Raw genomic sequence first — 285,654 nt, forward strand, 5'->3', positions numbered from 1 at the left:
CCATAGCGCAGGAAACTTGCAAAAAGGCCAAAAAACACCATAACATGGCATGTTGAAAGAAATGACCAAGAAGCAAGGCTATAGTGTGGCAAAAATGACAAAAAAGGGCATGTCCCAAAAACAGCTGAAAACCAAATGCTTTAAAACTTACAGCATTAAGTAGCATGCTGAGAGACACCATGGCATTGAATGTTGTAAAAAAACGGCCAAAAACACCAACAAATGTTTTTGCATGTCGAAAAATGACAGCAAAAAAGCAAGGCTATAGTATGGCAAAAATGCCAATAAATGACATGTTCCAAAAACTACTGAAAACAGCTTCTTAAATCTCCATTAAAATAACGTGCTGACACACGCCATAGCGCAGAAGACTTGCAAAAAACGGCCAAAAACACCATAAAATGGCATGTTGAAAAAATGACCCAAGAAAGCAAGGCTATAGTATGGCGAAAATGCCAAAAATGACATGTCCCAAAAAACAGCTGAAAACAGCATAAAAACAGCATTAAATAGACTGCCGAGACACGCCATAGCATAAGACTTACAAAAACAGCCAAAAACACCATAATATGGCATGTGCAAAAAATGACCCAAGAAGCAAGGCTATAGTATGGTAAAAATGATAAAAATGACATGTTCCAAAAACTACTGAAAACACCTTAAATCTCCATTAAATAACGTGCTGACACACGCCATAGCGCAGAAACTTGCAAAAAATGGCCAAAAACACCATAATAATGGCATGTTGAAAAAATTACCCAAAAAAGCAAGGCTATAGTATGGCAAAAATGGCAAAAATTAACATATCCCAAAAACTGCTAAAAACAGCTTAAAAATCCAAATGAAATAACGTGCCTAGACACGCCACAGCATAGAATTTTGCAAAAACGGCCAAAAACCCATAATATGACATGGTGAAAAAATGACCCAAAAGGCAAGGCTATAGTATGGCAAAAATGCCAAAAAATGTCATGTTCCAAAAACTACTGAAAACAGCTTTTAAACAGCATTAAGTAGCATGCTGAGAGACACCATAGCATTGAATGTTGCAAAAATGGCCAAAAACACCATAAAAATGATATATCGAAAGAATGACCCAAAAAGCAAGGCTATAGTATGGCGAAAATGCCAAAAAATGTCATGTCCCAAAAACTACTGAAAACAGCTTAAATCTCCATTAAATAACTTGCTGACACACGCCATAGCGCAGAAACTTGCAAAAACAGCCAAAAACACCATAAAATGGCATGTCGCAAAAAATGACCCAAGAAGCAAGGCTATAGTATGGCAAAAAATGACAAAAAATGGCGAGTCCCAAAAACAGCTGAAAACCAGCTTTTAAACAGCATTAAGTAGCATGCTGAGAGACACCATGACATTGAATGTTGTAAAAACGGCCAAAAACACCAACAAATGTTATGTCGAAAAAATGACACAAAAAGCAAGGCTATAGTATGGCAAAAATGCCAATAAATGACATGTTCCAAAAACTACTGAAAACAGCTTAAATCTCCATTAAATAACGTGCTGACACACGCCATAGCGCAGAAGACTTGCAAAAACGGCCAAAAACACCATAAAATGGCATGTTGAAAGAATGACCCAAGAAGCAAGGCTATAGTATGGCAAAAATGACAAAAAAATGGCATGTCCCAAAAACAGTTGAAAACATATTTTAAGAACATTTAAATACATTTCCGAGACACGCCATAGCATAGAAATGTGCAAAAACGGCCAAAAAACACCATAAAATGATAGTCGAAAAAAAGTGACCCAAAGGTCAAGGCAAAAAGGCATGTTCAAAAAACTACTAAAACTCACAAAAAGGCAAGGCTATAGTATGGCGAAAATGCCGAAAAATGACATGTCCCAAAAACAGCTGAAAACCGCTTTTAACATCATTAAATAACCGTTCCGAGACACACCATAGCATTGAAATGTTGCAAAAATGGCCAAAACACCATAATATTGCATGTTGAAAAAATGACCCAAAAAGCAAGGCTATAGTATGGCAAAAATGACAAAAAATGGCATGTCCAAAAACAGCTGAAACCAACTTTAAACAGCATTTATTAGCATGCTGAGAGACACCATAGCATTGAATGTTGCAAAAAGAACGGCCCAAAAACACGATAATATTGCATGTTGAAAAAATGACCCAAAAAGCAAGGCTATAGTATGGCAAAAATGCCAAAAAATGACATGTTCCAAAAACTACTGAAAACAGCTTTAAACAACATTAAATACCGTTCCTGGGCACTCCATAGAATACAAACTTTGCAAAAACGGCCAAAAACACCATAAAATGGCATGTTGAAAGAATGACCCAAAAAGCAAGGCTATAGTATGGCAAAAATGTCAAAAAATAACATATCCAAAAACTGCTAAAAACAGCTTAAATCCAAATGAAATATATGTGCCTAGACACGCCACAGCATTAGAAATGTTGCAAAAAACGGCCCAAACACCATAATACAGCATGTAGAAAAAATGACACAAAAAGCAAGGCTATAGTATGGCAAAAATGTCCAAAAATGACGAGTTCCAAAAAACAGTTGAAAACAGCTATTTTTAAGAACATTAAATACATTTCCGAGACACGCCATAGCATAGAAACGTGCAAAAACAGCCAAAAAACACCATAAAAATGATATGTCAAAAAAGTGACCCACAAAGATTCAAAAGGCTATAGTATGGCGAAATTGTCAAAAATGGCATGTCCCAAAAACAGCTGAAAACCAGCTTTAAACAGCATTAAGTAATAATGCTGAGAGACCCATAGCATTGAATGTTGCAAAAAATGGCCGAAAAACACCATAAAATGATAGCATAGAAACTGTGAAAAAAATGACCCAAAAAAAGTGCAAGGCATATGGCCATAGTATGGCAAAAATGCCAAAAAATGGCATGTCCCTAAAACAGCTGAAAACAGCATTAAACAGCATACAATAGACTGCCGAGACACGCCATAGCATAGAATTTTGCAAAAAAGGCCCAAAACACGATAATATTGCACGTTGAAAAAATGACCCAAAAAAGAAAGGCTATATAGTATGGCAAAAATGCCAAAAAATGACATGTTCCAAAAAACTACTGAAAACAGCTTAAAACTCCATTAAATAAACGTGTGCTGACACACGCCATAGCGCAGAAACTTGGCAAAAATGGCCAAAAACACCATTATATGGCATGTCGCAAAAAATGAACCCAAGAAGCAAGGCTATAGTATGGCAAAAATGACAAAAATTAACATATCCAAAAAACTGCTAAAAACAGCTTAAATCCAAATGAAATAGACTGCCGAGACACGCCATAGCAAAGACTTTTGCAAAAATGGCCCAAAAACACCATAATATTGCATGTTGAAAAAATGACCCAAGAAGCAAGGCTATAGTATGGCAAAATGCCAAAAAATGACATGTTCCAAAAACTACTGAAAACAGCTTAAATCTCCATTAAATGACGTGCTGACAGACGCCATAGCGCAGAAACTATCAAAAACGGCCAAAAACACCCATAATATGAAGTCGCAAAAAATGACCCAAGAAGCAAGGCTATAGTATGGCAAAAATGTCAAAAAAATGGCATGTCCCAAAAACAGCTGAAAACAGCTTTAAACAGCATTTAAGTAGCATGCTGAGAGACACCATAGCATTGAATGTTGCAAAAATGGCCAAAAACACCATAAAATGATATGTCGAAAAAATGACCCACAAAGCAAGGCAATAGTATGGCGAAAATGCCAAAAAATGACATGTCCCAAAAACAGCTGAAAACAGCTTAAAACAGCATAAAATAGACTGCCGAGACACGCCATAGCATAGAATTTTGCAAAACGGCCCAAAACACGATAATATTGAACGTTGAAAAAAATGACCCAAGAAACAAGGCTATAGTATGGCAAAAATGACAAAAAATGGCATGTCCCAAAAACAGCTGAAACCAACTTTAAACAGCATTTATTAGCATGCTGAGACACACCATAGCATTGAATGTTGCAAAAATGGCCAAAAACACCATGAAATGATATGTCGAAAAAATGACCCAAAAGGCAAGGCTATAGTATGGCAAAAATGACAAAAAATGGGCATGTTCCAAAAAACTACTGAAAAACACCTTAAATCTCCATTAAATAACGTGTGCTGACACACGCCATAGCGCAGAAACTTGCAAAAACGGCCAAAAACACCATAAAATGGCATGTAGAAAAAATGACACAAAAAGCAAGGCTATAGTATGGAAAAAATGTCAAAAGTTGACGAGTCCCAAAAACAGTTGAAAACAGATTTTAAGACCATTAAGTACATTTCCGAGACACGCCATAGCATAAAAACGTGCCAAAACGGCCAAAAAACACCATAAAATGATATGTCGAAAAAAATGACCCAAAAAGCAAGGCTATAGTATGGCGAAAATGACAAAAAAATGTCATGTCCCAAAAACAGCTTAAACCAGCTTTAAACAGCATTAAGTAGCATGCTGAGACACACCATAGCATTGAATGTTGCAAAAATGGCCATAAACACCATCAAATGATATGTCGAAAAAATGACCCAGAAAGCAAGGCTATAGTATGGCGAAAATGCCAAAAATGACATGTCCCCAAAACAGCTGAAACCAGCATAAAGCAGCATTAAATAGACTGCCGAGACACGCCATAGCAAAGACTTTTGCAAAAATGGTCAAAAACACCATAATATTGCACGTTGAAAAAATCACCCAAAAAAGCAAGGCTATAGTATGGCAAAAATGCCAAAAATGGCATGTTCCAAAAAACAGCTGAAATCAGCTTTTAACAACATTAAATCCCGTTCCAAGACAAACCATAGCATTGAATGTTGCAAGAACGGCCCAAAACACCATAATATTGCATGTTGAAAAAATGACCCAAAAAGCAAGGCTATAGTATGGCAAAAATGTCAAAAAATAACATATCCCAAAAAACTACTGAAAAACAGCTTAAATCTCCGTTAAATAACGTGCTGACACATGCCACAGCATAGAATGTTGCAAAAACGGCCCAAAGCACCCATAATACAGCATGTAGAAAAAATTACACAAAAAGCAAGGCTATAGTATGGCAAAAATGTCAAAAAATGACGAGTCCCAAAAAACAGTTGAAAACAGATTTTAAGAACATTAAATACATTTCCGAGACACGCCATAGCATAGAAACGTGCAAAAACGGCCAAAAACATCATAAAATGATATGTCAAAAAAGTGACCCACAAACAAGGCTATAGTATGGCGAAATTGTCAAAAAATGGCATGTCCCAAAAACAGCTGAAACCAGCTTTAAACAGCATTAAGTAGCATGCTGAGAGACACCATAGCATTGAATGTTGCAAAAATGGCCAAAAACACCATAAAATGATATGTCGAAAAAATGACCCAAAAAGCAAGGCTATAGTATGGCGAAAATGCCAAAAATGACATGTCCCAAAAACAGCTGAAAACAGCATAAAAACAGCATTAAATAGACTGCCGAGACACGCCATAGCAAAGACTTTTGCAAAAATGGTCAAAAACACCATAATATTGCACGTTGAAAAAATGACCCAAAAAAGCAAGGCTATAGTATGGAAAAAATGCCAAAAAGTGACATGTCCCAAAAACAGCTGAAAACATCTTAAAACCATAATAAATAGCATGCCGAGATACGCCAGGGTATAGAAAGTTACAAAAACTGATCACTGGCAGTACGAAACCCACTTTTGCATTCAAGGAAAAATGATGAGGCATCTTTCCCATGGCGTGATGTGCTGAAGAAGCTACTTCAACCTCAGAAGGATGGAGGAACTGCAAGGAGGGAGCCACAGTCCATATTACACTGCAACTTTGACATTTGGAATACTGAATAGTTGTTTTGATTAAATGGTTAAATGGTTTTTAAAACTAACTGGAAGTTGTTTGAAACTAACTGGAAATTTGTTTTGAAACTAACTGGAAGTTTGTTTTAAACTAACTGGAAGTTTGTTTTGAAACTAACTGGAAGTTTGTTTTAAAACTAACTGGAAGTTTGTTTTGAAACTAACTGGTGGTTTGTTCTCACAAGTTCAAAAACTGTTAAAACTGTTTGTTAGCACAATATGCTCAGGTTTTCATTTTAAAAACTCTTTCAAAACGCTTTCATTTTTAAAACTTTAAAAAAGATGGTCAGTTTACCCCCAGATGGCTCAACTTACCCCTAACCTTGGGCAAATTGAGCCACAGGAGCACTTTTTTTGAGAAGTCATTATTTTGGGCAGCTTTGTCAGAGATGCATTCTGATATTTGTATTTGAAAGGAGACATCCTGAAATAAAGGTATATGTTTATTGTACATGCTGTTTCTGTATCATTTTTCCTTACCTCCAGGACAAAATAAGAGTGGCTCATCTTACCCCATTCTCCCCTATGACAAAAATGTCATAAAAAGAAAATGTCCCTACAACAGCCAAAATCAACTTTAAACAGCAGTAAATAACATTCTTAGACACACCATAGCAAAGAATTTTGCAAAAACAGCCAAAAACACCATCATTTTGCATGTTGAAAAAATGACCCAGAAAGTAAGGCTATAGTATGGCAAAAATGCCAATAAATGACATGTCCCAAAAAAGCTACTGAAAACAGCTTTAAATCTCCGTAAATAACGTTCTGAAACACACCATAGCATAGAAAACTGCAAAAACGACCCAAAACTTATGGCATGTTGAAAAAATGGCCAACAAGCAAGGCTATAGTATGGCATAATGATGGCATGTCCCAAAAAAGCTGAAACCAGCTTTAAACAGCATTTAGTAGACAAGGCACACCATAGCATAATGTGGCAAAAATGGCCAAAAACAAAAAATGATATGTCCCAAAAAATGACCCAAAAAGCAAGGCTTTAGTATGAAAAATGTCAAAAAATGACATTTCCAAAAAACTGCTGAAAACAGCTTAAATCCAAATCAATTAACGTGCCTAGATACACCATAGCATAGAATTTTGCAAAAACAGCCAAAAACACACATAATATTGCATGTTGAAAGAATGACCAAAAAGCAAGGCTATAGTATGGTGAAAATGACAAAAAAATGGCATGTTCCAAAAAACTGAACATTAAATCTCCATTAAAAACGTGCTGACACAAATAGCGCAGAAACTTGCAAAAATGGGCAAAAACAGAATAAAATGAAAAAAATGACCCAAGCAAGGCTATAGTATGGCAAAAATGACAAAAAATGCCCCAAAAACAGCTAAAATCAGCTTTTAACAACATTAAATCCTGTTGACACAAAAATGTTGCAAGACCAAAAACACCATAATATTGCATGTTGAAAAAATGACCCAAAAGCAAGGCTATAGTATGGCAAAAATGACAAAAAATGACATGTCCCAAAAACTACTGAAACCAACTTTAAACAACATTAAATATCGTTCCAAGACACACCATAGAATAGAAACTTGCAAAAAAATGGCCAAAAACACCATAATATGGCATGTTGAAAGAATGACCCAAAAAGCAAGGCTATAGTATGGCAAAAATGTCAAAAAATGACATATCCCAAAAAACTGCTGAAAACAGCTTAAATCCAAATGAAATAACGTGCCTAGATACGCCATAGCATAGAATTTTGCAAAAACAGCCCAAAACACCATAATACAGCATGTAGAGAAAATGACCCAAAAAGCAAGGCTATAGTATGGCAAAAATGTCAAAAAAATGACGAGTCCCAAAAAAAAACAGTTGAAAACAGATTTTAAGAACATTAAATACATTTCCGAGACACGCCATAGCATAGAAACGTGCAAAAACGGCCAAAAAAACCATAAAATTATATGTCGAAAAAATGACCCAGAAAGCAAGGCTATAGTATGGCGAAACTGTCAAAAAATGGCATGTCCCAAAAACAGCTGAAACCAGCTTTAAACAGCATTAAGTAGCATGCTGAGAGACACCATAGCATTGAATGTTGCAAAAACGGCCAAAAACACCATATAATGGCATATTGAAAGAATGACCCAAAAAGCAAGGCTACAGTATGGCAAAAATGGCAAAAAAATAACATATCGCAAAAACTGCTAAAAACAGCTTAAATCTAAATGAAATAACGTGCCTAGACACGCCACAGCATAGAATGTTGCAAAAATGGCCAAAAATACCATAATATGACACGGTGAAAAAAATGACCCAAAAAGTAAGGCTATAGTATGGCAAAAATGTCAAAAAAATGTCATGTTCCAAAAACTACTGAAAACAGCTTTAAACAGCATTAAGTAGCATGCTGAGAGACACCATAGCATTGAATGTTGCAAAAATGGCCAAAAACACACATAAAATGATATGTCGAAAAAATGACACCAAAAAGTAAGGCTATAGTATGGCAAAAATGCCAAAAAATGACATGTCCCCAAAACAGCTGAAACCAGCTTTAAACAGCATTTAGTATTGCAAAAATGGTCAAAAACACCATAATAAAAATGAATGAAAAAGCAATTCTATAGTATGACGACAAATGTCAAATATGACATGTCAAAAACTACTGTTGAAAACCATCTAAAACAGCAGGTCAAGAGGTGTCATAGTATAGAATGGTGAAAAAATGTCCAAAAAAATTATAATGTAGCGTGCCAGAAAAATGATGGAAAACTTCAAAGTATAGCATGGTGAAAAAAGTCAAAATATGACTGAAAATGACATAAAATAGCATGTTGAGACATGTCATTGTAAAGAAAAATATATACTCTTGCATGTTATCCAAAATTGCTCAAGTCATTCTATAGCTATGTTGTCCAAAATCGTAGATAAAAACAAAAAAATGTGTGTCATCTACATTTTTTCCAAAAATGTCATCCTTTAGTAGGTCTTCTTAAATGGCATAAAAAAAGTCATGGTATACTTTGCTGCCCAAAAATACACAAAAATGTCATCCTACAATTTGTAATCCAAGATCATAGTATACTATGTTGACCAAAATATCATCATATGATCGTATTAAGTTCAAAATATCACAAAAAAGTCATACTATGGTATTCTCCAAAATAGCAAAGTAACATCATGCTATCGTATGTTATCAAAATAGCACAAAAATGTCACATTATATATATATATATATATATATGTTGTCTAAAATAACAAAAAAAATCCCATTCTATAGTATGGTGTCCATGATAGCACCAAAAAGTCATGCTATACTATGTCTTAAATTACAGTAAGTTAAGTTAAGTTCCATACTACACTATGTCGTCTAAAATGACACAAAAAAATAAAGTTTTGTTGAAGATTGCCCAAAAAAGTCATACTATAGTATTTTGTCTAAAATTACAGTATGACATCCAAATCAACACCAAAAAAGTCATACTATAGTCATAATTAAGTATGTTTTCTGAAAAAGCATACAAGTCATACTACTAAATATAAAAGATAAATACAAAATAAAAAAGTCATCAGTAGTAAATCGTCCACAATAGTATATAAGTCATACTATAGCATGTCTTCAAAAACTGCATAAAAAAAGCCATACTATAGTATGTTGTCCAAAATGGTATAAATAAGTCACAGTATAAAATGTTGTCCAATTGCACGCACACACACACACACACACACACACACACACACACACACACACACACACACACACACACACACACATATGTGTGTTCCTTAACACAAAAATTGACAAGGTACAAATTACGATCAAATTTTATTGTTGAAACTTGTTTATTTGTTCTTAAAACATTTGTCATGGCACACTAGTATGACAGATTTTAACAATAGTAATTAGCTAAGACACTAATATTTTAGAAGTACTCCTCAGAGGACATTGGGATTTTAGGTGTGACATACTGTTCCTAAAGACACTTCTAGATTGAAGCATGAAGATAGCAAAATTCATATAAAGTTCCAAAACAAACAAATAAAAAGACATTTAGATATGTTGTATTTTTTGGTAGTTTTGGTTTTGCACAGCCATGTTAAGGTAGTTAAATAAGCAGTTTTGAACAATTTCGAACCTAAGCAGCGACCCCTTACCCATAAAGTTACAAAGTGTTGAACAAACGTTTGTAATTTTGTACTTGCACAACCATATTCAGACACTGATATAAACAGTTTTATACTATATTTGTTTATTTTATGACTATTATGAGGACATGAATTATTTTCTATACGCATCACTTTTCAAAGACAATGCTTAGTTTTTTATAATTATTAGGTCGAATTAATCCCAAATAGCCACGAGAAATGAAAAATGCCTACCAAACAAAAGCTCGGGTCTCAGGAGGCCTATAGCAACAATTAAGCACCATATCAGCTGTGACTTCATGTGAAAGCTCCTCTAAAGGGAAGTGAAACCCCCTTCAGACGAATTTGCGAGTGCTACAGGGGCTGTGGCGCAACCTAGGGCCCGTCCTACTTCCTGCTCAGTAATGGAAAGTTAATGCACCGATTTGGTAATGGTTAGTGGGCGATTTATCTGCTCCGTGGGTGGGAGGAGAGAGACAAAGAGAAATGAACAGATAGGGAGGATTAAATCACAGAGGGGAGAAACGATATTGTGTCTCATTGACCTGTGCTATAGAGTACTTTTTTCTTTTACTTAGTCACACAGTTTCCTCAAAATGCAGATGTTTTGTTTTTCAAAAATCACTTTGACATTTCTTTCAAACGAAACCATGATGGAAACTCAGTTCAGGTTTCAGTAAGAGGGGGATTCTGTTGATACTTTGTGTTAGAAGGGAGACCCAGTCAAAATGTTCCCAGTTAGCCCACTTCACCTTTCCATGCCTCTGTTTCAGGTTTGAGTCACTCACAAACACACCTGCATGGGCTTCCCTATCTTAGTCACACAGGGGGTCTCCAACCCGAAACCTGAAACCTACATCTGTGTGTGTGTGTGTGTGTGTGTGTGTGTGTGTGTGTGACCAGGGGAAGCCAGTGAGAAAGAAAGGACCCATTAGAGTAGCATCACAAAGCTTAACATTCAAATGCAGTCAGAAAAAGACACACTCAGGATCTGAAAATAGCAGCACCCTCAATGCCAGTAAATCAGTATCAAAACCTAGCTAGCCTGTTCACCAGCTCGTCATTACTTTTGCTCACTTGTAACTGTTCTGTTGCTGCACATTTTGGGATGTGAAGTTTTAAAAAGGAAACCAAGAGCAGCAAAGAGTAAGTAGAAATGGAGAGCTCGGTCATGGAGAAATTAAACTCATACAGATCCTTCTACACAAATTCATATGCTCATGATTTCTTTTGTGACTTCCTGTTTGGACTGTATATAAAGGTTTTTTGGGGGGGACTCTAAATTTACTTTGGCTGAGAAAGCTGAAATTGGGTCAATGAATATGTCTAATTGGGACCTGGGTACATTTTAATATGCTAAAGCTCACTTAAAAAAATTAAAAAATACTGCTTAATCATATATGAATGTGCTGCAGGGTAATTCTAGACTCTCTCTTGCTCAGTTAATGACTTTGATCATCAAATTACTTAAGGCATGACAAATTTGACAGTTGATCCTGTAAAGCACGAAATGACATATTACACAGTATGTTGTATGCAGTATTTCACTGCAAATGTGTAATAGTATTTGCAGGATTTGACAGTTGTCTTACACTGACGCTTTCGAAAAATTCATTGTTGTCCTATATAACTGACTTCATCTGCTGAAGTGAACTCTCGTTGTTCATTATTTAAATGTAAAACTGTTTCATTTTACAGAACTGATCACTGAAATATCTGATATGTTTTATTTAATGTAACATTTAGAATTATGAAGATGTATGCAGTATTCCTTGTAGATGAAGAAGAGGAGAAAATTTTAGAGGTTGAATCTCAGTTTTTTCTAACGTACGCCAATACACACATTTATTATTTGAAATGGTGATAAATTTACGAGTGTCATGTGTAATATATTGTTATATATATTGAAATTAAAAATGTTAGCAGTGAAATGTAGTAACATGCAATTCTTCTTCGATTCAAAGTCTGCTACATATTGTGCTCCTCCGTCTTTTATGCTTCTGTTTCTCTGAGATAAACAGAGTGTGTTCTGTTTAAGAGACAGAGTAACAGGATATTACCAGTGCAAGTGTTTTACCGTCATGTATAGTTGATCAGTGTTGGGTGTATTTATTACATTTTACTTATCAATAAAGCTTATCTCATAGAGATGAGCCGTATTGATCCCCAGAAGTAAAATTCTGTTGTTGTAGATAAAGAAGGTACAAAATAAATACAAATATATAGACAGTAAAAAAATATATATTATAAGAGGTAAATAAACTAAAATATGAGTAAAAATGAAAACTTCACACTTAACACTAATATCAACACACAAATGTTTTTCTCTAAAGCTTCAACAATTTAGCAGGTAATTTCAATTTGAATATTTAATATACTGTAACAATAATAAATTACATAAATGTGGCCAATATTTATCAGAAGAATGTGCAGGATAAAACACACAGGAATGTTTTACAAATTATACTGCGTACCATCTTTATATGTATTTCATTTCTACAGTTTCTTTTGTTTTAAGGTTAGGAAGAAGGACTAGTCACAAGTATGGAGGTACAGGGTTGTGTGTGTATTTTCTTGTGTGTAGATGGGGCAGGATGTTTATTAGTTCATAAATAATAAATTGCTATTGTAGCAAATTACAAGATCAGTAAGGAAACAGTCTGATGAAATACTATAAATACAGCGAACACTGGTTAAGTTGAATTAACAAAATCAAACAAATTCTATAAAATGCTAACTTTCTGTGCAAGAAAGTGGATACTTTGAAGAAAATAACAGAAAAAGTCCCAACTAAAACAAGTCTTAAAAATGTGTGTTGTTGCTCTCGAAATTCAGTAAATATATATATAAAACAAAAATTATCGTAATAAAAAATCAGACTGCAGATGCATCAACAGTATTTTCATTTCAAATCTTGGCATATACTTTGACCCCCGTATTAAATCAATGCAAAGTAGACAGACGATATTCAATTTTTGCGTACACGCATTGGGTAGAACCTATTATCAAAACACTTTTCAGCATAAATCACAATACCTTTCAACCCTTATGAAGGAATAGTTACAGGACTCTTTGTATATGATAACATTAGTCGGGTATATCTACATTAATAGGCCATCAACTGCGGGTTATTATCAGTCGATGTTGACACTTGAGAAAATAATATATTCACATTCATCAGTTCCAGGAAATGTGAATGAACGCAGGTTGCAACAATAGATCTGTAGGACATGTGACACAGAGCATAGATTTCTGCTGTTTTGTGTTGACAAGTAGGTCCGGATATTTAAACATCACAACTAAATGTGCAAGCCTAATCCCTAACCATTACCTAAACCTTATTCAAACGTGAACCTTAAAACCAAGTCTGAACCCCAAAAAGGCCTTTGAAGCTCTGTCCAGAGGTGAGGACCAGTAAAAATGTCCCCATTCTCGCAAAGATATATGGACAAGTACACACATGTATGCATAGCTAATAATCATATGCATTTGTCAACAGAACTGTACCACATTGTTTTAAATCCAATAAAACACACTGCAACAAGAAGTGTCTCAAAGTTTTTTTAAAATTTGTTTTCCTCACTGTGCTCATTTCAAAACTGTAACGCTCTTTCTGTCTTCTCTCTCTCTCTCTCTGTCTCTGTCAGCACTTGTGGTTCGGTCTGTGGTATTTTTGTGGTCTTTTTGTTTCAGAGTCTAGATGAAGAGCTCAAAGTTGAGCGAAGCGATAGCATCTCAGTGAACACTGCTCTGCCTCTCCTCTTTCTCTAACACACAGGAAAAGGTTGCGCACAGTCTTTGAGACCTGAACAACCACCAGCTCAGTCGTTTCTTCACACTCCTCAATCGCACAGGTGTGCGTGTGTGTGTGTGTGAGTGTGTGTGTGTGAGTGTGAGAGAGAGAAAGACAGTAAAAGGTACACACACTTTGTTATAAAACAACTTTGTAGCCTGAAATTTAAGATTACAACAGTGAGGTTTGTTGGCACATACACTGGAGACATTTCAACAGAAACTGAATGTGATGCAAGTTTACACATCAAAGGTAGAAGAAGAAACCAAACCCTGTCACTCACCTACTCAACTTCCGTCAAACACAATATTGACAATGAATGTCCAACACCCACTTCCAAACCCCTTTCTCTTCTTTTCCATACACATGCACAAAAACGACATGACAAAAAACTATCAACACTTTGTTCTTGGTTATTTGCAAAAGTCACTGTAGACACACACACACACAGCTTTTGATCTCTACGTTTCACCTGTATCTTTCCTGCATTTGCAAAAGCATCCTTGAGCAAAGTGTCAGACCCCAAGCGTCAATAATCTGTGGGTAACTCAGCCTTTGGGCACTTGTCTTTGTGTACAGGAAGTATGAATTGAGGAGGTGAAATAATAATAAAAAAACTGATACTAATACTATTTTATGATCCATAAAAATAAGAAAGTCCGACCATAAATTACCAGAAATTTGCATTTTTATTGATTTAACAGAATTTAACAGGAAAAAAAAATTGACAGTGCCGTTTTAAACAGAAAGCTTGGAAATACAATGAAAGACAAAAACAATACAATACATATTGAAGAGATCAAAAAGCAACTGACTAAATTTTCTTTTTCAGTTCAGCTGGTTATTAGTCTGTTTTTTTCTTGTAAATAAAAAGGTAAGGTTTGGCCTTTAATGATTTAAAGGCCAAATGATGTAATGATTTTGATCATAATAAAAAGAAATAAAAGCTTAAGATCATAAACCCGCCGAATTGAAAAAGCACCTGGATAAATTCTGACGTAATCTGCATATTGACGAATCAAAAATATTATAGGTTAACAGTTACAGCACAGTGCTTATAACTGATGGGGGACTGGAACTATCTTGTGATTAATAAAACAAACAAACAAAAGAAACAGTTTATATTACAATGCGTTACATGGTTGCTGCTCTTGAAAACACAACACTCCTCTCTGACTGGCCCACATCTCGCTGTTAAACAGTTAGCAGTTAGCAGAGTTAATCTTCGGGGTCTTCCTGTCCTTTATGCTTCACTGGACCTCAGCTCAAGAGAAACACCTCAGCCACTGCAACCACAGGGGCAAGTGTTAGTGTGTGTGAAAGATTTTTATTTTTCATACCGTATAAACAACCTCTGGTTTTAACAAATATTGCAAAATGGTTTAGTTGCATTTTGGATCATGATAAACATCAAATTTACAATTAATGTGTTATAGATAAATAAATACAATGACACCCAGTACTTACTTTGTGTCAGATATATGCTGTACATGCAGTACTTTGAGTCATCTACCTCTTCCTGAATGGTGAAAAACAAAAGAAAGAGATTAAAGTTTTAAAAGGAATGCAAACATTGAAAAAAAAAATTTTTTTTTGTTAACCCAGGAAAAAAAAATGGATCTTTCCACCATTTGTGGTATTCTACTTACTTCCCAAATTGGTGCCGACATTTTTTGGGTAGCCCTATAAGCCAGAATATGTACAAACAAAAGACACAATATTTTTTAACTTTAGCATTTTACAGCTAAGTTTGACTATCATTCATGAGAATAATGCGCTATACTGCTGAAAGGCTACTCACGGCTGAAGTAATACAGTGTGCAGATGAGAGCAAAAGCCAGGGCTGCAATAATGCCAACCAACGGCCACAGAACCAGAGAGCCGCAGCCATCTGGAGCAAAAATATACAGTACATGCTTTTATTGAAGAATATTATTATTGGTTGCATTGTTGCCAGGTGATATAGGCAATCGGAGAGATGGTTCAATCTTTAAGAGCAACAATTTATTACATTGTCCTCTATCGTATTTACATATTCTCCATCTGTACCAGATTGTGATGAGATGTATAAATGTTGAATGGACTGTATTTATAAAGCTCTTTTCTAAAGCTATACAACACAAACACCATTCAACCATTCACTCACACACCAATGGCCTGTCACAGAGAGCAATGTAGGGTTCGGTATCTTGCCTTAGGGTCTGAAATTTTAAATAAATTACCTAAATTTAGGTAAACTGTGTAAAGTGGTGCATAAAATTACAAGGCCATCTGCAACTTCAGTGGATGGAGCAAAGGCACAACAGAAAGTTGTAATTGCTACATAAATGGAACGCTACTGGCCATGAAACCTTATCTGTTTTGACTGACAGTTGTGGTTTCGTGAATTCTTACCAATGACTATCAATAAAAAGATAAGCTATAGCACTGAGTGACATCATTATTTATTAAATTATGTTAAATCTAGATATTATTCCTTTATTTGGCACATAGATTTTAAAAGGACAAACAACATTTTCTGAGTAGCAAACAAAACAACCAAAACCAACACTTTAGTAAAATTGATAGAGGGTGAAAAAAAATTGAATTCAGACCCCGAAACAAACACTTTGACTTATACAGTAGACTGCCCAAATATTGAACCATCAGCCTTCCGAATACTTGTCAGCAGCTCTCCCTCTTGAGTTATAGCCACCACAAACATCACAAATAGTTATTCACAGAAAATCATGTTGATAAATCATACGACTCATATAAATTCAAATTTGTCAGCCGCAGCGCATCAGTCAAATTACACACTGCTACAAACGTGCATACATGTGCTGTTTTCCTTTTAATGAAAAAGTCTTTCTACTTACCCTGTTTAGAATTCTTCTTCGGGCAGCGACAGACTGACTTGACTGGTGGTTTGGGTTTTGTCTTCGGAGGTAATGTTGGAGGGATCACTGTCAGATAAAGGCCAAACAAACAAGGAAAAGTGATAAATAAAAAGCAGGGAGACGAGGACAACACAAGCATCCAAATAGATACATCTCTTGCAACTATGTAATTTTCTCTTGCACATGATTGGGAAAACTTTTTACTATTTATTGATAAAAATCATTGTTCATGTTGACAGGCGGCACCAAGTCAAAAAGAAGTGCACAGCCACAATCCAAAGTAACAGCTACACTATAATATTTCGCGCACATGCATGCATGTCTATTGCATGTATGGTCACTTTGTTAAGTGAAATTGTTTAAAGTGTCCACTAAATCTATTTAGTTATATTAGACTGCGTCACCCAGGTAAGCGGGACAAACTAAAAGAAGCTCCAAGATTTTGAAGAAGATTACTCCAAAGATAAAGGATAAACACAACACATTATATATTATAATTAAAGGATAATAGACAGTGGAGTGTTATACTTTAGAAAATACAAGATGACAGGAGTCATGAGACAAACATCCCTGGATGAACTCAACATCGTGCATGGCAACATTTAATTATTTGAAGTCACAGCCCTTATTATACAATACATTTAGCAATAAATTTTAATATATTTACATTGGATTTCATAATGAGCCATAAATAAATAGCCCCTTAAATCATTTACTCCACCACCTGCCACCTGAATAAAGAAATATGTCCTCAAACTCTCACCACTGCTTGATATTTATCGGTTGTAAATGAAGCACTTGAGGTTTCAGCATACAAACCTCCCGGCCGAAGAAGAATCCCCGGCTTCCACATTTCCGTGTTTTTCCTGTCCTTGAGGACACAAGAATAAATCCCTGTGTCCTCTTCTGTCACATTGATGATGCGTAGCGCGAAGGACGCACCACTCTTCCTGTGTAGACTGAAGCGTGCTTCGTCCACATTAGCCCCATATCTAACACGGTCAGCACTGTTGCATCTGCCTAGGAACTCTACTTTGAGATGGTTGGAAATACTGCGGAACCAGTAGACAGAGTCACAGGTGATGTTAGCGCAGTTACACTCGATAATCTCTGTACTGAGGATCTTGGGATAAAGAACATTGATGGGGTCTTGTTGCAGGATCTGGCTCAAACCTAGAAGTGAAAACGAAGGGATGTTTAAGATTCAAACAGACAAACAATTGTAGTAATTTGAACAACTATAACCCTCTGGTATGAGGGGTTAGGGTTATATATTGTACGACAAAGTCAAGACCAAACATCCAAACTCCAAACAAGTTGTGCATTTCCTCAAAAAGGTTATTTAGTTGTGTTTTTAGGTCTCACACTGACTTGTCCATCGTTCACTGTTTAGAAATGTTTGAGAAAAAGCCTCCAGCACCAACACGTGACAAATTGAAAATTATGTCTAATCGAAAATTAAAAGCACACACAAGTACTTGTGAATCAAGAAAGGCAGTAGAAAGTACAAACATAACTGTCAATATAGTATTTAAACACAACTATCACCAAAAGTGTTGCAAGAGTCAAACTATGAAGAAACCTCTTGTACATATTTCTAACTCTGTGAAAATGACATTTTGAAATTGCTACTTTGGGAGACGCATTTGGCATTTGTGCAATGTTAAAGGGATGCCTTTGTTGGAAGCGCTATTTCATCTAATTTTAGAGTAAGTTCAAATACCTGTTTTGTGTGTTTTCGAGTTGAGTATGAAGGCACATACCTGTTGCAATCACTAGTCTTTCGAAAGAAAAGCAGAGATTTAAAGGACTCACTTCACTGGTACTTAAGTCCTCTGGATAATTATTTTGTCTGGCGCAACATGTATGAAATGTACAAATTATGCGACATAAAAGAATACACAGAATTTATTTAACCTTTAATCTATGCGTTGTGCTAATTGTAACAAATGCAATTCATTTCATTGCTTTGATCGAGCTACACCAGAATACATGTAAATGTAAAACCGATATAGAGCGACCACAGAGCACAGTTAAGTAGTGTATTGTTAACCCCCAAATTTGTCATCACTTTTATCCAGATTGTACACATTACATTGATGTAACAGTATGAATAACTTATTCCAGTGTAACTGAAAAATTCTGATACATGATTTTAGTAACTTAAATGTATGTTTCACCATCACAGTTTTAACAAATAAATCAAAGGCTGCAACACTGGTCTGTTTACGCCTTCCATGTAATCTGCTTGACTATCAAAAACAAATTTTAACTTTTGGCACAAACTGTGGTAAGGACTGTATTTAATGCATGTATAAAAAAATTAAGCTAAACATCAGACCGGCTTGAGTTCGAACAGACATCAACACATCCTTCGCTACAGGCCCTTGACTAATGCTGAGAATGCCCGAGACTTACAAGACGACAGAGAAACTTAGTTGTCTTACCTGATGTCCACAGCGATACTGTCACAAGTGTCCACGCCAGTGGCAGCAAGATCATTTTGTTTGGTCAACAGTGTGCGTACGCGTCTGTGTATTTTAAGCAGAAGCCGAGGGACAATTCTGAGTTTCTTTTCCTGCTATCTATCTGTCAGAGATGATGGGAGGAACTGAGCTGACAGGGCCCTGTGTCGTCAAGGTAACACCCCAGTGTGACACACACAGGGCCTATCAGAGAGGGCCATACACCAGCCAAGGGACAAATACACACACGCACTTGGAAAAAAATGACTTATTTTGAAATGTGCACAAAACTTAACAGGCAACCGCCAAAGAGGGTTCCATATATTTCATAAAAATCATCAGATTCCGACATTTTGGGCTCCGTTCACTTTAAATTATATAGTCAATGAATAATAACTGAGTTTCAACCTCCAAAATGTGGTTTGTTAAAAGATAAAGATGTAGTTAAACATACATGGCTCATATACAGTGATCTTAACAAACAGCTGAAAACGTGGTGATGTTAGATCAAAGTTTATCATACCAAGCAATAAAAAAGTTGCATACTCACAGAGCGACAGTTTGCAGGGCTGTGGTCTTTGCCCAGGTGCATGACCTAGAGCTCAGCAGAGTCCTACATCTGCAGCCTCGAGTCTCACTGCAGAGCACGGCAAGGGAATACCAATGTGCGGAGCCTAAACTTCAGGTAGTGGAAACAAAGGATCAGTAACACAAACCCTGATCCACAATTCTGTAGTATTACGTTATTGAACATTCACTGGTGTGTGTATAAAGCTTCTTCAAGATTCAATTTTATTGTCATTTTACTGCATATTCGCATACACAGAATGAAACGAAACGTTTCCCATCAGCTCAGTGCAGTACATCAGAGTTCTGTGTAAATTAGAAAGGCAGAAATAAATATACTAAAAACAACATAAATATACTAAAAACAACATGAATATACTAAAAACAACCTCAATGCAATAAAAACAATCAATATCAAATCCGAAAGCAAATAGACATTTCAGACACACTATGCACACACTAAAAAAAAGAAAAAAAGTCCACAAGTGTTCTGTTTCAGCCCAGTGAAGGTTCACCTTGAAAGGTGACCCGCCGTCAGGCTGATTCTGTTTTGATGGGTGGATGTGAGCGTGCCTGTGTGAGTGAGGAGGGGACAAAGTCTGTTGACAATCCTTACAGCCTGTGGGAAGAAGTTGCCCAGCATCCTGCTGGATCTGCAGCAGATGCTCCTGAACCTCTTCCCAGACGGCAGGAGGGAGAACGTGGCGTGGTCATTTAGTCATTTAGGCAGGCTGGGTTTGGCCTCTTTGGGACAGGAATGATGGTGGCACTTTTGAGGCAGGTGAGCGTGTTGTTAAATATGTCTGCAGAGACATCTTTCAGTTGCTCCGCACAGTCCTTTTCATTCCCCCTGTGACAACTGGAGTCGCTGGTCACTGGATGATGGTAGGAGCATATGTGCCTGAGTGGAGTTGTTAGCCTCAAAACGTGCATAAAAGTCACTGAGATCATCTGGTAGAGATGGGTCATCATCATCAAGGGTGTATATCCAACGGGGGGGGGGGGGCTTGTAGTCTGTGAACGATGTGAGTCCTTGTCATTTGTGAAGTGGCTGTTTAGTTTCTGGGCATACAGCCACTTTGCCTCCCTGATCCCCCGGGACAGATTTTTCCTTGCCAGTCTGTATGCTGCAGTGTCTCCAGCTCTAAATGCAGCATTGGGGCTCTCAGCAGTTCTTTCTTACAACTTACTTAAAAAAAAAAAAAAAAAAAAACAACAAGTACCGGGCATGAATTTTGTCAAGACATGCACTAAGAAAGAACTACAACAAAACCCTGCAGAATTTGTGTACAAGAAACCGACAGAGAATTTTTGCAAAACCAATTACATAGATTTTGAAAATTCTCATTTATGTTCCTTGAAAAGTTCGATTTATGCTAATTTTGTCAGGAAGATTTTAGTGAAATAGTGGAATCACTCATTCTAAATTACTTCAGAGGACTGAAAATACTTCTCAGTTAGTTAAACAAACTGAGAGTTTTGATATTTAGTGTGATGTTTTTCAGTTTAACCTGAATTTTTTTAGACACTACCCTCTAATTCTGTCTAGCTAACAATGAATGGTCCCCAAGCCATTTCTTTCTCGTATGTAAATGCTTCAAAAGATCAAAAGCAGACGTTCACTCTACACATTTCTTAATGACATAGATCCTTTCTACACAAATCAACTGAAGACTCTAGCTGCAAAACGTGCCAAACTGTCTTCAGTTTTGTTCTCAGTGAAAATGCACAGGCAATGGGCCGACAAGGTTTTGTTTCTAAATTGGGGGAACACGTGAAATGGGGGATTTGGCAGTTCCCTAACCATAAAATTTTAAACATTAGACAGTTGATTTCCTGCATTCTGATTATTTTTCATGCACCAATTTGTGCCTTTTTTGCATCAATTTATTTTTTATATTGAGGAGAACATTTCTCCAGTGTCCCTCCCAAAATCTACACTGGGGATATATGCATGTATGTTCATTTTCATCCCAACAACATATAAAAAGAAGATTGCGAATGTTCACATTTAGAAACATCTGACTCTGGAATGAGTCAGGACAGCAACCACCAATTCTTTTCAGCATTTAATAAACCGTCCAATTATTCATTAATTTGTGTCGCAAAAAATGGCCATTTTCCAAGAGCCTAAAGCGACTTCTTCTCCAAAGGAACTGCATTTATGATAGCTTCATGTCCTTACATTTACAACACTGGAACTAATAATGAATGCCGTTTTTGCTAAAACGATGAACCAATTATCAAAACTGTTTCCTATGAATTTTCTAAGAATCAACTAAATCAGTTAAATAATCGGTTTAGTATTATATTTCACAATGAATATTTTTGTGTGGACATTCACACTAAGACCGAAAAGACACACTAAAGTACTTTCAGCGACATGAATCATACCATAGCAACAGGATCTCTCTGTAAGTTTGCCATTTAAGAGTTATGCTACAAGGAAACACTTCAGATTTATTTGCAGTTTGATTCTTACCTAAAAGCAGTATTTAAGGTTGTTTTTTTTACTTCAAATAAAATAATATGGCCCATTTATAAGTATTTTGGGGCAGCCATTCTTAAAGCAGGAGTGACTGTTCACATGTCTTAAGATCCCCAAAAGACTGATGAGCGCCTAAATCACCCGAGTGTTGTCTGTATTGTATTTCTTATCTCTGGATTTTTTTTTTTTTTTTTTGGCTGAAAGGTTAGAGGGTGGAACGGTCTGACGGGGGGTCTTTAAGTGAGAGGATGTGGGCACCGTATAGCTCTACGGGGGTCGAAGACTCGAGCGAGGCAGGGAACGAGACCACAGGATTCTTTGAAAACAGGAGATCTCAGGGGGCTTCAGAGCGACTCTTTACACATCGCTAGGCTGTAAAGACTTTGTTGGTGTCTCTGCTCCAACGCTTTAAGTCAAAAGAAGCCTTCATTTGTTTTCTCTGCAGCTCCCATCAGCCAATTTTGTTAAATGTTTGGTATTTTTAGAGAATATTTATTGCTTGATTTTGTTTTGTTCATTGGCAGTGCTTTAAACAAAGTCGACACCTCATTTCAGAATTTTTGTCTCACAGGACTTTTGTAACCGACTATATGAACCATTACTTTACATTTTTCCTTTGCTTTTGACACTGGTATCTATTGACACAACAGTATCTAAGCTGACATCTAATTATTTCCTATTTTTTTTAACCTAAAAACACACAAACAAGCTGCCTCACACGATTTTCATGTTCATGATTAACAACACTCGGTTTGAATCCTGTCAAATGATCTGCTGTTCTAAGTACTGCGTACCACTCTGCTCTCAGGATCCTAATGCAAATATCTAAAAACAGCAATTTACAACACAAATGCCAAACTTCAAAGTTAAAAACACTCTCAAAAAGTTAAGTTAATGTAAAAAGGGATTTAAAAAACCAAACCAAACAAAAAATACTCTGGGAGCCTGTTTGTTTTGGCAGGTTTTTATGGTGCATGCGTCAAGAACAGACCACCACTTGAGTCTGTTCTCAGAGCACATAGTGCCTGCAAACCTAAAACTTTCTTCCACAAAGCTAGTTTTTAAGTAAGCCAAACTAGCTCACTGTCATAACTCATAAATCTGTCTGACAGATATTTGCATAGTGTTTACAGATAAAGTTTGGCACTGTGGTTGACAAACCTGACGATATTCAAAGAAAACAGTTATGTAAAGACAACACACTTTCAGAGGTTACCACACATTTTCAAGCAAAAATATCTTTCCCGTGACTTTTTACGAATATGATAAAATTCCCATGACCATCCAAAACATATAAGTATGTGGACAGAAATATGTAGTATACTTTACTCCAAATGATTGTATTATAATCATCCTATATAGGAAACGTAACGTGTCAGCTAGGTTACGCCAACAGCTACAGAATAAAAATTTGTCATATCACATTGTGTGGAAAGTTATCTATGGAAGACTGATGTAACAACTCATTACATTTCATGGATCTTACTTATACCATGTCTTTCTCAGGGCCAGAAAGTGGGATTGAGAAATTTCACACCTTTTTCAGAATTTATGACTGTGGGTTTTCTAATGTTTAGTATGAATAGACACGCTGTGCAAAAGATCTATTTAGAGCAACTTTTTTTGGTTTGAGTGGACCCTTAGTGCCATTAACTGCCTTTCTTTACTTAGTCACAGATTGCATCTGAACATGAATATTTAAGTTTGTAAGGAGCTGTCCTCATTTAAACTGTTGCACCTGTGTGACCCCAAACATTTTATGAACTGTTTGGTTGTGCAAATGCACTCACAACACATCAAAATGCTGAAAATGCACAAAACAAAGGCAACATTCCTGCAATTTCAAGGGGGATTTAGAAAAAAAAAAATCTTAAATGTGAAACAGCCATAAAGCTTGTTATATTTTTTATCATTTCATCTCCGATAGCCTTCTTTCAGCCCATGTGCCTCTGAGTGTAAGCACACAGTCCTCAAAAGAAATGAAATGACTGAGCTTCTGACATCTATGGGCTTTTATTTGCTTTACTGATGCTCTGAATGAAGCGCAACAGCGCCAACCACAGACTGCTAAAGGGATCACAGTCTATCAAATCATTGCCAGAAATGCAGATGCTTAAACACACTGACATCTTGTAAAAGGTCAAGAGGACTTCTTGATCATTTCGAACGACAGGCAGAAAAAGAGAGATTCTTAAATATTACAGCCAACAACTGATAACATTGTGCAAATGAATTCAAAGATACTAGTATCATAGTGAAAAATAAAGCTATTTTAGTTTTAGTTAATATGTGTGAGAAACTCCTCCAAACACACTGAAATAGGAGTAAATGATTCATTCCTTAGAACACACAAATTGACTTAACATGGCTAGCCAGCTAGCACACCTATGGAGAGTAACACTTTTGGGCCGTAATAACATTTTTGCCTAAATGTCAGCAGTTCAACAGACACAGTTAAACTAGGCCTTTTAAGTTTAACAGCCCAGTATGGAGTCGTCCCACAGCTTCTCCTCCTCTGTCCTAGTGTCTACTTTCTCTTTCGTTTTCTTCTTCTCTTTCTTGTATTTAGGTTTTGCTGGCTCGTCCTTCTCACCCACGCCCTGCTCGACATTCATTTCAGCCTCAACATGCACTTCAGTCTCTTTTATATTGTCCATCATGTTTTCTGGCATTAAATTGTCCGGCACCCTTTCCCCTCCTTCTCCCTCAAAGTCCTCCACCCTGGATTTCTTTTCTCGTCTTCTCTGCTTGTCGTTACTTTTTCGCTTTTTTCTCCTCCTCCCTTCCTCTGAGTCTCCAGATCCCTCTCTTCTCCTCTCTCCCGAGTCATTATCTCTCTCCCTCCTCCGTCGCTTCCTCCTTTTCTCCTCCTTGTCCGGATCTTTATCTCTCGCCCTCCTTTCTCTCTCCCTTCTGGATCTTTTAATCTTCCTCTTTTCTTTGCGCCTGTATTCACTGTCACTGTCACTGCTGCTATAAGAGGAGGAATATGAGGAGGAGTAAGATGAAGTAGTACATGAAGAGGAGCTTGACTGCTTTCGGTGCCTCCCTTTCTTCGTGGGCCAATCAGTGAACAGTGGAGAGCCAGAGCCTGGGAGGACTGGAGGAGGGTAGCTGTAATGGGGTGGCCAGGGAGGGCCCTGATATGAAGGACACCACCCTTCAACCGGGTAGTAACTACCAGGGTGGGAGTGATGAGGGGGGTTAGAGGTGGGAGGAAGGCTGGGCATAGGTTTGTTCCCTTCTTTGATATCGCCCTTGTTTGATGCTTCCTCTTTTTTTTCAACTTCATCCTCCTCCTTTTGTGTGTCACCTGGAGAGAGGACTTGAGCGGCCTTAGGGGTGATTCCTCGAGCTTTCTGAACCTGAATGTAATCTGCCAGTTCATCTGCAAATGTGCTGTAGTCTTTTGGCTGGGATTTACACAAGTCCACAACTTTCTTCTCCCTGGTCAAGAACATGTAATTAAAATGTTGATGTCACACTAAAGCCTGAGTGTTAAAAGTTTGTTTTGGGTTTTTTTTTAAGCACACAAAGCTGAAAAAGGATTGTACAGAGACATTGTTTTGTAACACCATCATCTTCTCAGATGCCTACTTCTGACATTTCAAAGCATTCCCTACTTAAACATCTAGCAGAAAAACTGCAAAGATTACTTGACAAGATGATCGGAAAATAAATAAATAAATAAATAATAATTACTGGCAAGTACTTTCATAATAAAAAATAATTGCAGCCCTTCATAAGACGAATATTTGTTGGTCACAATTTCTTTTAGATGAGAGTTTGCTGCTTTTCTTTGTTGTTTATGATAACAATCAAAAAGATTATGACTGTTGGTTAGACAAAAAAGGCAATTTGAAGACGTGTGGGTCTAGGAAATTGCTGTTAGCATATATCACCTTTTTTTTATATTGTATAGACAAAATGATAGATCGCTAATCGTGAAAACAATGAGCAGATAAATCATCAATGAAGGAAATCTGTTAGTTGCAGCCCTATCCAGCAGACACACAGCAATGTGAATATGCAATGGGACCGTATGTATGAAAAAAGCAGAGGTCTCCAAGTCTCCAAGATGTTGCATCCTGGAGACCAAGATGGAGACTGTAGATTTAACACTTGAAATATACCAGTAATTCCCCTCCCGCCCTATGCCCCATTGCTCCTTGTCATATTTGTATTTTTCTCCTTAAAACATTCTTCTTAATATATATACAATCATTCCTGTTTGACATCAACCATTATTAAAAGATGCAAACACTCATTATAACACGAATCTTACAATACTCATTTTTGTGCAAACTACCTGCCTCCTTTGATTATCTGTGACAGCCATAGGACTCACCCACACAATAATGAATAACAGAACCAAAACATGAGTTAAAAGCAGCTGAGAGCTACAAAGACATGCAGAGGTTAGGTGATAATACTGATTCAGTGTTTAGTAGTTTAGTATCAAAAAATCACTTAGTGGAACTTTAAGTTCTACAATGACATGGGCACTACAGCAGATTACATTTCGAGAGCAGTAAAAATCATGGCACAACGACAGCGGATTTGGTGTGTTTGTCTTGAGCTTACCTAATCTGGTGTTTGTTTCCTTTAACGTGGGCCTGGTACATCTCCACGGAGTTAAATCGCACACTACACATCTGACACATCAGGGAGTTTGCTGCAGACAATAGAGAGTGGGTGAGGAGGAAAATTCAGCATCGTTTGTCATATATCAGCTTATAAGAACTTAAAATGTACAGATTCCTTCAGTTTCTTCCGATTATAGTCAGCTTGTAGTGAGTTAATAACTTACATCAAAAAATGTCGAAGTCTTTGAAGTCTGACTAACTGACTAATTGAAAATCTGTTCTTATTTTACCTAACTGAAGCTAGACTAACAGCCTCGCGTCATCACCAGTTTATTGTCGGAAGGTTATCAAGCTGACACCTACCTGCTACCTCTGACTGGATAAAATCTTCATGGCTGAGGGGATTTGCTGTTTCCAATATCAGCGTTGTTTTTAATGTTTTCTAAATATTTCTTGTATTGAACTGTCATGCTGTTGCCACCTTCTACTGAGTTTGTCTCCTTGCATCTCAGTTATATTGATAGACACTGACATTTAGGGTGTCTAAAAAAACCCAAATGCGCCTTAAAAGTATTTTCCGTCACAGCAATATTTCCTCTTAAAATACACTCAATATCATACCTGTGTTACCTTGTTGGACATTGTCTCCAAGCTCTCTGAGCAGCTCCTGTCGGGCCTGATTCCTCTGGTGTTTGCGTCCATTGTAATGCTGCAGAGCCATCTGGGGATTGTTGAAGGACGCAGCACACAGGGCACAGTACTTGTTGGGGTCCTTCAGGTCAACCTCTGTGCTGGGGGTGATTGTTGTGGCTGTTAAATCCAGAAGATGCTCCTTATCACCCTCTGGGGCTGGGGCTGATTTCTGGTCACCATCATGAGGATTCTGTGTCACACTTGGCAAAGTACGCACCTCTGTATACCTCTCTGTAACTGCAGTGAGAAATCCACAAGGAAATTTGTGTTTCACATGTGGACTTAAACAAAACTCGAGCAGACAGCTGAATCATACTGTCAACGAAACTGTTCATCTGTATATAGCAATATTCAAATCATGTTAATACTTTTACATAACACGAGCCATACTTGCCTGTAGACAGGACACCTTGTTTGCGAAGATTTTTTGCATGGACTTTGCCCTCATAGTGCGATTTTGCCACGACGTGGGAACTAAACACCATGTTACACAGCTCACAGAAACGGTCCTTATCAGTAGGCATGGTCTGCCGCAAAAAAACAGGCATATTTGGCAACAATGAGTCAAGGAAAACACTGAAGACATCACAGACAAACCCTTAGACAGTGCACCTATCTCTTATGTGATCATATTCTATTGAAAGAAGTGGAATCTCTAAATGAGTGCTAACCTTCGGTCCTGACTCTTTGTTCATCTTCTCAGCTCTCTTGGCCTGTAGGTACACCTTGAGTTTCTGAGCATGTCTCTTTCCCTGCAGTCGGGGAATACGGGAGACATTATTACAAAAAATCTGACCTTGTGAGGTCATTAAAAACTGTAACAAAGAAGCACGACTGCTTGGAGAGCAGCACACACCTCATAGTGGGACAGCCGCTGAGATTCAAAGAGCAGCACAGCCTCACACACATGACAGTAGTTGTCAGCGAGGAGACCCTTCAGTAGCTCCTCTTCACTCTTGTCTCCTGCGCGGCACAATATGTTGACACTGTTACAGCTCAGCCAGACAGAATAAAGAGGAACACAATTAGAGCATGATGAATAAATAATGAGTAATAAAGTCATTACATGAATTCATAACATTTTCAGCGCAAACAAATGTTAAAATTTCAAATTTTACTTTCACTGTTGTCTACTCTTTAATGTAAACTTATATGATATGTAACTAAAGCTTTGTGCAAGAGATACACTTTCAAAAATTCTGTCTCTACATGGACTGATTTTGAAAGATATAGAGCCAAATTAGTTGTTTTTGTTAAATCAGAAGCTACAAATTAAATGCTAATTGGTACAATTTTCATTTTTTGAATGTGAGAAAGGTCTAATCCAACATTCAAAATTATTTTGTATCTGTAGGTCAGGAATTCTGCACAGATCAAGACAATATTCAGAATTTTTTTTTTCCTGAAATACAGACTGTAATAAAAACTCCCTGTGCAATGGAAAATGTCCATTTTATAAATTTCACTTAATTCCACACTTATTCAAGATGCACCCGCCCCCTTAGACTGTATTTAAAGTAAGCCATTATCCATCGTATAATACTCTAATTTGCAATATGGATTCTTTGGGACAGGACTAGGTGTATCTTCTATTATTGAATTGCCATAAAAATTGCTAGTTGAATAATTCCCACTAGACACTTGACCTCTTACAGTGTGATAGAGCTTTTCACCTGAATACTTGCAGCATATGTTGCTACCATGCGAGAAAATCGTGGTTTTATGCTTGACTACATTCAGTTTGTTTAGTGTCCGATGCATATTCACATTTCACTGCACTTCTCGATTCATACAGCCTCTGAATGCAGCTATCTAGATAATTTTGCAAAAAAAACTATGGATTAGTATTACTCATAATATCTCAACTGTTTGGGCAAAGATTTGCTTATGAGTGTGGCTATTTTTCCAAAACTGTTAAGAACTGTTTGTGAGTTTCAGTTGTTAAAGATTATATTAAAATGACATCAATAATTAGGAACTGAGACCTTTATGTAGTGTGAAAATCAATTTGTTTACAGCCTTGCTGCCACTAACTGTTCTATTGTATGGTCATGACTTGGTATGCGTATTGAGCTAATCATAAGACATGACTGATAAATACACTTTCACGACTGGTGGTGACTGAAAATTTGTAACTAGAGCAGAAACAATAACTTGATTACTTAAATACTCAGTTGACAAAAGTGTACCAGTTTAAGTAAATGACATTATCATATTAAAAAAATGTTAGTGACAGTGTCTTATCTCCAAAGATAAAACCTATACCTATATATAGGTATATAGGTATATATATATATATATATATATATATATATATATATATAGGTATTGTAAGTGGCTAGATTTGCTGAACTCAGCCAAAAGTTAAAAAGCAAACAAACAAAACAATCAAAAAACAAACAACACAATGGTAATCTTTCCAGCAGCTGTTATACTTTGTAATTTACCAGCCAGTGTCAGGTGGGTAAAACTGTAAATTTACAAGCCTGACTGTCACCATATATGTTGTTAAACAAATGACCAAATAACAATTACAATGCTGATCAATGATTAAAATGACCCGGAATTAAAGAAACTGAGGTTTTAAAAAATTAAACTAAGTGCTATATTGCTCATTTCCCCACTGTGGGACTAATAAAAGAGTATCTTATTTTCAAGTTTTGGGTCCCAATACTACTTGCTGGCAAAATTTTAGTCTCCAATGTAATGCAGTAATTGTATAAGCCCACTTAAGTACAGATTGCACTTTGTGCCCTGTAAAATAATATCTACATCCAAAAGAAGAACTGCCTGAGTAAACAATACATTTTGACACCGCCCAAAATATCCATGTCTGCGGATACATTTCAAATACTGTACTTACCAAATGATAATCACAGTAGCAGTAATCAAGAGAACAGAGACTGCAGATACTGTTTCTCAAAATATGTGTACAATGTTTGAACAACTGTTTTTCCCCCTATTGTATAGAGCATTTATCATGCCAGTGAGGGACAGATGGTCATGTATATCATCAGACTGAATGTCAAATCAGTTACTGAGGTCTTGGTTCATTTAAGCTGAACAAGTATAAGTAGAACAGTATATCTTTGTGCACAGCAAGCTATATTATAGACTTCACTGTGCAACTAGCACATGTGTTTGCCTCATTGCTCTGATTCAGTTACATTTAATTACCATCAGTTTTCAGAGAGGTTGTCCGATTCACTAAATTATATAAAGTCACTTGGTGTCCTGCGCTACTAAATTCATGCTAGCTATCCGATCAGTTAACCCTCCACTTGTTTGTTGACGAATTTAACCCAAAAAGTCTGTCTGAGTAGGGGGCTGAATTTGCAGACGTTAGCTCGCAAGTTAGCAACTGACCAACCACTTCGGACCCAGGACACGGCCAGGCTGGATTAAAGGTGTTTTTATGGGCTTAATCTTTTAAGAGCCGTGTACCAAACGACCGATATAAAATACTGAGCAACTCCTAACGTTACAGCGACCGTTAGACAGTTGACATTAGCGTATTTAGCTAAGGAGCTAGCTCACTCGACTGTTGAGCTGGCTAACCAGTTAGCTAAGAAGCTAACGTCGGCTCGACAGGTAGCACACCTTACGGCTGAATGTTCACGCTCTAGACAAAACTCACCTTCAACCGGGGTGCTATCTGTTTTAGTGTTTATTACTTTGTCAGCATCTGTGACAGAAGCCGCGTTAGGGGTACTGGAAGTGTTATTTTGAGCGTCTGACTCCGCAAGCTGCGGAATACAGACACTTCTGTCGTCCATGTTTTCCCCTAGCTATTCGGTGCATGCGCAGTGAGGTCGTAGTGTTTATGGCGTTTTACTTTGAAGGGATAAAATCATGTTTGGAAAAAAGAAATATTTTGAGATGATTCGCCTTAATGAGACGATTCAAACACTACGCTCATCTATGCATTTTACGATTTCATGTTCAGTTCATGTTTTTTTAAACTTAGATTTCAAATCATTTAAAATAATCTTTAAAATGTCTGCACTTTTGCTATTTTTAATGGAGTTTTTATTTTAATTTTAAAACCATTTAGTAATGGATTTTACCTTTTATATCCTATCTCGTTACTCTTTTATTGTAAATCTATCTCTTTTATTATGTTTTTAGACTTTTTTGCTCCGTAAAGCACTTTGAATTGCCCTGTTGTATAAAATGTGCCATACAAATATAGCTGCCTTGCCTTCTGTAGCCCCATGAAATACCAAACTGAAAATGATTTTAAAAATAAGGTAATTAATGAACATGTAAAGGTCCGGTTTGTATGAATTCAGTGAATTTATTGGCAGGGAGGGAGAGACGTGTTTGTTTTTTTTTAATACCAGTTTCTAATCCCCTGAAACTAGAATCATGTTATTGTAGCCTACAAGGATGTGAATACCACAAGAGTGGGGCATTCACATGGGCTCCTCTTGTGACCATGATAAACAAGACCAAATTTGAACGCAGCAAATCATTTGCATTTTGCTGTTGGCCATTTAACTTCTCCAACACTCGGCACACTGGAAAAGTTTCAGTTCTCCTACTTCACCACTAAATTCTAAACACTGAACCTTTAAAACTAAAACAATGATTTTAAAATAATGTATATCCCTTTTTCAATAACTGGTGTGGTTTCTCTGAGTATTTCTTGTCAATGAGCCTTCTACTTATGCACAACACAAGAACACTGAAACTGAAACAGCTAAATGAAACCCAGCCATCATAATATTTTTAGTTTCTACAACATCTAAGGTTCCTACTTTTTACTGTACATGTATTATTCACAATTTATGCCATACACTTTTGCACACACAAAAATGAAAAGAAAAGTTAATATCAAAATAAATACTTTATTATGGGAAATTACAATTTCAACATTTGTTTTCCACAGGACAAATTCATGTAATGCTGGAAAACAACTTTACTGACAAATAAAACAAATTTTAACACAAATGGAAGAGATCAGAGGATGAACATAAAGTTGGTTCACGTGGAGACAAGGGCACTGAAGAATAGGATCTTTTGGTAGAAAAGCAGGGTAGGGTTGAAAGCTGTCATTTTCTCTTCTGGAGCTCCCTAGCTAAAGCATCCAACTGTGAAGAGTGACACAGTGTAGCATGAGGGTCAGACAGAATCATATGCTTAATGTACAGGCACAATTTGTTATGTCCTGTGTGAGACATTATGTAAGCAGAATGTCTATGAATGTGTTTGTGTGAGGACACATTTGTAAAGACAAAAAAGAGCGAGATTCCCTGTGGAGCAGATGATCTGATTAGGTTTCCTCATTTTAAATGTACATACTGATAACATTGCATAATGATAGTTCAAATTAGCACCACATGTGTTAATCAAATAAATTACATTGCATTGAATAATTTTTATTTGCTAAATAGGACATTATCTATTGCTCAGCTTATTATCAATTACCATAACTGGTTAATAAACCCATTTGATTACAGTGGGATATCAGGTAGCTCAAGTGTCTTTAGTTTGTTTCAGGGTTTGTAAAACCTGCATTCATGCAGCACTTGGTAGGGCACCATTACTTCACTTACAATAATGTTTCTCAGTACACTCCTCCTCTGGGGTCTCAGGTAGCTGCATTCTCCTGCCTCACACAGCTTTATCTCCTCTGAAATCTGAGAGACAGAGAGTTTAGGATTATGAGAAAGGGGTAAAGAGTTCAACAATATCATCATTATTCTCAACAGGAAATGGTCAGTGGGTGACTATGCACACTTGCACTGATCCTGACCTCTGACGCCCCGAAAGAGTCCAGCTCCCTCTTGCCTCCGGGGTACCAACCATGGGACCAGTGCTGAGCGTGGGACAGCTGCGCCCCAACACATAGAAGCAGCCCGAGCAGCAAAACCAGCCGAGATACACTCATGATATTTCTGCCTATAGGCACAGATGGACACTCGATTAGACGGATGTAGATTTTATTTCAATATTGCAGAGAACACATATGAAACAGGGTTTGTTTTTGGGATGTCCTCCAAAAGAACATTTTGAGCATCAAACACTTAATTTCATTCATTCTGGTGAATTTTTATGCATCAACTTTTGCATTTTCTGCATCAGTTTATGATGTATATTTCAATTTTGTCAAAATAAAAGTCTTCTGTTCCTTTCCATGGTTTTATTCGAGGAGAAAAATGCACGTTTTAAATATTGAGCAGGATGTATCCCTTGTATCCATCCCCCCACTCAATTTTACTCCTATTCTAATGTTAACAATGCACAGTGAAACTATGTAGAAGAGTAAATAAATGTCCTTACCTTAGTCTCACAACTTAATCACTAGAGGTGTCCCTTGACGTCCAACAGAAGCTCACGCTGTGCGCCCTTTAGTTGGTCAGTTGCTCACAGTTTCACAAGTGTAAAACAGTTTCTCGGCAACCTCATCTTCCTCCTCAATATATGTAGCCCTCCCAACACGTTCCATTATCATTCCCTGATTGCTCCGCCCATCACTGACCCCTTTCGTCCTCGTGTTTCCTGTGGTGAAATGAACGGTCCCTGGGGACAAAAGGTCCAAGAGACATGGCCAATTCCAATTATCACCTGCAAACAGCACTGACACCACTGGGATGCTCAAACATTACCCATATCCAAATACTGTCAGTCTGGCTGATAACAAATTTAATAATATAATTCATGTAAACTTTTCAAGTAAAGATGAATGAAAAATGTCTTAAAGTTGCTTCTCACTGCATACAGAGAACAAAAGTAGGGGGTCATTCAAACATAAGTCTTGTTTTGTCTTCGTTAGTCTGACCTTACAGACAACTATCTTTGACTGATAGTATCTATATTGCACAGATCAAACTACAGTAGGTCCTTGTCAGAAGTTAAAACTCAATAGTTCCAATTTCCTCTGTATTTGCACCTGTTTGACCACAGTGACCCGACACACATCCTCCCTTTAACCCAAGCGACCCCTCAGTCAGGGGAAACACAGGGGGTGTAATGGCAATGGGAACAAACACAGTGGCTTCCTGTCCAGGCCCCTGATGACATCTCTCTCAATTAGAGTTTTTCGATTCAGAGGCATTTCTCACTCAGGGACTGACTGACAGCGTGCGTGACGTGCTGCTGTTGGCTCAGTTCAGCTACTTGTGACGTAGGACTGTGTGGTGCGAAAGATTGGTTAAAGTGAGATGACTCCATGATGCATCACTGATGACACATGAACACCTGTTGCAAGAGCAATAACAATTAGTCTAACTTGTGTTTTTAATCATGATAAAGTGACTAATAAGTTGTGGTTCTTATAAAATATTTGGCAGTGTTTGCATGTATTTGAATGCACTTTATGTCTGCACTTGTCTGTGCCATGCACTTTACATTTATTTCTTCATAAAGGCTGGAACAGACGAAGATTTTCAAATCTCAATTTTTTAAACATAGGAGACCACAGACATAATGAAAGATTTAAACAATTGTTAATGTTAATGTTATGATCGTCAGAATACACACACTAGACGACTCAGCCAGATTGTGAGACCACACACTTGCCGTTAAGTAAGTAGGTTAAGTTAAGATGTCACAGTGGCGAGGATCTCATGAATCTTGCGTGATCAAACATGATGTCAGGTTTGCTGTCGTCAGCTGGCAGTACCTGCATGCCTCTTATTTTGTAATGAAAAACCAAAACATATAAAAAAGTTATGGTTTAAGTTACGACTTAGAAGACAGAGTGAGTGTGAATTATACAATTTGCTTGTTGTTTTTTAGCTTTACATGTACACAAAATCCATTAGGTGATGCCTCCCGGTCTCCTCGCTCTCACTAGCTGTTGCGAGTTTCCGCTCAGTATTTTGTCAGATCCGACCATAAATATCGAACATGTTTGATACTTATGATTCAAGATCGGAGAGGCTCTGACAGTGTCGGTAACATTAAGATTATTTGAGTGTGAGGGGTTATCAAAATATGATGATGATTATTTGGGTAGATAATCTGTTCCAACCAACCCCGAATTGGGAATGCCCCCCCGATTGTCGTAGGGGTGAATCGGGTACCAGTCTTTTTGGATGTGTATTTATGTGACGGCTGTTTTGTCCAAGTCAAATTTGCCTAGGGACAAATAAAGTCATCTTCAATCTCAAATGCTCGGTTTTTATCAATTTCCTCATTTTATTATTGCAGACTGTGTTAAAAAATGTGTGTGCCCCTTTAAGTAATCACATTGTTTAGGATTTATACTGGATATCTTTCCATCTCTCCATCTATAAATAAATATGTAGCAGACCACCAAAGATAATTATATCAGGTTAATTCAATAACGATGCAAATGTGTTGTTTTCTTAAATGAACTCCAGGTATAGCTGTCCACATTTCAGCAGCAGCCCTAAATGATTCCCTGATTACTTATTCATTGCTGCAAAAAGCACATTAATATTTGATGGGGGGTGAAGGGTTAAACACTGACTGAAAAGCCTTCAAGAGCAACACTCTGGAGAACTGCCTGATCTATTGACTTCATGAATGATCTGCAATTATTTTGCACCACTGTACCATTAGTCTTCATTGAGAGGTGAGCTGTAATGAGCATCAGGTTGTCCAGACTTGATAGGAGCAACGACAACGCACGAAAACATCTGACTTGTCTGACACGTGACATAACCGCACCTCTGTGTTTAACGTTTTATTAAAAGACAAAATACATCCAGAAAAAAGCTAAAATCTCAAGCACTTTATTAGGTTTGAACAGTATCTTGCTTAGAAAGGCCATTTGGCATTATATAATTATATATAATTTTATCATATATATAATTATATATACATATATTCAAATGTTGAATAACAAAACACTAGAAACAAACATTGGCAAATTAAAAAATAGGATTTGCTTAAGACAATTATACCAAATTAAAAATGGCCAAAACAAAACATCTCTAATACATTTCAAAATGGTCCCGATACAGTTCAATATACATCTTTAAAAAAAAAAAAAATAACAAGGGGGGAGAAGAAAATATAATAAGCAAGGCAGCAGACAGGAATGAAATATAAATAACCTTACATTATGTACAAAAGTGAGTGGGCAGTGACCACTGGGGAAAAAATGGTCAGAGGACAAAGTAAGAGAGGAAAAGGAAGTGGACAGCTGTGAGTGGACAGAAGACATAAAGGACACGTAAAAGGGGGAAAAGAAGAGCGAATTTGGACTCTTGTCTTCCTCAAGTCCGATGCTCTAGAAATGGAGACGTATTTTAATTTTCCAGGGTGTTAAAGCGCTCCAAGGGATGTGAAACAGGGACAACTGTCTGGTTTCCCTTTGTGACAATGCTTAAAAGATGCAATTCCATTTCTTGTGGGGAAAAAAATACGTATTTCTGCCAAACATTTGGGTACCCACAATTGATTACTTGTCATGGATCCCACATTTAAGTGATATGGAATGAAATATAGCCAAAAAGAAAAAAAATTAAAAAGTGACCTCAATGTTAGTTTGTTCTGCACAAAGACCACATGACTAGAGGGAATGTGAAAGGAAGGATGACTCACCCAGTCTTAGTTTTGGCCCTATTGATTTGTCAAAGAGGTTTGTCATCTGTCTGCAGGTGATAGCTGAGGAAACACATGTGAGTTGGGAAAATGCAAAGGACAGCTTTTACGATGGTTGCACCACATTTTGTAAAGTTTTTTTTTTTGGAAAACCTACCACTGAGGCACTTTTTTAAAAATTCACCATAATAGCAAACTAGTGGGTCTCATGGGTTGGCACAGTGTCGCTTTCTGCTGTTAAACTGCAGTGAGACACAGTCACATGATCCAAACACACACCCATGTAATTTAAGCACAGACAGAATAGCCAAACAAATAGCAACTCCTCCTCTGTTAATATAAGACCAAATAAGTGACAAAGTCATGAAGAACATAATGGCACCAAACTAATAGTGTGGGCACTTGTGATGCTTTGGAACGAATGAAGACCTGAAATGATGATGCACAACATCCAACAGTTTCAGTGACTGGTCATTTAAAATATCTGCTACTTTAAGTCCCTATAAGGAGTTTACCCCAGAGCTTTGAGACCTGAAGAGCTTCAGTTCAAATATATTTCTTATACTCCAATATCAAGGCCAAATCATTCTTCTGACCTCATCTCTCATTTGGTTCTGTATCTTTAAGGGCTTTGCTTTTGGTGCAAATAGTGCATGAGTATTCAAACAATCAACATTGACGCAATCACCCTTCGTAAAATATCAGCATGTACTTTCCACTATCAATAAATAAGGACTGATTGTGCTCCTTTCTGCTAAGAAATGTCATAAAACACAGGACTGTTAGGTGATTTAGATTGTTAGTGTATGATGCAAATTATGTACAATAATAGGGGTTTTCAGTTAAAATCTACATTAAAAAAGATTGACATAGCTTGAGAATTCTTAAAAGATTAATATCATGGCATTAAAATCTGTTAAAATCTGGGCGAAGCATGATATCAGAGTCCTCCTCTGGTGGGAGTAAAACCATTTGACTGTGAGTCAGCTTCGGACATGAACTCAAGCTGAATGTGTTCAATTTGTAAATTCAAACAATCCTGGAGTCAGTCATTTCCTGAGCTGACCGAGTTGACATTATGACTGACCTGAAGCCCTGCGGTTAACTGACATCATTCGTCACAATTGAGGGCATGGCCTCAATTGTGACCTTATCTGAAAAAATAAAACACTGTAATTCAAGTCTTTGCGTCCTCACAGGACAAAAAAAAATCTGAGCAAACATGGCATGGCACACCTCTGCTATTTAAGTAACAATGTATCCATTTTTGAGGAACATGTTAGCAACAGCATTAATTAAAAGAGACATTCTTCGGCATCAGTGTTCATGGTGGGAAAAAAATCATTCTTTAAAAGTGTGACGGTACAGCGAAATGATGTGAGGCTGGTATAGAAGAATTGAAATGAGGGTTAATTCAGGCAAAGGACACCCTTACGGAAAAGAAATGTTCAATACAATCAACTAGAAATACTGACGTGCGTCTGTAAACAAGAAAAAGAAATATGCTGGGTATATAACATTTGCTGATTTCTTTGATACAGTAATGGGAGTTACTTGTGATTGTGATTTGGCTTGCCAACATGTTCAACATTGCTGCAGATACTGTAACAGACCTCAAAATAAAAAGTAATTTTAGATTCAACATGAAAGCTTGACCAATTCTTCTCACATTTCTTTGCTTTATGCTGTAAAAAAAAATGTGTATTTCTTTCTCAATTTCCTGTTATAGTGCAGCAGTGTGTTGGTTACTGATCCTTGAACAGTGAAATAACTTTCGTGTACTGAATGTCTAAACATGGTCTCAGACTCCAGAGCTGCGTAACCAAGTGAGTGAAGGACTTTGGCACTCGGCAGACAGAAGACACTGAAACGTACTTGTGTCTTTTCTGCCAGCTTAAGCTCCAGTTCAAACAAACACACACACACATGCTAAAAAAAAAGAATGGCTCCTGGTATTTAGTGTGTGTGTTTGTCAACCTGAGTCGATGAGCTACATCACAGAGATTTTTAGCTATATAATCATGTGTGACCTTTGAACCCCTGAAACTTTAACAGGAGAAATTGTAAGTGGCTCAATAGATTGAACTAAATCTGTGTGAGGACTGGCTCGGCTGTGTGTGTGTTGTATGAATGTGTAGGTGTGAAAAGAATTGGTCTGTAAATGTTCAGCGTTCTGCTACAACATATGTTGCTACAGCACGGCTCTGGCCAAGCCAAAAAATGTTTTAAGTCTCTGTCCCTAAAAAGTAAAAAAAAAAAAAAAATCCAAACATCAATACTTTGACTCTGGATTTTTGACGTTAGCCTCCAAAGCATTAGATTTATATTCATATATATTTATATATTTATATATATACCAATAAAATACATTACAGGTGCCACCCAAAAATGCAGCCAAACTCAAAACTGTGTCTGAAACCAAAGTAATAAGATGCAACACAGTAAGTATATATACATATTGGGGGGGAGAGATGGGGAGCAAATGGGGGTGAAGGGCTATATTAACAAGACCAATATTACAAAATATTCAAGAAGGCATCTCAGTTATTTTCTCTGTCCGGCTGCGCTGCGCTGTCCTCCGGGGCTCCTGTTCCCTTTTTCTGCAGGCAGTTTATCCCATCCACAGATCAAGTTGTGATGAGTCTTTTAAAAATCCATCAGATGGGAATATGCAGCTTTCTGCATGGCAATGTATGTGTGTGTGTTTTCTGGTGCGTGCATATGCTTGTATGAAGTGTATGCAGACATCCATCCATCCATGACAGGTCCCTACTTGAAGTTGGCGTAGTCAGAAAAGGCATCGATGTACTCCTGGACCACTTTGTAGCAGAACTCGTACTGCTCCTGAAGAAAGGGAGGAAGTTATGTCAGTTGTAAGTTTGTAAATCTGTCACATTTCAATCACTTGAGTCACAGATCGCTTGTAATAAGGTTTACACACTACAAACAGCAATACAATCTCAAAACTGTAGTTTGAGGGCTGGCGCATTATGAAAGTTAAAAAAAACACAACCTTGTTTTGCATCTGCAAGTCAAACACATGAGAATATATACTAACTTGGAAAAAAAAAAACCCCACCTCTCTAGGGCTGGAAAGAATTTCTATACCTGGACCCTTAAAGTGATACAGGTACCAATAGAGTACAACATTTGATACTTTTTTCCCCAAATTTAACACATTACTCATCATGTGAATGAAAACATTCAGTTGTACAAACTGCCAAAAACATTTTGGGGCAGAGCAGCCTCTGTAAAATATACAGCACTCCAATTCATCACACCAGACTGTATGTGTCGTAGCTGCTGTGGCAGTGGGCCAATCAGACGTCTCAGTGATTGGCTGCTAACAAAAGTACACAGTTATTTCTTCTAAATGTGAGAACAAAAAGTATCAAATGCAGGTGTAGTTTTACCGGACAAGTTTTGACACTACTTGGCATTGGGTTATTTTGGTCGAAGTACCAAATCTGCCCTCTGCACCTATCCACCTACCAGCCCCTTTAAAACTCACTAAACAACATGTTATATCTCGTTTGGGTGGGTTACATGTCAGACTATTACGTATCTGGGACCAGTAACCTCTGCCTGTTGCCTAGCAACTGGTCTCGGCCAAGAAGTAGTCCAGTACATAACATACCTTAAGGGTTTTTTTTTAACACTTTGGTTTTAGTATAGGATAAAAACAAATGAGAAAAAAAGTATTAATTAGAGCCAGGCTGGCTGTTTTCCTGTCTCCAGTCTTTATGCTAAACTACGCTAACTGGCTGTTGGCTCCAGTTATGAATGTACTGTGGAAGTCAGGAGAGTGATATCTATCCTCTTACCCAGCAATTGGCAAGAGTGTTTCTCTCATGTTGAACTATTCCTTTAACCCTGCAAACATACTCTGAGGCTTTGGGAGAAAATGTCAAGATCTCTTGGTTCCAAAGTTAATGACAGTTTTAGGACATAAATCAAACTGCTACCAAATTCTCATCAGTTCCTTCCTTGGATAGAGCCAAATCCGACTACACGTCGTTGAGACACCCTGTGCTGACAAATTCACTAATGGTGGTGGAGATTAATCTTCTGCAGACATAATAACTCAAGCTTTTGGCTTTTGATGTCAGGAGAGAAAAAGTTTCACTTTTTCAGCATGTTCTTTTCAGAGACTAGTTGCTTGCTAATTAGGCCCTATGGAAAAGAAATACTCAGACATAATTTTACATAAGGTTATATAAGGTAAGTAAGGTTCAACCGGCTCCTCACCAGTGTCTGCACCATGTGTGGTCTCTGCAGTCTGAGGCTCTTGACTGTCTGAAAGACATCCAGGATGCCCTCTGCCTTCACCCTCTCCAGGACTGTGCTCAACGCACAGAAAGTCCCCGTCCGGCCAGCGCCAGCACTGTACACACACACACATAGGCAACAAAGTAAACCTCACTATGCACGCTGCAGTGAGCATATGCCGAAATAACATACGCACACAAGGCTTTGTTGTGAGAGAACTTAGCAACATTTCTGAGGGCAGTTAAAATGTCACAAGGAAGAAGAGAACAATTCTTCCAAGTTGTTTTTTCCTGTGATTTACAAGCTGCAACAATTTCCCAGACACACAATAGCACGCTGGATTACCAGAAGCATTTCCACATGCTACAAAAAAAAATCAATATAATTATCTTAATGTCAAGTATTTTATGTCATGTATTTTCTTGGACAGGGACACAGAGGCTGAAACAGCGACATACTGAGTAAGGAAGGCTGCATGTGTTTTACCTGCAGTGCACAGTAATGGGGTGGTTGCCAGACTGCTGCTGCTGCTTCTGCACTGCAGCAATTATGTTGATCATGCCTTTCCCATCAGTCGGGATGCCCACCTCTGGCCAGCCATGGAAATGGAACTGACGCACTGCTCGCGCCTTGTTCTCCTGGACAGATTGCAAAGGGCAAAAATGAGACACGAGATTGGGACATGTCATACAGGTAGAATTGAAAAGACTGTTGTTGTTAAATAACTATCATCAGCTAATCTGGGCATCAAAAAGCACAATTTGTAATTGATAATTTTTTAACATCTGTAAGGGCCTTAGCACACCAAGTCCATTTTTGTATGTATTTTTTTCCATCTGTCATCACTTTTTTTGTTAACTCAAACAGAGAAACCTTGCACATTGAGTATACACACACACACACACACACACACATATATATATTCATATTTACAATTGCAATATAGCATTATAAGACAAAATGTAAAGAGACTTTTCATGTTTAACATTTGGCACCCCGGCTACCTTAAGAGGCCGGCAGTCCTCCCTCTCTCTGTTCACTCTGTTGAACGGTCCACATCCTCCTCGTTGTCATCATCATCGTCCACCTAAATATTATCTGACCTGCTTCAAGTAGTATCTGTGTCATGTGATGAAACTGTGTATCCTGTTTCTCTCTCTTGTTGCAGCTGTATGTGTACTGCTGGTTACGCCACATTTTCTTCACTGCTTCTTGGTCAAACAACTTGGTACAGGTTTTAGATGGATTTCGTAAAATTAGAAAATCGAACCTATTCTGGAAATGTTATAACTGATGAAAAGTTTTGGAGTCAGTGTGTACACATTACTGACATGAGAGATCGTATTTTTTAATGTGCAACAACACTGGATGAAAAACAGTCTTGGTGTGCAATGGCCTTCAGACTCTGCAGCGTGTTTTCATTTGGAGCATCTCCTTATTTCAATGATTTCGTTCCTTACCCTGTTGTTTGTGACCAGGAGGTCACGCACTGTGTAGCTCTCACTCTCCTCCTCCCTTTTAATCTCAATGGAAATGTCACCATAGACCACCAACCCATCGCTGGGCCAATACTGAGCACATTTTTCCTGTAGGACACAAAAATAAAGATGGTCATATTACCACACTCAACCACATACTACGTTCTTCTTTTTTTGAGGTTTTTTAAGGCTTTTTCAGCTTTATTAGATAGGACAGACAAGGGTGAAAGGGGGAGGGAGGGGGGAAGACATGCAGCAAAGAGCCGAGGTCGGACTCGAACCTGCGGCCGCTGCGGCAAGGACATAACCTTTGTGCATGGTGTAATACAATTCTGAACATTTCAAGGAAATATAAAATATTAAAGCCACCTAAATCTCTGCATAGTGGTTCTACAATTTTCCAGATGTCCAAACAGTAAAAATGATAAAAGAATGAACAAATTCCAGTTACATGAATTACAAATTTCATAAGCAAAGAAAAGAACTGACAACAAATCTGACATAAACTAAAATAACTGGGTTTTAAACTTCTGGTTCTGATTGTTGAAGTTGATTTCCTAGCATGACTCTTTGTTTTAGCATTAAACCATTTGGATAATTTGACCAATAACAATTTGTATCACATTTTATTAAAGATTTGGCATAAAAAAATCCTGGAAAACCAGTAAAGATCGAGTCATTTTGCTCATATTAGTACCAGACTGGTGGCGTCAAGTTAGCATTGAGTAAATAATCTAATATCAATATTCTATTTTAGTCAGGAATTGACCTGATATTTAATACTAGTGTTTGTATCCACACACATATACACATCCACACACACCTGCCCTCTCTCCTCCAGCTCTGTGAGCATCACGATGGAGCAGCTTCTCCACTCCCAGATCATCCTCCAGAAGTCCTCTATGGTGTGCTGCAGGGGGCCCTGGCTCGCCATGTAGGAGTCCTTCTGACGGTAGCCCTGTGACCAGATGGAAGAAAAAGACAGGAAGCGATGTCCACGCGGAAAGGAGGGATGAATGGAGGATACAAAAATTAAATGGCAGGAGGGCGAAAGGCAGACTTAAAACACTCGATCAATTGCTTGCATTAATGAAATGGAATGATCCATTCGTATCCTTTTATACTCACGTCGATAAAAGAGGCATTGACGTAGTCGGTGTTCTCCTCTCCCCGTTTGACTGGAATGATCACTCTGTTGAACTCATCTGTCAGAAGCAAGGAGACGCTTTAACCGCGATTGATGAAAAGCTTTAAGAGCTGACACAAACACTATACATCTGTAACTTTATTGTGAGCATCATTGCGTTAGTGATAGAGCTCACGCCTATAATCACTCACATGGAATGATCTGTAGGACTCTGTTCTTCTTCATGTTGGCGGGCAGGTTGCCTGTTCTCATCTTGTCATTTTGAATCTTGATGGATGTCAGTTTCTGGAAAGAAGAGATCACAACTTAAGTCTAAGGACATTTGATGTTAAAACACGCCAGGTGAACGTCAGACACCAACTGTTTTCATCTTATGCCCTGTTATTATTATCTTATTTCCCTGTCATAGACACATTTCACGTGGGTTCTGTCAGAGTCGTGGGGCTCTCCTGTGATCGCGATTGTTAGGTGTAAGTTGGCCATAATAATCAGTCTGGGCTGTTTTAAGTCTGCCTTTTTCTCGTCTTGATGTTCCGACAAAATTAAACATGTTTAATATTATAATATGTTGTTTGTAACAGCTAGTGTTGTCACAATATTGGAATTCTTAACTTTGATACAATACTGTGAAAATGATTGATTTTCAACATCATTTTATGATACACATAACAGTGGTAGATAACATGACAGCGACCACTTCTCTGTCTTGGTAACAAGCAGAGAGCAGCAGAATGACTTAAGTATTCATTAACAATAAGGGGACGTAAAAGAGCAAATAGTATCTTTGTATCGATACTGAAACAAAAAAAGGGTATTGAAGCCGTTTCACATGTTCAGAATCAGCACTGATATTTTGATATTTTTGACAACACTAGACTTGGCTATGCAAATAGTGAAGGTCAATGACATAAACATTGCCAACAACCAACACGTGAGCTCTCTCAGCTAGCACTACACAGGAAGTAGCAAACTGGGCGGACAGTAAACACGGAGGAGACGCTGAGGAGGTGCAAGAACACTAACAAGTCTCCGTTCTCTTCTATTGTGGGAAAAAAAGGAGAAACTGGTTGTGGAGTCAACAAGAGCCTGTGTTTAATTCTATGTGTATTTTATCCATTAACCAGCATTTCTTTTAGTGAGAAATCTTAATGTTCTAAATAATTCGCCTCTCATTCTCAATAGTGCAGCTATTGAGTGACAAAATACAAAATGCAAAGCTTGTGTGCACATTGTTTATCTTTATGGATTACACTGGTGCTGAATGGATGAGTTTACTCTCAACATACGACACCTTTTTATCTCACTTTTGTATTTTTGCTGACACGTAAGAAATTGATATATGTCAGTTGGGTGTATTAGGAGCATGATAGAAAATAATCTTAAAAGGAATCTAGTTGCAGTCTTGTAAATAGTAATGTAATTTTATTTAGACAGGGACAGTGCATAATAAAACATTTACCTCATATAAAACAAGGAGAGATGCATTGTGCCAGCTTCTAGCAGAGCTGCTATTTTCCACCTGCAGTCCCTGGGCAGGTTGGTGGAATAAAACAATACATAAATAATACCCTGAGTCTTATATTCTGTGACTTAAAACTCAAATTGTCTTTAGATGTGAAGGTTGTCAGACATATGTATATATTTGTATCAAAAAGCCTTCATTAAAATCAGTCACTTCATTAAAACAGACCTTGAATTCAGCCTCCAGCCCACTGCAGCCAGCTCCAGGTGAGGGGGCGTAGAGTTTGGCCAGGTGCGACTCCAGAGAAGTGACCTCCAGCTCTGTGTCTCCGTACAGGTAGTGCTCCAACAACGCCTGGAAGATGAACACGTACTGCATCTGTGGGATGGAGAGAAGACGGTGAAGAGGGAGTGGAAGTTTAAAAAACATTGCAGTACAAACACTGCATCATGGGAAAGACTGCATCCATGTGTGTTAACACTGGACTTACATCAGTCTGGACCATCTGACAGCGTTGGGCTCTGATCCTGGTGACGAAGCCAAACACATCCACCTTCCGCTCAGCGATCATCATGTCCAACATGGCATCGATCACAATGAAGGTACCTGTTCTCCCCACGCCCGCGCTGACAGACAGATATATGGCATGTTGTGAGTGTGGCTTGCAAATAAAGACACACAACAAAATAAGCACAAGTAAAGGTGTAAGCTTTAAGCACTCACCTACAATGGACCACGATGGCCCCGGCAAACTGAGGGTTACAATTCTTGACTTTCTTGAGAAACTTGAGCATGCCAATAGGGGTGAAGGGCACCCCAAAGTCTGGCCAGCTGGTGAAGTGGAACTGGGTGACGAGCCTCTGAGGCTTCTTCCCTGAAACATCGCCCACCTGAGACACAAATAAAACCAGGTCATGGACCCACAATGAGTGCCATCTTTCATTTCTGTAACTTAAACTAGACATACTTATTTTTTAGTCAGCAGAGTGCACGCTGATATTATTTAAAGGACCTTTGTAAGTACACACTACACCAGTGTTTCTCATGTCTGTGTGGAGGGTAAACAATGAACAAAACAATCGTATCCTGGTACCCACATTGATGGGATATTACCTGTTGGATGCAGAACTTGCGGATGGTGTAGTCCACCAGAACCATTGTGTCTTCTACAGACACTCGGATGTTCCCGTATGTCCAACAGCCCTGGTCCGGCCAGTACTGGGCACACTTGCACTGAAACACACAGAGTGATTTAACATTGAAGCAAAGCTATGTGGAATAACTGCCTCAGTTTATTTCAGTTTTGGGAAAAAAAGGGTGAGAATACACATGAGGTTATTCAAATTAGCAACAGCCAAAATGAACTGCGTCAATAACAGAATCAGCGTAGTTAAAGAGAGATCAGAGTGAACTCGTGATTTGAAGACTGGTGATGATTGCCCTCACTTAAGGATGTGCACAGGGGTTTAAAAAGTGAAACTTAACCAACTTTACAGATAAAAAATTAACTTTGCAAATAGGCATGTTAAACATAAAACCGATAAACTACAAGGAAAGGGATTCTGCCCCCTTGTGCTTTTGCTCTTTTTACATCTCAACTGAGGATGCATGTTTCTACACAAATGTGTCCGAGAGCTAGGGCTGTGCGTTAAAGCCTATAAATAATATCACAGTATTTTTAGGTAATAACAATACATGGTATTAATATTTATACTTTGAAATCTTCTCTTAATTACATTAGACTACTAAAATACTAAACTACTAAATAAACTACTTTTACACTACAGTAGCTACTCTTGTAACTACTTTATTTATGTTTTTGCTGTGAACTTAAATGTTCACAGATAGCAACTTGTTGCTGCACTATTAAACAGGAGGATTTATTCCCTGTGAGCTTGAAACAAACGGACATCTCTCCAGTTTATATATTAATAATATCTGCAAGTTTCACTTGGTGCTCTGTGGTCACTCTGTTGATATTAAAACATACGCCTCACCCGCTCACACTCTCACCCAGGAGTCAATGTCTGTGTGTGTGCGTGTGTGTGTGAGTGAGACAAATCATGTTTGTGAGTCTTGTGTCTGTGAGAGGGAGAGAGTGAGAGAACCAAATAGCAGTGGCTTAAAGAAAATGAAGTGACAATTTATACTCACAATATAGTCATTTTATAAATCCCACAGGAAAGAAGCTGTGATACACTCAGCATACCTGTTGTATCACCCTACTCATTTTAAAGCTGTTGTAAGAAAACACGTGCATCATTATCCCTTCCACTCTCCTACCTCTTTTCTCTCCTTCAGATTGGTCACCATGACAATGGTGGCTGTGTTCTGCTCCCAGATCATCCGCCAGAAGTCATTTACGGTTTCCTCCTTGGGCCCTGAGAGACGGACACAGATACAGAAACTCAGAGGAGTCATAATAAGCCAAAAATGTGTCGTGTGTTTGTTATAGAAAGTACAGCAATGATTTTCTGTAAACATTACAGGCACAAATCTTACCTTGAGCTGCAATAAACTTATTCTTCTCTTGGTAACCCTGTGAGAGAAAGAGGTGGAGAAGAGATGTTAGGATGCGATTTTTTTTTGTTTCAGCAGAACTGTCTCTTTTGTGGAAAAATGCTGCACTTATACAAACATTTATAAAGGAGGCGTTGATGAAGTCAGAGTCTGGGACTCCCTCCAGTGACGAGAGATGCACCCTGGAGTGATCATCTAAGGGAGGAGGCAGGAAACAAACAGAGAGAGAACATGAGAAAAAAAAGAATGTTAATAACATAATGCACAGTACAATTTCCATCCTTTCCACTTAAATTCAAGTCAGTAAATCACTTTGTAAACTTTTGTTGATTGTCAGCTGCCTGATATTTACTACTGTTGTACTGATAAATGTTTCTAAAAGCTTAAATCAGCAGATAAGAACTCCACTGAGTGCTGCTTTATTAATGTCAGTCTGGATCGCGGGGGGGGGGGGGGGGGGTCTGTTGTCGCTCACATGGCAGGATGTTGACGTATCTGTTCTTTTCTTTATTCTCTTCCTTGGAAGCAGCGTCGCATGATGCCTGGATGGGACAGACTGGCAGTGCCTAAACGTAAAAAAAAAAAAAAAAAAAAAAAACAATTTGGAAAAGGGGGCGGGTGTGTATCAGTTTCAAATCTCTCTGTGTGACCCTGCACATCATTTCCTGTCTGCTCATACAGATCATCCCTCGTGCATTTTTGTGTGCATTTGCAGCAGCAGGAGGCTACTTATCTGATAAATGCAGTGACATCTTAAACATGTCTGAAAACATCTTAGAAGTCAATTATGTGAATATTTAAATATGATAATGTATAAAGCATTCCCTCAATAGTTTTGGCAAAATATTTAGACATTTCCCATTACTTTTGGCTAATTATTTAACCTCTTCCACTCTGCTGGGAAGCAGGCATCATCGGCCAACATAACTGTTCTTCATGAGTTATAACCGGCTGACTTTTAAAGCTAGATGACATCGGTGTCATATGAAAGTAGAAGATCTAAGGAGTCCTCTGGAACCACCCATGGTACATTATCTTGTCTGGAGGAGGTTAAATAACTCTCCAAATGTTTGGGTATGACTAGGAAAGCTGAAACTCACGTGGAATCAACAAGACCAACTGTATTCATGTGACATGACGAAAAAATCTTGTGCTGATCTGCATCTCAAAATTTTAGTCAGGTTTGCATTTTTTAGATGATGTACCCCACCTCAATGTGGCATATACTGCTGACCCGCAATCTATCACAAAAGATACCCCGTACCCCCCTAAAATAGAAAAAAATTGGTCTATAGTAGGGAGAGGGGAAGCTGTAGAGGTTAAAATCTTTACTGTCTTTAAGCAAAAAATTATCACCATTCATCCATTACTTTTAGCTAACTATTTCAATTTCTCTACAGGTTTGCTAACTAGTTCCCATGCTGTCTCTATCGCAGCACGTGGCTTTATGATGTTATATCTGTCTCAGGTTGGTGGGAGGTATGTCCTGTTTGTTTAGTCTACTGTAGCGGGTAGCTCACTGGTGTTTGTGACAGTAAATGTATTAAAGATTAACATCACATAAATTCTTGGATGCTTATTTTCTGTCAAAACAGAACATTTGTGGATAAATAATTTAAATCAAATTATTCTTCAGCTTATTTCATCTGAGTCAAGCTTCTCCATAATCTTTGAACTTACCCACCTGGTAGCATTGTAGTCAAGACCATACTAACCTACATCCACTCACAGCAAGTATGTTACAGATATTTCTGTGGTGGTCTCGACTGGTTCCGATTTAAAATCCAGAGTCCGGGGCACCTGGTGGCTTATTGGATAGAGCGGCGCCCCATGTGCGGAGGCTGGGTCCTTGCCGCAGCGGCCGCAGGTTCGAGTCCTGCCTCGGCCCTTTGCTGTATGTCTCCCTCTCTCTCTCTACCCCTTTTAACGCTCACGCTGTCCCATCAATTAAAGGCAATAAAAGCCCCAAAAATAATCTTTAAAAAAAAAAAAAAACAGAGTCCGCTTTGTCCGAGGCCGAGACAAATCTGAGTCAAGATGCGTTTGATTCTGAGACAAGACCGAGACCCTCTAAAAGTGGTCTCGAAACCGGTCTCAGGACCATGACCAATCTCGAGTACTACAACACTACCACCTGGGGACTGAAAAACCCTCTGTGCTACAAGTTCTTCTGGTTGGGACTCACTTGATCAGGCTACAGGGATGTGGGTTAAAGGTGAACATCAGGCTCAGTGTTTTATCACAGTGTGTGTGTGTTTGTGTGTGTGTGTGTGTGTGTGAGACATACATTAAACTCCTCCCTGAAGAGCTTGTTGTCATCAGCCATGCGACGGTTCATTTCTTCCTCAAGTTTGTCGACGGGAAGGGGCGGGTACTTCCTGTTTGTGCTGGGCGAACGGGCCAATAGCGGGACACTCTGAAGTTCTGCGCCGGCAAGCAGGAAGGGAGGAGGAAGGGGTGAGGAGAGGAGGGAAGGAATGGGCGGGTGAAACAGGTGGAGATAAAGACATGAGAGAAAGGAGGAAGAAAATAAGAGCTGAACTGTCTGACATCACTGACTTCATCAGGTTATCTCTTCAAAGATGGCCACCAGAGGGCAGTGTGACTCAACACTGTGACGTGTGAGGGAAACTGCAGCCCTTGTGTGTTAGGTAATCACAGTGAACAAAAGCCTTCTGCCAACAGTCAACCAGTGAAGTGTTATCGGTTTGGGGCACAAGATCAATCAAGTCTTATCAGAAACAACTCAGGGTAACAAGTTTGATCAAGCCGCCTGTGTATATTTACTGATATGACCCAAAACAAATAAATTAGTGCTCAGTGTGTGAACAGTCACATCGGCAGACACATACAAAGCACACTCAAACACTAGCACATCTGTGAGTGTTTTACCTGTATCATCAGATCGGCCATTGTTCAGTCTGAAGGAGTTTGAATGGCTCCCTGCCTGTTTGTACTTCTTAAACCTGTCAGTCAACACAGAGCAAAGTGGATATTAATACACACACACAGTCTCTCTCACACACACACACACAAATAAACACATCGCTGTAGTCTCACAGCTGAATGCCAATCAGTCATTGCCATGGTAACTGGAACACCTTAGGCCTTCGGCACAGGTCTCCAGCTAGTGTGCAACATCTACTGCACTTCACCAACCTGAGCATGTAGAGGATGATGATGATGAAGATAATGACTAGCAGGGAGGACAGCGCCACCATGATGGCTATGATTGGCATGTCATCAGACGGGTCGTTGTCTACAGCAGAGAGAGAGAGGGGAGAATTAACGGTTTGTACTGTGCCAAAAAAAAAAAGTGTCACAATAGTTGAGGTGAGTCAGTGTTTTAGTTTTACACTGATGCCAAATTCCATCAGCATTACTAATTACTCTCCTATTACACCATTCCAAGCTCGGGGTGTTACATTTTAATGTGGATGATTTATTAGATTACTAATGTGACGCATTTTATTAAGAAATTACACAAAAAAACCCCAAACCACATAAAAGAGTGATTTGACCAAAAGTGACAGAAACCCCTGCAGGTGTCACTGCACGCAGCTGAGAAAGAGTCCACCGTATAACCATCCAAAAAAAAACAAAACACAGAAAAAAGTATAACCTTTTTATTAATGAGCTTTAAAGGAATTGTTAGGTGGATTTTTATTATATTCTGGCAGATTGAGGCGAGCGGTTTCCCCCTGCTTTCACTCAGTAACTTGAGCTAAGCTAACCGGCTACCTGTCGTAGCTGTACATTAATGTGCATACATGAGACTGCTTTACGTATGTTACTTGTCAGAGTTATCCGCTGGCACTTTTGGCAACGCTGAGTCAAATCTTGCCACACGGATTCGTGTTTCCTTTGCCGGTTTAAACGTGCCACGCCGAGCCCGAAATGAACCAAAAGACACACCTTCCCTTAAACAACGTTCTCCTGTGGTAATGCAAATCCCTGCCACGCTGAGCTGACACCAAACCAAGTAAAGCCAAGCCAGCACACGCGTATGGAAAAATGACATTATTGTGTGGATCCACTAATCAACTGATCTATTTCAGCTACAAATGAATATATACCTAGTGGCTGTTTAAAAATATTTTTTTAAAAAAAGGTATCACTCAAAAAAAGGGAATACTTTGTTTTTCTCACATGCCTCAAAACAAAGATTTCAAAAAGGGTGAATGTTCTTGAAGAATGAAAGTAATATGAGTCTGTGTCAAAACAGCAGTTAAACTCTCACACAACTTGTGCAGTATGATCAAAGTCTTATTTATTCAGTCGTATGCTAAGTATTTTCTAGACACATTCATTTTCACTAAAACCTTAATCTTTAAACAAACATGCTCGCTCATGTGTGCCACTTGTGTGTGGAAGTGTTTTACATTTTTTTTTAGTGAAATACAGGTATTTGGGAGGTACTGAGCATATGCATAAATCAATGTGATTTGGATTATACTGCACTAGTTGGGAATTGACGTTTTGTTATAGTTTTGCAGTTGTTAAACACAGACCCCTATGACTCATTTTCATCATGGAGGCATATGAGAAAAATAGTTTTCTTTTACATATTCAGTGTAACACTGGGTCCGTAACTGATATACAAATAATCATTTTGTGGGTGAAATACTCATTTAAAAGTCCCCAAAAAACACAGTTTTCATTTAGCTGACAGACTTTCGGCTTGTTAACATGTCAGAATGTGGGTAAAAAAAAAAAATCCTTGGCCGTAAAGTGACCTCTTTCAACACCATCCTGCATCTTTCCTCTCTATAATGGCTGTCCATGTTAATATTTCATTGGCTCTCCAAAGAAAAGAAAAAGAAAAAAATTCACAAATGGAGATGTGGAGAGTGCAACAGGCTGTCCTTTGGAGAGAGCAAATAAATCACTGTTTAACTGAGGGTCGACCCTCTGCTTTTAAAACTGGTTATACCCAAGATGATATGATGTTACAAAATACTGAAAAATTTAGGATGTTTACTGTGAATTCTGTATGAATTATTCAGAGTGTAAATATTAAATGTTTTCTTTCATAAATCAGAGAGCATGTGATGGTACCGACGGGTTAAAAAGCACTGCGGTCACAAGGCTTAACACTACAAATTAGACATTACATGGACCAAGTGATCTATTCTTTGTGATGCCTCCTGTAGATTACAATAGCTGACCAATTTGTTTCCATCATGCATATGAGTTGAAGGCAAGCCTATAGTCTTCCTGGTGACCTTTCACTGCCGCGGCTGACAACAAAAGACATGAGATTTGCCTGGACAACAACAGGAGTTGGTTGTACAAAAAACTGGCTGCCATTTGTGCGCTGATGACTGGCGTGTAAGACACACGAGGCCGCAACAAAAGAAGAGATTTGTCTAGAAAACTGCGCCGTGGTGGTGACAAAGCAATGACAAAATCAGCTGTTCCATGGACCGACTCAAAATTCAAGAAAGCTCTTAACGTTACAGACAAAATAAGCGGCCAAAGAATGCGTCATTTGACTTCATGCTCCATATGCACTTTTTTGGGGGGCGGGACAGGAGTAGTTTGGAACGCTGCCCAGTTATGTTGCATTTTCAGGCACAATTCCCAGGACTTTTCAGTGTTCTCCCTTGGACAATGTGTACATTGAACAGAGCAGGAGCACAACAGGCTGCGGGTATCATGTGGAACTGACACAGACTTGACGGATCTAATGCCATCTAGAACTACTCACAGCTCTCCACACTAGGTCCAAACAGCCAGAGGGAGACAATAGAGCAATTACGTAACACCTACGAAACCCTGTGTGATTGTGTTATATAATGGACATACCATATTAGCAGCGCAGGCACATCTGTTGTATTTATGTTGACCAAGAGTGAACTGAACTTCTGCAGCTTTCCCTGAAGTCCTCTGATAAATTCCCTAAGAAATGTTGCACTTTTAAATCTCGTCTAACCTACGTCAGGATCATTCAGAACCTGCCTGCTGTTATTATACTCAATGATAAAAAAACAACTCTCCGAATCAATCAGTGACATTCTATGGTGATTTGTGTTTTTCTCTATAATTATGTTATATGAATAATTAATGTAAAAGAAAAGAGAGTGGGTCATGTTTCACTCACAAGGATATTACTAAGATGATCAGTATACAGACTTAAAATGAAGCTGAATAACACATGAAATTTCTTGTATTTTCTTTGGTTTTTAATGATTGAAATAATGTGAAAACCTATAAGCAGCCTTTCACAAAATGATGATGATACATTGAAATCCTCCCTCAGCACTGTTTGTTTTCACATTAAAATAACAGCTTTTGGCAGCGTCTGGTTTGGTGGTACCCTGCATCTTGTGGATGACTGGTCAAATTCAAGTATGTCACGTCAGGATATTTCCAGCGCTGCTACAATGGAGTCTAAAAGCAGAAAAGTGTCCAACTATCTAAAATATTAAAGGTCGACTCTTGACCAGAAAGCCCACTTGCTCGCTCTTTCTAGCTGTTGCTACTGCTTTGACAGCCTGCATGAATAACACAGCTAGATGGAGCAAACAAAAAAACACTGACACTCGTGGTTCAACATCGGTCTGTGTTAATTTCAGTTTTTGAACTATGTAGTTTATAGTTTACATTTTTTTTTCAAACTATGTTTAAAAAATGACTACTAAATCTACCTTGTACCTTGTATCTTGATGTTTCTGTATTCTGATGAAGCTTTTGTGGACTTCTACTTTACTCGGGTCCTGTTCACACATAGCATTAAAATGTGTCTAAGATGATCTGCAAACAAGTGGCTCTCAAAGTGTATGCTTGAATGCACCCAAAATGTGTTGACAAATCAAGGCAAATTTACAAGGGACAAATCAGCACACTTAAAACCACCGGGCCATCTTTACTGTCTGCAAAGCAGGAGAAATCTCCCTGACACAGCTGTAAAAAGCCACTAGAGAACATTTCCCACATCCATTTCTTTCTTTTCAGCAGCAACTGCAGTTTTGCCACAAATAAAATCAAATGGACGCAACTAGGGTTGGACGATTGTTCCCATTTCCAAATCTTCCAATTGCCGCATGATTTTTTTGGGTAAAAACAGGGGACATGACATTTAGTCTCAAAAAAAAAAACAATACTGTATTAATATTCAGTATTATGGATTTGAAGTCAACAAAAGATGTGTGTTAACAGGCTAAAAGTGCCATGTTGGGCTGAACATTCGTCGGACGTGATGTTTCTATTTATATCCGTTGCTAGCTTTGAAAGCGTGGATGAGGACCAGCTGATTCACAAAGTTGAAATAATTAATTACACTACCCCGCCTTAATACACCACAAAAAAACCTAAAAGATTTGGCAGCTGGCTGGAGCTAGATCAGCATGAAATTTTCTAATAAGCTAAATGACCAACGCTTAAGCGGTTATGTCTCAGTTCTGATCTCAAACGCACAACTAATAGCTAGTCAAGTGCAATACCTGGCCAAATTCGGTAGACCACTCTGGTCCAGTGTCTGGCTTAATATCAAACTGGTTTTAGTTTAGTTTAATAGTTCTCACACCAGCCCAACCGTAAGCTTCGAAACATGATATGATTACCAAACAGCTCAAGAATGTAAGCAGCAAAGGCACAATCCACAAATACCTGGGCACAGTACACAAGATCTGAATGGTGCCTTCATCATTTCTCTGAATGGCTCTGAACAACTGCAGTGAATGTAACAACTTCAGGGTTCTCACACATTTTCATGGACAAAACTTCAAAACATTGCCATGATGTTTCAAGGACCCATAATCACTTTTGTCTTGCCCTTCTTGCCCGGCGTTTTTTAAACATAATTTTAGCTAACTTACATGAAGGGAAAGCAGCGAGAGAATGAGAAACACATTGCTCATATTAGAGCTACATTTCATCTACAGCTACAGAAAGCTGCCATTATATTAAATTACACTGATGGTTATTTACAGAGGATTACTGTAACAATTTCACAACACACAATAAAATTCCTGGACTTTTCCAAAACTTTCAATACTTTTTACTGATTCAATGACTTTTCCAGGCCTGGAAAATGTGATTGTGAAATTCCATGACTTTTTCATGTCAGTAGGAACCCTAGAACACTCTTACACTCAATTGTAGGTTTTGTGCACCAACAAACATATCTACACCATGGTAAGCGGGTGCTTTCCTTTCAAAATAAAATGAGTCACAGCCACTCTGATCACCACTCAACATGTCGAAAGATGCTGCCTGATCATATTAAATTTAAACACATTTGCTCTTTAACCCTGGGGATGTTTCCTCCAAAGAGGTCAACAGAGGTTATGTATTCTTGCACTAAATAAACAGACACACACAAACGTGCACCAACACTCACCGTGTGGGGTGGTGTCTGAAGTGAAGCCCATCCCAGCTTCTGTGGTGGTCTCCGGCTCCACGGTGAATGCATCTCCATAAGGATAATCTGGAGTTGGGATGTCTAGAGGGTAAATTGTGGTCTTGTTGTCTCCCCCGGCCGGGGTGGGAGGAGGGGGAGGCTTGGTGCTCACTGGTGCCTTAGGGGCATCAGTTGGAGCTGGAGGTGAGGGAGCGGGGACTGGTAATAAACGCCTGGTGCCATCAGGACCGGCCCCTTGTACATCCTCCTCACCAGCTGGGCTTGTGGTTGTTGCTGTTGCCTTTGTCGCTGCTGAGATGACTGTGGGGGCGAGCGTTGTGGGTGGGCCTGTGGGGGCTTGTGTGTGTGCAACTGTTAAATTGAGGGAGGCTGCTGTGGGGGGTTTAGTGGGATTGGCAGTGATATTTGGAGGACCTAAAAAGAAGAAGACAGCAAATGCATTTTTTTTCAGTGTGCAATTTAACTCATAATAAGGTGAATAAGTAAAGGAATTTGATGTTAATGGACATGGCTCGTACTTGTGATGGGGACATCATCCTGGGCTGAGGCCCCGAGGGCTAGACCAAGCAGCAGGAGCAGGGGACACACACCCATTCTGCCCTACATGGAGGACACACAACGAAAGGTAAAAGGGGTATTAGTCAGAAATAACCTCAAATCTCATTGAAATCAATAAGAAAAGTTACTGAGCCCAAGATCAAGAGATTCAGGTTTTATGTGTTGTATAATCCACTATAAATATTTTAGAATCTTCTATGCTAACCTCACATGCTCATTTTTGGAGGTTAGTACTCTTACATTTGAAATGAACATGAAATATTTGTAAATGACAAATGAAGACGCTTACCTGAAGACGCGAAGTTGGCATCAATCACTCATTCGCACAGCGTTGTCCTAAAATGTAAACAGAGGACATCATTATTATTTTCTTGAGCTTCAACAGTCAAGTCAATAATATATGATTTCTTTACCAAATTGTACTCCTTGCAAATAGTTTTTGCAATATCAGGATGAATAATGTAGGACAGCATTATTCTGACACATATGCACAGAAATATCAGGTTTACTCAGAGACACCGGTGTGGAGATAGCATGCTGAGTATTCTTCCTAAATTATTTATGAAGGCTTTGCAATAATTCATCATCTTATTATCTGTCAGCCTGCAGTGGAATCATACAACGTGGATGTGCTCATATCAAATGTTCATTTTTACGAAGTGTGGTTGTTCAAATTACTGAAAATTAAATTACAGAAATAATAAATTATATAGAAATTATAAATCTAGTTTAAAGGAATACTTCACCACCCAAATGATTATTTGTATATCAGTTACTCAGCCCGTGTTACAATGAATACAATGAATGAAGTCAACATCAAAACACGCATTTGCAAAACTCTCAAACAACTCATGCACTGAAATCGAAGCCTAATTTCTCCAGTTGCATGATCAGTACGTCCAAAACAGACTGCACTTTCTGATGGGAAACTGAAGTAAAAGTGAAATCTATCTATGCTCTCTTCAAGTGCAGACTCCACTGATAAAAACGGTAGTTTGGCCTCGCTGATCACTGGAGCTGCTGGCCTACCACGGCCTCAATTAGTTAGTTTGTGGTATTGTGTGATTTTGGTGTTTCAAAGAGTTCGTTTGGATGAACCAAAGTCCCACAACAACATAAAAAAATTACCATAAGAAGCAGTGGTAGAACAGCAGCTGACCACTGGGGTAAAATTACTGTGTTTGTCAATGGGGTCTGTCTCCATTTTTGGATTATCAGTTCACTGTGAAGGTTTTCCTTATGAATTCAACCAAACATGGGACAAATAACTGCTATACAATTATTTCTTTGATCATAAACATTTGAAATTAGTCAAAAACTATCAAAAAAATTATTTTTATTGCATTGACTTCAACCATATTGCCCAGCCTTTCTCTTTTCACAAAAGGGTTTCATCTTAAAAATGTATTATGTGTGTTAAATGTGATGCATTCATCACCAGGAGCATGACCAAAACAGAATTAGTGACATATTTAAATTCCTGCAGTGAATCAGCACTTAGAGAGCTTCTCACCCACAGATACGGGTTTAAGCGATTGAAGGCCAGAGGATAGAAAGACTTGGAGAAAGCATGATGGCTGCTGGGAGGTCAGCATGGCTGACTGTCAGTCTCTGAATAATCCCAGAGGCCAACAGGGCCGTTGTCTCTCTGACTGAACTGTGATAATCCCTGGACCTAATCTTATGGTCCTGACCCTGGAATAATCCAGCCCGTCTGCCTCCATTTACACAGATATTTCAGCACTGCACTGAGCCAAACACAGCAGCGCTACCACACACAGACTGATGCTTTACATCAGGGATTACTGCATCAGTGGGCAGTGGGTAAATTGGCTGCTAAAAGCTCTAATAGTGCCAGTTGCCAATCTTCTGGTGTTTGGAACTAAGCTCATTCATTACAGTACTTACACTTTGGTTTTAGCAGAGCGCCGTTTGGCTGCGACTGCAGCCTGAAATGGGGCATGATGAGCAAGTTATGTTGTCAATGAGGGTGCTATTAACCTACAAATCCGATTGTTGCTGTCCCTCTCTCACTGTCACCCATCCATGCAAACGTTTGGGCGTTGGGACCCATGGGCAATGGGAAAATCTAACTTTTTGACTTTTTGACAATTTTTTTTGGTACACACAACAGTTATGTTTAGTTTTTTTTTCCAGAAAAGTTTTCACTCACTTATTAAGAGAAATTAGAGCAGGCTGTCTTTTTTTCTATTCTATTCACAGACACGTTTCTAAATTCGACAGGAGGGTCACATTCATCTCTTTTTAGCTTAAAGTTGACTAATTGAATTTGATTGTCTCTAGGGCTGCAACTAAAGATTGTTTTCATTTGTCTGGTGATAAATTGTTTAGTCTTTAAGATGTCAGAAAATGGTGAAAAATGTTCAGCGCAGTTTCCCAAAGCCAAAATTGATGTCCTTAAATGTCTTTTGTTGTCCAACCAGCAGATAGTCAGTTTGCAGTCTTTAATGAATAATGAAATCAGCAAATATACACGAGAAATATTTATAAACAGATATCTGCAGACACAATGCATTGGCTGAAATTTAATCTCAGAATCCCTCAGCTATCTCAAACTATCTGACAACAATTTAACAACAGTTTTTTTAAATGTATATGATATATGCATGCAGATATATTAATAAACATTAGCCCAAATCTCTCCCAAAATATTGGCCGTTGCCCACTGAGGCTTATCATTGACACACCGAAAGCCGTCAGAAACAACAATCACAGAGAGGGCTTATATTTGAAGTTTTATAGTATATACCGCACTCCCGGAGTGCAGAGTGTACTCTAGGTGCAGATGGAGCAGAAGAACGTCAGGCGCAGCAAAAGTGAAACTTAACTGTTTGCTTTCATTCACCTCAGCAGCAGCTGCACCTCTCAACTATCCTTTTCTTTTCATTTATTTAATTCAAAAAGCAATTTCTTGTATTTTAACAATTTACTGAAAGCAGCAGAAAGGCAGAATTAAGTACAATTAAAGATCTGTTTATTTATCTAAAGTGATATTATAGTGATATTCAACAATGTTATTGGATATTGCAAATTTTCCTTATATTGTGCAGCTCTAATCACAACTCTTAACCCTTATCTTTACTACACTCTCCTTCAGTTTTCAGTGGTCATTAAAAGGAGTGACTCAGCTGTAATGGACAAGTTCAGTGACTGGCAGTGTTTTGTGTCAATTAGCATTATAAGACATCTGTGTATGAGGAAAAATTTGCCATGATAGACTAAGGTCGGTATGTCCACATCTACTCTTTTCTTAATGAAGCATGACTCACTGTTTTCTATCCAGGGAGGCTGGATGACGTGTCACCGTGTTGGTGTTCGTGATATAAGCTGGTCCTGTTGCTAACCTTCACTTCACAGATGCTGCAGGAGCCCGAGAGGATTTTATCTAGTGACTGTAGACCCAGGAGGACAACTCCCTGGAGATGCATCTTAATGTGTTCTGGCCTCCTGAGAAACAGCAGTCTTCCACTGTGTGTGTGTGTGTGTGTGTGTGTGTGTGTGTGTGTGTGTGGTGTATGTGTGTGTGTGTGTGTGTGTGTGTATAAATGCATGCAATTCTTATTTCAACAGACGTATGTGTTGGTAGAGGACATCATTAATTCAAGAGGTACTGGGCAAGTGCTTCTATTTGTGCCACTTTTAGGGTTTGTGCAGTCAGTGCTCTCTATTAAAGATATTCTGAGTGATGGGCTGGTGTAATTCACATTGAAATGACATGCGATGCAGGAGACATTGCAAAGATTTTATTCGTTTTCAATTATTTGGTTGTACGTGTCATTACATATAAGCAAATCACTCATTTGTCGTCCTGAGCAGGCCTTATTAATGTTGCCTCAAAGGCTCATAAACATTTTCTTGCTGACGAGTTTCCCATTGAAACATGTTGGTTGACAGACAAAAACACCCTTCATCTCAAAAGAATAAAGAAATGGCTTAATACTTACTTTAAGTGATTTTATCTCACGTCTCATAAACAAATTTCATTGATAAAGCACTTATCACCCCTTGTCTGCTTTCTTTCTATCCAGCCTCCTAAATTATGATACAGCCAAACATGGAAAAAAATATATTAAAAAGCAGATATATCTTTCCAACAGTTTCATCACGCTATTCCCTGCAGAGGAAACATGTGCATGCCCATCTATTAGTGAATGAATGTACTCAAAAGGTAGTCATGCAGCTCTCGCTCTCCTGACTTTGGGCTTGTGTTGTGCAACCATGTGAATATTTCTCAGACAAGGAAGAGCTCATAGAGTGATCCGTTGGGATGAGCTGCCCTGTGGCAAAGTGCAAAACTGCCACAGCTTTCTTAAGACTGCGATGAGCAACAAGCAACAAAAATCAATAGTTTGACTGGAGGGAAAAAGAAACACATAACACAAATATGTGACAAGGCATTTGCTTATGCCCTTAGTATTATTCCAGGATTAGACGCAGTATCAGAAACTCCTGCATTAGCTTGGATTACACTTGAATAACAACAGGACATGGTGTCAATCTATATCATCTGTAACCAAAATGTGTCCATCATATCAAGTATTTAATAAATATGTCAATAACCTAAAGTTGGCATCTAAAGCTTGGTCAGATTTCCGGAAGAGCTATGATCAGATATTTTCTGATTTACAATAGAAAGTTAAAAACGTTTGACTGTATTTTATCTCCACATTTTTTTTGTATTCAACACTGATACATTCAGTAGATTTGCATCATTTCTTTCAGGAAAACAAAAGCTGTTTTTTTTTTGGTTTAAAATGTTGGTATTGGCATTGATGCATAACCCTACATAACCAAAGCAAATTTTAAAGGGCCATACTGGCTAATGCACAGAGTCGTAAACTCAAGTCCAAATTATCGCAGGGTTTCCCAAACATTTATCTATTTGTGGCTGCCTGCCACAATATCAACCTCTGGCACCACATATTGGATTTCTATTGCTGGAGCTGGAGCGTTCATTACGCTGGCTAACCCCTAACCCCTTAAGTAAAAAAAAAAAATTTAATTAAAATTAAATCAAAAACGAAATAAATAATAATCTAAATAGTAACCTTACTTAGAGGAGACACAAAATGATACAAGGGGAAAGACATATACACAAAAAAAGTTTGGTAACATGGTAAAAATGTACGCAAATATTACAGAAAATAATATCTAATCACATCTAATCAAATCTAGAACTGCAATGATGAGTCCATTTATCAGGAAGCAGATTAACAAAAACAATCCCTGAAAACTATTTTGATGACAGCATATCTTTTTTTTTTTAAGCCAAACACTTGCTAGTGATAACTTGATGCTGTTCTTTGTCATATATGATAACAAGATCAATCATTTTTGATTTTTGGACTGTTGGTCAGATAAAACATACAGTGCACTTTTCACTATTTTCTAACATTTTACCGACAAAATGATTAATTGAGAAAATACTTGGCAGATTTATCAATAATGATAGAGAATTATTAGTTGCAGCCCTAACTGATCTAGCCTAATAATTTAGTCTAACATTCAATATTTTCATATCCATTCATGTAGAGCAACATAATAAACTTTAAAATCTTTCTTATTTTGTGTGCCAACGTCACTGTCAGTGAGCAGAATTGGATGTTTAATGTGCATGTGAGGGGTGCGCCCGAGCAGCTAATGAAGACAGTTGCTTCTGTGCCTGAGGCCAACTGCAGACCTCATAGGAGTGCAATCACACAGTTGTGAAAGGGCTGGGCTGTTCCCATGCCATTTCATTCACACAGTGAAAGGAACACTTATAGGTAGAATATAAAGGAAGTCCAATTACATCGCCATGACAACCAAAGGCCAAGATGTAAGATCATTGCAAGGTAGTCATTTAATATGGAGAGTTCCCACACAAGTCTTTGGATTTCGCTGATGCTTTTGTATTTACCTGTGACCCGAGATGAAGTAATAAGTATCTTTTCCGACTGCACGGACATGAATTAATGAACAGCTCGACACAGATTTTACAAAGAAGATCTCTCCGGGCAAGAAAATACATTATCCCAAGACTAGAATCCTTAATAGTCGCAGCTGTTTATTACGTGCTGTTTGATCTAGATTTAGCAGAATCCCAATGTGGCCAAACAAATACAACCACTGACACTGTGGGAATCCTCTGCCTTTAGTATTATCCTTGAAATCAACAAATCTTATGAATAATTCAGAGAGGATACCCCGAGGCAAATGAGTGAGCTGGAAAACCAACAGACACAAAACCCCACAAGCCCTGCTGACATGACACCAGCAGTGGCGGTCAACGGGACTTCACCATTCATGCAGAGAAATATTTCCCTCTGGCTTTCTACAAGGCATCCTGCTCCTCTAGCCGCTGCAGCGCTAGATAATGCTTGTCTGTCTGTCTCCATTCATGGCATATTAATACTGTTTCTATGTCTTGAGAGGAGGGGTGGAGGGGCCGGGGCAACAGGAATACTGTGAATGCTTCTCTTCACAGGAGACTGAAGTAGGCCTTACCCAGGGCCGCTAGGACTCTTACTCCGAAACAGACCACAGATTATACGTCCCCAGTGCCACATACAACAGCCACAATCCTCTGGACTTCCCTTTCTGAGGGATACTACTCCCTGCTGGTGTGGTTTGTGTTCCTGTTGGCTTCATTCATGGGCTGGTGAGTTGATGAAAAGACGAAGAGAAGCCGGGGATTACTATTCTGGCTAATCATACGGGCAGGAGTGACCGCTGTGTCTGTTATTAAGCCCATAATGATGATTTGGTTCCGTCGGGCTGGAAGGATCAAGAAAACTCACTTGTTTCAATGAGTGAAAGTGGTGAGTCAGTGAAGCTCTGCTCTGTGTCTGCGTCGTTGTGGGGTTTCTCACAGAGCATGCCAGGGGCCTCTCAAGCATTCCCACATTGGACACAGAGAGGATGTGGAGGCGCAAAGCATGGCCTCCCCACAAAAGCCACTGTGACCTTGAAGCGTGGTGTGGGGCCAAACGACCAGCTCGAGGGCCACAACGAAACCTGATTCAGTATAACTACTGCTATTGGAAACTTTTAACACAAAAACTGATTTCTACATCCAGCTTGCTGCTCAGGCTGGGCATCAAAACTTGATACTTTATGGTCATGGACAAAATGTGTCCATAGCGCCAAGTAATGAAACTTTCACGTAAGGCTGCGCAATTTATTGCTTCTTTACCATCATTGTGATGTCAACTTGTGCGGTACACACATCCCAAAAGACTGCGATATTGCACTCGAGAATTGTTTAAGTTAGTAGAAACGGGATCATAACAAAACTGCACTTTAAAAAGTGACTGCTTTCAGGAGTTACATTGGAAATATTTTTCAGTCTGTTGTGGGTTGAAAGTGAGATATGTCTGACGAACTCAAAACAAGGGTTACTTTTGGTGTGGCCCTGACTGCTTTTTGTGTGAGAAAATTCAATAAATTAAGTTTAACTGTAACATCATTTTTAACAGTGCCTTTTGTGCTCAGTGTTCAATTTGTTGTTTAATGAAAAAAACAGCAATTTCTTGTATTTTAGCAGTATACTCGAAGCAATGGAAAGGTAGAACAGAGTGCACTTTAATATCTGATTATTATCAGCACATTCTACAACATTATTGCATATTTTTTTCCCCCATTACGCAGCACTACTTCAAAACAGCTCTGCCTGGTTGTGGTCCGTGTCATGTCTCCTTATTCTTTCATCTAAGGCCTTTTTAAATGTTTTCTTTGTGACAGATCTAGACTTGTAGAGCTGCTTCTGTTAAGACCACATTTAATATTTAAGAGGTTTGCTTGTTTGGCTAAAAAAGTTTTACTTCAGAAAACATAAAAATGCAAAGGACAAATATTTCTAATGTAACAATAGCAATACTACACTGTAAAAAATACTCTGTTACAAGAAAAATAAGTAAGAGCATTGGCTGAGGTGCATCTAATTTTTATCTCTTTCATATTCTGTTGGGTAAAACAGTTTATAAAAATCCTTTATATCATAACAGCTTTTGAGACCAGGGCTGGGTGATACATTAAATTTACCCTGATATCGATATTGCAACAACATTGTTGTTGACTATTAGTGCTTTCTCAAAATATTTACACAAGATTTTATTATTCATGTATTACTTTTGATAAATAATCATCAGTAACATGGATGTGATGTGTATTTGTGAAGAGGCAAGTAATTTAACAGTGATAACAGCCTGGCAAATTCAGAAAATGACATTGCTTCACTGTAATGCAGCCTTTAAAACCAGGAGAATATAACACTTATGATATTATGAAAATCTAAATCTAAGAAGATATCTGGACTTTAAGCATGCCAATTCATTGCACAGCACTGCTTGTAAAGCATCTTATATAAAATCTTATTTGTAAAATAAGTAATATGTGACAAACAACGTTGTGGAGTAAAAAGGTACAATATTTAACTCTGAGTGCAAGTACCAGGTGGCATCAAATGAAAAGGAAAAAATACAGATACTGGAAATTTGTACTTCAGTACAGTGCTTGAGTAAATCTACTTCGATGTATTCCACCACCGGTGACATTAAAACATTTCAAATTATATCCAGCCCTACACGAGGCAGACAAACAGGCAGGTGGAGCTGCCTAATTTCACTTTCTATCTTTGCTGTGGTCACTTAGCTTCTGTAACAAAGGGAACCCAAAATCAAGGTTCTCATATCTGCAGTGACCATCCTGCTGCACTCCTTCCCTCCTCTTCCTCTGAAAGATAAGAAGCCGGTCTGAGATGAAGAGACAATCATCTGAGGCTTCACTTCACAGCAGTGTCATGGCAGTGCTTCTCCAAAAGCCCTTGTCCTCCACGCCCATCTGTAGGTGGTGCGTTCAAAGACTACTCAGGCTTGCTTCTTTGGACATTTTTTCACAGCAGGACAAGAGAGGTCTTGCCGGCTCGCAGGCCGATGCCAAGGGCAAATCTAAATATTTATGAGTACGGCTCTCATCTGGTTTTAAATCCAACCTAAATCTGACCTCCGCCATGAAGGCATTGTTTAACCCTTTGAAACCTGGACTGACATCTCTTTTCTTGTGCTGCATTCAGGTGCCTGAACCCTAAGCATACTGGTGCAATTTCTTTATCAAACATCGGAAAAAAAGGCAATCAGCGTCTTAACAAGAACTTAGTAAATTTAGAAAATTATTTTTTAGAATCATAACTATACATTTAAATGGTTATTTTATAGTATTATTATCATTTTTAGGCGGTTTAGGCCATTCCCTTGTTTTTGTTTTGTTTTTTTCTTGTGCTAATTTTCAGGCAAGTTTCTTGTACTTTTTAGTAATTTCTTTCTGAATTGTAGGTCATTTCTTCCTAAGTGTCTCATTGACTTCTTCCCATGTTTTTGAAAGAAATCAAGCCAATTTGCCCAGGTTTCGAAGGATTAAAAAAAGCACATCAAAGTCTTTTTTGCTTGTTTGTTTTGTTTTGTGGGAGGAAAAACTGACCAAATGACCACAACATGATGTTGACAGTGTTGTTTTGTTCATAATTTTTGCTTTTCCTTACAAAATTAGAAAATATGCATTTTAAGCCCACAAAACAGTGGACACGTCAACATGACATATTATACAGCCATTAGAGAATGTATGTACCTTTAGCTGAGGTATAGCCCAGCCTTGTGTAATTCTTCATGTGTAGGAGTAGTAATATGCTGTTTCAACCAAACTCACCTCCCCTTCATCCACAACTCCATATTTAGTGCCATTATCCCACCTTGATGGTGACAGCAACACAGTGTCCCACTACGTCTGATGAAGGAAGAAGAAGGTAGCAGCCAGATTCTGACTAATCGCACGTGAGCTCACAAGATCACGAGAGACTTAACACATCTAAAATGCTTCTTGAATACACCTAGTCTTTGAAGTCCACTGAAAAGATAAACTTCTATGAATATCCATCACAGTCGTGGCGAACCAAAAACATCAATCATCCCACATCAGGAGGATGTTACACAAAGATTTACTCAATAATCTGAAGGGATTACATAATTACTGCTGCAGGACTACAGAGGGTCAGAACAAAGCTGTGTGACTCTGGATGAAGTCTTCTCAGTCAGGCGAGGTAGTCGATTTCTGAATGGTTAGTCATCCCTCAGGTTCATTTCCTGTATTGTGAAATAAATGTCATTGAGGTCGAATGTCACATCGCATGAAATCAGGCCCCATAACGCCTCATAATCCTCTAAATGCAGTTGTGTTTATCCTGTCAGAGGCAGAATTACAGTGCTCTTCCACAGTTAAACACGTTGGCCCACAGGTGGAAACAAAAATATACCTCCTGCCGCACCCAAAGAGCCAACTCATAATAGTGTGTCAGCACCCTGAAATTGTGAAATTTCACAACACTGAGGTAATTTCAAAGCTCCCACCCATCAAAACTTCACACACAGTTCCAACACGGCGATTTCAAGCTATACTTTATTCTTATTTTTAGAAACTAGGCCAATCATGAAAAGTGTGGTGTGAGGATCACTCAGGCTCCTCTGCTAAAACCCTTTCAGGATCCCAAGACAGAAATAACTGCCTTTTCTTAAAATAGGTTGGAGAAGATATGGACAGAGTGAGCGAGATGATAACAGCTCTGCCTTGTTTTTTCCTGACACAGACTGACTTTTCTCACCTGGAGCTGCTTGACAACTATGGTTCCAAAGCATTTTGGGAAAACGTGTCCAGGCCTGACAAACAGAGGTCAGGTAGGCCTGCTAGTAGACAGAGAGAGGAGTTGCATACATTTGCAGGAGGTGCAGCTTTAGCTTTGCACCCGAATGGTCCGAAAATGAATTGGGGGCCTCGGTTAAGTGGAAAACAGAGTTGTGGGAAGGTACAAAGTAGTATGATGGATGTGTGCTGCAGATCCGATCCAGGCATGATGAGTCAAGCTCCAAGCAGACACAAAGCCAGGCTCGGCCATGCCTCCACAGCCCGCATGATGCCCCTCTATGCTCTAACCCTATCCCTAACTTGTACACACTCAGGCTTTTATTCCTGATGCAATGTTTCTTACAAGTTGAAGTTTGGCTCCAATAAAGCAGCAAGTGTTGTATTCATTGCAATTCTTTATCTAATTGTCGCCATTTGCAGATTGCAACCAGCTGAAACTTCTCCTGGTTACAATTCCTTCATTGTTCTTTATTCAGAAGGTTGTTACTGGGAGCCGAATTATTCACAGATGACTCTTCCTCTCTCAAACAGATGGACCAGGTGATTTAAACCGGTGAATAACACGAATGAAGCAGATTCACAATAAAAATAATTGTTTTTTCAACACTGTTTGGCATGTTGCAGAGGGGCTGCTAGCTCAGCACCTGCTAATATGTGCTCACATTTTTTTCTCCGATAATTTAAGATCCAGGCGTTTAGGTGTTTTTTTACCAAGAGCCAAATTATCCACCGATGTCTCTGTTTTTCCAAAACACAAAGACCCAGTGATTTAAAACACTAAAAACACAGAATAATGCAGTTTCACATTAAAAATCAGTCTTTTTTGAAGCACTGTTTGGCTAGCCGTGGCCCTATCTAGAGCCGGTGTTTGGTTTGCGCTCTGGACAGACATGGCAGTGCAACATGCCGGACTCATAGATGAGGACCAGCTCCCTACGGAGACATAAAAGGCTCGTTCTAGTGCAGGGGTGTCCAAACTTTTTTTTTTGAATGGGGGCCAGATAAGATAAAGTGAAAATGCCTGGGGGCCAGCTGCTTCTCACATCATATGGCTTATTAAAAAAATATCACATGCAAATGACATCAGCACAGCTGTTATCTTTAAGTGTTTGCATATTCAGCTTTCACACTCCATTATGCTTCTTTGCTGTAGCCATGTCTGCTACCTGCCAGAAAATATCAGGTGTAAAGTAGTCATTAGTTTACCGATTTACAGTTTGTTTATAAAAATACATTAGTTTTGTCCATGCAATTCCTACTTGGTGCATATCTACAAACTGTATGATTGTCCTGCCAGTGTGAGGTGAATAAAAATAAATGCAAAGTGCTCTTATTGATTGAGCAGTATGGTGTTAATCATGTAGTATATTTCGTTTATTCTGAAAGACAAGCTGAGGGCCTTTTAAAATTTGTCTGAGGACCACAGTTGGCCCCTGCGCTGGACTTTGACTGCTCTAAAGTAACGAAAACACAAAAGTCCGTATTTTCAGGTAATCATACACTAAAGAGGACGTGTGTATCGCATACAACATATCCTTAAAATCATGCACACTTGACCTTTAAAAGTACAAGTCATGTTCTGATGAGCTGAGCAATCCTAACTTACAGTGCAAGTGAAATTAATGCATTAAAGAAAAACTCAACACCCACAAGGTTGTAATGGTATGCTCGGTTACACCCAAGAGTCAGAAAAGAGAGGAGAAAATTAATCATTAAAAAAAAAAAAAAAAACTTTGGGAGAGGTTGCAAAGAGGAACGCACACTTGAGGGACTCCACGCCAGAGGAAGAAACACAAAGCAGCCGCAGTGATTTGACAGAGCATACATGTTAATGTTAGGGCGACCTAATTCCTGTTGTGGGTCGCGTGAAGCCCCCCCCCCCCCCCCCCCCCCCCCGCTCCTCCACCCACCCACCCAGCCACCCAACACAGCACAGCCAGCTCCCCACCCTCTGTGAACGTGTAATAACAAAGCGTTGATCGATAAAGTGTACTTTCCAGTGAGGCAGCACAGACCTGGACCCCCTCTTTGTTCCACTGCCAGCGCAACAGCATCCGCACAACAAGCCGAGTTACAGCCTCGGACTTCTGAAATGTTGCCGCACTCATCGTTAAGCCCCCTTTTCTTGAGAGCCCCCTTCGCCGAAAAATCCCTCCCTGCCTCCGAGCTACTTCTGAAATGTTCAAGCGTTGCAACAACTATTAAACACAGCCTCGCTGCCTGCACAACCCTGGCTCACCTCAGTGATATCATGTAATGTATCCTGTGAGGCTGAGTGTGGGGGACAAAGTGCGTGTTTGTGGGTGACACACTGTTACAGCCAGAGGAAACATGCTGCTACAGCGACATTGTAACAAGTGTGATTTGCGTAACAAAAACAAGAAAACTCACCACAACTCCTGTAGCGCCCAGAGGAAACCCGAGGTAAGGGGGAGAGGGGGGAAAAAATCAAAGCCAAGCAGGAATTTATCCCCTCTTTCTCTTCCACGTTTTTCAGCCCCGGCCCCTGTCTCCACACCCCAGGAACCGAGAGTGTGAGCGGGGTGGGGGGACCTGGGTGATAGCAGAGGAGGGAAGCACGATCTGGGACACACAGCCAACACTTCGCACTCAGTTTATCTACTAAATCCAGGAAAGGACGGCGCCCCACACAAAAATCCGCGATTCTCCCTAACTTATCGTCCCGTCACAGTGTACTTTTTCAGCCTTCCTGGGTGTTAAATCCCACGGTTTATCCGCTGCATCCGGGCGCGTCGGCCGACTGTTCTAGTCCGCCATGTTGTGTGTCTGTCTGCATAGGAAGAATGGGAAGCGAGCAGCAAATTCCCAGGCCAGGCCCCGTCTCTTCTCCACCGGGCTGCTCCCGCAGACCGCAGCGACACCTGCAGGGAGAGCCGGAGACTGCACCGTCCACACCGCCACACGGTCACTGCAGCGGGCTGCAGCCGGACCACACCGAGGAGAGTAACGCTTACTCAAGTGCTGTACAGAAATACATTTTTGGAGTACTTGCACTTCACAGATTTTTTTTTTTCGCCATTTATGCAACTCTATAGACTATTTCTAGTCCACTACACCTCGGAGGCAAATGGTGCAGGCTGCTTTTTCAGCCGGACATGGTACATTCAGCGCCCTTAGGCAAGCTTCCCCTCGCGCCCCCATAATAATAATAATAATATAACAATAATAATAATAATGATGATGATAAGTGCATAAGTTTGTATAGCAGAGCTTTTTGTATTCTTTCCTGTGCCCTTGATTATCACACGATTTATTTTGTGACCTTTTGGAGGGGTCCGACCCATTGGTTAGGAAGGACTAGACTGAACTATTCGACTTTTTATGAAGAAGTTAAAAGTAGCTCCACCTCAATCACCTACAACAGTAAAATGCTGCTTCAGCATTTAAACAATTTAATAATGTCAGATGCAAGAATGTATTGCCCACAGGAGACATTTTACTGCAGAACCAGTACTTTTACTTTTCATTTACATACTTTTACTTAATTTACTTTTACTTTTACTTGCAACAATAAAAAATAAAAAAAACAATAAAAGAACAATATGTGCAATAGAGTATGACTATTGCCTTTTAATTTTCTTATACTTGAGTTCTCTCCCTATACACTCCACTCCACCATTTCCCTTATTGTCCATTATTTTCTTCTTTTTTTATGTCAAAAAACTACTCCACTATATTTGTCTGACAGCTTTAATTTATAGTTTCAGATTACTAAAACAAAATATAATCAACAAATAAATTAGGATGTATTATTATAAATAATGATAGGACTTAATTGATGACATTTACAAGCTACCCAGCTGTTTTTAAAGTAAGAAATAATATATCAATAATTATAACTAAATAATGTAATATTCATTTCATTGATCTGATGTGACTCAAGACCATGATCACATGGCATGGAGCACAAATATTAATTGAATAAAGCATAATGAAAAACATCATTAGTCACAGCCCCTAGACTATAAGCACTGTGTACTAGAGTGAGAAAACAGCACAGACATGGTGAGTTTTGTTTGGTTTCTTCTTCTTCACGTGTTCTTTTCATGGTTTTGAATCTGGATCTTATCACAGCCAGACACTCATAATCAGTTTTATAGATTCTGCAGTCCACCTGACATGCATATGTGTGGGCACATGGTGATGCGTGCTGACTGAGCCACCAGCAGCCTACTTTACTACATCAGTCTTCTATTAACATTCACGCAAGGATTTCGCACACAAGATGTCATATCTCATTTATTTTTCATCTCATAATAAATGAAGAAGCAATCAAGCTAAAACTTCAAGTTAATAAATAATATTAAAGCATACATACATCCTGACTGCTGGTTAATGTCCCGACATAAAACCATTGAGCAGAAATTACAGGATGTTGGTAGAGAACAGAAAATGAATGGTAGGTGTGTAACATTGTAACAGCATGGAAACACGTTTTGTACAGATTATAAGACTTTGCATGTTCAACTTGTATGTTTTTGCTTTAGATTTAATAGTTGTTCTATATGCTTGGCTGCAAACCAGAGTTTGTGGATATAGCTGTTTTTTACTTTTACTGTGTTAAAGTTGGAAAATGTGTGCAAACTGTTGCTGGAATATATGCATACAATCAACAAAGAGATCTGTTTAACAGGATGTAAATAAAAAAAACGTGTGCATGTGTCAGCAGCTGACAGATCTGCAAATATAACTCTTAGACGTTCAGGTTAGCAATGACAGCACGGGTGAACTCGTCACTCGTGGCGTAGCCCCCCAGGTCTCCAGTGCGCACCTGTTGCAAACATAAGGACAGTTTGTTACTATATGCACAGCTGCAGCAACACATGTCCACATACAGTATCACAGCCTGCATGTTAGAGAGCCTTTAAGAACTGCGCTCACAGAATACACAACTAGTATGATCAGCATGATATGGACTCTTAGAAAGCTGCAGTGTCATTTCCTAACCTGATTTATTTTCTCACATTTTTATTTTAGTATGACTAGAGGCTGAAAATTAAAATGTAGCAGTCACATAAAGTCCATAAACCAGACACAGTACTAACGTCCGGACACAGATGGAAGGGGTTTGGCAACCTTTACTATAAGGGGAACTATTTTTATATTTTTTAAATATTTTTATATATCAAACATTACCAATGGATCTCAATGAGCGTTTATTAAGGTGGCAACTCTGCAGTGGGCTATTTATGACAATTACTTTAACTTCGCAGCATTGGCAAAGGAATATGTCCACGCACTATTTAATTAATTCTCTTTTCCTTTTTTGAAATTGTAATCCACAGCTAGTCTGGCAAGGGAGCCTTGAGACTAGCCACTGCTAGTTGAACTTAAGCAAAATTTAAATAACATGGCGCCAGGTCATATGATGTATAACGCACATTTTTGTCGACACAATGTTAAAAACTGTTGTACATTACATTTAGGTTATAGGCTACGCAATTTCACGGGAGGCTGTAAGAATCAATTTAGGCCTATTTGAATTATCAAAGGAAATTAAAGTTAAAAAATTCCCCAAAACATTAATTTAGATTTTTTTTAAAGCCACAAGAGGCCACTGGAGAGGCTAAAGAGTTGCAGGTTACCTAACTTTGGTCTTGTCCTATTAATTAATTTTCAACAATAGTCACTATAGTCATCATTCAGTCCAACAATGACTATTAAGCAAAGAAAAAATGTCATTCTTTCAATATTACATCACATTTTGGACAAGCTTAAATATGCAGGCATGAAATTCCATAACCGATAATTGATCGAAAAGGAAACCAAATTTGATCAACAACAAAAGGACATGAAACCGCTGTCAGTGATGACTGGAAACATTCTCTGGAAAGATACAGAAGTTAGATTGCACCAAAGGTGAACAAAGGAAAACAGGGAGTATTAAATTTCTTTTTCTTAAATTATTTGTGGTTAACCTCTGACTACTTGTGAAATCTTAAATTGCAGCACAGTTAGACAAAAAGCAGTGTTTTTAATACTCAAAGTGTAAATGGTTTGAAAGGAACTCTGTGTTAACTTCATATGAATCCTTGGAAATGATGTGTAAATATAAAAATGACCTTATTCACTGTGAGCTGTTGTAAGATCACATTTGACTAATAATCTTAAGTATATGGATTCATAGTTCAACCAAGTGTAGATTAGAGCCGAAACGGTTAGTCGACTTATCAATTTGTCAACTGAAAGAAAAATAATTGCTAACTATTTTGATAATTTATTCACCTTTTAAGTGAATTTTCATGCGAAAATGGCACTTAAATCTCAAGATCTGTCACTTCTCCACTCACAATGAATATATCACTGGCTTATGGACACTGTGGCTTTTACATAGATTTACTTTGGTTAGTAAACTTATTAGAGAAGTTAGCATTTTGTTTGAGCACCTGAAAATTATTTCACATTCAATAGAATAATATCTGCAAAAACGCCATTATCTTATGGTTCTAGATAACTGTATTTTGTACGTTGTATGCTAATGTTAAAAAAAAAAATCAATTGAATTATTAATCTCACAGCAAGACACATCAACCAGTTTCTCATTAGGATGGTTTTGCAATTCCCATACAGTAAATCAATGCAAAAACAAACAAAACCAATGAAAATAAATCAGATTTTAACTGAGTTTACAGCACTGCAATGACAGAACAAAGTTTTATTTAAAATATTAAGACATGTAGGTCAGATATTATACGGTATTATCGGATCATGATGTAACAGTGTTATCATACTGTATTCTGAGTTACAGTAGCAGTCAATGCTTAGATGTTTAGTTATGAGAGGCTATCGGAAAATGACAGCAACAATGAGTTGGTGGTGAGCTTTGAGGTAAAGAAGAAGAATATTCTGTTGATTAAGGCAGTCTGGTGGCTTTACAGTTTCTAACAATATTTGTGATAACAAGAGAAAACAGGCAGACAAAAGGTCTCCCTGAATGAATGAAAAGATTATCTTAATCAGCAAAGTAGAAACTGCAAAGGTAAATGGATGCAAACACATGGACAGCAACTCTGAGGAAAGATGTAAGGATGACACAGATGTTTGATGTAAATGTTCATGAGAGGAATGCACAATTTTAAATCAAATACAACACAAGGCACCACTGATTCCACTGAGTGCATCAGCGGATCCTGTTTAAACCAAATAAATATGGATGATGGTGTTGGCTAAAACTGTGTCTTTAAGCAATGAGAGGGGAGGTGAGTCTTAACACGCCTCCAGTTCATGTTAAGAACAAAGTCCAGATTTAAGGAAATGTCAGTGAGGAGTGCGACAAAACATCTTAGCAAACAGGTCCGTGACGCAGGTTTTCCACAACAGCACGCACAAAGTCGCCAGTGGTAGAGTAACCGCCAAGGTCTCGTGTTCGTACCTGGGATGTGCACACAGATGGACACAGACATACACACACACACACACACAGGATAATGGGGTACAAGGAGAGGAGGGAATCAAAGGAAAGGGCAGAGGGAGAGGAAGGGCACTTCAGACGGGCAAATTCTGCTTCAAATGACACACATCCCTTAAAAATAATCAGTTTCCTCACATTAAAAGCCAAAAGAATCACTTCCATCACCTCTTTAAGAACAGCAATGAAATAGCAAAAAAAATCTGTCATGATTTTTGTTGCTGAAATGAGATTTTTTTTTAGGGCTGAATTGACCGTGCATTATATTTGAGGGACTGAGGTTGACCGGCTTCATGCTGGTGTTTGTGTCAGTGTATGTTAGTGTCATGGAGCAGGTGCAACAGACAGTTAGTCCAAGCCAGTTTAAAAAGAAAAACATTGGTTGCCCTAGTGACAAATGCATATACCTTGCACGTTTATGAGGTTGAAATTGAGCGAGGAGGTGAAATGCAGGAAAAGAGCTTAAGTATACAGTATGTACAGTCTGAAAAGTCAGTAATAAAAGGCTCTCTAACATACTGGGGTACAGTTTGCAGATTTTGACATGGAGACATTTGTGGGTCAAAAACTGCTATCACTGCTCTTAATGTGCCACTGTCATTGCTGGTATCTGATTTATGTGAAAAAGCTCTTTTAATTTTTATTGTAGTTTTCATTTTCTTCAGTGTCTGCAGCATTTTGACAGCGCTCACATGAGATTACAGTTATCAACCCACAAAACTGATGAGCAACATGTTAATTTAGAAACACAGGTTGAGGTTATACAAGTCCTGTTAGCAGAACCACCCATTTTATTCAGCTCTGCCTGTATTAACAGAAAACATTCCCTCTGAATGTTCACAGCCTGCATGCACCAGTCGGCACACAGTAATAACAAGTGACACACACACACACATACACACACACAGACACACTTACTTTGCCCTGTTTGATGACCCTCTTGACAGCATCTGACACCATTTGGGAGTGATATTCCAGGCTGCAACACAATACAGTGACAACTGAGAGGTGGCCTTAACGTTTTGTACACATGCAAACATTTAGACAAGCAGGCACTTAAAGGGACAGTTCACCCAAAAGTAAAAAATATTATATTGGTATATTGGTCAAGCCTTTGCGCAAATATAATGGAACTAGATGGCATGGTTTCTGGAAAGAGACATTGCTGTTGAGTTTATCAAATGTACTTTTTGGCCCTTTGAGCAGCACAAGTCGAGTGCTATCTTGTTCAGTTATATTTGAGAGAAGGCAGACAATTCTGAAGCCAATATGTGCAACACTCTGCAACTCCCATTGAAACAATCTGGAAGAGATAAAATATGTGTTTTTAAATTTCGGGATACACTGTTCCATTATGACTGTTTTCTAAGGCTTGAGGAATGCGCTGGACCAGAACAAAAGATTAGGAGGTACAGTGTGAAATGTAAAACACTTCTTACAACAATATCAAAAGATGACTCACTTGAGGTGCTTGAGCATGTTAGAAGCACTGAGCAGCATGGCTGTCGGGTTGGCAATGTTCCTTCCTACAGCTTGTGCAAACGGGTGGCGTGCACCCTGAAAGAGATGAGACAGGGGATCAAGGATGGCACTGTTGAAGACAGACCTTTAAGTCTTCTCTGTCACTAAATACAGTAACTGGGTTGAGATGAATCAATAGTAATACTAGGTTAATAACTTTTGCTTTTTTTTTTTTAAAGTGTGTCATTAATATATTCTGCCATACATCTCATCTGTCAGTAAACAAAAACCCCTCTAAAAAAAATCAGAATTATGGATGCAGATTATTGGACTTTTACCAATATCTAACATGCTGATATATAAAGTCTTAAGTCATCAAGGCTCTTCTGTAGTGGACTAAACATCGTATTATGCATACTCTTATTGTGATGGCCCAACAACAGATTAAGACATGAAATATGACTATTTTCAATGCATGTAACATTTGTTTATTGTTTATTGTCTACTGTCATGCATCCCTAGTCAGAACTAAACAAGAGAATGACTGGCTAGCCATGAGACAATAACAATGTAAGAGATCAGTGGAAACTCACAGTCTCAAAGACAGCATACTCTGCACTGTAGCTCTCTCCAGGAACAACTCCTGCTCCTCCAACCAGCCCTGCTGCCAGGTTATCAATAATGTTACCGTACAGGTTGGGCATCACCAACACATCAAACTGGTATGGGTTCTGGACCAGCTGCAGCAAAGTAACACAGATACTGATATATTTAAACAAGAAATAGAAAAGTGAGACAAGAGCAAATAATGTATTGATAAAGTCAGGAGAATGATCTGTGAGGCTGTATATACCTGCATGCAACAGTTATCAATGATTATGTTCTCATATTTGATTTTGGGGTACAGTTGTGCCACCTCTGCACAGCTCTGCAGAAACAGGCCATCACCTAATTTCCTGTGATGAGACAGAGAACGAGGACAAGTGTTGCTGTAGCTTAAATGCAAATCACAACCCAAATTAACACTTTTTTTAGAACCTAATAAAACACCAGGAGATAAAGAAGACGGAAGAATGTGTATACTTTTCCGTATCCTTACATGATGTTGGCCTTGTGAACAGCGGTGACCTTGCTTCGTCCCTTCTTGGTGGCGTAATCAAAAGCAAACTTGGCAATGCGCCGTGACTTCTCCCTGGTGATGATCTTCAAGCATTCGATCACACCTGTCACACTCTATAGAGCAAGAAGAGGGTACATTTATTTTAGTTCAGACATTCTCATTTAAGCAGTAACTAATCAACAGTGCAAGAAAATGAAAAACCCTTTACACCCTATTTACAGTGGCTTTTTAGCTATTCAGCACATGTTTATATGACAGACCAGATTAAATTCGGTTTTAATGAACAAAGCTGTCTACACAATAACCTTCTTTTTAGGCTTGAAGTCCATTAGTTGGCCAATAAAGACAACTTGTAATATATCACACTGCCAACAAACAAACCTGTTTAGATTTGCTATTAACAAGTGAACAGATGTTAATGTGCCAAATGTGTCCTCAAAGTATCGAGAGAACATGTTCAGACCACATTCTGAGGTGTTTTGGTTACAATCTTTCAGCAGAGTGTACGCTAAAGTGTCCTGATGTCCTTGATTATCTGACTGCCTGTTGGATAAGCAAACTCTCTGTTGCTGCAGCTACATAGATGCAGTGCTGTGGGAGGGTCTCTGGAGTTTCTCTCCTCCAGGCCAACAATCAATTTGATGTTTGTCCGGTTAGCACAAGCTAATACAGCAGTATCTGTTTAGACCTTTACAACAAAGTCACATTAACACCAAAACGGCTCAACTATGCTGATGAACCGTTAGGTAACATTAGCTGTGGGATGCTAACAGTTAGCCCTGTCACTGTGTTTGTGGAGTTGGTGGACTCTCATTAACTGTCCCTGGTGTGGAGCTCACACTCCTGCAGCAGTAGTCTCCTGTTATGGTGAATGATATGATATAGAGTACATGTTAACTTGCATATAGAGCGGGGTGGGATCCGATAACAAGCGGTCACATGAGACGCATGTCGAGACCCATCCCAAAGCCAGGTGTGACAGACTTAGACCTGTCCACTTGTGATCGGATCATCCAAGATGCATGTTCTTACCAACTGTAAGCAGGCTCCATGGGGCAGTTAGGGATCACAAGATTACATGAGTTGCAATCAACATTTGGCCCTCAATGAGTGAGAAGTAGAAAACCTAAATTACAAACAACTACAGACACATTGTCCCATTTCTGCAACTCTGTCAGAGGGATTCATCTCTGTTGTTATTGCTTGCTTACTGCTGGCCAAATCTCTGTGTGCTCAAGGGAAATTTCCCTCTTCAATGAAAAAAAGACTAATTTCCTTTTTATGTGGGTTTAAAACAGACTGTTCATCCTCTGACTGACTGCAGTGAGGAGACATGTTGTTTACCTCGTGCTCCAGGGAGCTGTACTCCCCCTCGGTCTGTTCGCGGATGATGACCAGATCCAGGTTGTTGTGGCGAGTGCTGTAGCCCGGCAGGCTGTTTACATGAACCACATTAGCAAACAGGTCCAGTTTACGCCTGGGGAACGGATAGGGAGGTAGATATTAAACAACAATAACAACAACAAAGTAATAAAAAGAAACACAAAATATGCACAAAAATATGCACAACTTGCTTTCTGGTTTTACCTCAGTCTCATCTCATATGAAGCCAGCTCCCCTTTAAACTCCATTGGTGTGTGAATCTTTCCTGGGTAGCCAAGCACATCACCAACACACGTTAGGTCTGTTTCATTCACTTTAAAACTGCATAAACTGAACTTTACAGCCGTCCATTAAATAACTCATATCTTCTTGTCCTTAAATGAAGGTGAACTATGAGAGGAGACAAAACAGTAATTAAAGCTACCTTTCATGGCCACTTTGTTGTTCTTCATAGAGGTTAACACTTGCTCCAGCTTCTCCTCACTGGCCATGTTCTGTACCTCGCTCAGGTGAAACTCCTCAAATTCGACGGGGACATCTCCAGCCTGGAGACAAAACATTCGGAAGACAGCTTCAGGACAAGTTATTTTTAAGGCTAACTTTGAACCTAGGCCCTATTTTCGCATGTTTTTGTGTGTGTAAGTGACTTGTGGGAACAACTTTATAAATGCAGCACTGAACAAAAGGGCTGCAGCTGGCAGTAGGGAAACAGGCTGCAATGTAAACATGTGGGGCTTTCATGCACCCTCAGTGTGCATCTGCTAAAAGTGCTTGTTTTTGCCACTGACAGGCTCACAGTATTTTTATCAGTGTCTGACATTATGGATTAGATCCCTACAGGGATACACAATTTTGTAAAAGAGTCAGATCCGTGTTGTTTAACAAGAAACAGACCCAATATCACTTTTGCCAAACCCACCAGACTCCATTTAATTTAGACTAATTTCAGCATGTGTAGAGTCAGTGTATTTTCACATCTAACTGGGTGAATTAGGACTTTATTTCAACCAAACAGGAGTTGGTAATTGTTGAAATAGTGGAAAGTGAAACCAAGACATTTCATATGACTTTTATTTTGTTTCTATTGACTTAGAATGAATTTGTTTTACGATAATAAATTTACTGTTTATTTAAATGAAGTCTGGTGGGTTTGGCGACAGTGATTTCAGGTATGTTTCTAGTTCTCTGTCAGGATCCTTTGCATATTGTTGCCAACACTTATCTGACAATAATCTGAGCCTGTCAATGGCAAAAACAAACAGTTTAAGATGATGTAAATTATGCTGCAGCCCTGAAAACTATTATTAATATTGGATCTAACTAGAAACATACCTGAAATCACTGTCGCCAAACCCACCAGACTTCATTTAAATAAACAGTAAATTTATTATCGTAAAACAAATTCATTCTAAGTCAATAGAAACAAAATAAAAGTCATATGAAATGTCTTGGTTTCACTTTCCACTATTTCAACAATTACCAACTCCTGTTTGGTTGAAATAAAGTCCTAATTCACCCAGTTAGATGTGAAAATACACTGACTCCACACATGCTACACTTTTCGAAACAGACAAAAGGCAGTGATGATTCTTCTGCGTCATTATACCTTAAACACTTCCTTGACAGCAGTCATCAGCTCAGGTCCCACTCCATCCCCCGGCACCATTGTGACCTTGAACACAGCATCTGCACGAGCTGGCGGGGCTTCTGGGCCACAGAGAGCAGCAGACACACTCAGTGGTCGAGAGGCCAGCTGCTGCCACCGGGGGCTGCTCAGGCTCTGAGGATGGGTGAGAGGACACTCAGAACAAGCAAAATATGTTGCGCCATGAAAAAACAAATATGTCTACTATTCTGAGTATGCCATGTTGCATAGCTCTCCCTTTAATATCTCTGGGTATAATAATGATTCTCAAGTTTTTCTACTTGTGATCGCAAAAACAAAGCAGTGTATTCTTGTGACCCCTTTTGACCCCTTGTGACCTCAAAAATTTTATGTGGCATTTTAACCGTTTCCCACTGCTGGTCACACACTGGTGTCTATTTGATTAGATAATATTGGGGATGGGCAGAGACGGGTGTGACTTTTTATCTCTGTTGACCAGACTTACTAAAGTTTTGTATTTTTTATTAGCTTTCCTTTTTATTTTGTTTTTAATTTATCATTTTAATTCAGTCTTCTTTTAATTAGTTTCCAGAGTGGATGTGCTCACTTCAGTTTTGTTTAGTTTACTTTTTATTGATTTCAGTATTTTATTAAGATTTGTTTTATTATAATATAAAGTAGAGTGATGTTCAGAATAGATACTACAACAAAAAACACAAGCAAAGCAATTTATTCACAGTCATGTAGACATCTCACTCTCAACAAACATGCACCAGCGTCTCTCCTCATGCTTATTGTCTGGGCAAATGTACTCATATTGACAAAGACAAAAACTAAAGACATTTGCTGTATATTTCCTATTTTAGTTTCATTTGCAAGATCCAAATTGTTGTCAATTGTTTTAGTTATTTTCAATTTTTCCTAATCTATCTTTTAATTCAATTTTAGATGTCTAAAATGTTGATTTTTGTCATGCCTAGTTTTAGTTTAGTTCTAGTTATTCCAACTTTGCTGTAGACATAGTTCATGCAGATCCTGGATGATCATTAGCCACTGACCTGTTGGCAAAAGCCACAGGAAATAGACAAAATTATTTATCATCTGCTGAATGAAACCTCACAGTGTCATGCCACCTGCAGTTTTAAAGTGAAAATCTAGGCAAATGCACATCTCTTAATTTCCACTGACATTTAGGAATTTGTCAGGTGAAAAATGGAGAAGACTGACAAGTAATCAGATCACAAGCATTATCTGACGTCTATTCTGCATGACAGTTATCCAGTGGTTAGCCATAATGAGTTATGTGCCTTATGTTTTAGGTGTGTTTTAAGTAACTGTTGGTTCACTGACAAGGAGGTTTCCATGTCTGAGTTACCTGAGTAAGCTAACAAGCTACTTTAGCTCTCTCCATCACATAACCCCAGATATAGCTCAATAGACATTGACTTGTTTGACGAGTATCTACCAACGACCGAAATTTGCTTTCTCGTGGACCAGGTGACAAAAAACGGAGCCATAAAAGCACTAAAACTATCGCCTTTTGCCTGAGGCTGACAGCGGCTATTCAAACGGACTGTCAGTGAAGGAGGCTCGCTAATGGTTACCGTTAGCATCAACAGACGAATGACAGCCAGCCCGACTCTTTCTGTGACAGTTTAAGATAACATGATGACCGTGTTTAACAAAGAAACAACGTTAACTACAGCAACTCCTTTCCTTGCGAGGAATGTGTCAAATGAGCACTTTACAATAATCTGTGTACTCACCTTGACCAATGTTACTAAGCTCCCTCTCAGGGCGGCCGCCATCGTTACAGGCATGCGGCAATTGAATTTCTTCTTCTGTGGTGCAGCAGTGGTAGAGCGCTACAGGACAACGGCGCCCCTAAGTGGACAGAGAAGCTGCTGTGTGGAAGTGAACATACTGTAGTATGTCTCATACATGTTTACCTATAAACACGTGTTGAATGTGTGTGTGTGTGTGTGTGTGTGTGTGTGTGTGTGTGTGTGTGTGTGTGTATTATAGATCTGCTGTATGCATAATATATGTCCACTGTATATAGCTGTGTTGGTTGTCTCTTAGGTTTGGATATGTGCTGACATATCTTGCTGCTTGTGTGGCACTAACATTATTTATCTCCAATTATTTGTTGCATTTGAATCTGGTCAGAAAGTTTACAATTTTTGTAAAGAAATTTGTTCTAATATATGTGCTACATTGTTGCAGGAAATGTTGCTCTGTCTCAACCTTTTTATTGACAGAGCTGACACAGCCTGTCTTTTCTAGGCAGCCAGGCCGCCTAATGGCCAGTCATGACATGTAGCCTATTAACCTGGACTAAAACATAGTAAAGAGAGCTCTGTTACAAGGCTGGAGCCAGATGTTGACATTCAGGGCTCTGCCCAAACCTGGGGGGTGTGGGGGTATGCTCCTACAGTGAGTTTTTTTATTATTATTATTATTATTATTGTTGTTATTATTTTAACAACGTTAAAATTCAATGTTTTGTCAATGTTAACATAATAACATTTCACAGAAGTTGGGTTTTGTTCTCCATACCTTTTAACTAAATGTCGTTATTCTGTGTAATGATGATGCTGGCATAAGACGTTCGGAAGATGCTGGATTTCAGTTACTAAACAACACAACAAAAAACCAGCAAAATATCAACACCATCCGTTGTTAGTGTTCTACGTTAAATTGATGTTGGCATTAGATGTTGTCCATTATTTTTTGTCACATGATGCCACAACCTAAATTCAACCACATATTAGCAAAACGCTGGAGGCCAGCTAGGTCGTGCCATCTAAAAAGAGACAAAATGTCGATGGTAGTATTTTGAAATTATAGGTAGGACGGAAACAGCATTGCTAATAGAGAATTAATATGACTTTTGCACCACTGATTTGCCAGCACAGTCTGAGAGACTGAGGGCAAATGATACAAAGTCAACAAAAACTTAAAGGATTCAGGGCATTTGAGTAACCATTCAAGCTGGAGCCCTAAAAGCCACCCTGCCCCCCACCTGACACACACACAAAAAAAAAAAAGCTTAAAAAATAGGTAATACAGGATAATCTCTTCTTCTTATTTTCATTTCTCCACTGTTCAAACTGTTATATCTAACAAAATGTTTAGATCTGCAGCTTGAGGTTGGATAGTGTATGAACAGTCTCAGAAAACAAAACAAAACAGGAAAACACCATTGTACATAAGCAGGCAGTGGCTCTCTGTAAACTCATGTGCTCATTTGCCTCTGTGAAAAGTCTTCATAGGCAATGTTGTGATGTTGCTGAAAAGTCAGTTGAACTTGACTTCCAAAAAATATACATGGCAAAAATTTAGATGGGTAAACAGAATAGGGAACAGGAACACATAAAAAAAAATATTAAGTAATACAAATTGCTGCAATAACTGCTCTTTGTGAGGCTCATACTGTTTACTTCACTGTGAATGATTTAGGGGGCCCAGAGCTTGACAGGGCCCCTAACATGCTCGGGATTACAGTCATTTGTGTGTCAGAGCTGTTGTTGAGCTGAGTTCAGGTGGGCCCAAAATGTCTGGTGGGTCCCTTGTGTCTATCTTTATGTGAACAGCTGATAATACACATTGTCACACTCACTGCTGACTCTTTTACTCAATTACCATTTTAATTTTTGTAACATTAGCCTATATTTGCTGCTGCCATGGCTCCACCCGCTGAAATGGGCCCATCCTAAATAGGTTAGGGGATTCCCAATCCTATTCCAGGCATGTGATGCTCATTGCTGACACACAGGATGACGTCGGATTTTAAAATCCCCATCATGAAACAGTAGATCAGCGGGCTACCCTCTGACACTTAAATCCTCCGCCTTTACCTTGGTGGGCATTTCATTTGGTTATTCATGCTAGCATAATTTTGGGGGGTAAAGTGGGGCATCTAATAAGCTGTGGAAATTTTGCCCTGAGCCAGGCTTTCTAGGCAGCCCCTGCTGTTTGTGCAAAGCCCTCTTCATTTGGTTCCTCTCCTACAAAATCATTACATCTGAGCCACAGAATTTGATATTCATTTTCCAGAAACATAGATCCTTGGTAATCTTTCAAATACCTAAAGGACCTTTTAATAAAAACTTAAAGGTCCAGTGTATAGGATTTAGGGGCATTTTTTTTATCGGTGCATAACCTAAAATAATAAGAATAATTTTATTGATACCTTAGCAGGAGCCATTTCTATCTACGTTTAGAGTGGGTCTTCCTACACAGAGTCTGCTATGTTTCTAAATTAGCCCAGAATGGAAAAAGCAAACACTGGCTCTAGACAGGGCTGTTCTCATTTTGACGTTGACCACCACAGTTCTCCTACATGGTTGGAAAATGGAAGAAGTAGGCTACACATCCATAGTGGTCAACATGTGCATCAGGAAAGGAAATTAGGCAATTTATTTTATTTTTTTTTTTAAAAGTATATATATATATATATATGTGTGTGTGTGTGTGTGTGTTCAGAACAGAAATGCTTTCTTTGAGTACCGGAGTGCACTCTGGCATCAACTGGGCCGTTTCTAAATTCGGAGCACTGTTGGAAAGTACTGTTTGGTTAACCAGAGCACTCCACTCTGAGAGTGGCAGAGTGTACTCTGGGCGGAGAAGACAGCAGTAGAGCCCCAAACGGAGTGAAGGTGTGATTAATAACATGCAGAAACACTGTTTCTTTGAACAACAGCTCTCTCATTTTAGTGTAGAGTGTCAGATTAGATTGACGAATACACCCTATGTATGTACCCATTTTATTTTGTTTGAGGAGTCTGAAAAGTTGTCAAAGGGCATTTGTACAGAGAATTACGCAACTTAAAACACCCATGTATGTAAACCTCTGAATTACAAGAAAAAATTTCATTGTAAAACAAAACAAAACAACAAAACCAACTCTGCTCTTATCGCTCTGAATTAACAAGGTTATTGTCTTATATAGAATTCTGAGAAATATTTTCATGAAAAAATAATCTACTTGTTTTTTGAATAAATGAAATAATTTCACTTATTATAGTTTTTCTTAATTAACAAGATTATTATCTGTAAATTCAGAGAAGAGGTAACACTTAAGTAGGATAGTAGAGTATTGGTAACATTTCAATATTAGTTAAGATTCAACAATTCAACTTTTTCACTTTTTTGCCAATAGAGTATATGTAATAATTCATCAACATACCCACATGTTCTCAGAATCAATTAAGTTTAGTTCTGCTATATTATTCTGACAATATATAGTAAAGTGTCACTTGTAGCTACTCTGTAGATAAACATCGACTGTTAAAATGTTAGAAATAGCCAGCTGAATACATTTTCTGTTGGTGGACTATCCAAATGAAGTGTTACACAGGAAAACAACACAGCAGATTTTTCCCCATGAAAACTTTTCAAAGAATTCTGGGATAACAATCTCATTAATTCAGGAAAAAACACGGTAGTTTTTTTTCTTCCAATGAGCTCCTATAATTTATCATACTTCCGTGTCTTTCGTACATCTAGCCTCATCCCCACTGCACAAAAAAAAACCCAAAAAAACAAAAAACAAAAACGCAAACGTCTGACTTTTTAATGCAATGGGAATGCGTACAACCGGTAATCTCACCCGGTTCAAATGAGTCTGCAATAGACGCGGGTTTTGATTGAGTCCGGCTGCGATCGGCATTGGCGAGAACGCAACATCCGGGTAAACCTGACAATTTCAGCCCTTGAACCGAGGTGCAATGATGCGCCGTCACTAATTAATAATAATAAAACACTGATCCAAACACATCTGCACCGAGTTTGAAAGAGGGACTTAATAAGACAGAGATAAATAACGACAAGAACCCACTGAAAAGTTCTCAAAGACCTCTGCTTCCGCCGCTGTCTGCAGTTTACCTGAGCTGATAGAAAGGCCGACTCGCTCTCCAGCTGTAAATTCAGTGGCAGTGGGAATACAGCCATTTAGCGGGTTTACCCGTGCTTTGTTTGTGCAAATTGCTGTGGGAGTGGTATTAGATTTATCTTTCATAGTAAAACAGGATGCTGAGCTGTGTAACCTGAATGTAATGATAGCACAGCCTATGAAAAGCACACACTATTAACCCAAGGCAAAGGCCCTGTGGCCTGAAAGACCGTATTTAGGGATAACGATCCCATATGTTGCCGTGCACGTCTAGTGGCTGACAGCCGCAGCGTAGTATCTGAGTTTACTATATATGGGCAAAGCCAGGCAGAGCGAGAGCTGCATTAGCTTCCGTGTTTGTGTGATCAGGGAGTGCACAGCCGGAGGAGCTTCACTGTTTCATTCATTTGTGAGGAGTAACGTCAAGCAAGTGACCAGCAGGGAAAATGTCGTGGCATCCGAGTAAGTCTGTTTATTATTAATTGCTTTGGCAAAGAAAAAAATGCAATGGAAATTTTATTTTGGGCGACACTATTCAGCAGATTGAGCTAGTCAGCCAGGTAGCTTGCAGCTAGCTAGCCTCGCCCATAGCTGCATGATTTTGACTATTCCTCTCGCATACGAGAGACAAAAACCCAACATTGGCAGCGGTTCATTCACATATAGTATACACGCATGTTTGATGAGCACGGGGTTGTTGTGGATGTGCTCTGGTTCACAATGCAGCTCATAACGGACGGTTAGTTTAGCGTTAGCCAGCTGAGCTAACGTCAGTGAGAGGAAATAGTTGTGCCTACATCGCATTGTTATGACATGTCCAGACAGAGGCTGGCTGACTGTCAGGAGCCTCTGCTGGGGAAGTAGCTCACTGAAACTGGGTTTGTGGCCGCTGAATTAAAGAGCATATCCGTCTTTTTTTTTTTATGTCGAGCTTTTGCAGATATAGTCTTGATAAGAGATCTGATTTTAGAGCCAATGCGGAAGCCCAGTAAATGCAGCAATCTCGTTATAGCTTTCTTGTTAGTTGTCAACCAGGGGTCCTTGAGGAGGTTCCCACGGGGTCCATGGAAAAATGGGGAATACTTTATTTTCACCCTTTAAGTCACTGTAGAATTGCAGGGTTGACACGGTCTTTTTTTTTTGTCTACACTTAGTGTACTTACGCAGTTTGGCAAAAAGAGCCTTTTCTACTTTTCTCCATATATGTACAATCTTTTGCAGAGGGATTGAAGTTTCACTGTGTGGTTCCTGAAGGCTGTTTCAAAGCACTTTTGCATGAATTTGGTGTATCATTATCTACTTATATGCCGAAGTTTTTTATGGTGCACTTATAACAATTCCCCGATCTTTTTTTTTTTTTTTTTTTTAAAGAAAACATACTGAAAATATTTTTAGATGGCTCTTATCACAATTCCACTTAGTGCAGCATTTGTGTTTTTGACAAAATAACCAAGGGAACAAACTAAAATGTGTCTTCACAAATTGCTCTGAAGTCAACAGAGTGTAGGATTGTAATAAAGGTTCAAAACACTATACACGAATAATACAATCACAATCCCACTTCAAAGTAGTCTCATACTGTAGGTCCTGTTTGTGTATGGGTCTGTATTTCAGGCCTGAGTGTGTGTAATCTGTCAAATTACAACATAATGAAGAACTGAATTTCCCCTTTTTTTCTTTCCTTTTTTCCCCCGGACACTGCTTTGACAGCTCCATATTCAATTGACCTGGCTGTTCAGTCAGTGTCTGGAGGGAGGCAATGTGCAACACCAAGAACGATTAATGAAGAACTAAGTGATGCTGATTAACTGTGCACACGCATCTTATCTGAGAAGATAATTGGTAGTCCAGGCAGTACATGTTATAAGATTTTAGGCACTATCAGCTCATGTAGCCTGAGATTTTCAATGTTATGTCTTCTGTCTGCATACATTTCCGTATGCTGCAGTTCAGTTTAAAACTTTTTTTGGCGTGCTCATTTAAGTTGTGTTAATTGTATTTATCTAAATGACATGTCTTTGCCATAATTTCTACTCTTTTAGAACATGTATTCGCCAGCCTCCCACAGATGGAGAGGGGCGTGTCAAAAGTGATCGGAGGCGATCCTAAAAACAACAACTTCTTGTACACCAATGGGAAGTGTGTCATCATCAGGAACATTGAGGTAACGTTCATCTTTTAAAAGCCATATTTAACAAGTGTTGTTAGCTTGTTTCTTTTCTTTTTTTTTTTATCCTAGTCATTTATACCAATCTGAGTCTTGTGGTCTTTGGCCATTATTTATTCTGACATTTTACTCACTTACCAGTTACAGTTATTTACTTTAAATGTGTTGAATTCTTTTCTTTCTTTTTTAAAAAAAAAATATTTTTATTGAAGGCTTTTTTCATATAGAAATACAAAAGAGAAAAGACAGACAAATAACAAAAAAAAAAAAAAGCGAACACAGTGACCCCCACATCCCTGGTAGAAATAACTACTTAGATAAATTAAATTTTCCCATGGTTACGACCAAAAAATGAAATAAAATCCGATCAAGTAAGGCATGAGGGCCCAAGTGTTGATAACATGTATGTCACAAACATTAGGTAGACAGAATAATAAGGGAGTGGGGGAGTTTTGTACTGAGTCGCTGGTTTAGTGGATATAATTATGGTAATAAAGCCATGAAAGAACCCAATATTTTCTCATAGTTTTTTCGATCCCTCCTCACACTAAATACAAAATTTTCAGGTGTACTATACGATGTTAATTCATTTAACCATTGTCTCTGCGATGGAGGAAGCTCATAAATGTGTTGAATTCTGTCAGTAATATTTTGAACAGTAAGTTAACACCCACCACAAAATGCACTGGATGCACTCCAAAATTTAGCCGGCACAGGGCCGGGTTACGCCGCTTGAAATTATGCTCTGCCTCTGCCAACACTTGCAAGCTGTTGTAAGAATAAATTAAAGTTTGGCTGCAATAATAATTGAACTGGTTGACTTCAAAAAGTGGTTAAGCATTTTTTCACTTCCTTACATTTAACTGTTACTAGTTAAATAGTCATCCTCAAAAAGAATCTTATAACAGTATCTCCACCACCTGCTGTCAGCTGATAGGGACTCAACTTCCCACCTGCGCTGCATTTAAGAGCTCTCCGTGCTCCTGAAACCACAGAGCGCACACAACAATGGCACAGTCACGTGGAGTGCAGCCTTTGTTGCACCTGTAACCCCACCTACGGGTGATGTCAGGGTGTATTGAACACTGAGTACAGCAACGAGGTGAGAACTTCAAACAGTGGAGGTCGGCAGAAATAAGATTCATCTGGTATTCACTTACTATACCAGAGGGGTATCCCATCAAGGTGGATTAAAGAAAAGATTGGCTTAATTTGAAAGTCTCACTACTTTAAGTGAGGGATCTGTTCCATGAACGTGTCTTATGTGGGTCCCCGCTCAGTAACCATGGTAACTTAGTCTACTCCATGGCAGAATAACTGTCAAACTTAGATTAGCTGCATGTTAAAGAGTCCCAAAAGACAGACCTGTAGAACAGCCCACCGTCACTTTTGCCCTGTATTTCAATAGTTTTTCTCACAATGTGACCAAACATGGATGTATGTGTTTGATTTGGTTACAAAGAACGTAATAAAAATAAAGATTGCAAAAAATCACGTCTCACCACTTTTACTGTCTTAAAAAGACAAGTAGATTATTCAATATAGGCCAACCTATTTCAGTGAATCCTTATTCTGTTCAATATCACCCTGGTTTTAAAGCTCTTTAGACTGGAGGCCATGTTGGAGCCACGCCCAGTGGACTGAGTAGATTGGTTTGCAGTTAATTTAGCTGTTTTAAGTATTTTTTTTTTTTTACTGCAAATGCAGTGTTTGTGTCAGTTCTCCTCAGTACTCCTACACAATCATTTTATTATCTAGCCTACTGATAACACAGACAGAGCTATAAGCCTGTCTGTCTGTTCATGTTCATTATCAAATACAAATTAAAAAATAAGTAGGCTTGTATGACTTATGAATTTAGTCTTTCAGCTTTTTTCCCCAGGCCGTCCTCCACACCCTGTAATGTATATACCGCTTTATTTTCCTCATAAATCTCCATCAGCAGCGTTTACTCAGCCTCTGGAAGAAAAAAAAAACGGCACTCTAATTTTTCCCTTTTTCTGACTCATTTGATTGTCTTTTCGTGCATCTGTTCATCTGGGCTTCTTGTGTGCACCAGGCTGTGAGCACAAAGCGAGGTTATGCAGCCTGTCCAGAGTCGGCCTCGATTAGATGAGGCTAGACTGAGTTAGTGGAACGACTTGAGACCTAATTGGGAGATGGTGCTAGTTTAAGCTGGGCAATTTCAGGTGAGCTTGGCTTTCTTAAGCTACGTTGATTGAATAACACCCTGGAAGAACCGGTACAAAAACAGACATATTAAAATTATTGATTCATTGAAACACATAGATTCGGAAAATTTTAACTGTTTAAATAGTCCGTAATATTGATACACCGTTACCAGCTGCACTTTCTCGCTCTTGTTTTTATGTTTACTAGAGTCACTAGTGTTCTCTGCTACTAACCAAGAAAAGGAAAATCGTTATAGCCCTCTAATGATTATCTTTGAAAAATTAAATTTAACTGTTTCTAACTTTATTGTTAATTTTTCTGTGCTGCATTGAAATAGGGATTGCATAGCAAAGTTTTTCAAGGTACTGTGTTTAAGTTAGAAATTACAGTGTCATGATACAAAATGTAATGAACATTTCTAAGTGACAATTTGGAGTACAGGTTTGAACTCCCACCTTAGTTTTTTTACTTTTTTAATTTGTGGTTTCTGTGTGTGGTGGGATGTTGTGTGTGATCATGTGCGGGATGCCTCGAGGAGATGTTTGGGCCCACTCGCATTACTGTGGACACAATCGGGTTGTGTCAGCATAGATCCTCTGTCTCTTTAAAAAGCAAATCTCCTCATCTAATAAGTAAAATATGATCACAAGCAGTAGGAACAATGGCCAAAACCTTGAAAAATAAGATCCATGTTACAAAATAAAACTGAATTCTCCTCTGACTTCATTGATAAGGGAACTGGTAGTGTGCCATTTGTCATTCACAGACCTGCTGATGTTTCACATTCACTGTCTTTTGCAGAACCCGGCTATTGCGGACATTTACACCGAACATGCCCATACAGTCACTGTTGCCAAGTATTGCCCCAGTGGATACTACATTGCATCTGGGGGTAAACAGCCTACCTTTAAATACTCAGTAATACTAAATATGTGTATATAGCTACCACATAAGTGTTGATACTGTAATAAAAATGTTGTTTTTGAATCCTTTTAGATATAACAGGGAAGGTTCGTATCTGGGACACTACCCAGAAGGAGCACATTCTCAAGTACGAGTACAACCCCATTTCAGGCAAGGTCAAGGACATCGCATGGTCGGACGATAGCAAGAGGATTGCTGTTGTCGGGGATGGACGAGAGAAGTGCGTATGAGGGTTTTTTTCATGCATATTCAAGAAATTAATCGTGTCAGCCTCACTAAACTCAGACTAGCACAACCAGAAGCCTGTACTATCAAGCAAGTTCCACATACCCAAGATGTCTCTTGGCTGTCTCGCTGGCGATCAACTCACTTGGTCTCAGTTTTCATGTTCAGCCCTGAATGTTTTCACATGAAAGAGGCGGGGCTGTTAATTATGAGTGACATTATCAGAACCATAAATGATGTACTTTATATGATATGAAATTACCTGCAGGAATGTCTTGTTTTTAGGGACAGCAAAAAGTCCTAAGAGTGAGAGGTAAATGATACCCCATAATCTAACAGAATAAGATGTATAAACACTAGAAATAATGTCCAATATTAAGAGAAGGCAAAGGCTTAAAATATGTGAGGTATTATTATATGCAGGCCTTTGAATTATGTATAGAGAGTATTACTGATGTTTTTTTTAACATTCAATATGCCAAGGTTTGATGGCATTATATTTCAATCACTGATTTTCTTTTTGATGTCGTGGATTTGTACAAAATATGAACAAATGTTTGTGCAGTGTGTGAATGAACTGTGCATCACTATTGAGCAGTGAGGAAACTGAGCAAACACACCTGCCGCACCAAGTACGCAGAGGAAGCCTCAATTGATAGTTTTAAAAAAAAAAACCATAGCATATGTATGCATGAAGTAATATTCTGTGTATACTCTTTTTTTTTTTTATATCATCCTTGTAGACTTGTGTATGTTTTTTTTGTTATTTTTGCTCCTCTGTTAACCTCACGGAACAGTTTAATGCATTGTCATCTCTTGGTGTCTTGCTGTAGGTTTGCATCAGTGTTCCTGTGGGACACTGGCTCTTCAGTGGGGGATCTTTCCAGTCACAGCAAAATAATCAATAGCGTCGACATAAGGCACACACGTCCTTTTCGCCTTGTCACTGCCAGTGATGACACCACTGGCTCCTTCTTTGCGGGGCCTCCCTTCAGGTTCAACTTCACAATGCGTGTGAGTTTCAGAGATTAACATGTTCCTTTTTTTCCCCCTCAAAGCATTTGTACAGCTTTTTGAAAGGGGCATTTTCTTTTAAACAAATTAATTGAAACCAAGTTGATTTAGTTGGACCAACTGGGTCAACTTACAGTCTTAATTGTAACTAAATATTGACCTTCAATAAATGCAGAAGTAGACTAAGGAATTTTTCTGTGACTTTGAGCCAGATTTCTTCTTTTCAATGCCCGTTGGCCGTCTCAAGTATGTCACACCCTGGTGGTTTTTGACAGTGTTGCCTTGTTTGTCTGTTTCCATATTACATAACCCATTTCCCCCATAAATACTTTGAGACACTGAGAGCCAAGCTAAAAAAGCAGGCCTTCCTTCTAGACACATGCACCACACTTTTGAGCACCATATTCTGTCCACTACTTAAAAATCCCTGTACATTATTTAGATTTCAGTCTGCAGTTGGTTTTCTCTCTGCAGTCATAGCACATTCTGTAACACTCATCTCAGTTATAATAATTGCATATTAGTCACGTTATACATTAGATATTTATGATAATGGCCAAAAAGTTTCCATTTTTCTGTTTTCTTTGAAAAACTATCAGTCAAGCAGCACTCCTTGAGCCCCTGTCCTATTTGTTGTCATGATTTCTTATTTTACATGTGAACTTACCGATCCAGCAACTCCTTGCATGGATAGTAGACGGCTGTACAGTACAGTGCCCCATGCGTTTTTGGATAGAATCAGTACACTGGTTTGATTGCAATCTTCTTATCTCTTAGTAGTTACCCTGATGACATCCTCTATGTTGTACGTATGCAATAGTGGGACTTGAATGTTGCTATTCTTGTAATGTGCACTGCCGTGCATTTCTGTAACATTATAATATTTCCCAGTTGATCTTTTGTGTTATCAAACCTTGGCTTTGTTCAGCCATGATAGTCTAAAATAAGGAAGGGCTGTGAATTGGTCAGTTTTGAGATTTTGTGCTAAGTCTTCTTTCAAACTAATGGGAAGAAAACATCCAAATACACTTCGAGGTGTTTACTTTACTTTAGTTCACTTTTCTTTTCTGGAAATGTATACAAAAAAAACAACACATATTTAAGTAGATATGGCCCCATTTGCATATTTAAACATAACACTTCAGAACATTTTTAATACAAAAAAATAATTGTCTTAATGTAAGTGATCAAGTTGGGAATTTCCATGGTGACATTTATTAGTTTTTACCCCAGTGTCTTATTTTTGGTCTAAAATGTATATGATTTTACAACACATATCTTTAAAGACTCAAAAAAAATGTCATAAACTGAGCCAAAAAGCTTTACTTTAGTGGCATTAACATACACAATACACAACTTACACATTTATTTCTAAGATTATATTGAAGTTTTTGGGTTTTTTTAGAGGGATTTGATCATATATCATTCACAGCCCAATTTATAAAATATTTTGTTTCTAAAAACATGGTATATTTATTTATTAGTTAAAATTTTTACTCTATCCACATGTAGTGTCTTCTCTAAAGATGATGGAGAATAAATACATGTATTTGTTCCCTTTGCCAGTTTGATTTACATGTCATGCCTTATTAACTGTCATGACAGGTTGAATGTCTAAGAGAATGTCACAGTGCCAAAAAAATACTAATATGAACTGTATATTAAAATGCACTGTCTGTCTTAATAGATAATTTTTCTGTATTTTTCTCCCTCCTGTCTCTGTGGACTTCTATAGGACCACACACAGTTTGTCAACTGTGCTCGTTTCTCTCCAAATGGAGCCCATTTTGTCACCGCTGGCGCCGATAGCAAGGTAAGTGTTGGACCACCAGTTGTAACCATATGACATTTTTGAAAAGTGGAATTACCTTTGCCAAAAATAATCTAAGTAACTATCACTGTAATATTCAATAAAATGAAACCTAAATTAAAGTACAATTAAATGAACCCTTTTAAAGCTGAACAACTGTGTTTGATTTCATGCAAAAACACTGGGAGAAGGCCATGAACTATTTAAGGAGACATGGCTGGAAAATTAGCAGAAATTAGAAAATAAAGACGATCCAGGTTTGAAAGGGTTACATTACTAACTTTAATTTAAAATAAATTACAGAACTATTTGTCAGTCTGTAGGCAATTGGCAGTGGAAATGCATCTTTCCACAAATCTTTCCTTCACACACAGCAAACACATGCTGCAGGGGGGAAGCGCAGGGTCAGCCATAAACGGTGCCCCTGGAGCAGTTTGGGGATTCTGTGACTTGCTCATGGGCACCTCGGTAGTGCCTGGGAGGGTCCACAATCCATACTTGCTTCATATGATGACTTGAAATTGCTCCCCAAACCAAGTCCTTATGGACTGAGATACTCCTTCTCATAGTACAAATATATTAAGGGTTGTCTCGACCAAAGTTGCACGTTTATAAAACTGTATTGTTTCGTAAACAAAAGAAATGTTCCTCATTTTTGTAATGTGTGTCATTTCCACAGATTTTTCTCTATGGGGGAAAGGAAGGTGAAATGGTGTGCTCTCTGGGTGGAGAGAAGGCCCACAATGGAGGAATCTATGCTGTAAGTACATTTGTTATGTAAAAATAAATATTGGTTAGTTGGATGTTTTTTTTTTTGTTGTTTTTTTTTTTTTTAGGAGTGCCAGCTATAATCAGGGTTGCCATGTAGCGTGCCTACCGTGAGTGGACACATAGTGCTTCTGTGCCTGTCAAATTAGACATTATGCTTGACTCAAGTTACTGATTTGATATGATCATACGTTTAGTTGTTTTCCACGTTCAGTCATGTTGGTGTTGATTAAGGACACTTGAACAACACACAACTTGCAGCTTGGCTTACATGCATATAAATATCATGTCTTTGCCTTTCAACCCTCCCTCTTGGTTTAAACCCTCCAGGTCAGCTGGAGCTCTGACAGCACCCAGCTGATCTCTGCCTCAGGCGACAAGACCGTGAAACTCTGGGATGTTGCTACAGGTACAGCCGTCACCACCTTCAACCTGGGCACTGATGTGACAGACATGCAGCTGGGCTGCCTGTGGCAGAAGGATCACCTCCTCAGCATCTCCTTGTCAGGATACATTAACTACCTGGACAAGAACAACCCTGACCGACCCATACGCACCATCAAGGTCAGACTCTATTCCTGGATATTACCAGTGGACTTCTTTGACGCTGAATAAACCTTTTAATCGTTTAAGTTGACGTTACCTTGTTAAAGTAAGAAAACGACTGAATAGAATTGCTACTTTTGAGCATCTGAAAACATGTTAATGTTGAGGATGAATATCTAGACTTTTGTAACATTCATTGTCATTTGTGAAATGTAATTTGGCATCTGGAAATCATACAGAAGTTGGGTAAGAGAGGGTGGGTGGTGTAAAATGAAGCCCCTCAAAATGTCAGCGTGTTGTGGACTAACTTGGCCATAACACTAGATTTGATACATTAATGTGTTTTATATGTCGCAGAAGGCAGTAGGACAGAAAATGCCAGTAACTATATATCAGGTTATTACAGAAGCATCCAAAATAGTCATGTGGCTTTAAGTGGAATGAATGTGCTGCCCGATCTCTGGTTAAAATGTCTAACATGGGTTTAGGGGATAAATTTGTATATGAACTGTTCTTATATGTATATTTAAAAACATGTTCTTGTTCATCCTACAGGGTCACAGCAAATCTATTCAGTGTTTGACAGTTCACAAAAAGGATGGAAAACCATACATCTACTCGGGAAGTCATGACGGACACATCAATATCCTTTCACAAACTAAATAGTGCAAATGATTATTATAAAAGTCCTTATACTGTATGTAGATTACAGCACCTTAGGTCATTTAGAGCTGCTATACTAGATGTAAATAGTTCTTAAATCTCCAAAATATGTTGACGTTATATTGCATGTAAAACAATAGCATAGCCCCGTTAACTACAAATATCCCATTTGAAAGTTTTTTAATAATGCGCTCAACAAAATTCTAATTCTTGAAAATAGCATTTACAAAAAATCAAATTAATCAATCAACAGTGTGCAGTTTACACTGCAATACAGTACAGGCGCATACTTAAAAATACTTAACATAATTTTACAGAAACTTCATGTTATATCACAGTAACACATATTGCTAAATCACATCAATATGCAGGCATTACTACTGTAAGTTCACATTACACAGCTGAGATTCCACCATAATTTACTGCGAAAATGATACAGTAACTTACTGAGAAAGTAATATAACTAGTAGCCAGTAATTTACTAAATATGTACAGTTAAATATTTTACAGTGTATACTTTCATCACAAGTGTTGCAGCAGACTAGAATAGCAGCTCAAGAGTCTGATGGCACTAAAACTCAGGGTTTACTGTTGTTGGCAGCTTATCACAGGTCATTTAGTACCAATTAAAGCACTTTCTGTGAAACTGAAAGTCTCGAAGCTCAAATGAATTGTCTGGGGAGGATGTCGTAATATTACTGGTTGGTACAGACTTACGTAAGCGTGCGCGTGTGTGTAGGGTTGTGATCACCTCTTTTTCTGTAATGATAACTTCCATGTCTACAGCTGTTTTTTCCCTTAACGAATGCCTCACATGTCTGGAATGCAGAATCTGGGGAGAACGACTGCTTCACGGGGAAGGGTCACAGCAACCAGGTGAGCAAGATGGTGATAGACGAAGCCGATGAGCTGGTGACGTGCAGCATGGATGATACACTGCGCTTCACCAACCTCAAGAAGTCGGAGTACAGGTAGGGGTCATTGCATGTTGCTGTGCAGACGACAACTATGAGATAAACTCAGTGGGGATTGTAGTTATGTTCTGCATTTTGTCTGGTAACGGTAATGGAAGTCAGTTTGAGCAGAGCGGTCATCTGGAAGAAAGCTGCTAAAGTTTTTAATTACATTTTGTTGCGTCTACTGGTAATGGGTATGAGCAGATGTGCCTATGCTTGGTGATCTGTCACATAGAAAATAGATAGTGATAGTGTTCCATAATATTGTTAATGTCGCACATGCATTCAGAAATTAATCTTGGTCATCTTGAAAATCTTTCAATCTTCCATTGATCCTAATACTGTCTTTTCACTTTATACTTGAACTTACTGTTTGGCAAAATGTAGCTTAATCTACCTCACTCTGATAACCATAATCCTACATAAAACCTACCACTGCACAGTACTACATACTCCATACTGCTTACCTTTATACTTACCTGCAGTGGTTGAATGAGAAAAAGGTGTCCGCTTATCAGTTTTAAATTTGCTTAAAGATTTTCTTGAAAAGATCAAGAAGCCCAGACACACCAAAACCGACATCAGAGAACTAGCAGCAACAAAAGCCGACTGTTGTGTCACCTCATGTCGTCTGTGTCCAAAGACTGCAACCTGTGGCAGACCAGCATGTACTGTATGTTGTGTGCCTGCATGAGAGGAAATAAGTCCTCATACCAACAGACAGCGGTAGTCTTTAATCATCTCTTAAAAAGGGAAACTGAAAGATTACCAAGATGCTAGTTAGCCAGTTATCACATTAACAACACAATGTGCCAACACAATGTGCCAGTTAACAGTAACTCACACCACAAGGAAACATTTCTGCTAGAGAGCTTAACGGCTAAAGAAAAACAATCTTACCTCTCATAACAAGTTTGCTTCAATCTCACTACCGCTTGACTTTAGCGGTTTGTTTACTTTCCTACTACCTTTACTTTGCGTTTCTCTTTTCCTGCGTTGAGCTGCCAATCATAGTGATTTCATTCACTGATGGGCTCCACTGTCTTTAATTCAACATGCTGAATTGGCAGAAAAAAGCCAACCAGGGCTTTCGAGGGCCAACATCACGGGACACACCACAAAAAATAGACTGACAGACGCTCACTGACAGGTCGGCTTGGTGTGTCAGGGCACTTCAAAAAATGTTAAATATCAGTGTCCTATGCCTGTAGGCACCCTGTTTTGGTACAACAGTGATAGAGAATGGCTGTCTAATATCTATTTAATATCTGTCTTTTGTATTCTTGTAGCTCAAACTGAGTATTTGCTTTCGGAATTTTGTTCATTTTATGTCACAATAATTGGTTATACTATCAATAACCCCAACTGGTGGTTTTCAGTGCTGGGGATGTGGTGAAGATGGATCTCCAGCCTAAAGATGTGTCCATAGCAGCAGGAGGGCTGACACTGTCTGTGTGCATTGGGCAGGTAATGCCTTTTTCTTGCCATCACGGCCTAGCTTAGTTCTTAGTTCAGTGTTTCATCTGCAAACACACATTTTTTTGCTGTACCATCACCGGCCTGATATTTATTTGCAAATGTGTCTATTTGATGGCACCATTATTATCTCTGGCAATTTCTAGATTGTGTTGCTGAAGGATAAGAAGAAAGTCTTCACATTGAATGATCTCGACTATGAACCAGAGGTTGGAGCTCTCCACCCTGGGGGCACCATTGCTGCAGTGGGCGGAGCAGTAAGTACAAATCTTAGAACACAGATCATCCCGCCAAGCATGAGTTTCGTCAGTTTTGCTTTGTTTTAAAAAATGATTTGATTTAAAGGGGAAACGGCATTGGGATGCCTGTCGTAATCATCCACTTAAAGTAACCATCACAGGAAACGGCACACTCTTTGTCACGCTCTGGAGACATTAGATTTGAGACTAAATTCCATTTTTCTCCTTAGGATGGGAAAATCCGTCTGTACTCCATTCAGGGCTACACCATGAGGGACGAGGGTAAGACTGTCGAGGCGTCAGGGGGGATCACAGACATGGCCTACTCTAATGATGGAGCCTATCTGGCTGTCATTGATGATAAGAAAGTTGCCACTGCTTTTATTGTGGCTGACGACTACAAGGTAAACATTCATCTGACCTATGTATTATTGTTTATATTTATATATAATTATTGCAAATTACTCAGTATACAGTGCCTATAGCAGTTTTGTATAAATTAGTCTTTTTTTTTAATGAATATTTCTCAATCATTTTCTCAACAGGTCAAAAATAAGTTTTACGGACACCACGCCAAACCAGTGACTTTGGCCTGGTCACCTGACAATGAGCACTTTGCGACCGGTGGGATGGACATGATGGTGTATATCTGGACAGTTAGTGATTCGGACAAAAGGATAAAGCTCCAAGGTAGGTCATATAAGTCTTCATGTGGATTCACATATGTCAGTGGCCTGTATTCAGATATACAATCATGTACTTGGAGGTTGCTCTGTTTGAGCTGTATAAATCCACCCTGCATGAGATGCAAACATGCAAAAACAAAGTCAACAGGACATTCTGAGCTACTTTGTCATAAATACAACACATAAGCAACCAGTGTATTTGTTTACAGTGCAGCCAAACAAACTTGTGTAGGTTCAATTAAGAAGTCATTCAAAATTAAATAGGTTTCATGCTGTGAAGAGTAGAGAATTGCTGCACACCTGTCCTATTACTTTCAATAAATTTTATTTAAATACACAACAATTCAGTTCTCAGTCCAGCACTTAACCTGATGAAGGTCTGAGGACTGAAACGTTATGTATTTGCATAAACTTAATTGCAAGCAATAGGACAGTGTGCAGGAATTTTCTTATCTTCACCTGCGGACAATTCCCTTGCAATTCTCTACAAGTTGTTGAAGGTGAGCTTGAGCTTAGGTTTTAGGTTTCATGTAGTGAAAGTGGTTTTCCACACAACAGCAAGGTGCAGTTAAGCTGGTTACCTCACGGTGGAGTTAAACGTTTGCGGTCAGTTGCCTGTTCACTGTGACTGATCCCTCTTCCATTATTCCCTGCAATATTTAAAAGTGGCATTACCTGTGAGTGTGAAACAATAAAAGTCCTGTTTTTTTGTGGCTTTAATTTAAAACAGCCATAGATTATGTTCAGTTAGTTTGTTTAGCTGATGTCAATAAATTATGATTAAAAAATTGTGATGCAGGATTACATGCATGTATCATTTCTTATGAAGCCAGAACGGGAATGATGGACTCCACCACTAACTATGCAAAAAGTCATTCAGAAAGAGGTATTAACAGAATATAAAACCATCAGTGGGTGACCATGCATAGTATCAAGTCAGTTATTATAATTATATATTAGGAAGGACATATCCGAATGTGCTCAAAATCCCGCCCCTCCTTATTGATTAAAAAAAAGGCTATATCGCAGTCAATTGTGATGGCTCTCGTAAAGTGTCATGAAAATGATCATTTTAAAAGGGATCATCTTCTCACAATGCTGTGCTAAATTCTTGCCAGTAGCTAGCATGTCTACTAGCTAATGAACAGTCCATACTTACTGAGCATATTCCACTTGCTAGCTTTGCATCTGTTAGTGTTACCATCAGTTGAGGGGAAACATATTATTGTAACACTGTACCAGCAATAAAACTTCCTTCAGTTGGGACATTTATGAACATGTAATGTGAATATCAAAATATTTTTTTTTTGCACTGGAACTGCAGTTTTATGCAAATAAGTAATATTTTGCTTAAAAAGTATCAGGAGTAATTTCATTTAGTGGAATTTGGCCGATTTGGGAGTGTTAATCAATCAATAAACCATCACTAACGTCATCAATCCTAGCTCAGGCACATATAGTTAATTACCCCCAGACACCCTGGTAGACATGGTCCCCCCCAGTGTTGACTCAGTGGTTACAGCCTTGGCTCAGTATGTATTGATTATTAAACAAATTGAAGTTTGCTGCAAATATTTGCATTTTAACTTCTGCGTTAAGACATTTTTTAAACAAGATTGTTTGATGCTTTGATGTCTGCAGACACTCACCGGTTGCACCATGTTAGCGGCCTGGCCTGGGTTGATGAGCACACTCTTGTCACCACCTCCCATGATGCCTGCGTCAAGCAGTGGACTATTCAATTCTGAGCTGCAAAGAGACAAACATCCACATCTCCAGGGACAAGGACTACTGTAGATTTCAATCTTTTTCTTTTCTTTTTGTCTTCTTTTTTTCAAATTTACTGTATTTTCACTATCTATACGGTATACTATGCTGTCTGTAAACATCTGAATTGTAAATGGTTATAACCAGGGAGAGCTCCCATAAAAATTATTCAAGATACGTCTCTCTGATGCGAATAACCTCAGTTTACACAGAGACAAATTGTTGAAATATGCGATGTAACCATGAGTGCTTTTACATCCCTGCGAGCTTTATGGACCCACAGTAATATTTGTAAGCTCAACATTCCATAGGTAATAGCTTTCACTCAGTTGAAACTGATAGCCTTGTATGTGGTTTGGCTCAGTGTTTCCCAACGTAACGGATAAACTAAAGTTTCTTTTCTTCCTTTTTTTTAAAATCAACAAAATCATGTTTGAAAGAAATGAAACCTTTTGGTTACATTCCTTAAATGAGACGTAACTGATTCTAACTGCAGTTTATTTTCAAGGTTTTAAGGGTCTGGGTATTTTTTGCTTTGTCATAGGTTTTCATACTTTTTATGTTTCATAACTCTTCCTGTTGGACTGGGGAGCAATAATAGGAACTGAAAGAACAAAGTATGTATACAATCAAGATGCTGTCTGTTCAGTTGAAGGTCCCGTGTTGTTGCTGTGTTTGTTTGGACCCACTATGCTTGTCGCACTTACTTTTATTGCCTATGTCTTTATGCATTTGCTTCCAATGTGGAAGTGATTCAATAATAATAACAATAAAAAACACTTTTTATGCAGTTCCCTTTCATACAGATTTGCACTCTTTTGTACTTGTCAAACACTATTGTGCAGATTTTGTAATGGGAATCTTCATCATGATTTCATGCATTCAAATGTACACTGCTAATACCAGTAGGGGGCCCTGTGGTGAGGTGCAAAGAATGAGAGCAGCAGGTGAGAAAGCCTCCGCACAAGATTTTCCTGTGACTGGAATAAGTTGGCCATGGTCCCAAATTAATAATTAGTCCAGTTATAACACAAGCCAAAGGCTCATGTCTTTGAACTCGGAATTATGCAATACCCTATTATTGATATAGAATTTATAGTAGTATTCTAGTGCCAAATACTGTAAATGTAGTTACATAACTAGGCAATAAAGACTCAGGTGTTTCTGTTGTCTGACAGGTTTTAAATAGCTGATGCATTATTATTAAGGATTATTCCAACTGATATGTTTAAGTGGGTTTTTTGTGTAAAAGTAAAAAAGCCAGTTGTACGCAAAGAAAAGTGAAAGTCTTTTCGTGTTTAAATACTGATTTGGCTTAAGTTCTGCTGCATATGTTGCCTTTTTAACAAAAACTAAAAACAAGCACTGAATCTTAGACAGAAGAAGGATTGAGCCAGCTTAGGTAAGGTGAAATCTTGCTTGGGTTTGTTTTTGTGATGGGGGGTCGTTAAGTACTTGGCACTGACTTTCAGTTTCTCTCTACAACAATAGGTGAGGTCAGCTGACGCAGGTCACACCCTCTATTGATTGCCCAAGTGAAACCAGACAGGGGCGGTATTTCACTACAAGCCTAGCTTATAAGAGTAAAATCTGAGACTTCAGTAAACAAGCACTGAATCTTGGACAGAAGAAGGATTGAGCCAGCTTAGGTAAGGTGAAATCTTGCTTGGGTTTGTTTTTGTGCTGGGGGGTCGTTAAGATAAGATAAGATAAGATAAGATAAGATAATCCTTTATTAGTCCCACAGTGGGGAAATTTCCAACATTGCAGCAGCAAAGGGATAGCAAAATAGAAAGATAACTGTGCAAAATAAACTATATTAATAAATAAGTACAAAAACAAGGAATGTGCAGGATAAAGATAAAGGAAATAAAGCACAGAGAACAACATAAACAAACAATATATACAGTATTTACCACGCCGAGAAACTCAACAGTTAAATAAAGAATGTTTACAGTTGCATGGGTGAAAGTGAAATTGCACTTGTGGTATTAAGCTGTACAAGTGGAGTCAGTTATTGTTGTGTGTGGTCTACTGGAAGCAGTGCTGGTTGTACAGTCTGACTGCAGCAGGGAGGAAGGACCTGCGGTAACGCTCCTTCACACACTTGGGGTGAAGCAGCCTGTCACTGAAGGAGCTTTCCAGTGCAGTCAGGGTGTCATGCATGGGGTGGGAGTCATTCTCCAGCATGGATGACAGCTTAGCCATCATCCTCCTTTCTCCCACCACCTGCACTGAGTCTAAGGGGCACCCCAGGACAGAGCTGGCCTTCTTGATAAGTTTGTCAAGTCTCTTCCTCTCAGCAGTCGTGATGCTGCTGCTCCAGCAGACCACTCCGTAGTAAATGACTGATGCCACTACAGAGTCAAAGAAGGTCCTCAGGAGTGCTCCCTGCACTCCAAAGGACCTGAGTCTCCTCAGCAGGTATAGTCTGCTCTGACCCTTTTTGTAAGTGCTTAGCACTGGCTTTCAGTTTCTCTCTACAACAATAGGTGAGGTCAGCTGACACAGATCACACCATCTATTGATTGCCCAAGTGAAACCAGACAGGGGCTGTATTTCACTACAAGCCTAGCTTATAAGAGAGTAAAATCTGAAACTTCAGTCAACAAGCACTGAATCTTAGACAGAAGAATGATTGAGCCAGCTTAGGTAAAGTGAAATCTTGCTTGGGTTTGTTTTTGTGCTGGGGGGTCGTTAAGTGCTTGGCACTGACTTTCAGTTTCTCTCTACAACAATAGGTGAGGTCAGCTGACGCGGGTCACACCATCTATTGATTGCCCAAGTGAAACCAGATATGGGCGGTTCAGCTGGGCGGAAACAGCTGTGACTGTGTTCAGGTACCTAAAAAGGCACAGACTGCGCTTGAGCGTCAGCACACACAGGGTAAAGACCTGCGAGTCCACCGAGCAAGGACACAGACAACTGCTGCCGCCTATTTGTTTTCAGTCTGTTTTCAGTCTAACGCACAATGTGTCTCTCACGCATCCCGGTCATTATCGGCATCCCGAAAAGACGCACAGTCTGCCGTACACGCAATCCGCAAAACCTGTCCGCTCTCCCAGAAAGTGGTCCCAGCCCACACTCACTTACCTTTGGTCTTTGGAACTGTCAGTCCGCAGTTAACAAGACTGAATTCATCAGTTCACTGGTGAAACTCTCAGACATTCAGGTCCTAGCCCTGACTGAGACATGGATCCGCCCAGAAAGCTCAGCTACACCAGCTGCACTCTCTGAGTCCGCTACGCTAAGCCACACCCCTCGCTCCACTGGACGAGGAAGCGGTGCTGGCATGCTCATTCCTGACAACCGGTTTTTTTCCACACTGGACCCGTTGAGCAGCAATACAACATTTGAATATCATGCTCTAAATGTCACTGCTCCCATCAAAGCATATATTCTGGTTGTGTACCGCCCACCAGGGGGTAATCTGGATGGCTTTGTCTCTGAAATGGACATGTTACTCTCTGACATCCCTGATGATGGCACACCATTGATTGTCATGGGAGACATGAACATTCACGTTGACAGTACTCTGGCAAACAACTTTCTGGCACTCCTCTCCTCCTTTGCACTTGTACTAGCTCCTTCTCCTCCCACCCACAAAGCTGGTAAAGTCCTTGACTTGGTGCTGACTCGTAACTGCTCCACAGCAGATGTGACAGTTACCCCACTACACCTGTCAGACCATTTCTTGGTAAAATTTGCAGCTACCTTTCTGCAATTGCAGACACCCACTCAGAAAATTTCCCTCTGCAGAAACCATAAGTCCCTCACAGCAGCACAGCTGTCTGATGAGGTGAGCTCTGCCATGCCTGACCACTCACACTTCTCCTCACTTTCTGTTAATGAGGCTACAGAAACACTGTTCCTCTCTGCCCCCTGGTGTCCAAACCAGCCAAGAAAAAACAACCAAGTCCATGGCTCTCTGAAGTTCTGAGAGAACAAAGAACTGGACTCAGGGCAGCAGAAAGAAAGTGGCGTAAATCCCAAGAATCCACTGATTTGTCCTCATACAAACAGAAACTTGCTTCCTTTACTTCTTTCTTGCAGTCTGCTAAGAAAGCCTTCTATCAGAACAAGATCTGTGCTGCTACTGATTCCAGAAAACTGTTTATGGTGTTTAACTCCTTGCTTTCTCTTCCAGCTGCTCAGCCTTCCACTACACTGACTCCAGACATGTTTTCCTCCTTTTTCACTGAAAAGGTGGCTGCAATCAGCAACCAGTTCTCTGAGCCTGACCGGCCCAGTCAGCTCAAACCCACTACTGCCGCTTCACTCTGCTCTTTTTTTTTTTTTTTTTTGTAATTTATCTTTTTATTAGGAAATGTACATTGAATCAGATCATTCAGCAAATCAGAAGGACCTGTCATTTCCAACAGAGACACAGTCTGTATAGGATCAAGAGCACAGTATCTATGAATGAATCCTCTTTCACTACAACCAAAGTCTCTCAGTCCAGTGTCCATTATGATTGGTCCGTCAACCATTTCTTTTCCTTTTGTTTGTAGGTTAGAATTTAAATGAAAACACATAATGAACTATTTGCATCCAGAGAGAGAAGATACAAATAAAAAAAAAGAAAAAAAAAACAAACAAAAAAAAACCCTGTAGCAGTTAGTTAGCTTTTAGTAAAATTGTTAACAGATGAGAAGTAATATCTTGGTGAATGAACTCATGATGAATGGATGTTCCTTCAATTCATTATTTTGATAAAATCAGGTCTCATAGGTTGAACAAATTGTACCCATCTTTCCCAGTGTTTAATAAATTGATCCATCTTAAGGCTGAGAAAAAAAGTAACCTTTTCCATAATGTATATATCTATTGTCAGATCAATCCAATTGTTTATTGTGGGCCCAGTCCGCATCAACCAACATTTAGTTAAAGCCTTTTTCCCCGCTGCTAACAATATACCCACTAGATATCTATCAATACCTGCAAGTTCAGGTGGGATATATCCTAAGTACATGGTTTTGAAATCTAGTGGTATACGTGTCTGAAGAATAGACTGTATTGCTCTATGTATATCTTTCCAATAATTCTGTATGTTTGCACATCCGCAGAAAACATGGTAGTGATTTGCGGATTGACAACCACAGCTTCGCCAGCACTGAGGACTGCCATTACAGAAATTAGCCTTCACCATGGGAGTGATAAAGTAGCGAATAATATTTTTCCAGCAGAATTCCTTCCACGTGTGAGATTTTGTGCTTTTCCACTGAAATGTACAAATGCTCTCCCATTCATCAACTGTTATTATCAGGCCTCCTTCCCTTTCCCATTTGTTTCGCATGTATTTCGTCGAGTATTTTTCTAGGTTTTGAAGATTTTTATACACTTGAGAGATTATCCCTCTTTTAGTATTTGATTTATAGGCATCAATAAACAGTTGGGCAAGTGATCTACTGGCTTTCCTAGCGTCCTTGTTTGCAATTTTTTGATTGTAATAATGCCTTAATTGAAGATATCTGTAAAAATCCTGCTTTTCTAGTGAAAATGTGTCTTTTAGAGTTTGGAAATCTAAGATGTCATTATTCTGTGTAAGACCGCTCATCACTGTAATACCCTTTTTAATCCATAGTTTAAATCTATCGTCTAATTTATTAGGTGCAAAATCTGAATCATAGGCACACCAGCTTAAAATTTTAACAGCATCTTCTAGCTTATGTTCTCTGATTAGTGATCTCCAGACTTTTACCCAAGGGTTCTCCAATTTATCTATGTATTGTTGCAATTTTTTATCTGGGAGTATAGCCTGTAAGTGGCAATCGGGTATTATATTACATTCAATGTCTTTCCATTGAGCTTTGTAGGATGGATTACACCAGCATCGCCCTTATCTGTGCTGAAATGTAATAATTTCTCAATGAGGGGCAGACCCCAGCCTCCTTTCTGTTTTGATAACTGTAACGTTTACAAGTTTTGTAAAAAAATGTAAATTTAGAACCGCTTTTGTAGTATTTTTGTCTGGTAAATAACATTTTTTTCTCAATTTCCTGTGTATATATTAAATTATCTAATTTCAAATTTTTTTAATTTGTTGAAATGTACCTGGATCTTGATTTTGTGCGTGTAAATTCTCCATTTGCTTCAGCTGGTTTTCCAATTCAAGTAATTTTTTTGGCGCATCTTTTTTTTGAGTGAAGTCACAGCTATGATTTTACCCCGTAAGACAGCTTTTGCTGCATCCCATATCATAGCTGGTGAAGTTTCTTCATTATTATTTTCTTTAATGTACATCTGAATTTCGTCAATCTTTTTTTTTTTAAAGGATGAGTCATTGAGAAGACTAGAGTTTAACCTCCACTGTGTATTTCTCCAGCAATTTTCCGGATCGAGAGTAATATAAATTGGGGCATGATCGCTGAGGTCTATTGTGCCTATGTCTGAGTCCAAAATCCTTGACCTGTCTTTACTAAAAATTATGAAATAATCAATTCTAGTATAAATAGAGTGGGTATTGGAGTAGTGTGTATATTGTCTTGTGTCAGGGAACATTTCTTGCCATATAACTATCAGGCCTATGTCGTTCATCAATTTTTTAAATTTTTTACTTATTCCTTTAGATGTGCGTACTAGATTTGAGACATCTAAATTTGGTTGCAGATGTAGGTTCAAATCTCCTCCACATATTAGGACCTTTAGTATAACTCACAATTATATCGAAAATCTTCTTAAAAAAAGAGAAATCGCATCCAGGAGGGGCATATATATTTAGCAGGGTAATTTCTATTCCTTCTAATGTTCCTGTAGCTAGAATAAACCTACCTTCCTTATCTTTCAGAGTAAAAGTTGATTCAAAAGTTATTTTATTTGAGAACAAAATGGCAACACCTCTCTTATGTTTAGATTTGAATGATGAAAAGAGTATCTTTGAAAAGCCCATTTTACTTAATTTTTCATGCTCAATATCATTTAAGTGAGTTTCTTGGAGAAAGACTACGTGTGCTTTTTCTTTCTTCATTTTTGAGAGTATTTTACTTCGTTTAACCGGATTCAGTATGCCATTTACATTGAAGGAAACAATCCTCAGTTTTTCATTTGTCATTTTCCTTTAAGTAACCTCCAGCTGCCACAGAATATCTGCCACAGAGATCTCTGGTATAACACAAAACTAAACTAGAACAGTTAACAACTTCAAAAGAACCAATGAAACGCCATAATGTAGCTTCCAAGAGTGAGGTTTTTATGAATTGACCTCTTAACTGACCAGAGAAAACCTCTGGAGGGAAAGCCTCCTTAAACTCCTGTAGTAGGGCCCTCCACAACAGCTAAGTCCATGAAATGTCCATCCTGCTAAGTGTTGTATGTTTTTAACCTCCAATTATTCTTATTTCAGAAGGAAAAGAGAGAGAAATAAAGAAGAAACACAGATAAAGAAAAACCGTCAACTTTGGTATTCTTGGGGAAGAGGCTTAATAAAATTCAATAGTCTTTTATGTAATATAATTAGCCTTCATAAAACAGTCAGTTTCTCTTGTTTGATGGCGAGGGGTTTTACTGAAGCGAAGTGTGTGTTACCTCATGTCCGGGTTTTATCAGCTATTTCCATCGTTAATTCAAACAGGTGACTGTCGTCTGAAAACCTGAAGCTTTTCTCTGATGTCGGCTCCCCGAGATGATCTGCTGCACCTCGTTCGTCCATCTCCTGCTATGTGCCACATATGTCGGGTCATTTTCTCCAGCGGGTCCTCTGGTGGTGGGACAGCTTTAACCAGGAGACCTCTGTCCTCCATATCTCTCGTGGCCTCGCGGATCGTGTGATACAAACGTGTACCTTCCTCATAGAAGACCCGTAGCCTGGCTGGATAGGGGGTCTGGAAGCGAATCCTCTTCTCCTTTAACACACGTTTCACCTCGTTATATTCCTTTCGCTTGTTCAGGACGACGGAGGGATAGTCGTGATCAAAGTAAATTCTTTGGTTGTTGAGGAAGATTTCCTTCTTTTCCCAGGCTCTTCGCAAAACTTCTTCCTTTGTTTTATATCGGAGAAATTTAATTCTGATCGACCGGGGCTTCCCTGCAGCTGCAGGTTTCGGGGCTAATGCCCTGTGGGCTCTCTCAATGTGCAACTCGGTGTCGGGGGGATACCCAGTTTATCTCTAAAGAGTGTTTCAATAAAAGTTATCATTGAATTTCCTCCTCGTTTTCTGGCACATTATATAACCTGATATTTTCCCTCCTTGCTCTTCCTTCTTGGTCGATGAGTTTCTCCTCTTGTTGTTGTTGGACTTTAAGCATGCTCCTCATCACATGCTCCATTGTTTGCAGCCTGGTTTCAGCGTCTTCAATACGATCCTCTGCTTCTTCAATCCTCTGGTTTGTTTTATTAGTCTCGTCTTTTATACAGTCCAGCTGGAGGTTGTTCTCCTTTCGGAAATCCTGAATTTCTTGTAAAATCCGCTCCATGTTCACTTTTTGTTTGTCAGTACTTCTCTGATGTCCGCCATCTTTGCCTCTGCAGGCCGCGATTCTTCTTCGTTTTCCATTAAATCCATCGTGTTTTTCTTGCTTTTGTCTCTCGTTTCCATTGCGATCCTGCTATCTAACTGTTTGTAACACTTCAGACGTTTAGTCTCTATCTAGCAGGACGCTTTATTATTCTTTCGGAGGAGCTCGCTGTCTAAGCTGCCATCTCGTGGGTAGCGGAACCGGAAGCCCCCACTCTGCTCTTTTGCTCCTCTGACTGAGGATGAGGTCTCCAGACTTCTTCTGAGCTCAAAACCTACAACATGTCCTCTCGATCCAATACCCACCCGCATCCTGCAGACCATCCTGCCCACTATCAAACCTGCAGTCACACACATTGTCAATTCCTCCCTAAAAACTGGCACTTTTCCTGCTACTTTTAAGCAAGCCCATGTCACCCCACTGCTCAAAAAGCCTAATCTCAACCCCGCCCAGGTTGAAAACTACAGGCCAGTCTCACTTCTACCATTTCTGTCGAAAATACTGGAGCACGCAGTATTTAACCAGGTCTCTGAACACTTGCGGAACAACAACCTACTTGACTCCTTTCAGTCTGGCTTCAGGTGTGACCACTCCACTGAGACTGCACTCCTGTCAGTCACTGAGTCACTGAGACTGGCTCGAGCTGCTGGTCAATCCTCTGTCCTACTGCTGCTGGACCTGTCTGCTGCCTTTGACACGGTGAACCATCAAATCCTCCTCTCCACACTCTCTGAGCTCAGCATCTCAGGTTCTGTCCTATGGTGGTTCAAGTCCTACCTCACAGGCAGATCCTTCAGAGTGTCATGGCGAGGAGAGGTGTCTAGGTCACATGACCTATCGACAGGGGTTCCTCAGGGGTCGGTGCTTGGTCCCCTACTCTTCTCTCTGTACACCACCTCACTCAGTGCAGTGATCCGCTCCCATGGTTTCTCCTACCACTGTTATGCTGATGACACTCAGCTCTTCCTCTCCTTTCCACCTGATGACAGAACGGTCTCAGCTCGGATATCAGCGTGTCTAGCTGATATCTCCACATGGATGAAGGAACGCCACCTTCAGCTAAATCTGTCTAAAACCGAATTCATGGTCTTTCCAGCTTGTCCATCCGTTCAGCCTCGGATCAGTGTCCAACTTGACTCGAGCCTACTTGTGCCCACAAACTCAGCCAGAAACCTGGGTGTCATGATTGATGACCAGCTGACCTTTAAGGTTCATGTGGCCTCAGTTTCTCGGTCTTGTCGTTATGCCCTCTACAACATCAGGAAAATCAGACCCTTCCTGACCCAACAGGCCACACAGCTTCTGGTTCAGGCTCTTGTGATCTCACGCATTGACTACTGCAACTCTCTTCTGGCAGGCCTCCCTGCATGCTCATTCTGTGCTGTGCAGCACTTCTTCTGCCACTAGACGGCAATACTTGTGACCAATCACACCTGAAGCACTTTTTGCACTTACTAAGGGTTTTTTTTCCTTAAGTCTAAATTCTTGCTTGTGTTGCGCGTCGCTTTGGATAAAAGCGTCTGCTAAATGAAATTGTAGAATTGTAGAATTAACATACTCTAAGATTGGAGGTAAAGTTTTTAAAATCAAAGCATGTAAAGCATTCCACAGTCAAAAATAAGGATTATTCCATAAAAAATGTTAAGGATTAGGGAGGAAACCAATGAGGAGTAACATGAAATCATTTTCCTCCTACAGGCCTATAAACACATCGCTTGATCATGCAACCATGTTAATGCAAGATTTACATAACTTAATTTAGTTTAGACAGTTCACTAGTAATCCATTTTGACTGTCCTGTTGAATTTCAGGGGTGAAACATTTCCTCTGTTCCTGCACAAAGTAATTTCCAAGAAAAGACAAGTTTCACATGACATTATTTCATTTTTTTTTATTTGAAAAAGGATTACAACAACGGTTAGCAAAAAAAAGGACTGATGATAACAGGAGTTTCTCCGGGTTTCACGTTTTGATTAGATAGTCTGGTTAGTGGCAATGTATTACTCTCCCTGGCTCTGGATGTTGTCTCTCCAGTGAAGTTCTGCAATGTAAAATGTACTTTTGCAAGGAGTTTTCTCCCTTACTTTTAATAGTGGAGTACAAAATAGTTTCTTAAGGCAGCCATGGTTTGTTTGTGTCTGCCACTCTTTATGATTACTGCCTGCTTATGCAATTTATGTTTTCCCAATTTAGGATCAATTATCATAGCTCCAAGTTCAGTTTCACATTAGTAGTCACAGCTGCGAGCAGCACTGAGAATTGACTGGAGTCTGTCCAGATGCTCAGTGGAATAACAGCTCGGCACAGCAGCCTAATAACTACACAGTCACAGAAACAACAGCATACAATTTGCAACCAAATGCCAAACAACAATAACAAGCAGCATGGCAGACACATGAATGAATATAGCTGCAATGTTTCATTTTCACTCACACAATATAGAGTACATAAAAAAAAAGTCGGCTGATAATTCAGTTTTTACCCTGTGGTTCACCTGTGACTACGTATTTGTTAAAATTTGTAATATGTTCTTAAATGCCTCTTCATGCTCTTATCACTGGGAGGAGAGCTAGTTAGTGTTCTGTGGTGTATTGAGCTTACAGAGCTAACAGTTTAACGGAGCTAACAGGTTAACAGAGCTAACAGCGCTAACAGTTAACGGAGATAAAAGCTAACAGAGCTAACAGCTAATGGAGCTAACAGCTAATGGAGCTAACAGCTAATGGAGCTAACAGCTAATGGAGCTAAATACAGCAGGACTGAGTCTCTCTTCAGGGGTGTGTGAAGAGTTAAACAGTAAAAGTAAGTTTCAAGCTACAAATACTTCCCATCAGTGTTCACATTTTATCAGACCATTGTCAGAGATGAAAGTGCCAGATACATTTACTCCATTGACGTACAATGCTGAAGTAGAATTTGTAGTTTGATAACAGTAAATGTGTGTTGCTGTAGCATGTTGCTATTAAATACAAAGTACTTTACTTCACTAAATACTAAATAAGAAACTGCGGTTAACGCAGATATAATCTGGATTGTTTTAAAGTCAGTCCTGTACCTTTTTTTGACTTTTTCTATAAATACCCTATAATTATTTATTTTCTTAACAATTTAATAGTCTTTTCATTATGCCACATCACTATTGATGATGATAACAAAGTAAAGAAATGAGAGACTGTGAGAGAATACGCCACATGTTTACAAAGATATTTTCATTGTCTTCTCATTTATTGAAGAGTCACAGTTAAGGAAGACTGTTAAGACTGTGTTAAATTAGCCTACCTCCTCTGTAGGCCATGGTTTACACACAAGTTTACATTTGGGCCATCAAAATTGTACTTTGGCCACCAAATTCAGGGGTGTGGGGCCAGTGCTTAAACAAGTTAGTATCTATCCCTGTAGGCCTACCATAAAGATGGTTAACAACTTGCCCTGTCATCCAGTTTCTTCTTTAGGCTCTGTCCTTGTTCCCATAAAATGATCACTCAAAACTGACTGATCGTGCACTGCCTAATTACGCCTTTGAAGACTGTAAAAAGAGTATTGCAAAAAACCCTACAAAGCATCAATGTTGGTGTCAGTGGACCAGAGTACATTTCAAACACATTTATTAAGTTAGGTCAGCGAAAGCAAGAACAGACACGCACACACACACACACACACACACACACACACACACACACACACACACAAACACACACACACAAATTCGACATTCTTGCTCAGATTTTCGGATTAAGGTTGCCCTGGTGTGTAACAAAAAAAACGCGCCACGAAATGAATACATTTTGTGCACCTGTAATTGCATGGCTTCATTGGGTGGTATCACTACTTTAATGTAATGGCTTAATAAGCCACATTATTTTGTACTCAACTGAAAATATGTGATGTTCATATAGAAGGATATTATTTCCAAAGCAAATTAATAGTAGAAGCTGGTTTTTAGCTGGCTTTAAGCCAAAACTCAAAACAAAAACTCCTGACCAGGTTAGCCCTGCAGCATAAATTACCAGTGTGATCTAGCCCGGTTAAAAGAGAGCCACTTTCATAACATGGAAAAACAGCTTTAGGCTCAACAATTCACTTATCTCACTTTTTAGTACACCACTCATGTCTGCCACTGCCTTTACTGGTAGTTTATTGTGAAATAGTGAGAGTTACATTTTTGAATACCAAACACAAACAAACTGAGCCAAAAAGAAGGCTTTTTTTTTTTTTTAAGTTCATTGTCTTCCCAGTCCTGCTGCTCCAAGTCAGTGGGGCGTCCATAAAGTATCTGGGAAACTGCTAAATGAAAAATGGTCAGAGGGGCCATATTGCTCATATGTTTATTTACACAGCTTGCCATTGTAAAGACACTGATATAGGTTAACAGATCACTCCAAGACCAACACAGGTTAATGGGTCAAACATTAACCCACCTACTGGCTAACTGCACAGCATATATTGTAACTTAAAGCTTCAATGCTTCCATAATAAGAGGACGCAATCTGCCTGAAACACACTATTGCTTGTGCTGGGATATAAAAGCCTGACTGGGTTTTCCAGAGCAACCTGTGAAGAAAGAAAAAATGGTAAGTGGAGCATACACTTTAAAAATGGTTCTTATATGTAAATTGGTTATAAGCACAGCATGTGGCATTTGTCTCAGGTTTAGATGTAGCAAAGCTAAGGAAAATGTGTCACTCGTCAGCACCTTCTTACTGATGCTAGTTAGGTAACTAAGAAAATGAGCCATGTTTGAGCCTGACCAGCATGCACTGCAGAAAAATGTACTGCCATACTCTTCTAATGGGTCATAGGTGATGATTGAGAGGGATTACTTCTGTATGAATCTATACGTTGTATTTATTTATTTTTTTTTAAGGACTATTTTTTGGCATTTTAGCCTTTTTTTGGACAGCTTAATAGAATGAAAGGGTTAGAGAGAGGGGACAACATGCAGCAAAGGGCCTCATGCGGGAGTTGAGCCCCAGGCTGCTGCTGCAAGAACACTGCCTTCATTCATGGGGCGCCTGCTTTATCCACTCAGCCACCCCTATATGTTGTATTTTTAAGGAAAATCCTGTATAGTATACCTCTAAATTTACAGGGCAAAATGCATGGAGTAGAAGATTGACTGATAAGGAAAGGAGGTTGCTTCCTCCCGCAGCACTCCACACTGTGGCTCCAATTACTTTTGGTTCAAGTCCAACGGCCACGTCAAATTAAGTTAGCCAGCTAGTTCTCATGTGATAATGGTGTTTTTGTAATTATGTGTCTGCAGTTACTTTGGTTGTGGATTCAACAAGAATAGCCTGAATTTTTGGACGGCGAAAGTCTCAAGAGTGGTTGGTGAGTTTTCTTTTACAAATTTATTTTCTACAGAATGTATGATCATGCTATCAAGTATATTTTTTATTTTTTTCCATCACACACAATAACTGGTGTGTACAGAGTCGCAGGAGTACATATGGCTCTCTGTACACTAAGCCACCGACACAGCGGGAAAGTCAATGTTTAACACAGCTGCTGACATCAGTTTTAAGGACTCTGCAGCACAGCAGAATAAAAGGTGATCTCTGAGATAAAACAAAAAGGACATGAGGTATAGAAAGATATTTGCAATGTTCCCAGAATCAATAGAGTGACTTTAATTGCCTGCTGAATTCGGACAATGGACACAAGGGTAGTAATACTTAACAGAGTGGTCAGTGATATGACTGCATACAATGCATATGCAATGCTGCACAAGAATATAAAAATAGATACATGAAACTTTTTTTGTCATTTTGACTACTTTTAATGGTTTGGCATGCTGCTTTTCCAAGGGGTGCACCATTAGGTGAGGGAAACTAGGCAAATGTTTGTAGCTCCCCCCAAAAAATTGGAAAAGGGGCTCCCGATGGCCACTCATATTGGCAAATTTTACTTGACTAACTCTTAACCCCCTTAAACCTCCCAAAGAACAGCCTTTCCAGGATGTTGTGATGTTGCAAAAGCAACAATTACTCAAATTCAGACAATCTCATGAATTCTACTATTTTGTCCAGTTACAGCAAATTTACTCATATTTGACTTTTTAAAATAGGTAACATCGCATTTCATTCATTGCATTGCGCCTTGGATAGAGTCACAGACAGTGACAGGGATAACTGTAAGCATCACATAGCTAAATTGTCAGTGTGAGATTATTAGGAGTATTTAACAGCTCAGAGTCGGATGATAGCCTCTGCAACTACTGTTATTTTCATTTGCTCCTGCAATTTCTATTACTATTGCAACAGGCATTGTTGTTTTTTAAAATGAAATCAGGCATTTCAACAATGAAAACAACAGCCTGCGAAATCCTGGAAAGACTGATAAAGGCACAATACAGTGCATCGCCGCTACCCAAAAAACCCTAAGTGGGCCACCTTCTAGCTACTGCATGACAGCTAAATACTGTCAGTTAGGACAGTCAGCTTGTTGTAACTGTCACACATATGTTAGCTGTAAGCATCAGTTCAATAAAAGTAGCATAACTTTCTGGTCACCAGAAATGAAAGAAGAAAAAAAAAACAAGAAAAGGAGGAAAAGTGACACCAGTGGGTGTTGGGGGGCCTCAGTGGTCTTCCCCCTCAGCCCCCCACCCCAGAGTCTTGGATCGCCACTGTCTCTTTCCTCTGAAAGGTCTATCCATACCCTGTGAAACCTAATAGTTACCTAGACTCCAAGGCTGAGAAAATATGTCCCAAAGGGAGTGTTCAGCTTACAAGTGTAACGGGTGCTGTCTGGACCCAGATGCAGTACACCGGTAAACTGGAGTAGTTGGTAATGACGTTTATTAAACCCAGCACAAATCAAACATGCAGCAAGGAGAAGCAGTTCAGCACAAAGTTCGTTCTTCGGGTCGGAACCCCAAACAAAGTCTATGGAGGGCGAACGATGCGAAGAGATGAAGCTTACTGCACTCGGCGTGGGTGAGGAGGAAACCCCGTTGTCCGACAGCTTGACAGCACGTGTGGAGGTACTGTCGAGGAGATGGCGGAAGAGTGGTCGGGGACAGGCGGAGGTTTCGAAGCCAGAGGAGCAGTCCGAGAATGCAGCGGTACCAGTGGGGATTAAACAGCAGAATCGTCGGAGCCAGGCGGAGAAGTCTTTACCAGCGGAGCAGATCAGGAACGCTGATCAGAACACGTGGTCTGGGACAGAAGGCAGGTAGGTTTTCCGGGGATCAGGCGAAGAGAGCAGGTCGGGGACAGGCAGGGTCGGCTTTGGAAGATCAGGCAGGATAACGCTGGAAAGTCTGGCATAACGCTGAAGAACAATCTGGCGATGAGTGTGTGTGTGGAGGAGGCTTATATCCTGGGTTGATTACTGATGAGCTGCAGCTGAGAGGTGAGAGAGCAGAGCAGGCAGAGTAGGTGGGTGTGGCCAGCAGGTAGAGTGAGCAGAGGGAGAGTGAGTGGAAAAATACTGGAGGGAGGAGAAGGCAGGGATCGTGACAACAAGCCTGAGTTTCATTATTTGGCCATATGTTTTTCCCATGACAGCTTCTGACCACACACACTCCGTGTTGCTCAATCCTTCCGCCCCATGCTGCAGTTATCACACTCAAGCTACGTCATAGCTTTTGCTTCGGTTTATGATACTATATGTGCTCTTTCATGCAGTCTCCACGTGTCAGAAATAAGGCACACATGTTTGTAATATAGATAGCGCCCAGCTAGTAGTCTCACCGATATAATTTATGTGAAGTTGAGGGAGAATAAAGCAGCCATTGACCAGTTAAACGACCGCCTGAGGGGGCTTTGGGATTGAAGCTCTTGTGTTGCTTGAATGCAACAAATTGTTTGCAGTAGCTTCACCAGTAGCAGAAACTTTTCCTCCCTCTTTGTCTGCAATGACAATGTTACTCCAATTACCAGGAAATGATTAACCGAAGCTACATGTTTCTTTGGGATTGATCCAGTAAGGTATGTCTAAGCAGCCGGTAGAGTGGAGCTGTATCCCGTTGTTACTCTGATACCATCTGATCTGCGGACGTCTCGCTGGACCCCGGCCAGTTGGGTGCATCGGGGAGGGTAGCGGAGGGGGAGTGCTGCATGGAATGCTGAGGGACAATGGGGCATGGTTAAACTGGAATTAAGGACACTCCATTGTTGTTATGGGTCTTATGGTAGGAGAAACATTTTCCTCCAAAATGGAATGTGTACATTTATAATTCAACAACTTCAGCTCAGTCACATGGTGTATCAAAACACTTTTCATGGTAAGTACCAGAATTTTTTTAAACTGTTACTTATTGATAACTTGTTAAAGCTACATTGTCCCCTCTGACTGCAGAGAAGAACATTAAATGTCACATAAAGATTTTTGGCATTTATTTATCAGGCGAGGCCCCAGGGATTAAAGTGGGAAACTGGTTTAGTGGTATCACATTGGAAGCAAAGGTTTGTTTAAGTTACAAGAGTTTGAGGGTTAAGGTTGATAAGATTTTTTTTTTAACAGTTGTCAACAGTGGTTTCCACATTTTGAGCATACAGAGCTGTCTCTTAGTGAGAGAATATCCTTTTCTCTGAAATCTTTTCAAATGAAATGACCCAGGATGTTATGAGAAAAAGTTTTTAAAAGAAATGTCTTCTCTCCAGCCCATGAAGACACATGTGCAGCAAAAGGTGGAGCACTTTAGTGTTAAAATAAAGTGGAATTAAAACAAGCAAACAAACAAAAAAATGTGTTAATGGCAGGCCATTAAAGATATCAATAAACAGTTGGTGTCAAGTTGATTTAATTAAGCATCATAACAGATGTGATTTAATGATTTAATGCATAATTAAAGAATAAACTAATCCAGACTGCTGAATTGAGTTCATAATCTCTTTGAAAAGTATGTCATATATAATACGTGGCTCATTGATCAGACAGTGCATCTGAAGAAGGGGTGGCATCATTTCAAAGCATGTGGAGGGGGTGGGGAGCATATGCACCCAGAAAGACATAGGTCTTTTTTTACTGATGTATGAGTGCTATAATGTATGAGAGTGTACTTTATTTATCAAAGAAAGGGGTGGCTGTAGTTATGCATTTTTTCCTTTTCTTTCTTTCTTTCTTTCTTCTTTTTTTAAATTGAGCCTTTCTGACTGACTTGAGGAAAATGCATAACCTTTCTTCCTCCATATATCTCCATAATTTTGTAAATTCATACCAAACAAAGGTAAAGAACCAATCAGCAAGCAGCACAGAGGGAGTTACCAGAAGTCACTGTCCTATTATTTGTATTCACCCTGGTCATGTTTAATATAATTGTGATAACAGCTGCACAGAGGACAGTTCAGGTGCTTCATAATACATGCATTTAGTTACTGTTTCTCTGCTCTGCTGTATAGTTGACCTGAAGGTGACATTAGATAGTGAGGTAAAGGGAGGGACTCATCGAAGTTAATCATTCAGAGTCATCATGACTGCATGTCTAGGTAATGTTGGGTCATTAGTCCTTGTGAAAGCATCAGATACATAGCCTGCGCGTGGGTAAGTATGTTCATATAGATCCTTCTCTCTCAGTCTGGTAAAAAATATGGAAATACGTTTATTTATAGGATTATCTCCAATTTTACTGTCTGCTGATATTGTGCAAAACTACCTTATTAGGTAGGCTGTGTATAGTATGTTATACTGTGGTCTTTTGTAATTAAAGGCTCTTGTAAGTAACTGGAAGATCGCTTCAAACAGCTTCATATTTTTGTGTCAGGTAGCTAAGCATGACAGTGAAAACAAATTGTATGTAAATATGTCTGTGGGTAAAACATTACTTATCGTAATCAATATCCATGGCCATTTGCTGCACATTATGTGATATTTGCCATAGTATACGTGAGAGGTTTGCTGTAGGCATGGCAGTATATGATATATTTTTATATCATATGATATATTTGCACCATATGATAAATTGGCCATCATCTGAATTATATTATGTCATGTGTTATTATCTTATCTAAGTTTTAGCTGTCTAAATTACTGCATGACTTTGATCTCATGCAGTGCATTGCAAACAAATGTCCAACAAACATCTGACAGCAGTAATAACTTTGATTTATTAGTTGTCCTGGAAGTTCTTGTATTAATAAACCTGTTATTTAGTTTGAGTGTGTTGACAGTTTTCAGTCATGTCTTTGAGTTCCAGTTGTAAGGCGACCCTTTTGTTTACATGTAAATCATGAGCTATTCCCCTTAGAGGAGTACCTGTTGGAAAATCTACTCTCTTAATCTTGAAGATGCTTCAAAAATAACCTTGAAATATTTCCAAAGTGATTGGATAATACTTTAACATTGGTTTTTGAGAAGTTTCAACCAGGGTCATGGGAGGGTGAGGACTGTTTTCAACCTGCTCATTCTATGACCCAGAAACTGAACGTCTGAACTGACCATTTTAGGCCATTTTGAAGCAAACTTTTTAGATGAGAGATTCTAAAACTTTTGATGATTGAGCATATGATTGATGGCAGTGCAGGAAAAGTGCACACGCTATGACTTTTGTTTATTACCTTTTTTCATGACATACCATTCTATGACTTTTTACGACATCATTGTGGCATACTAAGTTTATAGATTGTATAATATAATGGATGTAGCTACTCTGACGTCACCCATTGGTTTGTGGACTGCCATTTGAAGCCTCGAGTTTGGCATTTAGACTGCCATCTAGGATTTTTGGAGCCAGAAGTGACCATATTTGTGGAGGAGCAAGGGGTGGATCTGATTCATGGACTGTAGCAATGCCTTGCAGACAGTTTGTCACTCAATAAATATTCATAAATTTTGAGCTTCATAGAATGTAAATGGGTGAGTTGTATTAAAATCACCCCCGGTGCAGTTGTCATAAATAAATCTATGGGGATTGATTGGCTTTTGGAGCCACCCTCAAGTGGCCATTAGAAGAACTGCAGTTTTAGGCACTTCTGCGTTGGCTTAATTTTTCTGCCCTGGATGTTCTTTAAAATACATTTAAAAGTAATGAAATAAAGATGTTTTTTAAACACGTTTTCTCTGTTCCAGTCTGAGAGGGGCAGAGTGAACAAACCACTTTGTATTGATTGAGTAGGTTCAGGGACTCTGAATCCTTAGAGGTAACATCAGGTTCATGGACTGATCGGAACTGGGAGAGAGGTACACTAAAGTCAACAGCCACAGTTCCTGTTAAACAACCAAAACTGATTCCCCCTGTATGTTAGACAAACAATAACCTGCCTGATTCTTCTGATGCACTTAAATAACTATCAGCAGTGATTGCAAGTACAGTCTCTCTACAAACCCACTCTTGAAATGACTTCCATGTACAAGAAAATTAAAGGGCTGATGCATTTTATCTCATGGCTCAACAAATATTTCAGAATATTGCTGTACAATAAGATTGTGTGTGGTACATGTAGCCCAGAGCAGTTAGCTCAGAGAAATAAATGATATCTGCATTAATAATATGCAGATAGTCATACATTTCATTTTAAAAATAAATAAGTTCATGTGAAATATTGAGCATATTGCAGCCATATTGTTAAGATGAACTGTGAATTTATTAACTTGTTTTCAGGGAGCTAAAAAATGTTGACTGGTTTGGCTCCTAGACTGTATGTGTAAAAAGTTACTTCTAAAAGTAAAGCCAAATTGTCAGTCCCTGCCATCTTGTGCTGGTGACATCATTTAGAGCCAGCCGATCCGATTCCAAACAGTCCATGTCTGCTCAGTTGTGATCTCTGCTAGAGTTCTCAATGGGCCCAAACGATTAAAACCCAAACTGAACCAACCTGTGTGAGTTTAAGCCTGAACCCAGCCCATCTAAAGTCAACACATAAAATATTATAATAGTTTGGCTCTCGTCCCATCTGCTAATATCAAGGGTTTGTGACCTATACTGCAGCCATACTGTTTTGGCTGCACTTTTGGGGAGCTGTCATATTGTCCATCTTTATTTGTCCATCTTTATTTTTCCAGTCTATGGTTTGCAATTTAGGCTGTGAAAAATCTTGGAAAACTGAAACAAAAATGATCCAGTTTGAACTGGCATTGGAATAGATGACACTTAATGCTGTAATAACTTCAGCATCCACATTAGTAATGGGCGTTACTGAAAGAAAATCAAAGCAGTGGTTTAATCAAATAGTTGCACTTAGGGAAGGTTAGTCTGAGACTATTTGATCTGTCATGGGTCTTGAGTCATTTTATTAATTCACTCCACAGCTGTGGCTTTTGATCCTGCTCCTCAGGACACAGAGTCCTGCTGGTTTTCATTCTAGTCACCCAATCAGGGACTCATTTATATTCTGGAAGCTTACCGAATGTATTAAATATTATTAACTGTGTGTTAGGATGAGAGAGGACATCAGCAGGACTGCAGGTCACTGACTCATGTCACTTATGTGTAAAATGTCTTTGTGTCTTTTTGTTTAGAAGGTGGCAGCCCTGAAGTGTATTTGCTTTTTTCCCCACACAAAGGGCATAAAATACTTTAAGTTTGAAATAAACCCCTCAGTGCTTCACACCAATGTGTTTGGTAAAAAAAAATATGCTGAAGGCACATTTACACTAATCTGGAGACCTCCAGATTCATGCAATTTTGGTATTTTTATATGATGATGTCTGCTGTCCGAGTGTTGCTATCCTTATAACCAGCAGGTGGCAGACTCAGGCTTTTATTTACTATTTATTCCAATTGGCTATTATTGTGGAATTCTATCCTGTGACGCAGTTTTTTTTTTGGATGTTGTTAAAAAACTGTATACAAATCCAATCCTTCAACCTGTAGTCAGAATTCCGCTGGTATACATGTTTTTTGCATGTTGGAAAACTGATTTTACTTTGTTGCATAGGTCTTATAGGTAAATCCTAAACTTGTGACCAAGTTCTGATCTATAGTCCTTGGAGTTAGCGTCCCAGTGTGTCAGTGTGCATACATCAGCACATATAGGCTCTGTCATTTCCTTTTCAGCAGATGTTTCACTCAATAATTTCTATAATAAACTCCACTTCCACTCTGAAAGTGACATGGAGACAGGTTGTGAAATGTGTCCTGTCTTCCTGTTGTTTTCTGCATGACCTATATGTCTGACATGATGTGAACCTCTCATTTAAGGTTGCTGAAACATTAAGATGGACAAACCACAGAAGGGCTACACGGCTGACCAGGTGAAGGAGTCTCAAAAGAACTCTGGAAAGGTGAGTGTCATTAACTCACTCAATACACAGTGGCCAAGCTCATATCATTATTATTTAGAGCTCCTAAATGATGATATCTTTTGTGAGTTGACTGGTTGGACAGATTGACAGTCCTGTCCTAATATGTAGGTCATGGCTGTGCGACATGTCAGTGTTATTGCCTGTTATGTCATATCGGACCCAGTTGTGATAGGTGGTAGGTTTGTGAGCAAACTGCACTGCAGTAACTATGTACACAACTTATGTAATCAACATATTAACCCACATTTCTGTGCAGTCATCCTAACTCCTGCAGTTGTTGCTTTGTGAGGCTTTGACCTACGGTGGCCCACAAGGGCAAACATGCCACAACAGCTCAAAACATTTCCACAAGGAAAAATGTGCTGTAGCCAAAATCACAAAAAAAAACTGAGAACAAATGCAACAAGAGAATGTGCATATCCAATCAATACAACAGAAATTCTCCAGCCTTCAGGGGGAGCACTAAGAAAAACAGCTTGATTAACATAGCTATGTAAATCTGTTGCTTTTTTACAATATTCTGACAGACTAAGGCCAAATCTAAAGAAAATACATACCTTTATATGTCACCTTTTTACTCCACATTTACTTTGGCTGCTCCTCCCAGAGCCCCGGAGAACTTATGTTGAGTTGACTGGATATGCAGCATTTTTCTGTTGCATTTGTTCTCTGATTTGTGTGTTTTTGACTTGTATCATTTCTGTATTGGCACGTTAGGTATTTAATGTAATGTTTGAAATTTTATTGCATTCATTTTGGCTTTTAGCACACTTTTAATTTGCAGCACTTTACCATTGTTTTGGACTTTCATTTGTGTTTTTGAATTGTCATTGAAGCTGCAGCATGTTTCTCTAATGGAAATGTTTCAGGCTGTTATATTGTGTTTGCCTTCGTCGGCCACCGTATTGACATGCTGCTGATACAGAGGCCTTCTCTACCGTCCATTGTGGAAATATCTTCACAGTAAATTCAAATTAAAAAACTTTGTCAGAAACTGAAAAACTTTGACACAAGTTTTAAAATTGATTGATTGATGTTCAATATTGCAAAAATAAATAGACATCAGGCCGTTATTACTCTGAAATATACAAAATACAGTGAGATTTAATTATACTGAAAATCATAGTGGAAAATCATTTCAAATAAACACAATTATTGCTTTGTCCATTAGTGTCTATTAATGTGACTTGATGACTTTATAAAATTAGAGCTGCATGCCACTCACCTAATCCCATGCCCTCACTAGTCCTGGCTATGCAGAGTAACAGCTTTGATCCAGTCAAAGCCAGCTTTATTGACAGCCTCCCACAGCTCAACAATAAAGCAATCTTAGAAAGATAACACAGTTGGTTTCTTATCTTCCAAAGTGCAGTCCTGGTTTGAGGTGTGCCACCTGAGCAAGTTCCCTGTAGAGATATTTCTATACAGCTTCGTCTGCTCAGTTGCTGTCTTATTTGCCGCACAATTGAGTTGACTCAGCAACGACAATAGAGTATTATTGTTTGTGTTGGTGGTATTCAGTGCTTTCACACTTCTTTTCTTTGTAGTTTCCTCTACTGTATAGTTATATTGACAAAGGGGTATTTTACGTAAACATGTATTCATATCTGCCTATTTCCTCAGTAGGTGTGATAGATGAAATGACTAGATGCTGATGTCATGGGGGCTTTGTCTACAGACTGGCTGTATCTTTATATTGTATCTCATTTGCCGACCACAGACACCCCTGCCTATTCATAGCATACTTAGACATGCTCTCATAGGAAAATGAGAAGTATTATACGGAAAATGGAAAATGTTCTAAACAAAATCCAAAAGGTTGAAACTGGAACAAAAATTAGAAATTAAAAACAACCATTTAAAAAAGAAATGGGATAGTAAAATGCAATTATTCAGAATTAATTTGATTGGAGGTAAATTATAAAATGTAAAATGTGGTATCATTTAACATACCATTTACTGTCAAGTATCAAAATCACATTTATGTATGTATTTTATTAAAACCATAGTTGGAAAGCAAATACGAGACATTTGTATACAATTTATTTACTTATTTTATTGTTTTTGACTCTTGAGCTGTTTTAACAAATGGATTTCCTGTGAGATCAATAAATTCTATTTTATTTTTATAATTTATAGCATTGGTCTAAGTCATATTGCAGTGGCTATTTGTGCAACAGGTTGGTTAAAACAAGTCATTTGTCATGCTTTTGGAATTTAATACTGGAATTACAGCTTTCTGTCATTTAACTTGAGAGCATGCATAAGCTGTTCAAGCAGTATTCAGCCATTGATAGTTAGCAGAATGACCTGGCCATGGTAAGGACTCTCTTATTGGAGATGAATTGTGTGTCATATCTATTTGGTACCACTTGTTTTAATAAACATGTTAAAACACAGAGAATATTCCATTATTTTCCTGTAGTCTCCAAGTTAATGAAGTCACTTTTGCTTTCTTAAACCTCTTGACTGGTACACAGCCCCCTCCAAGAGTCACATGATGGAAGAGAAATAATCATGTGAAAACGCAGGCTCGTGTGCACGGATTGTGTAACCATTGCTAAACTGAGCACATTGGTTAAGTGTCTATGTGCAGGGATAAATAGACCTTAAGGGGAGCAAAATCTGTATTTTGATGTCACATCGTCTTGATATTGGAAGCTTGAGAGTGGATAAAAACAAGAAAATAGATAACTGTACATCTGTGCATTAACAACTTAAAAAACAGCCGTACAGAATATAATCCTATAATATAAACCTGTCTCCTGCTGCTGTGGGATTTTGTCCACTTACTCCACACCCACCTCTCTCTCCACCCGGCACTCATCAGCCTCATCACCTCCACCTGGTGCAATCAACTGCTCTTCATGTCCAATCAAGCCAGTATTTAAGCAGCCTCACACCAATCACTCATGGATTGTCTCGCTTCCATGCCTGACCTCCCAGTGCTCACGCTCGGACTGGTCTTGACTTGGCTTGCCTGTGACCACCTCTCCTCGTCTATGCCCCGCTAAACCTAACAGCCTTCTGTCTCCGACCACGAGTTTTGCCTGTGCACTTCCTGTTTCTCGTCTGCCTGTGGCTGTGCAGCGTTTTACTGCTTCGGCTTCATCGAGAGAGACTGCCATTCTTCCTGCCATCTTCAGAGCCTCCCGCCGAGCAAAACATCTCCTCCGCTTCCTGCCTGCCTGACGCCAACTCAGCTTCCTCCTTGACCATGAGCCCTGCTTGCCCCCCTACGGAGTCTCCGCTTTTCCCACTAGCTCCCTGCTGCAAGTGTTCTTGCAATTTACCTGATACATTTACCTGCTAGTCCACTCCACGTTCACAATTTTCCCCACCCGAACTCTGAAAAATCACCTGTGAACGTGAGCTCACCCCAGTCCCTTTGCAAACTCTGCTCGACCCATGAACTCTGTTCCACCCCAGAACTTTTCTCCATTCAACCTGACAAAATATTAAGTAAAGGTCATTACCAACTACTCACCTGCTCTACTGTGCTGCAATTAGGTCCTACCCCATCCCCGTTACAATAGTACTTAGTAAATATATCACCATTCTACAGTGCTACTTAGACGATGCTGTGAGGATACAATACTGGTCGAGGGGAGTATTGTGGCATATAATTTGTGCATGAATAAACTAAATGGACTGAGTAGTGTCTAATATAAAGTCAGCACTGACTGACTGTTTTCCTATTATGTACAACCTTTTTAAGTTGTTGTACTGAGAAAATTGGTGTGCTCAATCTACTAATCCGTGTGCTTAGTTTAGCAATCAGTATTTACGGATTTCCACATCAACATTGTTTGTTTAACCATGTGGCCTTCCAAAGACTGTGGTTACTCTGTCTGATCATCTGATGTTGCTCCTTATACAGGCCAAAGAGTGATACATGGTGTGCTTTAGATCTGGCACTTGGATTTTATTTTGGTAGATGGGCAGATTCCAACCTAACTCCTCCTACATTTATGTATCAAGAGCTGGGTTCTATATGCAAATGTATTAATAATAAGACATTTCCATTATTTCCAAAGGACTGTATTGCACACCCTTGAGATTGGCACCTTTTTAAAACACCCTCAGGACTCCATAGTCTTGGCGATGCTCTTGCATATGCTGTAGCATATGCCTTTTTAAGTGGGAACATGTGCAAATGAGAAAAGGAGCACTCTACCAGGGCAGAGCCCTACTGGGACACACATCACAAGTGCATATTGCAAGCATATTATCATTGAGCTGTTACCTTGTATAATGGGATGAAGATATATGGTCACAAACAACGCCGATTCAACACACCACCTACATAGTATTTCTCCCACGACACTAGTTGTTAGTCGGTTGCCTCCAACTTTACTGATAAAAATAGACAACCTGCTATATAATAACTTACAGTAACCATGTTTTTCCACCCTCAGATTCCGCTTTTTCTGTGCTTTGTTTCCACCTGATAAACTCAGTCCTTTAACTTACATGGTTTATTTTACTTTTCAGGAAGTACTTTAACTGATCAAATCAGATTTTCTAAGTTATACAGCACACTCCATGTATTAAACCCCAGCACAGAGCCTCCTCAAAGACCTATGTGCCTAATTTTCTTCTTTTTCACATCAAATTTAATAACTTATCGCTGATAGCTGTGGTATCATCCTATCACAACTCTCAATAAGTGGACAGGGAGAGACTTTGACTAAACTGTGCCTCCTTTTGCTTTTCTTCATTACATTTCAGCAGATAACATCTTGTGCTCATCATTCTGAGCTCTCATAATTCACTATTGGAAAGATGGTCTTTTCATAAAACCAGGCTGTCAGTGCAGTAGAAAGACACACATACTTATATATAATCAGAGAACCAGTGGAAAAGGGCTGTGGCACTTACTTTGCACAAGTACAACTACCGCAATACACTGCCGCACACTGAACCAATATACCCTCCCACTTGTGGGTTAAATAGGGCAAGTGTGGATGTTTTAACACAAGAAACAATATGGCGGTTGGCTGGTTACAAAAAATCTCCTATGTGTTTAAATGATAGGTTGAAATACATTTCTGAAAACATAAGAGGCAAAAAAATTAGGCAACACAGTTACAGAATTTTGGTTCACATTTGATCAACACTAATTTTTTACCAATTGGTCTGAGTTTAAGAAAGCCAGAGAGAGTGAGGCAGTTCTGTCTCTTTATTTGCTGTGGTAGCATATGGAAATGTGGAAGATTACTGTCTGTAATTAAAGCAACAGCTTGAAAGCCAGCAAAAAGATTTGAGCTGGGAGATGAGCATGGAGATCTGGGCTCTGGAAGGACAGACTATGGTAGATCCATAGTTTGTTCACACATAATACCCACATTGTTGTGATACAAAGCAGGTCGAACACTGGTATCCTTTAACTTTGCAACTCCTTCTAGCCTTATCCCCAACACACCACCTTGTCCCTTGTTCTATCACCTCTAACTCTTTCTCTGATCATCCCTGCTTTGTTATTCCCACTGAGCTGTGGTGCCTCCAGGCTGTTGCTCTGACCTTTGGCATAGTGGTGTAAGGTAACTGTTGATGCTATGCATATAAAAGTTCTTTGTTCCTCACTTAACAGTGTATGAGACACATACATGAGATTAAGGGGTTTAAAGCCCGTAGACCAAACTCATATTTTATTCAGGGTGTTGGCTTTTCATGATTACAGTCACAATAAATCCCTTTGAAATTAAACGTCTCCTTTTTTTCCCCAAGATATTAATACAATGCCAAGCTGTGAGTAAAATTTTATGATGAATCATTTTATTTTTGAATCATTGTTTTTCATTATCAATACACTGGACTAGGGCAGCTCTACAACAGGCGCTTTTTCTGTACGCATTGGTCTCTATCTTTCGCTGCCATGACTAGCAGCCATAAGTTGCAAAGAGACTGCGTTTTTCATTGAGAAAAAATGACATCTTTTCCTGACAAGCCTCAGGTTGCCAGCTTGAAACAGGCGGGCAAAATATGATGTTAGTATAGTCTGAAATATAGACTGTATTCATATACAGTCTATGTTCTGAAATGAAAGTTTTTCTCCATAAGCAAAGACCCAAAATGAATGTTGTAAACAGACTACTTGATTACAATAAGCAAATTATTTGAATAGCAAAAAATGAAACGGAAAATTACCAACCCCACTAAAACTGCAATATCTGTCAAAATAATCCCACTATTATATATTTATAAGCTTTATTATATATTTAAACCTGAGCAAATTGGTTTGATTTATTTTGAAAATATGGACAAAAAAGGCAATGAACAACTTGTCAGGAAATGTCCCACAAATCGTAAGAAATTAGTAACAGATGATAAGAAAAAATGACCTTAAAAGAAAAGAGAGAGAGAGAAAAAAATATTTAAAAATAACACAAAAACATAGGAAAACTGTGTTTACAATTATTACAATTTTTTATTTAAAATATTGTTAATGAAAAAAATCTAAATTTCGGCACTTATATTCAGGTCATTTCCATCTTAGTTTTTATTTTTTTACTTGTCTTTTTTTATATTTTCTTTTTGTAATTTCAACTAATTTCCTTCCAATATTTGGGGTAATTTGTTGTAAAGTAGGGCTGGTGTCTTCTCACTAGCATAACATTTTTGATGACAGCCTTAGGATGCTGTGCATTTATAGTTCAGTTACTATTCCACTGACAGACTCTGTTCAACAATGGTCCGTATCATTTTAAGCAGTCTGTCTTTACTCAGCCTATTTCAAATAAATCTGCATGTTGTTTAAGCAATGATGCACTCAAGGGTAAGGTGAAGGTAATAACCCAGTGTGCTGGGACTACAGGAAAAATCCTCTGCTGAAGTCCCTCGGTTTTAGTCTGACCTTGATGTTTATCAGCAATGATGTGACAGCCACTGACAAGGCCTCTAACATGGTTACGTTTGTGTGCTTGGTATGAACCTGTGTGTTATGTGTGCTCTCTCTTCAGCAACCGGTCACAGCCTGTCTGTTCAGCGCAGCCTTCTTCGGTGCCCTGGGGTCTTCTTTCATTTACGGCTACAACCTCTCTGTGGTCAACGCTCCCGCTTTGGTGAGTCCACTTACGGAGAGGCACCATTGATTGCTCTCCATTTGTTCACACTCCGAGAAAATCAATAAACATTCATTAAGATGCTGCTTTTGAATCAGAAATACACACATTAACTTTTTTTTTTAAATAGATTTTTATCATTATCATTATTACACTAAACCCCATTAGATAGATTATTCATGTCTGTAGAGTTGCTGTAGACACTATGTTTTGGTAAAAAAAAAAAAAAAAAAAGAAAAAAAAATCCGGTTGCCTTCCCCAATATGATGTACAATGTAAGTGTCCTGTTGGGTTTAATGATTTCACAGTTTCTCCAATTCTTAAACACCCTTTAAATTGAAACCACTGAGCTATTGTGACACCAAATACATGTACTTCAATTTCATTAAAAACAAACAAAAATACATAACCGGAGGGTTTTGTCACTTTTAATTAAATGGTGACTGGGTATAGTTCAGTAATTGTAACATTTTATTGCTTAAAAGCTGCAGGATAATCATTTCATTCAGTGCTTTTTGTATCCTGTCTTTAGACTCTGGATGAAGGAGAATTAATGTAATTAGTCTGAATATGTGTTCACTGGGTGGGCCATTGTCAGTAAAGGGCTCTTGCCAGAGAAAGAAAGAAAGAAAGAAAAAAAAAGAAATCAGAAAGCAAGAAAAACGTGTATTTAGTATTGCCCGGAAGGCATTCTCACAGTCTGTAAAACTAACATAGCAGTCTTCAATAGCTTTTATGTAGTGGTTCAGTTGAGCGGTGCCACTTTTGAATTAGAAATAGCATTTTCCAAGCTCATTCTTTTCAGTCTGGCCTTGTGTTTGTCTAGGGGTAATTAGAAACCCCACACATTTATTTAGTATTCAAACATTATAACCCTAAACTCTGACAAGAGACTGCAGCATCATTTCCTCTGAAGTTCTTATTGATTCATTGGTTTTGTATGTAAACGCAAGCAGTAATATTTGTCACGTAAAACGCTGTGAAAACCCAATGTACATTACCTTTTCAACGTCAGAGGGCAGAAATTTACCAAGATAAAGCTAGATATTTCCCCCAGGAGCTGGTGGCGACCAAAACAGAGCTAAAAGAAGAGTTATATACATTCAGCAGGTGGCAAGAGGCATAAATCTAAATTAATAATAATGTTGCTCTGTAACCACTGGATGTGTTTGACTTATAGCTTACTACTACTACTACTACTACTACTGCTACTACTAATAATAATGATCATGATTATTAAAATAACAATAACTTAATGTATAGAGCACTTTTCAAAAACAAGTAGCAATGCTTTAAAAAACACATTATCAGATAAATACTTTTTTAAAATGATAGCCTACAATAACATAATTGCAAGAGAACAGGCCTATAGGCGTAACAATCTATAGATCTTGATCAATGTATCGATTTGATATTTAATTGCTAAATCGATTCATTGATTAATGATGCCATTTGATTGAGGCAAAGTGAAAACATAGATCCATATCATCATCTTTAGGATACACCTTTATTTTAAAAATCTGTATAAACAGGCTCAAAATGACAATGACAAGAAAATAAAAAGTAGGCAACTTTTTTTTTTTTTTTTAACCCTAAAATGAACCAAAGGTTTTCGGATTTCGGAGAAAATACGAGTGAATAAACGCGCACACACAGAGTGTAAACAGTGCCGTTATGAGGTGAAATACGTGACGTGCCTGCGTGACTACGGTCCGGACGTGCGTCTGACGCAGCCAACTTACAGCAGCAACACAGCTACGTTAGCTGCTATGTGTCAACGACGTTAGGCTGAAAAAGACACGCTGTCTTGTCGGGAAATGCCGTGACTTCAACCGACTGTGAGTAAGAAGAAGTATAAACAATACATGTGAATTGTTGAGCTATTGGCTGAGGAAAAATTAGCAGAGGAAAAATTCCGCTAGGGGCTAGGCTAATTTATGTCATTTAAAAGTGCTTAAGCTAATAATGGATGACTAGCAAAAAACAATTGCTTGGTGTATGAACCCTGTCAATTATTGTTGAGCAGAATGTTGCACTTATGTTGAATTATGATATGTTAGTTTATGTTTTGTGTCTGTTGGCAGAAGTTTGTCTTTAAGGCTGTAAGCCAGATAGCCAGCTTACATGTGTGACTAGTTGTTTTAAATGGACGTATGAGATATATCGAATCAAAATTTAAATAGTATCTTGGCAGACTTTGTGATGCTGGCAAAGTTTGTATCATCGAATGAATCAGTTTAATAGCATATCTTGGTGAAACTAGTGATTTACATCCCTACAAAGGAGGTATGAATGACTAAAACACAGTACAACAAGTAAAAGTTCAACAGAAGAACCAATTCAAGAGTAAGCAATTCTGATAAAGTGCATTTAAGGGAGATTTGAAAGGAGTTAAACTTGTTTTGGCTGCCCCCAAGTGGCCAAAAGAACAACAACACCAACCTATTTTTCCAGGTTTTGAGTAGTTTATTAGTCTTTATAAAATAGGCAAACATCAAAGTTAAAGATTGGATGACCTTATGTTGCTATGTTATTGCTTAAAAACTAAAAACTCAGCTAACTTGCCTCATCAGAACAGCATGTGAGGTTTGATAAAATGTAACTAACACTGGCTACATAACAAAAGCGAACCTTAGCCCTGCCTACTTCAAGCCAGTGAGAAAAGCACGGACAGAAAATAAATAAATACAGATATCTCTCATGAGAAATAAATAAATAGCTCATTGAGAAACTTTGTCTTTAGGGTCTGTAAGTTGTTTTTTTTTTTTTGTATTTTGCCACTTTGCAGGCTCCCAGTGACATAAATGAGTAAAGGGTGGCGATTGAAATGGTTGGCAGGTGACTTGAACTGGAGTTATTGCTACATGATATCTGTCTTGGACCACTCCTCCTGAATGACTCAACACATTTTAACCACACTGACGATACAATTGAAAAAATGACATTAGTCTCAAAAGCCTCTAAAACTTTACATGGTATGCAATAGATCAACTGTGAGCACTTTCTAACACTGTGCCATCATTCTTCCTAAAAAAGGGATGATGCTACAGGGTCAACACCCCAGTGTTGACTCTGGAGGGTTTTTCTTGTAATGATTCACCGTACTATACTGTACATGTGTGCCCCCACAGCAACAACAACTGTACAGGGAGAGAGAGAGGAATAATCTCACAACTTGTTTGAGACTGCTCTAATGTGCTGACTTAGCTGCAGTAATGCAAATGTACCAAAAAACCCTTTGGCATTCCTTCACTGGAGATGGTAGAGAACAATTTGATCACAGAACAGCGGGGTTCTTCCTTTAATTAGATGTTGTGATTACGAGTTGAGTGAACTGCACATCACAAGGTGAGCTGTGATTGGTGCTTTCAGTGAGCAATGGGAGGATGAAAGGAGGGAGAGAGGAAGCCTGGCAGCTTTGACCTGTGAGTCTAATTGGTGATGGTGTGATCTCCAGCATCCGTTCAGTGATGCTGTGCTGCACACTATTTACAGGTCAAAAGTGTAGCGTACAATACACTTTTTCATTACTGTAATGCTCGTTATCTAATTTGCCCTTAATCCATCATCAGCAGTACGTGAGTGACAGATCCACAAAGGTGGTCAGCATCACAAAAAACCACTAGCACCTCTGAGCTAATGCTGACAAACCAACTCCCCAGTGCCCCCACTGTTGCTGCATTAACACTGTGAGCGACACAGCAACAGGCCACACTTCAGTTTCAAAGGAAGCAGGTTAAAGCTACAAACTGACACCCAACATTTGGTGCTGCATAACAACGTGATGTGCTACAAATTAAAAAGTTGTGCTGGCCTTAACTTTGTCTTCAGCGCTCCAATTAAGTGGTGAAGCGTCAACCAATGACATGTTTTTCTTTCTAGATATGGTATTTATCAGCTGATGCCTTTCTAGCTATCTTAGTATTATTTGCTGTGTATGTAATGTTTAAATGAGGTCCAGATGTTGATCAAAAGCATAGATTTTGATTTTGAGCCCCCCAGGAATGAGTCCTAAAACCCAGAAATAAGTTAGCATTTTAGTACTCCTGTTTCACTCATCTTAAGGTCGATGAGTTTTTTCTATCAAAATCAGTCAAAATCTACTTTCTTATTCTGACTTCCGCCCTGCAACATGAATTGTAAAGGGCAGCAAGCTGAAAGCTGCAGACCCTTGACTGCACATGAACCTTTAACTATTTATTTGCGTCATTTACTTCTGCTTTTTGATGTATGTGTTTTATAAATTTAGCATGAATTATAGTTGATTAAACAAAGTACTTAATAGTGAATCCAGCATTATCTTCATCACCACAGACAGACGACTCTGAGAAGCACTTAACTGCATCTGCATGTACTCGCTCTTAGGTACTGCTTTGGGAAACTTATTACAGTAATTTGTAGAAATGCTCTTTGAAAATGCTCTGGTTGGTTAAACATTCATTTTGCACTGCAATTTTGAAATGATCAAAGGCAATGAGAGCTAATTTTTTCTTGTCTTACAACTGTTTGCGCAAAATCCCTATATATGCCACTCAGTCTGCAGCCAGGGAATAACAACTTGTTTCTTTTAGTCATTTCTCATTGATTCAGTAACTCCTGCCCAATTCCCAGATATTTTGCTTCTGTCAATGTAGCTGATTCTCCAGTTCATATGCTGAGCTGCTGCTTATCCTCGATTCTCTTTATAGCTTTTGCTCAGCAGGAGCTCAAGCTGATCACTCATTGGCTCCTTACCACCGTTGCTCCAGCTATCTTTTCAAAATTCATACAAAATAAATTAACTGGAAGCTTTCCTTTCTACTGTATGTTTGCCAACTACACTGGAAAAACCTGCTGTGAGCTCTCAGCCAGTCCTCAGCCGTAAATAATTGATAGAAAAATACAAGTTCTCCAAAATGCCAGAGTGTTTTTTCAAGAAAAATATCATAACAGGCAGTGACACTAAACAGAAACTATCCAAGCTTCATTTGCCAAAATGTTTAATCAACCCCTTTAATAACAATCCACTAATATCAGAATAAATTCTACAAATAGTGTATAACTAACACTCAGTTCCCCCATGTCCCCCATCAGCGAGACAATCTTAAAATGTTGCAACTGGCAAAGGAAAGAGTGTTAAAAATAAATTATGAAAAAGTCTTAATATACTTCTACTAATTTTGTAGTAGAAGCATTTTTTCTAGCCTTTCACAGCAATAGTTAACAGGGATACTGTTGGCTTTATGCAGTTAATGTTTTAAAAAAACAACAAAAAAGCAAAGCAAAACAAAACAATAAAAACAAACAAACATATTTTATGTGATAAATACATTAGAGAATCTTGATTTACCCATCCAGATTTCTTTGCTTTAACAGGGTTTTTTATTATTCGCTTTTTCCACATGTGCCTGACAAAAGGATTCATGCATGGAAAGTGTTGTCATGACAGCAGAGGAGAGATCAAACAAGGGTGGATATTTCATCTCACTATTAGGGGGAACAACATAAACATAAAAAAAAAAGAGAATGTTATTTGTGCACTGTGATTAGATTCCTGGTGATGTAGATTCAGGTGGACTCATGAAGGTGTTTTAAAGGAAAGTGTCTCACTTAATCAAAGTAAGAGAAGTACTGTTAGACAGACCCCTGAGTCCCTCTGAATATAGTCATCAATGGAGTAGGAGTACAGTACAAAACACGTATGTCCGCATTGACGGAATTGTAAGTAAATTAAAAAACACATGTTAAAAGCATGATTATTCAGACTTTTGTCTTTTAATAAATGAATAAATTTACAACACAGGAAACAAAGTAAAGAGGTGCATTGCATGTCAGTGTTGTCCAGCTGAGGCCAGCACATGTCAGCGATGAAAATTTCTGCTGTAAGCCCTGCCCCAAGGTGTGATTGGGGTTTTGATTATTTTCATCTTGGCCTTAACAATAAAGCTGTACTGCCTGTCTTTAAGGCAGATATGTCTTTGCTGCACTCTGCTGGACACCACTTAACTGCAATGCACATTGTCACTGTGTTTACTGCGCTGTGATTTTAACGTAGCATGGAAAATTCATTTGACAGTATGGAACAGTTAAGTCAGTTAATAAAGTAAAAAAAAAAAAACATGATTGCCATTTTAATTAATGTGTTTCATATAATTATGACACTGTAAATGCAAAGTGGTTGTTTGAACAAAAGGAATTAGAGTGCAATTAGGCTGAACTCATTACTGACTGCTTGGTGCAAGTTTGCAGGGAGCAACAAAGTCAGATCCTTGGTGATTATTAATCTGTTTCATGTGAGCTGGCTGCCTTGCAGTGAAATTGATTATGCAAGGACAGCCACACCACCCCTGAGTTCATAGTCCGACAATGGGATCATATGACTACAGTTACCATCTCTGCTCAGAGCTGTCAGGAGAGGAACAAAAAATCTGTGTTTTACAGTCTGATATAAAGTCTCTCCAAAATAACAAAAATTAATGCAAGAGCTTGTTCCACTCAAGTAAAAAGGAATGTAGTGCAATCTACATTTAGCAAACAGCAAAATAAATAAAACAATGTAAAATTCAAGTCACTTAGGAGGAGTAACAAAACAGTTACTCTTTGTTACAGTAACAAACCTCAAATCTAGCAGTCCAACAAAACATCTTACAGTAAAATTAGTGCAATTTGAAAAACACTATAACTTTTCTCTAACAGAAATAATTATAACTAGTACATTCTTTCTGCATCAAAATAGTCCAGCCTTAACTGGGCCTTAAGGCATATCGCTGCCTGCTGATATGAGTGCTGTATTTTCATATTTATAAGCACATATTCCACTCATTTATGAAGTTATACAAGCTCCTGCACAGCTGACAACCCCATGTTTCCTGTAAATGCATTTTCAAAATAAAATGCATTGTATCAGCAACTGATGGCATTCTGTCCACAGAGACACAGTAAAACAGATAGCTTTTGTTTTGAAAGGGAAGCAAGGAAGTTGAGGTAAAACTTTGTAAACTATTAAGTTATTGCAGTTGCTTATTTCTCTCATCTCTGTGACAGAGAGACTGTGCTCGAGTGTTTTGCTTGTTCCATTTTATAGACTTAAAGATTTTGTTTGTGAAACGTCTGCTGCTGGCTTGGCTACCTGGTGAAGATCTGCACTTTACTAAGTGTACGTCTGTAGTTAACTAGACGACAGTTCTACAAAGTAGATCAGTTTGGATCATAAACTTGCACCAATAATACACATTGGCCTTGTGTTCACAGTATTTACACCTAGGTATGAAACAATCCACACTCTGTTCTGCATGATGGCAGCTTACAGACTTATTTTCTGAGTTGTCACAGGAGCTTCCTTTTGATTACATTTGAACTGGTGGGTTTTGCCTCTAAAGTTTTGCTTCTAAAGTTGAATGAAAAATGGGAATGCAATGGAATTATTTTATCATGCATTATGAATTTAGAATTTAAAATTTTTTTTTTTTTAATTTTAAGATTTAAATTCTTCCATGTTTTTGTATTGCAGTACATTAAAGCTTTCTACAATAAGACATGGAATGAGAGATATGGGGAGCCTCTTCCAGCAGAGACAGCCACCCTCCTCTGGTCCGTCACAGTGTCCATATTTGCCATTGGAGGTCTTCTTGGAGCGCTGTCTGTCTCCATAATCCTCAAAGTGCTGGGAAGGTGAGTTGGCTTACTTGCAATTATAATCAAGTTTTGTTATCAAACAAAAAGTGTTTCTCTAACACTTGTATCCTGGAACGTGAATCCTAGAATTTGATTAGCAGATCAGCCAGACAGCTTTGAGTTAAATCCAGGTTTCCTGATATCACGGCTCTCACTCACTTGTAGATGCTAAACCACTCTTGCACAGTTTCAGTTTAGAAGATCAGACCAAGATGCGTAGACCTAAAGAGACTGACTGATAACTGTGATCATCTGATTCATAAATTCTACAGGATCCCGACATGCACAAAAATACTGCATTTACAATACAGTGATGGGAAATAAGGAGCACTGAGATATTTATAGACAGGCATAGTTACTTAACTCTCCATTCAAGTAAAGCGTAAAATCACTTATTTACATTTGTAATGACACTCTTTGCTCACTCTGACATTATAACAGAGCTTCTTACAATCAGCAGGAAGCAGATAATAAGTGATTTATTATTCTGTCATTTTTTTATCTCCAGATGTAGCAGCAGAAACATTGTGTTGTATTTAAAATCATCTTGAAGCTATTCACACGTTCATCTTCATATATCTGTGTGGTAATTAGAGAGAGATAAATCTTTATTAATCCGCAATAGAGATATTCATTTATCGCAGCAGCTTGTAGCACTAACAGTAAAACCAGATAAGAGCAATTAAAAATATACATATATGCTAAAAATATATATTTATATATATAAATATATTACCTTTTCTGTACTGACTCTAAAATATGATTCAGCAAATAGGGGTCCAGGGGCCTAATTGGCCCCTGTGGTGAGGCAAAACTTGATCTAGATTAACCTTCATCCCAGTATAAAACACATGCATGTTTCATTGGTTGGTTGAAACTTCAGTGCTTCCCTCTTTTAGAGCTTAGAAGACAATGCTGCTGGTTGCTGTCTCTGTCCATTTTTGTCAGACTCTTAGTTATCACTTTCTTTTTTTAGCCTCAATACTTTATACACCTTTTTTTTTTATTCTCTTTCTGACAGTCCCATTGCTCCCAGTCAGGAAATACTGTGAGCTGTGGTCTCACACAGGCACTCCTGTGTGCCACCACAAACATCATGCCAGTAGTTTAACTAGTCCTTCTGTTTGATGTCTCTCAGTGGGACAATATTAACACAGTCCTGTCCTGCCCAGTTTTTGTCCCAGGAGGCTACAAAGTTTTTGACAGGTTGGATTCTGTTACTATTTACTCAGATGTTGGCACCCTCCATCATCATATTTTGCAGCCTGACACACACTGAAGTTTTCTTGAGGATGGTGCTGTGCAAACTGAAATGTCATGTCAGTCTTCAGCATTCAAAACAACAGCCAGGTTGCAGCAAAGATGCTCCCTCGCCAGCATCTCCCCAACTTCTTTGTTCGTTGTGACAGGAGGAAGCAGCGTGAAGCGTGTTCGACACAGCCAGGCAGGCGGCGCAATTATTGTTCAGGAGCAGGTTCAGTCGTCTGGTCTCCTCTTCCAACAAGTTACAGTTTTTCCAGTGTTTGATTTTGGAAGCATGTTCTGCTGCTTGTTCTCCACCTGCAACAGTCAGTGTGTTCTTCAGGAGCAGCTGCTGTTTTCAGCCCAAGATAGGGTGGAGTTTACGAGCCTGTATTAAAAAAAAAAAACTTCAGTCGGCCACACTCCTTTCACAAATGGGAAAATATTTCAGTTAAGAAATTGCGTCAGCTGACTGATCTACTTCGTTATATCTTGGCAGTCAATATTATGTACATTTGCCCAGTATATTTGTTTCGTCACGTACTATGTTGTGCAATCTGTTAGTTTTAGGTTTTCTACTTCCTGAGCAAAAACAAATTCCACATCCTTTTTTCTCTGTTCTCTCTTGTTGTATATCCCCTATTTTAAGTTTTTGTTTCTTCCTACGGCACAGACAGTCTACTATGAAACTTTCTGGCAGTAAACACTAGCAGCCCCACCAAGAGATGTTTGAAAACTCCTGTTAAGGATCTCACGTTTGGTATTATTGTGGGCTGCCTGAGTGCACCATTACTTTAAGTCTAGTGAGGAGAAGAAGAAGCGAACATTAAGACTGGCCTTTAGTTGATCCAGAACCTGTATTGCACACATGAAAGGTTTGCTGACGATGTCATTGCACCCACATCATGATTCATTTGGCCCTGACCTGAGGACTGTTGAAACATAAAACACCTTTCAGTCTTTAGAAGTATATGAAGATAATTTGGATTTGATCATACATTAATCTGCTTACCTCAGACATAAAGCCACTTAAAAGCTTAACCAATCATAAGCAGCCTGCTTTTGAAAATACACATTGATTTTTCTGCATTGCTGGCTCTGAAGAGTAGTGTGTCTCACCCCCTTTCTTCATCCTCTGAAGGCCATTCATATATTTATATATATATATATATAAAAAATATATAAATTACCTCTTGTTGTAATAACCCTGCATAAAGCTTTCTTTAATAGGAAAGTGATTTTTTCTGGGTTATATCATTCAACTTTTGCCTTTTTGTTTTCTTTTTCTTACTTGCTTTATATTTAATCAGTACTGCATAGTTTTACCATTTGATCACACTCTATCTGGGCACTGGTTAGACTTCATCTACACATATTACCTACACTGTTGTTATACAAAGTCGGCCGAAAATCGGCTAAGTAGTCCTTTAACAATTGCCCCCTGGTGGACCTGTGGGGGTGGGAGGGAAATGAACCATGGTTGATAAAATATGATAAAGTGCCCTTGATGGTGGCTTTAAAGTTTAGAAAAGTCAATGCAGTGCCATACAGGCTGCCCTAAATGCTGGAAAACTTTATGCATGCTGGTGCCCTTTTTTTGTTTGCCCCTGCCCATCAGACAGCTTGAGTCTGCCTCTGCCTGTGCCGATATGTGATGTCTTTTTACACCCATATTGTCTTCTTGACTTTAGAAAAGGAACCTTGCTGCTGAATAACTGCTTCGCTGTGGCTGCTGTTCTGCTGCTGACCTTTGGTGAAAGGGCCAAGTCTTTCGAGATGCTCATTGTTGGCCGGTTCATAATAGGGGTGGACTCTGGTAAGTGTTTCATTTACCAGGCTGGAGAAATATGTTTTTACATTCACCACTCACCAGGCGATGCACAAAAGTCAGTGTGGAGCAAACTGCTACATGAGACACAAAGCAGAGATGCACTTGTGTTCCAAGTAATTCATACAAAGTTCCCAAAACTCATTTACACACATTTATTTGAGATGCTGAACACTTCCTCAGAGAAACAAAAACAAACCTCTCAATTCATCTACAGCTTCAAATGAGAGCGACAACCTAACTTTATCTAAGTGAGTGAAAAGAAATGAATACAGGCTTGTTGTATAACTGCACCTCAAGGACAAATCAACATCTGTGGGAAATGGCAGATATCAAGGGTGCTTTGCTTGACAAAGCTATATGCACCGATGGTCCATGAGCTACAGACTATCAGTAAGACTTAGATTACAGGTCTAGCTCGTCCTTCTGAGTGCACATCTCCTATCATGGAGGAAGGGCTTAAAAACAGTGCTCATTCATCCCTGTGATTGTGGGTTATGTTACCTGCTGGCACAAATTTTCCGGGAGATCAAATTGTTATTACCAGAAATTGTCAGACAGCAGCTTGACTTAAACCTGCTGCTGTTTGAAATTGAGAATGTGTAATTGAGACACACTTATTTTTCAAGTTTGATAAGCACTTTGCTCCTGACATATCCCTTGTTTTGGAAAACAAATGCTACCCACACAGTCCACAGTATGTCTGAGGTGTTAACGTTAAAGGTTTAGGAATAAAATCCTGCTCAGCAACAATGTGTGTTCCCTAAAATTAAATGTATTTATTCACTGAGCCACAATCACAGTCTGTAAACCTTGGAAGCTGATTTGTGCTAAAAGCTCTCTAAGAATGAAATGATCCATCACAACAGGCCGTTTATAAAATACACAGGGCACCTATGTGAGGAACCAAAACATTGCTACACAGTTCAAAACAGCTCAGCATCTCTCAAAAGTTGCTGCTGTATTTTGGATCCTATCACTCAGGTAGCCAAAATGACCTGGCCCAGCATTGGCCCAAACTTGGCACACCAGAAGAAATAAGTTGGACTGCATCAGATTGCCTGACTCGGTTAAGACTTGGGATGAATGAGCACCAGACTTGGGTAAAATAAACTGGCCAGATTGGACTTTAGTATATTGGCTTTTATTTCTTTGTATATTTTCATAGAAAAACAATAGAGGTTGATAAAAAAACAACATATTTTCAAAATAAAAGAAACATAGAGTGATGCTTTCTCCTGATATCACAGCTCTACCCACACATGCTGTAGCAACCACTGTCAGTGTATTATTTCTCTAATTTGGGGTTATATATTGTATTTCACATGAATATGCCTTTTGTCCTATTCATATCAAGATTTTAATGTTTTTTTTTTTTTTTTTTTTGACAGGCATAGCTCTCAGTGCCCTCCCCATGTACCTGGGAGAAATTACGCCAAGACATATTCGAGGTTCCATTGGCCAGTTCAACTCCATCCTGATCTGCTTAGGTGTGTTCACAGGACAAGTGCTGGGGCTGCCTGAGCTGCTGGGTCAGGTCAGTGTTGTTCGAGATTGTAGACTGTAGGAACCTTAGTACTATTTGTAATGTTACCTTTATACTTTTATTAGTTTCTAATGAGACATTTTGAAGTATGGAGCTAAGATAAGCTTTATGCAAACGCTTAAAACTAGAATCAGAAAATCCAAATTAGGGCAACAAATTGGAGCCAGCAGGGTTTAACAATCATATTAGAGCTGCAGTGTTTCCCACAGGGTTTTTTTTCTTCTTTTTTTGCTAATCTGTGGTCTTACTCTAATATTCGTCGTTTTTGTGGCTCCGTGAATGCAGCGCAGCAGATGTAGTTATTTTTCTCTCCTTTGCAGCTGAATGTCTCTCTGAAGTGGATAATTGATCTGTTGATACGTACACAGCTGATTAGATCAATAGATGAGACGAGGCATTTGCGGGTTTTTGTAAGTGAAAGACAATTTTAGGCTCAGCAGAATGAACGGTTTAGTTTCACTTTTAATGCGCCTGACGTTCTGCTGCGCATCTCTGCTGCTACTACGCTATCAATAACCCAACAGTGTTTTAATACTGCTCTTAATTAAACAGTCCAGCTCCATTGAGACTATGGCGGGACAAATTATGGCAGCACGCCGTAGTTATGGTTATTAATGGGAAACACTGAGCTGCATCTAACGACATTTCCTCTCTGCCTCCAACATTCAGCCACTGTGGTAGGAAATTTGTATTGACTAAAGATTAGACGTTGAATTTAGAGGTTCTAACAGAAAAATGTGAACCCGACATGACTTTGGTTGTGCGTTGAGTCTATAAGTGGTATTACTAGATATCTGTTGTTGCAGAAACACTAGTTGTTTGTCTACTAAGAGAAAAGTAGAAGTAGGTAAAGGAATACGATTTTCTCCAGATGTGTTTTCTTCCTCTCTGTAATATAAAAGGGACTGATTCAGGTGGACCTCAAAGAATGAACTGGAATAGTTATTTATCCATTGATTGACAAATTGCAATGCATATCTGAGAACGTCATACGAAACGTCATATGAAAAAAAGAAGTTAATTAAATGGTGGCCTGTGACATTTCAAGCTTTAAAGTTCACTTAAACCTTAAAGTCATATAAGTATTGAAAAACAAAACAAAACAAAAAAGCCTTCACAAATGCATGGCACAAAAATTAAGCACTGAAGTCTGACTTTAATATGGTTTTAGATAATACAGTTGACAGGAGAGGATTACAGAGTAACAGTTATCCAAAAGCCCATGGTGTTATTAAAATGTTAGTGATTTCATTAGATCTTTTGGGTATTTGGAGGATGAACAAGCTACAAGGTAAGAAGGTAAGATATACTTGTCAAAGATAAATCTCCCCTTAAAAAAAAAAAAAAAAGATCATTAAAATCACCAAGATGTAACTGGTGATGATCTACTTTCACAACAAAATGATCAGTTATCTAAGCTTATGAATGACAAATACAACACATAAGTGTTAAACACCTCTTTGCATAAGAGTAGAGAACTAGATCTTCATGAAAAAAATCAAGCCAAAAGTTTTATACAAATGATATACTTAATAAACTTTATAAAAATAAAGAAAAAAAACTGTTTTCACAGCCCCCAAAGATATTATCAGAGGAATAGTCATATTTTTCTTTTTTTCCATTCAGCTCTGCTTTTAAAAATCAATACAGACTCTTTCTTCTCAACGATTTAGCCGCATTTAAAAGTTGAAGGAAATGTTTATGTGAAGGAGTGATCACAGAGAAAGATTGGCAATAAAAGCTCTTAAAAGCACAGGCCAAAATGCAGTACCAGTTGATATTCATCACACCCGCTACTGCAACATTACATTTCAAATGTTGGCTTGTTTTAAACAGTGCATTTATGGAAGGAGAACTACTAAGAAGTCACATCAGTTGAATACCTGCTAAAAAGGGAGGAGGACCAAATGGCAGACATACACACATACGAGTGGTTTGGGTTCAGGTAGTGATTGCTGGAAAGCAAAGGCATAAATAACCCTGACAATGTAATGCACCGACAAAAGGGGCTGGTATGTGTCCTGCAGGGCTGATGAGTGAAAATGGAAACGGGTCAGTGTGTCGGCAGGGAAGGTCAGGTGATGAAAAGAGTGGGAAGAGGTTTATTACAGGAGGTAGTGACTGGATCTGAAATGATAGGGGACTGGGAGGTGGAAAATGGGATGGAGGGAGAATGTAGGGGGCTGAAGAAATGAGGCTGTGGTGTCCTCAGGAGGGACCAAGGCGGACTTTGTGACACCAAAGGGCTGATTTCCCTTTTTTTAAAACAGGAACACAATGGACAATATAAAGACTTGACAAATTAAAAAAAAACCCAAAACTGTATGCCCATCACATAACGATGCTATGAAGCAAAAATCCAATAATATAAAAGAAGTGATCACCTAGAAGTATTCATCCAGACCATTCAGGATTCATTGAAGGGAGAAGTAATATTAAAACAAGGTATACTGTTGATTGAAAATTTCGCAGGAGACTGTCATAAATGACTATCAGATTTCTTGAACAAATGTAGCATTATTTTAATTTTGGCTCATCAATAATGAATTGGACAAAAACTTAAAATATCTCAAAATGTAAAATACTGGGGATTTTTTTGTAAACAATGTATTTAAGCAAAGGAATCGGCAACCAGGCTGTCTCCTATCTCTGTACTTATTTATTTTAGTTATAGAGATATTAGGTTGCAAAGTATAAAACAACAGCAACATAAAGGGACCTTTAATTAATTAATAACAAATAATCAAATGTAAAATGTATGCTAATGATGCATTTCTTACATTAACACATAGCCTTAACTGAAGATTGTACCAGGTACTAGGACTGAAACCAAATCATGATAAAAGCATAAGTGTACAGATTTACAGAAAGTCTAAAACACATTTTAGTCAACACACTCATTGTCTTTCAGACTAATAAATGGACCAGTAGGAACACTGGGAATAAGCATCCTGCAGAAGTTGAATAAAAGTAAATGTCAGAGATTACATCTGATACACACAACATTATCATATGTTAATGTCCTAATCCATTCTGCCATAAGAACGGAGGAGAGTAAAAGAGCAATTTAGATGGAGTAATCAACCACACAAAATAAAAACTTCATTCTTATTCACTACATTTAAGGTATGAAGTCTGAAACACTTAAGCTTGAAAGGTTTAAATAATTCTTTAATATCTGTCAAAAACATGCCATAATCAACATCACCAATTTTAGAAGTTTCCACCCCATTTTTTAAAAAAAGGGCTTTTTCTTTATGTGCAATGAAAGGTTTCTGATTTTGAATCAGTACTAAAAAGTATAATTTCTCAGAATGTGTGTATTTACTAAAAACCCTATAACCAAGTAGTGGTATCAGTATTCTCATAAAAGATAAAAAAGATTCATAAAAGATTACAGTTTAATGGTAAAACATTAAATAAAAACTTTTTTTTTTGGTTCATATGTGACTTAATTGATTCTTATAGTACAATTGTGACTTTCATAATCCACAATTCAACCTTAGATATCTCCATACATATAATATGAACCCAGATAAACAAATTCTTGACAACGGCAAAATATGCTGCATATCCGAGGCCTTAAACAGACCAGCTTGTGCAGACTTTGTAAAGATTATGAGGAATCAATCTTGCATCTGCCACGCAATTGTAGCACTTATTTTGGGATCATGTTAAAAATACTGATACTGCATTCTAATGAAAATTATACAATCGATTTAGAAAGTAATTTCAGGAGACTTTCTAATCCTAATCCTTTTTGGAAAAGCCTCTGTAGTAAAGGGTCAAATATCTACACAGGCTATCAGATTTTATAAATCTTCTTTGAATCACACTTGATAATTTAAGAAAAATGTCAAAATACAAATGGGAAACTTAAAAGTTCCTAGAGTGACAGGACCAACCAAGGAAAGGACCTAGATAAAAAAACTAAATATATTATCTGTTGATTAAAACTGACCTAGGTATTCAGTCTGTTTATTTGGGGATTTCAGAGCCTGTAATGTTTGCTGGCTTGTGCGCCTCCTCCCTGTGTTCTTCTGGCATTTTGATGCTATCGAATGCTGCTGACAACTTCCCATATGGCGACGGTTCGTTTGCATTTCTGTGATACAACCTGGGATGGCTTACGTGTCCTTAATCGCTGATCAGCTTCCTACAATGCCACTCTGAACTCACCTCGGTTTCACCTCAATTTGCAGCTTAATTGTTGTAACTCTCACATCTGCCATGTGATCTTAACAAACTTGCAGCCTCTCATGTGACATCAGTGTGTGATTAGGTTTAAATGCAACAAACCTTTTCATTTGTCAGTAGAGCTGATGAAGCCTCAGGGTGGATGTGTGGTGGACTTCTTAATCTCTACAGCTGTAGTCATGAGGAATTGACATCTACGTGTGAGCTCGTACTGGAAAGAAAAAAAGCGGTCACACTCCTCCTCTGCACTTAATGATTTCCTATCACTTTATTTCTGGCCAAATGACTCATTCGTGTCCTCCTCAGCCACTTGAGTATTAAAGTCACGTTTTTAACCTGCGCAGTATTTGATTGGTTCTATCTGTCCCTCGTTTCAATAAGATGGCAACAGGAATTTTCAATCACACCTTGTTTACCCTGGAGGAAGTGTAATCCACTTCCCCTTCTCACCTTAATGGCCACAGGTTTAGCAATTTAGACTCGGCCTGACACATTTTCATGATGGGGAGCCAGTATTCATCACACTTGATTATTCATATGCTTGGTTTTCAGTTTATCTTTTAGGAATAAAAACAGACATTAGCCTGAGGCACTTATGCTTTAAAAGCCAAATTCAGTTGTGCAATGTGAACAGAAAGCCAATGATATGAGGCACTCCACTTCTGGCATGTTCTTTTGACTTTAGCTAACTGCTTACTTTTGGCACTGTATTAAAAATTGATGACTGAATGTATTTCCTACAAAGTGCTTTCCTAAATCCAAAGCATGCACTTCTATCTTTTGGCAGATGACTCTGTTCAGAAAGTATGAGGGTTGTGATCTGTGGAAATGTGACTCATTGTCAGAGGGTGAACTCTCATGGCTGTTGCTGTTCTTCAGAGTTATGACGAAAGTATTTGTTATGAAACAGATCTGCATTGTGTTGGGAGATTGATTGCTTTTCTGCTTTTAAGTGTTAAGAAACACAAAAAACGGGCAATAGTGGCTGGTTAGTACTTAAGTTTTTAATACAGGTAAACTGTTTTGAAGCACATAATCCCTGTCAAGCTGAAGACACTGGGTACCAAACCGACAATAAAATAAATAAACATAATAAAATTATGAATACTTGATAAAATTGCTGAAGCCTGAAGTCAGTAGGTTGAGGAGTTCAGAGGGCTTTTAATTGCCCCCATTTTCAAGATATTTAGGATAAAAAATAAATGATAAAATCAGTTTAATTTCCATTCAAAGGTAGATGATTAGACGCGTGGCTTGTATTGTTGTAGATCTAGTAAATATTACACAGGTTAACATGTTTTTGTTATCACAATGGTAGAGATAGCGCATGTAAGTCTCATAAAGGCCAAGGAAGTGCAAGTCTTAAAACCACTAAAAGAACCATAAAGAAAAGGAAACGAGGCGAGTCATATGATGCTTTGAGTTGTGGATTGTGTGACAAATCAAATAAAAATATATGAGCTGTGCAAAATGTATTGCTGCTTATGTACACACATTCAGTGATGTTGATGAAATCATTAGGTTTTTTTCAGGTCTTTCAACATCATACACCCTCATTAGACACCAGCTTGTGTCCAGATGGCTAGGGAGCTAATTTGCCCCCCATAGTTCTCCTCTCTGGAACCAAAGCCATCTTGAGGCGTTCTTTGCTGCTCTGTTGGTGTTGCTGATGGCTCCTCCCTCCCCCTCTCCTTCGGTGCCCAATGAACTGAAGGCTCTGGTCAGAGATTGGACTGAAAAGCCCAAGCGTCCAGCCTGGCCTGGAAGACTCTTTGCTCTCCATCTGGCTTGTTAACAAACACTGACCAGTCCCTAATGGTGAGCTTCTTTTCAAGTGCCGCTTCCAGGGGGTCTACCCAGGAGACCGTTAGCTCCACAGACCTGTTTATTTGGTCGATTCAGACAGGACAACAATTTCTGGTCTCCGGGTGGTGGTGACAATGCGTTTGAGGAACTTCAATTGTTACTCAAGCTTCACCAACAGCTGCCGGTCTCCCGCAGAGGCCAGGGTGCCTGCAGATGTTATCGCAGCGAGTCTGAGCTGCTCCCCAGCTCTGACGAATGTCATAGAAAAAAATTATTGAAGATTTTGGTAGTGCCAGTCAGTTTGGAAAACTCTGAAACCCTATCTCGCTTATGACGTAAATAGTGGAACACAAGCCAGTTTTCTCGTGTTTCCGTATGCATTTTGTTATAAAAATGCCAGACATTAAATTGACACACTTATTGCTAATAAAACCCACTGGGTTTAAGAAGATATATTACCTTTGAAGTCATCTGTTTTCCTTGGCGTGAACTGTGACTGCTTTGTCCAATAACCACTGCAACAACTGTTTCTGCACACCCACTGAGACAAGATGGCAAGGGACTGTGCAGCATCTGGATCGGTCTGCTCATTTTTTTGCATATGATAACATACTTCAAAGCCACAGACAAATAGGCTTCATCCTCATCCTTTTTTGCTTTCAGCTTATTCTTTGTACCGTAACGTATATTCACAACAGTATTGCACATTTCCCGCTGTGAGTTTGTTTTCATTCCAGTTATGACTTAAGAGCAGCAAACACACCTCTAAGCCTGTTATTTTTGGGTGAAGCTCCTTTTTACATAATTTTTATATTATTGCTTTTGCCCATATTCCATAAGGGCTTGAGGATTGTTGTAATTTATATCTTTTCTATTTGCTTTTCACATATCTTCCACGATTATTCTTTGTATCTAATTTAATTGAAAGAAAAATATGCAATTCTATGCCATGTTTCTTGCTTTGGATTAAATGTGACTGCCACTTTTTAAGCTGCTGAATTTGATGCCTGACCTTAAAAAGCAGAAGGTAAAATATTTCCAAACCAAATTTTTTCCTCTCCAAATTAATGGGTTGAGTTTCAAGTAAAGTGAAGGAAAATCAATACTGTTTGAAATCCCCCCATTCTGGGTTGTATTTTCAGAGGAGTTCTTCGCTCTTGTTTTCTTTCTCAGTCACTTAATGCTGACATTTACACACGGGCACAGTGTCCGAGCTACCCGTGAAGTAGTACTCATTTTTAATTTATAACTGTTGGTTTATCCCATCCATTATTTCGACCTGCAGACCCCCACCTTTATAAATATCATATGGAGTCTCAATGCAGTCATTGTTATGTATTCTTGTCACCTCTGTCATACCCTTCAGGGCCACCTGTTTCCTTGTTATTTGAGCGCGAGCATCACAGACATCGATGACATATCCGATGATAATGCCACCATGGTCTTTGCAAGACTTTGGTTACGAGACTCAAACAGGTTCCCTCTCAGCGGAGGCCTCTGTTAATGGGAGCTGGTCCAAGTTGTCACTTTGTGTGGTGCAAAATGGTGATAAGTTTTGACAAATGATAATTACTCTAACCTTGATGCGTAGCCGCTGACCTTCTCCCAGTAGGAAAACATGTTTGTTTCGGCATAACAGCGAGAGCAGGCTTTTAGCCAGTCTGTCACTGAACTCCACTGAGACGCTGAACTCATCAGCATGCCTCATACGCAGCTTACACCAGTAAGGTTACACTCAGCCGCCTTAATAGGCCTTTATCTACAGACTACTCTATATCATCCATCACACCTGCCTTTGGCTTCACAGGGTTGTGTAAATGGACAACAAAAATCGATGGATTGTTATATGTGAGGATGGTCAATGTAGTGCAATGCATTTTAGATGGCTGCGACACTGGGTATCAGACACTAGAGTAATGCAGTATCCTTAATTACTTTGTAATTAGGTAATGTGTGTGTACTGTTTGTATATGCTTTCAGCTCTCTGAAATTTTAGGGCCCATTTATGCTCAATGTTAGATTTATATATGGACACGGGCCGAACCTTCTGTCTGTAGTCCGTCTTCATTTCGTACATATTTGTGCATATTTTCCGAAAGCTTACAGATATGGACAGGATGCAGCAGTACCACTGGAGATAGTGGGGGCAGTGTACTCAAGCGAGATATGACTGTAAGAGGCGACAGAGACTTTTAAGAAATGGTGGAACGGAACAAATCAATAAAAAATTTCACCCATAAGCGAGCCTTTGCAGTACACAGTATTTGGTACATCCACACAGCAGGAACAACCAGCAGAACTAGGGTGATATAAGTGAAGAGTCGCAACTTGCCCAATTGAAAGAAATTCCTGAAGACCTCTCTTTGTTTTTTTTCTTGTAGTTGGGTGAGATGTCCAAGGTGGCTTGTTTTGTTCCCAGTGCCCAACCTCTACTTTTCTACTTATGAATTAAACATAAAGCATAAAGCCTTGGCCATATTGCCAACTTCTAAGGAAACTTTGCTTTGCAGAGCCTATTTTATGCGCTCCCAAACAGTTGATGGAAATGTGTCTAATTTACATCTCTTTAGTTCAAAAGTTGGCTTAAAATTTGCTTGACAATTTAATGGAAACACAGCTATTGTAACATCATTATTTGATACAGAGTGTCTTTAAAAATATAAATTATTGCCACTTGGAGTAAGTTATTGTCCCTCCCGTAGGGTGTGAATCGATGTGGAATACCATGTCCCCAAACTATAAGGGGCGCTGCTTTAATAATTTAAGAACGGGACAGCAAACACCCGCAAGGGCCAATTTGTCGGTTTGCTTTTGTGACAGATGTCATGAGAAAAATAGGCTTATATCAGAGGTGACATTCATTGCAAACAGCCACAGGCAGAAAGATGGCTTTTCTTCTGATCCAGGCAGATCTCGGCCCATATTCCAAAGGTGTAGATTCCTGTGATGCGAGGTATTTACCAATAAGATTTTCATTTTGTGAGAATTGAATGTGGAAGGGGTGTTGTATTTAGCCTTTGACAGACATAGAATAACTCTAGAGAATGGTAATAGGCAGACTACGGAGTAATGATGACTAGAGACAAAATAAGGGACAAGCAGAATGCTATCTGTGCAGATGCCATTTTATACTTCAGATCATTTGGCATGCCACATGCATCACTGGATTTATTGAGAAAAAAAGTTATTTATACCTTACTAACCGCTTAATTGCTCCCTCAGGATAACAGAACATTTAAGGTAATCAGGTAATCTCTAGGTTTTTTCCTGTGATGCACCTTGTAATCCGTTACGCATTAGTCTTTAACCAGCTAACAGTGATTGACAGCCAATTAAATCTCACCGCCCTCTGTGGAAAGAAAGATTTGTGATTAATTGCTGCTTCCTGTACCAAACATTCATACAGAGCAGGTTTATTATCCACAGGGGAATAGTCTGGCAAGATATAATTGTTAAGTTTGACACAGTGTAGGTAATACTGGCTTATATAATAGGATACATCTCAGACATGGGCCACCTGACATTTCCATTACCTCTATCTGAGAGGTTACCTGTTCACACCAACCCCCTCACTGGCTTTGTGGTAGTCTTTCTGCAGCAGCAGCTGGAGCTCCAGGAAGTGCACATTCTCTTCTGTTTCGTTCCTCTCACATTAAGATGAAAAAAAAAAGATGTTTCCATGTCATGAATTCTCAAAGGAGATGACTGAAAGGAAGAAGTGAAAAGCTTGTGAATAAACCATTTGTCTGCTTTGTTTAGTTTACTGTGAACAAGTATCACTGCAGGTCAAAGCACGGCTTTCTGAGCTGTGATTTATTTTATCAGTAGGATGACGACATCAGGGCCCAGGAGGGGGACACAGGCTTCCCGCCCCAGTTAAAAACAGCCACTGATAGATGCCATAAGGAGTGCATTTAGTTCATACCGTAAACAGGGCTGACAATGTGTGTATCTGTGTGAGAAGCAGACAAGTCCAGCTGGATTATAAGGCATTGTATGTAAGTAATGGACTGTGGACACACCACCTCCTGGCAGTGTCCTTCATATATTTTACAGCTTAATGCTGTAAATCATTGTTGTTAAAGCATTCAGTCAACTTTTTTTTTCTTTTAAATCTTCACTAGGCGTAAGCCCATAGTGGATCATGTCTTTGCTTGTGAGTGTGTGTATCTATCTGTATGCAGCTAATATTGTATACTCCTGGACCCAGCAGCATAATAATTTATGTGCACATTTATGACAGTTGTTTAAAAAGTTCTTTTATTGACTGTTTAAGACTGTCCCTGGCTGCTGACTTCTCATATCTTTTAACTGGCCAGTTGATATTAGCTCAGCTAAAACATCAAGCCTTATAGTCTGCATCAGGCCACATTTTGGTCTTCGTTGCGGCTCAAAAATTTCCATAAAAAAGTTTGGTCTCATTTTGAACTGGAGCATATGTAGATTAATTCCATACCTGGTGTGTTATGATCCAGTTCAGTTTGGCACATCACAAGGTTAATTGTGTTTATGCTTAATGTTTTCTATGTTGTTTTGCTTTAGCCTTAAAAAAAAGCTGATACTGTTCCAAGTCCAGTTCAGAATGACATCGACTGAAGACTTGTGTTTTTTAGTCATTGAAAATTAATTTATTCTTATAAAAAACAACACCTTTATATTTCACATACAGTGTCTGTTGGGCGCAGAACTTGATCTGCGTTGTCAAAAATGGAAGAAGTGTATATTTTTCAGAGATGCCTCTGAAACAAGCTGCAGCTCTTGTGTTGGAGTTGTCTAGAGCTGCCGCAGTCAGCTAAAGCGGCTGCCTGGCAGAGATCTGCGCTCTACTGGCTGCACTTTTTTCGTTTTTTTGGCGGGGGGCATGCCTGTTAGCAGATATAATCAGTTTGTGGGTATAGTCAACATCAGCAACCATAAAATAGGGTTAGGTTGGGTAAAAAATTGATTTATTTTGAGATGCATATAATACAGACCACAGGAATCAATGCTGTTGAACATGAATTCAATTCTTTTTGTGTCACAGCAGCCTCCGGGAGGTCTAATCTAAGCGCCTACTCTCATCTCCAGCTGGGTTAAGACAGCATGCCTATAGTGCAGCATGCCTCTCACATTTACACAGCTCACCCAGGATTTAGAGTACAGAGGATCATAGAGAAGAGTTGGACTTGTACCAAGCCTGTTTTATCAGTCAGAGGCAAAAATGTCTTCATCTTACATTTTTTTCCTATTCCAAGAAACATCTCTGAAAGGCCTTACTAAGAAAGATAACTGAGCTCAAAACTTTAGCAGCAGTGCACAAGATAACTGACTGGTTTACTCAATTTGATTCCTCTTCTTCTTCTCCCTTCTCATTTTTAGTTATTGTTATATGTAACATATTTTCTTATTGAAAGTATTAAGGAGTTCTTTTCAGCTTACACACTCATGACACATTCCTTAGTGAGCTACCACAACTCAAACAATTTTTTACTTTTTCCAGATTTTTACCAATTTAACTAAGAAATTGATTGTTATATGTTAAAATATTGACATATTTTAGAGATCAATAGAATACGAAAATAATATTCTCTCCAGATTGTAGGAGTGCATTCCTCTAAATGCATGCACAATTGTGCTGTTTGTAATGTACAGTGTACTGTATGTACAAGCAGTACAATTGCGGACATTATGTAGCACATTCTATGGCTATCAAAAAAAACCATTTTATTTTGTGCATATTTAACTGCTGGCTTAGAAGTTTTTAATCAGAAAACAGGTCATGGATTTTTGTCTTAATTTAAGTATTTAAGTAGTTAATAAAATCGATACATTCATTTTTTTCTTTTTAAATAACATTTAAAATTTTAAGATGCTCATGTCAATATTTTTATTTCATCAGCAATGGATTAAATTACATTTGTAATGTGAAAGTGGTCAGTTGTAGTGGTAAACTGTCATCATGATCTCATCTCAGCCACATGAGGTGTCAGAAGATGATCCAGCTGTTCTTGTAGACAGAGAGATGGACGAATCAAATTCAAGCTGAGTTTGCAAAGTTTAAATCGACCGAGGCCAGCCACTGCACGAGCGTAACTGAGCTGCCGTCCAGTGTCCTCACAAAGGCCAAACTGCAACTTTCCAGAGCGAACCGTTTCCCTTGCATCGAGACTTTTGAGGAAGGTGAAACTTTCCTGTGCCTTTATGGGGTTGATGCTCTTAAATGCTGGGGACACATAGGAAGTGAGACCGAGGTTAGGATCTCCCATTAATGCAATTATGGGTTATTCTCTGATCAGGCCTCTTCTTTATTTTTCCTTACATGTTTTATGGGATAGGTTGCCTCTCTGCAGTTGATCAATGCTTGACATTGACTTTTCTTCAATCTTAACTTTTCATCTGCTCGATCATCTTGCACTATTTCAGTGCACCTGATCGAGTCCAGATGTCACATCTAACTCAGTTCCCCACAGTATTTCACATATAATGCTCTTTAAAGGGCCTGTTCATCCCCCTAAATATATTTTTCCTCTAACCTGTAGTAAGTGTTGGAGATATATATTCGAGAGAACACAGACATCTCTATGGCAGATACCTCCCACACTCAGCAACTCACACCATAACAGTCCAGATTTATAAACAGCACTACAGCTAAGAGAAAAAAATATGTAATTTTAAGTTTTGGGTGTAACTTGCCCTTTAAAGTGTAACGACATTTTGGTGGACAAGTTCTGCAGACCGTAACATGTGAGTGTGCAGTTAATTTACAGCTCAGGCTGAATACATTAAAATTGTCAAGGAAAAGTTAATTACATTTTTTTAAAAAGTTTTACAGTCTGGTAAGATTTTTTTTTTTTTACCAAGTAAAGGTTAGGCAACTAAATCCCCAACAGAGGTCTTATAAGTTGAGACTTGACATTTTCTCTCTAAAGGGCACCTTTTTTCCACAGTCTCTGCATAACTACAAATGTCTCCCTCCCGTTTGCTCAAGCGAGATCATGAAGTGTAGATCTGCCAAGTAGATGGGGCTGAGTGTCCTGTCATCTTTCATAAGGGCAATGCACTGTATGAGTTATGCACATGTCTGTGTGTTTCTGCCATGGAAAAGTCAGACATCCTTTGTGATGTGAGATGATGATGACCTTCATCAACACCAACTGGTCCTCACACTCCTCTCAGTTATAATGATAAGCCCAGGAGGATGATGTCTCCACTGTTTGTCAGATTCTTGACACTGAGTCATGCATTCAAGGAATATTTTAAGTCGGATAAGATATGCATTTTTCAACATTTTTTGCTGCTGTTGTGGAAATAAATCATCATCATAAAGACCATGTTTAATAGCAGTTTCTATAAATCTAGCAGGGGTTGATAAATACTCAACCTCTGAGGCATTTTGTAAAGAAATTGCTGTGTATTAGAAGCAAGATGAGCTAGATGAAAAACAGCATGCCTATGAATGCACTCGTGTTTGCCTATTTGTCTTCTCTGCAGTCAATATTCACTCCATTATAATACAGACACAAAAAACACTGGTTTCTTGCATTTACAGAATTTGAAGATGTTTGTATCTCACTGTATTGGCCTCATAATCAGATGAACATTTTGAACTTCACCCATCATGGCACTGACTGGAAAAACAGCCAGCTCAATTTTATCACATGTATTGAGACAGGAAAGTCCTTGACCGAAGTCACCTAAGAGACAGGAGAGAGGTAGATCTCAAATACGACCCCTTGGTGTAATCTATGGTGGTGACAATAGTGAGAGTTACCAAGCAAGCATATTATGATTTTTTATTTTTATTTGTGGGGAGGGGGGGGGGGGGGGACTGAAACTACACCTACACCTTTTTTATTGTATGATCCATCTTCTCGGTAATGCTGTTATTTTACCAGGGCACAGCTCAACACTGTCGCTGTCTAATTGCAGCCTGTAACTTATAGAGACGTTTCAATATTTGTTAATTCAAGGAAACATATGCATGAAGAAATGCATCACCTAAATACCATAAGTCTTAAAAGCGTTCACATTCAAAGCAATGCTTTAATTTATAGTCTAATAAGCATAAGCTCTGAATTTTGCATAGAGCTCATTTGAATGACAACCTTCATTGTTTGCAGGATTTCTTAATGAGAGTATGATGTCCATTACTTAGTCCATGGAGCATCAGTTTTGTCTAACTTTTTTAAGGTATGGTTTTTATGTAATCTACTTGTTTCTAAAGCGTTGATGCAGTTTTTATGTGGATGTTCTGGCTGCAGGAATCCAGGTGGAACTACCTGTTCACCTTCCTGGCTTTGCCAGCAATGCTGCAGCTGTGCGTGCTGCCCTTCCTCCCAGAAAGTCCTCGCTACCTGCTGATAGAGAGGAGGGACGAGGCTGGAGCAGAAAGAGGTATTGTATGGACCACAGAAACAAATATACCATCCCTCCCACTCAAGTACGTCTGCTGAATGCACACAGGCTGCCACACTGGAGGCTTTCATGCCTCAAATACATTTGTGCTAGTAATGTTTCAAGAGCAAGTTTCTGGTCTGTACACCAATCACATCCATACACATCTGGAGCCCGACAAAATGATTCAACAGGGGGGTGAGTGTCAAGGTACCATTGCACATATTACAATATTATATTCAGGGGACTGATAGAGTTGTTTAACAAGACTGCACACTTATTGATTACCTCCCATTGCTGAGATTTGTGGCTTTTACAGTATTTTATGATGGCCTTGGCTCAGCATTCACAACAGTGTTTCGTGGGTAAAACTTTTACAGGACAGGTTTAAAGTATTTCAAGTCTTTCTTAAAACAACATTTAGATGCCCATGTGGACATTGAAATCATTCTTCGTAGGATTTAGGATTACAGTGCTTTGTACGTAGTCCTGAAAACTCTGTCGCAAAAACTGAGCCGAAGCTATAATCCGTGCCACAGGCTCTGTCTTCATAAAACCTTTTAACATTTCAGTTCGCTGTTATTTATCATTGCAGTCAGCACTGAATGACTGGTGTTACAATTTCTTGTTCCTAACTGAGGTCAAAACATGTTACACATTACTATTTCTTCTTTAAGCGGACTGAAACTAAACAAAAACAAAACGAAAAAACAAACAAACCCAGTAAAGCTAGGGACACACTGAGCTCTCAGCTCGTAGTAATTACTGTAATGTTTGATCTTTTTAAATGTTAAAATGCTGTGACAGAAGGAACAGCATGGGGTTGTAAAGGTTTAGCTCAAGCTGCATGTGTAAATGGAGCATGTGTAAAAATGTGAGGTCAGATATGACTTTGATCTGTTTAGTCTCTGGGGTGGGTTGAACTCTTTGATGTCCATGTCCATACATTATAGATGGGACTCTCTGAAGGGTTTGTTGCTTGTGTTCTTTGTAATGCAAAACTGACTTCCTGAGTTCTTAGCCTTAAACAAAAATGTTGTCCTCACATACAAAGTGTAAAACACAAAATTTCATTTGATTACTGTCATTTAAAATGTTGCATTATATTCAGTGGCTGTTGCAGTAGTTTAAATTACAGTTTAATGTTGCAGCTTTACAGTATAAGTGGAGCTTACTCTGTCCGAGATGATGAAAGGCTCGGCAGAGCTACAAAGGTGTTAGGAGTTGTTCTGATTGATTAGACCTCACTCAGGTTGAGGCTGGATGAGGCTCTGCTGAGATTTATGAGGTCACCAGATCCCATCAGTAAGAGTATTACATTTGTCCCATACTAACCGGTGCATGAAATGTGTCATGCATAATTATTATATGCCCACACAGTGTTGAGAGGAGAATAATTAATCTATAATCAGCAGTGCGGGTTAATGGGTGTGCAGGTCCCTTTGAACTTACACATGATCAAGGTCTAGTTCTCACCTACATGGGTATTTTTTGAGACAGTGTTTTTCTTGCTTAATTTTCTAAAAAAAAATCCTGACCACTTAAGCACTGTTTGAAAAAAAATCTGCATCCAAATGAAAAAAATGTTGGCAAACAAGCAGTGAGAAAGAAGAAGATGTTTGCCAGCCTGAAAAAAATCCCAAAGCTGTTTTCCCTGTCTAAAAGTGTCCTGACCATCTTCACTGTGGACTGAGCTTAAACAAAGGCCAATTTTAAGTGACCTAAAACACAGTTTCTGTTTGGACTAAAGGTCAATATGAATAGAAAAAGCTATGTTTCAAAAGATATCCCTGTACATGTGGACTAGGCCTAAAATAAGTTTGGATGTCTGAGAAAAAACAAACTTTGTGGTCAAAGCAGAAGCTGATTTGGTAACAATTATGATGAAAAGCCATCTAGAGAGCAAGACCCCTTGAAGCTCATCAAATTGGCTGTTGTTATAACCATATATTAAACGGCCATTGTGTAGGATTTAGGAGCATCTGTTGGCAGAAAAGGTATAAAATACTTATTTATGTGTGTTTTCATTACTTCAAATCACCTCAAATTTCCTCAGAACAAGCAGTCCATACCTATTTTTTAACTTACCATGCACATTGTGTTTGCTTGTCAGGCCTGTCCCGAATAATCGGTATTAATCAACAGCGGGGTTCAGGGTGGGGGTGGCGGTGGTTAGATGATAGACACCATGCCGACACCTTGCGCCCAAGAGCTTCACCGTCAGGTGTGGAGAAGAGACCGTGTGCCATGGAGCTTCAGTGTTAAGTGAGAAAGAGCCCAGTGAGCCTCCGACTGCTTGACAGCTTTTTGACACTTTGTAGTTTATAAAGTTAAAAAACTCCGACAGTTATCAGTACAACAATCTGTGTCCAGTGCTCTAAATTATTCTACTAAATTTTGTTGTGCATCTGAAAGGATAAGTGTCCTCATTTAATGGAAGATATTGAAATTCTCCTGTTATGTGCTGCATATGTTTGCGTTTCGCTGCTGCTCACACCGACACAGATATGGCTCGACTCAGTCTAGTCTGTGAATAACCATGGTGTAAAATCATCATTCCTGTCACTGTTTGTGTGACAGGTGCAGCAGCAGTATCACAAAGACTGAAATGGCATTTGTCCACTGCGAGAAAAAAAATATGAATACCTTAATTGAAAACCAAACACCTAGCCGATTAACGAATACTCAGAATAGCTGAATATTTGGGTTGAGCCCTGTTGCTTATTAATGGTTTTTTTGATTTATGTTGAACTTTCTAACTTTGTGGGATGCAGTTTGTCTTCAGACTTTATGTTAAAGTGTTTGGGATTCAAGGATGGTGCTCACACCTCTTTTGATGGAGCACTTTAATTTTGAGCTCACTCTTTCTCGTTTTGCCATCTGTCCTTGTTTATAGCTGCCCTCGCCAAATAAATAATTAAACTTTGAGTCTGTTCAGCAAATTGGAATCAAGGAAATGCACTCTTCCTCTCTTCTTGACTGACACAACTGAGAAAAAGTAAAGTAAGCAAGACAAGAATTATATAAATCAACCACATGTTAAGTTTATAGGCATGACAAAAGTTTTATGTACGATTTCAAAGTAATGCTGAGTTCTGAATCTGTTTAACTGCTCTTGAGTTGTGTCAACAGGTGCTTGAAAAACATGTTCCTCTGAGGTGTTTTTCTGCGAATTAGACACATGTTGATAATAACTGGTTGTGAGAAAAGCGCCTTAAGGAAATCATGAGTGGTTGGGGAAAGAACATTTTGCCGACATGAGTCTACAGCGCTGCATATCCATGTTGTTGGCTTGTGTTGCAGCGCTGCGGTTGGGGAATTGGCAGCACACACAAATCTTGAGGGTGGCCCTGTAGTGTTGTATTACCATCATACAATGTCCGACAGGAACAGCATGTTCTCTTGCACCCCATCCTGTGTCTTGTCATGTCGTATATCTGTAGTGGTGCTGCCCTTCATTTAAAGGTTACAGAGGTTCTATACTAAAGGCTGTCATTGTGATGGCCACACAGTGCGTAATTTCAGGAGCCTTGACTCCAGGGTGTACAGTTTATGTCTTTTTCAGCTCTGAGTTTACTAGTGAATACAAGGCATGAATATATGTTTGGACAAAAAAAAGATTTGACACAAGGTGTTACCCTTTCAATGCACCAATTCAATAATAAGACGTCATGCATTACAGTATGTGCTTCTTTCTTTTACCTTTCTCTCTATAATTGTCGTCAGATTGACTGAAGGCACAAGTTCAAGGTTACTGGTCTTTGACTTGCAGTAAAGTATGGCATTGAATCTATTCTATATCTGTCAGTCCCATTCTCATGAATGTGATATCTCAAGAACGCAAAAAGGGAATTTCTTTATATTTGGCAAAATATGCACTTGGACTCACCAATGAACTGATTAAATTTTGGTGACCATAGGTCAAAATGTCAAGCTGATTGCGACCTCTTATTTGTCATTCTCATGAACAAGATATTTTGAGGTAATTTCTTTAGATTTGGCAAAAACGTTAACTTTGGGTCAAAGATGAACTGATTCAGATATGGCGGTCAAAGGTTATTATGACCTTGCCAAACATAATTCTGGCCATAACTCAGGAATTCATTTACTAATAATGTATTTTTGTAATTTGCGCAAATGTCAAATAGAATGTAATGATGAATTGATAACATTTTATATTCAAAATGGTCAAAGGTCACCCTAACTGTGACATAATAATGTTCTTCAAAAACACTTGTTTGGCCATTCTTTGATATTATAACTCAGAAACAGAGTAAGGGGCCTTTTTGTCTGATTCCTAATTGGTGACACTACTCTTGAAACTGCGTTGTCTATGTTTGTGACCCGGGCGCTGTGTTGAAAACAGTTGAGCCAATATGAAGCACTGCGCACTTGCCAGAGCAACCTTTCTAATTTTATGGCTAAACCGTACACTTAAAATGTTTCTGAAAACAACACTGATCAACGCTGCCTAGTTTGACAGTTTGACTGCAGTTCACAAGTAGTGATTGACAAGATTGACAGCTGCTTTAGAGATCCTTGTTTTCTCTGCCTTTAATCTGCTGATACCAAGTCCAATCCTATTCATATATTTAACTAAATATTGATTAAATATATTCGTCCCATTAAAATAACATCTCCTGACACTGACGTGAAGAAGTCAGCCATGACAAAGAATACAGAAACACTCCGTCTACTTGCAATTGTGTAACGGAGTGGAGGGTCTTCCCAAATTGTCTCTGGCTAAGTACAGACAGCGACTGCAAAGCACTTAAACTCGACAGCCAAGTTTAATTTTAGCCTGCCAAAAGTTACTCATGGCTTCAGCACTGAGAGGCAGGGTATGGAAAACCCAGTCTCCAGAATAAATGATGGCATTGTTTTTTTCTGCAAACTATGGTTGTGTAACATTTCCACATTATCAAGTATGTTTGTTGGTCTCAAACAATAGTTTGCTGCTTGGCAGCTGTCAGGCAGAGTTGTCACAACATCTATCATCCCTTCCACCTTCTGATGACAGTCAGCTAAAACGCATCCCTACTAGAAATGTTGACATGATTGCTATGAAACTTACAAATGTTTCAAACCAATCATATCAACATATCCCTGGTTTGCAGTACCATACAGTGCCAACATTTTCTTCTTACAGTTGGTCTGATTATTGAGAAAAGGACTTTGCACTATTTTTTTAAAATCATTTCTTGTCTTGTTGACAATAAGAGGAATACAGTGTACCTTTACCCTAATTTTTTCTGTTTAAAATATCCCACTTACCCTTTAAATCCAAGCAAAAATGCCTCTACATAAACTCAGTTCCTCCATTTTAGACTCTCTTTAAATATTGAATGTGTTTCATTTTTGCTAGTTATGCTATAGCATTGTTTACTAAGTGCTCTGCTTAGCATGCTGTGAGTGCTCAGGTCACAAATGTGACATGGATTGAAGCCTCACTGTCCTCCTGCAGGGAAAATAAAGTGGGTTGGCTCCATGGGGACAATGCCACTGTTGCACATCCCACCACCACCACCATATTAACATCAATATCATGACATGCCACTGACACTGACAGCCCCAGTATGATTCTGGATTAAAGTAGGTTTCCATAGTTTCTGTCAGCAGGGAGAGGAGATTGGATACCCATTTACATGTACTCATCTAGGTGATAACCGTGTTAATGTAAGATCTCATGGTGTGCAACTTATTCTGACAACAGAGGATCATTTCAGCATGATGTTTGTTTTTCTGTTCTTCACTCTATTTTTCTTCAGTTTGTTACATCACTGTATATTTTTAATGTGCTTTTTGCCATTTTCAAAGTGCTTAGGTGCTTGCAAATATATGTTATATAGAATGTAGATATTTTACATTACCCGAGCAGAGGCGCCATTTTACTCTCAGAAATAATGAAACTGCACATACAAGCCCATTCTGTATTTCTTTATTTAATTCAAGTCAATTCAATTTAATTTATAAAGCCCATTATCACAAAACACAGTTAGCCTCAGAGGGCTTTACAGCACCTTTACATCCCAGTAGATGAGTCCTGCTTTCTCTGTAATTGCACACTCTTGTGGAATAATGTTACAGTATGTGATGAGTATCACTCTTTAGTTTCGGTTATTTCCTTCTAATAGGTGCAGAACGTACATACCAGAATCATATTTTGGACAGCTGAGGGAAAATTTGGTTGCAGCAAACTTGTAAGTGAGATACTTTTCTGCAACAAGCAATATAAAAATCCAGCATTTTGTATTGTAGCATTAACAGTTGTTTTTGCACCAACAAATACGTAGCCCTCATGCATTGCTGAACATGCCACCCTGGAGACTATGGACCAGATTTTAGTCTGCCAGGTCTTCCTGTCTCCTGTCTCTGTGGTCATTGTCTACACTGTGCATCATTCCACTCCCACATCCTAATGACATGCTTTTAGTCCCTGTTGGTGTGTAGAGATTTGCTATTCTGGATTGTGTCCTTAGCCTGTACCCACCTCGAGTTCTCATAACCCCAGGGATTTACCTGCACAGGAGCAAGGATTAGAGCGAGAAAAGAGGTCTCTTCACACCCACCTATTCCCTCTAGTCCATCACATTCAAGTAGAGCAAGTTCAAACAACCTTCAACCGGCCAAGCTGCTCAGCTCTGTACACACAAATAATGACTGTATTTAAGGATGGATGACACGTCTCCTCTTTTTCCTACTGTAAGAAAAATAATGACGCCAAAATATCCTGGATGTGGCCGCTACCACCCTGTGCTGGTGACGTTTTTTGGAATTAGAGAATGTTTAGTAACAATCTTTGGAGTTCCAGCTGTCCGATCAATCGCGAGCAGCACCATTGTTTGCGAGTACTCGATTATCACTCATAGCTGTCAGTTATGATTTCAAGCCCATCAAATAATCATCAAATTACTAATTTAAACCTAAATAACCAGAAAAATGAACACTTGGGCATACAGTAGCATGATAAGAATTACCTAAAATAACAAAAAACATCTTCGGGAAAAATATATTTGACATGTACTTTGATCTCTTAGTCTGGCCCATGTCCCATTTACTGACATGGAGGAGGTGGGCTTCATGAGCTATACTGCAGCTAGCCACCAGAGGGCGATCTGGATGTTTAGGCTCCACTTCTGGGAGGCCGTTACGACCTCTTTTTGTTGCATAATAGGTGGTATTACTATTATGAAGGGTGTTGTCGTCTGTGACCAGTATTCAGCTAAAGATGGTGCAACACATTAGAGCATTAACTTCTCTTGTTGGCAGATAGAGAGGGCTGCAGTGCAGTAAAATGTAATATTGTTTTGATGAATTTAATTTCCCAGAAGAAGGATTTAAATTGAGAACATGACGGGACCAGAATTTAACTTGAGGCTATGCCAAAAATCTGTTTGTGCACTAAAGAGTTACACTGTGAAGTTTTCTAATCAGTTATGTTTACATTCATTGTTTTCATCAACGTGCAATGTGTGTATCCTTGAGGCCCAACAAAAAGTGTTTGATGCACTTCTTCATCCTCATTAAACATTTGTAAAGATGCAAAAGCACAACAAAAAGTATACATAAGTGGGACCAACTCAAAACATTGCTCATATGTGCCTTTCTTGGTCAATAACTCAACACAGAATCTTTGGTTAAAAAGTTGGTAGTTTATACACACGTGTTTTTTTAAATAGTGACAATATAGAAGGTGAGATTACACACAGCAAATGTTTTTGGCCACTCAGACTCATCAGCATCGTAACTGTTACATTTTTAGTATTCAATTAACAAAGCTATGAAGTGCTGTTTGTAAGCCTATGTATTCTCCACCTCTAGTAGTCTACAACTCAACAACTGGGAACTTCTAATATCCAGACAGATCATGTACCACCCTAGGTCTGCAAGACTACATAACCCATAGTACTTTATGGAACCAAAAGAGCCAAAGAAACAGGAATAATTTATGGCTGAAATACAGATGACACATCACAGATAACACAGGAGTGGGACCAAGTTTACTCATGTAGCTACAGAGATCATCACGTAGTTTAGTCTTAGTAAGTGTTCAGTTTTGAACTAGTTGATTGATATCTATTTATATATATATCCTTAATTTAATCAGCTAAAAGACTCATTGAGATTTAAAATCTCTTCCAAGGGTGACTTGACCAAGAGGGCAGCTTAAAACATGGTTACAACAATAAATACAGACAAACAAATACAGCTATATTATGAGGATCTGTTGTCATTTGCTGTGAAACTAATCCTCACTTGTTTGATCTCATCATGAAGGTTGTTTTATTTGTGGATATTTTTAACATTGTGCGTGTGTGTGTGTGCGTGTTTGTGTGTTTGTGTGTGTGTGTGTGTGTGTGTGTGTGTGTGTGTGTGTGTGTGTCAGCCTTCCAAAGGTTTTTGGGAAAGAAGGATGTGTCCCAGGAGCTGGAGGAGGTCCATGCGGAGGCTCGTGCTCAGGACAACCTACACGCTGCCTCTGTTTTACAGCTGCTGAGGAGCCCAGCTGTTCGCTGGCAGCTCATCACCATCATCATCACCATGGCCTGTTATCAGCTCTGTGGCCTGAACGCTGTAAGATGCAGTTCTTTTCTCTGATTGTCAGTAAAATGCGTTTTTTATACTATGTCACTGTGTATATTTACCAAACATTAGCCATATTTTCTATTTTAAATAAATCGATAAATTGATATTTATAAAAAAAAATAATTAAATGAAATTTAAAACAATTCTGAAAAGAATCAGTAATGCAAAACGTTGGTAAAAATGTGGTAGATAGCCCATACTTTCTTTCAAGAGTATTTGCATGACAAACATGCTGCTTAATAATCCGCCAGAAACTATATACTGATATTTCAAGTCACACCTCAAAATTGTCAATCAGTTTTGGGCCTCAATGGACGGTTTTGTGAAATGACCATAGCAAGAAAGTGGAAAATGATTCCTCTTGGTGGAATGAGGAGCAGACCTGGGCGGTGGATGCAGTGAAGTTTGGCGGTGAATGGGGAGGAGGAGGGTCGGATCTGTTGGTCCTGAAATGACAACTGACAGCAGCAAAGAGAAGAAGGGTTTATGTTTGACAGCAGAGATATGATTGGCTCAGGGTGATTGTGGCAAAATCTGATAGGATTAGATCAGTGTGATGCCCCATGCTCAACTGAGTAGAAGCTGGAGTGAGGCGGAGATGTTTTGTGAATGAAATGAGAGCGCAAAGAGAGTCTTTATGGCTGCACCTCCACTAAACTTAATTAGTTTTGAGTATAAGAAAAAGCATCAAACTGTCTCATTCAATTTAATAATCACCAGGCATGTAGGATTGTTACACAAAGAATTACTGGGAAATAGAAAAACTTGGGTGTGCTGTCCTATAACAGTCCTATTAGTGAAAAAGTGACTCAGTGTCAGTGGATCAGGTGTAGCAGCACATTGCAGTGCTCCCCTTGGTGTATGCACGCACAGCTGTGACCATATATATATTGTATGAAAAACAATTTGCAAATGATATGTTTCAAAATCACTTTCTCCATATGTAATTTTTTCCTTATTACAAAAGGTGAAAAAGGTGTAAGTATTCATCATAAAATAAGAGGTACTATGAGAGGCTGTTTCATGCTCCAGTTAGAGTGGATCAGTCTCTTTAGGTTTGTGTCCAGCACCGCTGTGCATGAGAGCCTGCAGGCATGTGCGAGTCACTCTGTCGTGCACATTGTTGATTGGAAGAGATATTTAATCATCCTACACCTGATGTGTTGCAGTGTGCTTGCTGTTGTCCAAATATGGACCAGACCCACTCATTAACTACATGGATGCCATGAATACTTGTGAGGAGAATTGTTGTTGCTTTTACTTTGCAATTTGTTTTCAATCCACTGAACTTTGTCATTTTGTATCTGTGAAAGGTGCTACACAAATAAACTTTAGTTACTTACTTATTTCTGCCGTCAGGTGCTTAAGATAAATAGAATGTCAACAGTGAGATTAGGTTATTTAAATTCTAGCTCTGTAAGTAATTATGTAAAAAAAAAAACCCTCAGTGATAGGCAAGTGTACAATTTTAAAAGTTAATAAGCTCCAAAGATGTTCTGTTAAGTATGTCTGGTTCTGCCAGCAAGAAGGATGCAACCGAAACTGGTCATTTTAAAACTAAAATTCCTGAATTAGAGTGGGCAAACACACAAATTGAATTTTTATCTTTACATCAGTCCCCTAGTCTGATGAACATCATAAAGAATAATATTTGTGCTTAATCTTTCATTATCAAATTTCCTGCTTTGATAGGTTGATGGATTTCTCAGTAATAAAACAGAAAGCTAGAAATCACAGAGCTCATTCGATTACCATGGAAATGAACATGACTTCATTTATGTACATCCTCTTTACGAGAAGACAGGAGTTTAATTTAGATCACTGCAGCGGTCTTTATTTGATTTGCTATCGCCATTAGACCTGTCAAATTACTCTAGTAAATACCAGGAGAGTGAACTGGTGATGTTACAGGGGCTTGTTGTTCTGCAATGTTACTGATTGCAGATTCTGAAGTTGACAGCTGAGAAATATTTCCGCAACCTGTGTAAAATCATCAGTTTATATGTTTACATATTTATTTATTTTTTTTAAATAGATCTGGTACTACACGAGCGGGATCCTACGGGAAGCAGGTTTTGCTGAGAACGTTCTCCCGTACATCACACTAAGCACCGGGGCCATAGAGACTTTGGCTGCCATCATCTCGGTGAGTATTGCTACTTTCAATCTTCCAAACAGGTCTGACTCAGGGCATAAGGCTGTTCTTGATATAAATAATCACAACGTGCATTTTGTTTTACTTCAGGGGTACGCTTTAACTTTATCTGTCATTAACATCTTCACCTGTCTGAACCTTTTTCTTTTAACCTGAGCTTTCAGAGGTTTGATTTTACCATCATCATCTTTTAGATATTGGATTACTATCTGGATTTTAATTAAAAATACTTCCACATTAGCCATTGCTATGTACTGGAGGTCTTTGCTCACAATTGATCCTTTAAGGAAATTTCTCTTTTCATAATCTTGATAGGGCTTATACACATGCCACTTTTTTTTGCATCCTCACATCCATTGCTGTTAATGTTGGTCACGGCACTTAAGGGTTCTTGAGTATTGATTGATCTTGAGTATTGATTTTTCAGGGCGTAACTGCTGCGCCCTGAAACAGAGGAACAGAGCAACATGCACCGCACGTCATGTGATGAGGAGCAACCAATTGCAGCCATCTTTCCTTTCTTGTGTAAATACCAGTTTAAGGTAAATATAGAAGAGAGGTTTATATTGTTAGTGCTGGGCTGCCCAGAGTTTTGTAGCCTATGATCTGTCCCACAGACAATATTTTAACACATATTAAAAAAAAAAAAAAAAACAACACCAGGAAGACTAATTCACAACTTTGGATTTCTGGTAAGTAGGCTGTTATATCATGCAGGTTATGGTCTTTTAGCAGTGTCAGGAGCAACCTGCCTCTGTGCCCTTAAAAGCTAGCACAAAGTAGGCACAAGAGTAGCACCAGAGACTGTTGATAGACTGAGGTGGTTCACATTAGATTAATTACCTGTATCTGTGTCACGTGTGTTTCCTCACTGTCCCATCCCTTTAAGAGATTAGCAGCAGCCCTGAGTCTATTCATTCCAACGGGATTAGTGAACAAGACTACAGATGATGATCGTTCGCTTAGTCTCACAGTCTCTGAAGTAAATGTTGGACCCATGTGTCACAAGCCCCAGCCCTTCTAAATACACTGATACTGAAATGGCATTTTTTCAAACAGACGAATTAGGAGAAAATTAACTTTGTTCGAGACATGTTTCTGGTTTTGCAACATACTGTCACGAGGTTTGGCAACAGCTGACATCAGGTGATACAGATATAATCTAGCAGATAAAAAAACAAACAGCAAGTGGGAGTGAATAGCATTTTGTATCACAGGAGAGTGTCTCTGCTGGCAATGTAGCATTTCACTATGTGATGATTTCCGTGTAATGATTAATGTACACAACATATTAATAAAAACTATAAAACATGCAAGAAATCAATAATAAACCCATTATAGAATTAAACCACTAAAAAAAACCACTATTCTGACATTTAATATATATATATCCTAACACACAGCAGTACTGTGTACCCTAGAGCTGACTCCGGCTTCAGTGTTCTTATCGCCATCAAATCATCCATACCCAAGCAACAAACTGCTTTGACGCAAAATGTCCACACAAGACAAAAAGAGTCGACCGTCTGCTGTATTCAACAGAAATCCAGTTAACTGTTGCTGTAGGAATGCTGACCTACTGATGACACCATGTTATGGTTCAGATTACACTGAATGAAGTTGAACTGTGCAGTCTGTTATCTTCTCATGCAATAATTACCTTACAGGCTGAATAATTTCCTCACGTCCAGTCACCCTTTCTGATGGTAGAAATACATATTTCTTTTTGCAAAGATTATTATTTGGCTTCTGCCTTTATGAGATATAGGACAGCTTAAGTATGAAAGGGGGAGAGACAGGGAATGACATGCAGCAAAGGGCCGCAGTTCGGAGTTGAACCTGCGGCCGCTGTGACGAGGGCATGGCTTCTGTACACTGAGCGCCTGCGCTACCAGGTGAGCTACAGGGCGTCCCAGAAATATATATTTCTAAGGAATCTTTCATGAATCTTTAAAAAATATAGATATAGAGGTTCCAGGGCCATAGTTTCTTGTCAGAAATGTTCCTTCAGATTCCAACTGTATGCATGAGAGCTAAAATGCTGAACTTTGCTAACTGGTCACACTAAAGCTTCACGACTGCCACAACTCGTGCACATCATTCATTTAGACTGCAATATTGGGCAAATGTTAGAAACGTCCTTTCATGTTACTGATTTATTTAAATTATGTTGCTGTTGTCTGGACTGGTCTAAAAAAGCACAATGAAGAGACGAGCAAGATAGAAAACTGTTGAACCTGCATTAAAAGCTATTTTTGACCTTTTAAAGTAACATGCAAATAACAAGTTAGCAAACAGTTGACTATTTTCACAGGGCCTTTAGGAAGTGTACTGGGCTTCGATGCTTTTTGGAATTACAGCTTCACATGATATCACCGGGCCCAAAATGACATTTTCCCATAGACTTTCATTGCCAAAGAGATGTCTGTAAATTGCTGGATACATTTTTTTGAGCATCCCAACTCCAAAACGAAATTACTCATTTCACAATCAGAATTTGATTCACTTGGTCTGAAAACTTTTGAAGATTAGAGGAGCTGCAAGATTAAATAATTTTGTCCCTTCCGCTGGTCTCTGGTGCGCTTACTCTATGGGCCCAATGATGTGGAAGCAGCGATGATCATTCGTGTAACTTAATACGCAGCAGCTGACTGTTTTTGGTGTGATGCACCACTGAGCAACTTTCAGAGGAGTGAACAGGGCCCCACCTCAAACGCTGTACCCAGGTGTCTTTACACATCCACAATTAACACATCCAGACACAGAGCAGCATTAGCATTCTTTCAGAGTCGGGTTTCAGACAAGCTGATGAATCTAAGTTCAACATTCAGTCTCCTTGTGCTCTGCTTTGGTCCTCACTGACTCAACAGCTGCTGTTTGTTGATGGGCACATTGTGTACAAGGAGTCATCAAACTTTTTAATTGATCTTCTGTGCTCTTCAGGTGCAATGTCATTGTAAACAGAAATGAACAAAAGTGATTTTCAATTTCCAACCACTAAACTCAGGGCTCTTAAATTGCTGGGAGTTTTTGGTAAAAAAGGGCCATTAATTTTGCAGTTTACGTCTGTTCATCAGGATGTATTAACTGTGCTCCGAGAGCTGCTTTTCCAATAAGAATGAAGTACAAAATGCTGTGGGGAATGCACACTGCCAACTCTCTTCATTTAATTAGTGTGTTAATGCCCTTTCTGGGCTGCTATCTAAGTCTGGGATTTCTATCAGCACAAGCACATTAAAGCCTTTTATCTACAGCAGTGAGAGGACCCCACTGAGTGACTTAGCCGCCAGGTGACTGACTTCAAATACTACTGTGTACCTAACAGATATCAGCTCTCTCTCCAGCCCTGCAGCATCTTAGCCTGGTAAGTCCTTCTTGATCATGTGGGCTCAACATTCTGTTTCTCTCCTTCTTGTCATTTTGAACTTGCTCCCAACAAAAACAATGTCAATCCATTTCAGTGTTGTCGGGCTAATCAGAGACACTCTGTAGGTGAACACGCAGGTAGCAAATCAGGGACTGCGTTATAGCTGATGTAGCATGTAGGCCGCTGCTTTCACAACAGTAATTGCTGCCTCTGCAGCAACAAGTGCTAACTCTAACATTAGCAGAGTAAACACACGATAAGTGAAGTAAATTCAGTAATAGAGTCATTAACAACAATTAAACAACAAGAGGATGCGATTGCAGAGTTTCTCAGAGGAAAAGACTTTTTCGCCATATGTCTGACTGGATTTGGCAAAAGCTTGATTTACCAACTGGCTGTTAGTGGTGTTAAAGATATTCCCTGGTACAAATACAATGTTTATTGTTGTTTTGTCACTGATGCTCTGATGGAGGAGCAGATAGGAGAGGCTGCAAAGCTGGGTATCACAGCCATGCAGATTGGTGTTCACAATGCTTCAGACAGACAACAAGTGCGCTTCCAGCTGGGACTCTGCAGGCCAGAGGTAGCTGGTTGCTGAATGAAAAATGCTGAAGTATGCTAGGAACTTCAGTGTACCAAAAAACCCTCATGGGGATTATTTTCAATGAGGTACATGTCACACACACAGGGCAAATTTTATTAAATAATAATTTTTAGACGGTTACAGTTTAACTGACACTGTATTTGTGTAATAGAGGAGCAGACGTTAGTACTAACATAGGAATGGCTGAAGGAGTTTGTCTGTCAAAGCAAGTGCTCCCGCCCACTGAAGCTGTTTGTGTTGGGAGCGAGTCCAGACTGACACAGGGAGAGAAACAGAATGTTGAGCTTACATCATCAGGGTGGTTTTACCAGGCCAGCAGCATCTCTGCATGAGCTGTAGCTGCCTTTACCACCAACTGCCTTTAAAGTTACAGAGAAGTCGGAAACTATCAAAATTAAACTTGCCTATCCATGTGTTGTAGAAATATGTCTTAGCTGCTTAAAGGGGACCTATTATGCTTTTGGCAGAACGCACTGCTCCTTATCTGCCAGAAACAGCTCGTTTGAGTTTCAGTGTTTACTTCCATAACTTGGTGACATCACAAGCAGACTGGGGTTCCAGCTGACCAATCAGAGCAAACTGGGTTTCTCCGGAGGCGGAACATAAGATGAGACAGACAGAATTGCTGCAGTCCCCCAAAATACAGATATTACGAAAATGAGCATAATAGGGCCTCTTTGACTTTTGCTTGTTTTTGTTTGTGGTGATGCCCTTTTTATATATATATATATATATATATATATATATATATATATATATATAGCAAACAAGATGCCATAACCATAAACTGCACAAGGGTTAATTTGTAACTCAGTCACTGACAGACAGAATTTCCCTTGGGGAAAAAGCAATGTATTTGACATCTTTCATTCTGAGAGCAACCTCAAGACTTCTGCAGACCAGTGTTAATATTTAATTATCATTGAACGGAAACCATTTGTATGGGCCTGATGTTCACAATCACTTTGACATCCGGTGAGAAAGATTAATTTGATTCCTTTTTTCAGGAGCTTCAAATATTTATGATATTCAATGAATCTAGAGACCTACCTTTAAAATGTAACTTTTTAAGTTAGCTGGCAAACATTTCAAATATGAGTTTTATCCCGAAATCCTGGGCATTAAAACATCACTGTGTGTATTTGGCTGCAGCTCCTACCTTTTTCTATTAGTAATGCCTTTACACCACACATCCTTTCAGAAGGGGAATAAATGCTTACGATGGTAAGCTCACTGTGTGCAAAATCTGAGGAGAGGAGAGATTACTCGTCTTTTTGCATCCCATAGTTTTGGTAATAATGGGTTTTACCCAGGCATCGAGTACACCCAGATGAAACCATTTCACCTTGTATTGCTCTGTAGGGAAATTAAGATTGGCACTGAGATTACAGACAAGACAGAAAAGAGGGCTGTCACTGATGAATTGTTGCTTGAAAAATGAGAATGTTATTGTGACATATTATGTTATATTATTAGAAGTAGGGAACATGTATTGTCCAATTAACTTCCATTTAAAGAGAATGCCCCATTTTAAAACTTTAATGAAAATAACTAGCCCATATTTGCTGAAACTGTCACTATATTGTGTTTAAAAAAAAATATATATATATTTTTTACACTTTTATATATATATATATATATATATATATATATATATATATATATATATATATATATATATATATAAAAAAGTGCAAGACAGTCTATGGAAAAAAATGATGTCCTCCAAAAAAGATGAGATTGAGTCATTTGGATGTAATTTTGAGGAATTGCCATTTCTGAAATGTGTGAATGATGCCTCCAGCTTTTCTACCATGCACCATGATCACTGAAAACAACATTAAACAGCATATGTGACTGACACACACTAAACAGCCTGTAATGCAGAGAAAATGTCCTTCACAGGTCTTGGCAATAATCAGTTTATGCGATAACTGATAGAAATGTGTGCTTTAATTCAGTAATCACCTACCCTGCGTGTAACATCATTAAATTGTCCTCGGACCAGGACGACGAAATGTGTCCTCTCCTCCCGAGCTAATTTAACACCTTCTGTCTTCAGCATCTTATTAAGGGAATCTTATAGTTGCTTGTGGCAGTTTTGCACCTCCAATACAAGGATATTCATTTCTTGTTCCAGGTATCTTCATTATCAGAGGACTGTAGCATGGAGAGCACAGATTTTTAAGTGGAGGAAACTGGTTGCAATGGAAACAATAAGTGTGTTTGACTGTAAGTATGCTAGACTTTTGGTGTCACTCTGACAATGCATGCTGGTATGGGCTCCAGGGACACTGAGCAAAATAAGTGCATGGACCTTTTTATTGAACTAATGTATCTTTCAGTTACATTACACATGTGGACATAGAAAGGTCACTGATGAAATGTGTGATTAAAAGAGATTTGCTGTTGACTGAAGTAGCAGCAGGAAAGTGAAAGGTGCAACACAGACTGAGCACAAAGCAAATATAAGCCCTGCCATATTTGTTGTACCACTGTGTTATTTTAACACGAAGAGCAATAGTGCTGACACTGTCTATGTCTTTGGAGGGTCTCTGTGTTTATGTGCGACAGTTTAGAAGGACTGATTTTAATGTAACTTCAAGGGCCAGATGTATAAATGAGACGTATACACCAAAACCATACACACCATACAAATCAGTTAAATGGTATTTTTTCATTGCAGTTCTTCACATTGACAAGACTACTGAGTGGTTGAGCGTTCACAAATATCAAAATGCACACGGGGGCTTCAAAGCAGCATGTCTACATTCATTTGTGGCTACCTGTGGGAGTGAAAATAAGGCACATTGATGTGCAAAAAGTGCATCTGGTCCAAGTTGTTTTTTGTTTTCGAGCTCCTTTTGTGCTCGAAACACATCTCATGCGTTAATGGGGTGATGTCATCCAACTCAAGATAACAATGAATTTTGGATGCTGCCTGGAGTAAAGTTTTATCTGTTCATGTCCCCTTGCATCTGTTCATATCTTTCCATTGGCCTTGTGTGCGTTCAGGCTGCCTTTGAATTTTGCATCTCATTAATTCTAAATGCGTCATTAAGCAGCAACCAGACTTGTTCATTTTGCTTCTATTAGGCTCTGTTAAACTCTTTTTTATTTTTATATTGTTTTTTGGTGATCAGGATATACTGATCCTAACACTTTAACGTCTTTGTGAAACACATTATAAAAATGAAAAAAAACAGTCACAATATATGATTAATAATGTAAAATGCCATCCACTGACCTCCTGCCCTCCTTCCTGGTGTCCTACTGGGCCTTCACCTTTCACTGCGGCACACTTGTCACTATACGGCTGGCTAAAGCACAAGAGCTGTGGAGTGTGTGCCACCCCACATTATATCACACACACATCCGGTCGTGTCGTCATAATCTGTAGCCCTTTGGCAGGTTTCAGTCCATACACAAACAAATTGTCACAAAGTACAAAATCTGACCTTATGGTGGCAAGAAAATTAAAGAATAGTAATAGTCACACTAGCAAAACTTAATGAATGCTGATGGATTTTCTAGCCTGACTAATTCTGCCTGTGGAAGTTGTTTTTCCATGCTGTACAAATACGATTATCTGCGAATGACTTTCTGTGCAGGCAGGAACACAAGCCCTGATGTCTCCAGCTCTGCTTTGACTGCAGAGCAGGAGTAATGGAGGCAGAGTGGCAGCTTACAGAGATGGTTAGCACAATCGAAGACGCAAACATATCAGTATTCCTTAAATATATTTTGTCCTACAAGGTAATATGGTTGCTGATTGTCACACAACAGTTGAAATGAACACAGTCAAAGCGTCATTGTCAGTGTGTGTTTGTACGGCTCAGTCACCAGTCTGACTTCTGTAGAGTCTGTCCAGAAGTGGGTTGCGTTTAAATTGCACAGCGGCCATTTATTCCAGTTTCATCAGTAGTTCGTAGTAACGCGTCATGTTTAAAATCACAGACAGGCTTTCAAAACAGGGTAGTAAACAGTAGAGAGCAGAATGGAGGCCAGGTGACTTGTTTTTTGTACTTATTCGGTCACTCTTTCAAACTCAGTGCAGACATAACTTTGAACGATGCTCGAGCACTGTTTGGATGGAAACGGACCGTATTTTGTGGCAGCCTGTTATTGCATCCTATACCAGCAAAGGGACTGAAATAAGCATGTAGACCCGGGTGGCATGGTTCCTCTACTGTTGATCAGAAAAATACTAACAACTACTGCAGAATCCTTTGTCCTGGGATTGAATGCGGATTGTAAGATTTTGCATCTTTCTTTCAGCAGACAGTGATGTTTTAAACACATGTCGAGTCTCTTTTGTGCCCCAAATGCAAGCATGATGCCTTGTTGGGTTCAGCATGATCTCTGTCTAAAAAGGACTTTTGATTTGTAGGCATTAGCAGGAGATTTGAGCGCTGTAACAGGATGTCTTTTAGGCACCTATTACCAGTTCAAACTCATGGAAGCAGTGTATGTGGATACTTGAGCGTGAAACAATGATTGTTTGACACACACACACATAAAGGAGTGAATTTATGAATGAAAGAATCAAGGCTTCATACAATAACAACAATTTTTTTTCTTAGGTCTCATCTCAAAAACACATTTCTTTGGTCAACAGACACTTGGCTTCAGTTCCCACTCTTCATCTACGTAACAGACTCACACACACACGCACAAAGAAAAAAAAACAGGCTTATAAATATTCAATCTCTTGTACCAGAGAGCTTTATGAGCTGCGACTGCTGTTGGTCGGTGTGTGAGTGTGTGTGTGTGTGTGTGTGTGTGCTTCTGTCTTTGTGTGGCTGTAAGAGAAACATCCTTTGCCTTCAGGAACTCGTGGGTTGCACAGACACAGAGTGAATTTCCTTGCATTTGGAGGCAATCCAAATCAAAAGCAGACACATTCTGGGACACAACATTCTGCCAACAATAAACTGTTAAAACCGAGAAGACAATAGCCATTGTAAACTTTGGGACAATGGAGATATCTGCCTTGATCCAGATTTCTTTCGGCGAGGCAGGGGGGAGCCGCGCCTACTCCACAAATCATAGGGAAAAAAACACCTTATCTATTCATTCCCCCTTCCACTCAGAAGCCCCTCAGTAGATATACATACCATACAAATACCAGTGACCTTTTTCCACAGCTTTGTGAAATCCCAACTGGTAAGTTGAAGGCAGTGTCATGAATACTTTAGCGCTCTGAGGCCATGATTGAAGAAGGCCTGCAGCTGTGGCAAGGGCTTTGCTTGGGGCTCTGTCTGGGCTTGAGTGTGGCCGTGAATGAGTTTGGCCTTCATCTCATGTCCCGCACTGCATCCATGACTCAAAGGCACCTGGGTTAAAAGTGAGATGTGGAATTATTGATGAGCCACATGCAGTAAAGTAAATCCTAATGTGTATGTCCTGTATGATTTCATTATGTATAGGGTATTATGCACCACCAACTATAGTAGAATTCACTGGTGGTTTGAAGGTTAAAGACAAGTAAATTAGATATTCCTCATCTTCCTTCAGCCAATATTTGCTTTCATATCAAATTTTATTTTTGTGTCCTGGACTATCATGCTCCAGAATGTCACCATATGGCAAACACAGTATGAAAGAGAAAGCTGAGAAAAATAAACACTCTCAAATAGATTGTAACACACTGATGATCACACATCTTCATGTTTCATGTGCTTTGAGAAAAAAAAAATCAATATGTTGTTACAAGACTGAGTGGGTGTTGAGACTGAAAGCAGCCCTGTGTTCAAGCGAAGCAACAGGCTGTTGGAGCTGGTATGGAGCTTCAGGTATCGTTAAGACACTAAGCGTTTTCAGACCAAACAGTTCTGGGAACTCCCTGGGAAGAGCTGCCCACTGGGGAGCTCCGCTAAGAGCTTTTTTTTTGTTTGCATTCACACTTCACTGTTTTCTGCCAGCAGTGTGCCACACACTGCATGGAAAAGACTTTTAATACAGACTTGCATTTTGATATGCATCTCCTTTAATAGTAGTAATAATAATAATAATAATAATAATAATAATAATAATTTTATGGTACCTTTCAGGAAACTCAAGGTCATCATCTTCTGGGAAACATTAATGTCTGTACAAAAATTCTATCCACCCATCTAATAGTTGGTGAGATATTTCACCCTGGACCAAAGTGGTAAACCAACCCACAGACTGAAATTGTTCTCCCCAGAGCTACGCTGCAAGTAAAAATAGGTTGTACAGAAACACCTTGAAATGTGCCTAATGTGCTGTTTTTTTGTCCTGTTCCCAGGGCTTAGTGATAGAACGAATTGGGAGGAAGCCCCTCCTCATCTTTGGTTTCTCTGCCATGGCCGTGTTCTTCAGCCTACTCACAGTGTTCCTCAACTTCAGGTTGCACAGACACAGAGTGAATTTCCTTGCATTTGGAGGCAATCCAAATCAAAAGCAGACACATTCTGGGACACAACATTCTGCCAACGATAAACTGTTAAAACCGAGAAGACAATAGCCATTGTAAACTTTGGGACAATGGAGATATCTGCCTTGATCCAGATTTCTTTCGGCGAGGCAGCGCTGCGCCTCTCCTACTCCACAAATCCATAGGGAAAAAAAACACCTTATCTATTCATTCCCCCTTCCACTCAGAAGCCCCTCAGTAGATATACATACCATACAAATACCAGTGACCTTTTTCCATAGCTTTGTGAAATCCCAACTGGTAAGTTGAAGGCAGTTTCATGAATACTTTAGCACTCTGAGGCCATGATTGAAGAAGGCCTGCAGCTGTGGCAAGGGCTTTGCTTGGGGCTCTGTCTGGGCTTGAGTGTGGCCGTGAATGAGTTTGGCCTTCATCTCATGTCCCTCACTGCATCCATGACTCAAAGGCACCTGGGTTAAAAGTGAGATGTGGAATTATTGATGAGCCACATGCAGTAAAGTAAATCCTAATGTGTATGTCCTGTATGATTTCATTATGTATAGGGTATTATGCACCACCAACTTATAGTAGAATTCACTGGTGGTTTGAAGGTTAAAGACAAGTAAATTAGATATTCCTCATCTTCCTTCAGCCAATATTTGCTTTCATATCAAATTTTATTTTTGTGTCCTGGACTATCATGCTCCAGAATGTCACCATATGGCAAACACAGTATGAAAGAGAAAGCTGAGAAAAATAAACACTCTCAAATAGATTGTAACACACTGATGATCACACATCTTCATGTTTCATGTGCTTTGAGAAAAAAAAAATCAATATGTTGTTACAAGACTGAGTGGGTGTTGAGACTGAAAGCAGCCCTGTGTTCAAGCGAAGCAACAGGCTGTTGGAGCTGGTATGGAGCTTCAGGTATCGTTAAGACACTAAGCGTTTTCAGACCAAACAGTTCTGGGAACTCCCTGGGAAGAGCTGCCCACTGGGGAGCTCCGCTAAGAGCTTTTTTTTTGTTTGCATTCACACTTCACTGTTTTCTGCCAGCAGTGTGCCACACACTGCATGGAAAGACTTTTAATACAGACTTGCATTTTGATATGCATCTCCTTTAATAGTAGTAATAATAATAATAATAATAATAATAATTTATGGTACCTTTCAGGAAACTCAAGGTCATCATCTTCTGGGAAACATTAATGTCTGTACAAAAATTCCATCCACCCATCTAATAGTTGGTGAGATATTTCACCCTGGACCAAAGTGGTAAACCAACCCACAGACCGAAATTGTTCTCCCCAGAGCTACGCTGCAAGTAAAAATAGGTTGTACAGAAACACCTTGAAATGTGCCTAATGTGCTGTTTTTTTGTCCTGTTCCCAGGGCTTAGTGATAGAACGAATTGGGAGGAAGCCCCTCCTCATCTTTGGTTTCTCTGCCATGGCCGTGTTCTTCAGCCTACTCACAGTGTTCCTCAATTTCCAGGTAAGCCTCTCTTCCTCTTCTTCACTGACCTCATTCTTGACATACTGTAAGTGAAAATGAAAATAGGTCTCAATGCACAGAAGTGCTTTACACTGCGGTCCAATTACACTGAATATATTGCCATCAGGATTTCAACTGATGAGGTTATTATAGATCACCTCTGCATGCATGTGATATTTCTTACACTATTAAGCTCATGCTGTGTGTCATTTAACAGTAAAAATATTTGCTTAATGTTTCCGGTACTCAGCAAAACTGTTTTCCTGGATTTATTTGGCGATGTTGGCTGTTTAAACAAAAGCAAAAAAATTACCATAAAATACTTGCTGTGATATTCCTGCTCTTAACTGAGTTATAACTTCTGCCACCATACTGATTATAGTCAATGCAGTATCCTGCTCTCACTCTCTTTTCCAGGACAGTCTGTCGTGGATGCCCTACCTCAGTTACATCTGTATACTGGCTGTGATTGCGTCCTTCTGCTCTGGGCCAGGTAAAACGACTTACCTACATTACTGGCTGAGATTTCTCCTTTTTCTTGATTGATGTTTTACAGTCTTTCTCAAGTGCTCCACTTCACTCGAAATTGCACTTAAAAGAGACTGAGTAAATAGCCTGCAGATTTTTATCAGATTGCGTTATTCACATTTGGCTGTAATTTAGTGAAGAAGTTGTTGAATAATTTATGTGAGTGACCCAACTCTGATCCTCTCTTTTAAAACTGGACAAGGGACACAGAGCTATATTTGACGTGCTTTTTAGACTAAAAAAGTTGGAATAATCAGCCAGGTAGTCATTTGGTAACAAATGTCATGTGTTAGCAAACTAAAAAGGGGCTGTACAATATATATATATGGAGCATGGCACTGCAGAGGCACAGGCGACAGTTTGAGTGTGCTCATTGGGCCTCGGTGGGAGTCTGACTTTGAGCTTCAAGGTGAGGCTATCGCTGTCATTGCACATCACACACTACCACCTTTCTGAATAATAATGTCTCCAGGGAGCGTTATCACCATGAAATGCGTCAGTGTATCAGGATGAGATGAGAACAGTGGAGTGGAGCAAAGTGTGGAAAAATGGAGACCTTTCACAACTTTTACATACACCATACCAGAGGAAGCACACTTGATTTTTCCTAACTCTGTAGGCACCGCGTTCTCAAATAAAATGAGGAAAACATTCAAACATTCATACACACAACCGCAGGCTGCACAGTGCTGCTAAGGTCCCCTATTAATATATAACACCAGCTTTTGATCGCTCAGTGCTTTGCTTTGATGCACTTCTATGGTAATCGTTGAGGGAGGAGGGATTGTTTCTCTTTTATTTTCACCGCACGGCGATGATTTATGGCCTATTGAAACAAATGACTGCCAACTGCTTACGGATGGTGAATGACTGCGGGGGTTAGAAAAGAATTCACATAAGGGATGACCCCAGTGATGCTTTGATCTTGATTTTGTGGACTCAGAATTGTTCCAAATGAGCTTCATGCTATTGTAGTGGTCCCAGAAAATGTACGCATTTACTCAGAATATTCCTCTGGGTGCTCTCAGTGTCACATATAACATATTTCACCATCCACTGGGTACGATAACATGCACACCTATATTCCCTTATTATTCTGAATATGACAGGATTCTTAATTCGTCATGTAAAGAGTATATTTTGTTTGGATTTTCTGAATTTGGCCCTTTTCCAGATGTAGCATTGTGCGATTAAGACATGGCATTTGCCAGTATTATTCAGCCTTTAATAACACTACTTGAGCATGTATACAGTTCATTCAGAATATGCATCTGAATTTGGGGTTTTTAACACAGATTGTGGTCCGCTTTGTGTGTATTCATGGCAACATACACAAAACAACTTGCCAACAGTTTGCAAGAGTGGGGTAGAGATGCATGCCGAAAGCAAAGCCCACATTTCTGGTTGATTTCAACAGATTTTTTGATTTATGCAAATATCGCAACACTCACCTTTTCAAGAAGGTGGTTGAAGGAATGAAAGAGGGAGGCTGTGATTGCATGGTGGAACAAATCCACCACAGCTATGAAAACTTTGGAAAAAAAAAACAAACAGTTTTTTATGCAGAGAAGCAAACTAGTGCAAGTGTTCTCTTAAACGGCATTTCAATCTGTTACCTGGCTATTGAACAAAGTACATTTGTATCTACTGGTATCTACATTTATTTGCGGCCCATTTGTCATAGTGGCATTTTTTTCAGTTGTTGGTATAGTTGAAATATATACAGAGCAGGTGTACTTTGTGCATATGAAGTAATAATGAAATCTGAATCTTACTGTATTTTGTCTTACTGGTAATGCGCACTATAGTATATGCCTATACTTTGTGATATGGTGGTTTTCTTATATGGTAACAGTGACTTTGATTAGTATAGTAACCTAGTAGCTTGTACTTTTTTTCTTTTCAACAACTTTGTGCACCCTGATCCAGCCTACAATAGGTCTACACAACTATTCAAATATGAATCACAATCATGATTTTAGCTTCTCAAAATAAATTAACATGATCGACTGTAATATTGATTGATGTTTAAAATGTGCACTCCGCTTATAGAAAACTGCTGCATATCTAATCAGGTGCTTCCCAAACTAACCACCATGGCAGCTTTCATGTGGATGCGTGCACACCTGTAGTGGCAGCCTGTCAAAAACTTTCCTGAGTGTTGCTGCTGCAGTCCACAGCTAATTTGAGGGTAAAATCTTTGGTAGAACTTTATTTACTTTTCACTTATAGGAGATGCAAGTTGAATTAGGACAGGTCTTATTCTGATGCAAAGGTCACAACATTAGCAGGAATGAAGCACAATACAGAAGTGGAAGCAGTGCTCTGTTTATTTACAAATTAAAGTGCAATAAATCTGTTTTGTCATTAGAATAAATAAAAAATCAATAGTGATAAATAATTGTAATATTAATACTGATCAGAATAATTATGATTATCATTCTGTTCATAATAGTGCAGCCCTGGTATGGCTCTCCAAAACAAGTTAGAGGTACAAAATATTTGTTTTCCTGTATGTTTTGTGTGTGTGTGTGTGTGTGTGTGTGTGTGTGTGTGTGTGTGTGTGTGTGTGTGTGTGTGTGTTTGCATAGCTCGCTTTCTGCAATACAACCTGTTTAGCAAAGGGCCGATCATAACTACCAGCTGCTAGTGCCATAAAATGCGTATCAAAATTTTAGGCTTGATTTAGACAAATGTTTCTGTTGACATGATGCTCACGTGGATGGATACACTGTGTACAGATGTGTGGGTGTGCTTTTTACAATAGTGTGTGACACACTGTGTGGTGTGTCTGGTTTGCTCTGAATCTGATGTTTTCTGCTGTATATTATGCATTATTGACCCAAATGACATCTGCTTTCATCAACAGCTCTCATTTCACCCGGTGAGGCTTCACACTGAGATAAATTAGTGTTAGATGACGGTAGTGGGTCTTCATCAGTTTCCCTGACAGCAGTGTTCCAGATATTCATGTCTAAAGGACAAGCGGACAATTTGGCATCAGTTTTAATTTCTTCTCTGTGTCTGAGGTCCCTCCTTTGAAGGGGAATGCCAGTGTTTCTTTTTTCTCCTCCAACACAATTTTGCAGGCGTACCAGAGGTGATTATAGGCTAGAGTGAAAATGGTTAGAGTAAAATCTTGACACTGAAAAATGTAATTCACTGCAAGTTGCTGCCCTCTGCAGCAGCCAGGTCTGCAGCAAAGATTGGAAATTGTTTTGGGTTGTGTGACTGTTGCATATTTTAATCAGCCACTGTGAAAGTGGAAAAATGTAACAGCGTCTGTTTAGGTTAAGCATTTTAATGAAGAAATATCCAAACATCCAACGTGAAATGTGAACCTTCCACTGAGCTGTTTCAATGAACTTTTTTTTGCTTTGGAAATAAACCAACACAATAATGCACCACTTTTTGTGTTTATACTCCACCACACAGATTTATACGTATAAAAATAAAAAGTTATGAAGAATCTGTGTCTACCTGAACACCTCTCAGGTCAGGTATGATCTGTCTTCTAAGGAGAAGTATGTCTAGTACAAGGGAGAAGGGTTGGAGTAGTTATTATTTCGCAAATCCAAAAAAATTGATAGCATTGGACATTGTTGCTCATGATCAGTGCATCTACACAATGTTACACTCCCTCCATTCATCATTCTCTAATGTGTATCAAGTGCTGGGCATGACTCGCTGTAAAACACCTGTTGTCTTTGAAATCTCACAGCCATAGCCATAATTTTCACCTTCTGTCAGAGCTGCCACGTGTGATTGAAGTCTATGCGTACCTGCTCTGCATGCATATTCTTATCTGCACATTGCTATTCTCTTTGCAGACTCCTCTCTCTCGAAATAGAGCTTCATGCCATAAAAACAGGGATTATAATGCATTATAATGCACAATTCACACAAATTGGTGATGAGTCTTATTTTCTCTAAATAATAACAATTACAGTTTTGCATGTATTTTTACATATGAATCCCATATGTAGATTGGGCCAAGAGTATGCAATATATTTCCCCCTTTTTCCGAATTATACTAGAGGGATTTAAAGACTGTTTTTTTTTTTTTTACAATTATTTGGGTCGACACCCCATCTTTCACAGCGACTGCATGCTTGGTACACACAAATCCATCACAGCTACTTGTAATGATACATGCCTTAAAGAGAACACTACACATCTTGAATTATTTGCTTTTTGAAAATAAGAGGTAGAGTTTTCGTCACATACACCTCCAATTATGATAATTTATCTTGTTCACTCCAAAAGAACATGTCTAGTTTATTTCCGCCTGGTGTAAGCCTAGAGGATGTCATGTGTTTGGTCCTGTGTGTGAATGTGTGGGTGTGTGTTTTCTATATCGGGTGTCTGTTCGCAGCTTTTCTCACAAACTAATGAACCTATCTGCTTAATATTTTGTTTTCAAATGAATGGCTGTATGCTCAATGATTTCTCATGGTCACAATTGTCGAAAATCCTGTTTTATATCCCCAACTGCTGACTCCTCGTTCCTATTAACCACCAAGTAAGGGCCATGAGTTCTCTGGAAACAAGCCTTACAGTCTGTTGTAGGGCCACATTTTGGTCTTTGTGCTGACATCCAGAGAAAAATTTTATCCCATTTTGAGTTAATCTGCTGATTAATTCTGTACCTGATATGTTGTGATACACTGAAGTTAAATTAGCCCATGTTTCTGTAATCCCCAGGACAGACAATTTCGCCAGCCACATCTCTCTGTGGTCCGGCTTCAACCCGGTTTTGTTTGGTCCTCCGCACAGTGTTACACCACACTGGGAGCATTTCAAAAGTGGACTGTTTTACCTGCCAGACTTTGTTGATTTGGTCACCTTTTCCTTAATATTTGGTACCTCTACTATAATTAAGTAAGCTGTGGCCTACAAACAAAGTTAATACTTTTTAAATTCCAGTTATGAATGACATGGATCAAAGATTTCTAGCTGTTTTAGTCATCCAAAATGCATTCATCCTCACAATTTCATGTTGGCAGGAAACGTTGCCTTGCTTTACATAACGTGCCTTGGCGCCGTCAAAAGCAGATGAGGTGTGTATTTTTATCAGCGTCTGGGATGCTTTAGAAACATGCTACTGCGCTTCTGCGCTTCTGGAATTACAAGAATCGCATGAGTGGCTGCAATCAGCCCGGGTGATCGGCCTCTACTGAGTTCACTTTTCGTCATGTTAGTATCCTGACATTCTTTCAAAACACATCTGTGACATCACATAATTATTACCTTTTTGCAAAATAGAAAAATTCTAAATCATAAAACTGAACAGTGAAATGTTTAATGGAATCCATGAGCCATAATGTATTTTTTTTTCAACAGCAATTTTCTGGTTTGACGGACATTTTGAAGTTTTTTAGTTTGGCTGCTGAAGAAACAGTTTAGGTGGAATGATAGTGAGCATTAAAACTATAAAATCCAGCATAGCATGCATCTACATAAAACCACTGCATCAAATTACTGCAGTCAGATAACAATGTATCACAGGGTCAGCTATTACAAAACGAAAAGATGTGCTATATTGAATTTTTATTATCAACAGAACCAACAATAAATGTGTCCTGTATACATGTATTGTTTGTGTAGCCTCATTCTTCAGTGTATTAAAGTCCATTTTTAATATAGTAATAAAGAAATACTAAGGCACTAAAAAAAACCCACTTCAAAACCATATCATTGCGTTGGCTGACATTTTCCTTCATCACATTGCAGTCCCAAAGTTTTTTTCAGAGTAAACCCCATTAGCGATACTCATTGCGATGCAGGTATAGGGTACCAACATTAAAGTATATGGCTCTTTAATGTGTTTTTGGATGACTTTGGGTCCCAGTAATATCCTTGAAGAAAACAACAATATTTTCCGTTTGACGACTGCACATATTGAAATGATTTATTGATTTGTGATAGCGTTTAGCTTAAAATACAGTATGAAGCCCTTTTTTTAACCTGCTGGGTCAGGCAAGACTGTCTGAAATTGCACCTAAAGTCAGTTTTAAGTTGCCTCTATGCAATTTGTTTTATCTAAAGTATTAGTTGTTATCATATAACAACAAGGATGGGATCTAAAAATTACCATTTCTTAATATCTTTTGCTCACATCCTCTTATTCTACCCAGCTAAACTCCTGTTGCCAGGATTATTGAAATGTTTGCTTGAGCTTTAGCTCATAAACATAGTTTTTACCTGCTGTCATTTTAACAGGAGTGCCCGATTGGTACTGGTTATGCACAACTTAACAGAAATAAGAAGGAAGCAAGATGGCTCACTTCTTAGCTTCTTTCATGATCAGTCCCAAGGGGAAAAAAAATGGGTTGAATACTTATTTCCAATGTAGCATTTTACATGCCCTGACCCCCGATGTCATACTCAAACATACTCTGTTTTTTTTAAATGCTTATGTCCTCACTCTAAAGTCTGACATTTTTGTGGGTCCGTGAGCGCAGTACAGCAGGTGGAGCTCTCTGCGAGTTCTTGATTTCTTTCTCCGCAGCAGTTTGTCACTTGCGGTGGTGATTAGTTGATCTGTCAATACGGTCACAGCTTATCAGATCACATCAATGGTTGAGAGGAGCTGTTTTCAATTGTAGACCTAGCAGAATGAACGGTTAAGTTTCATATTCAATACGCCTGGGTTTCTGCTGTGCTGTCTCTGGCCCAAGTGCGCCAAAATAAACCCAACAGTAAAAAAAACGGGCATTACATGAAAGCCGTATGGTGATGAAATTTGAAGTGTCATACATAAGTAGACACCTGAGAAGATGAGTGTTCTGTTGGAGTCTTTACACATTGGAATCAGTCGTATTTGATATGAAATCAGCTTAGCCCGGGGATGAGTTACTGATACTTAAAACATAAACTGAGAGGAGAATCACTATTATGTTCAAGTGACATATCAAAAGTGATATGTGCCTCAGCTGAAGTAACATTAAATGCCCTTTTACACCCTCTCTGTTACACAACTAATATATTTTCTTACATATTTCTACTGTACTGCTTGTGCTGTTTCTGACACGCAGCACATTTTTAATTGGCCCTGGAGGCTGATGGAGCTCCAGATGAGGAATCTTTAGCAGATCTTTCACTGACAGATATTCAGATGGTTTGAGTCACATGATTGATGAGTTGACCTGCCATCGGCTGAGACAAATCTCTTCTTCTGTCAAACACCAGAAATAGTGAGGAGTACCCAGAGCAGATATGTCTAGTCAAGGTTAATTGGGTCTTCTCACTGCTGGAGGCTGTGAGTCACTGTATAGGTTCCCGAAGTTAACCATGTGTTCGTCTGTCACCATAGAGATAGCCGACAAATGCAGTGGAGGTCATCCTTTGACACTTCAGGGCATGGAAATGTTTTTTTTTTAGCAGAAGAGTAGCTCCATCCTTATATTTCCACTTTCTTAAAACTACTGTTAACTTTATTACTGCTGTTATGAAACTGGCAACTGACAAACATATAGTCCCTGAAAAATATAATGTACCTCCTTCTTCTGTCTCTGCTTCTTGTGGCATTTGTTAGAAGTGAATTTGGCTCATAGAAACTACCAATCATAGCCAATGAGTCTGAAATACATCTGTCAGTCATGATAATCAAGGCTCTGAACTGTTGTCAAAATGCCAAACTAGGCAGCGCTGATCAAATATGAATCAACATTTTTATATTGCATTGCCTATTTCTCCCCTCAAATAATTTCAGAAACATTTTTAGTGTACTGTTTAGCTGTAAAATGAGCACGTTTTGCTCTGGCAGGTGAAAAAGATTACCCGGGGTTTAGCTACCCTCCATTTGCTCCCATATCCTTAAGAAAAAAAAATTCAGGTTCTTCTACTTGTTTTTAAAGCTGTTAATGGTTCGGGAACGGCCTACATTGCAGACTTTTTATTGTTATAAAAACCTTTACAAGCCTCAGATCTTTTACTGCTGGGTTTTAAATACACACAACTATATGCACAAGAAAAAAAGACAGGGCAACTTTTATGAACTTTGCTCCAAAATTATGGAATACCCTACCAAAAGCATAAGCACAATAAGAGACATGGAGCAGGTGAACATTTATAAACATCAGCTGAAAATCTATTTATTTATTTTGACTCTTTATTCTTCTTTTCTGTTATTATTATTTTTCATTGAGTATTTTATTTATATTGGTCTCTGTTCTTTTTACTTTGACTTATAAAGCTTTTAATATATTGTCTAATTTTGCTGTCCATTTGCTAATGTTTCAATGTGCTGCATATTTATTTTGAAGTACTTTGAGCTAAAACTTGTAAAAGTACTCTATAAATTGAGTTTATTATTATTATTGTTTTGGCTTGACCGTTTCCAACATGGCAGCAGAGTTACAAACCTTTTTCATTTTTCCAGCAAAAGAATACACTAAAATATTTTTCTCAATACATTTGAGGGGAGAAAAAGGCAATGCAGTGACAGAATGGTGTTAACTAATTGCTGTGTTAAAGACTCCTAGGCTCCGATTGGTTATTTTTATCCACATGTGATAAGGCCATTTCAATCAGGAGAAACTTGTTCCAAGAGAAAGGAATATTTATTTATGTGCACATAAGCGTGAAAAGTGTGAAAAGTCTTTGGAGATTAGATCCCATGGTGATGCCATATGTTTGAGGAGGGTATAAAAGCCATGGTGGATTAGGGAATACCCCCTATGGAGTCTAGATGCTGGTGGTGATCATGAGATGAGATAAAGAGGGAGCTGGGGATCTGGATGTGAAGAAGAGTGGCCTTTTAATGAGCACATCTTGGACGCGAGAGATGATAACTGGAGAGGAATGGGGCGAAAGTGTGCGACGATTCCATCTAAAATGACAGCTGATGGCAGCAGACAGGAGAATAGATTCAAAGTTTGACAGTAGCAGCATAAGTTGCTGAAAAAGATTATGGCAGAGTTTGAATGGTTAAGTAGGTGAGCAAATTCCCGTAATCATCTAATGGGAGGAAGCCGTGGGAGTGGGATAGACTAAAGAGTAGGCAGAAGAATGTGCTTTCTTTTTCTCAGATTGTATGTCTCATACAGTGCTGTGTGAATATGAGACAGTTTCAACAAAGTCACAAGTAACAAAGACACAGCTTTAATGTATTGGATAGAAAAAGCTCTTCCCAAAGATCTTATACATTACAATTTCAGATTAAGCTGAATTAAGCTGAATTAAAACGAAGACATTCTCAAAGGTTCTTGACCCTAATTTTTCTCTCATTCTCGCAGGCTGACACTGTCATCTCATTAACTGGATATTGTTGATTCTCTCTCTCTGAGGCTCCTTCTGACTGTGTCAGATTCTGCCACCTGGTCAAACCAGAGAAAACAACTCTTCAAGTCCTTTCACAACCCTTGTTATGCTGGTGCCTATGTATGAAAAACTAACAAGACCAGATATCCTCCTGTTTCTGCATTCAGGATGGGATGGGATGACAGCTGGCACTTTGATAACACCTGGAGCTGTTGCTGTATAAGAAATCACACTGACAGAGATGATTTAATTTTAACCCTTTTGAAAGTGGGAAGTGGAGGAGAAATATTTTCCAATTGGAAATTTAGTCCTCAGAGGGCTTTCTCCTCCATCCTGTCGATAAGTAAATAGTATCAACACTGAGCAGGCTGTCATGTTCCCATGAGGGGCAGCAGAGACCCACACTTCCTAGAGATGCTCTGACGTGTTCATTAGTTTGTGACGAGCAGCTTTTCCCTGATGTTTCTTTAAGTGGCTGTGACATACTCTGTGTGACTCTTTAAAAACAAGCAACTAAAATTTAACATCTTTGGCAGCGAGGATGTGATGGCAAACATCTGCAGCGTGATCTCCTTCCATATGTTCAGTTTTACTTTAATTATTGAGAACTGAAAGTTGATCCCTGCTTTCCAATTTGTTGTAGAGATTTTGCAGATGGAGCTTCCAGTGTTCCAATGCGACACCACAGTGATGCAGTGACCTCGTATAAACTCACATTAATTTGCATCCTGTAGATGTTCCCATTTATGAGGTCAGTGGGTGTCATCACTATATGTGGAATAAATGCATTTGAAAACAGCTGTGACTGAACTGTAATGCATCCAGTGTAGGTTTAAGTAAAAATGTATGTGCCCATTTATTCACAAATTATGATAACTTTATAGATCTGTTCCTTTTGATATATACTACATGCAGTGTAATTCGGTGGGAGCCATCTCATTGAGAGAAACAGTATCCTCAGTGTGTCGGACACAAACTCAACATTTAGTGCAGCTTCATCACACTTGGTCCTGCAGCTTTCGATGACAGCAGTGACTCAGCTGAAGCTGAAGTAGCCAGTTGTTGCTCCACAGTATGAAATGCATTAATTTAAATCTCTGCCTTTTTGCTTCCTCTGTAGACATCATATGCAGTGCTTTTTCTGTAAGAAAACATCCCTGTGTTAAAATAGTTAAGAGGGGTCTTCATTGGTGGGGGCATGTTGTTTAAAGTACAGATTAGCAAATGAAATACAAACAAGTAAGTTTCCCCTCACTGCAATAATAATACTCACAGACTGGATTTTACAACTCTGGAAAGTAATTACAGTAGCAACTTTTATGTTTTGTTGTGAGTTGGGAGGTAAACAGCAGAAATTAGATTTTTCTGTATTAAGCTCATGTATGTCTGACCTGGACCTAATGTGGTAAAATGTGACAAAATTTTTAGTTGTTAATGTAACGCAGCTCAGCTTTAGCTTTGACGTCCAACATAAGTCAGCCTAAAAACTCTGTCAGTGTCAGATTTAGGACCAAAGTCTTGCAATGTGACTTCAGCTACAACCCACATCTACAAACCAGTTAATCAGAATATAACAATAAATAGTGTAGCTGAATACATTGACTGGCACAGCATATCAGAAGTCAAATACAGTTTGGGGGGAAACAAAAACAGATATAATGTTAGTATGAAGAACAAGTCCACCGTCCACATGGCGAGGTTGGTCAGAGTGATGAATGTGTCATGCAACACATTTCTTTCACCCAAAAGAATATAAGAATGTATTTGCTGCATGGTTGTGGCCAGGACCTAAACAAACAGACCACTGGCACATGCGGATACATTCTCTTATTTAATGTGGACAAAACCAACAAAAACGGTTTCCATCTATAAAGCCATTAAAAAAGAAAATTGATCCTTGTTCTTATTGTTTTCTTTCTCCCAAGACACAACAAAGCTAAAGACAAATTAGGTATTTTTAGTGTGTGACATACTTATTTTATGATGCAGTTATTTTAAGACAAAGTATGATGTTTTTTAAGCAAAGTCTTTGTGCCTTTGCCTAATAAAAAGTGAACTAACAACACTGTAAAGCCATTGTGCTGATATTTGGCATTCTGAGCATAGTGGGTGTAGCAGGGCCCTTTGAACCCATATCTATGACGCTGATAACAACTAATAATGCCTATTTAGTTGATTGATAACACTGAAATGAGTGAATGATGGAGGCAAAACAAAATATGAGTAGAGCTGGATGACCTGTGCCAAGGCCATGCCTCTGCTCTTATATCCAGATATCTGTTTACATCAGACGATTACAATTCACCACACATCCATCGCACAATCTGACACAACGTGATACTGTACATTCTGACATAGATTAAGATTTGGTAGGATTAATCTCACACAATTTGACATGTAATGAATGCACACGATCATTGTTATCGAACAGTCTAAAGGCACCTTAATACACGCAACATGCGATTTTTTTACATCGTTCATCATGCAAGTATTTATGTGTTGTCTCTATGTGTGAGCATGTTTTCAAAATCTAGTGTGGAGATAGGTCTGCCATTGTGACAGTGACACCACAGATACTCATGCATCAATTTACCATACTGTCAGATCACGAACATGATGTGAAAGTGGTGTGTGCTCCTTTCACAGCTGCAAAATTATATCAATAAATCCTAGAGACTCACTTGTCACGTAAAACAGAGATTAGACTGTTGCCTAGTATGAAAATAAACATTTCACACCCATGCTGCCATCCCTCACACTGAACACCTAAATCTGCGTGTAACTCCAAGAAGCCTGCACAGTTTTTCTGTTATGTTTCAAAGTTGATTTTTCTGCTTTGCAAGCACATCCCTCCATTTTTTTCTCCTCTTCACACTCTGCTCTTCCATTCTGTGGTCGAAAAAGTGTCTTTCTGTTCTTTGGCAAAAGAACAAAGGTGAGGGGTCAATGGAAGCTAAAATTGAACGGCCTTCACAACCCAATAGAAAGTGTTATCACATTAAACTTTTCTCACTTTGTGGGGATAACAGCATCTGTCCCTAAAAAAACAGAGGTATAAATAAAGTGCTTTAAACAGTGGAGTCAGGAGTGTCAGTAAAACATTAGTGAATGAAAATATATTTGAGCTTAGTTATTCTGAGAAGCACTCCTCATTTTGCTTATCAATTAGGAACGACGTTTTTCATCTGATCACTGATTAGAATGATACAAATGCTTTGAGCTTTTCTTTGTTTTAGTGACTACCACAGTGCAAAACTGTAGACAAACACTGAAACAACGAAAGCAGAACATCTGCAAGCAGAACATTTTATTCTAGATTTAAACACTAAATAACAGATTTGATGTGACACAGATGTGGTTTTGGCTATGGAAGACCTACAGCGTCTGACCCACGCAACCTCACACCCACTGCAGTAAGTTGTTGGGTAAACAAAAGGCTCAAAGTGTAAAAGCCTGCCAGAATGTTACTGCTCTTGGTGTATATCAGTTGTAACTGACTTTAAATGTGTTTGCCGGCGTTTTGGGGATTTCATACTCACTTTTTTAGGAAAGCAACATCAAGGTGCATACATCCATTTTACTTGAAACCTAATGCTCTTGTGTGTTCAGTAAGTACTTTATTTTACTCATACTGTCTGTGCTGGAACCTGTATTCACTCTCTGTCTGAAATCATCCATTTAGCACCTGTCTCTATAAACCCCCTCCCAAAAAGTTCTGTCCGCTCATATTTGTCACTGTTTCTGGGCCTTTCATATATTGCCATCCCTGCATCATCATTGCAGTCAGTGGAATGAGTTTGATGAAGTCAGCTTGTCTCTAAGAAGAAAAAACATTGGGATATGAGTACTCAGAAAGGTCTAAAGCCTGAGGTTTTGCTCACAGGGACTACTTTTAAATCGGTTTGCCTCATTATTGGAGTTTGATATGAACATTAGACATTATATTTGATGGTAATTAATGAGAGCAGAATTCCCCTTTAAAAAGAAGCCAATATTTGGAAAAAGAATATCTTCATGTATGAACTTTGGTTTGTTACTTTTCGTAGAGAAACATACGAGCATTGCATGACAGAGCATGTGAGTGGAGTGGAGCAATGACAAGTAATTCCTGCGAAACGGAGCAGTATGTTTCGCCTGTTCAAAGGCTGCTGCTGGCACCCATGGTCATGTCACTATCTTCCTCCTCAGTGCCATGGAGGAGGTTTGCTTTTATCATGTTGCTGTCAGTCACAACCCAAATCACACGCCATTGCATGTTCCAGTTTTTCAGTACTCTTTCGGACTTTTGGTAAATGCAATTACAGAGTGAATCTTTACTGACTGAAACTATGTCGCCACATTCTTGTACCATATCATTGTCATCTGTAACTTTTACAGGAATGGTAGACCTGTATGTTTGACCTCACAGCTTCCTTTTTAAAGTACTTCTTGGGTCAGACATGTTTAAGATATATGGTGTAAGCGGTACCGGAGCGGGATGGAGCGAGAGATAAGGTGACGTTCCAGGATTTTATAAAAGGTGCTCCAGGCCTCAGCCAAAATCCTCCCGCTCACATGCTCTAGCATGAGAAGAGCCTGTCTAGCATTTTGGCTATTTAGTTAGCCTGTAGCTTTCAGTTTCGCACAGACGATAAGCTGTTGGACACATGTATTTATTTCAAATCAAGATGAGTCTCAGATGTTTTTCCTTCAGCATCTTTACAATTGCATGATTCCGTCAGGATTTGAACAAAAACATTTGCTCACTTCAGTAACAAACAGATAAGCCCACCTGGTGTTTCTGCATTTTATTTGCGTGATAAAATGCAAATGATATTCTTTTGTGCGTGATGGTGAGACGCTGCCAGGAGTTGATTATGGAAAAACAAATGAGGCTAGATACACATTGTTCTGTGCTAATTGTTTTTCCCTGTCAAATCACACTGAACCTTTTATTGTTCCAATGTTAACAGAGCGTCACCATGAGAAAATGGCTCGGCCCTCACAGTTTACATGCAGATCACCAAATAGAAATGCTCTCCTGGTTTTGCTTACTTTTTCCTCTTTGTGAATGCGTTTTCCCATCAAAATGTGCCCCATGACTTAAATGAAATACTTATGCACTAAAATTAAAACACTTTATTGGTTAACAGTAACAGTTACGTGATGTTTGTTAATTAATTCAAGAAGCAACTTACCTATTCAGGCAGATTATTTACAGCTGCCTCTCACTCACTAACAGGTAAAGTATATGCCATGTCAAGCTCTGAAAGCTGCATTAAGCAACAGTGTTTTGGGATCTGCGGTATATAAGCAAATCGTGTACATTACCCCCTCTGGCAGTGAGATTAATAACGTAAACTGTCGGCATTCGCTTGTGACCTAAGGCTGCAGGTGAGCTTTTGTTTTAATTCATCCGTTATAGAACATTAATTAACTTCAGCTATTCTATCTCTCATTCAACTTCCCTGTGGGTATTACGCATGTACTTACAACATGTGGCATGCATTAACAATTGTCAGAGTCAGGGAATTTTCTTATTTAAGGGACAGTTCACCCCGAATCAAAAATACACATTTTTCGTCTTAACCTGTAGTGCTATTTGTCAATCTCGATTGTTTTGGTGTGAGCACCAATCTGAAAACTTTGTGTCACCTCAGACTGTGAGTTCATAAATACAGGGTTGTGGTGTAAACCCAATGGGTTTTATTGCTTTTATTTCTTCACTCAAAGGGCACACATCTATAACAGAAAGCTCAGATAAATCCATCAACTTTTGCTTCAAAGCTATGGATTTCTTTTGCAGTGATTGTGTGCACAGCGTGGTGGAGCAGACCCTGTGGTCTCGTCTTATAGTTGGATAGTGTATTCAGTCAATTCTCTGGAGGGAGAAAAGACCATATAGGGGAAGGAAAGATATAGAGGGGGTTACAGAGTGCTGACAGACAGGCCATAGAGGATACGACAGAGGACCACTGAACAAGATGAATCGCCTCTCATATGAGAGTTGGAAACAAACACATGATGGGGCAACCAGACTTGCTACTGTGAGAGGTTCGCAGGCATTTAGAGATACTAGGGGTGAGATGTGAACACATCCCAACAAGAGAGGCATCTCCTTTTTTGCAGCCATGAGCAAAATATTCAGAGGTGACATGAGGAGACTGAACTACAGCCAAGGTGAAACTTAATGATGTGTAACAGCCAGTATTAGGTCAAGATTTAATTCGAAGTGGAAAAGAAAATTAGGAAAAAGTAAAGGCTGATGGGTCATGACTTCGTGAGAGGGAAATTGTTTCTGAACACCTGGATTTATTTGTGTGGATGTGTGTTCTTGTGTTTGGTGGCTCTAATCATCTTAGTGATTGGTTAATGTCTTTAACTGTATCTTATCTTTATGAAACAACTGAAGTGCAATTGCTAACAGGCTTGGGCAGTGTGTATGATTTCATACCTTCATACCCTCCCTAAAAATACAACTGTACACCTTTTGAATTAAAGTTTCTCACGATCACTAAGAGTGACAAGGCTTAATTTCTTTGTTAGCTCATCATACAACACACTTTAGTCAAACTCAAAGGAAACAAAATAATACTCACCCAAACCATCTTGGTTACTCTTGCTAGAAATCTAAATTAGTTTGCAAGTCCACTTTTCCAACAATCAGTAGCTCCGGTTTGGTCGAAAGAATTGGTTATTTCCCTTGGTCTCTCTCTGCTGTTGCTGGCTGCAGGCAGTTTACTCTCCTGTATCTTATCCCTCCACCACTAGGTGTTAGAATTATTTTCAGCCCAGCTGCCTGTTCCATCAGTGGACACCAGAGACTGAGCTCAGGTGGTGCGTGCTGTGCACAACATACAGTGAGTGTGATAGAAAGAGGAACGCCTGTATATGTAACAGTATTGAAAAACATACTTTCTGGATTTCTAAATACCCTGGTATACCGTAATACGGTGATACCGCCCAAGCCTATCTGCTAATATTTAAATATTTCTATCTTGCCATGCTGTATATGGTTTGAATAATCTGCCAACTTGAGATTCATGAGTGAAAACATCAAGCACCCATTTTAATTACAAAGTTAACATTTTGCATAAAACATAAGTCATGAATGTGGAGAAGTCCTGTAATTCTCAGTCGTCCCTGGTATGATTGCTTCAAATAGGGCCCCCTGTGGAGCAGATTGTAGTCGTTTCTTGCCTGTACTTCCCAAAGATGATGTCTCCTGTCAGACTGATTCATGTAATATTCCTCTTGTGTGCACAGACCCCTGAGAGGTGTTTACGAAAAATCAGGAAACAGTGTTTTCCTCACACACTCTTTATGACTGTGACATTGATCTTCTGCCAGAAGCCTGTCCTCCACTGGGAAGGATTTACTCTCCTTGGGGTCCTGAAGCATTCGCTGTGGAAAAGTACACTTGAGATGTTGTCAATTCTCCATCCATCCCTTGCCCTGCTTCACCAGCTGGAGCAGGTTTCCTTTTGTTGGGAAGAAAGGCTGAGGGCTCTGCTCTTGTGTTAACTATCAGTTTACGCGGTCACAGTCAAGAACTGTAATCCTCTTATCTTGTTCAGCTGTTGAACATATTAATATTTCCCATATATTCATATTAAGGTGGTCGGGGCTTCTAATCAGGATGCCTCCTGGGCGCCTCTTGGTCAAGGATTTACGGGCATATCCAACTGGTAGGAGGCCTCAGGCTGAGCCAGAACATGCTAAACGGACCATATCTCATCTGGCCTGGGAATGCCTGGAGGAGGTGGAAAGCGTAGCTGGGGAAAGGGACATGTGGAGTACGCTGGTCAGCCTGCCACCCCCACACAACCCAGCTTTGGAAAAACAGAAGAAAATAGATGGATAGGTTTCACCAGACTATAATTACACTTAACACACATCTAATAATTTTACCAATATATTAAATACATTTATAAACCTCTCTAAATCCTTGTGTCAACCAAAGTGTTTTTTTTACCAGCTGAAAATACCAGGTGCTCCAGGTGAAGCATCCAGCTTGGAGCGCTCGAAAACACTTTTGATGCAAAGCGTTTTTTTCAGCTAACGGGCTTTGGTTGCATCTGGTTGCTATGATACGGAATACTCTTGGAAGTAAAGATGTTGGCATAAGATAGAGCCCTTGCTCTGGATGATGGGGAAGGCTGAAGCACGTAGAGAGAGCACACAGATCTGCTGGTCTACGTGGGTTCATGAGAGGCAAAACATATTCATCCATACATACAGTAAATTGACACAGTACTTCTCCATTGTTGTTGTTCAGCACTTGTAGCAAACCTGTGACGGTTGATCTTTTTGTGTTTGTCTTGTCCCTCTTCCACTGTGATTGGGCAGCATTTTACTCAAAGTTGAACATTTTTGAACTTTCCTCAAAAAAAAGCCGTGCAGTGCTCCATGCAGAGTAGAGGCTCAGTGTTTGCAGCGTGGCATAAATACACAGTGCTACCATTGCAAAGAATAAAAAAAAAAGATTTTGGCTTCAGGAAAGTGGATATGGCCCCTAAAAAAATAAGTATTCTGAGACCTGAGTTGATGCTGTAATTTGTTCTGGCCGCTCTGAGGACTTGGCAGATCTGCAGTGCCGTGGTGATATCTTACTACATCAAACACAAAGATGTCCTGCAACATCTAAGTACTACATTTCAAATAAAACTGTGTCTTTCTCCAATGAAAGGCATAGGAATCGAGAGGACCTTGATCAAAAAAGTGGACACAGGAAAGTCTGCTCATTCCTGTCCAAACACGTGTTGGTATATTTGAATTGATGCAGCTGAATTGATGTTTTTTAATCTGTCATTTGTCAGTCTCATAAATGTAACTGATTATAATCAGTTTAATTAAATTTCTATTGTGTAGTTGTAGTTGTAAATTATTTTAGAGGATTTTACAGATAATATGGTTGCATTTACTATAAACACTGATGCTGTATAAAGTGACTTTCTCCAAAGCAAAACCCTTTATTTATCCACACGTCTATGCATAGCTCCAGATTCCTGCAGCTTTGCAATACCTATACATCTATATTTGTGTGAAGATGATTTATCACTCTGTTTACAAAGTGTGCCAGTTCAGTAGAAGCTGATCTGCTGTATTGACATTATGAAATGGTGTGCAGTGAGAGCAGCGACACTCCAATATTTTGCTATCAAACCTGGCCTGTCAACACAGCTTTGTAGATTTTATGTTCCCCACTCTTATCATTGTCAGCATGTAACAGTTCAGATCATGTTCTGCTTATCACACTTTGTCACATCAAAATGAAAAGTGGTTATTCTCCATGGCTGTGCTGTCATCGCTGCAGGTGGTCGGTGAATTAAAATCACATCATCAGCATATTTTTTTTCAGTCTACACCTCCCCTTAAATTGTACTGTATGACTCATCACATAGCTCACTTTTACACCTGCCATTCCTCTTTAGTCCATCTGTGCATTGCTCAAGATTTTCCTCTCTGAAAAATTGTCTTCATTTGAAAATTTACAGAGGAAGAAAATCAGGAAAGACTTAATTTAAGAGTGAAATAACTCTATTAGAAATATGAGGAATCTTGCCAATAAAATACCATCACAACATCATCAGATGTCATTTTTTAGAAGGCAGAGATTCCATGAGTACAGAATTGTCCCCCGATGGAGTCTAGATAAAGGAGACGGTGAAGAGATAAGAATCTGGATGAATGTGATGTAAAGCCGTTCTCTGGTGATGGAAGAACCGTGAGCACTGGAGGTGAATGGTTGTTACATCAATTTTGCTCCGAGATGACAGCTGGCAGGGACGGTTTGATAGCAATGGTATGAGGACTCTGAGAGATTATGTCCAAATCTGGTCTGGCTGGTTGAGCGAGAATGAGAGGCATAAAAAATTTCCTAAATGAACTTCAGATAAACTTCATTTTGCATCTCTAAACTCCCTCATAGTGCTCAGATGCATAGCAAGTTAAATACTAGTGCCGTACAATATATTATTTAATTGTGTAAGCACCCTTGGGTATCATGAAAGGCGCCATATAAATCTAAGATGTTATTATTATTATCAGTAGTAGTACACTGTGCTATAAGGAACAGTGTGTGAGATTTGGATGATTTAGTGGCATCTAGCAGTGAGGATTGCAGATTAGAACCAACTGACGCTTCTCCCAGTCAGATTAGTAATTAGCAAATTAGTGTTTTCGCTAATATTGTTTGGTATGTTGGAGATGGACTGCTAGCACTGCTTCTGTTAATGTGTGCTTACATTTTTTCTCTGATAACTTAAGATTTGGACGCTCAGGAGCTTTTTAGTGAGAGCCAAATTATCCACATAGGTCTCTTCCTCTCCAAAACAAACAAACGCGGTAATGTGAACCAGTGGAAACACTGAATAAAGCAGTTTCAAGTTGAACAAAAGCAATGTTTTTCCAATGCTCCTGTCATAGGGTTGCTAACTACACTGGCCAACATGAAAGTGTGAAAATGAAAAGGGCCCTATCTGAAAGCCAGTGTTTGGTTTATCTATTTTGGGCTACTGTAGACACATGTTTCTGTCTTTTTTCAGGTGATAATACAACGAAGAAAACATTATTATAGTATATTCCATTTCTGCCAGTAAAGCCCCTAAATCCCTCACACTGGACCTTTAAGCCATGTCTGATCCTGATATGTCTTAACATTCAATTGATCCTTTGCTTGTCAATATTAATAATTATTTTTGTATGTAAGTATGTGAAGCTTTTAATTCAAAATCCAATAATCTTATGAATGGTGCTGCAGGTTTATGGCAAATCTTGCATAGTTGTCTGCATGCACGCACTCTGCATGCGCATGTTATGTGCATGAATGTCCAACTGTGTCACTCTGCTCACACTGCTGCAGCGATACTCGGATGTTTCATGTGTTTTGTTGGGGGGCAGTATTCTGCTGGTGTGACACTATATCTTATTATATAATTAATCTCTATTTATAGAGTGTGTGATGTTGGATAATATCACAAGCATACATCTGTGAACAGTGGAGCGCAAACCACGTGTCACTGCAAGGGCACACGTAGTGCTACGAGAAAATCCTTTCTGCTTGAGACAAACAAATATTGACTATTTTTTTGCTGTTGGAAAATTATCCCCAAAACACTGAATTTAATCAATAATATTTCTGTATAATTTAGGGTATTAAAAATATGGTTTACAATCCAAACATTCTCTGAGCCATGAAATAGGATCCCTGCTCACTCATAAACTATACAGATGAGCCAGTTAAAATCCTGTCAAAACCAATTGCGAGTGGAAAAAACAGTAACCTCTGGTGCGGCTTTCTCATCTGTGACTCTCCGCCTGAGGCACAACAGATCCAGGCGCTGGCACCGATGGAGTGTTGACGACCACCTGAAAATGTGATATCTCAGGAGGTCATACTGAAACAGATTGCAGTGCACAAACTCCTGTCAAAAATCCAAACCAAAAAGAATCAGGGATTCACTTGTGTCAGATTAAATTTGTACTATGTTATTTGGAGCTGCTGTTGTGATTTGCATTTACATCTAATGGGCTTTTAAATGATCAACCATCTGTTTACTAAATATTCACCAGTAAAATTATCCTTTAATCCAGTTCAGGTCCTCAATACCTACAAAATTAAATTATCCACTTACATCGCATCAGATGGTGAAATGCTTATAAGTATTGATTTAATGGCCAAATGAAAACCTTAGAGGTTCTGATTATCAAAGAGGCTACCAACATTGCTTTCCTCCCTTTCTGATGACATGGATGTCAGAACTTTGTACCAGCAAAGCACCACTTGTATTTTGAGTCAACATGGACTTAATCAGCCCAGTCACTGGACGAAATTGTTGGCATTGTACATTTCTGCAAATTACAAATGGTTACAATTGTGTTTCAAATGTATCATTTCAGTGATTTTAAAATGACGTGGTATATCTGCTGACTTGTCTCAGGAGGTGGAGGGTGGATGGCGTATCAACTACGTAACCAAGACCAACACAGGCCTCTAATAGTGTTTACAGCTGATTTTTTTTGACCAAACATTGATGTTTCATTCTGACCCTTTGCTGTTTTCCAGCAACTTTTTAGGCATCAAACATGGATGTTCTGAGGCATCCTGTCGCTGTGCAGATTTTTAGGCCCCAAACGTGAATGTTTTTGTTACAGCCTGTGCTGTTTTTCCAGTGGTGTTTTAGGTACCAAACCTATTGCTATTTTTTCCAGAAGGGGTAGTGCTACATATTATTATTATTATTATTATTATTATTATTATTATTATTATTATTATTATAACCAGGAAATAGTTGCTTTTGAAGCTGGCATTGTGTCATTCAAACTTGATATTTCAAGCAAAATATGATCTTCCCTCACCATAGCAAAGTATTGTTGTGCTTAAACCTAGCAGCCTTTTTTTGTGACTGGATTGAATTAAATACATTGTTTCGGATTAAGTGAATTGATGCATACATTTCATAACTGCTCTGTGTTGTACATATAGCATGAACATATTCTAATAAAAATTGATATATTCCCCAGCAGCAAAAAACAAACTTTCGAGCACATAAAAAATTCTCTTTTAATATAAACACGCCATAAAGTAGAAACACAACATAATTCATAGATCTTTTGATAAATGGCTCTTAGAGCAAGTGGTCACATATGTAGGCAAATCTCCAGGAGGCCTTTTTATTCCTTTAAAAGAGTGTTGGATTATCTGTTTAACAGGGAGTGTTGTAACAAAACAGGCTATTCATTTAATTAGCCATTTACTCTCTGTGTGACTGTTCATCAGTGAGCTGCTGAAGGCAAACCTGCGTTTCATCCCACATTATTCAACACATGCTGTCTCCTCTGAGGCCCTCTATGAACATATGCTGACCAAATAGCATACATGGCCTTATTAGTGCATAGTCCCTGGGCTCGCCCCAGCACATTTCGCTCTACATGGAACATGCTGCGGCAACAATTGCACTAAGTTTTAAGGCTGGAAATACCCAACAAAACTGAAAAGAAACAACAGTACAGATCAGAATTCTGTTATATATGTTAAATACAGTGTGCAGTTACTATAGATTCTTAATGCTAGCAGAGAGCATTTCTCAAACATCAGTTTATTTTCACATGACCTTTTTCCCTTCTCTCTCCCTCATGCACACAGGCTTCACATATTATTAGGTCCACAAGTCCCTGGAAAACACTATTTTGCACTGAGCGGATTATCTCGGAAAAGATCTAAACAGCACGCACACACACACACACGCATGCACGCACGCACACACACACACACACACAAAATGCCCATGTTGGCGAACTGCCACACCCTCCCTGCATCATGTGTGAGGCGGATTTGTCCTCTTCTGGCAGAGCTGAGATCAGGGATGTTGTGGCTGCAACAAGAGAGAAAATCTCTTCCTAATGCTGTTGCTTGCTTGCCCTGCTCCTGTCATCATGTATATTTGCATGTGAATTGATTAAAGTTGCTTTTCCTTTTTTAACGGGATTCCTAACAGTTGAGAGGAGCAGGACGTACCTACTAACATCTGACACATAGTGCGCACTATTTGTAACATGATTATTAGAGTAGTACTGTGGCAATAACGACTTCAGCTGGCAGGAAACAACATTAAAAATCTCAGTACACACAGTACATAGCTCCCATAGGTGTAATTAAATAGCACATACACAAGTATGTAAGTATGTATGCAAAGTCTCAGGGGGTCCCCAGAAAAATGAGGAGTAGTTTATTTTAGTCCATTTATTTATTTATTCATTTTTATTTTATTCAGTATAGTAGTGAACTAGATGTGAGTACGTTTTATAAGAGTGACTATTGTGGTCATATGACCCACTTCTTCAACCGTTATCTCCTCAGTTGTAGTTAATAACTATAAAATTCTGGTCTTAAACATATCAAATAACCGAACTATTTTCAGATGGAGGTCTCTTACGTAAATCATTATCACATGGGATCTGTTACTTAATGTGTATCAGTTTATGGGTCCTTGACATGATGAAGGTTGAGAACTAATGCACATGTGATCAGTATGTGATCGGATTAGGCAGACCACAGGTGGAGGTGGACTGCTTGTCATCTTTGTGGGTAGAATTAGAGCTGCTTTGAATCGTTTCGTCATTAAAATCTGAGAAAATGGTGAAACATGTCCTGTGTAATTTCCCAGAGCCCAAGGTGATGTCTACAAATAGTCTGTTTTAGCAGAACTTAAGTTTTTCAGTTCATCATCATTTATGACAAAGAAAGGTATTCAATTCTAACATTTAAGAAGAGTCCAACTAGAAAAATATTTGGCTTTGTTGTTTAAAAAATAAAGACTGAAACGATTAGTTGATAATCAAAATAGTTATACAAATACAATTATTACAATTAACTTATTGATTTATAGACTTATTGTTGCAGCTATAGGCAGAACGGAGATAATAAGACAGTTTATTAATACCATAATGCAAAGGCTAGTGGATCTAACGTTGTTATCCAAATAGTGTCTTCAAATACAGACCTCATGTTAATATTAGTTGTAAATAACACCTTAGTTTTGGTGTAGAAAACTAAGCATGTCACAACAACAAAGTATACGCCATGTTTCCACATTTATACTCCAATGTGGTAGTACTGCACTCTCAGGGGGCACCATCACTTGTTCATAGTGACCATCATATTCTAATAATCAGAGTTTGTTGTTGCAAGCAGTTAGCTTTTTTGTTTTTTTGACTGACCCTTCTTCCACAAACTGAGTGAACTGCAAGGTTTTGAGTATTGCCATCGGAGCCAACCTTGGGGGCTCCACTGCTGGACTAACATGAACTTTAGCTGCTTTGCTAAAGCTATCAAAGACGCTGCACTGCTTCATTTTTATGGAAAGCTGCACTAGCAGCTACACTTTGTCACAAATTGCTTTTATCTACCCCTTCATGACTTTTAGAAAAGTGAGCCCACACTCTCAACCGCTTGGTCTTGTCTGACGTTCCCCTTACTACCATTATTATGAGCAGAGCAGCTAACAGCAGCACAACAATAAACATCATACCTCTGATGCCAGCAGCTTCATCATCACAAGGGGTAGGTTGCCAGCTATGTTATAATCAGGTTTGAATGAATAATTGTTACACAATTTATGCCATAAATACTGATAGCAGCATCATTTGTCATGGAGCTTATCGATACTTAAGTACAGATCCAATCACGTACCGGTACCAGTTTATACCGGTTGTATGCAGCCCAATTCTGTAACTACAAATTATGTTTTTGTGAATTCTTTAGGATGGTAAAAGACGTGTACAGTACATAATGCCACAGAACCATGTGTCAAGTAATTTACATCATTAACAATAAGGCGGATGTGGTCAAACAGGCTCCACCGGGACAACTTATCTCACTTCAGCAGGGAACACTATGTGAGAAAATGTGAGATATGCGGCCACATGGCTAGCCGGTGTTTCTGCTTAGATACTGTAGACCATTTCACAGTGTGCCTCACACCACAATGAACACTATCTACACCCACATACCAATATTCAGTTCAGCTGCAGTTTATTTAAAAAGGGCCCGATAACACATAATCCAGATAAGAAATAACTTAGTGTGTCTGGACTGTGAATATTAATGTTCACCTTGTTTGTGTCTCTCTTCCATCACTTTATCTTGTTTTCTGTGCATTCTCTAAAATATAACTGTTAACATGTAAATTTAAACTTTGAAATGTTGTAAGTCACATTTCAAGCAAAAACTTCATAACACTGACCCACTGCAAAAAAAAACAAAACTGTTCACTCACCCACCACAAGTCACTAGCAGCCCAAACCTCTCTTCCACTTCTATTTCCCCCTACAACTTGAACAGCTTGCTGTTGCATAATATCTGCAGCCTGCCTGAAGGGTTATTCTCTGATGAAATATGGCTGAAAATGTCACCGTTCATTACATTTTCAACAGTGGTATTCCTCTAGCATCCATAATAGAGGGGCAGAGAAATTTGTAAATCCTGTCTAGATGAGTCTTGCGTGAAACTTGCATGACTACGTGCCTCTACAGGGATGCATGACTGTGTTGCTGCTATATAAATGTTCGTTTTCTTATTTTCTCACTTGAGACTGGCTCCAGAGGCCAGTCAATGCCCTTATACCCCTTTTCAACTAAAATGAGCGTGTGTATGTGGATTTTTCTAAATATGGGAAAACCTGCTAAAAATAGTCAGTAGACTCCTGAGCTGTGTACGCAGCTCTGCAGCAATCAAGTATGCCTTTCTGTGTGTGTGTGTGTGTGTGTAGGTTTTTTCTTTTGATTTGTTTTGTTTTTTCAAATACCAGAGGTGTTTTGGGGCGACCTCTAGTCCGGCCTGTGGCCCTTTGCTGTGCGTCAATCCCCCTTCTCTCTCCCACTTTTCCTGTCAATCTCAGACTGTCAATAAAGGGAAAATGCAACAAAAAATAATCTTTAAAAAAAAAAAAAAAAAAGAAATACCAGAGCTGTGGATTGGTGGTTCAGTCTAAGTACCAACCCAAAGAGTTGGGGTTTGGGAATGAGACTTAATCAACTATTTTTCTCTAGACATACTTCACCTTCAAGAAGATGTCAAGTCCAGTATTCTAAATTTAAAAATAATGAGTATGCTTTTTCATACTCATACAGAAAAGAATTGAACCACTAATGAAGCAGCATTCAGTCCATCCATGGGCTTCTGCTAATGCTCTTGTTATCTTAGTTTGCCAGAAAATTATTTATTTATTTAATATCTGAAATGGATTAACAGCAAAGAGAGTAAATTGAGCAGTCAGAATTTCCTCTGAAAAAGTTTTTTTTTTCATGGACAATGTTAGCTGATAGAGGATATAAATCATTCTTGAGGTAGGAAGCTCTTCTAATTGAATCATTAGTACAAACTATGTGTGTTGGGGGGAAAAAGTCTGATTCATGGAAAATTATCATTGACGTAAGAGACACTCAATCATTCAGCTTCAGCTCTCCCAGATTTACCTATAGAGTGTGCAAATATAAAAAAAAAAAAATAAAAAAAAAAAACTTTAAAAGGTCTAAAAATTTCCCTTCACCTGCTTCCAAATTATTACTAGTGCTTTGAGACCCCACTGTGAGATACAAAGGATACAAACTTTGAAAAAGTACATCATTAAAAGTTGGATTCCTCTGCAGTGATGGTGCTCTTTTATTTCGTTTTATGACGTGTTCAACACATTCAGCAGTTTGTATCAGTCATTGTGAATACAGGATTATTTAAACACTGCAGAAGCAGCCTTAGCTGCAGCAACATTTTTCTTTTAAGCTTACTCCTGAATTGAGACTATAGCGTTTCTCTCCACTGAGTTTGCAAACATCTGTCAGGACGAATTACTACCTTTTACAATTGAACTCAGTGGGCCAAATTTTTCGATTTCAGTCTCCTAGTTTGACGTCATCGCTCTCCAAAACATCCAAATGTCAACATCTGCTCTCGGAGGTTTGGAAACGTTGGTTGCACATTGCACTGGAGGAGAGGCTGGAGGAAGGTCTGGCGTCAACAAGGAGGGCACCATTTTAAAATGTTTAAACTGCAGTTGTGGTATATTAGGTCTTATCAAAACACAGTATCACAACCCATGGCTTTATTTACAGACTGAATTGTGAAATTATGAATTACAAATTACCATTTTTATTTTGTGCTCCGAAATTATCAGCAGTAGTGAGTCTTTTTTAAGTGCTGTTTTTGTGTGTTGAGTTTCTGGACTGAAGTAACCTACAGATGTATTCTATCAATCAAAGTCAAGTTTGAAAAATGCTTTTTTTTCTTTTCATTTTACAAGTCAAACTGTGGATTGCAATACAGTCACGTTAATTGCTAATTCTATCTTTGTAGTGGCCTTGAAGCAGTAATATACATTTTTTCTTAGTTTCTGATAAACAGGATTACGTTTTGTGGGAACTGAATAGGAGGATGGTGAAAGGCGTTATACTGTCAGACATGCAATAATAACCGTACAATTTGTCTGTTCGCAGCTAATCTCGCGAACTACTGGACCCATCAGCTTAATATTTGTTGTGCACAATTATCACTGTATGTTCAAGGACCTCTAGTGGTTATGATGATGTACAACATTTGAAAAGCCTATTCTACGGATGGCTCTTTTTTTTCTTTTTTTTCCTGTTCCATCATTGACTGCTGACCTCTCAATTTTCTTAATAGTAAGGTCTGCAAGTAATGCTAAACTGCTTCAGATTGGAACTTTTGAAAATCGGCTCTGCTAAAAACAAATCTTATTTAGTCTGTTTCAGGCCACATTTTGGCCTTTGCCATGGCTCAAAAATTGACATCCATAGAAAGGTTTGGTCTAATTTTGAACTAGAGCAGCTGCAGATTAATTATACTAGATATGCCATGAGACTCCAAAATTAGGCACACTACAAGACAGTGAAAGACCAAGACCATGTTTTTCTGTCTTGGTCTTGACTGTAAGGGAGCAGGGAGGAACAGTTTAGTCCTGTTTGGGATGTTAAGGATGCTCGATTGCAATACCATTACATTATTCTATGCAACACAGGATTGTCTGTTACTGTTTGTAAACACACTCGCCAGCAAAGTGAAGATAAGTCAGTCTGAGGTTCACTTTTGTTTGCCACACAGAAAATGAGAAGAAAAAAAAGAAAATACAGACAGAGGGCAGAGTCTCTGCAGATAAATATGCTGCAACACATTTGAAGTGGGTCGTGGTTGATGATTTGGAGGTTTTACTCCTGTTTGAGTCTATACATTGTTAGGAAAATCCTGCCTAGTATGTCTGTAAAAAAACCTATACAAACACACTATATTAATTCCACCTCTCATACACGCTCGACACACAGCCTGCCCTGCAATCCCTGTTTCCCACCAACAGATCTGAGATCTGCAGTCCACTGTTTGAACTTTGTGTAATCACTGTATGTTTTCTGAAGACACCCTGCAACCCTGCAATAGCAATATTCCTCCACTTAATGTGGTGCATGAGCATATAATAATGCTCAGAGCGAAGCTGTTTGTTCATGTTATTTGCTGTACCTAATGGTCTTCTCCCTTCTCTGTCAGGTGGCATCCCGTTTATCCTGACCGGTGAACTGTTTGAACAGTCCTACCGACCTGCCGCCTTCATGATCGCTGGCACAGTAAACTGGCTGTCCAACTTTGCTGTGGGCCTCCTGTTTCCATTCATTCAAGTGAGTTACCTTATCTAAAAATGCGGGTGTGTACACAATGTGTCAGGACTGCAGTTCAGGTTTTGGAGCTCAGTAAGTTGCTTTGAGTTTACATACACAGGAATAGACAAACAGTCAGACAAGGACAACAAAGCTAAACAAAGGTAAACATATTGGTCATATTGTCAATAAAGCCAAGTGACACATTTCCTAAAATAAAGCCCTGCGCGCACACAAAGACATCATCTGATTGCCTGCTAAACCAACACCAACTATGTTTGTCACTTCAGCCTCTTGCAGTCCATTATAGCTATCAGCCCCCTCATTAATCGCTGCAGTTGCTGCCTGTCACACCATGCTGTTGAGCAGTTGTTGCTGCCTGCTCTCCACCAGCACCTCCACCTCCTTCGTGGACGCTCATTAGTCACCATACTTGTTACTCAATGTTTCTTTAGTCCTGTCACATAATATTATGTATTTTTTGATTTTCTATCCTAATTATACACCTACTGAGCTCTAATGGTTGTTCTGGGGAGGGTCAAGGATACCTGCTGATTTACAAGCTTTTCACAATAATGGTATTAATTTAATGACAGAAGTTGCCCTGGATGTGACTTTAGACTTCGTTAATGTCCCCGAAGAGATCATTTGTGGTGCAGCACAGTAAATGCAAACATAATGCAGAAACAGTTAAAACACAAAAAAAGACAACAACAACCATGATCTGTTAATAAGAAAGAGGTATTTAGCACATACCTACGTATGGCATCCCCCCTTTATTAGTTACATTAATATGTATATTTATTTATAAAATAAACTGTTGGTGGCTAATAAGTTCACTATGAGCCAGTGTGATCACCACCTCGGCTAGCAGAGCAGTGAGGAACCGCTAAGCCCTAAAGGGTGTCCCACCAAGTATTTGCCTTTATTACAGAACCAGGATTTAAAGGGCACAGTTTATATTTCCCTTGTTAGTGTAGCAATCTCTGAGATTTTCACCTCATAACTGTAAGATATTGGCAGTAAATTAAGTACACATTTTGTGCATTTCAGTCATCTCGAGGCCTTTTACTCAGCCTGTGAATTCAGTTTTAGTTTTAAAAAAATGTAGAAAATAACGCTGTTGATGTAAGTGCCATTTTTACTATTGCAAGAAGTCCTCCAACCCATATGACCACATAAGTCCTATGGCCATACATCTGAATATTGCTGCGTTCAGTTTACCTCAGATGTCGGAGGTCAGAGCTGGGAATGACATCACACCCTAGTTGATCAAATTAAAATACAAGTAAAAAAACTACAATGTTGTCAGCAATACTAGGTCAAGCATGATTAGCTATTGTTAGCACTGATCGCCGTATTTTGTGCATATAAGCACCACAGCAATATGTCCACAGATTGGATTGGACAGGGCTGTGTGTTAGACTGCTCAAGTGTGGCACAAATAAGACAGAAGCTTACACTACTATTGATGTGCGGAGCAGTCATATTGGATTTTTTGGTCAAGGTTGGTGATGTATCTCTGACTTTCCAGGTTGAAAATCAGACTTCAGGGGGACGTTGCAGTTGATATTTTCAACTGGAACTTTGGGAACATTCCGACTTCCCAATACAAATGGATCGCACCATGTGACCCACAGGAGCATTCCCTAAATTAGCAAACCAACCAGTGGACAATAGAAGAGCTTGTATGATCGTAAATTTTCATATTTTTAAACATGCGGAAAAAGTTATTAAAGAGATGCAGTTGTACCAAAAGAATGTAATAATAATAATAATTGTAATAATAATAATAATTGTTAATATTATTATTATAGTTATTGATTTTTTATTATTTTTTACTCCAGCAGTTACATAGGTAGTTGCCCTCTTGTCTTAGTATATGGACAGAAAAAAAACATTATCATGTGTTGCGCTTTTCTGGATAAACAAAATCGTCTTTAACAAAATATTCAGTGAAAGCAGTGAGCAATGAAAGCTTGCTGAGCCAGAGCTTGGCCCTCAACAGAATCCTTTAATGCTCCTTTTCTGTTATTAAAATGCTTAAAAGTTCATAACAGTTATTGATCCTTGTTTGTTATGTTCAGGACTTGAGAGAGACCTTTACTCTAAAGGGAGTGAATGGATTTTTTTTAATAACCACATACAACAACTTGAGACAGAACAGCCTATTAGTGTCTAACACTGGAATGTTTTCCTGGAAACTGCAGGATCCTCTTTCAACTTCTAAGAGCTGCTGTTGCTGCGGGTGGCTCCGCATCACTGCCTCCTCATCTTACCTCTTCTGTTTCTTTCCCTCTGTGCCTCTTCCTCCCTCTTTCTTTTTTAAACTTTAATGTTTTTCACTTTACAATCTCTTTACTTTCACACAAAAAAAGAAAAGAAAAAAAATGGCCATATAGGTTGACTGCAAGCAGCTTAATATGAGCTATACTGATCGTAAGGTCTTGTCCGTTAGTGAGTGCGGTCATAATTACAGGAGCATTGGAAGAAGTCCTTATATGTGGTGAAGGGGTCAAACAAGTGCAGGACTTTCACCCAGGAGACCAGTGTTTGTGTCCCAAACTATGAGTGATTCTTAAGGACGTCTTAAGACTGCGACTGTTAGAACGGTCATATATGTCATTTTGGAAATCAGTGGTTTTTCACGCCTTGATGGATTGATTGTGTATTGTTTCAAATTCAAGTTTCATGTCTTTTTTTGGAGCTGTTGTTAGCAAAAGAATTCTTGTTGTCAAGCTCTCCTCAAAAGTGCTACTCCAAAATTTATCAAAGAACAAACGACAAGTAAAAGGTGTGTATAAGATGTAAAACATAAAATAGTGCAGAGGGTAAAATATGATATAAGATATAACACTTTGGTAGACTGGTGTGCAGTAGTTATGAAATGAGTAAAATGTAGTTTTGACAGGGCAAGTTTTATATAAATGTAAACCGCAGTGTGTGCAAGTATAAAAAGGTAATAGAAGTATAAAGATAATGTGTACCCATGTTGTATACCATTTTGCCTTAGTAGTGCAGAGGGCACATGTCAGTTGTGTTACCCTCAGTTTTTCTCAACTTTTATAAAATTACTTTCTATTCTATATAATGAACTCAAAAATTCCTACAGCTGAACATGTACAGTACTTTGATTGAACAACCCTCAACTTACTGTGTCACATTTTGTAGAACCACCATGCATTATGTGACACAACACCAGTTAGAGATTAGGATGTGTCATCGAGTGTCCTAAATTTAGATATACTGTTCGCTATGGAGTGAACACTTCAGTCTCTATAACTATATACTGGGAGTAGTATGTGAGTGAATTTCCAGCATCAGTTCTTCAGGCTGCTGTGTCAAGGAGTGCCAACAGAAAATGATGCATAGCAAGTGTGCAGCAAATAACAATTTGCAAGGTGGCATGGTACATAAAGTCATTTTGGGGGAAAGATGTGATGAGTGTCTCTATTAGTGGACAGTTTTTTCACATAATCTAAAGGACTCAAATTCACCTCCAGGTTAACATCCTGGGCCCTTAGTAATGTCCTCTTATCCCATTAATGCTCCCTCAGCCTCTGCTGCCTTGTAACATTTAAGTGATGTAACAAAACAGAGTAGAGAGCACTCAGACCCACACTGAGAAAAAACATGGCTGACTGCTGCATCCATAGTTTGTTTTAGTTTATTCATTGACTGCCAGTTCGAAACACGTAGAATGTTAAATAAGCAGAATCTGCCAAACACTTGAAAAAAAGCACATTTAAGTTTACATGTGCAGGAAACTGCAGCCTTGTTGAAATTAATTGGAGATAGGAACAGCTCCTACAGTGCTGCCCTCCCAAGCCAACCTGACTGTTCAGAGAAATAAGGAGAGAGGAGATTAAGTCCCCCAAGTAATCTACTTGGTGTCTGAGGGGTCAAATGTCCTGAATCAACATCTCCGTTAGCAATACCTGTGATGTGGCAGTTCTCTGTGTAGAATGAGGGTATGTGACCCATGAGGACGTTGGCATTGTACATTCCTGTAAACCATGGATATGTTACATTTTTTCATTTTAAATATATGACATTAAGTTCAATTTACATGTATATACGCTGAGTTATTCAACTACAGCAGGTATTTTTTAGCAAGAGGTCAGGGTATTTCCACCATATTTGCAGCAACCAAACCAGGAATCAACCAGGAAACATTATCTCTTACTAACCCCAAGTTAAGTTTAGTTTAGTTTAGTTTAGTTTAGTTTAGTTTTGTTTTGTTTTGTTTTGTTTTGTTTTGTTTTGTTTGACTAGACCTAACCACTTGTCAACAATGGACTTGACACAACATAAAATTGAAAATTAAAATAGAAAATAACTTGTTTTTATATATCTGTGAGATGTACATAAATGTAACATAATCATGGTTTGCAGAAAATGTACAATGCCAGCATTTATTGTGTCGGTTGGGCTGGCTGAGCTGAGCCATTCTATTGCCAGGCTGCGATTCATTTATGCACAAAGTTATATACGTATATGTTAATTGATGGAGCCTCTGTCTGTACTCTGTCTTAATTTCGTCCACATTTTGCTTATTTTCTAGAATCACAAGGGAAGTGTAGCATTGTCCAAATGAAATAAGGCGGTAAGAGAAGACAAATACATTTTTAAAAAAATGGCAAAAGGGAAGAAATTGATAATATAGTGTAAAGAACTCTCTGTCCCCATTTTGTGGTGTATTTCACGGCCTTAGGCCACCACCATCTAAAAGATACGTTAGTAAAACCCCCTCCACTGTTGCCTTGATTATTGGTGTCTGTAATATACATAAATTACGCATGTAAGTACGAGGCCAGTGACGTTTACATAGTTTGAAATGGATGTGTACTTTCATACATAAAGGCAGTATAAATGAGCCTTAAAGCAACCACAAGGAAAAGACAAGCAAAATCTAATTAACATTCCTCTGAAAAAGATAATTGAGATCAGTGGAGTCAATCAGCTCAATGCATGCAGAGATGGGAGGAACTCATCACAGAGGGCAACTAAAGCAGGCTGTGCTTGCAGGCTCATCTTGGACAGGTCTGAAACAAACAGGTGCTTTGTTTTGCACTTTGTCAGAAGGATTTGAGCGACAGTCTCAGACAACACCAAGCTCGGATTCCAGATCAGTACCAGGGGGTTAGAGAGTATGATTGAGTGATGTCCCCCCTACAAGGAGCAGCACAGCAGAGGAGGCATCTTTCTGCATCTGTCATATCCTGCAGGAAGACCAACGCATCATTTGCCTACTGCTACACCAATTAGAAACGTGTGCCATTTTGTGCAGCAAGTGTGAATACTCTGAACAGTTTCCATGGTGCTGGTAGTTGGGGACTAACTGGCAGCATCTTGATTTTGTCTCTTACAAGCCAGGGAATGAAATGTTAAATTCCTCTGTGTGCCTTGACCTATGTGACTCTGGCTGTGCTGGGACCATCGGGCTGGGAAGATGGTCAGTGTGTCTGACCACCGGTGAAGTCATTTCCTAGCCAGACAGAAGGGCATTGAGTGTTTGTTGATTAGAAAGGGTTATCCACAGTGGCCTATACCCACAATATCTCTGCTGAACCTGGCTAACAGCCTGTGGATGCAGAGGACTCACCCTGAACAGGAGTGCTGCCCCCTTGTCCCTGGAAAAGCTTGCTGCTCCACACTCCAAACCTGTGAGCCTGCTCCTCAGGTTGGATAATACAAGCTATCAGGGTATATCTGGATTTTGTTTTTCCTCTGAATCTGGGGATTTATACATATGATTATTGAACCAAAATGGGTGACGATCAGATTTAAACTCAGTGTGGAAATCTGAATATAAAAATGCAATCTACAGCACAAACACCCCAGTGCAGGCGTCACGCTTTGCTTTTTTAATTACTTAAAGGCACTCTGGTGCATGCTGTAATCAGCAGCTCATGTGATTTGTTAACCCAATCATCAGGATAAATGTTGGCATTGTACATTTCAGCAAACGACAGACATTTGCGCATTTTGCACATAGCGGATATGTTGAAACATACAAGCATTTATGTGGTTTTCAAAAACGTACGATGCCAACATATTATCCTTGCAACTAGGCTGCTTTTATCCCATTTGTTTTGTTCACTTTCTGTTATTATAAGAATGTTCTGAGCTGTTTGTTTGCAGTAAACTACACTGAACAGTGTCTTCTTGTGGCAAGAAACAATTTTCAGATGTAAAACACAAAAACAATGAGCCTCACCTCTTCTTAACAGAATGTGACAACTGAAATCTAGCAGCAGCTCAGCTGTGTCTCTTTGATGCAGAGCCTAAACTGGAATCTAAAGTCAGCAGGTCATTTCGACTGTAGGATATATTCGATAACATTCAGTTCTGAAACTGTGCTTGCTTTCAGAGTCATCTCGTTGACTTGCACCGTGCTACTGTGTAACCAGCCATGTATTTGGAGGCAGAGCTCTCCTTTGTTTTACAACCACAGGACTGAAAATAGCTTTGCTTGCTGCAGTAAGATTGCTTACCATAACTTGACAAATACTTCTTGGGTAAAGACATTTTCATTCATCATTATGTTGTGCCTTTTATGTACTGTGTATCCAGTACATCACAATCATTCTGTGTCAATTGTGTAAATTTGAAGTTTTTGGTGGATTTTTGAATGTAGTACTGGCAGATGTCTTCGTGTGTTATTTTTTTCCTCAGCAGCAGTTCAATTATGTAGTATTGAGGGGGTGAGGAGCAGCTTCTGCATAATGAGTGAAAATAGGTCTTTAGCACCAGCACATTAAAATGATAAGTAGGCTTGGGCAGTATGTAATATTTTTTAACTTCCTGAAATTTTGCCGGGGTATACAGCATATGACAGTATAAGTTATCCAGTTAGTGAGCTCACTTTTACAACAATCACCACCTCCAGTTTGGTTGTAATTAATCCTTAATTCACCAAAATAGATGTAAACAAAAAACCTGCTGTTATTCCTCATGCTGATAGCTGCCGGCTGTTTACAGTTCTGTAACTTTTTCCTCCAAGTTGCGATGTCGTTCAGTTCAGCTGCCTATTTCACTGGTAGAGGCCTTATTGAAAAACATACCTTATGGGTTTCTAAACGCCCAGGTATACTGTGATACTGCTCAAGCCTACGGTTAAGTTTCACTTTCATTGTGCTTGGCATTCTACTGCTCTGTGCTCGGGGAGTGTAGTGCAATGAATAACCAAACGGTATACATATTCCAATAGTGCTATTAATGATGGTCCAGCGCCAAAAAAAAAAAAAAAAAAAATTAAAAATCAATACATCTTGGCAGATAAATGAATGTGTGGGAAACCCTGCTACTCCCTCAAGCCTTTCATGCAACAATTCAATACACAATATTCAGTTCAATTCACACACATTGAGACGCTGCAAATACATTTCAGTTACCTAAAAAGATTCCCTGTGTTTTTATTGATGAAAATCTTGTTCCATGGCAGATTTACTTTGTCAGTACTCTCACTATTCCCAAGACACCGTGAGGGACTTGACCCATTAAGTGCTGCTTCAAGAGAGAAACTAAAACAGTTGCTCTTTTTAGTAAGCTACTGTACTTAATTAGATGAGCTGTGGAGAAGGATAGAAGAAGAAGACACTCAGTGAAGTGAAGGAATTACTAGCAACAAATATCTTGGAGGATTTATCTGATCTGCAGTGAGAATGTGTAGACAAGATAATGAGCCCGGTTATGTGTATTCGCTCGTTATTGAAGGCTTTTATTGAGTTGAAGAAAAAGAAAACGGGGTACCAGACAGTTTGCGTACTCTATTTTACTCTGTATTTTCACCTTTCTGCCTTTTGATTCCTCTCCCTCTCCTTTTGATGTTTTTTAGTCTTAAATGTGTATACTTTTATCCTAACTGCACCGAGTTGGATCCAACGTGCTTTGATGTACTCTGACACTTCATTAAATCTACCTGTCAAATCTTTTCATTCATCTCGACCAATAGGTGATAAATACAGGTTATGTACTTGTAAATATGATCTGATGACAGCACAGTCAGATGAATCATCACTCTGTACATTAAACCTGACATTTTTATGGATACCTTGACCTATATAGTATACATCAGCTCAATCTGTTTACAGAGTAAATACTATACCATACACATGCAATGAAGGTTGTCCCTGAATTGCAAGGAGGAGAAATCAATGTGACATTTTAGTTTGAAATGGTCACATCTCAGAAGTACGTCTCTTTATTTTACTGTCCACGCACTTGTTCCCCAGCCCTCTGCCCCTTTTATGTCTCCTCTTACCTTAAGTGTTACGTCCTCCTCCTTTCTATTCCTCTGCAGTACACTCACATCTTCCTCCCAAGGACTTAAGCGAAATGATTCACTGAGTAGACTTCATCTGCTGTTCCTTTGACCCCTTTTGCATGTTCAAGCCACCATAAATATAGCTTTTGCCTTTCTATGTCTTTATGTGTCTTTGTCTTTTTCCTTCCCAATCTCTCTCTAATACATCAATGTCCCAAGGTCCTAAATAAAATAGTGTAGTACACAAGCTGTTTGATATTCAGACATGTTATTTAGAAATCAGTAGCCTCCTTTCTAGTTTGCATGTTGATGTTTAAGGCTTTTCCTCTGTGTCTCACCCTAGACATTTGTACATGCATTGTTTTTAAATGAATGTGAGGTAGTGCTGGGAGATATATAGGTTTGAATTAATATCACAATATTTGTAGGCTGTATCAGGATACATGATATAGATGTCTATATAGTCCCCTATAAACTACTGTGACAAAATAAAATACAAAAGCATTAAATAAAATTAAATTAAACTACAGGTACAAATAAAGTAGCTACTGCCATAAAGTACAGTTACATTAACTACTGCTATAATGTCAAATAAAGTAAAGTATAAGGTTAAGTAATCTTATTGTAAATTGAATGAAGTGTTATAAAGTGTTATAATTAAATAAATCAAAGTGTAAGCCATGGTGCCTACTCATGAGGGAAATATGTGGCTCATTAATTACTGGGCGCTTCACTATGTTCACCAGCTAGTTGCCAATATCTGTCCTATGACTTTTGTTTGGTGGTAGGGTAAGTGTTGTTTTTGTTTGTTTGTTTTTGGTTTAAAAGTTTGATTAAATGGATACTAACAGTGATCATGAGCCAGTGGTTTAGAAGGGGACTGCTTAACCTACTAGCAGGTTCAGAAGGGCATTATCAGCCCATTAAAAAGTTTGTGGTTTTGTTAGGTCTCACTTTCAGTTTTCAATATGTTTATGCACAAAACTATGTGATTTGGTTTGGAAAAAAAATCATAGTTTGGGTTAAAATAAGCATGTTTATTTAGTAATTTGACACATTTATGTATGCAAGTTAAAATTAGTCACACTAACTTTTGGTTTCATACAGGACATGAACAGCAGTCGCCTTGGTAAATGTCTTGTGTTTGTTTGACCTAACCTCCCTGACATATTTTGTACATGGACTTTGTCATTTTTTACACTACATCACCTGACCTCCTCCTTTACTTGTATTTTTTAGTGCCACCAGAGGTCGCAATCTATGCTCTCAATGACAACTGATAATGGCCATTTAATGAGCTAATCAGCCTTCTGGTGTCGTATGCCCCTTCTAACCCATATCTGTGAAGCTGATAACAACTGATAACACCTGTATCTAACAAACAGTAAAAATTGAGTGCTATAAAACCAATTTGTGCTGAAAGATAGGCTGCACAGAGCTGAGGGGAATTGTAGAGTCAGAGGATAATTCTCTATGATTTTATAACCTTTAATGACCCCCCCCCCCCCCCACACACACACACATACAAATAGTTACCTCAATTGTTAATATTCTTTCATTTAAGCAATAATAAAACTGTGTACCCAGATTCCACTATAAAATGTCTTAATGTGACACATTGTGCCATTTACTGAAAAATATCTGAAAATGTCTGAGAGAAACATTTTTATAATTGCATTAAGACTAGAATTGTAAGCTAACTACCTAGCAGTAGATGTAACTTTACATAGTTTTATATTTCATAGTATGAGCAAAGTCTTACTGTCTGACTTATAATTGTCCTCTGTGCCGCGGACATATAGTTCAGCTGTGCTTTTTATAGCGGAACTTTGCCCTCAGTCATAACGTCCCACTTGTCCCTCATTAGATCCTAATGGCATTTGACATTTCAATCTTCGTGAGCTGAAAAAATATAGATATGTACGCTGAAGTTCATGTCCTCCTAAACCTACAGTTATATCAACTTATTCAAGTACTTCTTCACCTTTCTACTCTGTGGTTCCTTTGCAGAAAAAGCCAGGGGCTTGTTTTTGTCTGTCTGCAAACAATAATTTAAGTACAATAATGGAAGTGCATAGTGCAGGATGAGAAGTTTGTTCAAGGCTTCTATCTTCCAGGGGGATTTTATTCAGGAGAGACGTTGTTTTTGTTTTCACGTGGTCACTTTAAAGTCTATAACAAAAAAATTGTTATACTTATCACAACAAAATACTATGACATCTTCATATCGCTGAATTTATGATCAAATTAATGCATCATGTACACAAATAGTTTACTTCATATTGAAGCATACCTTATTACATACTTTAAAATCTAATAATAATCTCCAACTTTGGAAACATACTTAAAGGTAGACTGCTTTGCTGTGCTGAAAAGTACGTTTTTCTTTAAGACTCCTCCTCAAATATTGTCTGACTTCAAGTGAATGCATGAAAACATTCATGCTTCAAAAATCTACACATGTATGTCCCTGCTTGATAAATATACTTTGACTAATTAATTTGCTGCATATTTAATACTCAGGGCACCAGACAAGATAATTATAGAATCTATAATGCATGAAGAATTACCTGTGGGTGTGTTGGTGCACTCACTTGCTTCTGTTAATCACACAAGATTATATACAATGTTATATTACATGAGGCTCAGTATGTGTCATCAATTATTGTGCCTTTTCTCCTCAGTCATTCTTACTGCTGGGACTTTGTTTAATCCAGAGGCTATCGCCCGTTTGTGATTTTATCTGCATCTCCAGTCTTGTTTTGAATTGAATTGACCTCCTGTAGGCACAGAAGGTCCCCCTCTATGTGGAGTTTGCATGTTCTCCCCGTGTCAGCGAGGGTTTTGTTCAGATTCTCTGGCTTCCTCCTATAGTTCAAGGACATACAGATCAGGTTAAGTGGTGACTCTAAATTGACTATAGATGTGATTGTGCATGGTTGTCTCTGCGTATCAGCCCTGCAATAGTTTGGCAGCCTGTCAAGGGTATGACCCACCACTGCCCAGTGAAGGCTGGGATAGACCCCAGCTCCCCCAGGACCCTAAGAGGATTAGCGGTTATAGCCAATTAATGAATAAATGAATGAATGAATGAATGAACTTCTCTGTGCCTAGAAATAGTGTTCATGCGTGAGATTCATGGCTATGTTAGCCAGGAATGAGTCTGACCTCTAGTCAGTGTAGCTGGAAGTAGGCATTTAGCTGCAGGCATTCATCAGGACTTTTACAAGCAGGATTCAGTTACAGTCACATTCTGCTGAGGATAAGTACAAATGACATGAGCACACGACAAAACCTTGTTAAAGCTGGAAACAGGAGCAGGAACCCAGAAATTCATTAACATATCACCGTGCTGTATCCAACAATAAAGCTAATGTGACGGAACTACACAGGGGATTTTAATTACGTTGAGTTAGAGTACACCTGCTTCCTTTACAGCATGACTTAATGGGGCAAACAGTAATTTTCATTTCTGTTCATGCACAAGTGCACATGCACAGTTTTCACATTACAGCTCATGTCATTAAATGGCATAAATACTACATATTATTACATGTAAAAATCCTAAACTTTGAATAATACATTTTTAAGACATAGTCACAGTGACCAAAACATTGAAAGGTTTCACTGAGTAAAGGTAAGGGCTAACATTAGGTTGAAGGAGGAAGAGGGGACTGCAGTTTGCAGTTAAATCCAGTAAATCCAGTTTACACGTCTTGCCCACCCCCGCTGCTGCGACCTTTGCTTTTTTTTGCTGTCAACATGCATTGACCAGCCAAATGCATATACACATGCACGCACACACAGGCAATGGAAGTGGTACTACAACTTGAAGGACAGGTTCATGGAAAGAAGCAAAGAGTTAGACACAAGTCATCAGTGAAGTTTGAGATTTGAGTGAATCTTTGCTTGCGGCATGCTGGCCATTGTACTGACGTTAGGTTGACCTTCCGTCAAATATTTTCTGCTCAGTTTTTCTGCAGCCCCTGCAGACAAACCTGATATAGTTGTTTCAGCCAGCTGCACCAGTTTGTCATGTGTGGGAGGAAAAAAGTGAACTAAAATAGCTAAAAATGGCATATAAGACACACAGATTGGTCAGTTGTTAAAGATGACACAGGACCAGGGTACAAAAAAACAAACAAACAGACTAAAAAACACTGGGTATGTTATTTCTCAAGCTTAGGTGTCAACATATGCTTAAAGGTTTCTAACCACTGGTGGTGCTGTAGAACAATGTTTTGAAAGGCGCGTCCTGTGTGTATCTGGTGTTTTACAACAAGCAGCTGCTATAACACTGGGCATGTACCAATGAAAAAGTGAGGCAATAGAATATAAGCAGTTTGCTTAGAAACTCATATATGTTGAGCACTTTAAGATTCAATCATTAGAAAAATGTGCATAATGCAAGAGAGCCATAAAAACCTGAAACAGTCAAAGTTGTCATATTGAGTTTTAAGGTCTGTTGGTTGATAAAGGACATCAGCTTCGCTGAGTATCGTGCAAGAGAACATTTCACCATGAAAGTTGTTGGTCTCTGTAATTACGAGTCTCTAAATTACAGACTCGTAATGATGAAACAGCAGCAAAACATTGTCATTTTTGGAATAATCAAAAGGTAACATTTAATGATAGTGAGATATTAGTTAAACAAGATAAAACCAGGCACACATGCACCCATGTCATACTCTAGGTGTGCTCCGGTGTTTAAACAATTAGCTAGCACAACACCCTTGACGTGGACTACTAGCCTATGTTAATAACACAGCTTTTACCACAGTTAGGGAAGGCATTACATTACTTTACCTGTAAGAAAAATGTTTTTAGAACAAAAACACAGCTTGAATATCATCTATGGCAAAATTAAAACATCCTGCTTTGTCACATTTATACTGAGAAAAAGTTAACTAAGCTTTTTGCAGACAAACTCCTGCACACTGTCTAATCTGCAAAAGAAATACATTTATTGCAACATTTCAATAAGTGGACGAAAACTAGGCTGTTTTGCCTGATAAAGATTGTGTTGCTGAGATGTCTGAATAGATTTATTAACAGCTGATTTTGTCACTTTTCTTGTGCAAACACAAAACATACATACTACAAAATAAATAAATAAAGAAAGAAAAAATGAGAATGAATATGCAGTGTTAAATTAAAGCAAAACTCACCAACACAGCATAAAACATTTTTTTATCCTCTGGCTTTGTTCAAATAGTAACATTTTCTAAAATATTTAAATTGCTGGGAAGTGTTGTTATTGAATCTCTCCATCAGCTTACTCCTTTGAAAAAATATAAGTGATTGAAGCATCCTGTTTTATCTGGCTTGTGTTTTGAGACTTCCTCCATGTATTCACACTCATAGCTTGCAGTTGCCCTTTTGCACCCAATTAACTCTCTAACACTGTTACCAGAAAGCAGATGTGTGTTGCCTGGAGAAGAAAAGTGCTACTGAGGAACTAATATTGAAACAATTACAGTGACTTCTGATATGTGTAACACTATCCGCATATCAGTGTTCTGTAGTTTTAATGATCAGAGGGGGCTCGCTGTGTTGTCAGGTGCCAGATTCACAATTATATGTGGTGGGACCTCATCTGGAGAGTGTCAGCAGACCCACAGGACGCTGACTATAATTCTTACCATTTTCTATCTACACTGTCACCTCTTTCCTTAATGCCTGATTAGAACTAGTGAGCTTATATATTTATTTATCTAAAAATGAACATATGAGCATTTCTGACTCACTGTGTCACGAACAGACAGTAAGACAGAAAGGAGCGATGTAATGTGATGATAAAATAGATTGCTCCTTCAATTTGATGGATGTACAATGAGACAGATGGCTAGAAATGTCAGTCAGTGCAAGGACAAGGAGAAGTGGAGCTGAATATGTAATAAGAAAAAGACAATAGAGGCATACCGCAAAGAGGTTGTAATGCCACAGGAGACGTGTAAGAATAGATTTGAAGAGGCAAAGAGCGTGGGAGATAAGGCTAACCAAGGCGGGGAAGGCGCAGACAAGTGTGAGAGAGCCAGAAAGCGAAAGAGGGCTTTTTTTTTTTTATTCATATTGCTGTGTTGGTTTTGTTGGTTGGTTATTTTTTTGTTATTTTTTTGGTCGGGCCTGCCTACTCCCAGACACACACCAGATCACAGCAGTGAGTCACTGGTTACCGACTGGCACCTGAAACAAGCTGTGACCCTGTCCCCCCCTCAGACAGCACACTGCGGCACTGTGACATCCCGTCCTGAAAGGCTACTGCTGAGGTCTCACCCTTGCTTCTTGGGCGGGGGGGGGGGGGGGTAGGTGTACACTAGTGAATGGCGGGTGAGCAGACTGGAGCACAGTTTAAAAGAAGGGTAAAAATGTGTTAATTTACATTTAAAGCCCTTTTTTGTGGCAATAATGTACTGGATTTTTTTTAAGTAAATGAATGCCTTACAAACAGCTTCTAAAGATTAACAGCTGCTATTTGTAACTCCAAACAGCTTATAGCCATTGAGAGATTATGAGTCAATGTTCCCCTGGACATAGACATGCACATGCACACACACACAGACTGCACAAACACACACACACACACACACACACACATATATTTATGTACATTTCCATATCCATATCCTTCATATTTATACTGTGCAGCATTTCTGTGCAGTTTCCTACTGTGCAATATTTTTACCACTTATTGTGCAATATTTTTTAAATATTTCTATATTTTACAGTAAAAATGCTACACACCGTGTGTGTTTTACTGTATTCCTCTGCACAGTGGTGGTGCTTGCCTTAGGCAATATAAGTGGCCATATAAGGTGCCATTCTGGTGGTGGTGCTAAAATTACACCCAAAAAAAAAAGTTCAAGTGAGTCATTACCATCTGAAGAACATGCTGTTCTCACAGCAATATAAAATAGGCATTAAAGAAGCTTTTGAAGCAGTGCTTTTTAAAAAAGATGTTTTTCATGTGAAAAATTAAAGGTTAATATTAAAGTTTGTTTCCTAAATTTGTATGACTTAATATCTGCCTATTCAAAGTTAGTTTGGTGAAGGGCTTAATGACCGTTCAGGAATAAATAACTTTTTAAACGTGGGTATCAATATCTTCCCAGAATTTCAATAATGGTGCATCCCTAGTTTGTGTCTTCATATTTGTTTTTGCATCTTTCTTTTTTTTTCTTGCATCACTCTATGGTTGTGTGATCGCCATCAAACAAAAAACAATCACTTCATACAGAAAATCAAATTCGATTCAATAACCTGTGTTTGTCTCTGGTAGTCCCCCAACTCCACCTTTGGTCTGCAGTTATTTAAGCTGACCTCAAGTTTATTGAGTGATTAATTGCCTCCCGCCTTGGAGCTTTGAATTATGTTTCTTTGAATTCTACCAGGACAATGGCGAGCATTGTTATGCTTTACAGCTGCAAGGGAATCCCAGTGTCTATTTTAAAAAGCAGCAGCTTGCTCTGCTTAATGTTAAACACGGCTTTGGAAAGACAAATTATCCATTTAGATGATGAATTAAATCACATCAAAGGTTGAAGTAAATCACAATATACTACATAAGAGGACGATTTTAACTCAGTTCAATCCATGCATTTCTCTTGTGTTCAAAGAATATGATTGCTATATAGTAATAGTATGTCGTAATAAAAGGTATATATAGTAATAGTATATAAAATAGTCATATCCATAATACAACACAGTGTCCTGACACAGTAACCTCCTACATTTTCTATGAGGAAATCATCGTGTTATTCAACAGCAGGACAGCAGCTGACCTCATTTAACCCCTGTTGAGGCAGATCTTGATGTCATAGCACTCAGCTGAATATAAAGCACACTCAGTTGGTTGTCTGCAGCCTCTTGCAGTTTTCCACACTGATAGCCTTATTTCAAATTTCCACATAGATCTCCTGTTTAGCCTGCCCCTTTGTTTCTTTTCTCTTGGCTCTTTTTTCTTTCTGTGGGCACACATCCATATTTATAGGCTGGCAATAATACAAACAAATGATTGTTGAGCACAGTCTGTGAGCAAATTTATTGAATTTTTTTGGTTAAGACAGAACTGATGGCACCTTTTACCTGTTATGAGAGATTCCTGTGAGTTAACAGGGCAAAAAATTTCAAGTCGGATGAGAGCAGTTACTGTCAAATGAAAATGTCATTAGCCTTCACTCTACTTTGTAATCCAGACAAGTATCGAGCGTGAGGCGGCATTTGGTTTGAAGATTACACCAACTGACAAAACAATCTCTGGAACAGGTACTAAATTGATCCATGTGGTGAGATTGTCAATTACTGTTTTTAAGATTAATACTGACCTTTTAATTTCAGCTAGATTTTGACTTGCCTGGTGGTGTTTCACAATAATTTATTGGTGTGAAATCCACCTTTTTACAAGAAAGCATGCTGTCCTTCTTCTGAAAGGGGTAGGCAGTTTTCTGGAAAAGGACGAAAACCAACTGAATTTAAAGATACCCTCCTCCTGCAGTTCTCACCTCTCTTTCCTTAAGCCCCTCCCACCAGTCAACCTTGGACATGTGCACATGCTTCAGACAGTAACCTAGTGTTTCCAATTCATTAATTTATTTCATCTTATGTCATTGTAGCTGCCTGCAGCACGTTCAGTCAGCCACTCATTGCCTCGCCCTCTCTCTTTCTGTTCACTAGACCACAGATGAGACAAGAACTAGCTAGCTAGCCACCCCACAGTCCCTCCACCTCCCTCCCCGCTGCTATGGAATGCTTCCCCAGGAGGAGAGCAGGCAGCAGCTCTGGAGACTGACCTTTGGTTGGCGACTGCAGTGGCTAGATTCTGGCCAGTGCAAACCCAAGTGCCCAATCGTACCTGTGCAGCTGCAGCAACAGAAAGTTGATCCAGCGTCTGGGCTGTCCGGTCCCCTGGAGCTGGAGTTTGCGCTGGCTGGATTCAGGTTGCTGTGGCTGCTGAGTTGGAATCCACTGTCCTCTCAGTGAGGTGGTCTGTAGTGGTGGCAAGTGAGGCAGAGGACACAGTGTGATGCGACTGTCTAGGTAATGTTGTAAATGTGAACATGAAGCCATAGTCGTGAGCCTTTGGCTCCGTATAGCACAAGGCAAAACTATAAGCAACATTTTCTCCTCATTACCAAAAATCTTCACCAATATTGACAGGTTTTGTTTTGTTCTCTCTCTTTTAGATATTGTTTTTGATAAGTCCATTTCCTATTTTTGGGTTGCTCTGCAGTGTAGGCAGCTTTTGCATTCTGGAAGAGCAACTTCCTCTGCAGGATTCTCCATCTCTGAAGTGACCTCTGAACGGGCCAAGTCTTCTGTCATGGGCAAAATTTTTCTTTCAGACCACTTGAATTACAATGTGCTGAAAGGTTATTATGTGATTTTTATCCAATGATGCCAAAATAAAGCTGCCTACCACAGCTTTGAACTAAATATTCCTTTTAAAAACCCATTGAATATTTTTTTTTTAAAATGCATGAACACAGTCACCATTTCAGAGGTACATGTGTTTTACAGGGCAACAATAATATGAAATGAATGTATCGGAATTATCTGTTGTAATGTATTGATCACAGTGGAGGTTCATTGCTAGTGATTTTGTGACTATTTTTCATTATTTTTCAAACACTGAACTGAATGCAGTAGGCGATGATGTATTGACATTTAAATATAAAAGGGGCAATAACAACAAGCTCTTGTTGATGACATCCGTGAAGATTAATGAGCCCTCAAACCCAATAACATTCATTAGTTTGCTGTGAGTTTGTATGTGTTCCTAATGAGTTTGGATTATCACGGCTATGATCCATAACTGTGATGCTAAATTATTGTGTGTCTTTCCATGTTTCCAGAATGTAACAGTATTGAAATATGGTAATCCATAATATCCATAAAACAGCCTAGGCCGGACATTTGCAGTGTTACCTTTATAGCTCAGTCTCTTTTGCATTGCAGACGCCGGCCTTGAGTGTGCCTCCCATTGGGAACATTCAGCACAATCTCTAAAAACCCACACACATGCAAATAACCCCACACCACAGCAGCACACAGTTAATACCCCCACCACCAATAATGACTCATTCTTGGCCCAGAAACTAGTGACCGTGACAGCATATCTTCCAGCAATGGACAATCACTGGACCGGGACATTTTTTTAATGTCCACAGTGGGAGTTTAAACTTTCTCCTGTCCTTTACCCCTGTCCTGTCCTATACCATAACCTTCTGTTTTCTCCTGCACTGTCTGGTCCTGTTATGTCCTGTTCTCTGTGCTGTTAGACGTAAAGATAGGAGTGTCCCATCCTCCTCAATCCACAGGCTTTGCCAAAATTTGATTAATGACAGATGAAGTGGACGCAGTAATGTCCTGTTTGTACCATGACTCATCTCATATAACAACTGGGAGAGAAAGGCAGTGTTTTCTGAGGAACTTGCTAACTTTGCAGATGAGCATTACGTCATAGAGACGGCATGGAAACTGGGTTAGGGCATTTGCACGATGCTCTGTTTTTTGTTGGTTTTTTTAAAGTGCTATTATGAAATACACTCACCAGAGGAAAACGGAGTCAGAGACTAACAGCAGTGATGATATAACAGCTGAAATCAAAGCAGTAAGTAGTTCTTCATTGAGGTCATGGTTGTTTGGACACTGCATTTCTAATACCGGTTACATAGCGCCACATTTGAGTTCTGTCCCCTCATGAGCAAAGTATTATCGCTCAGCAGCACACTAGTGAGGGTCAGTCGAATCTGCAGTCTTTCTCTTTTTCTCTCTCTCTCTCTCTCTCTCTCTCTCTCTCTCTCTCTCTCTCTCACACACACACACACACACACACACACACACACACTCACACACAAACAAACCCTCTCCCCAACTCCAAATCTCCCTCTGGGTAATCAGTCAGTGTGTATTTTTAAATCAGTCCCTAATCCTTAATATTGGCATAACACACTGGACAAGGTTAGCTTTCAGACTTTGGGTAAATCAGAATTTTTCAACACAATCACATACATATATTGTTCAAAAATCTGAGGCAAACAAGACCTGACTTGGGCGTACCCTCATACGAAAGCCTGGAGTTGATAAGAGTTTTGGATGGCTGAAATGGCAGGATTTGATGGAGAGCAGTAATCATTATATGGTTTAAATTCTAAATAAGATCTACAATAATGGAATGAAATTTTATGTCGTTAGTTAATTTTACTGTAAGAGTTATGTTAACTCTTTGCTCAACACATTTTCACACATTCTCCAGGGCTCTTCCAAAAAAATGCAAGCTGTATCTTAACACAGATTTAATTCCTGTCTTTGTGTTTCCTGTTTGTGTAGGAGGCGCTGCAGTCCTTTGCCTTCTTGGTGTTCGTGGTGGTCTGCATGTTGGGATCTATCTACCTCTATGTTGTCCTCCCTGAGACCAAAAACAAAACATTTATGGACATCAGTCAGAGCTTTAACAAGATCAACAAAATCCCTGTCCCCTCCCCCAGCCATGAAATGGAGTTGGTTCTGTCCAGTAAGCCTGGTGTGAATGGAAAAGACCAAGATGTTGCTAAGATGGAGAGTTCCTTCTAGCTGAACAAACTACACTTACTTTGAAGAAGCATGGTTGAAATATAAACTGAAAAGTCTTAGTTGTTTGACAGTATTTATTTAATGACTTTGACAACATGTTTTCAATCTCAACTCGTCATATACGGCAGCTTGGTCAGAGGGCCTACGCTTCAAACTACGACGCTCTAGGCATATCTCTATCGTCAGTTTTTGACATGTCAGTTTCTACTTATTAACCTGCTACAGTGTTCACAGGAAATGTAGGTTTCAGCAACTTTTCTAGGTTTAGGAATCAAAACTGCTTGTTCAGGTTTGAAAAAACCCATCATGGTTTGGATTAAATTTAGTATGACCAAAATAATATGATGGATTTTAAAATATAGGAAACCTTTTGCCAGTATACCAGAGGCGTGTACAAGGCTCTGCAGTAGGCAGGTGTTATTTTGTTTGTTTGTTTAGACCGGTTCAGACCCGGAGCCAATAAATCTTGTTACTTTTGTCTTTTGTCCAGGGAATAAATGCAGATTGTAACCTTTTCCACTTAATGTTAGTGGGGTTTTTTTGCCAGATGGGAAAGGGGCTTATGTTTATTACATAACTTGACTTCCAAAATGAAATTATCTAATATGCCATTCAACATTAACTACATTACATAGTTTAAATTAAAAAAAAAAAAACCTCAACATTTACTTTTGGTTTCACACAGGACACAAATAGCGGTCTGCTGGGTGAAAGTCTTGCACTTGTTTGAGCCATCCGTCCACCCCGATTTCTGTCTACATTGACCTTCTCACTCTTTATACTGCATCACTTGCTTCGAGAAGGTAATATTACCACAGATTGGGTTTACTTTAGAGTAAGTTGAAAGCCTGGTGCGTCTTACGCAGGCACTAAAGCCCTTGTGCATTGATGTCAGACTGCGAGGGCCACTGGTCACATTGACGTATTTGACGCCCTGGGAATGAGAACGGCTTTACTGTGATCAGTGAAATGAAAATTAATGCTTTTGTTTTAATGCATTTTGGTATTTTGTATGTTTTGTATAACTGTAATGTTTTGGAAAATTACAGTATTTCAATCTACAGCAAATATTTGTGTGTGTCTCTTAATACAGTGTGTGAATCATCCATGTAAACTTTAAGTGCAACTTGAGTGGTTTGCAAGGGAATACAACTGCAAGGTGGTTTATCTAGTTCTGTTTAATAGGGAAAACTTTTGTAAAAACACTTTGTGGATACACCGTGCTACTAAACAGAGCACACTCAGTGCACTGTGTTGAGTTTTTAGTTTATCGATAGATAACATGCAGATTTTTGTTCCACAGTCGACCAATCTATTGGATGAAGATCAAAGAGATTTTCAGCCTATCAAGATTTTCTTTGGTTGAGCCCTATAAAACAGAGTTTTCAAACTAGTTGGTGTGACACACTTTACAGCCCCACTGACTAATGTCACCATAACAACTAACAACAATGGCCATTTTCCTTCGTACTTTTCAAATGACCACTGCAAACAGTTCAATGTCCGTTCTACTCTTATCTATTTCTATGAGAGCACTTCTCATAGAAATGATGACGCACTAAATTTCCTAAAAGACTAGACAGAGGTGTGCCTGGACAACTCAAAGCAGATTTGTTTTTTCCTCTCAGTGAACCAGACAAGCTGTAGCAGCATGCAACATCACCTGGGTCAGATTTCAGCTTTGTCATCGTCCGAAAGCAGCTTCATAATGAGACGGGGGCAGACGTGTTTCTGAGGAGAGAAATATTTCACAGGATTATAACCCTAATGCTGACGTCTTGGTTAACCTCCTAATATAGACAACAGGAGAGAGAGAGAGAAACCAGACAGTAGAGTAAGCATAGTAAAGTGCACAGGGACAATTTTTTGGAGCCTCTCCAAATCTAAAAGGAGCCAGGGCTACTTCCCACCAGATGGCAGGAGCCAGCGGAGGAGGTGATCTGAACAGAGGCAGACAAGCGTGCCATTGGATAGCAGTCACAGTTTGCTCCACACTAGGATGTACTCCACATTTCAAAGTCCACTGTCAGTGGGGCTAACACCCCTCCCTCTCATAAAAACACAGCTGCAACGCTGTGTGAGTTGTGTGATAATATAATGGTGTCTGTGTATTCAAATGATGTTGTAGAAGAGAGGAAATTTCAGTTTGTTATGACTTTCAGTTTAATTCCTGATGATATATCAGTTGAGCTAGCGTCAGAGATTATGTTTGTCCAACTGGCAAGCAGGCAGGGAAGTGAGGACTATAATAATTGAAAGTATTGTCTCTCCTAGCTCGACTCCAGCATGTTATTGTTGATGAGTCATCCTCTCAGCAGCATTAGTTAGTGGGTAATTGACAGAAAGCTGAGCTGGGCATTGCTAGTGGGAGAGTTATTATGAAATATGAAAGTCCCAGCAACAAAGACATAAATACTATATGTTTAATTAGATGCACTGTGGAGCAACGCTGTGCGTGATAAATTACTTTTTGTCCAACCTCTTAGGTGTCCTCTCAGGAAGTGTTGTTAAAACATCTTCCCATTATGCAAAGTATGAAGTGGGCGTAGCGGAGGGAGCTATAGAAATCCTGCTTTCAGTAGCTCTGAGGAGGGCTTACTTGAAAGAGATATGTTTGGAACATGTTGTTTATTCAATTTTGTGTAAAAACATTTTTATCTGGCATTCACAACACAAGTAATTATAAGTTTTTAGTAAACACTTAAAAAACTTTAAGGCCTCTTCTGGCAAGTTATAAAGATGGAAAAAGAGAGAGAAGGGAGGTTTCAATTCACAGCTTTCAGTTTTTAACAGTCCTACATGTGTATGAACCGGAAATAACTTTGCAAAATACAAAAACGAGCAGTGGAGTGACATCTTTTCAAAAAAGCAATCCCTTATTTTGAAATATCACTGCATCAGTTATTGCTGTTGTTGTTGTTGTTTTGCATGTTTGTTGAAACAAGGTTTAATGTTACCGTAGCTGCCTCTGAAGAACAAGGGAGTGCTTCTGCTGAGAGGCAGAGAGAGAGACAGCAGGGATAAACAGCATCTCAATTCACATCTAACTTTGTGAATCTAGTGTTTATTTCAACCAAACCAGTGTCGGTGATTGTAGGACTGAGGACCAGTGTTGGGGAATAATGAACTACATGTACTACATGTACTACTAGTTACAAACTACTAGTTTTACTACATTTTTCTGTACTTGCTGGTAGCTGAACCACAACTGAGTAGCATTTTGCATGGGACATTTTTGCATTATATTTTCTTATATTGTCATATCACATATATTTAGCCTATATGTTGCCAATTTTTTTTTTCATTATTATGTTTGAATCACTTTTTCTGAGCACATTTGTTTAACCAGTCTAGATTTCTCCCTGCGGCAGCTTTGCTGAAGTTTAACCTTTTCCAGTTTGAAGTAATCAGTAGCTTGTAAAGCTTTGCTTTTAAAGTAGCTAACTGGGAAAGACTAATGTAAACTGGTGAGTTTTACTTTGTTTTTGTTGAGTTTAAATAAGGAAGATGATGAAATAGGCCAAAAAAGAGTTCTCACACAAGTGACTGTGACACAGCTTATGGCTCCACTTAAATGTGTTGTCACCATGCCAACTAACAGCAATCACCATTTTCTTCTATAACTGTTAAATAGTGATAATAAAACAGCAAACAATTTAATGTCCTTTCTAGCCAATCTGTCTCTATGCTTATCTCAAGTACCTCCTCTGGCCTATCTCAAGTCCACCTTTCCCCAGTGAGGATACCGTTAATAAAGTGTGTCCATCGGATCCTAAAGTAGTACTTTGTGGCGACAGAGGATTGGGCTCTTTACTCTGCAGGTGTGTCATTCCAGTGATGAATGGCCATTTTGTGTGCCCCCCATAGTCTCCCATAGCACTTGAACTTCAATACCAGCGTTTTTGCTGTGTTCATAATGCAGACAGCTGACTGCCTGAGTAGGCTGCACACTGGTCATGCAACTTGAAGAACAGCTTCAATATGCAGACCCCTTTTCTGTGCAGTCATCAAAACCACTAACATTATTTATGCTCTGTAAACCATTTTATAATGCAGTCTACGGGACACAATATGCACGCAAACTAATGTCCTAGCTATACCTTCTATCCATGTTTTGATCATATGCAGGATAAGATGTTCGCAAACACGCAAATAAGACAATTATTTTCCTGTATACATGATTTTTTCATTATTATTACCATCATTATAATTGTCTCAGTTTGTGCAGGCGTGTATTAGACACTGCCACTATGTCATTCCTGCACCAACTGAGTTACCTCAGCAGAGGAGGATTAACCCACTTTGGTTTCTCCCTCCCTGCTGCATTCAACACTCTCTGCCAGATTTGGATTTCCCATCTGATCACCGGTAATGGAAAAGAAAAGCAACAAGCAATGATCACTCCATCATCCGAATTACCGGTGTCAGACCTCTAACTTCACTTTAACATATTAATCATCATTATGTCATTTGTCATCATTTTTGTTTTTCCTTCTCTCAAGGTCCGGATAATATCCAGGATGCTACATAAATGTAATCAGTGTCGGATTTATTTTCTGCAATTTGATACAATAATTCACTGGCGCTGCTCTTGTTGCAAAGCAACATTGACCTGTTGCATCCCAGCCTCCCACACCTGCATCTTGAGGCGCTTTGCTGTTTGCGTGGTATATTCATCTTATGATCCTTTTTTGCAGGCTGACCTGAGAGGTGATCATTTGAACCCTGTCACCTGGGAGGAAGGTTTGGGGGTATTCTTGATACTGTGAGGATTTCTAGTATGTTAGTGGTGGCTGTAGCTTCAAGACCTTTGTTGACTTTTGCACTTAATAAAACAGTGATTTGGCTAAAGGGCCCTTCTGTTGGCAGTTCCATTAGAAGGCTGTTGTGCCCCTAAAGCACCTGCTCTCTCCTTCAGTCTCAGTGGTGCTTGTTTAAGATTGAGTACTTTAGACAGCCTCAGGTAAATATTGAGAGGCCTGTTTCTATTAAGGTGCAAAGGCATGCATTGTACCCCCAGTTTAAAATTTTGTACCCTTAATTAGACTTTGAAAAAAAAACTGCAATGTTTTATAAAGATAATAATTTTATTGAATATGGTTATAAAAACACATTGAATAAAACAATGCTTTTGTTTTTAAATCTTAAAACCCTTTTAAACTTGAGAAAAGTGTCTTCTCTTTAAAAAAAAAACATGGGAAGAGGGCAATTATCAACAAAAGAAACAGCCCAAAAAACTGGCAAGCAATTGATAAAATTTAAAAGAAATTACCTGAAAATTAGTTTAAAAAAAAAAAAAAAACTAAACTAAACTAAAAACCAAAGAAAGGAAGTTTAAAAGAACAAGGAAATGACCTGGGGGAAAAGTATAATTCTAAGTATAGGTTTTCTTTAGCTTTTTTTCTAGTTTTCCTTGACATTTTCAGCTAAAGCCCAGCAATCCCAACACCAGAGGCCTCTCACCTCTGCTGCTGACACGAGCTCTTTCACACAGCGCGCGTCAGCAGCGCGTGCCTTCAGCCTCGCGGAACTGCAGCGTGTTTCATGCTCGTGGTGTTCACACATGCATCGTTCTTTCAACGTCGCTGCTGCGTCGCTGAGCGCAAATTTCACTCATTTATGAAGTCGTGCAGTCCCTGCATTGCCGACAACACATTCCTGTAAATGTTTCAAAATAAAATGCCTTGTAATAGCAACTAATGGGATTCTGTGCACAGAGACGCTGCCAGGAGGCTTTTGTTTTGAAAGGGAAGCAGGGAAGTTGGAGTAAAACAGACGTCTTTGCATTTCCTCATCTCTGTGACAGAGAGGGACTTTTAAACTGCAGTAAAAAGTGGCATAGAGTCAATATATGTCTATTCCTGCTGACAAACGCGCGCGTTTCGCGTAAAAAATCGGCGAGCCACCGTTTCTCTGTGCTGCAGCTGAGACGCGCCGGACGAGGCTCAGGCAGGCAGTGTGCACGCTCTTATTTGATAACATGGGCGCCGAAACAAAAAACAACACGCCCGGCGCTGCTCACACTGTCATGTCGCTCGCTGTGTGAAACGGCCTAAATCACCTCCTTCCTCAGCCAGCCGAGTGCACCTCGTCAGGTAATGCAGCATACCTGTGCAGATCTACACCAGAGAGAAAAGGGACAACAGCACAGAACACATACAGCTGACAATTTGTGTCTGACTAAATAACAAGCTACTCTTATAGTGGGATAATGTGTTTGTTTTCTGCTTGTGGTTTTAAAAAAGCAAATGGCTTGAATATTGCTTCAAACACAATGCCTTATTTTATTTCCTACACAAGTTTTATTGCTGTTGCTGGTCTGCACTCCCACTAATTTCAGATGCACATCAGAGGCCCTGACACACCAAGCCGGTGGTTTGCCGTCAGACAATATTGGACTATTGGTGAGTGTTCTTCGCCCCCAGGTGCTGTGGTTCATCATTTATCAGTGGCCCTCAACAACTTCTTCTCTGCTTTTTTTCTGCCAGTTCAGCATGTTTAATCGGTGTCGATGACAGGAGAGCCTGTAGGTGAATGAAATCACTCTGACTGGACATTAAGCTCAGCACACAAGATGAGAAACTGAAGTGAGGAATGTAAACAAAGGGCTAAAGTCAAGAGGGAGTGAGGTTGCAGCAAGCTTGCTATATAAGGTAAGTTTTTTTTTTCTTCTGCCAGTGAGCTCTTTAGCAGGAATGTTTTACAAATGGTTGTGTTTTTCACCGGCGTGCAGTAAATATGCTTAGTTCTTTCAACATTGGCTCAGCTACTTAGTGTCCTAACTGGCTAACTAGCATCAAGATGCTCACTGAGTTTCACTTTTTCAGTAGGAATTGCTGCTGGTGTGGAGGGTTATTTCCTCCCACACAGGCACAGAATACATGTGTTGGTTGGCTGTTGGTTTGGTGTGTTCATGTGCAGCATTTTCGTCAAACACAGAGCAATGTGAGGCAGTGCTTTGGTCGCTGCTAGTTGTCCGATGTGAGTTTGGTGTCTTTTTGTTCTGGAAACTGGATATTCGCGACTCCGAGGAGAGCCTTTCTTTCTTTGGGTCATTGCAGTCAACCAGGCTGAATGGAAAGTGTTTCCCTTCACTGATAGCTGTGATTTCTTTAACAGTTGTTTTTGTGATAATTATCATCTGTCATGCGAGTAATGCAACACAACCTCATTATTTTAGTGATAGCCGAGGCACTGTGTTGTCTCCTGTGCCCCTTCATCACTTCATACTATGCTGTGTGATGTGAGCTGGTGTGCTACAGTGAGAGTAAATGACTCATAGTCCAACTGCCCAATTAAATTCTTAAGCCCTTGCCCCGTGTTATCTCATTAAATGTTAGAAAATAACACAGATGATTCACACAGTGGGGCCTCAAGTGAAACAAAACTGACATAAAATTAAAATTGTCAATGTTGAGTAAGAATTAATATTCATCATGACGCTATTTTAGTTTTGCTACAGATCAAAGGAGCTACACGTTGGGATTTACCCAGAGGAGCTCAAAGAAACAATGGTTACATGCTGAAACCCTGGTTCTGGTAGCATAGCTGGAACCCCTGATCATGCTGATGTTAGACCTCTGTATTAATCCAACCACATCTCTGATTTGTTCAACGATTCAGTTAGACCTGGAGTTGCACCCATTGTTGGATGTGTATGCTGGCAGGAGAAACAGTAAACCAATCAGACCATCATGTTTGGGGTTAGGAATAAAATAGATGTTGTTTAAAAAATGTCTATGCCAGTTTCAATAATAGTACGTTCATAGTGATACCGATACCAATAGAGTAATACATGAATACAATAATGTGAATGTAGTTGCTTGTGGTACAGCGATATTTTCTAAAATGTTGGTGGCAAATTGTTGCGCTGAATCACCAAGACCGTCTGATATACAGCACTCGTCTTAAATACCACAGACTGTATGGGTTGTAGCTGCTGCTGCAGAAGTGTGAGCCCAGGGGATAGCTGTCAGAGTTCGACCACACACTGTCACAGGGCTAATTGTTAGCATCACGACAAATTTTACTTTATGTTACTTTATGTTACTGTTTAATAACAGAGTTGAGTGGTTCTGTATCAGTGTGTTTGTGGTACTGGTTGTTAGCAGCTGCTGCAGTGTTATGTTGTGCTAACTGCACAGACAAAAAAAACTGACCATTCGATAAGGAGAGCAACAATTTAGCAACAGAAAGTTTGCTGATCTGGCGGAAATTAAGGAAGGTCTGAAATTGGACCCACAGAGCAAAAGAAGATTAAATTAAAGATCGTTTGACTGGTGAGGTTTTTAAAATTTGCCACAGTGTTTAGAGCATATTACATTGTCCTAAAAATTTCAGTTCACGTTCCAACAAATATTCAAATTTTAGATATGACATCCCAATAAAAATGGCTGATGTGAGCATAATTTTACGCTGACTTGCTGAAAGTAAACATAATAGCAATTCAGTCTGATTATCTGGATCATTAATTCAACAACTTCTTGAACGACAAGTTGACAGGGTGAGAGGGCTCCATAAACAAGTCGTTTCACACAGACTTCAACCTCTAATGAGATTTATAAAGGGGGGCTGGGAGCCAGGCACCTGTATCTTCTGCTTTCACAGCAACACAGTTGAACATGTATGCATCTGTCACCATGGCAACAGGCCACCATTCTAGGAACCAATGACCTGAGGCAGGAAGGCAGGATCCACTGCTCCAGTTCATTGCTGATTGACCTTGTGCAGTCCAGGAAAGGCAACTCAGTCAGGCAGCAATACGGCACCTCTCATCACTGCAGTGGTAGACAGAGGGGGCTGTCACGCTAATGAGCCAATCTTGCTAATGAGCATGCTGCTCGTAGCAAACAACACCGCTGCACCTATTGCACAGCACCCAAAACCTGCAGACAGGCGGCCAGACGGCCAGCACGAGTCTGCAGGTTCAACCGACACTCAGCGTGAACGACAGAGCTCCTAAAGTAGGAAACACACAGACAGCCTCTGAGGCCAAACATCTACCACACACTAGTGTTTTCAAATTACTGGAATTAGTAAAAAAAATAGTAAAATTCAGTACTTCATGTAAATTTATGTTGGTTAGGTTTAAGCAAGTAAAATGATGTGGGTTAGGTTTAAGAAAATAAACTTGGTGACCACATACCTTAAAATAACTTAAAATTGACTTGGATTCACATGGTTTCAGACACAAGTCCTCTGGGGGAAAGTTCTGTGTTGGAGAACCCTGTTTTGTGACTCATTCACCGCCGCAAACTGACTCAGGTGCTCTTTGGGTCGCTCAGCCTGACAGAACTTGTGGATACACTTAAATGGTTGACGGCTGATGTTCAACAGAACATTTAATAGCATAGATAGCATTTGTTTATTATACTTTTTATTACGGACGACTTTTTCAATTATTACAGAATGCAACTTTCATCCATGTCTTTTTTTGAAATTTATTCCAACCCAAGGCTGACTGCAGACAGCTCACTTTAACAAATCCACGATCCCCATGTTCTATGATAGTGCACCAGTTATTGAGCCTTTCAGCAAGTGCAGACCAGATTTCACTGCACATGTGCTGTATCCCTTTGATATGACCTGATATGACACTTTGACTTCTTTTTTTAACCTCCTTGGTTTCAGTCCATTGGTGCATCAGTCATTCAAAAGCAACCTTAAAGTGTTGTATTGGGATATAGATGAATTTTTTTGTGCGTGCATTTTAGGTTATATGCACAGTGCATGAGAACAGCCTGCAGATGTGCATATAAAACTTCCCTTGATATTGACTATGAGATAACCAGAAGTTTTAGTTACCCGGTTTTAAGCATACCTGAACCATTTGTTATATAAGATGACCATGATTTTTCCCTGACCCAACAAAACCATACTTGGCATGCATATACTGTAAATCGTAGAAAGAAATAATTTATTATCACTGTGAGTGGATGAAAAAAAGTGTTAAAAAAACTTCTATTTTAGATAATACAAAGCTCAGACAACCCCATCAAATCCAGAACAAAGCCTCAGCCTCTGACCATCCGCCGATGAAGCGAAAATGCTGAGAGCAAGGTCTCAAAAATGGCTGCATTGTAGGAACTGCAGCTATGACCTGGAAAGATGTAGAAACACCTAACTGGTGATTACACTTACCAGGTCAAGGCAAAGACCAAGACCTGCTATAATGATGTCCTCTATCTATGTTGCCCCCTAACACTGTGGAGTAGACTTGAAGTGGAGCAGAAAAATCTCACCATTCTGCCTATAGATTTATGACATACTTGCACAAGAGACAACCTTCTGTTGAGGAGGGAGCTTGCCAAGAGCCCCATTGTCATAACAGATGAGCAGCTGCTGTGAGTATCTCTTGAAGTCTGTGTGGTTCCACTTAGTATGCCAAGACATGCACAAGAAAAAGGGATGCATTCTCTCCTCTCTCCATGCCAAAGTGTGTGGGGGGGGGGGGCATTCAGTTGAACTGTCTCACACCTGATGTTTTTCAGGCATAAAGCTGATTGAACTACACAGTCAGTCAATCCTCTTGTTCTGACTGCACCTTGGACAGTCCATCTGTTCTGCATTATAGTCAGAAATGGAAGACTGAGGACATGTCTCAAAGGAACCAGCCCGTCAAGGTCAATCTTAGAAAGCTCATTAGAGAGCCAAGACTGAGTAACATAGAAATGGACTCTGCTGTTTGTCAATCAAACAAAAGTGTCAGTTTTTAGAATCGCCTTCAGCTATGAAGTCAGAAAAAATATTCACTCTGATTTTTTTCTGTGAAACAAATTATGCATCATAGGGACCTGGTACAATAGATTATATTTCTTATATTAATGTTGTCACTGAAGCGCTCAAGAACTGGAAAACATTGTCACAAACCAATTTGTCAAGAAAAAGAGACAAATTGAGCAACAAAGTTTATGTGAGCTTGTAAACAGACAAGCATCAGCCTCCGCCAGAAACTCATAAGCTGTTGTCTCGATTACTTTTGGTGCTATAAATTGCCTCTGACAGTGCGTGGAAAAATCAAACAATCATAATGGTTCAGCAGATGGATCACTTTAAGTCTCTCCAAAGTTACTCTGGAAAACTAATTGATAAATTCTCAAGCTTCATGGTGCATAATGTTCAACTGATTGACTGACTTAAGACTACAAAATATTTTCTACATTTCTCTTGTGGTCTTGTTAACATATGCTATATCACCTACTTCACTGATTAAAATCTTAAATGATCAATTGTCACAAGTTTATCCATCAAGCAAAGTCAGAACCACCTGTAAATTCCCATTGACTTTGGAGGTTAAAGTTGACAGTTATTTCAGTGCGCACATGGCTTGTGATTACTTTCACAGCATGAGTCCACCTGAAACTAATATCACTATCACCGTCTTTATACCTTGTGGACATTATAAGGTCTGTAATGTAGTTTTATTTAATCAACAGTTTTACCAGGACATTTTCTTGAGATTGAAATCTATCTTTAGCAAGTCTCAACCAAAATAGCAGCAGAGTAGCAAGATGAAGAAAATGAAATTTGCACACAAAACATTAATTCTAAATACATTTCTTTTAAAAAAATAATAAAACACTAGAGTCTTAAACCCAAGAGACTGGGTCCCATGTTGTTATTTTATTTAGACCTGAAGATCATTGAGGGCGAGCCCTTATTTACAGTGATGTCTAGCAGATAAAAAATAATGAAATGCCAGAATAACAAAATAATAATAGATAAAATAGGCGTATAATCAATAGGTAATGTTAAACTTCAAAATCAGTTTAAACAGGTGCAATCTGAAGAGATTAACAATTAAAGATCTAAAATGACCATAAGAAACCAGGTCATTAATTTTTAAAGTGCTTTGTAGTGAGTTCGAAGTGGATGGTGCAAAGAAGCACTAGACCAGTCACTAGACCAGGTGTAATGTGCTCCGGAGGACCAGACTAGCATGGAGGAAATATAAGACTGTAGCATCCCAATAAGTGCTTTTTAGATGAAAAAGTAAGAATGGAAATCATGTCTGTCATAGAGAGATGTGAAGCCAATATTCATGCCAGAGCATGATTTTTTTTTATACCTAACCATGTTATTTGGACGAATTAAGTGAAACCTGTCAGTCTGATAACGGCCAATGAATGGACTGACAGCAGCTTTCTAAACCTACCAGTAGGTGAAGCAGGCTCCTGCTGACCCATATCTGAGATGGTTGTATCCACAGATGAGACATTGAGATTAGGATTGAGCATTAATAATAAAACACATTGCGCAGAGGAGGATATTTGCTCATAGACCGATGTAACAGGCAAACTTAGACCAGCGACAGTACTAGATAACGGCTCATCAAAGCTGTTAGAATTTATCCCATTTTTTAACCAAATGGCAATCCATATGATAGTTGTTATGACCAAACACAAATGTGAACCTCATAGTGACACAGCAGGGACATTCATTATTTTTCTCTGATCTCTGATCTAATTTTACTCTTTTTTTACTACTGATAATGTGAAAGGGGGAGAGAGAGGGGATGACATGCAGCAAATTGCCGTGAGCTGCAATCGAACCCGCGGCTGTTATGGCAAGGACACTGCCTTCATATATGGGGCATCTGCTTTATCCACTGAGGCACCAGGCACCTCTTACCTATTATTTCAAATATTTGTTTTCCCTTTCTCAGTGCCATCTTTCCATCCCATCTGCCAGCTGCAATAACTACATCTATTTCCATTTTTATGTTGTCTCAATCAGTCAATGTTAGTGTCCCAAAACTGCAGAACTGGCAGGACCAGATTGTTTTAGCTCATTAAAGGCTCTACACACCCACACAGGTGTTTTCAGTTGCTCAGGCTGAGTGGAGCTTTGCTCAGGTTGAAGGTGGGCCAGGGCTTTGATGAGGTCACGAAATAATAGAGGTGTGGACTCGAGTCACATGACTTGGATGGGAGTCAGACTCAAGTGACAAATTTGTTAACTTTAGTATTGACAAAAACAACAAAGGCTTGTAACTCACCTTGCCGTTAATACTAATAAATTGTGACTTCACTTGGACTTAAACCTTTAACTTAAAAATACTTCCATGAAGAACATTAACTTACTTAATTGTAGAAAAATGATACCAAAGATAGTTTCATTCATGTAGGCTACAAAAACAGTGACATAATAATAATAATAAAAAGGAGTGCCAAATGGAAACATTCGGGACAGACAGAAATGAAACAACTTGCAACACAGTATTTGAAGTTGCACAAAGAACAGTAAGCCGATGCTAATATCAAAGTTAGTGAACTAATGCTTAACTAAAGTCATTTTAACAGCTAAGTTACTTTTGAGCAAACGAAGGCAATTTTTTTAAAAAGCATTCATGATTTTTGTAAACTTCATATTTGTATTCTTTTTATTTGAGAGCACATGACTGGTTTAGGACTGAAAACTCAAAGTTTAGGACTTTAGGTCTTGTCAGTCTTGACTTAAAACGTGAGTGGAAAGACTTGAGACTTCCAAAACAATAATTTGCTTCAGCCTCTACAAAAAATGATCGGTTGTAATTTGTCATATTCTATTTATATACAGCTCTTTTTAAGAGGCCACTGCAAAATTACCTGTTTCTGTGGTTTAACTATTTATAGGTATGCATTTAAGTAGCTCAGCTTTGTTTGAAGGCTTCTGACCATCCTTCTTCCCCTTGATCAGTTTGACAAATCAGAGATGACCTTAATCCAGACCTCTGCAGGCCAATCCTTAATTTGCAAACTTCAGCCTGGCTCTTCTTTGCTTCTAATTGATACAGGCCTTTTCTTTTTATCTCTTTTGACACGGTCAATTGTTATTTTTTGTAAATTCCAATTATTTTTTAGATGCTAATGGATCTGTTTTTGCAATCCAGAAGAGGATAGTGATGACCTCAGCAGTGGTTTTTATACTTTTCAGTGTTAAATAACATTTGGTTGAGGTACCTCTTCAGTATCTCATTAAGTCAAATAAATGAGGTGAGCTTGTGTTGGAGTGGATGGGCTGTCATGCATGTAGAGATGCCACTTTAAGAGGAAATTGAAGTGGTCTCTTAATGTATATACAGGCACAGCAAGGCCGGAGACAGTCCTGGGCAGAGGACTGATCAGCCAGATTATCTGAAAACACCTGTCTGGTTGTTAAGAGACATTTTAAAAAGACAGAATTTTTGACTGTCACTGAACAGATTCAATGCTTGAGTGTTGTGTTGAGTGCAGGTGTGTGCCTGTGTGAGCTACTCTAGTGCGATAATAGGTGCTGATGAATTGTGGGACAGTAGCAGCTCTTTTCTGATATGATTGGACCAGTGACACTTCCTGACCTTGATGTCACTTCTCAGCACAAAAAAAGCTCAAGAGGATAGAAAGGAGCTCCTTCAATCTTCTTGTCAGTTTTGAAAGCACTTTTCACTACACTCAAAACGCACACTGAGAGAGATACCTGGTGCCCACAACACTCACATCGAGGGCTTTTTTCTTCAAAATGGTTCTATTACAACACTGAGCTGCTCGATCTCCTGCCAGAGTATAGGCTAGTATGTTGACATATTAATCATGTAAATGAAACAATTTATACTTTGAGCATTTTGTCTTTACTTGAGATTCATAAGTGATTACTCATTATTTGTTTTGCTCTCTTTCACTAACAAAGCTGCAAGCTACCGAAACACCAGCCCAGTTGCTAAAAAAAAATGTTGGCATTGTGTGTTTCTGCAAACCACGCATACATCACATTTACACCTGTCATATATCAACGCCTCTTAAGCATCTTAGTATATGAGCTGACTTAATCATTTGAAGGAGTAGCGGGTGATAGATGGTGTGTCAGCATACATCCATAGGTGGATGGAAACACATTTAGTGCCATTTTTGAAAATACCACTGGGATATGCTAGACGGTTACACAGTCAAAACCTTTGAAAAGGTGCTTCAATATCATATGCAGGAAATAAATACAGCAGTGAAAAAGTGCATTGGAAAGCATTACACAGTCCCCGTCAGTGTTGGTTCAAGCACATTTAGCACCCTAGGTAGCACCCCACCCCTTATATAAAATAGCCTACATCTTTATACACATAACATGTATATACATGTATATATATAGTATATATATATATATATATATATATATATATATATATATATATATATATATATAATAACATCAACACATTTCTTCATTTTTACTGAATAGACCTTAAAAGCATCACAATGTAACCTTTGTCACCTGTGCGTTGTGGCCACTGGCTTCCTACCTCATCCTGCTGCTATCAACATGGATTCGTTGTTTTTGTTGTCATTTTACTTTTTCTCCACGATAGATTTTAATGCTCTCCACATACACTCCTCTGACATCCACTTCATTCAACTATATCTTTGACATTACCCATCAAAGATCGCATTGCACGCTTTGATGACTCACTTGAACTTTTTTTTTCTGGGCACAATTTTAGTACCCCCTCAGGATAGTGTCCTCGGCGGCCGCCTGTGGCAGTAGTTCCCAACTTGTCCATGCACGGGGTCCAGATTTCTCATTACTTATTAGTTCAAGGTCAACAAAGTTAAGAACATATTCAACGTCATACTTGCGTTATGGCCTTGCCATTGAGCAAGTTTGCTGTCTCTGTTAAGTAGCCTTCCGTTAATTATTTACTTGCAGCAGGAAAGCTGTAGAGTAGGTGATTAAGGGAAAAGCTCTGTGCTGAAATTCACTGTACTTCAAATTAAATTTTTATTTTTATTTTTTTGCAAACTTGACATGTTCACAATTTAACTCTTATCCCAGAGTCATGGCTCCTGCTCCGTTGTTTTTCTTGCACAGCCAAATTAACTCGTGTAAAAACTGTGAGTTCCTGATTCATATTTATTGCTGCTGATACTGTACTTTTTCACTACAGTGGAAGACAGTTAAGAAGAGTAGAGTATCAAAAGAGACAGTAGATTGAAAGGTGGAAGTGAAATGGATTACATGTCATTCAGGAAATCTATGTGTGAAGCTAAGGGAAGTGATTTCTATCTGTCATTGTCTTGTTCTCTAAGACTCTGTGCAGTGAGGGGTGAAGCAGGTAGATTGTAGCTGCAGGAAAAGCATGTTTGTACAGTCAGAAGCTGCTGACACACTGTAAGTAAGATGAGGATTACACAGACATGGCTCAAATGTGCACTAAATTAGAACATCACAGTCTGAAGTCCTAAAACCCAGAACTATTTGGACCAAGGCTCCTGTCACCTTATTTCCAAAGCTTTTCTTCCAGCAGGATTTTCAATTTATGCTGAAATACAGTTTTCAGTTCACATAATCTCACTTACAGAGCCTGCCCACTGTGACTGCCATTTCTTACTGTAAAAACTCAAAGCACAAAACCCACTGAAATCCACATCAATTTTATACCAATAACAATATAAGGGAGAACACATTTAGTCTACAAACATAGATATATATATATATATATATATATATATATATATGTTATTTCTTAGGAAAAGTAAATGCCATGTTTTCATTTTTACACATAGCTATCAAGTTAAACTCAAAGTTCAGACTTGCTTGGAATTTAAAGCTGCATCACCTGGCTTTTGGCCTCTATGGGGCAGCGCAGCAAGCTCCTTCTGCGATCACGATTTATTATTAGTTTATGCACTTGTTGTTTAAAGCAAATTGTTTTGGTAAAAGTTGCTTATTTACCTTTTTTTATGCACTGTCTGTACATTTTCTGCATAGAGAAATTCATGAAATTTTCGCCTACATAATTATGAGCCAGTAATGCATGCTTGTGGAGTCACTTATTTGTAGGATATCCGTTGTATTAGGATACATTTTATTTACACATAACGCAGATATAAAGTTGCAGTAGCATTAATTTGGAGTTGTGTTTGTGTCTACGTTTATGATGAATGTAAGTCCAATGTTCACTCTCCTTTCACCTCTGTTTTGGTCTCCACCAACTCCTGAGGGAAATATCTGGCTCTTTAGCTGCTCAAAGAAATACTTCATTCAAAAATGCATTATTTTTTTTGTTATATCAATTACTCACCCCATGTAACACTGATGCATGAAGAAAACTCGCATGCCTTCACAGTGGACGAAGAATCCAAAAATGGAGTCTTGTAACAACCACAAAACTATAACAAAACATCCATCTACAAACTCTCACACAACTCGTGCTGTATAATCCAAATCTAATTTATTTAGTTGTATGCTCAGAATTTCTCAAACACATGGATTATTCTCTGTACATTTGAACTCTACTCATGCAGTCCATTGAGCAGGGTTTAAACATACTCGCCTAGGTGTGATACTTGTCATGAAATGTTCTGTTTTTGGATTCCTCATTCACTATGGACGCATTCTCTTCCTCATAAATTAAAGGTAAGGCAGGGTGAGTACTTAATATACAAAGTTATTATTTGGAGTGAAGTCCTCCTTTAAAGTTGCACTTTGCTTACCCTCTGTGGATTTGTCAAATTAGCGGCAGTTGTCTAATGTCTCAGTTGACCCATTGTTATTATATAAATATTGATCAGTGCTGCCTTAAAGTTATGTTGCATCCATCAGCAATTTTTTGTCCAGTAATTGTGAATTTATGAAAACATACAGGCATGGAGGTGTAGCTATTAAAGGACAGAAAATCAAGTTATAAAATGCAGATGTGTGCATGGTAAACCAGCACTACAACTCTTGTTTCAAAGTTTCTTTTTTTTTTAAATCCCGGAACACCACAGGGGATTGTGCATTTTGTCCTAAAACAGTCCTAACCAATTTAGGAATGTTGAATGGGATATTCAGCTTTAATAACAATAAGTGGAAGCTTCAAGAAGCACCAAGTGGCATAATAATCAGTATTTCTCCACTAGAGCCAGGCTCCATCCCATTTTGCGGAATAATCTTGGCATTTGATGAGCAAGGTCACCTTGGTCTAGCTGACATTGTCCTCCCAATTTAATTTTCTTGCCTCATTGTCTAGGGGACTGTAAATATGAGAGATCCGTCTATTGTTATCATGAACATAAAAGGTACAGCCATTAGACCCATGTCTCCCTCATGAGCTATTTCTTACTTTCTTTAGAGCAGCCACAAGCCATAAGCCTTTTGGAACAGACACTTATTTTGGGTCAACAGTTAAAAATATGACAATAATTTGAGTGAGGGCACTGTGGGAGCCAATGAACTGTTAGTAATAGACCACAATTTTTTATTTTGTGACTGTACAGTAGGCCTATGACAGGGCAATCAGGGCTGAGTATTTATATGCAATAGCTTTAAGGTATTCCCTGAAATAATCCATTGCCAAGTAATATCAGAACTTTTCCAGTCAAACAATACCTGCATTCAATTATTTTTGCACCAGGGACTGACCCCAGACTTTCCCGACTGCCGTCTCTGGAGTCATTTTTCTCCAGGTGAATTATCAGTTCAACATCTGCCAGCTCAGCATGAGCTGAAAGAGCAACAACAGCTCACATCCAGTACCGAGGTATTAAATGGTCCCAACAAACTCACAACAGCACCAAAATGTCTTGACTCTTTTAATCCATGAAAAACCGGTAATATTAGCCATGTAATGCAAACAGTTAGCCCTGTCAATGTGTGGCTGCAAGCGGACTCTGTCTCTGAGGCAAAGCTCACACTCCAGCAGTATGCATTTGACAGAGTTGTTGGTACAGTGTGTCACCAAAACATTCAGTGGTAAAGCTATACTAACACTCCATTCACCTTATGGGTATTGAATAAATTAAAAAAAAAAATTAGTTCTTTTGGTATAAGTATCACTTCAAAGTTAGAAGTATTGCTACTGCAATAGTAATCTCTGATAGGATATTGAGCTATACTGACGACTGATCTAATCATACCAAAATGTTTTGTAGTGTGACTGTACTTGTCTTCCTTTATTTTCTAAGTTTTTTTTTCCAAAAATTGCTTGTATTGACTTAAAGATGAAAAATAAGATCAATTTCCCATCAACTTTCACAAACACTACATAAGGCAAACCCGCACTTAAAATCCAATTCACTCTCAGCTGCCAGATATTGTCAGTCTCACTCTGGGAATTCCTAAGCATCCTAAATGTAAACACATGAACAATTTAACTGCAAATGCTGTTATATGAAAGTGCTTCACATAAAACTGTCATTTTGAATTTAGGTTATAATTCTAAAAGCTACACAATTTACCTCGAAATTAGACATCGACAAATCAGGAGTATAATAGCTCATATAATCCTGATGCATAAACTCCGTAATTGTAATTATACGTTGATTCAAGTCAGACAAATGCATGTAGGTCAGCACCGTTGGCCTAATGGGAAAGAAAAATACTGCTCATCTCTTGAAAAAGTTTCAAATGACAGTGTGCCAGTACACCATCTGTACAGCTGCTGATTGTGCCAACCTACAAAACAGAAGGTTAATGTGGAACTGGGCCACATCTCTCCTTCCAGGTCCACAAATAGACTGACTGATGTTCACACACTGGGAGTCTTTCGCTCATATTCCCATCTGAAATCAGCAATGCTTTCTTGATATTATCCCTGCAGATTATGTGCTCTGTAGTGCAAAATAACTTTTATCTTGAGACTCAGTGGAAGGATTTTATCAGTTGTAAGGTTTATTTACAATGATCATAAATTGTCTCATGTGAAGACATCTTGATTTAAAGGTCCCAAATTGTAACAGATGAGCATTATTTGCCTGCTGGAGCGCCATCTGACTGGGAGCTCTCACAGTAATTACACTGGATTAGCCTTTGTCTAAATGCTAAATCCCTACAGCATGTGACGTGCCCTAAATGACAATTATTTGCTTCAATACTCTGTGCACTAAATGAACTAGTAACTGGTTTTATATAGCCGTCTAAATACCACAGAATTGAGCATATTTAGTTTTGCAAAATATTTGCGCTTAAAAATGTAATTTTGTACATCTGTTTTTCTCCATAACAACCACTGAATGGAGCTTGTGGTGACTCCTGGTCAATGACTTTTTTTGGTGTGTGTAAAAAGAAAAATTATCAGCATCCACAATCGCAATGTATCAAGTGATGTCATGAAAACAATGTGACCATGTCAAGGGATTTCCCATAATAATGAACCGGCAGAAAATAATCACCCGATTCTGTGGCTCCACTTTGCCTTACAAAGCTTTATAGCAAGATTTGGCTCATCATTTAGTGATCTGGCTAAACACTCATTACCAAACAACAAACACGCACAGTTAACAAGAACATACTTTGTGGAGCACTTAGCAGCAACAGAGCCAGATATTTCCCTCTGGAATTTATAGAAATTCAAGAGTTAAAAGTAAACAAATGAATGTTAAATTAATATTTTAATACCAGGTGGTTAGAAACATGACTCAAAAGTGATGATAATGTTGTTCCTTTAGCACTGGATGTGTAAATATGCAACTATTATCTCACAAGTTCACCATATCAACTTTAAAGGTGATGATGTATTTCAGTGTTGATATCAGAACACATGTCCGCTAGTGACCAAAATATTTATATATTGCTAGACTAGATGCGCTAGACTACCTGTAATAAACTGTCACAGTCAAAAACTTCACATGGTACCTTTTAAAATCACATAAAAAAAAACTTTTAATTTTTTTTTTATTGTTCAGGACCATTACTTCAATAACAATAAAATATATTTCATGGACTAGAATGCAGCAGTTTTTTATGAAAAAGCCCTGGGAAATATTGTCCACATTTAATAATACCATTTAAGGCTTTTTGGGAAAAAAATAAATAGGAGTTGGGCTTGCATCACACTCTCTCTCTGTCTTGCACATCAGTATCAAGAGAATATTCCTGATGTTATCATTTTGAAACTTAATGCAGTGCCATTATTCCACTGAAAAAGCTATTTCCTGCAATTATGAAATCTGGTTTAGGATTTAATGCCTGTGACTTTGAAGCTTAACACCAGATATTAACAATGAGACTGATGATGTAGAAATGTGCCTGGAAGAGGGAGAAAAAAAATGGATATAAGAGTGATAAAGAAAAATGCAGATGCTATTATGTGGCAGTAGCTTTAGGGAAAGGAGAAAAAGCACATTAGACCTTTTCATTTGGACTGGATCATCAGAGCAGCATCGCCACAACAATATACAACCTAATGCAGTTTTTCTTTGTCCAGCAGGCTCCTGGACAAAGTTTATACATAAATTCTGACAAACAAGTCCCTTTTTTCCCAGAAAGCACAACTCCTTTCCAAACCCAAAGTCCATGTTTATAGATATGTAACAGCACAAATGATGAGAAAACTGACCTAGAATGACCCTATAAAGAGAAAATATACAGTTTCCTCAGGTAGTCTTAACAGAAAATTAATGAAGAGAGCTTTACAGTCAAACAGCATGTTGAAGTAATTTGCAGACATCACACTAATGATATTAGCCTTCAAGCCATACAAAGTTAGAATATGGATCTGTGATTATGCACAGTTAGCTGCTCAGGCAGATCCAATATTTTCATCTGGACGACTCCTCCCTGTACTGCCTTTTTCTAACCAGCAGAACATTCTTCGCTCCATGCCAGATTCTGTGCTTTCAGAAGATCCTGGTTATAATTTTTGGCTTTCTCAAGCCATTGAATTAGAAAATGTTGTTAGTTTTAGCAGTACTGACATTAAACGTTTTCCCATGTCTTGATGTTGCTGGAACTGCTGTAGAGATGACAGATGTGTAACCTGCTGTCATTAAGAGCTTCAAACAACATACAGTATCATCCAATTCATTTAGTAAATTAAAGGAAACTGGGTTTTGTGTTTGGTTTTAAGGATGCCACTCATCCAAGAAAATCTTGCCAGTAGCCCATTGAAACACATGTAGAGTCTAAATCCACAAAAGACAAACCTGCTGTAAGCTAAATGTTGTTGTACTTCCTTTGACCCGTCAAAATCACGGCGCCTACTGGAGGGCTTTGTCACTTGAATGTTAATATGGTGTTTTTTGAAACTGAAAAGACTCAGACTGCTGTTGTTTATAATGCAAGGACTCAAAACACACATATATTTGCAGGGACAATACTCGCATGCCAGTGTTAAGCAGGTCAGCTTGTCCGCATCCAACAGTTCGTATGATATCCTATGAATTAGCACCCTGCAAACGATGTTAAGTATTTAACGTAAAGCTACCTAATGTTAAGTTTGAGTATTTAGGTGTAGGCAAGTAAATTTTCTGTGGTTAGGTTTAGGAACAAAAAACATGATGACATACCTTAAATTGACTCAAAATTCACACAGCTCCAAACACTGGTCTTCTAGGCATAGTGTTGTGTTTTGAGACCCATCCACCGCCCCCACCTTCAGCCTTATAGGTCTGCATTTTCTTTACTCTTTACCCCTGGCTGCACATTGGTCATGTGATCACAGCCCTCCTACTGACTCATGATTACAAAGGATAAATACAAACTTTGGCACATTACTCTTTACAGGAAAACATATGAACAGTGCGTGAGAACAGCTTAATGGTGTTCACCATCCTAACATTTGCGAATCAGCCTTAAACACAAAGCACTGCTGAGACTGCTGGGAATTTCGTTAGTATTGCAGGTATTTGAGTATTAGACAAATTAAAAGCCTGGTGATGGGATCACTAGGACTCATCCTCTGAGTGACATGACTCTGTCAAATTTTCATGGCACTCTGTTCAATGGCTGTTGAGATATTTCAGTCTGGACTTGAGTGGAGGACTAAACTAACCAGCAGAGCAACATGGCCACCGATAGAGCCACACCGCTAGTATAGCCAAAAAGACACACAGTATTATCAATGATGTGATCGTACAAACTAAGAGTTCACTTGTTTTATAGAATCTATTACAGTGTAGTTGATTACAGTAAGGACTGAAACATCAGTCCTAACTCAGTCTACAATAACATGAAATTAATGTTTCCATTAAAATGATTTGCCTGATAAACTTTTCATGTTTACAACTCTCTACAGAGTATTTTGTTTGTTTAATGGGTTATTTTAAGCATCATTTTGTTCTCATTGCTGTCACTCAGTTTTTTTTACTTTAACTGGGTTGCATGTTGGGAAATAGCCCTGAACACTAGAATATTACTAAAATGCACTCTCTCCAGAAGAATAAAAGATCGATCTTTGAAAATGGATCCAGCCTCAAGTTCGCTCTCAGTTTGCCGCAGGGGTTCTTTTCAAGGCGGGGACCACATCACCAAATTGCTTTTCTCCTCTTTCTGATCGTACCTCATGAAAGCAGATGCTCTCCTTACCTGCAGGGATTTATTAAAACCTTCGAGAGGGTTTTCCTCAGCTTTACCACACAAGATATCAGATGATCTCCATCTGCTGTGTCAAAAGATAGCATTTGCAGATGGTGCAACACCCCAATGTTGAATAAACACTTAACCATCAGGGTGACAAAAAATAGAAGAGGAAATAAGCCTTATTTAAGTATTACCAGTTGTGCAACACCTAAAGGTAATACAAAAAGTGAAAGATGGCTGTGTGGACATGTCAGTCATTTTCATGGCTTTGAACCGTGTTTCACCGCACAGCCGGAGCAGAGATGTGACCTCTATATTTTTCTCATTTTAAAGCAAAATTGTAACTCTGGAAAAAAATAAAAAATCTTCTTAGAGTAAAACACGCCTTTGATGATTAAAACACACTCAGGTGTTTTGCTGCTAAAGCCTGAAGCCCGGATCACATGAGACACGTTGCTACAGGCATGGCTGCCTTCAAAAACGCTTTGGCAAAGAGCGTCAGGAAAAACAGCGTGCTGCGCCTGCAGGGCTGCATGTGGAGCGGTGCTGCAGGTGAAACCAGGCAATCAAATGTTATTAATGAAAAAAAAACATTTTCCCAACTTGTTTCCTGTTATCTCAACATGCCCCTCCTTCACGTTGTCTCTCTCTCTCTCTCAAAGACTGTATCTTGAATGAAACTATGATATCAGATATGAAATCCCCCTTCCCTCTCACATACGCTGTAGCTCTCTCACAGTCCAACAGCTCAAAAGCTTACTAACCTATTTATTGGCTTGGTAATTGGCATCATACTCGACAGAGAAATACACCTGGCTGCTCAAACATCTCCGTTCATGTGTATGCCAATCAGTATTTGACTTTCATTGTAGTTAGATGCCACTAATATCAAACTTTCATCTGCATTTATCATTGTTTCGCAGTTCCTGCCACATCTACCAGCATCAAAACAGTCATTAATCTCAACTCTGGCTTGATTTGATTTGGCTGCCAGAGCCAAGTGTGACGTTTAGGGGCATTGTCTTTAAAAGTTAGGAATATTTGAATATTTATGGATGTCTATAAACGGCTAAAAATTGTGATGAAATAGGAAGGGTGAAGGAGTGATTTAGAGAAGGGTTGTTTTTTTTCAAAACAGGTAATTTTTGATTTGATTAAAACTTGTACTGCTATAGGTTATGAGGGCTATGGTATGAATTTCATGTCGACTCATGATGTAGGCGAAAGAGCTTACTGTCCTGTTACCTTAAATGCCATTCTCTCATTGATTTGTGTGTCATGTGACTTGTGTGTGGTTGGTCATGTCCAATTATGAAGTAGTAGTCCTTAAGAAAAAACACCTCAGGTATTGATTAAGCATTAGTGCTGCAGTGGCCTTTCCAGGCGCCTATTTTTTCTCAGTTCTGTTGTAACAAAATGAATCATGTCTCTCTGGGTGCTCAGGCCAGCCGCTGCAGCTTCTGATGAATTAAAGAAAAACCATTTTCATTTCACCAAACTCTCTGTGGAGGGGCTCAACACTGCAGTGCTATATGAAGCAACTGAAAAGTTGAGAAATACATTTTGAAATAAGATGAGTCACCTCCAGAGAGATCAAGAACTGCACTTCTCATTACCATCACCTGCACCTTTATAGATATCAGCTGCAGACACACAGTTGTACTAAATGTTGTAAATAGGTTTAATCATTAAAATGTGACAGCAAGTGTTAAAATTCCACAACCCAGCTCCACGACACAAGATCCTAGGCCTTCACATCTGGCACTGGTCTGTCTGCAATTCCCACCGCATCGGTCTTTTCTTGACAATTTCAACTTATTCTGGGATTGCACTTTTTGTTTACAACGGTCTTCACCCCAACAAGCTAGTTGGTCACCTGCTTTTAGTTTACTTCCAGCACGCTGTTCTGGTTTCCCCATATGATTGACTGTTTATACCAGATTGTATAAAAATAATTGAAGTAGCTACTGGGACACCACCCTTTGGTTTGTGGACTCCTGTTCTGAAGCCTTGAGTTTGGCGTTTTAGCCATCTTGGTGTTTTGGAACCAGAGGTGACCAAATTTGGACGAGAGGGTGCAGCTGTGGAGGAGTGAGGGGTGGTTCTTACTGAGAAACTTTAGACATTATCAGCAGACAGTCAGTCACCCAAAGCAGCATTGCACTTCATTACATGCATTTTTGAGCCTAAATCAAATGTAAAAAGGTGAGTTATATAAAAACTAAACCCCTAGTACAGTTGTGATGAACTGGGAAATTAGCTATAGAAACCAAAACTGTTAGTTGCAGCAAGCTGTAAACATGTTTAATTCTGCTGTAAAGCTGACCATTTTATCGTGAGGGTCTGCTGTGACGTGGAGACGAAAGGTGAAGAATGGGCTTCTTAGCAGGAGCTCCAGCATAGCTGATCAGCTCAGAGTCCACAGACATGAAATGGAGATTTCCACACTGATAGTTTATTCTACAGTAACATCGACCGCACATGCCACTTCTCCATGACACTTAATTCTCTTAGCAGTAGAACATAGACAACATAACCTGCACCTGACCAAACCCTGGAGTCCTCGTGAGAATAGTGTAGGGGCGGCTGTGACTCAGAGTTAGAGTGGGTTGTCCTCTAATCGGAAGATCAGCGTTTCGATCCCCGGCTACTCCGGGCAACATGTCGAAGTATCCTTGGGCAAGGTATTGAAACCCGTTTTGCTCCCGATGGCGTGTCATCAAAGTGGAAGTGCGTGTGAATGATTACTGGCACCTTGTACCGTAGCCTCGGCCACCAATGTGTGAATGTGTGTGTGCATGGGTGAATGTGACAATGTAGTGTGAAAGCGCTTTGCGTTGGTCCATAAGATTACAATAGCGTTTTACAAGTACAGTCCATTTACGATTAACATTTACCATTTGGGATTGCAGTCATGCCACATTTCCGGCTGTTATGCTATGGGGATTGACTCATTAGTACAAGACAGAAACACATCAGTAAATCAATTTCACAAGCACTTATTCTAGGACTGACTTACCAAGGCAGTTATGGTCAAAGATCATTTTTTCACACATACACAAACATTTGGATCAATATCCCATATTACACCAGAGCAAAAAACCTTCATTACACATTTCAAACAGGAACTAAACCATCTTGCTCACTTTACTAAAGCACCCTCCTCTGTGATGTGGGTGTAAATGTTTAGTCGTTTTCTTGCTTCTGTCAATTGTTATGGGGTTTTTTTTCATAGTGATTTGAGGCTAGTTTTTATGTACAGCAGAAAAAGGAACCTGCTGTCAGTTTAAACATAACATGAGATGATGCTTTTAATCTTTTCTCATATAATAATAAATGAAACTAATCATATGCTCTGTACTGCAGGATAAATGGCCTATTTAAAGACTTTTTCGCAGTTTATTCTGCCCACTGGTCTCTGCACAACTACAGTGAGAAACGTCTCTTCTTTTAACCGCAGAGAAATGCTGACACAAGCAGCTATTGAGGCTCCCTGGGATCATTTTACCTCTAAATGATTGTTCTTTAAAACCTGGCAACAATTCAATAAAAACTAAAAGGTACTTGCTCTAAACTTTATTGACACTGATATTAAGTATCATTGTAAACAGCTACCTTATGTGCTGAATGGAGTAAAAGTTTTACAAAAATACATTTTGATATGTAACTTTTCTTGTCAAATGTTGAATGTAGACTTGTTTTTTAAGAGTACATCAGTGAAGAGAAAGCAAGTCTTTATGTTTTCCTTTTCTGGAGCTCTTAAGGTGCACGATGTTAGTTTTAAAGTGTACAAAAGGGAATATATTACTGGAAGGTGTCTTGAGAGTCTACAGCAGTAATGAATAATAGATGAACTGTATTTCTGGCTTTGTTCTGATGGAAATATAGCAGCAATTACACATATCTTTGCAGTGGAAGGCAGAGAAGAGGGAAAACCAAAATGCTTATATTAGCTGACGAGGTGAGACACTGTGTAAATGTGTCAGAAAACATGTTGGGTTTTTTGTGAATTGACAAGTCTCGAAATATAACTATCACCACTGAGACCAGATGTGGATGCAGATAAGGAAGAACTAGGTCAATGGCTGTACCTATCAGTGCAACATCTTTCCCCAACATCTCATTAAGCCTTGATTGGGAACCCCTGCAATACATAAATCACCAACCATTGATCAGAGCACACAGTAAACTCCCCAGTGGTGAGCTGGGGAACAAATAAACGCAGTTATTGATCGGCTTTTGAATGATAAGCCCAGTTAATCTGTAGATCCCTCATTGAACTCTCAATACAAGTGAAGACGCAGTGGGAGAAGGAGGGAATGTCTTTTACAGAAAATCAAAATTGAAGCCTTGCTTAACCTGCCAGGGTCCAACTCCCTCCCTCAGCTTAAACTGCTCGAGGTCTGCAGAATTCATATTTAGCAAGTGGTGACTGACAGCTAGTTAGCGCTCTGCAGCCAACGATTTGGTAGAGGAAGGAAGGAAGAAGGGCGTTAACCTCTGACTTTCCTCAGAAGGGAATGATGCATCAATACAATGAGGCGCAAAAATCCTGGCGACCATTTGCAAAGAAGGGAAATCAAAGAAGAGTTCTGCTGTGATGAGATTTGGAGAAAAGAGCTGACAGCAGACTGTAACAAAGCATCTGATACCGCTTTATCTATTTTGCTTTTTCTACTTCTCTTTTAAATTGTATCATTCATCACTTTAAATGCAGTCATCCCAAAATTAGACATTCGACAGCCATTACTTAAAATGTCTTCAGAATTAAGGACTGATTGCAGTTTTTTCTGTTTGCTCAGGAATTATCTTTGAAATGCTTTTTAATTATTATTTTTTTTATTTTGCAAAACTCTTGACACGTACCACAAAACTTTACACTTAATCAGTAAAACGTTGTACATTTCTTGCAAAAGCAAAGAATTCTTGCAGAACTCTTCAAACTCTAAAAATTGTGTTTTTGCATCAACTCAGTAAAAATAATAAGAGAAGAAAACATCAGTTGAATAAGCACACAAAGCACCAACTATGCACCAGTAGAATACATTTAAAACAACTGCTTTTTCTGTATGCACAGTAAAGCAGTTTGTATCTTGTAAACATTCATACACACAGTTATCCAAATATGTAAAGTATGGGCGTGTATCCCAAACATAACTACCAATACAAATAAGGGAAAAACAATTTAAGAATACATGAAAACAAGAACTTTTGCATTTTAAAAAAAAAAGATCTGAACAAAATTGGCAGTATCTTGCCTTCTTGTGGGTCTTGCCATGCAGTAAAACGTCATTTACATCTCTCCGTCCAGTATTTTCTTCCACAGCTATCCAAACCAAATCTTAATCTTTGGCCTAGTTATTGTGCTCACGCTCTGATTTGTAAGTGAACAAAGTATCTAAAAGTATTTTTACATGTGTGAATGTGGAAAGGCAAAATAGTGCTGAAATGCTTACAGTTTTGCTTTTTGTGTAAGTGTATTGCAGAAGGAGCATAAAGTGCATTCTGTGGAATGCGTTAGCTTCAAGTGATGATAGTATCAGAGGTAGAGCTTTAAGAATCACTGTTAGTGTGTATGCATTCAGAAAAAAAAGTGAATTCAGGGGGTGGGGGGTAATGGCAGGTTGAAGACAGGTCTGCCTACCAATGCGAATCCTGGAGCACGCGTCCTTCCTCACGTCTCCCTTGTTATCAACCACACCTCATCTTGAACAGGCCCAAGGCACAGAGTGAGACCTGAGATTGAAGCTGTTTGAAGTTTTACACTTAAAAGTGTAAAAGTGCCCCTTGACCTCGATTAAATCCTCTGAGTACAGAGCGAAAAAAAAAAAATAATAATAATGTTACAGTTGGGTGGAATTTGCAGCTATGGGAAAAGATTGGTTTGCAGAGCTCGATGGCTTTTAGCTGGGAGAAAAGAAAGAAGATCTGTTAGTGGAGGGCATGAGAAACTACCAGCTGCAGGTTTGGTGCTGGATTTGCTGTACAGAAAAACAAACAATGGCTTGAAAAAGTATTAAATTATTCTTAAATGTAAGATCGTGACTGTGTGCTTTTCTTGCTGACAGTTAGATGAGAAGAAAGTGGTATCGATCGTCTCATCTTACTCTCAGCAGTTTGTGGTGACTGGATATAAGTTTTATACAAATATATATATGTGTGTATATATACATAATAACACTCTAATAAAAATCCCCTACAAATCACAAATATTTGCTGTTGAATCTGATCTAATCTAAAGTCTGTAAACCTAAAAGAAGCAGCTATACTATCTGGGTCTTCACCTAAAAGAGTATCAATCCTGTGCAAGCAGTAATGGGGTGAATATTGCACCTCTGGAACCACTGTACAGTCATTTACCTTAAGCACACCTAGACTGTGCAGCACAGGCTGTTTTAGAGTTATTTAATGTTTATTTCAGTCGACTGGGAGACTCTTTAGGAGAACTTGTGTTATTTTGAAGTGTGCTGGAACAAAGTGCTAACAGTGATATCTAATTGTGTGGTTTTTTTTTTAAGGTGTTTCCATCAATAAGACGATAATAATTGGATAAATTACTTTCAGAAATGTTATTTTGTATTTGACAAGCGTATCACTGATACTACATCTGCATGTATTCTGTATCGGTAAAAAATATTCTTCTTTTGCAGCGGTTCAGCAGAATGACTGCAAATATACAGACACTTAACAAATTAAAGGAAAAAGTTGAATGAATGAGTGGAAAAACATATCGATTAGATCATTCTTTGTAAGGTACGAGAACTTACTGAGTGGTGTCATTAGAATGACAGTGATATGCATCAAATGGCCATCATCACCATCATTACTTTTGCTATGCCTATTAATTATAGTATAACATGACATTGATAAGTGCAGATAATCTTACAGTGGGATCACTCCAGCTGCTATATGGCAATCCACAACTTCAATAAATGTGCTCCGACCCTCCCACATCTGGTGCCGTTGCTCTGACCACACCCGGCCTTTATTTTGCTCTCAGTTACACACCTATATAGTTTAATGACTGCAACTTCCATAGTTGTGACTGTCAAGTCAGAATTGGTCCACGGTTAGACAGGCAGACATATAAACACCTGGCAAAGTACTCGAAACAACTTCTGTGCTAGTTCTTCCTATGATTGGTGTCACCAGGACCAAATTTTTTCCATGATAACACACACGCAGCGACTCACAAGGAGAACACATTACCAGCCGTAGCAACATTATCACAGGGAAGAAACATATATCTCTTTCCAGTCTCTCCAGAAAGCAAGTATTATTTGTGCCCTAGGCACAACTTTTACCTCAAAATCCACAAAACCAGCCTGAAAATGAAGATAATCTGAAAGGAGTGTATGATGCACAGCGAGGAATATGTCTGACTCTTGTTGAGGCTTGCTGATGCTACACTGAGTGGCAATTCTGCGTTCAAGGGGCAACTTAGCAAAAGGGTCAATTGCTTCCTTTTCATATATGCACATGGGGATTCAAGTAATTAAAGAGAGCAGATCCATAAAATGTCCACAAACATGCCTGACGGTGCTTCTTCAAGTATATTGATATTGAATGCTGGTTGGAAATAGACCCATAAGAGACCAATTTGTGTTTTTAACCACAATAACAGGTACATGGAGTAAGCCCTGTGAAGGACTTAATGGCTTCTTCTGCTATGTGAAATATGGATTTTGTGAGTTTGACTGACAGAGTGAGCTGTTCAGAACAAACAGGAAACAACGATTATGAAAGGACGTTTCACCACGCCGGGCCGAGGGCTTACAGTGGATAGAAAGAGGACACAAACTAGCCTCCAGCATCCCATGGAGCTGTCACATTGATGCAGTACACTCAGACAAAATGTTGAGAGCACGTAATTCCCTGCTTGGCCCCTCCAATTTCCTGGTGCTGGAGTGAGACAGGATGAAACCTAAAGTGTTCCTTTTAAGCGCAGAGTGTTTTGGTTTTTTTTTTTTATGTGGAAACTTGCTCCAGAGGCATCATATAGTACGGCCCTTTTGATCTTGAGAGCTGTGTTCCTGTGCTGATGTGTGTGCTCAGTGTGTGTGTTTGTTTGAGTGCATCACTGGAGGATGATGAGGCAGGGATTTAGGCCACGGTTTTGTAGGTTATACCTAAAAGCCACCTGTCCATCTAAAACACAGGCGGATGATTTAAAATATTAGTAGAGAAATAAGTGCTCATGTGACTGAAGGGGAAATCTCTCTCTCTCTCTCTCTCTCTCTCTCTGGTCTGTGTATCAACTCAAAAGCAAAATACCCAAGTTTGCCAAAAATAACAAGCTGAAGCTTTCCACTGTTTGAAGGATTAACACCCACCAGGCGCTTTTTAAAGAATGTACTGACAAAACTGCAACTTTCAGAGCAGCTAAATATCTGGCCATTAAAATCCTGCAGGCCTGTAAAGAGACAGAGCTCACTGTGGCTGCATGTGAAGGGATTTTTTTCACTAAAGCGCTGCTGCAAGTCTCTTTGCTGCCACAAAGCAAATGTAGACCCAGCAAGAAAACTTTGATGTTTTACTGTTTTAAAAAATGACAGTTTCGAGTTGGGTATTGATTATATATTCAAGGCAAGGACTGAAAATGTACAATTGACGCAAAACAATTTGATAAAAGCAAAAGCATAACTCAGTGCTACTTTTCGTCCCTTAAGCCGTCTCATTATCGCATAACTTTTGGAGAAATCACATCAGTAGTCAAAGGATTACAACATGATGTGGGGAGGCATGCATATATATATATACTATATATATATATATTATATATATATATATATATATATATATATATATATAATATACATATAATCAAATGGGATGTTATTCATGAATATTTAATGTGCTGACCATCTTACTAATGATTGATCCTACAATAACTTTTAAGAAGAAAAGCTGTCTTACCTAAAAACCAGACAAAAACATTTTTTAACGCCAACAAAATAACAAGACTCATTAGTCAGAGTGGATTTTTTGCTTCTAACTGGCGCTTTTCTTTTGTTATATTGTTCTCCTGATAATTCAGTCTATTTGTGTTGGATGCTAATTATATGCCACTTTATTTATGTATTTGCTGGCACAATGCAGTTTATATGCTGGAGCAGTACATCAGAACAAAGGCCAGCAGCAGACATAGTGCCTTCTGTTGCTTTACACAGGATTTACATGCACAAACACACGCTCGCACACACTCACACAATAATCAAATATAATCCACAGCCAAACAGGGCATTCAAGGGAACAATTCTTTATGTACAAATGAATTACTGGTGAAAGAATGGCACATACAGGCATTTTGTATTCTTATTAACAATAGCTTGATGAGCTTTTGTTTGTGCTACACCACACTTCAACATGTCTTTTTTTTTTCGTGACACATACTCGCACATGCTTGCACACGCACGCACACGCACATTGCTGTATATTAAGAGAGCGCCATGGGCTAAATTCTTCCTGAAAATCCATCTTTCTTTTTCATCATCCCGTGCCCGAGAGCTGTTTTGTCCCTGCACTGTAAACATGAGACTGACCTCTATAGTAAAGAGAAGACATAAGATTTGCAATGCAGATTTCCACCGCAGTATCTGATGTCATGACTGTGAAGGACACCCACAATCAGCATAAATGTATTAAAATTGTATTCACACTCTTCATTTACTTTGCCTTTGCTTGACTTTTCACAGCACCTTGGCCAATTGCTGCCGTCACCTCTGCTTAACTCAGGGCACTGCAATAGCCAGATGTCACTTGAATTCAACTGCAGTGATAAAATTCCAATTTATTTGCATAGTTAATCGCAAAGTCCAGCGTACCAAGCTTTCAAATTCACTGGTATAATAAACCTTTCAATGTGCAGAAATAAATCAGCTTTCCCCCTCATTCAATTGTTTGCAAATTTGTTAGGGGAAATATTAATATTCTATTACAGGCTGAGAAGCGTCGTATGAATTTCAAGGTGAACACATGGGCACTTCACATTCACAAAAAGATTCAGGGGGGTTTTGAACCAGATTAGAGAGAGGTAGGCATGAACTTACCCGTGTTTCTGCATGCAGGGCAGCAGGACAGATCTCTCACAGCAAAAGTGCCAAGAAGGCTGTGATTTAAGTTCTTTCTCTCACATTCTCAAAGACAGACTTTAGAGAGGCATCTGAAACTGGCTGCAGCAGTCAGTCAAATCTGTGTGTTGTTTTACTCTCCAGGTTTTCTGTGTGTTGTTTTTCTGCTCTGTTGGCTTGAAGTGTGTGTGTATTTTTGTAGTGGTGCCAGCCTTCATGCACTAGTGCCTGAAGAAAAATAACGTTGTCATTAATGTTTAGCTAACAGGAACTTAGCAACACAGGATGATTGATCAGCTTTGGGAAAACATGTCTACACAATCTGCACTCCTGTCAGCTGGTTTCTGCGTGCAGTAAAGGAGGAAGTTATAATAAGGAACTATGTGGCCGGGGTCCAAAATAAGTACCTGCCACTCGCATTTAGTGAAAATATATGTTACTGAATAAAATAAATGATAAAGACAGCTCTGCTGTTGATACTTTGCAATGAATGTGGTTTAACCATTAAGTTATGACTCCATACACTGTGGATTCAAACATTTTATGAAAATAAAATTAGAACACATATGCATTTCTCTATTATTGTTTTGTTTGTTTTGTTGTTGTTGGTAATCTCTATTAATATTTTTGTGCTCTGTTCATATTCCTATTAGCGTATTGCCATTTGACTAGTCATCAGTCACTTGAATGTGTTGTCATCCACCATTGCAACTTCTGACAGCTGTCAATCAGCTGTCATTTGTTTGCGGCTGAATTAATATGATGTATCTACCGCTGCGCAGAGAACTGTGGGTCAAAGAAGCCAGAAAAGCATGCTGGTTGGCATACTGCAAAATCTGACTGGATGTAATAGAACATTCTGGTAGTTTTGGCATACTGCATCTCACATACTATGTAGTGGGACATACCTGTCTTGTGTTAGTCCTTTGATCCACCCTTGTGTTAATGATCCCACCCTTGCTGTCTCTCCATTGTTACCCTATGAGCCTATTAGCCTTGTGTTTCTCTCTTTGATCATGCTAACTGTCTGCCAGTGCTACTTTATCAAGCCAGGTACCACAGACGAGTCTGCAAGTATGTGGTGGCACATTGCCAGATAAACTTAAAAGGAAAAATTAAGACCAAGGTGGAAATAGTCAAAAGACGAAGTCAAACAGCCAGAACAAATTGGCTCTTCCGATTAAGAATTCGGTCTGTGCACAATTTCAGAGCAGCCAAGTTTGGAAAGTCTGATATCCAGTCTCCTTGCATGTCTTCGTAGAGACAGCAGGTGTTCTCTGGAGTCGGTCATGCCATGTCTTTGAACAGTAAAACAAAAGTTGACAGAGAACAGTTTGGCACATAGGATAATCCATACTCAAATATATCCATCGCACACAGGTTTAGCAACTCTGTTTCACTGTTTCCCCTATAGTGTTACAGGCCTAGTGCATCGCCAGGCCTAAACATTTGCGAGGTTTGTGTAGGATGGCAAAATACACTGCATTTTTTCATCTAAGGAAGTAGAAGTCGTGACTGCCATATTCTGCCTCTGATAGAAATGTGCGCCTTCGTTGGTTAGATTGTGCATTAAGAGTGGCAGGGCATCTTTAGAGACAGGGCAGTGTGTGCATGTGCGAGCATATGGTGTGAATGATCGAGCAAAAGTGTGTGAGGGGGTGGTATGAGTTACAAAGCAGAGCATAGAAACGGCTCTTCACCTAGCAGTAAAAGTGGTCCAAAGTGGAAAATGTGCAGTGGAAGTCACAGTTTTTAATTAATAAGTGCTGCTGCTTTTCAAGACAAAGTGGCGCTCCTGTCTGTTGCTTTCCAGCTGCTGGTTAAAGTAAAGGGAGTTATCCCTAAATTTACTTTAGCTATCGCTGATTATGGTCAGGAAGCTGAAACAGGAATGGTTAACAATTGGTTAGGTTCAGGGTAAGAATAATAGGCAAGCCAATCAGACACAGAGGAGGGCGGGTCATGCCTTTGCCATCCTGAGATTGCCTCCCGGTTAGCGCTCTGCTCTCTTAACTGTGGATAAAATATAATTGTGAGTCTAAGACTTTCGACTTCAGGCATTTTGCATTGGTTGCATGATGTTTAAAACAATTTATCCACTGTTTTAGCACAGCAATCATAGATTGAAGCTGCAGAGAGGGAGAGGCTCGCTGCTTCACGCTGCAAAGCAAGTCACGCAGGAGGTCACAGACACAACGGCAGTTATTTAAGTTATTTTTAATTACTTAATAGGCCAACCTCCTTAGTTTGCCAATATGCAGCACCTGAATTTGTGCATGATTTTTTTTTTCATTCCGCTTATATCCTATTTATAGCAACACTTAGCTGACTCGGCATGTTTGTGTTTATATGTGCAGTATTTATTCTGTGTGGAAAACTCCTCTGTGGAAGCACCTAGGTCCTACCCACATCACTATCATGTCACCATTTAACACCCTCTCGAGTAGTGCTGAATAAATGAGACCTCAAAATAAAGAGTGAAAACCTGTGAAGGTTGATCTGCATATCACTTTATGCTTTTGTTCTTGTAAACCATATATTTCACAGGCCCACCTAAATTAATATTTCTACAATTATACAGGTTGTAGTGTATTCTTGTAGATATTCAAGCTGACAGAATGATCACCTCCCCATTTATACAGGTAGCAGTCGATTCTGATAGATATTTGTTCCTGACTTGAGGGGACGGGACTTGAAATTGCACAATGCTACTGCACACAAGATGGAAGAGACAAAGAGAGAGATCAGTGCACTACTTGCATCTCTACAGGGAATTAAGATTTTAGGACACCTCAAACATTACTGTGACATTTCTAATACGACAATTCAATTTTATCCAGTTATCTTCCTACAGCTACTGTCTTTTCATAACTATAGTATTAAACTGATGAGTAAATACACCTTTAAATTTATTGCAGAGAACTGAATAATACATTTTTTTAACAATATGGGTAAGTGTGCTATGCACATAGTTAAATGGTTTCTTTTGTGTGTCTGCTTTTGTTTTATTTTGAAATTGACCGGGTGCATGACTTCCTGCCCGGCTGGATCTGCTCTGTGCAGCACCAGCAGCTGATTCAGTGCTGCAGCGGCAGCGTGTCCACAGCATCTGACTAGTAATGCTTATTTTTCAAAACGCACCATAGTTGAAGTTTTTTCATCCCCCCTCAAATTGCCTACTCGACCTACTCCACATTTAACTACATTTACACAGGTTGTAGTCTATTCTGATAGCTTTATTTACCTGACAGAATGAAGAATACTGAACTTGGTATGAAACAATGCAACAAAGAGGAGAAAATCACCTTAGAAATCTACCAGCATGAACACAATGTCAGTTTGAATGAATGGAGTGGGATAAAAGGCAGAACAGTCTCTCAACAACTGTTTCCCTGATTTTTACCACAGAAAAAAAACACCAACCAGATGCTCACTGAAGTTCAGAGAGGCAGAAAAGTTATCCTGAAAGAAAGCACTTTCAACAGTGAGAACACAAAAGCTCAAAATTGTGCTAGTTTTTACCAGTTTTTCAAAACAATACTTTACGTGAAGTAACCATAAACTTGTTTCACCCAGACTATAGCTACCCACACATTGCTGTGATTCCTGTTGCAAAAAGTCACTCTAGTTACAAGGTCTAAAAAAAAAAAAAACATGGATTGAGCTGCTAAGTATAAGAATTAAACTTAATTAGAAAATAAATGGATTTTCATGCAAACAAACCATTATACTGAGCATTTAAGATAAGTAACCTTTTTTTCTTCTTTTTCTGAAAATGCTTCCTAGTAAAGTTCACTCTGTAAATAGGCAGTGAATTACAATTAAAAAAACACTGAACAGAAAAAAAAGAGAATACATTTACGGAGTAAAACAATATCTGTTCACACAGAGAAACAAAGCAATGTTTCTTACACAACAAGGGGAGAAATGACTTGTTTGTGCTTTGTGCTTTGAAACAGCTCTACTTTACGAATGATGTCTTGTGACTGGTGATATATTTGGGTCTGATGTCTCGCTGACGTCCTCTGACTGATGTGACACTTCACTGACCCTCCAGACACTTCATTTGAGGAGAAGCTCTTATCTTTGTCAAAACAAAGCCCTCAAATAAAGAGAAACATAAAGAGATTCTGAAGAGGCTGCGTGTCAGCCGCAGTGAAAAATGATGTGGTTTGACCATGACACACACACACACACACACACACACACACACACACACACACACACACACAGAGAGACAATCAGAGGCTGGTTTTCAGCAAGCTTTGTCCTGTTTCTCACTTTCCTGTCTTTCTTTCTTTCTTTCTTCAATCATAAATTTCAGATTTGGCCCCACAGCTATAGAACACTGATCATTGTGTGATGTAAATTCAGGGGCATTATTACAGAAAAATATCCTGTCAGCTTATCCTATCTGAATTTTAAAGATTGGAAATATCCTATATTTTACTGAAGCAATTCCTAAATTTATGGCTGTGTCCTATCTATAGCTGTAAATGTGATTCTTCAGTCAGCGCTTGTTCTCTCAGGCCCGCCTCTATGCTTGGAGCATGAGTTCACAAATTGTATATTTGATTAGAATATAGTAAGCTTTACTCATAGATGGACAAGACACAGTGTTAGTGCCCTAAGGTACTGTACTGTACTGAAGGTACTGTAGATTTATTAGTCATTTTTTAAAACAAAGTTTAAAATTGCATTTGTCCTTGAGCCTGCTACATCTTTGGAGTTGAAGGATGAGCTACCTTGTTACTGTGCGCATAAAAAGACAGTTATGAGGAAGAGGAAGCACTGAACATGTTGGTGGAGGAGAGAAAAAACTTTTCGGGAAGTTTTCATTGCAATTATTTGAATTATTAAGTTTACTATTTACTGATATTTAAGGCTTCATCACACAGTTTGAGTCAATCTTGTAACCCACTGGCTATTGGCTCAACAACAATCAGCCTGTTGGGGTGAAGGCAATATTTCAGTCAATCCCGGTATAGCCAACAGGTATCACAAAATGTTCTGATCCTAACTCTTCACGTGTTGCCAATTTGTCAGTGAGTAGCCTTTCAATCATATTTCAGTGTTGACAGTGTTCTCACTTTTTATTGTCATTGCCACACAGATCACAGATTTTGGCAGTTATTTGAATTTGAAACAAGGTCTACGACATCCTTTCTTAGGATTCATAACTTAATAATAATAATAATAATAATAATAATAATAATAATAATAATAATAATAATAATAATAATAATATTACTTGGATAAATATAGGGCCCTCAAGGTAACAAATGCTGCTTTATAGAGTAAGAAAAGAAACATGAATAAATAAACTGAAAAGAATTTTAAACACAAACAAGAACAGAAATAATAATAGCACAGAAATAATAGCAACATAGCACATAGCCTAAGATAAGCTAACAACAGATATTTTTCTTTTCCGAAAAGCAGTTAAGAAATACATTTTTATTTGCCAAAAATCCAAAATGTCATCTTAATCTGAAAAAAAAGTAGGATTTCAGACTTAGTACGTTTCTGTAAAGAGGCCCCACATCTGCCTTTGACTCAGATATCAACTCCTCATGTGCTATTTAAAGTCTCATCCAGTAGAGCGTGCCACACATGCTCATTGTTCACTTATCACCGGGCCGATATGTGGGTCAGCCGACTTGGGCCGCTCAGCTGCCTCGGACATCACCGGATCTTTACAGTGGACATCTTGGAAATGATATGTGTGAGTGTAATTTGAGCAGAGTGTCCCCTGTTAGCCTTTTACCAGTAACCCTGTAAGACTTCAGGAAGAAGAGATGAAATAACGACCGCAGACAGAGCGCTCAGGATCCTCCTGCTCCCCTTTAACTTGTGGCCTACTTTCAGTGAGACAGAAAATAACGCTGCCGCTTCTGTTGGATTGTTTACACATGTTGGACATGAGAGAGAGACTTATAAGCCAGCGAACATTTTGTTACATGTGGTTACATCACAAATATCGATATAAGACAAAGAATATGTGCGCAGTTTTGGGAATGCCACTGTGTGGTTGAGAGCTGGCTCGAGGTTTGACAGAGATTGTTGTTGGTGGTAAATATTTGATCATCACAGTTACACTCTGCTGCACACAAACTAATGCTTCATCATCATGCTTAACCCTGCACATTGTGTCTATTTTTAATTAATTTTTCGTTGAATATGTGCATATTTTAAACAAACTTCCGCTTTAAAAAAATAAAATCATCAAAGTAGGAGGGCAGAATGGCTGGTTCTTTAAACAGTATTTGAAAGGTGCTGATAAGAGCAATTTGCGCCTTGTTGTCCAAGCTGCTGAGTCATCATTTTCTGCACAAAAAAATCTGTTCAAAACCAGGTTTTCATCAGAAGATATTTCTCACAAAAGCAGCAGCAAACAATAGATGTGACAGGGCACACTGGAGAAAAAAAGCGTCAGCACTTATGGAAGCAGTACAATGCTTTTACTTTAAGACCTACCGTAGGTGTGAGAGATGTGAGTCACCCTCAACAATGACTGCCTGAACCCAGAGAGACGGTACACATAAAACCATGTGCAGCTGAACGATAGAACTGAGGTGACATGACAAACCACCCGACTAGTCACCTAGAGCCAGCGGCTGTAAACAGCTGAGGTTTCAGTATGGTGTTTGTTACCTTTCTCATCGAAGGCCAGGTTAGGTGGGGATCTCTGTGCAGCTGAAGGTCATTAGGTTAAGAGTGCTGATGCTCTAAAGGTCAAAAAACACACAGTGATTATAATGCAATTACCACTCTGTGTGGCATGGTGATTATTCAATCTATTGATTATCCATGGAAGTCTTTCTTTGTTTATCAGATTAATCAGCCGATATTGATTTTAGTTGAGGGGATGTCACTACAATTAAAAAGCAATTTACACTCGTCTTTCCTGATTAGACATATTCTGAGTCTTTCTTTGAGGCATGAAGTAAAAGTAACATGCACACTATAGAAACAGTCCAATAGACATTCAAGCATTTATTTAGAGTCCCCAAACATTAAAATATGTTTTCATTATGTTTGTGTCCCTTTAAATAAATGACATGGGGGGAAATCTGTGCATTTATCTAAAATCTGAGATTCTAACATTTACCAGGCAAGCTAAATTAGGCAGGTCACTGATACAGAAGCCAGTTTCCGTCTGATACAGGAAATGTATGGACAGGGAAACAGACTTTGACACAATGCTGGCAAAGAAATCTGAAACCTCCAGCACAGAACAGACCTGTCAGAGAACAGAGTTTGCGTTCGCATAGTCTATGTAATGACAGCAAACGGCAGAGTGCTGTTTTTGGATGTAAATTGGACCCTGGATATCCCTTCCACAATCTACCAAAAGTGATTAACATGATTAAACAAAATATTAGTATTAGTGTAAGCATTTTGACATACTTAAAAGCGTGTCTGGACTGGGAAAAAGCAGGAAAACTATGAAAGTATTCATAGTTTATAAGTATAAGTAACAAAATTTACACACATCAAAAGTATTGTGAGTACTGCAAAAGGGCCCTTATTTGTGTTATATCATAATTTTATTGGATCATTATTTACAATGTATGAACTTTGTCATTCGGTGTTGAGAGGAATGGTAGATGACGTATCAAGATGGCTGCCAAGCTGCAGACTGCTGCATAAGACCAACAAGCAACAAAACATTAGCAAGACGTCGGCGGTATATCCAGCCATAATTGTGCCACCAAAATCAATGCATGATCTTTTCTTAAACATATCCACATGTTAACCACAACATTGTTGAAACATGATGTTTCAACATATCCACATATCATACAAATGTTGCATATGTTGTTTGCAGTACAATGCTAATGGTGATTGCGTGACTTGGGGACATCCCAGAACTACATTATAGGTTAGACAGAACCCTTTACAACAACAAACTGTCATTTAAAATTTTCTGCATGTGTACGGATTAATGGGATATACAAAGTGTTAATATGGTGATATTAAGAAATGCTGGCAATCATATGTTTGAACTTTTGACAGTACAGCTGAGCTGTTTCTGTGTACTTCCAGTCATTATGCTAAGCTAAGCTAATCAACGCCTGCTCAGTAAATAACACACAAATATACGTCAGTGGTGTCAATCTTTTTGTCTAACTCTCAGTGAATAAAGCAAGTAAGCGTGTTTCACAAAATATGAAAATCCTTGCAAGACAAAATCATTATGTTTTGTATTTTATCCCTTAAGACCATGATTAAGTCTCTCACTGTAAATTCATTTTACTTATGCCTGGTTCTATGGGATTAATGCTAGTGTTACCACCGACGCCCTGGAGAACATTAGTCACTGTTGCACAGTGGGTCAGTCTTCATCTAATTACAGGCTGCAGGAAACAAGATCTGTTAAGTGTTTATGCATACATACATGTACACATGGGCCCGTGAACACACACATACACACACACAGATAAAAGAGGATGGTGTCATGTTAGGTCACTGTGCAGCCTCAGTGTGTCTCTTGGGAATTGTTCTTGTGTGCTGGAGTTTTCCTACATAGCAGATACATGCGTGATACATTACCTTAATGATTTCACACCTTCCAGACAGACCTTTTGAAGAAGTAGCTTTGCCATCAACCAATGGGTCTGCTTTACTGTTGCTGGATTTTTATAGATGAGTTGTAAATTAAGATGCAACTATCAGTCCTCTGCAAGATAAAAAAAGGCTTTTTTACTTTGTTTGTGGGCCTTTGAGTGTTGTATCAGATTGTGGGAAAAACAAATAATTAAATACCAGAAACTCTGGTAAAGCTTAAGAGATTGTTCGGTTTAGGTCAAAGACAAAACAATCTAAAGGGACTGAAAAATAAAAGGGGCAAAGATTATCAAAGCATCGAATGTCAAAGAAACATAAAGAGACAGAGAAAAACAAAAAGAGGATCAATGGTCACCCTGGAATGCTTGAAAGATTCAGACAAAAAAGGGACTCAAACTGAAAATAGATCATTGGAAAGCAAGAATAGCTCAAACTGTCAGAAAGGCAGCGGGTCTGTAAACATGATATTGAACAAAGACATTTCAAGTATCACTTGTTACTAAAACCACTTGGGCAAGAAGTCTCTTTTGTTTCTCAGACGATAAGATTTTGATCAATAAAACAAAAGCTTAGGGTCACATTGAAACTTAAGCTTTTGTTTAAGACAAGTTTCGAAGATGAATGCTCGTACTTGTCGGAATATAACGTGACAATATGCTGATTCACTGGAAGGCAGGTGGAGATCATAAAGTTTTGATTTAATGGGTCCGACAAACATTGATATTAACACATCCACTTATAAACATACGTGGACATACTTTTTTTTTTTTTTTTAAATTTACCTATTTACAGGATTAGTTTGACATTTCAGCTAATATGTTTATTTGTCTTCTGCCAAGTGTGATAAGATTTATACCACCGTCTGTGTGTTGAATATGAAGCTTAAGCCAGGAGACGTTACCTTAGCATAACAAAAACAGGTGAAAACAGCTAATGTGCCTCTGCCCAAAAGTCTTAAACTCTGCAGCACCTCTATCAGTAAAATTCATCCTTAAATATGAAATGTATATTTTTCCTCTTACTTAGTGCTATTCAGATTGTTTTGGTTTGAGTTGTCGAATGTTGGAGACATTGGTCATAGAGATGTCTGCCCTCTCTCTAATATGATGGAACTAGATGTTTTTGCCTTTTTGATCACACTTTTTGCTTGTAAAGGTCTCTCTGCAGCTGATATCTCCAACACTCAGCAACTCACACCAAAACAATCTAGACTGATAAGTGGCATTAAATGTAGGAGGAAAAAATGTTGTTTTTGATATGATGTGAACTGTCCCTTTAAAGCTCAATAATTAACATGTTATACTTTGTGTAATATGTACAATAAATATATGAAAAAAAAGTTGTACGAGGAGATATGCATGGGACTATTTTTTTGGCCGGGAGCATTGACTTTTTGAAATCTGTGTTAGTTGCCTGGCAACCTCAAATTTACGGCATAGACTTTAGTAGCTCTTAAGTGTCATACCCCGCAGCAAGTTAGCTGTTTCCACCCTGTTTCCAGTCTTTATGCTAATAAGTTAAGTTAAGATCTACTGGCCGCAGCCTCATATTACAGATATAAGAGTGGCATCGGTCTTCTTATCTATCTCTCAACAAGAAAGCAAATACAGACACAATATTCCCAAAATGCTTTATTAGGCTATAGATGTACAGTACATTGTGACTCTGAAACACTGTCACACTCTACAGCAAGTCAGCTGAAAACTTTCTAACCAGGATATTTGTGGTTTAGAAAAAAAATTAACATAATACAAAAGGTAAAATCAATTAGACACTTAATTAAATGATAGACTGTAATCATTTCTCCAGCATTTCATCCCTCATCATCATTGACCTGCATGTCAACAGCATGATTTTACATTATTACCACAATCCGTGTTATGTCTAATAAAAATAAACACAATTGAGAGCAGATTGTGTTGATGCTTCACAAATATTTAAATAAAGTGCTTCAGGATTGTTCTCTGCCCTGCAGTCACAGATCCAAAACCGCCATATTACAGCTGGCCTTAATGACTTTGTGCAACACACCCTTTCCTCAGCCCACTATTTGTTTTTATTTAAACAGGGAAGGTCATTGAGAGCAAGCTCTCTTTTATAAGGATGCATTGATAACATTGCATATAAAAATAACAAAAGCACACGACAGTATACATCGACAAAACTTGAGATATGTAGAGATGCTAAAGTGCATATTAGAAGCAAAACCATACAATAGCCACTGCATACGTCAACAAATAATCCAAGACATCGACACATGGGACAGCATTAATAGCACATGCATTCACTGAGCTAATGCATAATTTGCCCTTGAGAAAAGATTCCTTTTCCACAAGAGAGGGCCATCACTGATTCCTAAACCCCTCAGGTGACCAGTGAAAATGGGATTTTGATTGTCCCAGATAATTAAATCTCCCTGCCAGAAACTGATGAAGAGATATCCAGTTCAGACAGTTTAGTTCAATTGATAAGGAGAGAAGAAGGACTGAAAACCGCTTGACCACTTGTCAAAAAAGCACAAGTAGGATTAAAGGTCCAGTGTGTCAAATGGGGGAGATATATTGGCAGAAGTGGAATATAATAATCATAACTATGTTTTCATTGGTTAAGTAAGAACTGGTGTGTTTTTGTTGCCTTGCATTGAGCTGCTTATATCTACATACGGAGCTGGTCCTCTTCCACAGAGTTTGCCATGCTGTTTCTACAGTAGTCCAGAATGGACAAAACAAACACTGATTCTCTATTCACGTTTTTGCTTTTTTGCATAAGTCATCATAATTCTCCTCAGCTCATTCTCATTTTGAACTTGTGAAATGCCGCCACTTTAACAGTACTTTTGCAGTAAGATCACAACACCAAAAACCATCTTTTGTGTGTGCATGAAATGCTGCTGAAAGGCATCAGGTGAAAGAACCATTTAGGGTGTTCTTAAACACCAGCGGACGGCTGGACAGAACCTGCCGGTCTTGCATGAAACGTGGCAGGATGGGACTAGGTTGAAACGCTGCCTGTAATGAGATAGTATAAGATGTACAAAGTTCCTTATATGGCAGGGGTAGTGGATGAGTCTAAGAAACCCTGGACTTTCATGTGGTAGTCCAGTGTTTGCTTCCCATCGAAATGCAATGTTATTTTTCTACACCTTACCATGTGCCTTCTTCCCATAAACCTAATCATCTGGGCCAGCATGTGTGTTTTTTGACATTCCACCACTGGTTGCCATGTGCTTGTGTTGTCTAAATATAACCACATGCCGTATCATATCACTATTGGCATTTGTTGACATCACAGTAGCGCTTTCCTGGAGCTTAAACAGCAGACCTAGAAGGATACCTATAACAGATTGTGTAGATGTGGAAGTCCACTGACAAAGTGGCAATATGTAACGACTTGGGATGAGAACATGTGGTTCTCCTACACGCTTGGCACATGGCAGAAGTTTCAGTTCTGCAATCTCACTGCTAGATGCCATTAAATCCTAAACATGAGCCCTTTAAAAACAGATTATGTTGACCTTCAGCTGTACAGAGGATCTGATTGTAGGCTACAATATAAAAATAAATGCAATCATCATAAGACTCAAAACATGGAAACAGTATCTGACATTTGGTGGTGTTTTAAAAAATCAAAGATACAAACTGGTGCCAAATTGTACAATGGTTGTAAAAATTCTTTAAATTTTTAAAAAAGTATTAAAAAAGAATCTTGAAGTAAATTCTGTAGGGCAGCCAGTAAAGTGGAGTTTTTTTGACTTTGTTTTTTAGTACCAATGAGGAGCCAGGCAGACTGACTTCAACTTAAAAGAGACAAAGTATGGAGAGCCAAGCAATCCCCAGATGAGAAAAAAATATATGTTTTTGCATTAGATGTTAGGATGTTAAGAAGCAACAAGGTTTTTTATTCAGAATGAAAAGTGGCACATAGTGTTATTACATGCATGTGTGGACGTTGGAGGATCAAGAATGTTGGTTAAACCTATGAAGGATGAACAGAGAGAGATTTGTGTCAGCCGGTTTTGGCGATCTAACATTTGACATCTTCAAGAGAAAGAAGTGTACAGACTTTATACGTCTTACAAAGGTTTACTCAAGGTTTCAGCTCTCTTACTCCTCTGTAGTGAGTCACACAGGTCATAAAAGGGTCTGGTGAATGACGACAACAAATATTGATCATTAGCTAAGCCCTTCCCCCTCAGGTACTGCTGCTACATCTGTCAAGCTTTCTTTTATCACATGGCTAAGGTGCGATTTACACTAATTACACTGACAGATTTACCACTTAATATTCTACATTTTTTAAACAATGGGTCCCTAATTCAAACCAGAGGCAGACAAAAGCAGGCTTCTCTTCTCTGACACCTAACTGATGATTTTATGAGCTGTAACTGACTAAATCATTTAAGCTACAGTAAGCTACATGAGTTGGATTGAACCACCCTCTGTGGCTGACATATTATGTAGTGGCTGATTTGCATTAAAACCCTGTAAAAGGGATCATCAGATATGATGATGACGATGATGATGATGATGATGATGATGATGATAGATATGATGAGAAACATTTTCAGACTGATTTTATTTTATCATAACTCTGCTCTGCTGCACAGCTTTTATACCTGTTTTCACACTTGTTCATATTTTCAAGCACTTGTTATATTTTCACTTTTAAAGGTCCAGTGTGTAGGTTTCAGGGGGATTTCTAGCAGTGAGGATTGTAGATTGCAACAAGCCTGAAACTTCTTTCAATAAAAATTCCTTCAGTGTTCATTAATTCAAAGGTTTTTACTAAGAGTGAAATTATCCACTCTGCTATCTTTCTGTCCAAAACCAATGGACCTGGTAATTTAAACAAGTAAAATCTATGAATAATGCAGTTTTACTTTACAAAACAGTGTTTTACAATGCCATGGGATTTTAGCTACAATGGCTGATGGAAAAACGTGACTGGCCTTATCTGGAGCCAGTGTTTGATTTGTCTGTTATGGGCTACTGTAGAAACATGGCGGTGAACATGATGATCTCCACAGATTCTCATTCTAAGGTAACAAAAAACACAACAATGCTTATTTTCAGGTTATTATACACAAAAGACACCAAAGCTATTACAACCCCTATTTCTATTGGATTTTTTTCTTCTACAATGTTTGTCAGCAGTTTGTGCGTTATTTCTTAAGCAGATCCATTTTCCTCAGAGTCAAAATAAGGAAATAAAATGCAGAGACTGTGATCACTCAAAAGCTGGCTTACAGACATGCCGCAGTTCCTGTAACTTAAAACCATTAGGTATGATTTACTGGCCGAGGCCTGAGATTTTTAATATGACACCATGCCTATACCTGCACTTCTATTTCTGCTCTTGATTTCTGATTAGATTGTTGCAGCAAGGATACAGAGGAGCACTGACTGGAATTTTAACACTCCTTTGTGCTGATTAAAAACAGTATTTAATGTACTTTGTGTGTAAAAGAGCCGAGCAACTGTCACAATGTATTTTTCTAAACCAGACTCTCCTCATGCCATAATCTCATGTAAGGTAAAAACCTGCATTCACTGTCATTTATTAGGTGCCCATTATGTTTGTTTGGCCATTAGTTACTGGCTTAGAATACTACTGAATGCATTTCTATTTAACTTTTAGTAAAAGTCTGTGATATGGCCTACATTATCTGACAAAGATGACAACTTACTAATCAGCTTCCCTTTGATGTGTAGATATGTGTTGTTTCTGGTTTTGTCAGTTTGTTTATGTGCTCTCACCTCCCCTTGATGGAAATGCTTTGTGCATTTCCTTTTTTCCCTTCATTTCTATAGGAAAATGCTGAAAACACCACACTGTGGCAAAGTAACATCAAGATCCACTTTCCAAGAAACTGATTTGCTCCACTGAACATGCAATTTGTGCAGTTGGTGAGAAAAATGGATCTTATTTATCTGAACAATGGAATCATTTGCAACAACAGCTCTTTCAGATCTAATTTGGCTTTCAATTTTTCATCGGTCGTGACTTATTCTTCTCTTATGTCACCCTGAAATAGATTTTCTTGTGTTTTTTTGAGAATAATCAAATGCCTAAAGACTTACCTAAATCTTTAAACGGTTTCATTAATGAGAGCCAATTTGTGCTTTATGTGAACCCTTTATGTGGCCTCACTTTAGGAACCTGTCTCCACAATGATCGTATGACACAAAATGTATTGATCTAAACAAACAATTAAGTGGGTATGGTCCAGTGTAATACCAAAATGTATTAGAATGAAATACTTTAATATTTGCACAATTATAAATGTAAGATTCTAAGTAAAAGTATAAAAGTATTATCAGTAAAATATCCTTTAACAGACGAGAGTAAAACTACTTATTATGCAGTAAAAAATATTTCTTAATAATGATATATTATTATATATTACATTATAAGATTGTTGTATTGTTGATGCATCAAGCAGCATTATACTGCTGTAGCTCCTCAAGGTGGAGGTAAAGTTTTAACTACTTTATAGTTACGTATAGTCCAGTAAATCTGTAGGGTCTTGAGATGATTAATGGGGCATAACAGAGGGGGATGTCAGAGCTTTACCTCTTTTGGCCTCAAACTGCTATTAGAATAAAAAAAAATTAAGAAGTCAAGAGGAGAAGCCACTGTGTGGTGGAGCAGTTATTGACTCACATTAGCCAAAAAAGTTGATGCTAGGGAGTTGCTGGTTTAATCTTCCACATGGCCTATTTTATAAATTCATCCAATATATGTGTAAAATCTTAATCCAAAGAGTTGCTGTCAAAATAATGTAGTTGATTAAAAAGTATAATAGTCATCAAAAAAGGGGGGCTAAACCAAAGCACTCTTCTTCTGATAAAAAAAGCTTTATTATTAAGGCTAGTTTATGATGGAACAGATAAAATCAAGCCAACATGTTTCAGCCAACACAGGGCCACCATCAGGGTATAATATTCGTCCCTGAAATCTTGTGAAGTATAAAAAAGAAGAAAATTTGTAGACTCAATTGAAGTTCCTTAAAACTGTACTTAAACATGCAAAATGCAATCTGTGAACACAAGCCTGAAATACTAACACCTCTTAAGTTGATATGACATATATATTAGCATCTGCCCATTTACACATCCAGCATAACCAGAGCAACATTATCATTCCTTTGGAGAAATGCTAAACAAGAGTGAATCTGGGGTTGGCTTCTACTTTCACTTTCGCTGGCAAGCATGTTTACAAACAGTAACCGACAATGCTCTATAGTATATGTTCAAGACAGAAACGTTTTTTTGGTGGAGGTTTTCGGAAAGACTTTTGAAAATGTAACCTTGATGAACGCAGATGAGTTAGATGAGCTTTAAGGTGAACTTTAAGGGGACCCTTTAGGGGAACTTGCCCAGAGAGTAACTTTAAGTAGAGTGCTGGAGTAAATGTACTCAACCATTGCTTGTCTGGTTCTTAAATGCACTCCAGTGACAGCTGATTTGGGCGATTTCATACAGAAATGCAGCAGGTTCTTTGTAACACCATAAGGGTTATTTGAAATAAGACCCAAATATATGACAACATTTCTCTCTGCACCTTTAAAGGCTGCAAATCAGTCAGTCCCAGTTCCCTCATAATTTGCTGTCCTAGAGCTATGAGCACCTGATTTAGCTGCACGCTGCTGGAAGATGAAAAGAGAACCTGTTTCATATTATGTCTATAGTCCTTTGATTATTTCATTGTAAGTCAGGAGCAGGCGGCCACATCAGCTCCTGCGTCCGCACTGACCACAGTCTCACCTAACATTGCACTTTTTCCGGCCCCCACTATGTTCCCCCTGCACACATACACACACATATACTCCCCCTACTCCACACAGCCACAAACCCACATAAATATCTGCTGCTGTGTCAGTTGGCAAGGCTTGCAACTTGATTCCTCTGTTGCAGAAGGCAGCAAAGTACTAGTCACCACCCACCTACCTGCCACTGATAAAACCGTGCTGATTCTCACGTGTCATCACAGGTCAGAACACAGAGAGACAGCACTACACCACAGATTCAGTTACACCACCTCTACACTCCAGCCACTTCCCCACCGCCCTACTTCAAATGATGACACTGCGTGAGAAAAAGAGACCCTTGTGCATTTTGTGGGGGGATTCTGCCAGAATCATTTCACATTGGACATTTAATTTGCTCCCTTGCCGCTGGACTGAATGAATTATTTATACTCAGCACCAATCATAAAAAATACAATATACTTTTTTTTTCCGGCTGTCTGTGCTGTATTTTTGGAGATGTTGCAAAGACTTTGAAAGCAGCCTATTGCTCTCTCTGAGGTTGATGTAGGTGTATGTGGTGGAGGAACTCCACAGTCTTCCTCCAAAGACCAGTTTCAATCATGCTGTCATAAGAAAAAAAAAGAATGCAATAATAAACTTGGCAGTGAAATCAAACGCATTCCCAGTGGGTGTTGGCCTCCAACAGGGTTGACCCTTGTCTCCAATCCTGTTCATGATTTTCATGAACAGGATTGGAGGGATTCAGGATTCTGACCTCAGAATTGCATCTCTGCTTTTTGCAGATGATGTAGTTCTGTTGGCTTCATCACACCATGACCTTCAGCATGCACTGGCGCAGTTTGCAGCCGAGTGTGAAGTGGTCGGGATGAGAGTCAGCACCTCCAAATCTGAGGCCTTGGTTCTCTGCCAGAAAATGCTGGACTGTTCCCTCTGGATGGGGAGAGAGTTGTTGCCCCAAACGAAGGAGTTCTAATATCTCGGGTTCTTGTTCACGAGTGAGGGTAGAATGGAGCATGAGATAGACAGACGGTTTGGTGCAGCATCTGCAGTAATGCGGGCACTTCACCAGACCATTGTGGTGAAGAAGGAGTTGAGCAAGAAGGCGAAGCTCTTGATTTACCAGTCCATCTACGTTCCATCCCTCACCTACAGTCATGAGCTCTGGGTAGTGACCGAAAGAATGAGATCGCAGATAAAAGCAGCTAAGATGAGCATCCTCCGGAGGGTGGTTGGCTCAGCCTTAGAGATAGGGTGAGGAGCTCAGACAGTAGCTCGGAGTAGAGCTGCCAGGGGCCAGCTGAGGTGGTTCGGGCTTGTGATTAGGATGCCTCCTGGGCGCCTCCCGTTGGAGGTGTTCCGGGCATGTCCTACTGGTAGGAGGCCCCGGGGCAGACCCAGAACACGCTGGAGGGAGTGCATATCTCGTCTGGCCTGGGAACGCCTTGGGGCACCCCAGAACAAGCTGGAAAGCGTTGGTGGGGAGAGGGACATCTGGAATGTTCTGATCCGCCTGCTGGCCCCGTGACCCGGCCCCGAATAAGCAGAAGAAAATGAATGGATGGATAGATGGATGGATAAAATAATACATCCAACAATAGAAAAAAAACATGTTCCACATTATTAAATAAATGTGTTGCCCTGTGATTGTTTGCTTGGTTGCTGGATGATATTACATTTTGCTCCTCACTCTAATTAACTAAGACTAATGAACAATTTTGTTGTTACAGAGTTTCATGTAATTCCATCAGGAGCTGTTGAGTTGTTTGTCAGCAGATCAAAACTTGTTCCCAATTATGCGATCATGATGGGGACCAGAGGAGACAGGATACGATGTAATTGTAAACCTCCCACATCTATAAACTGCAAGTTCACTTGTGTTGGTGCCTGATACGCCGATGATGTCATCAGCAGTGGTCCTGCGGGACTGAATGACAATCAGTAACTGGAAGGAAAATATCTCAGATTATAATTGCATGCATGCAGACAGCATAAGCTACAGACTAATCAGCCGTTTGATTAGAGTGTCGATCTAAACAGTGCCTGAATGGAGTTTGGAGAGAACAATAACTGAGGTTTTTGACACCATGGCTGCTCCAATAACCTCTCCGTACATCTCTGGAGAATTAGCACAGACATGTTTGTGTTCTTTTGATTCTGTGTGATTGTTCTGGAGCAGCTGTACAGCTGGGGTCCAGCACACAAACTTCATGCTCAGTTATGAGACACTCTCACAGATGTAAAACAGCATCTGTTTATCTCGTCTCAGGAGTCAAGCGTTGAACCAGGAGAGTTTTTCTTTTGAACTGCACAAATGCAGGAAGCGTTGTTTAAAGGAGGGTTGAAAACCTGGCAATTCAATTGCAGCACATTTTACTGAATAGGCTGCTAATGCCCTGTGAGGCATGCAGTGCACACAGTAGTGTTGATGATATCATAGTCAACCTGTTTCTGTCAAGAGTGATCACACAGGACAATACAAAATGTTCTCCACACTCAGAAAGCCAACTGAATTCATACATAATATGGAGGAAAATAATTCACTTCAAACTCAGACTGGAACCCATTTCCATTTGAGGCCATTGAAATATTATATTCATAAGGACCCATGCTGGGTTGAGCCAGCACAGTACGAAAGATTGATGAAGGTTAGCATTATACTCTACAGTATCTGTCCCAGTTTTTTGTATAGTAAGCCATACATGAATAATAAGCAGTCTCAGTTGTAATATGATATATGTTGTCAAAAGGAATTACGATGCAATATAAACTTCCACTTCACATTAGATTATATATAAGTACAGCAGATTTCACAACAGGCGGGCAGAGGCTAGAGATAGGTATAATGGCAGGATGTACAATTTTGCCATTAGCATTTACAATGGCGATGCACGTAATTATCAGGGCATCCAAGTGGGTTGTAGGTGGAGAGAGACATCAACATGGGATGTGTCTTCCACCAATTAGGGTTTACATGGAGGACATGACACTGGTAACTAGAACGGTGCCATATACAAAGAGGCTATTAGAGAAGGTAAATAAGAACCTCAAGTGGGCCAGCATGAAAATCAAGCCAAGTAAGTCTACAAGTATTTCATTATGTAGAGGGAAATTAAATGACAGGAAATTTATCATAGATGATGAGGAAATTCCAACGATTAGGGAAAAGTCAGTGAAGAGCCTAGGTAGGTGCTACAGTGCAGATTTGAATGATGTTGAGCAGGTTGTGCAATTTAAAAAATGTCGCTGAAGGATTGGATAGAATAGATGAGTCAGGGCTCCTAGGAAAGTTGACGTTGTGGTGTTTGTAGTTTGGGTTATTTCCTAGGTTTTTTGGCCATTGTCAATCCATGAAGTCCCAGTATCTGCTGTGGAGAGAATGGAAAGGTTGGTTAGCTCATATATTAGGAAGTGGTTAGGCGCTCACAGGTATGTAAGCAGTGTGGCATTGTGTGGGAAAAGGATACTTCAGCTGCCAGTATCCAGCTTAACAGAGGAGTTTAAGTGCACCAAGGTCAGGGCAGAGTTGTTGTTAGCTGGGAGTAAGGATGTAATAGTTGGGAATGTGGTTCCAAATCCTTCCAAGGGGAGAAAATGGAACCTAAGAGTGGCAGTTCAGGACACAGAGGCTGCTCTTAGGCATGCAGAGATAGTAGGTAATGTTCAGTTCAGGAGGAAGCTTAGCATGGGGGACCTGTGGAGTATGGAGGAGAGCTGCATTCGATTTCTGATAGTTGCTACAGGGGGCTACATATGATGTGTTGCCAACCCTCCAGAACTTGAAGCTGTGGGTAAATGGCAATCCATCATGCCCATTATGTTCAGGTACTGCAACTTTAAGACATATTCTGTCAAGCTGCAAAATTAGTTTATCACAGGGCCGGTAAATGTGGCGACATAATCAGGCGTTGAGAAGTTTAGCTGCAGGTATTGAGGGGAGAAGAAGACACGTGAATTCAGGAGCTTTTAAAAAAGTGAGTCTAGATGTCCAGTATGTATGTGAGGGGGAGAGACATAGAGGCAATAAGTTAAGGAGGGGAGAGATTCCAGCAGTGACATAACATAACATCATTTTTTTATTACCTTTTTGTGATATACTATGCTATGACTTTGAGACGAGATATAATATGAAGTTTTGTAATATACTATACTATGACATTCATGACATGAGTTTTATGACTTTTTTGTGACTTTTGTAGACATGCTATAGTATGAATCTTTGCATGATATACAATGTTTTTTCTTCTTAGATACAATAATAACTTTTTAAAGACATACTATACAATGTAATTTTTTTTTTTGACATACAACACTATGACATTTTGACTTTTTATGACATACTATACTTTGTTTGTTTTTTTGTTTGGATTGTTGTGTTTTGCTGTGTGTTTTCTCTTTTTCTTCCCCTCCCTGTTCTATTTTTCTCCTTCTTGTGTGATTAAGGAGGCCTGGCTGGCACACTCTCTCTCCTTAGTTTGCAACGAGGCACACCGGGTCTTACTCTTCAATTAACTCCTCCATAAAAACCTGTATTTCACTCCAACACTCTGAGAGATAATTCCATCTTGTTTGTGTGTGCCTCGAAGTTTCCCAGCCGTTGTGTTCTCAGTACTTCAGTACTTCAGTGTTTCTTTCCTGTGTTTCACCTGAGGACTCACCTGCCCACATCTTCAGAGATACCCGTTAGTGCCAGCCTGGCCTCTGCCACCATCGCCTGCATATTTTTTTGTGACCTCAATTTTTGAACTTTCTTTTTTTGACACTGTACAATGTACCTTTATGACATAGTATACTTTGACTTTTTTAAATAATGTCTTTAAGACATACTATACAGTGACTATTTTCAACATGGGTGATGCAACCGGCCCCCAGGTGTTTTCAGTTAATCTAGCCCGGCCCCCATTCAAAAACGTTTTGAAGCTCCTGTACTATCCAATGACTTTTTTATGACAGACTATACTATGTCATTTTTGACATAGTATACTGTGTCGTTTTCAGCCATTTTTTCAACATGTCAAAATTTGAGATTTTTCAACATACGATACTACACTCTGCAGCCATCTTTGAGTCTTGCATCTTCTTTGTGCTTCTGTTAGTCAGGTCACCTCTGCCTCTTGGTGTGTTCACGCTCACACCAACACACATCTTCTCTTTGTCTCGCTCTCTCACACACACACACACACACACACACACACACACACACACACACACACACACAAATTTACACATACACACTTGTATATATTAGTATATTATAATTTAATCAGAGTTCCAAATTGATAATTTGTATTTTGAGGCTGATTTTATTGATCTGCTATAATTTTACCCTTTCTGGGAATGGAGCCCCATGAGGTGACACACATTATTTAATATAATTGATCATTATTTTCAGTTTTTCGACATACTATATATGATGTTTTTGGCCTTTCTATCGACATGCTATTCTATGAGGTGTCTCTACAAACTATAATATGCGGTTTTCAGGCATTTTTTTTGACACATCAAAATTGAAGGTTTTTCTACATATTATACTGTGGTACACCTAATAATTGTGCGACCATTTTTGTGTGTTTCTGTTTAACAAGTTGGACAGTAATTTTCAGTTTTTTATTGTATTTTATTTATTTTATTGTATTTTATTTTTCACACATAATGTGGAGAAAAGGACTAAATGTAAGCAGCACCTAGATGGAACTTTGGTTCATCTCACATGGAATGTGAGGTGTTTAAGACAACTGGATTTATGGACTTTTGTCCACTTGAAATATGGACTGAAGCAATGATTGATATTTAGGGAAAATGTTTTGTATTGAATATTTTTTTGTGAAGTTTAAATAGATGGAATCTTGATGACAAACTGAGCATGCTGTGTCTTCACTGCTGCTGCATCCTTTCTATATTTCACAGAACTTATTTATTGTTACTTTGGCTCCAATACTGGGACCCATAACAGATTGTAGGGGCTCATCCAGGATCTCTCTCCACCAGAATCATCGAGGGGAGCAGATCCATAAGTAACAAAACCACAAGGCCAAGGCAAAGCAGCGGGACTGCAGTGGCGGGACGACAGCTGGAGTTTGTCTCTGCTAAGGGACAACCAGAAGCCATTCTGCAGTTCCAGTCCCACCCAGTAACCTGTACACATAAATAGCAACACGCTAAAAGACAAAGACCATGTGACCGCAGCCACTAGTAACTTCTGAAAATGCCATGCGCACAGCACCACTGATTGCTAAAAAGAGTTTGCTCAAATGTTTCATCAGTGGTAAGTATCATTGACAGGTCCTGGAGAGAGACATTTATCCCCAACCACCCAGTACGACCATTTCAAGAGCTCCTTGACCCAGAGGAAAGCCTTGATGTGTATGCTGCAAATGAACACTCAAACCCCTATGACAGCTGGGCAGAGTTGATGGTTCACCTCATGGGTAACAACAATCCCAACCTGGCAATCCTTGTCCCCTTCTTGGTCAGTCAGCGCCCCCTTCCTCAGCCACTAGTAGGGGAAATGTCCTCCGAGCAATGATCAAAGGACAGGAATTCTGGGCTGATGCACAGGGTGTGGTCATCAGTCTCCTATGCAAAGAGTGTGAAAGGAGGATATGAGTATACCATTGGGAAAAACGATGCATGTGTGGTGCACTGAGCTTTGACATGTCCAACCCTGTTGTCCTGTGTGAAATGATGATTTTATTAATTATGGTGTTTTTTCATGTACTATACTATGTGTTACTGTTGAAAAAAACATTTGACATTTTGAAAAAAAAAATGGCAATATATTATGTCAAAAAATGGCCGAAAACCAAATATTATACCTTGTAGAGACACATCATGATATAGCATGTTGAAAAAAAGGCCCAAAACATTTTAATATTCAATGTCAATAAAAAGAACAGCGTTCCGAGGAACACCATAGCGTAGAAGGTTGCAAAAACGGCCAATAACAACATAATATAGCATATTGAAAAAATGACCCAAAGACCAAGGCTTTGATGTAGAAAAAAATGTCGGAAAATGACATGTCCCAAAAACTGCTGAAAACAGCCTAAATCCACATTAAATGAATGTTGTAAAAATGGCCAAAAACACCATGACATGATACATCAAAAAAATGAACAAAAACGCAAGGCTATGCGATGGCAAAACTGTCAAAAAAATTACATGTCCCAAAAACTGCAATAGTTAACTTAAACTGCAAAATATAGTGTTCAGAAACATGCTATAGCAGAGAAACTTGCAACAACGGCCGAAAACACCATAATATGGCATGTCGAAAAAATGAACCAACAAGCAAGGCTATAGTATGGCAAAAATGTCAAAAAANCTATAGCAGAGAAACTTGCAACAACGGCCGAAAACACCATAATATGGCATGTCGAAAAAATGAACCAACAAGCAAGGCTATAGTATGGCAAAAATGTCAAAAAACTACATGTCTCAAAAGCTGCTGAAAACAGCTTTATACTGCAATATATAGCGTTCAGAAACATGCCATAGCAGAGAAACTT

At 38.9% G+C, this 285,654-nt stretch overlaps 7 protein-coding genes across 10 annotated transcripts; 2 read left to right on the forward strand and 5 right to left on the reverse strand.

Moving 5' to 3' along the window:
• Positions 1–14,552: 14,552 nt before the first annotated feature.
• On the reverse strand, positions 14,553–19,740 carry cd8b (cd8 beta). 3 transcript variants are annotated; one of them, XM_042502309.1, is made up of 8 exons: positions 19,678–19,740; positions 19,110–19,193; positions 17,482–17,835; positions 16,642–16,728; positions 15,585–15,674; positions 15,433–15,466; positions 15,251–15,302; positions 14,553–15,069 (listed from the first exon to the last, which is right to left on the reverse strand). In XM_042502309.1, the coding sequence occupies exons 2-7, from the start codon at positions 19,162–19,164 to the stop codon at positions 15,293–15,295; spliced, it is 630 nt and encodes a 209-aa protein (XP_042358243.1). In that variant the 5' UTR covers positions 19,165–19,193; positions 19,678–19,740; the 3' UTR covers positions 14,553–15,069; positions 15,251–15,292. The 3 variants fall into 3 exon arrangements, with proteins under 3 accessions (XP_042358243.1, XP_042358235.1, XP_042358251.1); XM_042502301.1 differs by lacking the exon at positions 19,678–19,740 and having other exon boundaries at positions 19,110–19,256; XM_042502317.1 differs by lacking the exons at positions 15,433–15,466; positions 15,585–15,674; positions 19,678–19,740 and having other exon boundaries at positions 19,110–19,256.
• Positions 19,741–24,596: 4,856 nt separating this feature from the next.
• Positions 24,597–31,257, reverse strand: zmat1 (zinc finger matrin-type 1). The gene is made up of 7 exons (XM_042502288.1): positions 31,099–31,257; positions 28,318–28,424; positions 28,133–28,213; positions 27,856–27,988; positions 27,390–27,698; positions 26,767–26,857; positions 24,597–25,629 (listed from the first exon to the last, which is right to left on the reverse strand). Exons 1-7 carry the CDS (start codon positions 31,235–31,237, stop codon positions 24,657–24,659), a joined length of 1,833 nt encoding a protein of 610 aa, XP_042358222.1. The 5' UTR covers positions 31,238–31,257; the 3' UTR covers positions 24,597–24,656.
• Positions 31,258–32,515: 1,258 nt separating this feature from the next.
• On the reverse strand, positions 32,516–33,354 carry gnrh2 (gonadotropin-releasing hormone 2). Its single transcript, XM_042502331.1, has 3 exons — positions 33,220–33,354; positions 33,020–33,103; positions 32,516–32,554 (listed from the first exon to the last, which is right to left on the reverse strand). The coding sequence occupies exons 1-3, from the start codon at positions 33,352–33,354 to the stop codon at positions 32,516–32,518; spliced, it is 258 nt and encodes an 85-aa protein (XP_042358265.1).
• A 2,796-nt stretch (positions 33,355–36,150) lies between these two features.
• ptpra (protein tyrosine phosphatase receptor type A) lies at positions 36,151–70,255 on the reverse strand. Its single transcript, XM_042502343.1, has 22 exons — positions 69,863–70,255; positions 57,069–57,115; positions 56,740–56,821; positions 56,201–56,635; positions 51,016–51,115; positions 50,749–50,822; positions 50,144–50,280; positions 48,332–48,422; positions 47,975–48,051; positions 47,839–47,875; positions 47,620–47,717; positions 46,450–46,569; positions 46,060–46,226; positions 45,827–45,962; positions 45,565–45,714; positions 44,066–44,159; positions 43,856–43,932; positions 43,551–43,685; positions 42,710–42,835; positions 41,736–41,887; positions 41,229–41,364; positions 36,151–39,824 (listed from the first exon to the last, which is right to left on the reverse strand). Exons 2-22 carry the CDS (start codon positions 57,087–57,089, stop codon positions 39,750–39,752), a joined length of 2,520 nt encoding a protein of 839 aa, XP_042358277.1. The 5' UTR covers positions 57,090–57,115; positions 69,863–70,255; the 3' UTR covers positions 36,151–39,749.
• Positions 70,256–71,718: 1,463 nt separating this feature from the next.
• Positions 71,719–82,301, reverse strand: idh3b (isocitrate dehydrogenase (NAD(+)) 3 non-catalytic subunit beta). 2 transcript variants are annotated; one of them, XM_042502363.1, is made up of 11 exons: positions 82,237–82,301; positions 80,471–80,644; positions 79,289–79,409; positions 79,069–79,129; positions 78,826–78,958; positions 77,461–77,594; positions 77,215–77,317; positions 76,955–77,101; positions 76,363–76,457; positions 75,819–75,879; positions 71,719–72,263 (listed from the first exon to the last, which is right to left on the reverse strand). In XM_042502363.1, the coding sequence occupies exons 1-11, from the start codon at positions 82,288–82,290 to the stop codon at positions 72,186–72,188; spliced, it is 1,161 nt and encodes a 386-aa protein (XP_042358297.1). In that variant the 5' UTR covers positions 82,291–82,301; the 3' UTR covers positions 71,719–72,185. The 2 variants fall into 2 exon arrangements, with proteins under 2 accessions (XP_042358297.1, XP_042358288.1); XM_042502354.1 differs by lacking the exon at positions 71,719–72,263 and adding an exon at positions 74,117–74,864.
• A 4,403-nt stretch (positions 82,302–86,704) lies between these two features.
• Positions 86,705–102,569, forward strand: wdr1 (WD repeat domain 1). Its single transcript, XM_042502374.1, has 15 exons — positions 86,705–86,828; positions 88,409–88,530; positions 91,507–91,597; positions 91,702–91,849; positions 92,688–92,868; positions 94,604–94,681; positions 95,358–95,438; positions 95,777–96,010; positions 96,548–96,635; positions 97,470–97,626; positions 98,991–99,078; positions 99,234–99,344; positions 99,557–99,730; positions 99,872–100,016; positions 101,654–102,569. The coding sequence occupies exons 1-15, from the start codon at positions 86,813–86,815 to the stop codon at positions 101,758–101,760; spliced, it is 1,821 nt and encodes a 606-aa protein (XP_042358308.1). The 5' UTR covers positions 86,705–86,812; the 3' UTR covers positions 101,761–102,569.
• Positions 102,570–103,228: 659 nt separating this feature from the next.
• On the forward strand, positions 103,229–228,511 carry slc2a9l2 (solute carrier family 2 member 9, like 2). The gene is made up of 14 exons (XM_042495739.1): positions 103,229–103,428; positions 115,497–115,564; positions 123,318–123,400; positions 130,384–130,485; positions 137,975–138,135; positions 141,072–141,196; positions 142,600–142,745; positions 156,998–157,130; positions 165,517–165,704; positions 167,752–167,862; positions 179,638–179,739; positions 180,157–180,232; positions 208,565–208,692; positions 228,269–228,511. Exons 3-14 carry the CDS (start codon positions 123,335–123,337, stop codon positions 228,509–228,511), a joined length of 1,581 nt encoding a protein of 526 aa, XP_042351673.1. The 5' UTR covers positions 103,229–103,428; positions 115,497–115,564; positions 123,318–123,334.
• The last annotated feature ends 57,143 nt before the right edge of the window (positions 228,512–285,654 follow it).

This window comes from Plectropomus leopardus, chromosome 2 (assembly GCF_008729295.1).
Source record: "Plectropomus leopardus isolate mb chromosome 2, YSFRI_Pleo_2.0, whole genome shotgun sequence".
NCBI lineage: Eukaryota > Metazoa > Chordata > Actinopteri > Perciformes > Serranidae > Plectropomus > Plectropomus leopardus.

What these genes read in the sequence shown, in the direction of transcription:
- cd8b (XM_042502309.1), bottom strand. Translation starts at nt 19,164, where the DNA reads ATGATCTTGCTGCCACTGGCGTGGACACTTGTGACAGTATCGCTGTGG. An exon ending in AGTATCGCTGTGGACATCAG is followed by an intron (nt 17,836 to 19,109) that starts GTAAGACAACTA and finishes TTTCACTTCTAG; the next exon opens with GTTTGAGCCAGATCCTGCAA. An exon ending in GAAGAAGAATTCTAAACAGG is followed by an intron (nt 15,675 to 16,641) that starts GTAAGTAGAAAG and finishes TTTTTGCTCCAG; the next exon opens with ATGGCTGCGGCTCTCTGGTT.
- zmat1 (XM_042502288.1), bottom strand. Translation starts at nt 31,237, where the DNA reads ATGGACGACAGAAGTGTCTGTATTCCGCAGCTTGCGGAGTCAGACGCT. An exon ending in ACAAAGAGTCAGGACCGAAG is followed by an intron (nt 27,989 to 28,132) that starts GTTAGCACTCAT and finishes TTTTTGCGGCAG; the next exon opens with ACCATGCCTACTGATAAGGA. An exon ending in ACAAGGTGTCCTGTCTACAG is followed by an intron (nt 27,699 to 27,855) that starts GCAAGTATGGCT and finishes TTCTCACTGCAG; the next exon opens with TTACAGAGAGGTATACAGAG.
- gnrh2 (XM_042502331.1), bottom strand. Translation starts at nt 33,354, where the DNA reads ATGAGTGTATCTCGGCTGGTTTTGCTGCTCGGGCTGCTTCTATGTGTT. An exon ending in ACTCTTTCGGGGCGTCAGAG is followed by an intron (nt 33,104 to 33,219) that starts GTCAGGATCAGT and finishes TCTGTCTCTCAG; the next exon opens with ATTTCAGAGGAGATAAAGCT. An exon ending in GTGTACTGAGAAACATTATT is followed by an intron (nt 32,555 to 33,019) that starts GTAAGTGAAGTA and finishes CACTCTTCACAG; the next exon opens with TTGGATGCTTTAGCTAGGGA.
- ptpra (XM_042502343.1), bottom strand. Translation starts at nt 57,089, where the DNA reads ATGCCAACTTCGCGTCTTCAG. An exon ending in TCTTCAGGGAGGAGTTTAAT is followed by an intron (nt 48,423 to 50,143) that starts GTATGTCTCACA and finishes TTTTACGTTTAG; the next exon opens with GCACTGCCAGTCTGTCCCAT. An exon ending in TCCTGGTCACAAACAACAGG is followed by an intron (nt 41,888 to 42,709) that starts GTAAGGAACGAA and finishes CAATCTGTCCAG; the next exon opens with GAGAACAAGGCGCGAGCAGT.
- idh3b (XM_042502354.1), bottom strand. Translation starts at nt 82,290, where the DNA reads ATGCCTGTAACGATGGCGGCCGCCCTGAGAGGGAGCTTAGTAACATTG. An exon ending in GCTTAGTAACATTGGTCAAG is followed by an intron (nt 80,645 to 82,236) that starts GTGAGTACACAG and finishes ACCCATCCTCAG; the next exon opens with AGCCTGAGCAGCCCCCGGTG. An exon ending in TTGATAACTGTTGCATGCAG is followed by an intron (nt 77,102 to 77,214) that starts GTATATACAGCC and finishes ACTTTGCTGCAG; the next exon opens with CTGGTCCAGAACCCATACCA.
- wdr1 (XM_042502374.1), top strand. An exon ending in TGTCTGTGTGCATTGGGCAG is followed by an intron (nt 99,079 to 99,233) that starts GTAATGCCTTTT and finishes GGCAATTTCTAG; the next exon opens with ATTGTGTTGCTGAAGGATAA. An exon ending in TTGTGGCTGACGACTACAAG is followed by an intron (nt 99,731 to 99,871) that starts GTAAACATTCAT and finishes TTTTCTCAACAG; the next exon opens with GTCAAAAATAAGTTTTACGG.
- slc2a9l2 (XM_042495739.1), top strand. Translation starts at nt 123,335, where the DNA reads ATGGACAAACCACAGAAGGGCTACACGGCTGACCAGGTGAAGGAGTCT. An exon ending in TGGTCAACGCTCCCGCTTTG is followed by an intron (nt 130,486 to 137,974) that starts GTGAGTCCACTT and finishes TTTGTATTGCAG; the next exon opens with TACATTAAAGCTTTCTACAA. An exon ending in AGCTCTGTGGCCTGAACGCT is followed by an intron (nt 165,705 to 167,751) that starts GTAAGATGCAGT and finishes TTTTTTAAATAG; the next exon opens with ATCTGGTACTACACGAGCGG.